The sequence below is a fragment of the Saccopteryx bilineata genome, chromosome 5, assembly GCF_036850765.1.
Source record: "Saccopteryx bilineata isolate mSacBil1 chromosome 5, mSacBil1_pri_phased_curated, whole genome shotgun sequence".
In the NCBI taxonomy this organism is placed as follows: domain Eukaryota; kingdom Metazoa; phylum Chordata; class Mammalia; order Chiroptera; family Emballonuridae; genus Saccopteryx; species Saccopteryx bilineata.
In genome coordinates, this window is record NC_089494.1 from 115,499,161 (window position 1) to 115,787,518 (window position 288,358).

A 288,358-nucleotide genomic window follows, 5' to 3' on the forward strand; every position below is an offset into this window, starting at 1 on the left:
ATGCAAAGGCAGGCACCAGCCCATCCTTATTCCTGTCCTTTCTCTACTTGGCTTATGCTCTCTCCTTGCTGGCTGCTGACATCACACTGATTCCCCTTTCATAACCTGAGTGGCTTGCATTTACATATATATAGCACTTTTGATTCTTACAGCTCCCTTGAGGGGGGTCAATATTAAATGTGATTAGGCTTGCCGAAACCTCTAAATGGAAGTTCCCTTATCTGCAAAAATGGAGATACTAATCCTTGCTCAGAGGGGTGTTAGGAAGTGAACAATTCAATGGTGTATGTAATAGGCATGGCACATGGTGTCTGATCAACAATAACAGTTACTTCTATGGAGCAATCTTACTCTGGGCCAGGACAGCTCTGCAGGCTTTAAGTGTGTGAGCTCCTTTGATCTTCATAACAATCCTTTGAGTTAAATATTATTTCCACTTTATGGATGGAGAAGCAAGCATAGAGAGCTTGAGCAGTGTATTAGTCAGCTAGGGCTGCCATAACAAAGTACCACTGACTGGGTGGCTTAAACAGCACAAATTTATTTTCTCACAGTTCTAGAGGCTGGAAGTCCAAAATCCAAGTGTTGGCAGTTCGTTCTCTTCCAAGGTCTCTCTCCTTAGTTTGCAGAGAACCACTTTCTTATGGTGGGTTCACATGGTTCTCTCTCTGTATGTGTCTGTGTCAAAATTCCTTTTTTTCTTTTCCTTTCTTTGATCTCCTTTCATCCCCTTTCCCTCTGCCCGCATTCCCTCTGGACTCTTTAACCCAGGGGTCCCCAAACTACCGCTGGCGGGCCGCATGCAGCCCCCTGAGGCCATTTATCCGGCCCCTGCTGCACACCCGGAAGGGGATCCTCTTTCATTGGTGGTCAGTGAGAGGAGCTTAGTTCCCATTGAAATACTGGTCAGTTTGTTGATTTAAATTTACTTGTTCTCTATTTTAAATATTGTATTCGTTCCCATTTTGTTTTTTTATTTTAAAATAAGATATGTGTAGTGTGCATAGGGATTTGTTCATAGTTTTTTATAGTCCGGCCCTCCAACGGTCTGAGAGACAGTGAACTGGCCCCCTGTGTAAAAAGTTTGGGGACCCCTGCTTTAACCCCTTCTCTGCCTCTCTTCTGTTCCTCAGTTCACATTGTTCATTAGATTCTTCATATGAGTGAGGTCATATGATATTTGTCTTTTTCTGCCTGTTTATTTTGCTTAGCATAATAGACTCCAGGTCCATCCATGTTGTCGCAAAGGTAAGATTTCCAAGTGAAAGTTTATACACATAACAGAGAGATAGAGGGCAGGATAGTAAATCATGGAGGGAAGGGGGGAAGGCAGTGGGGGAGAGGGCAAAAGGGGTATCAAGGAGAACACGGGAGGACGGAGGGAGATATATTTTGGGAGTACACTTTTAACTATGTAAACACAACAAATTAAAATCAATAATAAAAAAAATTCCTTCTTTAAGGACCCCGGTCATACTTGATTTGGACCCACCCTAATGATCTCATTTCTTTAAAGAGCTCATTTCCAAATAGTCACATTCTGAGGTACTACAGATTAGGACTGAACATGTGCATTTGGGGGGATATAATTCAGCCCATGAAAAGCAGCTTGCCCAATGTCACAGAGCTAGTGAGTGTCAGAGAGGGGACTTAAATCCCAGAAAGGCAATGATTTGTAAGCTCTTTTTATCCACTGAATTGATCTGGTATAATTGGTTTGATGGAATCACTAAAAGAATTCATACAAAAGTTAAATCTAGCATTCTGTAAATAAAGGAGTTTAGAAATGGTTTCAAATACACTTTGACATATTTGCTCCTTTATAAATTGCAATTTCACATTGCTTCCTTTTTCTTTTTTACAGAGACAGAGAGGGACAGACAGACAGGAAGACAGAGAGATGAGAAGCATCAGTTCTTTGTTGCAGCTCCTTAGTTGTTCATTGATTGCATTTTCAGTGCCTTAAACGGGGTGGGGGTGGTGGTGCTAAACAGAGCAAGTGACCCTTTGCTCAAGCCAGTGACCTTAGGCTCAAGCCAGAGACCTTGGGGTCATGCCTATGATCCCACACTCAAGCCAGCGACTCCACGCTTAAGCTGGTGAGCCCATGCTCAAGCTGGATGAGCCTGCGCTCAAGCTGGCAACCTCAGGGTTTAAGAACCTGGGTCCTCCTTGTCCTAGTCCAATGCTCTATCCACTGCGCCACCACCTGGTCAGGCACATTGCTTTCATTTTGTAGGAGCTTTAAAACAGAGGCACTTGGGGCTGCCCATTTGGGCACACTGACTTTCAGCTGGAGCAAAGTGCTCCACACTCAGAGCATTTACCCAGGTTCTCTTGGGGTGGATTTCAGCCATACTCTCAACAATCAGCAGTGCTCCAGGACAACTCTAAAGGTGTATCAGGAACAGATTGTGTGCCTTATGTTAATACAAATAGGTCTCCCAGTATTTGCTCTCCATTCCATGAACACTTGGAAATTTTATCCTTTACAAAGAGAGGGAGATTAGGTATACAGGCTTCAAAGTCCTTTGGGACAGGTGCTGTGTTGTACTCATCTTGCAAACCCAGATTCCTGGCATGGTACCTGCCACAGAGAAGGCACTCCATTAAGGTAGCTGCTCTTTGAACGACAAGATAACCTGGACTTGTTATCTTTGAATATATGTATCCTGATTTATTGATGTCACCCCATTAAAAAAATAAAATAAAATAATAATAATAATAAAAAAAAAGGTAGCTGCTCAATCCTGCTGGTGGGGTTAGAGGTCCTAGTTCAAATACTGCTTCAACCAGCATGCAGAATAAGGGTTGGCTGGCAGAGTACTTAAAGGAATAGCATCTTCCCAGACAGGAAGCTGAGTGGGAGAGATGAAATGAGATGGAGATAGACAGTATTTGAGAAATAGTCAAGTTGTTGGAAAAACATATAGCTTCCCCAAATCACTACGTTGGAGGACTGTACTAATTTAAATGTGCAGATTCTGATATGCTTGTAAAAAGAAAAATGACACCTATAGTTATCACACTCTAATGATACATGTTCCCTCTTCCCTACAAACCAGATAAAGATACAGTTCCAATTCTCTTCTCTTTTGGTTGCTGTTTCTCTTACTCTTTTTCCATTAAGACTAGATCTGTTCATACATGGAAAGATCCTGACATATATGATAATTTCAAATGTTGCAAGTCCAAAATATCTTAATTTACTACCACAATTAAATTGAGAATATCTTAAAGCACTGAATAAAAATAAAGATTAAGGTAAAGACCCAATTGCAGAAGAAAAACTGGTAGTTGAAGGAAGAGCTCCTGGAGGGGAAGGTCCTCCACACCCCAGTCACTTGCAGTCGGTGGGGCCCTAAATAACCTACTTTCCCATCAGACAGGGCTGAATTACTTTTCATCTACCAAAGGGATTATTACTGTTAATTGATAACACTATGGGCCAGGTGCTGGGCTAAGTGCTTACCTCTTTTAATGTTGACTACAACTTTGTATGTATCAATAATCCTTTCAGAGGCTGAGTAATTTGCCTAAGAGCATACAACACATGAGTTTGCTGTGCTCCCAAGCCCAGCTCCCCCCACAGAAGCAGCACTTCCCAGAGCCTGGCAGGATTAGTAAAGCCGTGACTATTAGTGGTACCGTTGAGAAGAGTAGAGAGCTATGCCTGGCTCGTGGCAAGCACCCAAGCACCATTGCTGCTGTGCTGCAGACACTGTCCACACTGAGGACAAACCGGTTTGCCCAGGCAGTGGTGGCAGGGCTTGGCACAAGTTAAGACAGGGCCACAGCTGAAGTGCTATCCTGAAAGTTTGCCCAGTCAAATGCCTGATCCAGGAAGAAATGAAAACCAAGGTATAAACTTGTTTCACCCAGAGCAGCTGAGTCCAGGGCTCTGAGCAGGTGGGGTCATGTGGAGAGTCAATGAAGACCAGGAGGGTTGAAAGGAGAGAGCAAGGAGTAGGTGTGGGGGAATGCTGTTCGACAGTTTAAGTAACTGTCTTTGAATGGCAGGCACAGGTTGGCATGCCTGTTTATAGGGATTGCAGGGACCTTCCTAATAGAAGTCTTTCTAGCTTCCTGATAGGAAGACTTGGCAGAACACACACCAAACTGATGACAGTTGTCAACTCTTGAAAGATGGGGAAGGCCCAAGCTTGGAAGTAGTCATCAATGAAGATATTTGCCTTATATGTCATAGAATATTTTAACAAGGAGCACATATTATTTTAACATTGGTATAATCAAAATGCAACAAATTAAAAATGGTTCATTATGTAAAAATTTTTAGTTATTTATAGCACAGTGCAAATATTATATTTGTGAGAAAGAGCAGCATTATAAGAAGAAGAGAACCTCGTGAGAAGAGGCTCTGAGGCCTGGGTCAAGGGCCATCTGTCATCTGCTGTGCCAAGTGCTGCTTGTCTCCTAGCGTCAAGACCCCCCTCAGGGTTAGAAGGTAAGGAGCCCCCCATTTTAGCTGGGAATAGGGCAGCTGTGGGATAAAGACCCCACTTCATAGACTCTCTTGCATTTTGGTGTGGCCCCCAGAGTAAGCACCAGCCAGTGATGACGTGATGTGTAGCAGCTTCAGAGAACCTTCCTCCAAATTGCAAGCACCTGGTTTTGCTGCGTTTTCTTTGTCCTTTTCTCCAGTGGCTGCCTGAACTGTGGATATGCTGGAGCTCTAGTCACCAATTTAGACCATGAAAATTAGAGGCACACCCTAGGAATGGCAGAACAGGGAGCAGGAAAGAGCCTGGGTCCCTGAGGACCTCACAGAGCAGAGCCTCCATGTCATCTCAGGACTAGCTAGCCTCTTTTCAATCTTTCAGGAGAGGAAAATAAACCCCTTTTGTATAAGCCACTATATTTTGGTTTTTCTGTCAAATTCATCCCTATTATTTTTCCTTTTCAGGTTCAGATTCACCCTACTGAGGACCTACTATGTGCCAGGCATCCTACTAGGTCACATGCCTAGTACTCTTTGCATCAGTAGTTTCAAACATTTTTTGGGAAAGAAAGGAAGGGGGGAGATAGAGAAAGAGAGAGAGAGAGAGAAGAAGAAGAAGAAGAAGAAGAAGAAGAAGAAGAAGAAGAAGAAGAAGAAGAAGAAGAAGAAGAAGGAGAAGAAAGAAGAAGAAGAAGGAGGAAGAGGAGGAGAAGGAGAAGGAGAAGAAGAAAGAAGAAGAAGAAGAAGAAGAAGAAGAAGAAGAAGAAGAAGAAGAAGAAGAAGAAGGAAGAAGAAGAAGAAGAAGAAGAAGAAGAAGAAGAAGAAGAAGAAGAAGAAGAAGAAGAAGAAGAAGGAGAAGAAGAAGAAGGAGGAGGAGGAGGAAGGGAAGAAGGAGGAGGGAGAAGAAGAAGAGGAGGAGGAGAAGAAGAAAGAAGAAGAAGAAGGGAAGGAGGAGGGAGAGGAGGAAGAAGAAGAAGAAGAAGAAGAAGAAGAAGAAGAAGAAGAAGAAGGAGGAGGAGGAGGAGGAGGAGGAGGAGGAAGGGAAGGAGGAGGAGGAGGAGGAGGAGGAGGAGGAGGAGGAGAAGAAGAAGAAGAGAAAAAGAGAAGCTTCAACTTGTTGTTCCATTTAGTTGTGCAGCTATTGCTTCTCATATGTGCCCTGACCGGGACTCCAACTGGTGACCTCAGGGTTCAGCCAGAAACCTTGAGATGGAACCAGCAACCTTGGCTCTCAGGGAGGACCCTCTATCCATTGCAACACTGGCCAAGGGACTAGTTTCAAACATTTTTAAAGCAGCAGCAATCTACTTTTCCCTTCTTGTCCCCCTCCAAACAATAATCATATACATTATCCCAAAATTAAAAAAACCAAAACTTAAAAACCAGCAGATATGGGGTCACCTTTCAAGAACCTACAACTCTGTACTGAGCATGCTCAGCTATCAACATGTGTGTACACTATGTATTGTCCATCAACATGTAGCTGCCCATCTAGGGAATGGGGAGTGACAAGTTGCCTGGCAGTTGCAATATGATGTAACAACTGTGACAAAAGGGAACCATGGGGACTAAAGAGCTCAGAAGGGATCATCTTCATCTCTCTTAGATTCTTTTGTTTATTTTGCTTCTTCCCTGCCTCTTCATTAGATCTTTTGACCTTGAGCTTGAAAGGGGACTGAAGCTGAGCCATAGGTCTGAGCTGTCCCTCTTTGTAAGCCCTTAATGTGTCTTACAAACTTTGTATTCATTAGTGGTCTATTAATGACTGTGATAAGCTATCCAAGCTGAGTTTCTATTAATCTTTGGAGGTTTATAGCTATAGGGAAATAAAAACTTCAGAATAAAATATTAGGTAGTGTGGTCTATGTTGAATTTTCAGGAAGCTAGTTGTCCCGCTTGAGTTGTTCTGAGTGTGTTTTTCTCTGATTTCCCAGCTACTATGCTGAGCACCATATCAGACTCAGCTGCCTATTAACTGGGGCAAGGACTAACACATCAGCCTGACAAGGTATCTTCAGCAAGCCTACAAACATGTATTTTTCTATATATGTACGAAACTTAAACTTGCATATATACCTTTACATAAGTATCAAAATAATATATATTTATTGGAGAAATATTAGTAAATATAGATAAGTAAATTAGAATCACCCCAGAATTCCACCCCTCCAGAGACAATACTATGTTCTAACACTGTTTTAAGCACAGTATGTGTGTTAACTAATTTAATGCTCACAACAAACTTTAGGAGGGAAAAGATGGTTTTGTTTTTGTGTGTTATGTGTGACAGAGACAGTGAGAAAGACAGAGAAAGGGACAGATAGGGACAGACAGACAGAAAGGGAGAGAGATGAGAAACATCAATTTTTTGTTGAGGCACCTTAGTTATTCATTGATTGCTTTCTCATATGTGCCTTGACTGGGGGGGGGGGTGCTACAGCAGAGCAAGTGACCCCTTGCTCAAGCCTTAGACTTCAAGCTAGTAAGCATGGGGTCATGTCTATGATCCCACGCTCAAGCCAGTGACCCTGCGCTCAAGCTGGATGAGCCTGAGCTCAAGCCAGTGACCTCAGGGTTTTGAAACAGTGTCCTCTGTGTCCCAGTCCGACACTCTGTCCACTGCGCCACTGCCTGGTCAGGCAAGAAATGATGTTATAATTCCAATTTTAATGGTTGAGGAAACTGAAAGACAGAAAGCTAAAATAACTTGTATAAGCAATAAGTAAAGAAGACTGATTTTAGGCAATGAGTCTATGACCTGAGTATTTTCTTAATCTCTATTTTATAGGATTATACAGTCTAGCTAACATTTTATTTCCCTTCAGTCTTTTGTGTGTGTGTTTCTAAAGCAGTTTTGGGTTTACAGAAAAATTGAGCAGAAAGTAAAGAGCGTTCCCATAGATGCCCTCTCCCCTCCACCACATCCCCCTCCAGTTTTCCCTATCATTAATATCATTTGGGTATTAAGATTTTTCTGCTAGGATTCTTTTAAATTCCTAGAGTGGGAGTGAGGGATCTTTGACAACTCAACCCAGCCTCTTTAAGTATGCATTTGTCCAAGGACGTGTATCAGCTTCCCCAAGTAGGTACCACTGCTGTGATGTTTAATATCCATAATCTGGCTGTGTTAGAAACTTGGAAACTCTTGATTCTGTAGATTATTTCTAACCTGTGAGTACACTTGTTCTACCCCCTCCCTAGCTGAGTCCTGCCCCTCCCTCCCCCAACGTTGATTTTAGAATAAGTTCTCCTCAGTTCTCAAGAACTGAATTATTATAAATAGAAAATGGCTACAAACTACTTCCCACGTCATATATAGGCTGATCACACTGATGCTGTTCCCAAGGCCCAATAAAGGAAACGGATATTCTCTGAGATTGATTTGTCATACATTCTGGGGTTTCCCCCCCATTTCCAAATTGCTTCACTTAATTCTAAATTTGATTTTAACAGCCTATAAATTCCTATTGGATTAAATGTTTATGGCTTATCAGAACTTTCAGGTTCCTTTAACTGAAAATTCCCTTTACATATGATTTTCTATATACTATAGTATCCTTTCTTGCACACCAGGGGACACTTGAATCTCTATTTAAGGAAGATAAAAAGACCTGTTTGGACTGGTCCTTTAGTCAGACTACCAGTAAAAAGAAGAGATGATACACAAATAAAGGTTAAGCTTCAAGTTTAAGATCTGTCCTGTTTTCTCTTAGAATCACTATTTAAACTGGTTAAATATAAATATGTAACAATCATAACTCACATGTAGACTACTACTACAACAGACTTGAGTTTTCTCACCGTGCTCTCCGGGCATAGAGCAGACTTCCCTCTGCACCAAGGTTCCCCACGGCAGTGATTTTAACCAAGGCTAGGGCCTAACACATCTCAGAAAGAATTGTCCCACTGATTGATTATCACATTGCTACATGGGTGACATATCAGAATTGAGAGGCAGGAAGCAAGGGTGAGAGCCAGGACTAGGACAGCATCTCAGATGATTCTGAGCTTCCAGTCATGAGAAATACTGTCACTGTTTTAATTGGTCATTCAGGTTCAGTCTCTTCCCAAATCTAATCTCTTCATTCTCATCCTCAAGAGCATGAAATTAATTTTCCTAAATCACAAATTTCATCATCATATTCTTCTTCTTATGCACTTTCATCATCTACCAGTTAATGTTTATATACTCACCAGCTTGACTTTCTAGAAACAACCCACCCTCCAACCACCACCAAGCCTTCATAAGATGAGTTAATCATAACTCCTACTGCTCCTTGTAATAAAAAGGAAAATGAAACTACAAAATCAGTTTATTTCACCAAACTATTTTTTTGAGTCTCTAATATATATGGCTTCTGGGAACCCAAGAGTAAATGAAAACTAAGATCATTGTTCTAAGAAGCTTATAAGTCACTGGGAAGAAGAGAAAAACTGGCTCATTGTAGCCTGAGGCACAGAGAGTTAAGCCCTGGGTGAGGTAAAGATCAAGAAAGGCTTCTTGAAGGAGCACCTGAGACTGAAATCCAAAAGATGAGCAGGAGTTTGGCAAAGAAAGGGATGGCAAGGCAATGTAGGCAGAAGGAAAAGACTGCATATAAAAGGTGAGGAAGAGTAATAAGCTTTTGATGGATGAGTCATCTATGTATGAAACCTGTGCTGGGGACAGCTGACAAATATATTGCCAATGAAAATCTATAGATTATTCAAGTCCAATCAAGGTGACTTAGAATATCCAAGGTGATTTGGAAGTGGTTTAAAACCAGAGAAAGTGGTAACTGAATCTGGTATGTTGAATCTGCTTGCTTGGGTGTTAGAGGATACATCCTAGAAGTGTAATACTATCAAAGTATGTCATTGTTTATTAAGCACTGTCATGTGCTTAATGGAGAGAAGCATGCATCCAGTGGGCATGAGAATTGCCATCACTAGAGAGGGGTGCTCTATTGTAGCACAGGAAGAAATCTCCATTCTCTGTTCCCTCAATAATCTTCTTATGCCTGTAGACAGTCATACTGAAATCAGGGTATCCTTAGTGTAAGCATCAATATCTGATCCCTGGTAAGGCGTATTCGCTTTAAAAAGAGAGTGACCTTTGCTTTATAAAGAGTTTCATAAAAATTTTAGCGTTGAACAATGTTAGATGCCTGATAACATGGGTGTGCTGATAAGATCAGTTTGGCTACTGCATGGAGCTCTGCTGTCTGCAGCACTCTGCTGAAAGTGTCAGCCAGTCCCTGCTCGAGGTCACAAGTGTCATTACTGCTGTTTCCTCCTCTGTCTTCTGGCCCCCACCTCAACTACACTATAACCTAAAGCAGTTTAACTGAGAGTGCCTCCCTGAAGATGGTTTGTCATCATTCCTCAAGAATAAGAGCAGAAATTCAGATTAAGCAGTTCACACTTTTTAGAGAAAATTAAGAAGGTAATTAATTTTTGTTTAATCTAAATAAAATGGGCTTGGGTTTTATTATATGTTTGTCTTATTTCATTTTTTAGTAATTTATATTTTCTTTACATTTAACAAAAATGTTGCTGTGTGACTGATGGGTTTCTCACTCCAGGCAGTTTAACAAGCACTGACTAGATAGAGGGCAGGGATACCCAGTTCACACTGATGCTATATTATGTTCGGTGCCTGTCCAAATGGGAGCTGTGGGTTTCATCCCTTTTGCAAGGAAGAATAACCTTGGGAGATGAAAAAATATCTTCATTTATATCCATATTTGTAGAGAGAAGCCTGGGCTCCACCCTGACCAAGTAAGTAGGAAGGGAGGTAGGAGCAGGGTAGGGCAAAGTCCTTCATATTATTAAAAACTCCACCAGGGAGGAGAATCCTTAATGTGGGTGGTATCAATCAATAACCACAGATTGAATGAGTGACTAACACATGTCAATCAGTCAACAGCAGGTGTTATGACACACCTGCAGCACAATTGACAATGCTGTACCAGGTGCTGAGTACCAGGCTACAAAGGCATGAAGACTGATCAAGACATTCTCATCCGATGTTAAAACTCCTATGGACATAAAAAAAAAAAAGCACATAAAAAAAAGCACCTACCAATAAACTCATAGTATTTATCTTCAAATAAAGGAACATTTATACACTATGCTGGCAAGGAGCCCATCTTTTTTTGTTTCGTTTTGTTTTTAAAGCAAACACATATCCAATAATACTCCACCTATGGGAGGAGATTCCTCAGACTGAGCTTGGACAAAGAAGCCATTAGATGTCACTCAAGGGCCCTCAGGCTTCCCTTTCCTAGCTCCGCTCACCCTTCAATTCTGTATGAGATCCTATTCCTCTCCAAACCTTGTCCCTGAGGTCCATGACTTCCAATGAAGCCATGTAAAACCTAAGGCATAAAATGTGCTAGTCATTTGATCTCCTTCTAGAGCTTTCGCTAGCACCCTCCGCCCATCTCATCCATTCACTTATTTGAGAAGAATAACTGAGGACTGATTATATACAAGACATTAGGTTAGTTAGGCTGTGATGAAATAAGGGAGAGTGAAACCACCATGGTTCCTGCCCTCATGGAGTTTACAGTTTAATTGATAAAAGCATTTCTCAGACTAATTTATGTTGTTTATGTACATATTAATTCTCCCTCAGAGAGGAGGCTCTCCAAGACTTTTTTTGGCTATCACACCCAAAGTAAGAGATATTTTACATTGCAACCCACATACAAACATACAACTCAAGTTAAGTTTCCCAGTACCATCTTTATCTTCACTTTGTGTGATGCACTCTGATATTTTCCAGGCTAGTTCATTTCTTTTTCAAAATACTAGTATGATTCACCAAATTGATATCAGAACCCACTAAAAAGTCACAACCTAAGAATGAAAAACACTTACATGGAAGGCAAAGTCCACTTCTTACCTATATTCCTTGTGTCTAGCCAATAAGTGAGTGTACATTTTTTTAAATGAATAAATATTAAAATAATTTTTACTAATATTTAACTTAAGCATTAGATACAGGTTAAGTGGCTTATACAGCTAGTGCTCAACTTACGACCAGGATTGGTTCCGACAGACTGGTCATAACACAATTTGATAGTAAGTTGAGTAGGTTATATGTACAGTACTGTGAAATGATGTTATAAAAATCTTTAAATCATATTTTATAATTTTATTTCATTATTATTATATATCATAATTTTCTTTGTTCATTTTATGCCATTTGTATCATCTCTACACCATTTTGTTTCTTTCTTTTTTTTTTTTTCCGAAGCTGGTAAAGGGGAGAGACAGTCAGTCAGACAGACTCCCGCATGCGCCCGATCGGGATCCACCCGGCACGCCCACCAGGGGGCGACGCTCTGCCCACCAGGGGGCGATGCTCTGCCCCTCTGGGGCGTCGCTCTGTTGCAACCAGAGCCACTCTAGCGCCTGGGGCAGAGGCCAAGGAGCCATCCCCAGTGCCTGGGCCATCTTTGCTCTAATGGAGCCTCGGCTGCGGGAGGGAAAGGGAGAGACAGAGAGGAAGGAGAGGGGGAGGGGTGGAGAAGCAGATGGGCATTTTTCCTGTGTGCCCTGGCCGGGAATCGAACCCGGGACTTCTGCACGCCAGGCCGACGCTCTACCACTGAGCCAACCGGCCAGGGCACCATTTTGTTTCTTATTTTTACATTCGTCAGGTTTAAGTAAAACACTGTATTACCAGTATTTGCAAAACATACAAAATTACAAACTACAGGTGCATACAAAAATACAAAATACAGGTGTAAAAAATACCATAGGAAACATTTTCCCAATTGCAAAACATATCAAAATATTCAATATATAAACTTATATAAAACATTTTACTGGTCGCTGGTGCTTGGCTGTGGATCGTTGATGTCGTCATCTGAGGCAGCAGTTGGGGTTACCGGAGTTGGTTTTTCATAAATATGGTGAGCTTTGTCTGAATTGTATGTTTCCAAGACACAAAACACAAATTGCTGTACCGAAGTCTGGGATAATGGTGCACGCGGAGATGGTAGTGCTGCCGGAAGCTGGTCCGCACTGTTGTATGCACTGCTGGGCAACACTTGCGCTGCCAGATGTGGAGCAGTCCTGGCTAGCGATTGTGGTCGTAAGTTGCATGGGTCGTAAGTCGATCAATACCTGTAATATGAATAATCAGTGTCCTAAGTATGTACTTCTATATATAGATGATAGTCACATATATCTGCTGGTAATAATTTTTTCAGATAATATATCGATCCTACGCAAGGCACACCATAAACACTGTTGGTGTAATTTAACATTTCACCCACAAGCATGGGCTCACATTTTAAGTTCATATAATTAAAAACATGCTCATCTTGAAAAAAGAAGTTATGAGGAGAAATTAACTCTTTAAAGTGGTAAAACTTATTAGACATACTAGTAGCTAAAAAGCTTGCTATTAGAGATTGTGGCACACAGAATAATAGCCTTTAAAAATGTACACAGCCTCGGCCATGGCCGGTTGGCTCAGTGGTAGAGCTTTGGCCTAGTGTGCAGGGGTCCCGGATTCAATTCCTGGCCAGGGCACACAGGAGAAGCGCCCATCTGCTTTTCCACCCCTCCCCCTCTCCTTCCTCTCTGTCTCTCTCTTCCCCTCCCGCAGCCAAGGCTCCATTGGAACAAGGTTGGCCCAGGCACTGGGGATGGCTCTATGGCCTCTGCCTCAGGCGCTAGGATGGCTCTGGTTGCAACAGAGCAATGCCCTGGATGGGAGAAGCATTGCCCCCTGGTGGGCATGCCAGGTGGATCCCGGTTGGGCGCATGCGGGAGTCTGTCTGACTGCCTCCCCATTTCCAACTTCAGAAAAATAAAAAAATAAAAAAAATGTTCACAGCCTCATCCACAGGGTGGTTATATGAACATGTTAGCTTGCCTGGCAAAATAGACGTTGCAGATGTGATTAAATTAAGGATCTTGAAATGGGAAGATTTTTGTGAATTCTGTGGGTGGGTCCAATGTAATCACAGGGGTCTTAGTGAGAGGAAGGCAACAGGGTATGGGAGATGGAGAATGTGATAGAGATATGAACTTGCTAGGCTACTGGGTTTGAAGCTGGAAGTGTGGCTATAAACTGAGTAATGTAGCCTCTAGAAACTAGAAAAGACAAAGAAAGAGATTCTCTTCTGGAAGCAATTTAGCTTGTAGATCCATTTTGTCCAGAATTGCAGTATAATGTTTGTGTTGTTTTAAGCCACTTCAGTATGTTAATTTGTTACAGGAGCAACAGGAAACAAACACAGAGATAGCTCTAGGGAATAAACTAAAAAATTCCTAAATCAAAATTTAGAATTTAATATCTGATAAAATCAATTTAGAAAAAAATTGTGTGTGTGTGTGATGAATTATTCAATAAAGGATACCTGAATAATCATTAACAAAAATAATAAAGCTAGATCCCTATTTCCTTAGACCAGAATTATTTTCAGATGGGTCATAGATTAAGTATCAAAAAGAATACCTTTGTCTGCTCTATGGTGGCGCAGTGGATCAAGCACTGACCTGGAATGCTGAGTTTGCCCAGTCAAGGCACATACAAGAAACAACTACTATGAGTAACTACAATGAGTTGATGCTTCCTGCTCCTCACCTCCTCCCTTCTCTCTCTCTCCTCTCTAAAATAAATAAATAAAATATTAAAAAAAAGAATATCCAATGGTACTAGAACAAATACAAGGTTTTTTTTTTGATTGAGGAAAATACAAAACCCAGAAATAATAAGAAAGAGGTGGATAATAGTAACTCTCATATAATTGGTGGGTGCAACTGGTCATTGATTTGGCAACTTTATTAAAATTAAACATGCCCATACATTTCAACCAAGCAATTGCCTTTCCAGGAATTTATCTTAAAGAAATTCTTAGTTATGTGTATAAAGCTTTATGATGAAAATATTCTTTAAAAATTTTTTTATTTAGAAAATTAAATTTAATAGGGTAACAGAGGCAGGATGAAAATGTTCTTTAGAGTTTTGCATGTAATAGCAAAGAACTAAAAACTGCTTAAACACTTATTATAGATTAAATACATTATGGTACAGCTCATAGAAAGTATGGCATATATCTGTTCTGTAAAGGAGATTTATAAGTGAAATATAGGATATGTAGTATAATGTATGTATGTAGTAAAAAACATACATTTAGTTTACATTGGCAGAAGAAATTCTGGAAGTATATACAAGAACTTGCTAATGGAGCTTTACCTTTGGGGAGTAAGCTGAAAGTAATGCTGGCCTTGTAAAATTAGCTTGGGAGTCTTCCCTCCTTTTAAATATTTTTGGAATAGTTTGAGAAGGATAGGTGTTAGTTCTTCTTTGAATGTTTGGTAAAATTCACCTGTAAAGTCATCTAATCCAGGACTTTTTTTTTTTTAAACTCCTTCAATTTCACTAATTGTAATTTGTCTATTCAAATTCTCTGATTTTTCTTGATTCAGTTTTGGAAGATTGTATGTTTCTAGGAATTTATCCGTTTCATCCATACTGTTGATTTTATGGGCATATATTTGTTGTTAATATTATATATTTTTAGCAAACCCTGTATTTCTTTGGTGTGAGATACAGTACTACTTCTCCTCTTTCAATTCTGATCTTATTTAGTTGGGTTCATCAATCTTGTTTATCTTTTCAACAAACCAGCTCTTGGTTTCACTGATCTTTTGTATTCTTTTAGACTCTATTTCATTTATTTCACTCTAATCCAGCGGTTCTCAACCTGTGGGTCGCGACCCCGGAGGGGGTCGAACGACCAAAACACAGGGGTCGCCTTAAGCCATGGGAAATACATATTTTATTTAAAAATGTATTGTATAATAAATATGTATTTTCCGATGGCTTTAGGCGACCCCTGTGTTTTGGTCGTTCGACCCCCGCCGGGGTCGCGACCCACAGGTTGAGAACCGCTGCTCTAATCTTTATTTTTCTTTTTATTTATTTATTTTTTTCCAGAGACAGAGAGTCAGAGGGATAGACAGGGACAGACAGACAGGAATGGAGACAGATGAGAAGCATCAATCATTAGTTTTTCGTTGCACATTGTGACTTCTTAGTTGTTCATTGATTGCTTTCTCATATGTGCCTTGACTGCGGGCCTTCAGCAGACTGAGTAACCCCTTGCTGGAGCCAGTGACCCTGGGTCCAAGCTGGTGAGCTTTTGCTCAAGCCCGATGAGCCCGCACTCAAGCTGGCAACCTCGGGGTCTCGAACCTGGGTCCTTCCACATCCCAGTCCAATGCTCTATCCACTGCGCCACCGCCTGGTCAGGCGCTGCTTTATTATTTCCTTCCTCCCATTCACTTTGGGAATTGTTTGTTGTTCTTTTTCAAGTTCTTTTACATGCATGGTTAGATTATTTGAGATTTTTGTTTCTTGAGATAGGCCTGTAATGCTATGAATTTTCCTCTTACGACTGCTTTTGCTGCATCCCATGGTTTTTGGGTTGTTGTGTTCTTATTTTTATTGTTTCAAGGCATCTTTTGATTTCTTCTTCAACCTCATTAAGATGTTGTCAATAGTATGGGAGAATGACTCAGGACAGGTATCCTGGAGGCTATATCTTTTGTTCTCTCCTCAGGGGCACAAACCCAAGACTCTTCTCTTGTGCTTCTAGTCAGCTCCCCTCTCCCTCTTCTGGAGCCCAGAGTGAATGGCTGTAAACCAAATTATGTCCATTGGCCCTTTAAGAGGGTGCCTGTATCTTTAGTGGATTCTTGACTTTCCCTGGCAGAAAGAAACCCTGCTACTTTTCACAGCTTGATGTTATGTGGCATTTCTTCTTGACTCTGGTGCTGGTGCTCTGGGTTGGGGAGCCTGGTTTGGATTTTAGACCCTCTGTTTGTCAAGGGAAATCCCCTGCAGCTGAGATATCCCTTTGAAACCTCATCTACTGTCTGAGGGAGCAGGGCAGTCTTTTTTGCATTTCTGCCCTTCCTACCAGTCTCAATGTGGTGTCTTTTGTAAATCTTTGGTTATAAGACTTCTCTTCAGGCCCTGGCTTGTTGACTCAGTGGATAGAGTCTAAACCTGGCATATGGACATCCCAGGTTTGATTCCCAGTCAGGGCACACAAGGGAAGGGAACATCTTCTTTTCTCCCTCTTTCCCTCCCACAGCTAGTGGCTTGATTGGTTCAAGTGTCACCCAGGAGCTGAGGATAGCTTGGTTGGTCTGAGTGCGTCAACCTCAGGTGCTAAAAATAGCTCAGTTGATGCAAGTATCAGCCCCAGACAGAGGCTGATGGGTGGATCCTGGTTGGGATGCATGTGAGAATCTGTCTTACTATCTGCCTTCCTCTTACTTAAAAAAAAAAGAAGGAAAGAAAGAAAGACTAGTCTTCAGCTAGTCTTCAGGATGATTGTTCCATCATTTAGTTGTAATTCCTGTTTGGTCCTGGGAGGAGATGAGTGTAGCTTCTACCTACTCTGCCTCTATCTTGGATTCTCCAAGGTTTAAACTGCTTAAATGTGTTTGTTTTGTTTTGCTTTAAGCTATGCCCGAAGATTCCAGGCCTGTAAAAAGATGAAATTTCCCCTTAATTGTGCAGAGAAGGCAGAGAGACACCTAATTAAGGTCACATGTGAGAGACAAGGTGTTTGAAAGACTGTGTACCTTGTAGATCCCACTTCACCATTCAAGTCACTTTAAGTCATGTGTTTCCTAATGCTAAAATTCATAACATTCTGAGTTGTACCTAGCAAGATGAGTCCAGCTTTCCCTTGGGGGTCTTCTCCCTAGAAATCCCCTTTATCCCAGGGGTTACTCATTTTTCCCAAAGTGTACCCTCAAGTTGCTGAAGGGGTGGAGTCATGGGGGGTTGGGCCTGGTCACTCAGCCATAGTGCCTGGTCAAAGGTTTTTTTCTGTTGCTTTGTGGCTGCCAGAGGTCACTGCCAAGAACCAGACAGTCAGGCAAGCCTAAGCCTACACAGGCTAAAACGAATGTCTTTTTCCTCTTGGCTGAAGCTATCCAACGCTAGAAGAGGTCACAATGTCAACTACACGGTGCAGAAAGATCAGTCCTTCCTGTGGACACTCTCCAACTGTGGACACAACCTTGATCTTATTCTCCAAAAGCACAGTCAAAGGCAGGCTGCAGATGAGGAGGGAAAATCACAATCAATAGCAGTGTTTACCAATATCTAGTAGTGTTTGAGGTCACTTTTAAATTAAAAAAAAATATCTTGCCCTCGAATGCTAAATTAAGTTATTTAAATTATGTTTCTTAGTTAAGTGTAAAAATAAGACTAGTCATAAAGTCCTTTTTTCTCACAGCAATTCTACCTCTATAAAACTAAAACAATATTGCAGATTAAATTACCAAAATTAAAAATTCAATTATAATATTATGTGGTATGGTATTATAATATTATTATGTGATATTATGGTTGATGATGTTGTTTTGCCAAAATTTAATCGTCTTTTGCAATGAGAATATGAAACTTATTGCTACTGTACAGGGTTTTTTTTTTCTGTATTTTTCTGAAGCCGGAAACGGGGAGAGACAGACTCCCGCATGCGCCCGACCGGGATCCACCTGGCACGCCCACCAGGGGGCGACGCTCTGCCCACCAGGGGGCAATGCTCTGCCCCTCTGGGGCGTCGCTCTGTTGCGACCAGAGCCACTCTAGCGCCTGGGGCAGAGGCCGAGGAGCCATCCCCAGCGCCCGGGCCATCTTTGCTCCAATGGAGCCTCGGCTGCAGGAGGGGAAGAGAGAGACAGAGAGGAAGGAGAGGGGGAGGGGTGGAGAAGCAGATGGGTGCTTCTCCTGTGTGCCCTGGCCGGGAATCGAACCTGGGACTTCTGCATGCCAGGCCGACGCTCTACCACTGAGCCAACCGGCCAGGGCTACTGTACAGGTTTTTAAAAGCATGCTTATATCCCACTTAATTATCTCAGTATTCTTCTCTATTAGAATTTCTGTGAAACTTTTGTATAATGTGCCACAAGAATACTTGACCTTCACTTAGAACACTGTCATCTCCACAAGAAGTATTGTATTCTTTTCTCATTAGCCCTCCCAAAATTAAAGTTATAGTTAGTGTTTGTGTTTGATTATAAGGTGGTCATCAAAATGATTCAGAACAGGTATACAGTATATTAATTTTCTAAAAATTTTAATTTAAATAAGAGCAAAATTTATATAACTTGCAATGTATATGATCCCACTTATGTAAAATGTCCAGAGTAGGCAAATCCATAGACAGAAAGTAAATTAGTGGTTGTCAGGGGCCAGGGGGAGAAGGGAATGGAGAGTGACTACTAATTGTTATGAATTTCATTTCCTTGAGTAAAATGTCATCTGGAATTAGCTAGTAGTGATGGCTGCACAACTCTGTAAATATACTATAAAGTATTGAATTGTACACTTAAAATGGGAAAATAATATGTGAATTATAGCTCAAGTTTTAAAAAGTGACTTCACACCTGACTGGTGTTGACACACCAGTGGACAGAGCATCGACCTGGGACCTCAGAGGTTGCCAGCTTGAGCACAGGCTCATCTGGCTTGAGCATGGGGTCACCAGCTTGAGCGTGGGAATCATGATCCCAAGGTTGCTGGCTTGATTCCAAAGAAAGCTGGTTGAAGCCCAAGGTTGCTGGCTTGAGCAAGGGCTCACTGGATTGGCTTGATCTTCCTGGTCAAGGTATGTATGAGAAGCAACTAAACATCTGTCTCCCTTCCTGTCTCTCTCTCTCTCTCTCTCAAAAAAAAGGGCCTTTACTTTTCCTAAAGAGTAGTATATGGATATGAGGCTTACATTTATTTATCTAAAGGGTTGATCCTATAGAGTTTCCCAAAACAAAGGGTGTCTCCCATCAGCCCCTCCAATATTGAGACTACAGTTGTAATTTACATTACAAATCAGATTTGTATTTGTATAAAAGGTCATAGTGGTTTATGGATGGGGGTGAGAGGAATAGGTTGGAGAAGGAAGGTCTGGAGATAGGAAGATTAGTTGGGGGGACTAGCAACAAGGCTCTACAAAGCATCAACAAGAACAAACCTAGAGCAGACCAGTATCACCCAGAGACAGCAACCTACCTGATTGAAGTTCAGGAAGAGCCTGCTCTGTCCCAAGTACTTTCCTGAAATCCCACCAATTAGAGATTTAGGCATTTCATTATTTCCACAAACTTCTTTGACACCAGGCAGTGTCATCAGGCATTAAAGAGGATGCAGAGATAATTAGGATAAGGTCCTTGCCATCAAGTATCTTACAATATAGTAATGGTGATAAGACTCACACAGGGATGAATATCATATCATAAAGTGTACACTGTGATATGAAAAAAAGGGAGATCAAACCTAGAACTATCAATGTGAAAGGAGGAAGAAATTACTTCTTACTTCTGATGGAAGCTCAATGTAATCTGTTGTTGGAGGTAGGTGAAGATGAAGTGAAGAGCACTTTAGTGGAGGGAATAGCATGAACAAACACATAGAAAATGAGCGCTAGAGAGAGAAAAGCATATTTAAGGAAGGATGAATGGACACAGGCTGGAACTAAGTTCTGGGAAGGAAAGTAAGTAGAAGAGCTAAAACAGGAAAAATATGGACTGATAAGTTGTCTTTATAAAATGGAAAAACTGAAGGGAGGTGCGAAGGAGAAGAGGGTCAATAGAAAGTGCTGTCTTTCACAGATTTATATCAATTTGCAAGATTTCACCTTGCAAGAACCACACCTGATTAGTAAATAGGCATTTCGTTAGCTTGGAGGTAAAGTGTTGAAAGACTGCTTGTATGAAGGCTAGCTCTGGTGAGAGGCTGAAGCTAACAGCTAAAAAAGCAAAAGGCGTTCCACGACAGGAAAGTGCACTGACAAAAAAAAAAAAAAAAAAAAAAGGCAAAAGGACAGGAGCTGGTTCCCAAATCCCTCCTCCCATCACTTTAGCTGAGCTCACCAAGCCCGTAGGCATCTATCTGCAACTGTCTTACCACCACCGGTTGTGTCATCAATGAAATACCAGAATGCACCTGGAAAAAACCCTGGCATGATAACATAAAATTCATAAGCGTTATTATAATGAATTCAGTTTTACAAAAGCACACGGTTCCTGGCACACAGAAGACCCCCAAACATATTTTATAAATAAACATTTGCTCTTTGTTTTTGAGGCTATATTTAGGAGAGTAAATTATTCAAACTGAATCCTAAAATTTATATCCTCTATTAGCACTTAAGCTGGAAGGACCTAGGCCAAAGGGTTGGTTTTCTCCTTTAAAACTTAAGTTCCTTGCCCCTCCATCCGTTCCCTTAGGTCAGTAGATCCAGCTAGGGACGGTGTTCTAACAATCAATCGCTGCGGGACCGTGGGGCGGAGCCGCAGCACTCCACCTCCTCCTCCAGCCCTCCCTCTCGGACCCACGCAAGTCGGGCCTCCCTCGCACCTGCGTGTCCTCGGGCGCACTAGCTGGTGCAACCTCTCCGGCACTAGCGGGGAAGGGGTTTGGCCTCACCTCTCGCGAGACTGCCTCCTGCCGCTGCCGCCGTTGCACCGGGTCGCTGACAGACGGTGTCTGCGCAGCCGCCATGTTCGGTTGCTATGCTGTGGCCTGGGAGACGGGGTGTGTTTGAGGGAGGAGGAGGAGGAAAAGGAAGAGAAAAAAGAGGAGGAGGAGGAGGAAAAGGGGGCGGTGACGGGGCACAAACACAAACGCTGCCCGTTTTTCCGCTCCGCGTGAACCCCCACATTGTTTCCGCTAGACTCCTGGGTCCCCAGGGGTTGAATTCCGGGCCTGAGCCGGAGAGGGAGACACTTGGCTTTGGCCGGAAGGTCGGAGACTAGAGGCCAGGCCCCTTCCCGGGGCTCCCTTCCCCCACGACACCCGTGGGGGTGTGGATTAGCTCATCCCCGCAGGGAGGTGGGAGCGCGCCGGCCGCCCGCCTCCCTCGTCTCCCCGCGGCGCGGGCTCGCGGCAGCCTAGCAGAATGAGGCGGTGCCGGCGGCTCCGGGCACTGGTGCGGCTGCTGCGGCGGCGACTGCTGGGCGGGCGCTGAGGGAGCCTCCGGGAGCGGCGCCCGCTTCTCGCCCTCGCCCTGGGCCTCGAGGCTTTTCTCCTCCAGCCGGGGGGACGCGGCTGTGATACGAAGGTAAGAGGCTGCCGGGTGTCCGCTGGCCTCCTGGCCCTGCACGCTGTACGGGAGGCTGTCACCTGGGGCGGGGGAGGAGAGCCAGGTAGGGGAAGCCGGAGGGATGGGGTTGATTTAAAAGGAAGGAGGGGAAATGATGCTCTTCCCCGCCCCATCCCTCTTTCCCAGACCTGTGTTCTCGAAGCTCCCGGGGCTAAGAGTTGGAATCTCTGTTATGGGTGAGCGAAACAAGGGATGGCATTGGTGCGGAGTTGGAATGTTCCCCAGGACCTAAACTCGAAGTCAGGCTAGAATCTTCTGAGTTTTCCATTGCTGATGGGATTTTATTTTTGTTGGCTCATATGAGTGCCGCCTGCATGCTGCATGGGCAGACTGTCCCTACCATTGAAGTTCTAAGCCTCTAATCATTAGAGCCTAATGATTCCATCAATATATACTTGTATTTAAGAATATGTAGTTGGAGCGCAAAATCAAACAGAAAACCAAAAAAAGTTGAGATGTAGCTAAATAGACGTACCCATGCGTTTCCCAAGGTTTCCTTAAAATGGAACAGTTTGCAGTTGCACAGATGTATGTATGTTTACATGTTTCTTAGAAACAGCATGGGAGACTTTCTGGGGCTGCATGAAAGTAGTGACACCACTGGCTACCAGGACGATCTGTAGGATTTTTCAAAGTCTTATTCTAGGAGAACTTTCGTATATATATATAGTTATACCAACTGCTTTTTTGAATCAAGAAATTGGGAGTAATAGCTAGCTTTATATGGCCCAGTTGAAAAAGTTTAAAATATGGTTAAGCCAGTGTACCCGACTTGTAAAAGACGGTTTAAGTAGACAAGAAGACTGCGGAGTAGTAAAACCTAGAGCATTTAATTATCATATTTTTTGATTCTTAAAGTACCTGAGAAAAAGATAATTTTTTCATTTTTTTTTTTAATTGAAGGGGAGACGACATTGAAGTACATGATTACTCAGAGCCCAAATTGTGCTTAGTGGAATAGGGCTAAATAGATCAGTTAAATCTTGAAATTGATGAGTATAAATTTAACTTACAGATTAAAAAAAAAGATGTAAACAAAATTTGTGTATTGTACAGAATATTTTTACTAACTCATAATAAAAGAGTGCAGTCATTTTGTGGACCCCAAAGTTTGGGTCAGAATGAATTTATGCTTCAGTTACCACACAAAAAATGTTTTTATGTCTCTTAATTTATTTATTTTTCATGGCACACATATCTTTGTTAATATTTTGCTCTGAAACATATGCATGGTCTTGTATGATCTTGAGTGGTTTCTAAGAAGAAAAACATGGTTTTTTTCTGTACATGGGAATATTTGTTATTTAGATCATCTATTTTAAACATTTGGCAAGAGATTTTGAAAACACAAAGACCTGTCACAATTCTGTGTTTTTTTTTTTTTTTTTTTTTTTTTTCATTTTTCTGAAGCTGGAAACAGGGAGAGACAGTCAGACAGACTCCCGCATGCGCCCGACTGGGATCCACCCGGCACGCCCACCAGGGGCGACGCTCTGCCCACCAGGGGCGACGCTCTGCCCACCAGGGGGCGATGCTTTGCCCATCCTGGGCGTCGCCATGTTGCGACCAAAGCCACTCTAGCGCTTGGGGCAGAGGCCACAGAGCCATCCCCAGCGCCCGGGCCATCTTTGCTCCAATGGAGCCTTGGCTGCGGGAGGGGACGAGAGAGACAGAGAGGAAAGCGCGGCGGAGGGGTGGAGAAGCAAATGTGCGCTTCTCCTGTGTGCCCTGGCCGGGAATCGAACCCGGGTTCTCCGCGCGCTAGGCCGACGCTCTACTGCTGAGCCAACCGGCCAGGGCTATAGTTTTTAATTAATACTAATTGAGTAGTTTAATATTAATATTAAGTTAGAAAATCACAGGTTCCTCAAAGCAGTAATGGTAGATGATTTGACTTTCTTATTGCCTGTTTTCTAACCTGCTTAGCTGCTTCTGGGTTATTGAGTAGTTTTGGACTGGTGATATTTTTCTTATGTTCTAATTGAAAATCTTTTAAAATGTCCCCACTAACTTTGTTACTTTAAATTTGTGACACCTAATTTCTAATTTAGGCTAGGTTTAAAACCAGCATTGATTGAACACACTTGCTAAAAATACTTTCTGGGTCAGATGTACTCAGAATGCAGCCTCAGGAAAATTTATTTGACTTTATTCTGCTGTGACCAATGTACACTTCATTATTGTCGAAGGTTTTTAAAAAAACTATACTCTCACAGATAAGATTTCGTAAGTTCAGGCATAGAAGTCTAGCTCTTCTTTTAAGTGTGTAAAATATCTTATGTAGTATAATAAAAACCTAAAAAGTTTTTTTAACATATGTGAACTCACATGGATTAAATTTTGTGATTTATATATTGAAAATATTTTAGTTTTGTCTATGGAACATATTTTAGTTGTAAAGGACACTGCAATGTTCAGTGTTATCTATTTAGTGTTTATGATTTATTCTAAATTCTGTAAGGGAGGGAGATCAATGGTCATGTTTTTGAGTAAATTATTTTTAAGGAACAAAATAAGAGACTGCTAAATAATTTCAAGGAGACATTGTTACTGACTTTAATTGAAAAGACTTTTGTTTTTCCCCTCTGAAAGTTAATATGGGCAGTTTTAAAAAATAAGAACACTTTTAAAAAATATGTAGAAATCATATTTGGTGGAAATTTAATGACTAATGTTTAAAAGTTCTGTAATTGTTTATGATGTAGGAATGTAAAATTGGTAACCTCACTAGAAAGGCAAATTTTGTGACTAAATGTGAATTATTGCTGCTAAATAAAATTTAGTGTTGGCAGAAATACACTGGTCACAAACTGAGTTGAATTTTGTTGTTTTTCTGGGTAATATGCATATTATGAAGTTTTTTATATGCTATAGTCTAGATTTGTGAAATTTGTCATTTCATTAGATTAAGCTGTGAAGCCTTAAAGATTGATTGCACATTCTGGAAATCTTTTTTGTTTCCGAGGAAAGTACTGTAGAGGGAAGGTATTGTTTTTTCATTTAATATTTCATTAGTAGTATAGATGGTGAGAAGTAATATAATGTATAAATATTGTGGAATCTTCTTTATTAGTGTAGAAGTACAGTGTTTAGGAACACTGTGATATGTTTTCCTTTGCATAATCGGTCACTATAGTCATATTTGAAAAAGAATGGAAAACCATTCTCTTCTACTTCGTTAGAGGCATTTCCCCTCACATTCATTCTTCATTTTATTATTCATAAGTGGAAGCACTGGGAGAGAGGTGCAAATATTTGAAGAAATTGGCAGGAATAGAATGAAAATTAGGTATTGTGGATTATCTTGAGAGGAGGGAAGGTAGTAATATGAGTGAGTTATTGTGTGTGTGTATTTTAAGTAGGAGGTTATATTGAGGAGTAGGAAGAAAAAAGATCCAGAGGGAATTGTTATTGTCTTTTATGTGCCAGTGAAAGGGGCTTTTCATATTATCTCACATAATCATCAAGTACATTTTGTGAGGTAGGTATTATTAATCGCCTGCTTTATGTCTGACTCTGAAGCTTATTCTTTAGATCATGCTGTCCAGTTAAATTTTCTGCATTGATGGAAATACAGTTAAGTCCTCACTTAAAATTATAGATAGCTTCGCCTGACCTGTGGTGGCGCAGTGGATAAAGCGTCGACCTGGAAATGCTGAGGTCGCCGGTTCGAAACCCTGGGTTTGCCTGGTCAAGGCACATATGGGAGTTGATGCTTCCAGCTCCTCCTCCCTTCTCTCTCTCTCTCTCCCTCTCTCTCTCCTCTCTAAAATGAATGAATAAATAAATAAAAATTAAAATTATAGATAGCTTCTGTGACTAAGGAAAATGACATATAACAAAATTAATTTTACTATAGGTGAACGGACAGAAAAAAGAGTCAAGTTTATAAGGCATCTCACAAACAAACCAACATTGAACCAGATAACTTTTTTTTTTTTTTTCTGCACTGTCAGATATGGTAGCCATTAACCATGTGTGGCATGGAGCATTGGAAAATGTGACTATTGTGCCTGAGAAACTGAATTTAAAATTGTCTTTAATTTTAACCAGTTTAAATTTAAATATGTAACCAGATGTTGCTAGTAGCTACAATATTGGACAGCACAGCTTCAGAGCTAGCTGCATAGAAAATCTGAGTTTTAATATTGTATCTTCTACTAGTTCATATATGACATTAGGCAAGTTATTTAGTTTTTGGGCTAATCCATGTGCTTCAATTTAATTCATTATGAAAATGAAGAGGTGGTTATAAAGATTATCTCTAGCATCCTTTCTTGCTCTAATCTAAATTTCTGTGATACTTATTAAAATGTGCAGTGGCATTTAATACTCAAAGCACTGTACCTGAAAGACCCTCCGCCCCAATATACTCCCCACTTATATAAAGATTTTTGTTGGGTTCGTCAGTTTCTCTTTTTGATCAGAGTATGTATAAAGTACACATAAAGGATAATGGATTATTTTCCCCAAGTTGTTTGGGGAAAGGTTGTATAACCAAAGGCAGTACCTTGGAACAAAGTTTGGATCTTTAAAAACCATATTTCAGCATGCCACCTTCCCATTTAAGAATATGTTACTGTTCCCTGTTGCTGATCAAATTAATTCCAAACTTATCTGCTTGGCCTTGAAGACTTTCTATCAGCTTCATCTCTTCTTGTTTCTCATTCTTGCTTAAAAAGAAAACACCCTTGTTTTTTCCTCTGCCCTTGTTTCCTTAGTTTTAATATTCCTAACTGACTCTAATCCACGTGCCTTCTCTTTAAGTATTCCTTAAATTCACCTTTTTCTGCCTGACCAGGCAGTGGTGCAGTGGCTAGAGCATTGGCCTGGCACACTGAGGACCCAAGTTTGAAACCTGGGGGTCATCGACTTGAGTGCGGATTCGCTGGCTTGACTATAGGATCAGAGACAGGACTCCATGGTCTCTGGCTTGAAGCCCAAGATCACTGACTTGAGCAAGGGGTCACTGGCTTCGCTGGAGGTGATCCCCCCACCCCCATCAAGGCATATAGAAGAAAGCAATAATGAACAACTAAGGTGCTGCAACTGTGAGGTGATGCTTCTCATCTCTCTTCTTTCCTATCTGTCTGTCTGTGTGTGTCTCTCTCTCTTAAAAAAATATTCGCCTTTTTCTGAAAGAATGATGCTTAATTTAGTCATAATGACCAGGTTTTGAATCCCGGTAATAAGTACCCTGGGGTTAATATGTGATTGTTTAGATATAGTCACTTGAGTACCATCCTTCTTAAGTTTTTGTTAACTACTCTGTCTTTAATGAAAATGTAAAAAAATAAATAAGTAAAATGGGGATTGTTTCTTCTGTATTGCCTCATGAGTTTAGATTGTTGCTCATCAATTGTTTTAAAAAGTTGCTATTTTTTATTTTTTATTTTTTTAAAGATTTTATTTATTTTTAGAGAAGAGAGAAAGAGAGAGAGAGAGAGAGAGAGAGAGAGAAGCGGGAGGAGCAGGAAGCATCAACTCCCATATGCACCTTGACCAGGCAAGCTCAGGGTTTCGAACTGGCAACCTCAGTGTTCTAGGTTGACACTTTGTCCACTGCGCCACCACAGGTCAGGCCATATATATGTTTATTAAACATTTGAATGTCTGTTATAGGGCTCAGTGGAATACAGGTAAATAAACTGATTGTTGCCCTTGAGTTTAAATTCTAGGGTATGTCAACAAACAATTATTATTCAGACTGACAAGTGTAGTAAGATCAGGGGGAAATGAGCAGTAGCATTTGAGCCATGTCTTGAAGGATGAGTTGGAATTGATCTGGGTGGAGAGACCTGCATGTACAAAAAGTCAAAAAATGAAAAGATGCATAATGTGTTTGGCGAAAGACAAGTTGTCTTGTATATGTCTGTGTATGGGGTGGCTGTTGGTGTCTGATTTTGTATGTGAATCTGGGTGCCTGTATATGTGTGTTGACTATGTGAGGGTTCTCACTTGGCCTGTGAGGGGGATCATACTAAGACCTTTAGAACAGAGCTTCCCGACTGGTAGGCTATGAGTGGTTTACCACTGTGCTGGAGAGCAAGATACCTGTTAGTCTATGGGACTGGGGCATATTGGAACCCTCAGTATGGTTTCTTTGACCTTGAATAGTGTCCTTGGCTTGTCCCAGTGTGCTAAAATAATTTCTTTGTTTCCAAGTTGGGAAAAGGATTTTGAAAAGCACTGTTTTATTTTTATTATTTTTAAAAAATTGTATTTATTGATTTTAGAGAGAGAAAGAGGGGGTAGAGTGGAAAGCATCAACTCATAGTACTGTAGTTGCTTCTCATATGTGCTTTGACCAGGCAAGCCCAGGGTTTCGAACTGGTGACCTCAGCATTCCAGGTCAGTACTTTACTGCATCACCACAGGTTAGTTAGAAAAGCACTGTTTTAGAGACCCTAAGTATTGGAAAGTTTATGGTACTTGCTTATCGCGGGCATTTCCATAATGTAATAAAAAATAAATCCAATACCAGATCCTAAAATAAGAATAAAGGAAGTGAAGTCAAAGTTCCTCTCTTCTCTCCAGCTCCTTTCAGTAATTACTACTTCATTGTGGTGTGTGTGTGTAATATCTTTTTGGTGCTCCTGCATTGCTAGTGCCCTACACATGTTTAGTCTGCCTCTTGGAAAATCAGTGTTTACATTGGAGAACAATTATAGGTATTTAAATAAAGGGATGACAAGATTATATGTAATCTTTCAAAGGTAAGTCTGGATTTTTTTATTTTTTATTTTTTTTAATTTTTTTATTTTTTTTCATTTTTCTGAAACTGGAAACAGGGAGAGACAGTCAGACAGACTCCCGCATGCGCCCGACCGGGATTCACCCGGCACGCCCACCAGGGGGCGATGCTCTGCCCATCCTGGGCATCGCCATGTTGCGACCAGAGCCACTCTAGCGCCTGGGGCAGAGGCCACAGAGCCATCCCCAGCGCCCGGGCCATCTTTGCTCCAGTGGAGCCTTGGCTGCGGGAGGGGAAGAGAGAGACAGAGAGGAAGGCGCGGCGGAGGGGTGGAGAAGCAAATGTGCGCTTCTCCTGTATGCCCTGGCCGGGAATCGAACCCGGGTCCTCCGCACGCTAGGCCGACGCTCAACCGCTGAGCCAACTGGCCAGGGCCTAAGTCTGGATTTTTAAGATAATGATGCAAGGATATAAAGATGGTGCAAAGATGAAATTAAAATTGGAGCAGAATGACCATTTAGGATGCTCATGCAGTGGTCTGGTGAAAGATGGCAGAAGCTGGAGAAATGTGCAAATAAAGATGAGGATGTGGTACTAAAACTGAAAACTGATTAGGTAGTTTCACTAGAATTGAGAATCCATTTGGATGTAGGGGAAAGAGGAAAAGAGTTGATGATGATGTGAAGATTTTTTTCTTTGGGCAGCTGGTAACAGAAGACCAGATAAGTTTTACTGAGTACCTATAGTAAGCCAGGCATTTTGGTAGGCACCAATGTTGTCATAAGTTCTTACTGGGTTTTAAAAATTATTTATTTTGAAATAATTTTAAACCTACAGAAAAGTTTCAAGAACAACACAAAGAGCACCCAAATTCCCTCCCTTCAACCAATTAATTTATACTTGAACTATTATTGCAACTTGAAAAAATTTTTAATAACTTTACTTTTTTTTTAAAGTACTTTTAGGTTCACAGCAAAATTGAGAAGGTACAGAGATTTCCTGTAAACCCTGTCCCTACACATGAACTTCAACCAAATTTTAACACTGTACTACATAACATATGTAATATGTGTATATACAAGATGAACCTGCAATCTTGTGCTTGGCTTACTGTAGTGGGCTCAGTGAGGCCGTCATTTCCAGATTCCCAACGACAGAATCTTGATGTCATCTTCGACCCTTCCCCTCTTTCTGCTATAGCTCATTAAATTCTCAGATTTCATTGAAACTACCTGATTATCTCATTTTTATCACTGCTTCCTGCCATTTCGGAGGAATGTGCCGTTTCCAATTGTGTTAAACTTTTTTTGAACTTCACTGGACTCATGAGAGTGGGCAAGCACAAGTTGCAGACATGATGTCTATCATGTGCAACTGTTTTGAACTGCTGGTCTGTTGATCGGTTCCAGTCTGCCAGAAATTCCATGCTGGTCTGCAAAAGAGTTAACCACTCTGATGTTGTATGAAGATTATAGACCCGGTGAGTGATCTTACTTGAATTTGCTTATGCTCAGGGTGATTTCTGTGTTAGCAGTCCCTGAAATAGTTCTCCTATTTTCTTTTCTTTTTTTTTTTTTTTCACTTTTCTGAAGCTGGAAACAGGGAGAGACAGTCAGACAAACTCCCGCATGCGCCCGACCGGGATCCACCCGGCACGCCCACCAGGGGCGACGCTCTGCCCACCAGGGGGCGATGCTCTGCCCATCCTGGGTGTCGCCATGTTGCGACCAGAGCCACTCTAGCGCCTGAGGCAGAGGCCACAGAGCCATCCCCAGCGCCCGGGCCATCTTTGCTCCAATGGAGCCTTGGCTGCGGGAGGGGAAGAGAGAGACAGAGAGGAAAGCGCGGCGGAGGGGTGGAGAAGCAAATGTGCGCTTCTCCTGTGTGCCCTGGCCGGGAATCGAACCCGGGTCCTCCGCACGCCAGGCCGACGCTCTACCGCTGAGCCAACCGGCCAGGGCTGTTCTCCTATTTTCACTGGTCCCCAAGTGTAAAAAGGTTGAAAACCACTGATCTAGTATATGTTTACCAAAAGGTGGACAGTCTCTTATCTCTTATGTAACCACCAAATCAGGAAGTCAACATTGATACAACACTATCTTGAGATCCCCAGATGCCATTCAAAATTTTCCAGCTGTCCCAACAGTGTCTCTTTTTTGGTCTAGGATTCAATGCAGGATCACACATTGCATTTAATATTAATACCTCTTTCACCTCCTTCAGTTTGAAATAGTTCCTCGGTATTTCTCTGTATTTTATGACCTTGACTTTTTTTGGTCTGTTAGATCAGTAGTCCCCAACCCCCGGGCCGCGGACCGGTACCGATCTGTGGACCATTTGGTACTGGTCTGCAGAGAAAGAATAAATAACTTATATTATTTCCGTTTTATTTATATTTAAGTCTGAACGATGTTTTATTTTTTAAAAATGACCAGATTCCCTCTGTTACATCCAAGACTCACTCTTGACGCTTGTCTCAGTCACGTGATACATTTATCCGTCCCACCCTAAAGGCCCGTCTGTGAAAATATTTTCTGACATTAAACCGGTCCATGGCCCAAAAACGGTTGGGGACCACTGTGTTAGATGTACCTTCTTTCCATCCAGTGGATAGGAAGTACTGAAGTACTGAAAGCATTGATGGTAAGAATATCATAGAATGATGTGCTATTTTTACAGTATTATTAGAAGATACAGTGTTATTTAACCTTGAACCCTGGTGATATTTAACCTTGAGCACCATGTTAAGTTCATGTCTATTGTAAATTGGTAACTTTTGAGGGATGACCTCCAAGACTGCCAGTGTTCTGTTCCTCATCAAACAAACCTCTCTCCACCAGTCTTTGGATCCACCTATGTCTTTTGCCTGAATCAATCACTACTATGAAGGTTTCCATCTGCATTTATTAGTTGATTTTCTACTGAAAACAGATGTTTCTCTTTCCCCCATGCAGTCATTCATTTATTTACATCAGTATGTACTCATGGATTTCTGTTCTTACTCAGTGGGTTTTATTGTCATATTTTATTTTATTTTATTTTGTTACTCAAACTGTCCTAGATTTGGCTAGTGGGAGCCCTTTTAGATGGCTCCTGTGTCTTTCTAACATTTCCTCATGCTTTGAGTACTGTATTTCCTTACTTCTGGCACAACAAAATATTCCAGATTTATTTTGTACTTTTCCTGTTCCAGCTCTGGAGCCATGCATTTTTTCAAGGAATCTTAATTTCTTTTAGTGGAGGTGTATTTAGAAGTGAAGATTTGGATGCCTAGTTTGCTCATTTCTGCTGGGTGTCATTACTTCTTGGGTGGAGAGAGCTAGGTATATAGGTACACATCTAAACCTCTTCTGATATCTAGGTATATGTATTTTATTTTATTTTATTATTTTTATTTATTTATTTTCCAGAGGCAGAGATAGACAGGGACAGACAGACAGGAACGGAGAGAGATGAGAAGCATCAATTATTAGTTTCTCGTTGCGCGTTGCGACTTCTTAGTTGTTCATTGCTTGCTTTCTCATATGTGCCTTGACTGTGGGCCTTCAGCAGACTGAGTAACCCCTTGCTGGAGCCAGCTTGGACCCCTTGGGTCCAAGCCGGTGAGCTTTTTGCTCAAACCAGATGAGCCCACGCTCAAGCTGGCGACCTTGGGGTCTCGAACCTGGATCCTTCCGCATCCCAGTCTGACGCTCTATCTACTGCACCACCGCCTGGTCAGGCTAGGTATATGTATTTTAAAAGTTTACACTGATATGTCCAATTCCAGTTTAACACTTCAGGGTTCTTTCTAGTCTTACCCTTTCTATATTTATAAATACCTTCTCTCCAGCAGTGAGAAATCGGCTCCTATTATTCTCAGTATATTTACTTATTTGCTCCCACCTTTTGTATGTGTCAGTCTCCCAACCCCAGACTAGTTGTCTCTTGTCTGCCACCTCTGAGGCCTATGACACAGGGTCCTCAGGGATGCTTTCTCAAGTTCATTCTAGGAAGAGAATGGAACTTCTCATTTAATCTTTTTATTTCTCTCATTTAAATAGAATGAAAATTTGTTAAAAACATGTTATCTCCAGTTTTATTTCTTAACTTATTTATTTTTATTTTGATATTATTTTATCTCTAGTTTTAAAGGAGAACAAAGCTGAAATTCAGAAAGGTGTTTGGCCTCGGGCTTATTACCATGTAAATAGTAAAGCAAATATTTTGAATTCAGATATGCATGATGCAGAAGCATCTTCTGTGTTTCGTTTTCCTCTTATAATGTGTAGTCTCTGACTACCTGAAAATAGTTTGGAATTCAAAGTGGCGGGGTTTAGATTTGTATATAGGTGGTAGTTAAAGTAATGGGGGGGGGGACTATTACTGCTCATAAGTCTGTGTCAAGTTAGGAAGAGAGTCACTGATAGAGCCCTCAACCCCTGTTATTTAAAGGTTAGAGATCTCAGAAGTGAAGAAGCCTGTGAAGAAGATAGAATGGTGGTGAGAGAGGAGAGTGTGGTTGTGTGGTAGAAGCTGATGAAGGAAGGATTTACAGGAAGATGTCAAATGCTGCTGAAAGAGATAATGAAAATGCTTTGAATTTGACTATTGGAAAGTTATTGATTATCTAATCTAGTTGGTTTTCAAGAGTGTCCAGGCAAGCTACCTGTATCAGAATTAAATGAAATACTAATTAAAATGATGAATTCCCCAGATTTCATTGCACACTTATAGGGTGGGTGAGGAGTAGGGAGGTGGGTGCACAGGGGATTTGTGTAAATGCTGCTATGGTTACTCTGAAGTATGCTGAAGTTTGAGATTCATTGTCTTAGTAGAAGAGTTACAGTATAGAGGCGTGGTAAGAAACTTAAATTGAGGAAACTAGACATACAATGAATGTAGACCAGGAAACTTAAGAAATTTGGTAATAAGGGAAGAAGGGGAAGGTCTTTGGGTTGTGAAAGAATGGGGGGACAGAATCAAGAAAAAGATCTTTTTTGTTTTAAAGCTATATACACTTTAACATTTTTTGGAATTAAGAAACTATAGTGGTTATAGTGGTTATTTGAAAGATGGGTATGTAAAACTAGGCAGCAATACCTACTGTAAAAGAAATGGCCTGAATGAATAGACTTTGGTGTGTACCTGGGCTAGCTCTCTGACCCATTTTAAATGCCACTTTATGGTGAATCTCTGGAGTAATCCAGGGGTTCATTGTTAATTTTATTTTATTAATAGTTAAATTTATATCTTGCTTTTTTGTTAAACAATTGTTAAGAGCTTTCCTCATTGTTATAAAAATCTGAATTTTTTTTCTTTCATTTTTTTTTTTTTAATAATTTTATTTTTTTAATGGGGTGACATCAATAAATCAGGATACATATATTCAAAGATAACAAGTCCAGGTTATCTTGTCGTTCAATTATGTTGCATACCCACCACCCAAAGTCAGATTGTCCTCTGTCACCTTCTATCTTGTTTTCTTTGTGCCCCTCCCCACCCCCTATCCCTCTCCCATTCCCCCCTCCCCCCGGAACCACCACACTCTTATCAATGTCTCTTAGTTTAACTATTATGTCCCACCTACGTATGGAATAATACAGTTTCTGTTTTTTTCTGATTTACTTATTTCGCTTCGTATCATGTTATCCAGATCCCACCATTTTGCTGTAAATGTTCTGATGTCATCATTTCTTATGGCTGAGTAGTATTCCATAGTGTATATGTGCCACATCTTCTTTATCCAGTCATCTATTGATGGGCTTTTTGGTTGTTTCCATGTCCTGGCCACTGTGAACAATGCTGCAATAAACATGGGGCTGCATGTGTCTTTACGTATCAATGTTTCTGAGTTTTGGGGATATATACCCAGTAGAGGGATTGCTGGGTCATAAGGTAGTTCTATTTTCAGTTTTTTGAGGAACCACCATACTTTCTTCCATAATGGTTGTACTACTTTACATTCCCACCAACAGTGTATGAGGGTTCCTTTTTCTTCACAGCCTCTCCAACATTTGCTATTACCTGACTTGCTAATAACAGCTAATCGAACAGGTGTGAGGTGGTATCTCATTGCCGTTTTGATTTGCATTTCTCTAATAGCTAAAGAAGATGAGCATCTTTTCATATATCTGTTGGCCATTTGTATTTCTTCCTGGGAGAAGTGTCTATTCATATCTTCTTCCCATTTTTTTATTGGATTGTTTGTTTGTTTGTTGTTGAGTTTTATGAGTTCTTTGTATATTTTGGATATTAGGCCCTTATCTGAGCTGTTGTTTGAAAAAATCATTTCCCATTTAGTTGGCTTTCTGTTTATTTTGTTATCAGTTTCTCTTGCTGAGCAAAAACTTCTTAGTCTGATGTAGTCCCATTCATTAATTTTTGCCTTCACTTCTCTTGCCATTGGAGTCAAATTCATAAAATGCTCTTTAAAACCCAGGTCCATGAGTTGAGTACCTATGTCTTCTTCTATGTACTTAATTGTTTCAGGTCTTATGTTTAGATCTTTGATCCATTTTGAGTTAATTTTTGTACAGGGGGAGAGACTGTAGTCCAGTTTCATTCTTTTGCATGTGGCTTTCCAGTTTTCCCAGCACCATTTATTGAAGAGGCTTTCTTTTCTCCATTGTGTGTTGTTGGCCCCTTTATCAAAAATTATTTGACTATATATATGTGGTTTTATTTCTGGACTTTCTATTCTGTTCCATTGGTCTGAGTGTCTATTTTTCTGCCAATACCGTGCTGTTTTGATTGTCGTGGACCTATAATAGAGTTTGAAGTCAGGTATTGTAATGCCCCCAGCTTCATTCTTTTTCTTTAGGATTGCTTTGGCTATTCGGGGTTTTTTATAGTTCCATATAAATCTGATGATTTTTTGCTCTATTTCTTTAAAAAATGTCATTGGAAGTTTGATGGGAATTGCATTAAATTTGTATATTGCTTTGGGTAATATAGCCATCTTGATTATATTTATTCTTCCTAGCCAAGAACAAGATATATTCTTCCATCTCATTATATCTTTTTCGATTTCCCTTAACAATGGTTTATAGTTTTCATTATATAAGTCCTTTACATTCTTTGTTATGTTTATTCCTAAGTATTTTATTTTTTTTGTTGCAATCGTGAAGGGGATTATTTTTTTGAGTTCCTTCTCAGTTGTTTCATTGTTGGCATATAGAAAGGCTATTGACTTCTGTATGTTAATTTTGTATCCTGCGACCTTACTGTATTGGCTTATTGTTTCTAGTAGTCTTTTTGTGGATTCTTTGGGGTTTTCGATGTATAGGATCATATCATATGCAAAACGTGATACCTTTACTTCTTCTTTTCCGATATGGATGCCTTTTATTTCTTTGTCTTGTCTGATTGCTCTGGCTAGAACCTCTAGTACCACATTAAATAAGAGTGGAGAGAGTGGACAACCCTGTCTTGTTCCTGATTTAAGGGGGAAAGCCTTCAGTTTAGTGCCATTTAATATGATGTTAGCTGATGGTTTATCATATATGGCCTTTATCATGTTGAGATATTTTCCTTCTATACCCATTTTGTTGAGAGTCTTAAACATAAAATTGTGTTGTATTTTATCGAAAGCCTTTTCTGCGTCTATTGATAAGATCATGTGGTTTTTGTTCTTTGTTTTGTTGATATGGTGTATTATGTTAACCGTTTTACGTATGTTGAACCATCCTTGAGATTCTGGGATGAATCCCACTTGATCATGATGTATTATTTTTTTAATATGTTGTTGTATTCGATTTGCTAGTATTTTGTTTAGTATTTTAGCATCTGTATTCATTAGAGATATTGGTCTGTAATTTTCTTTTTTTGTGCCATCCTTGCCTGGTTTTGGTATGAGGGTTATGTTGGCCTCATAAAATGTGTTTGGAAGTATTGCTTCTTCTTCAATTTTTTGGAAGACTTTGAGTAGAATAGGAACCAAGTCTTCTTTGAATGTTTGATAAAATTCGCTGGTATAGCCGTCAGGGCCTGGACTTTTATTTTTGGGGAGGTTTTTAATGGTTTTTTCTATTTCTTCTCTACTGATAGGTCTGTTTAGGCTTTCTGCTTCTTCTTGACTCAGTCTAGGAAGCTTGTATTTTTCTAGGAATTTATCCATTTCTTCTAGGTTGTTGAATTTAGTGGCATAAAGTTTTTCATAGTATTCTACAATAATTCTTTGTATATCTACGGTGTCCGTGGTGATTTCTCCTCTTTCATTTTGGATTTTGTTTATATGAGTTCTTTCTCTTTTTTCCTTGGTGAGTCTTGCCAAGGGTTTGTCAATTTTGTTGATCTTTTCAAAAAACCAGCTCCTTGTTCTATTAATTTTTTCTATAGTTTTTCTGTTCTCTAATTCATTTATTTCTGCTCTGATTTTTATTCTCTCCTTTCTTTGGCTGGTTTTGGGTTGTCTTTGTTCTTCTTTTTCTAGTTCCTTAAGGTGGGAAGTTAAGTGGTTCACTTGGGCTCTCTCTTGTTTGTTCATATATGCCTGAAGTGATATGAACTTCCCTCTTATCACTGCTTTTGCTGCATCCCATAGATTCTGATATGTCGTATTGTCATTTTCATTAGTCTGTATATATCTTTTGATCTCTGCACTTATTTCTTCTTTGACCCATTCATTTTTTAGAAGTATGTTGTTTAGTTTCCACATTTTTGTGGGATTTTTTCCCTCTTTTTTGCAGTTGAATTCTAGTTTCAAGGCTTTATGATCAGAAAATATGCTTGGTACAACTTCGATTTTTCTGAATTTGCTGATGTTGTTTTTGTGGCCCAACATATGGTCAATTCTTGAGAATGATCCATGTACACTGGAGAAAAATGTATACTCAGTCACTTTGGGATGAAATGTCCTGTAGATGTCTATCATATCCAGGTGCTCTAGTGTTTTGTTTAAGGCCACTATGTCTTTGTTGATTCTCTGTTTGGATGACCGATCTAGAGCCGTCAGCGGTGTATTGAGGTCTCCAAGTATGATTGTATTTTTGTCAGTTTTTGTTTTAAGATCAATAAGTAGCTGTCTTATATATTTTGGTGATCCTTGGTTTGGTGCATATATATTAAGAATTGTTATGTCTTCTTGATTCAGTGTCCCCTTAGCCATTATGAAATGGCCATTTTTGTCTCTGAGTACTTTTCCTGTCTTGTAGTCAGCATTATCAGCTATGAGTATTGCTACACCTGCTTTTTTTTGGATGTTATTTGTTTGGAGTATTGTTTTCTAGCCTTTCACTTTGAATTTGTTTTTATCCTTGTTACTTAGATGAGTTTCCTGTAGGCAGCATACAGTTGGATTTTCTTTTTTAATCCATTCTGCTACTCTGTGCCTTTTTATTGGTGAGTTTAATCCATTTACATTTAGTGTAATTATTGATACTTGTGAGTTCCCTATTGCCATTTTATATCTTGCTTTCTGTTAGTTTTGTGTCTTGTTTGATCCTTCTCTTTCGTTTTTCTATCATTTGTTTTTATTTGGTTGTATTCCATACATCTTTCCTCTGTTGCTACCTTTTTTAAATCATGTGCTTCTGTGGTGGTTTTTTCAATGGTGGTTACCTTTGAGTAATGAAAAGGGTCCCTACCCTGTTCATTGTAGCGAACTATTTTGGGAGTACTTTTGCACTCCATCGTCCTTTGCTACTGTTAATCTCCATCTTCTCCCCCTCTTTCTTTTTGTTGTTGTCACAGTTTAAATTTGGTTTTATTGTGTTCTTCTTGAAGCTTTTACTTGTGGCTCTGTTTTTTTTTTTTTCTTTGTATCTGATTGGAGAACCCCCTTTAGTAATTCCTGGAGTGGGGGTTTTCTGATGATAAATTCCCTCATCTTTTCTGTATCTGTGAATGTTTTTATTTCTCCTTCGTATTTGAAGGATAGCTTTGATGGGTATAGTATTCGTGGCTGAAAGTTCCTCTCTTTCCGGACTTTAAATATTGGGGTCCACTCTCTTCTAGCTTGTAGAGTTTCTGCTGAGAAATCTGATGATAATCTAATGGGCCTTCCTTTATATGTTGTATTCTTCTTTTCCCTGGCTGCCTTGAGAATTTTTTCTTTGCTGTTGGTTTGTGTCAATTTCATTATGATATGCCTTGGAGTAGGTTTGTTGAGGTTAAGAAAACTTGGAGTTCTGTTTGCTTCTTGAACTTGAGGCTTTAGTTCTTTCCACAGGCTTGGGAAGTTCTCATCTATTATTTGTTTGAGTATGTTCTCCATTCCATTTTCTCTCTCTTCTCCCTCTGATATACCTATTATTCTTATGTTATTCTTTTTGATGGAATCAGATAATTCTTGTAGGGCTATCTCATTTTTTTTAATTTTTGAGTTTCTTCTTCTCTATGTTGTGCCTCAAGTTGCTTGTCTTCTATTTCACTAATCCTCTCTTCTATCTGACCTGTTCTATTAGCTAAGCTTGTTACCTCGTTTTTCAGCTCGTGAATTGAGTTTTTCAGCTCTGTTTGATTTGTTTTTATAGTTTCAATTTCCTTGGACATATATTCTTTGTGTTCATTGAGTTGTTTTTTGAGCTCCCTAAATTGCCTTTCTGTGTTTTCTTGTATATCTCGGAGGATTTTTAGGATTTCTATCTTGAATTCTCTGTCATTTAGCTCCAAGGTTTCCAATATATTAAATTTTTTCTCCATAGATTTTTCCTCATCTAGCTGTGTTACCTTTCTTTTGTATCCATGATATTTGATTTTCTCTTCCTTAATGGCATCTGAGGGTGGTTTTGTTGATAGTATTAATGAGATTTAATAAAGAATAAAAAGTTAAAAAAAATAATAAAAAAAATAAAAAATCGAAGAGTTGTTTTTTTTAAAAAAATTAATAATGAAATAAAGAAAAATAAAATAAAATAAAAATTTTTAAAAAAAGGAAATTTTTCCCCCCTTCCTTTTTTCCTCTCCTCTCCTCTCCCCTCTTTCTTGAGAAAATCTTGTGGTGGACTGTGAATTATAACAAACATTGCCTGTGATGGAGGGCCTGAATTGGGGAAAAGTAATAAAGGGGCAAAAAAAAAAAAAAAAAAAGAAAAAAAAAGAGCGTATGGACCCACAAAAAGCAAATAAGGAAAAAATTTGGGTCAAGAATAAAATGATTTGCTTTTAGGTGTTGGTTGTCTAAGAGTTGTGATGAGAGGAATAAGAGGAAAATGGAAAAATGGGGGGACAAATTAAAAAATTACTATTGTATTTAGTGGAACAAGAACTAGATAATATGGAGAGCCAGGGATGGGAGCACTGCTAGTGAGTTAAAAAGGTGAAGTAAAAACCCCCCAAAATGCCACAAACATAAGTTTGAGTCCCAGATAAGATAATTTGTTTGTTATTGAGGTTTGAATGAGAGGGAGATGTAAAGGAGAAAGGAAGAAACTAATGTAGAGGGAGAAAAGAAAGAGAGAGAGAGAAAAAAAGAGGGAACCACTAAAAGAAGAAAAAAGAAAGGAGAGAGAGAGAGAGAGAGAGTTAAGGGTTTTGGAGTGCAACCCTCATAGAGAGAAAGGAAGAGAAGAGAAAAGATAATGGGAGATGGAACACTTATGGGTAGTTCAAGGAGAAGAGAGAGTAAGACCGGTAGAGAGTTAATCGGCCAAATTGGAGGAGGAAAAAAATGTATCAAGAATGAAGATAAGAGAAACAAACGAACAAATATAATAAAATGGGATAGGTTATAAAGTCTGCAGATTATTCTTGATTTTGAGAGGTTATCTTCTTGCTTTTTCTTTTCTCTCCCTCTTCCTGGTCGGTGACTCTGTACCCCGGGTTCTGCCCCTTTGGCACGCTCAGGTAGAGGTTTGCAGTTGATAAGTCTCTATGGCGATGTCATGTATTGTGCTTTAGTCTCGTTGGCAGTCGAAGCTCATTAGCATTTATAGGCTCCGACAGTGAGAGAGTCCATGTTCCTGGAGCCTTTCTCCTAGTCTTTCCTTCCTCAATTAGTAGCCTGATAATCCAGCTATGGGGTTGCTGCTGCCTCTTCCTGGATAGTAAGAGGCTCAAAGAGCTGGCAACTCCCCACTCTATTTCCACTCAGCACAGGGCTCTGGGTAAGGCTCAGTCAGTCAGAGCTGCTAGCATAATCAGGCGGGCTTTCCGCCCACTCAAAGACCTCTGGCTCTGCCACTCTGTCCGGTAACACAGGCGGGCGCCCACTTCCGGGGCGCTTGGAGGAAACTCTCACTCACTGTCTGCGACCAGGATATCCGGCCAGCAGTCTCACGCTCTGAGCGAAACCCCCAACCACAGGGAAAAGTTGCAGCGTTGGAATTGAGTCTCGCTCTGTCCCCGTGGGGGACTTTTGGAAGGCACTGGGGCGGCCCGAGATTCCGCTTTGGCCCACACAAAGGCCCCTGACTCTGCCCCTCTGTGCGATAACACGGGCGCGCACTGCCGAGGCACTCGGAGGAATCGCTCACTCCTTATCTGCGCGCGCAAACCAGGATATGAGGCCGGCCGCGTTTCCCTCTGAGTGAAACACCCTCCAGCATGGAAAATCTCCACCGTTGGAATTAGTTCTCACTCCCTCCCGTGCGTGGCTTTCCCAGGGCGCTGGGGCTGCCCAGAGACTCTGCCCTCGGCCCACAGAAAGGCCTCTGACCCTGCCTCTCCGTGGGGCAACACGGGCACCCACTCTCGGGGCCTAGGAAGAAATTCTCGCCCACTTACTGCGCACCGACCAGGAGACCGGGTAAAATGGCCTCTCCGCTTGTCTTTCTTTGTTTGGGTTTGGCGCGAGTGTTAGCTTGTATTGCCCGGGTTGCCACAGGATCAGATTTTCCTCGGCTTGGATCTGTGTGCCACAGCCTGGTTCGGCCATTCGTGTCGCAGTCTCGATCTATTCACCCCCTTTGCCCGCCTCAGTTTCTATATTCACAGTTACCAGAGAAAGCCGCCCTGTTTAGGTTAGTGAGGAAGGCGGAGCATTTCTTACTCCCTATTTCCTTCGGGGTTTGGTTATATATTTAGCCAATTTTTCACTCAGTCATACCTTTGGGTGTATTGTGAAGCATCTGGAAGCTCCAAGTATAGGTTTTTCTGTTTCTGGTTGAAGATCTTGTTGAGTTTGGGGGAAGATTTATCGGTATTGCTTCCTACCCTGCCATTACTCTGATGTCATCCAAAATCTGAATTTTTTAATTGAATTTATTGAGGTGACATTGGTTAATAAAATTATATAGGTTTTAGGTGTACAGTACTATAACACATCATCTGTATACAAGTCTCCTTCCTGAATTTTAAGTATTGTCTTGTACATAGGCAAGACACCAGCAATACAATTTAAAAATACATTCAGAAAAAAAAACAAAAAACATTCAGAACTGGAGGTGACTTCAGATGGAAAGCATTTAGGCAATTTAATGTATTATTTGAGCATCAGGTAGGTGCCAGGTACTGTGCTTGGGGTTACAGAATGAGTGGTATATGGTATTTATCCTCAAGGAGATTATACTTCTTTCTTTGGAGAAACTTAAAATCTGTTATGCAGCTAGAAATGTATACAGATAAATCAGTTAACTGTGTGTTGATATATAGCTAAAATATATACAGATAAGTCATACATAATAATTGTAATGGACTGTATTATCAGAACACTCAGGTTTCTCAAGTACTTTTTAAATTATTTACATTTTATTTCCTATTTTAATTGGTAATATGGGATTTAGTTCAGATTTCAAAGTAATATACAAAGGTACATTTTGAGAAGTCTCAATACTACTCTGTCCCTCTCTTCTCTCTATAGGTAACCAATTTTATTTTTTTTTGTATATTTTGCCAGTGTTTATGCAAATAGAAACAAAATACAAGTATAGATTACTGTTTTTCTCCTCTACCTTTTATGTAGACGGTAACATACTAATATTAGTGTAATAACTTTATCATTTAAAATATACCTTGGAGATCTTTTGACTTTGTTATGTAAAGAGCTTTCCCTTTTTTCTCTTTTTAAAAAAATATAGTGACATGTTCTGTTTTGAGGATATAATATTGGGCTAATTCTAATTATTTAAACTTTAACTTTTTTTTTTAAACTTTAACTTTTTTAGGCGCTTTTACTTGTGTGACTCATTTATTTTCCTTTCTTCATGCACTAGTCCTTTCATAAGGTATTTTGCACTAATGACCTGTTTTGGATCACCTAAGGTCCTCTCATGACTAGTCAGATAAGCCTTTCAGACTTTGTGGTCAGGCAAAATACTTCCCTCTTTCATTAGCTTAGATGAAAAATGGAAGAAAAAGAGAAAGAGATGGAACTGATATTTGTTGAACTTACTGGATGTTTTAAAGTATAACATCTCATTAAATTCTTCTAGCAACCCTGTCGAGTACTTAGTGGTATTCCCTTTTTATAGATGAAGAAGTTGAGGCTCAAAAAGCTGAATTGTCCTGACTTTCACAGCTAGAACATTGCAGATTTAGGTTTTGAAAGTAGGTTGATTTGAGTGCAGAATCTGTATCTTTTCTGCTACTGTCCTATTTTCTGTATCCTATTTTTGAACTCCTAAACTCCAGTCTCAGAACTGGAGCTCTCTGCTATCTGCTATAAGCCTTTCATCAGGAACCATAAAATTAGACATGTTCTGCTATTGTGTTTTGCCTGATTGATGGGATACCACCAGCTTGCCCGGATCATTGCCTATTGCCTAGGGTTATCACTGTAAGCTGTGGATCCCACTTTCTGCTTGCTTGTCCAGATTGCCTCCTATCATCACTATTGAGTTTCCCTTTCTCCCCTGATTTTCCTTTTTGTTACCCTTTCACAACTTGAGCTTCAGTTTGGCAATATGAAGCTTGGGCAAAACTTCTGAAATTTCGAGGGATAATTTTAAACATAGCTCATTATGTCTCGTCTGGACTTTTATAATAGTGTCCTAAAGTACATTCTGATCACATTGCACCTCTGCTCAGAATTTTTATTGCTGCTCCATCTACATGTTAAGATAAAGTCAACTCATGCTCGGGCTCTCTCTACCTCTCAAACCTCACTGCCAGTGTTCCCTAGTATACACAGTGCTTTGCACATAATGTGTACTAATTAATATTGACTCTACTTTGAGTGAATAAAATGAATTAATTTTCTAAGAAGATTAAAATTATTTGGGAAATATCAGATTTTAAAGTGATGTTGATGTTCTTGTCTATTTCTTTTTTGGCTATTTCTTATCTCATGGAAGTAAAATATTTTTTTACAGACTTGGCAATGATTCCCATATTGCTTTATTTACACTGAAATTTAAAAATCTCTGTACTTGGTTTATTTTTATTTACAACTTATTGTACCTTTTCCAGCCCAGTACATACTGTTATGAGTTGTAGTGGCTTATTACAGAAGCTACTAGGGAAACAGGGAGTCTTCATTGGGAAGGGTTTTGTGAGTTGGAAAAGTTCACCAGGTAATTCTGATATTGTGACCCATCTTGCATCTGGCTATTTTATGATTTTGACTTGTGTTAGCATAATTGTTTACAAAAGAATTGTATAGGTCAGCAATTCCTTACATGCAATTCAGAGATACCCAAGATCCTGAAAAACAAAAGTTTCTATAATTTGCTAGCCATACTTGACCTAGATCGATGGGAAGATGTTTAGTATTTAACTTATTACACTTACAGTGAACATCCTTAAGGTTCTGTAAGAAATTAAAATTAGCAATGTGGTTAATACAGGGAGTTACCCTATATCCAGCCAAGAATATTACTTCACTTCTCCATAATCCAACTATTCTGAAATTCACAACACTTCCGAAAGTGTTTTGAAACCAGAGGTTTCAGATATGATATTGTTGACATGAACTGATTTTCACTACCACCAGTTTATCTTAGTGTTCCAGGTCAACGCTCTATCCATTGCATCACCACAGGCCAGGCTCTTTGGATTTATTGTGAGAATAAATACTGCTATAGTTATATAGTCATGAGCAGGTGTCAGCAAACTGTGGTCTTCTGGTCAAATCTGAACTGACAGCTGTTTTTGTATGGCCCTTGAACTAAGATTAGTTTTTACATTTTTAATGTTTAAAAAATATTTTATAACAAAATTATAAAAATTATATGTAATTTCAACTTCAGTATCCATAGGTTTTTGGAACACAGCCCTGCTCATTTATTTACATACTGTTTATGGCTGCTTTTGTGCTACAAAGGTAGAATTGAGTAGTTGTGACAGAGATCGTATGACCTGTAACACCTAAATACTTTTTGTGTGGCTCTTTACAGAAACCGTTTGTCAACCTTACTTAAGGATACTGCATTCAACTGTTACCAGGATCATTTTTTTCTGGTATGGTTATGTTATCTCTATTTGATTTATAGTTTATTTGTTTTTTCTGTAACGGGAGAAAGTTTTTTAAATGTTAGAAATGATTGAAATTTAGAAGTAGATGGGAATTTAGAGATCATGGAGTCCTGCACTGCCCAACAGGTCAACCACTAGCCAAATGTGGCCATTTAAATTTAACTTGATCAAAAAAAAAAAAAAAAAATTGGCCCTGGCTGAATAGCTCTGTTGGTTATAGCATCCTCACAATAAGTAAAGATTGTAAGTTTGATCCTGGGTCAGGGCACATACTGGAACAGAGGTGTTTCTCTCTCTCTCTCTCTCTCTCTTCCCTCCCTTCTTCTCTAAAATCAATATATAAAATTTTAAAAATTTGTTAAAAACAGACTCATATATATGGGCAAAAGTATGGTGGTTATCAGGGAGGTAGGGAGTAGGGAGAGGATGAAGAGGGTGTACAGGGGGTAAAGTACATGGTAACAGAAGGAGAATAGTTCTTTGGGTGGTGAGCTCACAATGCAATATACATTTATGAGGTTTTATGATGATGTCTTATAGTATAGAATCATGCATTTGAAATTTATATAGTGTAATTAATCAGTCACTCCAATAAATTTAATTAAAACAGTTTGTTAGGCATGAGTCACATTTAAAGTGTTCAGTTATCATATGTGGCATGGCTACTATATAGGACAATGCAGATTATATGTCACAAAAGGTTTTATTATTTTATGGATTAAGAAGTTGAGGCTCGGAAAGATGAAGTCCTGTCTCAAGGTAAATCAGAACTGCATAATAACAGAATTAGACTGTTAAATTTTATAGTGAATCAATGGCTTACCAGGTTTAGTAATATAACAGAAATTGTTAATAGAAAAGAATGAGACTGTTCCTTCCTAACTTCCATCTGATTGCAGCATAATAACAGAAATATTTGTATTTTAAGAGCTTAATCGTTGACTAAATGAGTGCCCTATTTTTGTTGCTTTCAATATTCATAGCAGTTATTTCCATCCATTCATTTTTGCAGTAGGTTCCATTTAGACATTGACTTAGGAACTTGACTTGAGGAGCCTTCAGGAGATATTAGAAAGAATAGGTTATGCAAAACAGAACAACAAAACTCTGCTATTGATTTTCAGTCCACCTGTAATCCATATTCTATTAGTGTCACTGACCCATATGAGTAAGGAGTTATTCTCTCTGCCCTTACTATAAAACACTCTCATTATATATGGTTATGATTTCCTTTTCAAATTTTCTGATGAGTGTGTTGAGGTGAAAATTGAGGAAAGAATGGAGAGAGTGCAGTGGATCATATTGAAGATTTGTAAAACTCACAAAGATTGATGATTCTTTTTCAGTGATGTCTTTAATTAATTTAGATGCTTCCATAGTTGACTTGGAAAAGAACAATCAATAAGAATAATTTTAGCATAAGAAAGTAGAAATTATTTCATTATATTGTGGTAGAAGTATAGTATTGCCTTTGAGATTAGCCAGATCTGGATTTACTTGCCACTCTCTCACTTTGGCCTGTGTAACCTTGGGCAAACTACCTGCCATATGTAGAAGAAATCAGGCATATTCCATGATGAAGAAAAATGGCCACAATATTTATTATGTTAATTAAATCTAGTGATATAACCAGCAGATTATGAAGCCGAACGTCCGAGTTCTCTATGTATTTTGCCACTTATGTTTTGCCATATGTCTTTTAACAATTTTATTGAGATAAAATGGTAAAATAAACTGTATATATTTAAGTATAGTATTTGATAAGTTTTGACAGTTATGCCTCCATAAAGCTACCTCCACATTCAATGTATTGAACATATTTGTTACTCTCTCAGATTATCTTGTGTCCTAGTGTTATTTCTTCCCACACACCACCACAGTCCTTCTCTTATTCCATTGATCTACTGTTTGTCGCCAAAAATTAGTTTGTATTTTCTAGAATTTTATATAATTAGTATCATATAGTATGTACTGTCCTTTTTGATATAGCTTCTTTCTCTCAGCATAATTATTTTGAAATTTGTCCATGTTGTTGCATATAACTGTAGTTCTACTTCATTAACTACTTGTATTATATTTTATTAACATACATATAATAAACATACATATAATATAATTAACATACATATAATAAACATATTATATTTTATTAACATGTGGTGAATAAATATGTACCACATGTGAATAAATCTATTAGCTATTAATAGATATTTGTTTTGTTCTCAGTTTTTGACTATAATAAATAAAGTTATATAAATATTTACATACAAGTTAGACATATTCATTTGTTACCTAGAAATGAGAGCTTCATTTTTATCTGGTCCTTACAACATTGGTATTGTCACTATTTTTTATTTTAGCTGTTATGATAGGTATGTAATCATACTAAATTATAGTTTTAATTTTCATATACCTTACGTCTAATGATACTGAACTTGCTGAGCTTTTTTATTTTTTTTGGTATGTGTTATCTGCCATTTGTATTATCTTCTTTGGGGAAGAATCTTTAAATCTTTTGCTTGTGTGAATTTTTAAAAAATTGATTAGAGAGAGAGAAACATTGATTTGTTGTTCTTATTTATACAATTCATTGGTTTATTCTTCTGTGTGTTCTGACCAGGGATCAAACCTGCAACTTTGACATATCAGGATGATGGTCTAACCAGCTGAGCTACTTGACCAGAGCTTTTGCCTGTATTTCAATTGGATTTTTTCTGCTTATTATTGAGTTTTGAGAGTTTTTATATTCTGAATACGAGTTCTTTATCACATATATGCTCTCATTATGTGACTAGTGCTTTTTTTTATTTTTTATTTTTCTGAAGTTAGAAGCGGGACACAGACTCCCTCATGCACCCCACCGGGATCCACCTGGCATGCCCACCAGGGGGCGGTGCTCTGCCCATCTGGACCATTGCTCCATTGTGGCTGGAGCCATTCTAGTGCCTGAGGCGGAAGCCACAGTGCTGTCCTCAGTGCCCGGGCCAACTTTGCTCCTATGGAGCCTTGGCTGTGGGAGGGGAAGAGAGAGATAAAGAGGAAGGAGAGGGGGAAGGGTGGAGAAGCAGATGGATGCTTATGTGTGCCCTGACTGGGACTTGAACCCGGGACTTCCACACACCAGGCCAATGCTCTACTGCTGAGCCAGCCGGCCAGGGCCTTTTTTTTTTTCAAGCGAGAGGAGTCAAGATAGACTCTTGCATGCACCCTGACAGGGATCCACCTGGTAGCCCCCACCTAGGGCCAATGTTAGAATCAACTGAAAGCTATCCTCAACACCTGAGGCCTATACTTGGACCAACTGAGCTATCCTTAGTGCCCAGGGCCGACACTCAAACCAATTGTGCCACTGGCTGCAAAGGGAGAAGAGGAGGGGGGGAAAGAGAAACAAATGGTTGCTTCTCAGATGTGCCTTGCCTGGGATTGAACCCAGGATGTCCATATGCCAGGCAGCGCTCCATCCACTGAGCCAACAGGCCAGGGCCAGGCTAGTGCTTTTATTCTTTTAACAGTGTTCTTTTTTTTAAAATTTTTTATTTTTCTAAGGTAAGAAATTGGGAGGCAGAGAGACAGATGCCCACATGCGCCCGACTGGAATCCACCCGGTATACCCACCAGGGGGCAATGCTCTGCCCATCTGGGGCGTTGCTCTGTTGCAACCAGAACCATTCTAGTGCCTGAGGCAGAGGCCACAGAGCCATCCTCAGCGCCTGGGCCAACTTTGCTCCAGTGGAGCCTTGGCTGCAGGAGGGGAAGAGACAGAGAGGAAGGAGAGGGGGAGGGGTGGAGAAGCAGATGGGTGCTTCTCCTGTGTGCCTTGGCTGGGGATCGAGCCCAGGACTTCCACACGGCAGGCCGATGCTCTACCACTGAGCCAACTGGCCAGGGCCATTCTTTTAACAGTGTCTTTTGAAGAGCAGATGTTTTCATTTCAGTGAAGTCCAACATATCAATTTATTATTTTAAGGATAGAGTTCATGGTGATATTTCTATGAAATATTTGCCTAATAAAACATAATTTCCCTTATGTTTTCTTTAAGAGGCTTTATTGTTTTAGGTTTTACATAGATCTGTGGTCCATTTTGAGTTAATTTTTGCATGCAGTGTAAGGTGTGGATCGAAGTTCCCATTTTTTATATATGATTCTGTTGAAATGACTACCCTTCCTGTACTGAATTGCCTTTATATCTCTGTCCATAAGTTTTATAAATTGAATATCATCATTTATGTTCAGCTCTTTTTATTTAACATATTATGTATAACTTTTTTATATCAGTAGATAAGAACGATTTATCATAATTGTAGAACTGTCAGAATATTTAAGCTTTTATTAGTACACTGAATATATTTAAAGGAATGAATATTTTTATAGATCACAATTCATGTTCTTTCATTAAAGGAGATGAGGTCTTTTCCACTGACAACAGTTATATATATATTTTACTGAAACACCTTTCAGATGGAAAAAAATGTGATGGAGATTTTTACTTGATTCCTTTCCCTTTCTGAATCATCATGAAAATTTAATATATTCTCTCACAGCATTACAATTTTCAAGTAGTAAAATTATCTCAAAGCAGAATTATTGCTTTGTGAATTGAAAGTAAATGTGGCAGGAAGGTTGAATATATTTGGTATCTTGCTAATTAATTAAACATGGTTAGTTTGGGGGGAAATCTCAAGAGGTGATTAGACAGTTCAATTATACTTTAGTTTTGCAGTCTTTCAGTGTATGTGCAAATATCAAAAGTACCGTATTTCCCCATGTATAAGATGCTCCCAGGTATAAGACACACCTTTATTTTGGGGCCTCAAATTTGGGGGAAAAATGTATTACATAAAGTTATTGAACTCAATTTTTATTCATCATAAAATTCATACAACTCCTCATTACTGTCAAAACTCACATTCTTTAGCTTGTCCTCATCTGTGTCTGATGATGAATCACTATCTTCATATATTGCCTTGTCCTCAGTTCCATCTATGGCATTTGAAATGCCACACTTCTTACATGACCTGACAGTGATCTCAATCTTGATATTATCGCAGGGTTTTTTTACCCAGGTACAAACTTCTCCTATAGTTGGTTTCTTAACTCTTCCTGCTGGTATCAAATTGGCCCCAGAAGACTTCATCCACATGGTTCCATTTGTCTCTCATGGCAGCTTTGAAGGGTTTGTTAATGCTGACATCAAGCAGTTGGAACTGGGATGTCAAGCCTCCAGGAATGATGGCAAGTTTTATTTTTTGCTCTGTGGCAGTCTTCTTTGTGTTTTTTGTTATATGTGCCCTGAACTGATCAAGCATCAATATGGCAGGTTTGTGTAAGAGCCCACCTGGTCTTCTCCAAACTTTCTCAAACCAGATCTTCATCCCATTCTGACCCATCCAACCCTTGTCATGAACGTGGACAATCACTCCTTGAGGAATGCCTTCTTTTGGCATTGTTTTGCGTTTGAAAATCAGCATAGGAGGCAGATTGGTTCCGTCAACACAACAAGCTAGGACAACTGTATAATGGCTCTTTTCATGTCCTCTTGTCTTCACAGTTACAGTTTTCTCTCCCTTCTTATCAACAGTTCTGTTACTTGGGACATGAAATTGAAGGGGGACTTTGTCCATATTTGCAGTCTGTCCCAGCTCAAACTGACGTGTCTTCCGACATTGAATGACAAAATGATGAAATTCAAGGACCTTTTGCTCATAGCTTTCAGGCATCTCATGCTTAGTCCATTCTGTTTCATGAACCTGAAGCACCAGTTGTGTCCTCCTTTGAAATCAGTAACTTCTTTTTCATCAGCAATTCTTCTTGCGTTATGCTGAACCATCTTTGCGGACACAGGAATTCCAATTGCCCTTTGCTCTTCATCCATATCTTCAATTCCCTCTCTAAATCAGGCCATTTTGCTGACCTGCCTCTCATGGCCTTCTTCTGCCGTGGTGTTTTCTTCTTCCCATAGTCTCAGATTGAATTCTCAGTTTGAGGAGGCCTAAACTTACGTTCAGCAGCATGATTTCCATTCAGTTTTGCAAACTGGATCACTTTTAACTTGAATTCAGCACTGTATGAAAATCTTTTTTGAACCACTTCTGGGCAGAATGTGGCAAAACGTAACCTACTGTAATATGCTGGTAACAGGTGTGAAACAATGAATGCAAAGACAAGTCCGAAAAAGCGGAAATGCTAGTAAAAAAATCAACAATGAGCGCAAAAACAAGCTCAATAAAGTGGGAAATGCAAGTAAAAGAATCCACAAACACTGTATAGGACTCACCCAGTTTTTAAACCCCAAATTTTTTTAGGAACGGATGTGTCTTATACATGGGAAATATAGTAAGTGTGCTAGTACATGGGAAAGACCAGTATGGGAAAAATACATTGATATTTTTTTATCTTGTCTTGACATTGGGATACCTTTGTAACATTGACCCATTTTTCTTTTTCTTTTTTTTTTTTTGTAGCTTCCCCTACTGTTAAGATTACGTTATTGACTCTGCTGTTACTCCTGTATTTCCTTATGTCTTTGGTCACTTTAATTAGACCACTCACCCCCAGTGAAGGGAAGGCAGGGTTGGGAAGAGGGAGAAGTATAGATTCATTGCAAGCAAGAATGTAATTTGCATAGAGATATATCATTGTGTATATTGATTCATTCTTTGTGTATTTTATTTATATCTCTTGTGAATATTTGTAGTTAAGTAGTACCACTGTGGAAGATGTATTAGTTTTCTGTTGTGTAATGAATTACACACATTTATTTTTTCTCTGTATCTGTGGGTCAAGAATATGGGTACAGCTTGGTTTTGGATCTTACAGAGTTACAATCTACATGTTGACTGGAGTGGGAGCTTGGGGGTTCTCATCCAAATTCAATCAACTGTGTGTCGGAGGTCTTTCAGTTCTTTGCTGGCCTACCAAGGGTATCTCTTGTGATTCATTTAACTGATTTGGGACTTGAATCACATTTGCACAATTCCCTTTCAGCTATCACCTTATCAAGAAAGAAAAGCCCATCAAATTCCTAAGCCATTCACACAGTCAACTAGAGAGTATTGTACTGTTATCTGTATGATCAGTTAAGAATAAAAAATAAAAATTTTAAATTTACCTTCGCTTACTTCCTCTTAGATGCTCTTCCTTTCTTTATGTTAATGTGAGTTTTGACCTGTATTATGTTCCTTCTTTCTAAAGAACTTTTAAAATACCTTGCAAGGCAAGTCCACTGGCTACAAATTCTACTTTTTTCTTTTGTCTGAGAAAGATCATTTCTCTTTTGAAAAGTAGTTTTTCAGGTTACAGAATTCTAGGTTGGTAGGTTTTTTCCTCTACATTTTAAGTATTTCACTCTACTCTTGCTCACGTGGTTAAGAAGTCAGATATAATTATATTTGTTTTCTATAGGCAAGGCGCTTTTTATCCTCTGGCTTTTTTTTTAATCTTTGATTTTCTGTATTTTAAAAATAATATGTGTAGGTGTGGGGTCTTTTGTTTTGTATCTTTTCTTGATGTTCTCTGAACTTCCTGGATCAGTGGTTTGATGTCCAGCATTAATTTGAGGAAATTATCCCCCCAAAATTGGGGGTTGTCCCACATTCCTTGGATATTGTTTGGGTTTTTTTCTAGTCTTTGTTCTCGTTGCTTTTCATTTTTTGAGAATTCTATTGATATAGTGTCTAGCTCAGAGATTATTTACTGTGTCTCATGTATTAATAAGCCTATGAAAGTTATTCTTCATATCTGTTGTTTTGACCTGTAACATTTCTTTTTGGTTTATTCTTAGGGTTTCCATCTCTGTGCTTACACTGCCCATGGGTTTTTGCATGCTGTCTACCTTATCCATTAGAACCCTTAGAGTACTATTAGAATATTAATTATAGTTCTTTTAAATTCCTTGTTATTCTGTTAATTCCATTATCCCTCCCAAGTCTGGTTCTGATGCTTGCTCTGTCTTTTCGCAGTAAATTTTCTGCCTTTTGATAATCCTTAGGCAGACATGATAATCCTGCTAAAAGGAACTGCTATAAATAGGGCCTTGTAATGCAGTAGTGAGGTATGGGGTAAGGGAAGCATTCTTTAGTCCTATGATTAGCTCTCAGTGTTTTCATGAACCGATGCCTCTGGACTGTGAACTTCACAAGCGTTTCTCCTCCACCCCCTTAGGTGGGACAGCATGGCTAGAGTGAGCTAGAGTTGGGTATTTTCCTTGCCCCAGGTCAGTTAGGCTCTAGTAACTAGTTTCTTCTGAGGGTGGGCCATGTTAAGAACACAGTGCTCTGATGTAATTTCATAATGGTTTCATACCCAACTTGCAGGAAGCCCAAGTATGTTTTTCTCTTATATTTACTATGTGAATCTGAGCTCCTGTATGTAAATCTCACAGTAATATGGGAGCCCTGTTATAACTGGGTCCCCTTGCAGTTTTTTAAAAAAATTTAATTTATTGTGTTTACATAGATTCAAGTGTCCCACTGAATATATCTCCCCCCACCCTTGTGTTCCCCTCGTCCCCTTGCAGTTTTTAACTCTCAGAATTGTCCACGTTGAGCCTCCAGCAGTTCACCAGTTACAGTTCAGGTTTTCCTACTGCTCGTGCACTGGCTTCTGTGGCAGCTTCTGCTTTTGCACCTCTGCTGTGGTAAGCTGTGACTTATCATTTGTGCCTGTCTCTCCAGTCTTGGAGGCAGTTGTTTGCCCTGTGTCTTCTCTCTCATGTAAATACAAGAAAAGTTGCTGATTATCCATTCTGTTCTGCTTTTTACTTACTGGGATGGAGTGTGGACTTCCAAGCTCTTTATATGTGGAACAAGAAACCACCAATCACCAACTTTTAATTGATGAATCTTACTTGGCTAGTCCTACTCTTTGTCAACATGCTAAAGATGTTTTTCTCTATACAGTTTTTATAGTTATGTAACATTGACTTTTCCTTTTAGCTCTAATCCTTTTGACATGACGAGTCTGTGATGTCGGCTGCAGTTACTGAATACCACTAATTTTAACTGCTGTTTCTTATTACTTTTTTTGTAAACTCATTTAAATGTTTTACTTTACTTATTGCTTATTCATATTTTAAAATTCTGTATACTTTTGTTTTGTTTTTGTTTTTCTTATTTTTATTAAGTGAGAGGTGGGGAGGCAGAAACAGACTCCTGCATGTTCCCCGTCTGGGATCTACCTGGCAAGCCCCCTACCAGGTGATGCTCTGCCCATCTGGGCTGCTGCTCCATTGCTCAGCAGCCAAGCTATTGTAGCTCCTGAGGTGAGACCACAGAGCCATCCTCAGTGCCTGGAGCCAGCTTTGCTCAAACCATTCCAGCTGTGGCCGCAGTAGAGAAATGGGGAGAGGGAGAGGTCCTGTGTGCCCTGATCGGAATGGAACCCGGGACATCCACACACGGGGCTGACATTCTACCACTGAGCCAACCAGCCAGAGCCTTGTGTTTGTTTCATTTTCTAATTCTCTTTAAGACAAGTTTTATGGATTTTAAACTTTGAATCCTTGAATGTTTGAAAATGTCTTTAGCTCTATTCTTTTACATTGTCAGCTTAGTCATTGGCGCCAATTTGGGGTGGTAAAAAAGGAAACTAGTGCAAAATAGGTCAGTTGTGATACAGGCACCCCCTTCTGGCTAGACAGCTCTGCTCCATGCTGGTGTGCTTTGTGCTTTATTGGTTGGCTCTGTTCTGTGCCAGTCGCTCTGGCCAGTACCTGTGCTCTGGCAAGACATTTTCCATGTTTCAGCTCAGCCATGGAAATGCAGTCTTAGGTAGAAAGGGACAGTGTGCTTCCAGAACCAGAGGGGAGCTAGCTTATATAGACAAAAGTCCCTGCCCCTGATTGGTCTGTCCTCATGCAAATGACTTTTGAGTCCTCACAGTTTGATTGGTCCATAAGACATAATCCTGATTGGTCAGTATAGAGCTGCTTTGCTTGATTGGAGCTGTGCAACTTCAGTCAGATGGGGAAAGCCTTAGTTCTGTTAGTTGAAAAATAGGACTTGAGGAACTCCTTTTGTAAGTGTGGCCTCAGATGTCAGTAACACAGTGCAAGCAGGTAGTTCAGCACAAGCTGCTCCCTGAAGTGTAGTTGGTATGAAAGGCCCTTATGTAAAAATGGCTGCTAGGCTCTGTTTTTTTGTATTGTTTTATGTTTTTTACATTTGAGCCCAATTAGCTACCAGGAGCCTTTCTTAGTAGGTGTCTTCTTTCTCAGGGTCCACAACATGAATTCTAATTTGGGGATATATAGTTCTGTGTTTCAAATAATTTTTCTTTTAGACTTTGAAGCTACATCTTTGTTGTCATTTAGCATTAAATGTTGCTGATAGCAATGTAATATATCTGTTCTTCTATAGGCAATATGCTTTTTCCCTCTTAGGTTACAAATTGAGAAGCAAAAATCTAGCTTGTGTTTTTGTTTTTCTTTTCTTAAGACTAATAAGAACAATTCTATTAGAATTAGTTTGAATTTGAGGATAGTTAAATTGAAGGGTATTGTTGTGTTTAAAATGAACGAACTCCCATATTTATCCCAAATCTTAAGCTTAATAAAGGGATAAGCCCTTCAGAGTTAAATAATCTTTCCTCCTGCTGCCACTTTACAGTTTTTTTAATATTTGCATTAACAAGTAATGTTCAACTTCCTGAGGTAGCATATTCTGCTTCCCTTTTTTGGCTACGCCTAAATTTACATATTTTGAATTGGAATATGATTTCCTGAACAATTTGTCTCTTTTCTCAATGGAACAGTTAAAAATAAAGCTCTTCTTCCAGGTGGTTTGTCATTTTAGTTTAGATAACAAATTATATATATCATATCTTTTTTTATACTTGTAATTCTTATCTGACTATTTCAAAATTTGTAACTGCTTGGCTTCAAGCCAGTGACCTTTTGGGCTCAAGCCGGCGACCTTGCGCTCAAGCTGGTGAGCCCTCACTCATGCTGGATGAGCCCATGCTCAATCCGACGACCTTGGAGTTCTCTCACTAAAATAAATTTATAACTGCTTTTTACCTAAGTGCTAGTTGAAAAAAACATAGTAAGTCTGTGTTTTAAACTACTTTGTATCTTGAACTATTCTTTTATTTAGTGATTTTTTTTTCCAGCTTAGACCTTTTGTGGACAGTAATGACCTCACATTTCCGATTGCCTGCTGGCAGAACCTACAATGTACGAGCATCAGAGTTGGCCCGAGACAGACAGCACACAGAGGTGGTTTGTAACATTCTTCTTCTAGACAACACTGTACAAGCTTTCAAAGTTAATGTAAGTATTTTATGTCTCTTTTAAAAATAATCTCCAGTTATAAATCTGAATTTAGGTTACATTTTAAAATTAAAGTTGTTTGAAACCTTATTTGATGAAGAAAAGTCTTTATATTGTGGATTTTTAAATACCAAACACAGTTTGAAATCAAACTAGGTCTTTAAAAATGTTGACAGGCCTTGGCCGGTTTGCTCAGTGGTACAGCGTGGGTGCTCGTCTGCATCTCCACCCCTCCCCCTTCTCACTTCTCTTCCCTCAGACATGGCTCGAAAGGTTTGAGAAAGTTGGCCCTAGGCACTGAGAATAGCTCCATGGTCTCTCCTGAGGCATTAAAATAACTCAGGGGCCGAGCAACAGAGCAGTGCTCCCAGATGGGCAAAGCATCGCTCTGTAGAGGGCTTGCCTGGTGAGGGCACATGTGGGAGTCTTTTTGTCTCCCTGCCTTTCACTTAAAAAAAAAAAAGATTGACAAATACATAGTGCGTTATGATTAATTAGAGGAACAGATCAATAATAGTATGTGAGTAGTTTTTATAAATTTGCTTGAGGGTACTTGAAAGGAATTTGTTCTAAATAATTTATACATTTTCATTTTAATCTGACTTGTACTGTCTGAATAAAACTTTTGTTAAACGAAGATATGTGACAGCCCTGATCTTATCTGAGTCTTGTCTGAAATTTTTCTTCAACAAATATTTGTTCATCTTATTTGTATATAGCTTTATTGCTCCACATTATTTGCAAATTTTACCCATGACGTGTGTTACCAGTAGTTTGGTTCATTTTTATTGCTGTATAGTATTCTGTTATAGGAATTTATTATAATTTACTTATCCATTTATTTTTTACCATTTACTTGTCAAATTTACTGTTGGTGTGTATTTGGATTGTTTCCACTTTGGGTTCTTTTCAATAATGCTGCTGGTGAATATTCTTTTGCATGTCTTGATATATATATATGTATGTATATACACACACACACACACAAGAGTGCATTCTTGATTTTTGTTTAAAATATTTCAGGTCAACAGAAGAGGTGAGAGTAGTATAACAAATACCCATATATAACCTTTACCTAGATTGACCTGTTGTTAACATTTTGTACATTTACTTTCCTTTTCTCTTTGTTTTTTCTGAAATTTCTGAAAGTAGTACATTTAACTTGTAAGTACTTCAGCAGCCTAAGAGTCTTATAAATTACGACAGTCCCATTATCACACCCCAAAATTTAATATTTTGAAAATAATATCTGATATATACTTCATATTAAAACTGAAATTCCTCAATGCCCATTTCTGCACTCCCAGCACAACACCTTCCTGTGGTTCCCGCTCTGTTCTGTAGGTACAGTAGTCTTCCCTTTGAAGTCCCACACTGTGATTTTTTTTTTTCAGAGACAGAGAGAGAGTCAGAGAGAGGGATAGACAGGGACAGACAGACAGGAACGGAGAGATGAAAAGCATCAATCATTAGTTTTTCATTGCACATTGCAACACCTTAGTTGTTCATTGATTGCTTTCTCATAGGTGCCTTGACCGCGAGCCTTCAGCAAGACCGATGAACCCCTTACTCAAGCCAGCGACCTTGGGCTCAAGCTGGTGAGCCCTGCTCAAACCAGATGAGCCTGTGCTCAAGCTGGTGACCTCAGGGTCTCAAACCTGGGTCCTCCACATCCCAGTCTGAGGCTCTATCCATTGCGCCACCACCTGGTCAGGCCCACACTGTGATTTTTAATGGAACAGTGTTTAGTCCACACAAAGAAAAGCAGCTGTAATACTTGAAGGATTAGTAATATTGCTATGACAAACATTTTTCTGAATGTGCATATATTTCCCTTTGATGCTTTCTCTAATTTGTTTATAATAAGCTTTAGAGCTTATAGTTTGCTGTTTCTTTTGCAACTATTTTTCCCACATTAAAGAAATCTCCAGGTAGGTAGGCACTTGATACATTGAATAAGTACTTAAATTTAGCACTAGGTTAATTTACAACTTTGGATTTTATATATATATATATTTTATATTTCTTAACTTTGAATTACTATGAGGTGACTTTTCTTTTTTTTTCTTTTTTTTTCCTTTTTTTTTTGTATTTTTCTGAAGTTGGAAATGGGGAGACAGTCAGACAACTCCCGCATGCGCCTGACTGGGGTCCACCCGGCACACCCATCAGGGGGCGATGCTCTGCCCATCTGGGGCGCCGCTCTGTTGCAACCAGAGCCATTCTAGCACCTGAGGCAGAGGCCATGGAGCCATCTGCAGCGCGCGGGCTAACTTTGTTCCAATGGATCCCCGGCTGTGGGAGGGGAAAAGAGAGCCAGAGAAGAAGGAGAGGGGGAGGGGTAGAGAAGCAGATGGGTGCTTCTCCTGTGTGCCCTGGCCGGGAATCAAACCCGGGACTCCCGCACGCCAGTCCGACACTCTACCACTGAGCCAGCCAGCCAGGGCCTTACTTTTCTTTATCAAGAAAAACTTGAGAACTGTGCTAGTTCTATAAAGAACAGTATAGATCTGGTCCTGGAGTCTAGGTATTAGACTATAGCAGACAGATGTCAAAATTAGACTCCAAGCTTCTATGAATAATTGTTATGGAAGCATTGTGCTATTAGTAAGAAGTGCAAAGACCTTGGAATGTGAAAAGATGGATATGTATCTGGACCTACTAAATACTTGCTCTGTGGTATTCTACTTAATTGGCCTTTAGATATAATTTCCTTATATAAAGTAGAAATAGTATCTATTTATTGGGGTTATCAGGATTAAATAAATGTATATAAAGCACCCAATAGGGATTCTAGTAGATAGTCTAGAGATATAACATCCCTTTTTACCCTTTTTTAAAAATATTTTTTCCTCTCTTTTCTCTTTGAGAACCCCGAGTTAACTAAAGCATAAAGTTTAGATAGTACCCTGTCCATCACACTATCCCCACTTTTTTTTTTTTCTTTTAGCAAGAGAGACAGAGAAAGGGACAAATAGGGACAGACAGGAAGAGAGGGATGAGAAGCATCAGTTCTTCGTTGGGTCACCTTAGTTGTTCATAGATTGCTTTCTCATATGTGCCATGATGAAGGGGGGGAGCTCCAGCTGAGTCAGTGACCCCTTGCTAAGCCATTGACTTTGGGCTTCAAGCCAGTGACCTTTGGGCTCCAGCCAGAGACCATGGGATCATGTCTATGATCCATGTACAAGCCAGTGACCCTGCGCTCAAACTGGTGAGCCCACGCTCAAGCCAGATGAGCCTGTGCTCAAGCTGGTGACCTCGGGGTTTTGAACCTGGGTCCTCTGCTTCTCAGTCTGATGCTCCATCCACTGTGCCACCACCTGGTCAGGCACATTTCAATCTATAATACATTTAGAGTTGATTTTTACATGGGCTGGCAAATTTTATGTAAAAGACTAGATAGTATTATAAGCATGGAGGCCACATATGTTCTCTCACATTTTTTTTTAAGAACCCTTTAAAAAGGTTAAAACCAGTTTTCAGTATATAGGTCCTTTGCATCCTTTCTTAAGTTTATTCTTAGGTATTTTTGTTGTTGTAATTGGAAAAGGAATTGGTTTTTTTTTAGTTCATTTTTTTGAAGTTTCATCTTTGGCATATAGGAAAACAGTGGACTTTTGTATATTGATTTTGTAACCTGTGACTTTAACTGTTTTGGTTTATTGTTTCTAATAGTTTTTTGGTGAAGTCTTTGGAATTTTCTATATACAGGATCATGTCATCTGCAAAAAGTGAAACCTTTACTTCTTTCCCAATATGGATGCCTTTTATTTCCTTTTTTTTTTTTTTTTTTTGTATTTTTCTGAAGTTGGAAATGGGGAGGCAGTCAGACAGACTCCTGCATGTGCCCGACTGGGATCCACCCAGCATGCTCACCAGGGGGTGATGCTCTGTTGCAACCAGAGTCATTCTAGCGCCTGAGGCAGAGGCCACAGAGCCATCCTCAGCGCCCGGGCTAACTTTGCTCCATTGGAGCCTTGACTGCAGGAGGGGAAGAGAGAGACAGAGAGGAAGGAGAGGGGGAGGGGTGGAGAAGCAGATGGGCGCTTCTCCACCCCTCCCCCTGGCCGGGAATTGAACCCGGGACTCCTGCACGCCAGGCCGATGCTCTACCACTGAGCCAACCAGCCAGGGCTAGTACTGAGCTATTTTTAGTGCCTGAAGCTAATGTGCTCCAACAAAGCTATCCTCAGGACCTGGTTTTTTTTTTTTTTTTTGGATTGTTGTAATTATTTTCCACTTTGGTATCTTTTATATACTGAACATGTCATATCTTTGTGGTTTTATTTATTAGTGATGTATTTCTTCAGGTAATTATCTAGTGCCTTTTCAACACAATTTTAGAGCTGTGGGAAATAGGCAAGATAGTTACTCTTACTAAAACAGCAGGGTAATAAAGTCTACCTGGTAGAATTGGTATAAGGTTAAAATAAGATACTTTTCTAAAGTTCTGTGGATACTTTCATACATAAAATATTAATCTTTTATTAGTTTGCTACAGTTTTCACTGTTTTTGTTTCTCTTTTTGTGGCATTATTTATTTTAGACACATACATTTTAAATTGTATTTAGTTAATTATATACTTTTGGGTCAATTTAAATATAAGAAAAAAACAATGAGACAAATGATAGGGATATATATATGAGTTAATGTGGCAACAATATAAAATTACAGAAATACCATATTACCCTGAAAGCAAAAGGCATTTTTAATCAAAGGTTTTCCTTATGTCTTCATATTTATTATGTAGTCTTTGAATCAGCTTGCCTAGAGTCAGACAGTTTTTAAAGTTCTATATAACTTGTGAAGTCTTTATTCTCAACAGTCATTGGATGCAAACAGCTGCCAATTTAATAGAAGAGGAGAAAAATCCAAGAGATTAAAAATCTGAAAGTGTATATAGGCTATCAGTGTTGATTTCTTTATATTTTTCTTCTAGAAACATGATCAGGGGCAAGTTCTCTTGGAAATAGTCTTCAAACATCTTGACTTGACTGAGCGTGACTATTTTGGTTTACAGTTGGCTGATGATTCCACAGATAACCCAGTAAGTTTAAGCTGTTGTCTTTCATTTTCATTTTAGTTTTTCTCTCTCTCAGTAGTATGAAGTTCTTTCAAATTTATAATGTTCACTATTTTAGTGAGTTTTTACAAAATTTAATTTGACTATGGTGATGTAACAGAAGGAGACTTGAGTTTTTGGCTGGTGAACACAGTGCAGTATACAGATTATGTGTTATAGAATTATACACGTGAAACCTATTTAATTTTCTTAACTGCTTTAGCCAGTAGCTCAGTGGATAGAGCATTGGCCCAGTATATGGACGTCCCAGGTTTGAGTCCTCTAGTCAGGGCACACAGGAGAAGTGACCATGTGCTTCTCTCCCTTCCCTCTCCCACTTCTCTCTCTCTTCCCCTCCTGCAGCTAGTGTCTCAATTGGTTTGAGTATGGCTCTTGGTGCACTCCATTGGAGTGCATCAGCCTCAGGCACTAAAAATAGGTTGGTACTCAAGCATTGGCCTCAGATGGGATTGCCAGGTGGATCCTGGTCAGGGCACATATAGAAGTCAGCCTGTCTCCCCTCCTCTCACCTAAAAAGAAAAAAGAGAAATAAATCATATGAAATAGCTCTGTCCATTCTTTGAAGATTCCTTTTAGGTAACTCAAAGTTCTTGACTTATTTCATCAGGTTTTTTTTTTTTTTTGTATTTTTTTTGAAGTTGGAAACGGGGAGGCAGTCAGACAGACTCCCGCATGCGCCCGACCGGGATCCACCCGGCATACCCACCAGGGGGCAATGCTCTGCCCATCTGGGGCGCCGCTCTGTTGCAACCAGAGCCATTCTAGCACCTGAGGCAGAGGCCATAGAGCCATCCTCAGTGCCTGGGCCACCTTTGCTCCAATGGAGTCTTGGCTGTGGGAGGAGAAGAGATAGACAGAGAGGAAGGAGAGGGGGAGGGGTGAAGAAGCAGATGGGCACTTCTGTGTGCCCTGGCCGGGAATTGAACCCGGGACTCCTGCACGCCAGGCTGACACTCTACCACTGAGCCAACTGGCCAGGGCCTATTTCATCAGGTTTTAAGAAATATAGGACAAGTCACATGGAGAATGACTTTTTTAACAAGCCATGTTTTAGTACAACATGATTGCTAAAATTCTTGCTTTTATTCCACATACCAGTGATTTTTTTTTAAGTTTTAAAAATTTATTGGCTCTGGCCAATTCGCTTAGTGGTAGTGTGCCAGCCCAGTATGTGTATGTCCCAGGCTTGATCCCAGTCAGAGCACATAGGAGAAGCACCCATCTGCTTCTTTACCCCTCTCTCTCCCCCTCCTCCTCCCCCTCTTCCTGTGCCCTTCCCCTTCTCTCTCCTTCTCTCCCTCTCTCCTTCCTTCAGCTATGGCTTGATTGGAGCAAGTTTGCCCCAGGCACTAAAGATGGCTCCATGGCCTCCACCTCAGGTGCTAAGAAGAGCTCAGTTGCTGGGCAATGGAGTAATGCCCCAGAATGGCAGAGCATCACGCCCTAGTGGACTTGCTGGGTGGATCCTGGTCAGAGCACATGCGGGAGTCTGTCTGTTTACCTCCCCTCCTCTCACTGAATTTTAAAAAAAGATTATTTTAGAGAGATGTGAAGAGAGAGAGATTTGTTGTTCCACTTATTTATGCATTCTTTGGTTGATTTTTGTATGTACTCTGTCCTGGGGATAGAATCCTCAACCTTGGCATATTGGGAGAATACATTAACTGTGTTATCTGGCCAGGACACCAGTAATTTCTCTCATATTTCTTTCCTTTGTTGCTACTGTAAAACCTTAATTGAAGCTCTTCTTACCTATTTGTATAAATCTCTGGTTACCTGCCAAATGTTACATTTTTACTTTTGGTCTTTCTTAACCTTGTTTTTGGGGGAATTGCACAGAGTCGGGGGTACAGAGAAGTCTTTTCAGAGATTTGGCATCATGTGCAAAATTCCAGAGTGAAGAGTTGAATGTTACATTTAAGGAACTGAAAATAATTTTCATATTGATGGAATGTAGAGCAAGAAGAGATGGGTCACAGATGAGGTTTGAGTAGTACATCAGATCATGACATGCCTTTTAATCTATGATAAGATTATAGTCACCTGAGGATTTATTTACACAGACAATATAAGATTTATATTTTAAACTTCACTCTGCTTACAGTGTGGCCAGTGACAGAGTTGCAAACCAGAGACAGTTGGCAGTAATGAAGTTATTAGTATTACTGAACAAAGGCAATGACTTTATTGCCTGGCACTTACGGAGAAGCCAAAAGTCTGAGGCACCAGGTTTTCACAGAGAAATAAGATTTATTCATCAAGCCAGCTAAACAAGGAGACCAGAGACAAAACTCAAATTAGCCTCTTCCAGCAGAGGCTTGGCGTCAGTTTTCAGAGGTAAGAGTAAGGAGAGGTTGTATATATTTTTCATTTTAATGCAGGAGATGTGAATTAGAGCTAACTGGAACTAAGCCACCCAAGGTTAGGGATGTGGAAGGGACCACAGAGGACAAAAACTGTTCTGAGTTTTTCTGTTCTGTGTATGACCAAATTTAGTCTCTGCAGCAGATCTTCTTTATTGACAGACTCCTCACTTATTAAAGGGCTCCCTGTGGTAAAAGTAGCATCTCTTCTACTTGAGTTACGAATTTTGGTCCTGCTGTGCTCTTGAGGTCAGTTTGGGGTTATTTAGCTTTTAACTGCACCTGCTTAAGCCTTTGGGACTAATCTGATTTGTCTTGGTCTGGTGGTCTCTTACAAGCTGTGAAGAGACCTGTTTATTCTCCTATATACCCTTAAAACTGGTGGGGGACAATTAAGGTCTAGATTCAGTTTTAGGACCAGTTTCACTGGGAAAGATGATGATTGACTGTATGAGATGAAGAAAAGTGAGGAAGTGTGGGAGATATTTAGAAGATAAAAACGTTGGTTTGATTAAGGTAGAATAGGTTCATGAGGGATAGAGAGAAATCAGGGTTAATATCCCAGATTCTGTTTTTGGCATTTAGATAGAAGAACCATGCAAAAAGTATTATTGGAATATGGAAATACTATTTATTGATTTTGTATTAGGCAAACTTTCTAAACTTTTTTTTTTTAAGTATGAGAGAGACAGGCAGGCAGACAGGAAGGGAGAGAGATGAGAAGAATCAACTCCTAGTTGCTGTACTTTAGTTGTTCATTGATTGCTTCTCATGTGTGCCTTGACTAGGGGGCTCAAGCCTAGCCAGTGACCCCTTGCTCAAGCCAGAGACCTTGGGCTCAAATGAGTGACCATGGGATCATGTCGATGATCTCACACTTAAGCCGGCAACCCCACATTTAAGCTGGTGAGCCTCTGCTCAAGCTGGATGAGCCTGTACTCAAGCCGGCCACTTTGGGGTTTTGAACCTGTGACTTCATTGTCCCAGGTTGATTCAGCACTATCCACTGTGTTACCACCATCAGGTATAAACTAACTTATTAATGTTAGTCAGTTTTTGTAAATTTCATAGGATTTGGCCCTGGCTGGTTGGCTTAGCGGTAGAGCGTCGGCCTGGCGTGCGGGAGACCCGGGTTCGATTCCTGGCCAGGGCACATAGGAGAAGCACCCATTTGCTTCTCCACCCCCCCACCCCCTCCTTCCTCTCTATCTCTCTCTTCCCCTCCTGCAGCCAAGGTTCCATTGGAGTAAAGATGGCCCGGGCGCTGGGGATGGCTCCTTGGCCTCTGCCCCAGGCACTAGAGTGGCTCTGGTCATGGCAGAGCGACGCCCCGGAGGGGCAGAGCATCGCCCCCTGGTGGGCAGAGCGTCGCCCCTGGTGGGCGTGCCGGGTGGATCCCGGTCGGGCGCATGCGGGAGTCTGTCTGGTTGTCTCTCCCCGTTTCCAGCTTCAGAAAAATACAAAAAAAAAAAAAAAAAAAAAATTTCATAGGATTTTTCTCTGTATGTTATGTAAATATAAGGTAAATGACATTTATTTTCATTTGTTTTAATTTTTATTTTAAAGATTTTATTGATTTGAGAGAGAGAGAGAGGGAAAAGCAGGAATAAGAGGTGAATCTCGTATGTGCCTTGCCTGGGAAAACCCATGGTTTAGAACCAGAGACCTCAGCGTTCTAGGCTGGCACTATATCCACTGTGCCACCATAGGTCAGGCAATTTTCAAAATTTAAACCAACTTTATATTCCTGAGATAATTCCAGGATAGACATTTATTTATTTATTTATTTATTTATTTATTCTTTCTTTCTTTCTTTCTTTCTTTCTTTCTTTCTTTCTTTTTAAATTATGATTTATTTTATTTTAATTTAATTTTATTTTATTGAGAGGGGGGAGAGAGAGAGAAGGAAGGAAAGAGCAGGAAGCATCAACTCCCATATGAGCCTTGACCAGGCAAGCCCAGGGTTTCAAACCAGTGACCTCAGCATTCCAGATAGGTGCTTTATCCATTGCACCACCACAGGTCAGGCCAATTCTTTCTTTTTTTAAGTGAAAGGAGAGGAGATAGAGAGACAGACTCCTACATGCGCCTCGTCTGGGATCCACCCTGCAACCCCTATCTGGGGCTGATGCTCAAATCTACCCACCTATCCTCAGCACCCCGGGTTGACGCTCGAACTAATAGAGCCACTGGCTGCAGAAGGAGAAGAGGGAGAGAAGGGGTAGAGGGGGAGAGAAGCAAGTGGTTGCTTCTCTTGTGTTCTCTAACTGGAAATGGATCTCAGGACATTCATACAATTGGGCCGATGCTCAATCCACTAAGCTACTGGCCAGGACCGACAATTGATTATTTATTAACCTTGAATCCTAAGACTTTGCTAAATTCACTTATTACTTCTAGTATATTTTTCATTGATTCCTTAGGATTGTCAGTGTAAATCATGTCTCATGAAAATAGGGACAATTTAACATCTTCCTTTGCAGTCTGTATTTTTTTCCCATTATTTTTTCATCCCTATTACATGGCTAAGACAACATGACAATGATGAATAGAATCGATGGGAGCAGACTACCTTGCCTTGTTAGCTGTAGTGTTTTTTAAGGCATAATTTGCATAGAATAAAATTCAAGTCTTATTCATAACAAAAACTCTCAACAAACTTGGAAAAGAAAGGGACATCATCACTCTGATAAAGTATATCTACTCTACACTTCCAGGGAAGTGTAAGTAAAAGCACGATGTGATGTTAGCACAGATCCACTGAAACAGTTAAAATTAGTCGCTTAATAATGGATGTTGGCACAGATTGTTGGTAGGACTTTAAAAGGATACAACTACTTTGGAAAGTGGTTTGGCAGTTTCTTATAAAATTAAATATAGATTTACTATATACCACCCAGCAACCCCCATTTTAGGTATTTGAAATGAAAATATGTTATAAGAAATCTCATCCACAAATGATCCTAGCAGCAATCTTTATAATAGCCCAAACGTGAATTAGCCTCAACACCCATCAATAAGTGTTTGAATGAAAAATAATTGCTATATCTTTCTACAGTGGATTCCTATATTCTTTATTATTCCATTTATATTAAGTTGTAGAACAAACAGAACATATATGTAGTGACTGAGAGGTCGAAAAGCACTTGCAATTGCTGCTTTAGTGTTTTGGATAGAATCATCCAAGGAACTATTTCTTTGATATCTATATTCTTTAATGTTGCAATTTACTAGGAAGTTATATATACACAGTTTTTGGGGCTTTGACTATAATCTATTATTTAAATATTTCTTGCTTTTTTATTTTGACCTAGAATAATATTTATTTTGTTATTTATTCAGAATATCATTAAGTCCTTATTTTTTTCTTTGTATTTCCTTAAGATGAAGTTTTTCCAACAAGTATATTCTATTATTTCAAACATTTTTATTTTTAAATATTTTAACAAGAACAGTATAGAAAATTAAAACAAAAAAAGGCTTGAGAAATAGAATGTTGTGTGTAAGATGGCAAACTTGAAAGGTCCAGGCCCTCATCTCCCACAGAAACATCAGAAAGCAACTACAGACTGATAAAAGTAACTATGTAAGACCTCTGAAAATCAGTCAGACTTTAGAACAATGCTTGGAAAATAGTAAGTTCTCGGTAAATTTTAATTTAACAACAAAGTAAAGAAAATAATTCTGTAATTTACATTAGTATGACTAGAGAGGATATTGCATCCATGCAAAGGGAACATGAAAAGAGATTAAAAGTATAATTGTCAGAATAAAAATGCTCATTGGTTGGGATAAATAAGAGTAGATGCTGTGGGAAGACCGAAAGCTTTCAACATTAATAGATGTAGTAAATAAATAATAAAATCATACAGAATATTTTAATACACAAGTAATGAGTTTAATCAGGCAGTCACACAACCTGCTTTTTTTTTTTCCCCAAATACTACATCTTGGAATATATAAAATAAATTTGCAAATATGAAAACATTTTGCAGAATTAAAAAGAGACTCTGCCAAGGGGAAAGAATGAGCCCTTGGTTTTGAGAAGACTATATATAGAACTCCATGCCTTAAATGAAACTCCATGCCTTAGTTGAAACTCCATCATGAATTGATAGTTGATGATGAAATACCCATTTCTATTAGCTATTTTTTTTAAAAAATTGCTTTGTAATTGACATATAATGCATTAATTTCAGGTGTACAACATGACTTGATATTTGTATATATTGCAAAATGATTACCACAATAAGTCTAGTTAACATCCATCACCACATGGAGTTGCATTTTTTTCTTGTTCTGAGAACTTTAAAGATTTACTCTCTTAGCAACTTTCAAATATACAATACCTTAACTATCATTAATACAAAATATTAACTCTAGTCCTCAAGCTGTGCATTATTCCCAGGACTTATTTAACTGTAAATGTGTATATTTTGACCCCTTTTACCCATTTCACCTATGCTCTCATTTCTGGCAACCACCAGTCTGTTTTCTGTGTCTATGACTTCAGCATTTTGGTGGGTTTTTTGTTGTTGAGGTTTTTTATTTTTAGATTGTAGATATAAGTCAGATCATATGGTTTTTGTCTTTCTGTGTCTGACTTATTTCACTTAGTATAATGCCTTCAAGGTCCATCCAGGTTGTTGCATATGATAAGGTTTCTTTCTTTTTAATGGCTGAATAATATTTTATTTTTAATATATACCAATTTTTTTTAAATCTTTTCATCCATTGATAAGCACTTAGTCTGTTTCCATAGCTTGGTTATTGTAAGTAATGCTTCAGTGAGCATGGGGGTACATATATTTTTTTCAAGTTGGTGTTTTTGTTCCCTTTGGATAAATACGAGGCAATGGAATTACTGGAGCATAAACAGAATTTAAAAATTCTGTTTTTAATTTTTTGAGACATCTCCATTTTGTTTCTTGTAGTGACTACATGAATTTTCCACCAAGAATGTACAAGGGTTCCCTTTTCTCCATATCCTCACTAGTACTTGTTATCTCTTGTTTCAGGCCAATATTTCCTTATTGATTTTCTGTATGGATAGTCTACCCATTGATGAAAGTGCGATATTCAAGTCTACTATTATTGTAATACTGTCTATATCTTTCTTTTAGTCTGTTTATTTTGCTTTATCTATTTAGGTGCATAATTTTTACACATTTATATCCTCTTGTTGGATTGACACCTTTATCATTATATGATGATTTTCTTCATCTCTTATTACAGTCTTTATTTCAAGGTTTCTTTTGTCTAATTTAAGTAGAGCAACCCAACTTTCTTTTGGTTTCTATTTGCAAGGAGTATCTTTTTCCATCCCTACTTTCAGCTTGTATGTGTCATTGTCACATACCTGTAGATAGGTCTTTTTTCTCCATTAAGCTACTCTGTATTTTTTGATTGGAAAGTTGCTAAGTGAACCATACCAGTCAGACAAGGATATATACCATATGATCTCACCAATATGTGAAACCTAATGAACAAAATAGAAACAGAGGCAGAGACACATGGAACAGACTGACAGCTGTCATAGGGGGTGGTGGTGGGATGAAAGAAGGTACATAAAGGAATGATTAGCCAAAAAGCATATTTACATGACATATAGTAACAGACAACAGTGTGGTGATAGCCATAAGGAAAGGGAGTTGGGAGAGGTCACGTGGGCAGGGATGGGGTAAATGGGGATGAAAAGAGACTTTTCTTGGGGCAGGGAGGGGGTGCATGATGCAGTGTGTAGTTTTGTTGAGTACTTAAAACCTGAATTGTTTTGTAAAACAATGGCATCTCAATAAATTCAGTTAATAAAAAAAATATATGGAAAGTTACAACTTGTCTTAAAATTTTTACATAACTAGAGTGTTCAATATGGCTTAATAAAAAAACAAGGAAAAATGAAATAATTATTGATAGGCATGTAATTATTACCATATGTTAATTGTTTTCTTCCATTATAGGTTGATGATTTTCTGTAGTGGTATGCTTAGATTCCTTTTTATTTTTTGGATAACCTCTAGGTTTTTGCTTTGTGGCTACCGTGAAACTTTACATAAAACAATTTATATTTTAACAATCTATTTTAAGTTCATAATACCATGTTCGAACATGTTCTAAACCTCTACATCTTTACTCACCACCTCACATTTTATGTCTTTGATATCACAATTTACATCTTTTCACCTTGTGTATCTATTAACAAATTATGTGGTTATAGTTATTTGTGCTAGTTTTGTCTTCTAACCTTAATATTAGCTTTATAAGCTATTAACCCACCACCTTGACATTAGATTATTCTGAATTTCACTATATAGTCAGTGAGGTTTATACTTTCATATGTTTTTCTGTTACTAATTTCAGTTTCAGTTTTTAAAATTACCTTTAACATTTCTTATAGGCCAGTCTGATGGTGATGAACACCTTGCTTTTGCTTGTCCCGGAAAACTCTCTTAACTTCAGTTCTGAAGGACAACTTTGCTGGGTAGAGTATTCTTGCTTGGCACTTTTTTCTTTTAGCACTTTGAATTTATTGTGCCACTCCCTTTTGAGATGCAATGTTTTGACTGAAAAATTTGCCAATAGGCTTATGGGGTTTTTCTTTTTATACAACCAGTTGTTTTCTTTTTGCTATTTTTAAGATTCTTCCCTTATTTTAACTTTTGACACTTTAATGATAACATGTCTTAGTGGGGGTCTCTTAGAGTTTTTCTGTCTTTGGACCTCTGGGATTCTTGCTGGATGTCTGTTTCCTTCCCCAGGTTAGGGGAGTTTTCAGCTGTTATGTCTTCAAATAAATTTTCTGCCTCTTTCTTTTTTCTATATTGCTGGGACTCCTATGATACGAATTTTGGTCCACTCGATGTCCCATGAGTACTTTAAGCTATTTAACTCTTTTTTCATTCATTTTTATTTTTGCTGTTCTGGATGGCTGAATTCTACAGTCCTGTCTTCAAGTTCATGTTATTTTCTTCTGTTCATTTACTCTGATGTTGAACTCCTCTATTTGAGTTATTGTGTTCTTCAGCTCTATGGCTTCTATTTGGTACTTTTTATTATTTTCTCTTTGTTAAAATTCTTACTATGTTCATCCATTCTTCTTGAGTTAGCGAAGTTATGACATTCTGAACTATTTTGTTTTTTGATAGAGAGAAAAGCATAAGCTCTTTGTTCCACTTAGTTTTGCCATTGATTGCTTCTCATATGTTTCCTGACTGTAGCTATATTCAGCAGTTGAGCCATGACAAGGGCTCAAAACAGTGCCCTCAGGATTGAGCCAGTGACCCTGGAATCAGACCCATACTGTGGCACTCTGGGACAATGTTCTATCCACTGCACCACCAGCCAGGGCACTTATTTTGAACTCTTTATTAGGTAAATCACTCATCTCCATTTTATTAAAGGTTTCTCTGAGGCTTTTTCTTGTCCTTTTGTTTAGAATATTTTTTTTATTTCTTCATTTTCTTGACTTTCTGTGTTAGTTTCTCTGCATTAGGTGAAACTGCCACCTCTCCCAGTCTTGAAGGCAAAGAACCTTATATTTTCAACTTTGCTTGATATCTTGGTTGTTTCTCAAACTTTTGTAATTTTTTAAGTGGCCTCTAGTAGATAACAGGATGCTAAGACCTGCCATTGTCATAAAGGGTCTGAGATCTCAGCACCTAGACTCAGGCTGATGGGAATTCAGACCCTCAGTCAGCAGCTTTTAAAGTCTTTTTTAAATTTTCAGGGGAAAATTAGGAAATAGGCATTTCTGTCTACTTCCTCTATGCAGAACCCTGGGGTGGAAGGCAGTTAAGAACTTTTCTTTGTTTGCTACTGTCTTTTCTTTGTTTGCTACTGTCCTATTTAACCTGCGAACACAAGCCAAGCCTGCTGGTCACCAGAGCCAGGCAATTGAGGGATGTATCCTCTGGGCAACAGACACAAAAGTCAAGACTCCATACCTATATACAAGCTCCTTTCTCAGAGATACCTCCCAGCCCAACATAGTGGCAAACAATTTCAGATCATTTTGTAGCTAATACCAGTTGGTCCCCAGCAGGGCACAGACAGCAGCTGAACTTGGCTAGTATCAGAGCCATTCCCAAGAAGCCCCAGAATCAATACACCCAGTGGCGAGCTTCAGAGCACAGCAGATGCCCACACTCCACTAATGACATACACAAATGATAAACTTTGCAGCCACCAGAGCCCCACTAAAATAAATCCTGCTCTGTGTGTTTAGCCTCCACACTACAGCTTCTCTGTAGCCATGGCCAATCCTCAAAACCAGTCAGCCTGAGGATGAATCCCTCCTGTTGAGGAGCAAAGAGCAATCAAGCCGAACTACAACAAGAGGGCACACACAGCTCACACAGGGACACACCTGGAACACTCAGTTTAGGTAATCAGGGAGACTGCACCACAGGGCCAATAAGACACCTTCTACATAATACTACTCTTCCAAGACCAGAAGGTGTGGTAGCTTTACTTAGTACATGAAATAGGATAGAGGTCGCAAATTTTTATTAAAAGTAGAATTTCATGGTGTGTAGTTAAATTTTGTCTGAATGACATCATAAGGTCAAGCATATTTTTATGAAATAAAGAAATTGGGTTCTTTTGTTTATTTTTAATGAGACAGACAAAGAGAGGGACAGGTAGGGATAGACAGACAGGAAGGGAGAGAGATGAGAAGCATCAACTCATAGTTGCAGCCCCTGAGTTGTTCATTGATTGCTTTCTTATTTGTGCCTTGACTGGGGGGCTGTAGCCAAGCCAGTGATCCCTTGCTCAAGTCAGCAACCTTGGGCTTCAACCCAGCGACCTTTGGGCTCAAACCAGTAACCATGCTCATGCCTGTGATCCCATGCTCAAGCCAGCAACCTCACGCTCAAGTTGGTGATCCCGTGCTCAAGCTGTCGACCTCGGGGTTTCAAACCTGGGTCCTCTGCATCCCAGGTTGACACTCTGTCCACTGCACCACCACTCGATCAGGCTGAAATAAATTTTCAAATGTGCAAGACTACCGTACTTAATATAGTTAAAGGTAAAAAATTCACATTAGATTGCAGTGATTATTAAGCATTTTTACTTTTGAAATAGAGGTTATTACACACTCTATAATTTGATGTGATATTAAAATCAAAATCTTAAAGCTACCACAAATATATTCAGTATTTTCTAACATAATTTTGTTATATCTGATACGAAAATCAGTAAATTAATGATTTTTCCTACCTAGACCTTTTCAAAAATGCAAATTTTCACATTAATCTACAGATGGAATAGCTGTGCATGATCGATATATTAGTTCCTCAAGGAAAAATAAAATCAGCCTTATTTATTTATTTTTCAGAGGTGGCTGGATCCAAACAAACCAATAAGGAAGCAACTAAAGAGTGAGCATATATATTTACTTGATGTTTTGCAAGTATACTTTATAAAGATAAAGAGTTAATATAATCTGATTAAATAGGACTTCTTTTATTAATTCTAGGAGGATCTCCTTACAGTTTGAACTTTAGAGTCAAATTTTTTGTAAGTGACCCCAACAAGTTGCAAGAAGAATACACAAGGTGAGTTTATGGAGCATTTTTTTCTTAAAAGTATTGTTAAAACTGTTATGAAATTTTGAAATTAATTAGGCAAAAATAGATTATCATGCTATAATTCTATATTTATCAGCAGCACACAGAATAGGTTATAGATGTTTAAGGAATACAATTTCTTCCCTCTGGGATGTCTGGGAGGGCCACCCCACGCAGCCACAAGCATCCTCCTGAGCTACATAAATATTAAAATTTTCTAGTGAAAAATGGTTAAACAGCATTGTTGTCACTAATTGAATTAATCAGATGATGCTACAATTTAAGTAGTGCTGTATAGTGAGATTGTGCCTGCTCTTTTTTCCATGTAAAACTGTAATGTGTATCTGGTTATCCCTTGAAAAACGTGGAGGTTCGGGACATCGACAGCCTTTGCAATCAAAATCTGCGTGTAACTTAAGTTGGCCCTCTGCATTAGCCAATTCCCAGTCACAAATTGAAAATATAAGAATGGCCCAGATGAGTATTCTGATAATGTATGAAGGTTAGGTTAATAGTTTAAGGTAGAAATGGTGGGGAATAATCAGTGTGGTAACTGTCATTATTAAAATAACCTGAATGATAACTGTATGTTGCCTGAAAGATGTAATTAGAATTCATTAACAAAATAAGACAACAAATGTTAGCATATTATCCCTTTCATAAAAGTCTCAAATACAAGAATATAGATCAGTGACTATATTCAAAATTATTCTAAAAGATAGGTGCCAAATTAAAAATCTGTACCTAAAGCTTTCTGTAAATAGCCTATGTGGGGAAGCAGCTGTGTTAGGCTTGCTTGCTGGTTTACCGGCTGCAAGCACTTTACCTCATTGGTGTGTGAGCACATGTCAGTGCCATGTGTGTGTGGCCTGTGTAAGGGTGCTTGTGCTCAGGGGGATTGTGGATGACAAATTGCCTACCTGCCACTGTGAGGGGCCATTTTGCTTTGCCTGGGAAGTAGTTTCCCCTGCTGTGTGCTCATCAGCTATTACAAGACTATTGAGTCGTGTATGGCCCGATGCTTTCCAGCTCCACAGATTCTCTACCATCTGCCTGAATTCAGTGAGAACCTGCCTGGCCTCAACCACCAGTGTTATATTTGCCATAGTGGGCAGGATTCGGAGCAGGTTTATATAGAGCCACCGACACCTTTGAAGGGTAGAATAAAGGAGTGGCTATTCCCAGTGGCTCTCCTGTTGGGGACCATGGGCTGGGTGTTTTTACAACCCTGCAAGATGAAACTAAGAATTCTGTGCGTAAGGCTGCATGAGGCCGAAAACTTCTTGGTGAGCTTGAGACTGAGCGGCAGCAATCGCATGAACTGGAATGAGTGCTGGAGAAGGAGGCCGACTGGTTCTGAGAGCTGCAGTGTGACATGCAGGCTGAGCACCAATGATGCCTGGAACCAGAGCCATCTCTGGAGAAGGAATTATGGGTTTGCGAGTTGTAGCTTGCCCTGGAAGCTGAACGTTGGCAGTGACAGCTGTTAGGGAAATACCTGCGAGTACAGGAGCTTGGGTCTCAGTTTTAGGTTTAGAGCCAACAGCCACAAGAGCTAAAGCGGGCATGGAAGATGGAACTGCATTCATGCCAGTGGAGCAGCTCTGAGTCAGCAGGGGCAGGCATTTCCAACTCTTCATCTTCTGAGGGGTAGGCTTGGGCTGCAGCTGCCATCTGCAGACTCAGAGCCCAGCTGGTGGTTACCCAGAGGTAAAAACCCAGCAGCCAAGAGTCCCTCAGGGGCAGGCACAGCCTTCTCCACAGGTAGTGGAGCACTGTATGGTTCAGCCCTACACCCAGGCAGAGCTGATGGAGTTGGGGGTGCAATTACCCAGTGAGCCCTTAGCAGCCTGGTTGATGTAGTTATGGGACATAGGGGTGGATGGCATCATGCTCTCTGGATCAAAAATGAACCATAAGGCTGTGAGTGCTGCTGTCTGTGCCACCCCCTGACTAATAAGAGAAATGGGCCTGTAAAGGCTACCCAAACACAGATGTGGGTAGATTTGATTGTGGCTGGGGCAGATAGGGAAAGGTTAGATGGAAGGTTTATAATAAAGTTTTGTTAGAGCTTTGGTGGCAGCTTAAGCTGCAACAGAAGTTCTAGCCACTGAAAATCAGGGGAAGCAGGCAGCCTCATGAGCTGCTAAGAAAATAGCTGGCATTTGTGTTGCATGATTGCAAGTTTATATGATGGAGACAGCTGAGGGAGAGGAAGATCCCCAAGACCCGTTGTCCCAGTTTGACTAGGGGGAAGGCCAAGTGGCCCGTCCAACAGAGATGAGTGGGGGCTAGATAACACATGTGAAATTGGCAATCCACTGATCCCCTTCTAATGTGCAGCAGGTGTTGGCCTAAGAAGGTAATAGGTGTGCCTGATCAGGTGGTGGCACAGTAGATAGAGCGTTGGTCTGGGACACGGAGTACCCAGATTTGAAACCCCGAGGTTGCCAGCTTGATTGCTGGCTCATCTGGCTTGAGCACGGGCCCACCAGCTTGAGCAAGGGGTCTCTGGCTTGAGCGTGGGATCATAGACATGATCCCATGGTCGCTGGCTTGAGCCCAGAGGTCGCTGGCTTGAAGCCCAAGGTCTCTGGCTTGAGCCCAAAGGTCACTGGCTTGAACAAGGGGTCACTCGCTCTGTTGTAGCCCCCCCCCTCAAGGCACATATGAGAAAGCAATCACTAAACAACTAAGGAGCTATAACGAAGAATTAATGCTCCTCACCTCTCTCCTTTCCTATCTATCTATCCCTAACTGTCCCTCTCTGACTCTCTGTCTCTATCCAAAAAGAAAAGGTAATAGGTGAAATGAATTTTTCATCTTGGGTGATCTGCACAGACAGCTGGGCTTTGTATTGTGGACTGATCATTGAGCAGTATAATGGACTCTTAGACTGCAACCAGACTCAGGCACCACCTCCCTTGCTGGATGGACACATTACTTGTGGACAGTAGACCTTGTAAGGGAGGTCTGTGGCACCTGTGAAGGTCTTCCTGCATCGGGAAGCTGTCCCCATTCAGTTGCAGAGACACACCAGGGGCACTATGCTCTTTCAGTGGAATAGTCCTGGACTGTAAAGGCCCTCTGTGGGGCAACTGTGTTAGGCTTGCTTGCGAGGTTACCAGCTGCAAGCACTTTGCCTGATTAGTACGTGAGTGCGTGGCTGTGCAATGTGTGTATGGCCTATATAAGGCTCTGGGTGCCTGACCTAAAGGGAGATGGGGGATTGCAGATAGCAGATTGCCTAACTGCCACTGTGAGGGGCCATTTTGCTGTTTGTTTGCCTGAGAGTAGGTTTCCCTTGCCTGTATGCTTGTCTGCTGTTTGTGAGACTTTATTAAACGGAATGGCCCAAGCCTTTCCAGCTCCACAGGTTTTCTGCCATCTGCCCAAATCTAATGTGAACCTGCCTGGCCTTCGCCACTGGCATTACATCTGACATAGCAGGACTCAGAGCAGATGGGTATGGAGCCGCAGCCACCCTTGAGAGGTGGGGTAGAGGACTGGTCATTGTTATGGCTCCCATGGCTGTTCTTTTGGGGACCATGGGCTGGCTGCTTTTTACAGCTGTATAAGAGGAAACTGAAGCTCTGTGTGAGAGGTGGCCCAAGGTTGAGAGCCCAGGGTTAGTTTTGAACCCAGCAGCAACAACAGCTAGAACTGGAGCATGTGCTGGAGAAAGAGGCCGAACAGGTTAGTGAGTTGCAGTTTGCCCTGGAGGTTGAACGTTGTTGACAGTGGCAGTTGTTGAAGGAACAACAGCGGGTTTAGCTTCAGGCCGAGAGCTGGTTGCCGCAGGAGCTGAAGATGGAGCTGTGCCAGTGGAATGGCTCTGAATCTGCAAGAGCAGGCGTTTCCAGCTCCTCTTCTGAGGATGAGGAAGCTCAGGCTGAAGCTGCCATCTGCACTCTCAGAGCCCAGCCAGTGGTCGTCCAGAAGGTAAAAACCCAGCAGCAAAGAGTACCTACTGAGCCCCTAGTAGGCTTCTTGTGATTGTGGGGCATAGGGGTGGATGGCACCATGCTCTCTGGAGCAGAGGTAGACAGGTTGGCTCCTGTTGCCACATGCTCCTCCTTAGGCCAGCATCTTCAGAGCTGCTGTGATGGCAAGGATGAGGGGGGAGGCCAGAGACCCCATGTGAACCTAGTTGCCTATAATGTACCTTTACTTTGGTGATTTGCACAGACAGCTGGGCTGTCTATCGTGGACTGCAACCAGAGGGAGGCCACTGGCTCCCCTGTAGGATGGACATGCCACCTTTGGACAGTATGAGATACCCTGCTGGGGGTCAGCCAGCTCCAGGGCACACACTCCTGCACCGGGAAGCTGCTCTTACCTAGTTGCAGAGACGCACCAGGACATTTTTGGTTTTAATGGACATGGCCCTGTACAGTACAGGCTCTGCACATATAATGAATGGGTGGCCTTGTTGGCATCATGGAGTGGAGAGTTGGAGGTGATCCTCCAGTTAATTCCCTGGGGAGAGTGCTCAGGGAGATATTATGAAGGGTACCTTTGTAGTTGTCATTTTTGGAATGTATATAATGTGCCTATTGTGAGGCGAGCATCCCTAAAGGGGTAGAGTGTGGGGCGGCTGGCTGTCTTAGGCTTGCTCATTGGTGTACCAGCTGCAAGCACTTTGCTTGATTATTGTGTGAGCACATGGCAGAGGCACGTGTGCATAGCCTATATAAGGCTATGGGTGCTTTCTACTCAAAAGAGATTAGAGATCGGGGATTGCGGATTGCCTGCCAGCCACTGTGAGGTGCCATTTTGCTGTTTGTTTGCCTGAGAGGCGGTTTCTCCTGCCTGTGTGCCTGTCCCCCGCTGTGAGACTTTATTAAAAGGAATGGCCCAGCCCTTTCAGGCTCCTCAGTTCCTCTAGCGTCTGCTGGAATTTAGTGAGAACCTACCTGGCCTCAACCTATTACAGCCTATTAGATGTTAATATATTGGTTTATCCTTTAGACCAGGGGTCATCAAACTTTTTATAAAAACCGCCCACTTTTGCAGTGCTGGTAGACCTGGTCCCTACCGCCCATTAGTGGGTGTTCCAGCTTTCATGATGGGCCAATCGCAGCGCTGTTTGGTTGCACGGTAGGGACCAGGTTGACAAGCATTGCAAAAGTGGGTGGTTTTTATAAAAAGTTTGACGACCCCTGCTTAGACTACTGTGATGAAGTAGAAAAACAGAATACAATAAAGATATTTCTCTCTATTGGAGACCTGAAGATGGCAGCAGAGTAGGCAGATGCATAGCTCAAACCACCGAACTGGATTACAAATTAATTTATGAATAATCAGCGTGAAAAACCAACTCTGGACTACAAGAACAGATCTCAAAAACCAAGGAGCAAAGAAGAAGCTACAAAAAACCTGGTAGGAAGCGCCTGAATCTCCCCTGCTTACAGGAACAGAGAGGGATGAGGCTGAGAGCCCAGAAGGAAAAGTGCTTACAGCCACTTGCCTGGAAACCAGGGAAGGAGGTGTGTTTTAAAGGGCTGGCTTGTCTTCCAAAAAGAACAGGGAGAGAGCTAGAGAGACAGATGGTGAGGGGAAGAGGAATGCAGGGAACGACCTGAGAAGCTTACTCATCCAGTGCTGGAGGTGGCCATAGCTGAGGGAGGGGCTGATCCTTGCACAAAACAAAAGACTAAAGTGCATCCGGGTCACAGATCTCCAGACATCTCTCCAGCTCCAATCAGTGCAACAAGACAGCTGAAAACAAGAAGTGAGGAGGAGGGGTGGTCACTCAGGTCTCCATGGAGATCTGAGATACACCTTCCCTACTGAAGGTGAGAAAACACCCTGCACCCAGAGAGAGTAACTGGCAGAAGGGGCCTTCAGAGTCTCAGGTTGCACCCACCACATTCCTGGATACAGTTTCAGATAAGCCCCCTGCTGAGATCAGTAAACAAGACTATCATCTGTTAAGAAAACAAACAAATCAGGACTTCAAAGCAGCCCCAATCTGAAAGTGGATTACAAATAATATCTGATGCCAACCCAAGAAGACCTAGAAATAACACAATTGAAAACTGGAGGCAGACAACACCAAGCCTAGACTCAATCAGCTCTACAAACAAAACACCCAAATACACAGCCATAATGAGAAGACAGAGAAGTGAAATCCAAATGAAACCACAAGAGAAACCTCCAGGAAATGAATGAGTGATATGGAAATAACCAAACTTCCGGATGTGGAGTTCAATTAATGATTGTAAGGATGCTTAGAGATCTTAGAACAACAATGGATGGTCATTACAAACACCTAAATAAAGAAATAGCAAATATAAAAAATGATATTGAAATATTAAAAAATCAGTCAGAGGTGACAAATACAATATCAGAAATGAAGACCACAATGGAAGAAATTAGAAACAGGATGGATGGAGCTGAGGATCGAATCAGCGAGTTGAAGGACAAGTTGAATGAAGGCATGAAAGCAGAGAAGAAAAAAATAAAAGAGCCTGACCTGTGATGGCGCAGTGGATAAAGCGTCGACCTGGAAATGCTGAGGTCGCCGGTTCGAAACCCTGGGCTTGCCTGGTCAAGGCACATATTGGAGTTGATGCTTCCAGCTCCTCCCCCCCTTCTCTCTCTCTGTCTCTCCTCTCTCTCTCTCTCCCTCTGTCTCTCCCTCTCCTCTCTAAAATGAATAAATAAATAATTAAAAAAATAAAAAATAAAAGAGACTCAAAAAGTCTGAGAAAACTATTAGCTCTGTGACAACATGAAGAGAAATAACATCCGCATCATAGGGGTTCCTGAAGAAGAAGAGAAAGAACAAGGGATAGAAACTTTATTCCATCATATCATACCTGAAAACTTCCCTAAATTAATGAAGGAGAAACTCTCACAAGTTCAAGAAGCACAGAGAACTCCATTAAAGAGAAACCCAAAGAAACCTACACCAAGACATATCATAATTAAAATACCAAAGCTGTGTGATAAAGAGAAAATATTAAAAGCTGCTAGAGAAAAAAAGACTTATCAACTACAAAGGAGCCCCCATAATGATGACATTGACTTCTGAACAGAAACACTTGAAGCCAGAAGGGAATGGCAAAAAATATTCAAAATAATGAAAACAAGAGCCTATAACCAAGACTACTTTATCCAGCAAGGCTGTCATTTAAAATTGAAGAAAAAAAAAGCTTCCCACACCAAAGAAAACCTCAAGGAATTCATTACAACCAAACCAATGCTGCAGGAAATGTTAAGTGGCCTGTTGTAAACAGATCAAAATGGGAAGAGAATATAGCAAAAGAGCAATACAGCTTGAAAGAATAAAATGGCAATAAACAACTACATATCAATAATAACCTTAAATGTAAATGAATTAAATGATCCAATCAAAAGACATAGGGGAGTCCTGACCTGTGGTGGCGCAGTGGATAAAGCGTCGACCTGGAAATGCTGAGGTCGCCAGTTTGAAACCCTGGGCTTGCCTGGTCAAGGACATATGGGAGTTGATGCTTCCAGCTCCTCCTCACCTTCTCTCTCTCTCCCTCTCTGTCTCTCTCTCTCTCTTTCTCTCTCCTCTCTAAAATGAATAAAAAAAAAAGACATAGGGGAATTGCATGGATAAGTAAACAGGACGCGTACATATGCTGTCTACAAGAGACACACCTTAAAACAAAAAATGCACATAGACTGAAGGTAAAAAGAAGGAAAAAAACATTTCATGCAAATGGAAATTTAAATAAAGCTGGGGTAGCAATACTTATATCAGACAAAATGGACATTAAAACAAAGGATATAGTAAGAGATAAAGATGGCCACTACATAACGATAAAGGGAGCAATCCAACAGGGAAATATAACTATTATAAATATGTATGCACCTAATATAGGAGAACCTAAGTATATAAAGCAGACTTTGATGGATATTAAGGGAGAAATCAATAGCAATACTATAATAGTAGGGGATTTCAATACCCCACTAACATCACTAGATAGATCCTCAAGAAAGAAAAATTAACAAAGAAACAGCAGACTTAAAGGACACACTAGATCAACTCGATTTAATAGACATCTTCAGAACCTTTTACCCTAAAGCAGCAGAATATACATTCTTTTCAAGTGCTCATGGTTCATTCTCTAGGAGAGACCACATATTAGGGCATAAAAGTGGTCTCAATAAATTTAAGAAGATTGAAATCGTATCAAGCACTATCTCTGATCACAGTGCCATGAAACTAGAAATTAACCACAAGAGAAAAGCTCAAAAATTCTTAAACACATGAAAACTAAATAGCAGGTTGTTAAATAATGAGTGGATTAAGAATGAGATCAAAGAAGAAATGAAAAAATTTCTAGAAACAAATGATAATGAGCATACAACTCAAAATTTATGGGACACAGCAAAAGCAGTGCTGAGAGGGAAGTTCATAGCACTACAGGCACATTTTATGAAGCTAGAAAAAGCTCAAATAAACAACGTAACCCTGCATCTAAGAGAACTAGAAAAAGAACAGCAAGTAAAGCCCAAATGTAGTAGAAGAAAGGAAATAACGATCAGAGCAGAAATAAATGACATAGAGGCTAAAGAAACAATAGAGGATCAATGAAACCAGAAGCTGATTCTTTGAAAAGGTAAACTAGATTGATGAACTTGTAAGTAGACTCACCAAGAAGAAAAGAGAGAAGACTCAATAAAATTAGAAATGAGAGTGGAGAAATAACAACTGACACAACAGAAATACAAAATATTGTAAGAAAATACTATGAAGAACTCTATGCCAAAAAACTGGACAACCTAGATGAAATGGACAAATTCTTTGAAACATAAAATCTTTCTAAATTAATCTGGAAGTATCAGAAAACCTAAACAGACCGATTATAACAAATGAGATTGAAACAGTTATCAAAAAATTCCCAACAAAGAAAAGTCCTGGGCCTGATGGCTTCACAAGTGAATTCTACCAGATATGCAAAGAAGAACTAACTTCTATCCTTCTCAAGGTATTTCAAAAAATTCAAGAGGAAGGAAGACTTCCAAGCTGCTTTTATGAGGCGAGCATAATTCCAATTCCAAAACCAGGCAAAGACAACACAAAGAAAGAAAATTATAGTCCAGTATTCCCTATGAATATAAATGCTAAAATCCTCAACAACATATTAGCAAACTGGATCAAACAATATATGGAAAAAATCATACACCATGATCAAGTGGGATTTATTCTTGGTAGGCAAGGCTGGTAGTACAATATTCGCAAATCAATCAATGTGATTGGAGAAAAACCACATGATAATTTCAATACATGCAGAAAAAGCATTTGATAAAATCCAGCACCCGTACATGATTAAAACTCTCAGCAAAATGGGAATACAGGGAACATACCTCAACATGATAAAAGCCATCTATAACAGACCCTCAGCCAACATCATACTCAATGGGCAAAGATTAAAAGCAAACCCCTTAAGATCAGGAACAAGGCAGGGATGCCCCTTTTCACCACTCTTATTCAACATAGTTCTGGAAGTCCTAGCCACAGCATTCAGACAAAGAAGAAATAAAAGGCATTCAAGTTGGAAAAGAAGTAAAACTATCATTATTTGCAGATGATATGATATTGTATATAGAAAACCCTAAAGTCTCAGTCAAAAAATTATTGGACCTGATAAATGAATTCAGCAAGGTAGCAGGATATAAAATTAATACTCAGAAATCGGAGGCATTTTTATACACCAACAATGAATAGCCAGAAAGAGATATTAAGGAAACAATCCCCTTCACTATTACAATCAAAAAAATAAAGTACCTAGGAGTAAATTTAACCAAGGCAACTAAAGACTTGTACTTGGAAAATTATAAAATATTGATAAAAGAAATCAAGGAAGATGCAAACAACCGTATTACAAAGGAAGATGCAAAAAAACATATACCGTGCTCATGGTTAGGAAGAATAAACATCATTAAAATGTCTATATTACCCAAAGCAATTTACAAATTCAATGCAATACCAATTAAAATACCAATGACATACTTTATCGATATAGATCACGTATTCCAGAACTTTATATGGAACTAAAAAAGAACACAAATAGCCTCAGCAATCTTAAAAAAGAAGAATAAAGTGGGAGGTATCACACTTCCTGATATGAAGTTATACTACGAGGTCATTGTACTCAAAACTGCCTGGTACTGGCTTTGGAACAGGCATATAGATCAATGGAGCAGAACAGAGAACCCAGAAATAAACCCACAGCTCTATGGACAACTGATATTTGACCAAGGATGTAAGGGCATACAATGGAGTAAAGACAGCTTCTTTAATAAATGGTATTGGGAAAATTGGACAGCTACCTGCAAAAAAATGAAACTAGACCACCAACTTTCACCATTCAAAAATAAACTCAAAATGGATAAAAGACTTAACTGTAAGCTGTGAAACCATAAGCATCTTAGAAGAAAACATAGGCAGTAAGCTCTCTGACATCTCTCGCAGCAATATACTATTTGCTGATTTATCTCTACGGGCAAGTGAAATAAAAGACAGGATAAACAAATGGGACTATATCAAACTAAAAAGCTTTTGCACAGCTAAAGACAATAACAGAATAAAAAGACAAACTGCACAATGGGAGAACATATTTGACAATACTTCTGATAAGGGATTAATAACCAAAATTTATAAAGAACTTGTATATCGCAACACCAGGGAGACAAACAATGCAATCAAAAAATTTGGCGAAAGAAATGAATAGACACTTATCCAAAGAGGACATACAGATGGCCAATAGGCATATGAAAAAATGCTGAACATCACTAATCATTAGAGAAATGCAAATTAACACCACAATGAGATATCACCTCACACCAGCCAGAATGGCGCTCATCAAAAAAACAACACAGATTAAGTGCTGATGAGGATGTGGAGAAAAGGGTACCCTCCTGCACTGCTGGTGGGAATGCAGACTGGTGCAGCCACTGTTGAAAACAGTATGGAGATTCCTCAAAAAATTAAAAATTGAACTGCCTTTTGACCCAGCTATCCCACTTTTAGGAATATACCCTAAGAACACCATAGAACAGTTCCAAAAGGAGAAATGCACCCCCGTGTTTATGGCAGCATTGTTCACAATAGTGAAGATCTGGAAACAGCCCAAGTGTCCGTCAGTGGACGAGTGGATTAAAAAGCTTTGGTATATATATACTATGGAGTACTACTCAGCCATAAGAAATGATGATATCGGATCATTTACATAACATGGTTGGACCTTGATAACATACAGAGCAAAATTAGTAAATCAGAAAAAACTAAGAACTCTATATCAATACATAGATGGGGCATAAAAATGAGACTCAGAGACAGGGACAAGAATGTCAAGAACGTGATGGTAATGAACGCATGTGGGGGGGGATGTGGAGGAGGCGAGGAAGGAGAGAGAGGGGGTGGGGAGAGGGTAGGGGCACAAAGAAAACCAGATAGAAGGTGACGGAAGACAATTTGAGTTTGGGTGAGGGGTATGCAACATAATCAAATGTCAAAATAATCTGGAGACGTTTTCTCTGAACATATGTATCCTGATTTTTCAATGTTACTGCATTAAAATTAATAAAAGAAAAATATATTTCTATCAACCAATTCTTAGATGTTTGTGAAGTAAGCTTTTCAGTAGACCAAGTGAGAAAAATGAGATTGACATACTTTAGAGTTCTTTTCTGTGTGTTTGTTGGGGTATTGCCTTTTTCTTTAATTTGTTGTGTTTACATAGTTACAATTGTTCTCCCAAATATATCTCTCTCCCTCCCCCCAAGCTCCATGTTCTTTTTATTTTTTTTTTATTTTTTATTTTTTTATTTATTCATTTTTTAGAGAGGAGAGAGACAGAGAGGGAGAGAGAGGAGAGAGAGACAGAGAGAGAGAAGGGGGGAGGAGCTGGAAGCATCAACTCCCATATGTGCCTTGACCAGGCAAGCCCAGGGTTTCGAACCGGCAACCTCAGCATTTCCAGGTCGACGCTTTATCCACTGCGCCACCACAGGTCAGGCCTCCATGTTCTTTTTGATAACCCCTTTCCCCCTCACCCACCACTTTCCCCCCTTCCCTCCATGATTTACTATCTTGCTGTATATCTCTCTTTGTTATGTGTATATATCTACTTTCCCTAATGTCTTTCCTTTCTTTGATCTCGTTCTCTCGTCCCCTTTCACTCTGAATGCTTTCTCTTTGGACTGTTTAACCCCTTCTCTACCTCTCTTCCCTTCCTCAGTTTATTGCCATTTTGTTCTTTAAATCTATAGTCTTCTTTTTTTTTATTTCTTTTTTCCTTTGCTCTTTTTGCAGCAAGCTCCTTAATAGGTATTTCCTGCAGTGCTGGTTTGTTTGTAATGAATTCCTTGAGTTTTTTTGGGGAGGGGGAAGCTTTTTATTTCTTTTTCAAATTTAAAGGATAATCTTGCTGGATAAAGAAGTCTTGGTTGTAGGCTCTTGTTTTGCATTACTTTCAATATTTCTTGCCATTCTTTTCTGGCTTCAAGTGTTTCTGTTTAAAAGGTGGCTGTTGTCCCTATTGGGACTCCTCTATAGGTAATTGACTTCTTTTCTCTTGCTGCTTTTAGTATTTTTTCTTTATCTCTTAACTTTGGTGTTTTAATTATGATGTGTCTTGATGTAGATCTCATTTGGTTTCTCTTTCTTGGGACTCTGAGCTTTTTGAACTTGTGTGATTTACACCTTCATCAATTTAGGAAAGTTTTCAACTGATTTTTTTAAACAGGTTCTCTATCTCTTGTTCTTTTCTTCTCCTTCAGGAACCCCTATGATGTGAATGTTATTTCTCTTCATTTTGTCACAGAATTCTCTTATAGTTTCCTGAGATTTTTTGTGCCTCTTTTGTTTTTGCTGCTCTATTTTTGTGTTTTTATTTATCTTGTCCTCTTAAGTCGCTGATTTGATCCTCTGCTTTATCATGCCTGCTGTTGATTCTTTCTAGTGTAGTCTTTATTTCTGATATTGTAATTGTCATTTCTGATTGATTCTTTTTTATGATTTCAATGTCCTTTTTGATGCTTGCAATTTCTTTTTTTTTTTTTTTACAGAGAGAGTCAGAGAGAAGGATAGATAGGGACAGACAGACAGGAACGGATAGAGATGAGAAGCATCAATCATCAGTTTTTCATTGTGACACCTTAGTTCATTGATTGCTTTCTCATATGTGCCTTGTCCGTGGGCCTTGCTCGAGCCAGCAACCGTGGGTCCAAGCTGGTGAACTTTGCCCAAACCAGATGAGCTCACACTCAAGCTGGCGTCCTCGGGGTCTCAAACCTGGGTCCTTCACATCCCAGTATGATGCTCTATCCACTGTGCCACCGCCTGGTCAGGCTGCAATTTTTTTATTTAGGTGCTTATTAAGTCCATTCATTGTAGCTCTGAAATCCTTAAGCATCCTAACAATCATTATTTTAAACTCTGCTTCCGGTAATTTGGTTACTTCAGTCTCATTCAGTTGTTTTTCTGGTGATTTCTCCTGTTGATTCATGTGGATTACATTTCTCTATCCATTTTTTTCTGTGTGTGGTTTGCAAGCTTGTTGGGGTTGTCGGTCTGAGGTTGGTATATTGAATACAGCTCGTCCAGGTCTTTATCCCTCAGCCTCTGCTGGTTGCTCGGATTTTAGTTCTCATTAACTATGAGAGCCGCTTAAAAGTCTTAATTTGTCTGCTGTTTGTTTGCTGAGAACACAGCAGGGAACTTCTGTGTTTAGGATGGGGTGGTGGGTGTATCTTGCTCTTTGGCCCCAGTTGAAACTGTCCATGAATGCAGTGGTGGTTGCCTATGAGAACCAGAGATGTGGTCGGCCCAGTTACTCTCCAATGACGGGGCGCATTCTCTGTATCAGAAGGGGTGGAGTAGGTCAGGTCTTCCTGGAAACCTCAGTCAGTGAGTGCCCTTCCCCTTTACTTCCTTCTTTCAGAACAGCCTTTTACGCTGACTGGAGCTGGAGAGCTTTTTGGAAGTGGTTTAACTGCCTCCACGCTACGCTTGTGCTGGACGGAGGGAGCGACCCTCCCCCCAGCTATGGCCACCTGGGCACTGGATAGTGACTCAGCTCAGGTATTCTTCCCATCACTGTTTGTGTCCCCACTTCTCACTCTCCCCACTCTCCTCATGGAAGACCAGTCCTCTCAGATCTCTTCTACCCCAGGGCCCTAGGAAAGTGGCTGTGAGCGATATTTTCTACACTAGCCCTTTAAGGCTGCAACTTCTTCACCTGACGTTTCTTGCTGTTCTCTACACTCAATGCTGTCAGGCTGTCTCCTCCAATCTCTCAGTTTCTAGGCTGGGAATCCGGGCCTGGGATGGAGGACCCATGCTCTCAGGGTCTCTCTCCCCACTAGACCCTGAGAAACCCTCTGGAACCTCATCTGCCCCTCGCTCCTGGGAACAGGAGAGCCTACACCATGTCACCACGTTTTCTAGCAGGATCGGTGTGGATTCTTCTGTGCTGGTGGTTTTCAAGTCCTGTTCTTTTAGTCCAGAGTTGGTTTTTCATGATTATTGTTCTTAAATTAATTTGTAATCTTATTTGGTCCTGGGAGGTGGCAGTTTGTATGTCTGCCTACTCCGCTGACATCTTGGAATCTCTCCACCTGCAATGCATTTTAATTGTAATAACTTCTGGGTTTGGAAGAGGTAATGACCATGTGTGGGGAACCAGTGTTGGCCTGGCTCAATCTCCAGAGCTGCCCCCAGCTGTGCCAGGCAGTCCTTTGCCTCCCAGCAGGAGTCCTGGAGGAGTCTGGGTCAGGCAGGGGCTGCCAAGGGGCCTCTGCAGCACTTGCCTCTTTATTTATGATAGGAGAACTCAAGAATATTATCCCTGGATTAGCCAGTCCTAACATTTGAAATTTTAATAGTTGTAATGCCAGTGGTCCAGGCCAGGCAGGTCCACATTGAATTCGGGCAGATGGTAGAAAAACTGCAGAGCTGGAAAGGGTTGGGCCATTCCATTTAACAAAGTCTCACAATGGGTGACAAGCACACAGGCAGGAGAAACCGCCTCTCAGGCAAACAAACAGCATAATGGACCCTCACAGTGGCAGGCACACAATCCACACATCCGCAATCCCCGGTCTCTAATGTCTCTTGAGCACAAGCACCCATAGCCTTATGTAGATTATGCACACGTGCCTCTGCCATGTGTTCATGCACTAATCAAGCAAAGTGCTTGCAGCTGGTACACCATTGAGCAAGCCTAACACAGCTGCCCCACACTGCCCCACAGGAGTCAAGGAATATGTGTCTCACTGATAAAATTAAGTGAAAATATCTTCCTGAAGTAGACGAAAGTAAAATCAAGTTTGATAATAATTGAAGAATTAATTTGTGCTTAGTCCATCAATCTAGAAAATTCTTTATTTTTCACTAGAAACAATGCATCATTTAAAAAATTATAATGGGCCCGGGCCAGTTGGCTGAGTGGTAGAACTTCAGCCCGGTGTGTGGAAATCCCAGTTTGATTCCTGGCCTGGGCACACAGGAGAAGCGACCATCTGCTTCTCCCCCTCCTCCCCCCTCTTTTTTTCTATCTCTCTCTTCCTCTCCTGCAGTCAAGGCTCCCCTGAAGCAAAGTTGGCCCGGGTGCTGAGGATGGCTCCATGGCCTCTGCCTCAGGTGCTAGAATGACTCCAGTTGCAAAGTAGCAATGCCCCAGATGGGCAGAGCATCGCCCCCTGGTGAGCTTGCCAGGTGGATCCCAGTCGGGCACGTACGGGAGTCTGTCTCTCTGCCTCCCTGCTTCTCACTTTGGAAAAATACAATAAATAAGTAAAATAAATAAAATGGATTTATAATCTTGTAGCTGGTGCTATTTGATAAAATGGGGTAAGCGGCTAGTTTTTATTTTAGTACCATAGTGTACATTGTACATCAGTGATTTCTGACCCTGATTACAAATTGGAATTACTGAGGGTGGTTCTTGCCTTAGCTACTCTCCTCGATACTCTGATTTAGTAGGTCTCATGTGGGACCTGTGCAGAGGCAGTACAATCTTCGCAAGTGATTCTGATATGCTACCAGGTTTAAGAAATACTCTTTTAAAACTTTTGTGCTTAGGTAGCCTTATTGTGATGGTCCTGATTAGTAATAAGACACCTTTAGCCACAGTTACTAAATTGTAAGGACTAGAATAAACTCTATAAAACAGGAAACCAATTACACTTCCTTACCTTGATATTCCATTTTAGGTTAGTGGTAAATATGAATGGACTTAACAGAGATCAAATTAAACATCTTTTATTATTGCTGGCATCATTGGAAATGGAATTTTCTCAGGAGTCACGAGAATACAAATGGCATTGCTTTCATGCTGTTTCAGTACTTGTTAGGTGTTTAGTTTATGGTATTAGTGACTGAATTAGAAGGTTTTTTTACAGCTTAAAAAGGTGATATCTAGATTTACCTCAATCATTATTGTAATGCCAGTTCCATACAGGTCTAAACTGAATCATACTCACGGCACCAGATGTTATGCCAGTGGTCAAGGCTAAGCAGGTTCACACTGGATTTGGGCAGACTACAGAAGAACCATGCAGCCAAAAGGCGTTGGGCCATTCCTGTTTATTGGATCTTCTCAAGAGTGGGCAAGTAAACAGGCAGGGGAATGAACACTTATCACAGCTGCCAACAGGCAAACCACCCCTCGTGGTGCTAGGCAAGCAATCTGCACACAGGGAAAGTATCCATAGCTTTATATAGGTCTTAATTGTCTTTAAAAAGTTGGCTTTTGTCTTTCTATTTAGGGGTCCCGGGGGGATACTCATACTAGGCAAGTGATTCTATTTTCTTTTCACAAATACAGAAACTAAGGCTCAGCCAAATTTTAAGTTAATTTGCCGAAGATCACATGCTGGCTGATTTTAGGACTAATCATTTAGGTTTAGCTTATTCTGGTTTCTACTAGTCATTACTTAATGATGAGTATGTGAATTAAATTCAGCAAGCTGTAGGTATTATTTGTGTAACTTTTATATTATGTCGAGGATTTACATGACCTTTCTATCCTAGCTATAAGATTATTTTTCTCTAGAAAACTTTAACTTTTAATTATGAAACTAAGTAGGCTAGAAATATGTTGTCTTAGATTGAGTAAATAATAATATTTGTAATATTATGTATTAATCCTCAGGGACTTTATTAATATATAAAGCCAAGGTATTTGTATCAACATTTTATTTTCAAGTTCTAATAAATATCTGATTCTCTGAAAGCCTTAAATTTTATTCTTTAGTAATTTAAATTATCCTGTAGCTCTTTAATGACTTAAATCAACCAATCAACTAAAAATTTTTAATGATTTTTGACTCTTGGAGTATGTATACTTTTGTAGTGGTATCAAATAAAAATGTTTAAATTCCCTATTTAAACATTTAAAGCCACAAATTTGGCCTTCTGTAACATACAATGCAGGTGGTTTTGCCCCAGTATTGACACATATATAAGAAGATGACTTCATCTACTAGCAGGGACAGGCCAATGCCATCTTGTAAGCAACTCCAGTGTTCTTGATACCGAATACTTATATTTTTGTTGGTTTTAAGGAAAATTGGGTACTTGGCAGTTCTAATAGTAAAGCAATAGTAGAGAAAGGAACTTAATGTGGTGGGTTTTTTTCCTGATCAAAGAGAGCTTTCTTAACTCAAATGAAGATGGAAAGGTGCACTTCTATAGTTAGTAGCTTCTTGCTGCCTAATAAGATAACACATAGGCCTGTCTTTGCAGTTGGCTTTCTGTCTCAGCAGAAAGAGTGACTTTCTTTAGCTGATCTCTAGTGCATTACTACTGCCAACTCTCCTATGTCTGTTTGCCATGCTTCTCAGTCCTGCTTTCTACATACTCCAATCCTTAGAGTAGATCTCTCTTATCTTCTCCCTTGGTCATGTAACTCTTTTAGAACTTTACTAGGAGTTTGGCCCTGGCCGGTTGGCTCAGCTGTAGAGCATCGGCCTGGCGTGCGGGGGACCCGGGTTCGATTTCCGGCCAGGGCATATAGAAGAGGCACCCATTTGCTTCTCCATCCCCACCCCCTCCTTCCTCTCTGTCTCTCTCTTCCCCTCCTGCAGCCAAGGCTCTATTGGAGCAAGGATGGCCTGGGCGCTGGGGATGGCTCCTTGGCCTCTGCCCCAGGCGCTAGAGTGGCTCTGGTCGCAACAGAGCGACGCCCCAGAGGGGCAGAGCATCGCCCCCTGGTGGGCAGAGCGTCGCCCGTGGTGGGCGTGCCGGGTGGATCCCGGTCGGGTGCATGCGGGAGTCTGTCTGACTGTCTCTCCCCGTTTCCAGCTTCAGGGAAAAAAAAAAAAAGAGAACTTTACTAGGAGTTTTATAGTGGATCTAATCGAAACAAGATATTTGCAGTACCTCTCTTGGTTCCTGAGATTAGTATTAGAGGAGAGAGCAGAGAAAGGAGAACAGAGAAAGGTCATATAGAGGAGAAGAGAAGCAGCCAAGATCACAGAGTGCTGAAGGAGAAGCCAATTTGTGCAGAGAGAAGGAGAAGGGGAACAGAGGTGAATGAGACTGGTGAGGTAGAAACCTTTGATTCTAGGAAACTCGGCTAAGTGATTGGCTTTGGGAGCCCTGAATGGAAAAAGAAGTGTTTCCCACTGTGTGTATTTCTTGCCTGCCTGGTGCAAACTAGGATTAAAGCTAATGGCCCACCAGTTCTTGGCTCCATTGTTTCATTACCGTCTGTCCGAATCTAATGTGAACCTGCATGGACCAGGTGGCTGTGATGGTGGCCATGCCCACTGGCTTTACATTTGGCATAGTCTGTGGTAGGATTCAGAATTCAGTATGGAGCCACCACCACCTTTGAGCGGTAGAGTAGAGGACTGGCTGCTGTTATGGTTCCCCCATGGCTGTCCTTTTGGGGGCTGTAGGCTGGCTGACTTTTATAGCCATGTGTGAGGAAACAGAGTTCTGTGGAAGAGGCTGCCCGGGACCTGCAAACCGAGCAGTGGAAGGAGCTGGAGCAAACGTGGGAGAAAGAGATGCCGACCCTGGAGCTGGAGCAAGCACTGGAGAAGGAGGCCGACCAGGTTCATGAAATTTGCCTGGAAATGGAGCAGCTGCTGGAGAAGGAATCACAGGTTCATGAGTTGCAATTTGCCCTGGATATTGTGGAAAGCCAGCAGTGGCGGGAGGCTGGGGCTGAGGCTGGGCCTGGGGCTGCAAGGCCAGCAGCAGGAGCTGATATTTTCAGTTCCTCTTTGGAGGATGAGGAGAATCGGGCTGGAGTTGCAATCTGCAGTCTCCAGAATGTGAGAGCCCAGCAGCAAGGAGTACATGCTGTGCCCCTGGTAGGTCTGCAATTTTGGGACATAGGGATGGATGCCATCATGCTCTCCAGAGCAGAGATGGAAATGCTGACTGCCATTGCCACGTGCTCCTCTTTGGGACAGTGTAATACCTGCCAGGACGGCAGGGATGAGGGAGGTGGCTGAGGCCCCTTGTGCTTGGACTGATTCCTGGACTATGACCAGAGTGGGCACTGGCTTCTTTGTTGGATGGACTTACGGATTTTGGACAATGTGAAATACCCTGATAGGGGTGGAGGGCTGCTTTGCTGGAAGCACACTCCTGCCCCAGGAGGCTTTTCCCATGGCTAGAAAGAAGTCAGAGGACATTTTGTGCTTCTGGCAAAGTGCTCAGAGACTGGTGAATTGTATCTTTGTAATTGTTGAAATTGTATGATTTGTCATGTTGTTGTAATTTGTGTAATGTGCCTAATTTCCTTGTGCAGGAATACCTGTGCTTTAGATTGTGAAGCAAGCAAAAGGGGGTGGACTGTTGGTCAAATAAATTTGTAAATATGATATATAGGTTTGCTCGCTTATAGTTTGCATTGGGTATGGGGACAGGCTGTAAGCAGGCAGGGTTGTTATACCCTAAGGCTTAGTTTTAAGACTAAGCCTTTCCCACCCTAAGTGACTTTGTATCAGAGTCTTTCTTGTTTGTATATTGGATTAAAGGTTTTGATTTCTACACTATGAAATGGGGCAGACTGGGAACTTGCTCTCTCTCGGTACCTGAGATTAGTATTAGAGGAGAGAGCAGAGAAAGGAGAGCAGAGAAAGGCCATGTGGAGGAGAGGAGAAGCAGCCAAGATGGCGGAGTGCTGAAGAAGAAGCCAGTTTGTGCAGAGAGGAGATGGGGAACTGAGGTGAATGAGACTGGTAAGGTTAGAAACCTTTAATTCTAGGAAACTTGAATAAGTCAGTGGCTTTGGGAGCCCTGAATGGAAAGAGAAGTGTTTTCCCACTGTGTGTATTTCTTGCCCGCTGGGTGCAAGCTAAGATTAAAGATAATGGCCCACCAGTTATTGGCTCCATTGTTTAAAAAAAAAAAAAAGATTTGCAGTACAAAATTTCATTTACCGAAGAATTTTAAAACTTTGTGTTGGGAAAACAAGTGTATTAGGCTGGCTTGCTTGCACTTTGATTGATTACTTCGTGAGCACATGGCAGGGCCACATGTGCATAACCTATGTAAGGCTACTTATGGGTGCTTTGACTCGAGGCGGGTTGCAGATTTTCTGCCCACCACTGCTAGGGGCCGTTTTACTGCTTGTTTACCTGCTACCATGAAAAGTGATATTCCCCTTCCTGTTTGCTCATCCGCCGTTGTGAGAATCTATTAAACAGGAATGGCCCAACGCTTTCTGGCTCTACTGTTTCTCTACCATCTGCCTGAATCCAATGGGAACCTGCCTGGCCTTTGCCACCAGCATTACACTTGGGTTCATGAATTTATGAAAGCTTATTTTAAAATATCTTTTTGTGTGTTAATATGTATGTTGTAAAAGCAGATACTTAGATATTCAATTTTATTTGTTAATGTAAGTATACAGATTTAAATCTTTAAATGTTATAATTCCAGTAAATTCTATCTTTTTTTTTTTTCTTTTAAGGTACCAGTATTTTTTGCAAATTAAACAAGACATTCTTACTGGAAGGTGGGCTATTTCAAATTTTTAGTAATGGGGTTTAAAAATACTCTTAATTCTGTATTATTGAAGGAATTCATGATCTTTGCAAACAAATTATCTATTGAAAAAAGTTACATAAAACACGAATTCCTTTATCAAATAAATTTATTATTTAATAATTAAAATATAAGTCACATGAAAATTTTAAGTGTGAAGAGTATAATATAAATATAATGCTTTTGAAATGATTGTGTTTAACTTTGGGTTATATATTTTCTGTTTTGTTTTATTAGACTGCTCTGTCCTTATAATACTGCTGCCCTTTTGGCTTCATTTGCTGTTCAGTGTAAGTATCAGCCCAGTTTTGAGGCAGATGACATATAATTGCATAGTCTGTGTTGATGATACATTGCCTTTAATGTATAATGTTTTTAGACATAAGTTACAAGAAGAAAGTGACTGCAGAGGAAATGTAATGAACATCCAATTAGTTAGCAATTACTTTTATTCAAAAATATTTTTTTGAAGTTGTTTGAGATCTAGAAGAATATTATATGCATTGTTATAACTTGTTTAAATGCTAACAGCAGAAACAAATATTTTACTGGCACAAATATAATGGAATACATGATATTGCTGATTTGACTATAAAAATTAAAAACTGTGTTTATTAAAGTGAACATTTTTCTTCTATTTATTAGCTGAACTTGGAGACTACAGTCAGTCAGAAAACTTGACAGGCTACCTCTCAGATTATTCTTTCATTCCTAATCAACCTCAAGATTTTGAAAAAGAAATTGCAAAATTACATCAGCAACATACGTAAGGATTTATTTACTTTTCTGCTTATTTGGTAAACTTAAAACATTTTTTAAATTTATTGGTTTTTAGAGAGAGGAAGGGGGGGGAGAGAGAGAAACATGAATTTGTTGTTTCACTTATTTATGCATTCATTGTTTGATTCTTGTATGTGTTCTGGCCGGGAATCAAACCCACAACCTTGACAAATGAGTACAATGCTCTAACCAACTGAGGTGCCTGGCCAAAGCTTGGTATACTTCTTAATGGTATCTTTTCTAGAGAAATGTTTTAAATTATTTCTAATTTGATTGTTATGTTTTCTTAATATAGAAGTTACTATTATGTAAAATACGAGGTGGGGCAAAGGTAGGTTTACAGTTGTGAGTATACAAAACAGTTTGTTCTCGAGTTTTATTTATTATTATTACATTATTTTCCATACAAACAACTGTAAAACTATTTTTGCTCCCTCCCTATAATATAATTAGATCTCTGTAAAAGAAAAATCATTGCTTATTTCATATAAGACTTGTTTTTATTTCTGTTACGAACTATAAAACTGTATGTTAACAGAAATTTATTTGCTATTATAAAACGTTGCCAATTTTCATTACATAAAGTCTTTGTTATATATTGTTTTTTATTTTATATATAAAGTTTTATTTGTTATAGAAAGTTACCAGGAATATATACATAAAGTTTTTATTTTCTTAAGTGAGAAGTGGGGAGGCAGAGAGACAGAATCCCACATGGGCCCTGACCGAGATCGCCCAGCAAGCCTCCTATGGGGCGATGCTTTGCCCATCTGGTGCCACTGCTCTATTGCTCAGACAACTGAGCTATATAGCATCTGAGGTGAGGCCATAGAGCCATTTTCAGAGCCTGGGGCCAAATTGCTCCAACCCAGCCATGGTGCTATGGAAGGGGAAGAGAGGGACAGAGATAGAATGGGGAGAGAGGGAAGGGTGGAGAAGCAGATGGTTGCTGCTTCTGTGTTCCCTGACTGGGAATTGAACCATGGACATCCACATGCCAGCCCAGCGCTCTACCACTGAGCCAACCAGTCAAGGCTATAAAGTTTATTCTATAAAAATACCAGGACTTTTAGAATATTAATAGTGTGTTCACAAGCTACTTAGCAATTTTTTCTCAATTTTTAGCTATATGAAAGGAATCATTTTTGTTTAATAGTGAGCCAATAGGAAAAAAGAAACTATGTAATACTAATTTAAAAAATAGTTCTTTAAAGACAGTAGCAATTTTTTACTCATAGCAGTTTTCAATTTTGATATTTTGTGAGTACAATTTTCTGTTACATAAATTTTTTTCATGAAGATAGCTATTTTGAATAGAAGGTAATATTGTTTACTGGGTCAGAGTTCAGTTTTACCTTAACCTGTTATTCCAAATACTCATTTAGAAACTAAGTGTTGCATATTGGCTAAGAGTGTGAACAGGCTTCAGATTGCCTGGATTGAAATTTTAGTAATGTTACTTTTTGTCATTTATCTTTGTCCAGATTGTTCTGTCTGCTTCTCTGTTTCCTTATATTATATGTAAATTTAGAATAATAATAGTTACCTGCCTCTGGAGTTATTACAAGAATTAAGTAAGTTAATATTCAGAATGGTGCCTAGCACATTGTAAGCACTGAAGAAGTATTAGCTCTTATTCTTAAAGAAACTACTTTTATTTGGTAATAGCCCATGTATCTAAAACAGGTTGGCAAACCTTAGCTCACTGCCTATTTTGGATTGGCCCATGAAATAAGAATGGTTTGTACAGCTTAAAAGACTGGAAACATTTTTTTAGAAAAATAACAACTTATGGCACATGAGATTTTGAGAAATTCCAAATGCTGTGTTCATAAGTGAACAGTTAACTAGAACTCAGATTCCCTCAGTCTACATGTTACCTGTGGTTGCTTTCACATTGACAACAAAGTTCAGCTCATTCCAGTAAAAGTTTTGCTGACGCCTGATCTAAAATAAGACTAATGAATGAGAATTTTAAGACTGGCCTAATGTGGCCTGACCAGGCGGTGGCGCAGTGGATAGAGCGTTGGACTGTGATGCGGAGGACCCAGGTTTGAGACCCCGAGGTCTCCAGCTTGAGCGCGGGCTCATCTGATTTGAGCAAAAGCCCACCAGCTTGAACCCAAGGTCGCTGGCTCCAGCAAGGGGTTACTCGGTCTGGTCAAGGCACATATGAGAAAGCAATCAATGAACAACTAAGGTGTTGCAACGCGCAATGAAAAACTAATGAGTGATGCTTCTCATCTCTCTGTTCCTGTCTGTCTGTCCCTGTCTATCCCTCTCTCTGACTCTCTCTCTGTCTCTGTAAAAAATAAATAATTAATAAATAAATAAAATAAATTAAAAAAAAAAAGACTGGCCTAATGTGGTAAAGGGACTATTTTGGTCTAAAAGTAAATGCCATTTATAATAAAAGTTCTATAAATAGCATATCTGAATTAAGGGTTTGAAGATAGCAATTTATAAAAACTTGCCAATAATTAAAAGTCTCTTCTGCAAGGAAAATGGTTACATATTTGACAAGGTATTGATTATATATTTCTGTTTGGTTTAAAGAAATGAGCCCTCTAATCTTTTAAACAATGAAAATAAAATAGAATTATCTACATAATTAACAGGATAAGGTAGGGAGGATAGAATATTTATTTAACTTCGTTGAATTTTATAGAACACTGAAGGAATCCCATTTTTATGATCATACATAGGCAGACGGCTCCTTTTTTTAGAATCATTAGTGAATGAAAGGTTTGTATCTTTGCTTTTGTAATTTGCTGCTTTTGCTCTGCTGTAGTCTGATAATAGATAACTAAGGTTGTTAAAACAGTTTATAATATATAGTAGCAATAAATCAATTTTTTAAAGGCTTTGCATTTGAAACTATAGTTCTAAAAGTTGTGTTCACAAAAAATCACCTGGGTATTTCTTAAATATAAGCAATTTTGACTCCATTCATTCTATATTAGACACTATAGAACAGTACTTCTGAAACTGTTATGAAAGGCCAAATTTTCCCTAATCTGTCATATAACAATACTTCTAAAAAAATAATAAAAACGAATTAATCAAAATGTAAGATGGAAAAATAAAGACATTAAAAAATTACAAGCCAATTTTCTCATTGTTGGATTCAACAGACTTAAAATTACTCTGCCAAAGCTCTATGAAAGACTGACGCTCTCAGTTTCTGTATTTATATGAATCAATACTTGACTGTGCACCATTCTCTGAGAACACTGCTCAGAAGTTTTCTCAGAGTTCACATGTTTCAGAAGCAATCTTTGTGATTTAAATGCAGATATGGTAGATAGACCAAATTTTGAAAAAACACTTGTTATGTCTGAGAATGAGTGACATTCTAACAGCCATAAGAACAGCTTACAGACTTTTAAAACTTGATGCATTGTTATATTTCTAGAAAATAAGAAAATATTTTACAAAGTAATAATTTGTGTTACTGAAAATGTACCTTCCATATAAATTAGATGTTACTGTATATTACTAAGAGTTGTTATACATGGTGTTTTGTAAAAGACTTAATTACGATATTGAAAAATTTCCAGATAAATAGCCTATTTCTAAATTGGCCATATTTGTGATTGATTTAATTTTTAACCTATTGATATCTTTATAGAGGCTTATCTCCTGCAGAGGCAGAATTTAATTACCTGAACACAGCACGCACCTTAGAACTCTATGGAGTTGAATTCCACTATGCAAGGGTAAGTGTTGTTGAGTTAGGCTCAGCAATGCTCTGATAGCATTCAGTAACAAATGTAATAATTAGTGAGTTATGATGACATGGTTGCACTGAAAACTTCTTTGAGTGTAATGTAAGTGTTTTTATAGTCACTTAAGATTTAATACCTGATGAAAAGAACTATTGAAGTAGATTTTGCATGTTTTCTTCAAGGAAGTGGTTTATATTATAAAGATAATTTTTGCAGACCATAGGAGACAGTACCTTTATTTTACAAAATAAAAATTAAGTTACAGGAAAAGTAATTTTTTGTTTATTTAACTTTTTTGATATCATTATCATAAAAGATGCTTTCTGTTAACTAAGACTGTATTATTTTGTTTTCATCATTTAGTGACATAAAAAATTTTATTTATAAAGCACAAAATGAAGCATAAGAATATATTTTGGATGTCCTCCTTCCACCCCTATTCCCGCATCCCTTCATAAAAATAGAGTTTATAATCACTGGCATCTATACAGCACTCTTTTTCTTTTCATTTTGTCAAACTTGGCTGTTTCCAAAAGACTATTATCCTCTTGCCAAAGCAGATTTATGAGCGGATGTTTTTCATTTGTGTGTCTCTACACCTAGATTCCTTCTCTCACTCTATCAAGAGGTTATAATCATTTAGAAGTATCTTGAGTACAGCTGTTCTCCATAACCAGTGAAAAGTGGAATTATAGGTAATCATTGATTAAGTTGGTAATAAGTTTTACATTCTCTTGGGACAAATAGCCAAGCCTAAAAGGGAAAGCAAGCAACTGGAAAGAGAGTTAAGTTTTCTTTAGTTATTTTGAATTTTTTTAAATTTACAGACACATACATACAGACAGACAGGGGTTTAAAAACTCAAAGTTCTTTTGCATGTAGTGGTGTTATTGTTTGGGGCCTTGCCTGGCTCTCTGCTGAGAGGTTTGCCAATCCCTGCATCTGACAAAGCTTATGTTGGTCTGTCCTGTAAAAACAGGATGACTTGCTTTCCTCACATGACTAATTCTGTAATTCTTGTGTTTGTGGACTTAGGGATCTGTTTGATGCCATTTAACATATGGAAGTCTCTCTTGAATTATTTTCTTTAAAATGTGCCCCTTCATCCTTCCTTCCTATTTGGAGACTGTTACCTTTGAACGTGATGCTCTAAAATGAAACATAATGGTCAGTATATCTACAACTAAATTTTTAGGGGTTTTTTTATAATAAAGTTGAAAACCCATGGAAATTTAATACATGAAGTAAACTATGCTTAACAATGAAAAGACTGCTACATTCATTCATTTTAGTCCCTTTTTAGGTTTTTAAAGCTAATTTAGACTGCTATTATCTCTGACTGCTGTCAGTGAAATACAAAGAGTGTTGGACTACTTTCTTACATATTTATTATTATTATTAGCGATTGAGAGAGACAGGAAGGGAGAGGGCCGAGAAGCATCAACTCATAGTTGCAGCACTTTAGTTGTTCATTGATTGCTTCTTATACGTGCCTTGACAGGAGGGAGGCACTCCAGTTGAGCCAGTTTGAGCCAGCAACCATGGGACCACGTCAGTGATCCCATACTCAAGCCAGGGACCCCACATTCAAGCTGGTGAGCCTGCTCTCAAGCCAGATGAGCTCATGCTCAAGCCAGCGACCTCAGGGTTCAAACCTGGGTATCCCAGGTCAACGCTCTATCCACTGCACCACTACCAGCCAGGCTTTTCTTTTCTTAATTAAGTTTATTATGACATTGGTTAATAAGACCATACAAGTTTCAAGTGTACATTTCTATGATGCATGATTTGCATACTGTGCCTACCAAAATCACATCATCTTTTGTTACAATATATCTGACCTCTTTTATCCTTCATTACCCCTTCATCCTCCTTCCCCCTGGTAACCACCATACTGTTTTCTGTGTCTGAGTTTCAGTTTGATATTTCACATACAAGTGAAATCATACAGCTCTTAGATTTTTCTGACATTTCACTTAGCATATTGTCAAGATCCAGTCATGTTGTCTCAAACGACAGTATTTCATCTGTCTTTATGGCTAGACACAAGAATATATCTTAGTGTGTTTGTGTTATTAAACACAAGTTAAGCAGTAGAATTAACCCAACTATTCTAGAAATCTTCTCTATGGTTTTATCACCCAAGTGTGCTTTCCTAGATATTATTGCTTGGTCTTGCTTTTTGTTTGTTTTAACTAGATAACTTGCAATCTATTTTAATCCCTCCTTTCCTCCTGTCCTTATTCTTGTCTATAATTATCTTTTTTTTTTTTTTTTTTTTTTCATTTTTCTGAAGCTGGAAACAGGGAGAGACAGTCAGACAGACTCCCGCATGCACCCGACCGGGATCCACCCGGCACGCCCACCATGGGGCGACGCTCTGCCCACCAGGGGGCGATGCTCTGCCCATCCTGGGCGTCGCCATGTTGCGACCAGAGCCACTCTAGCGCCTGAGGCAGAGGCCACAGAGCCATCCCCAGCGCCCGGGCCATGTTTGCTCCAATGGAGCCTTGGCTGCGGGAGGGGAAGAGAGAGACAGAGAGGAAAGTGCGGCGGAGGGGTGGAGAAGCAAATGGGTGCTTCTCCTGTGTGCCCTGGCCGGGAATCGAACCCGGGTCCTCCGCACGCTAGGCCGACGCTCTACCGCTGAGCCAACCGGCCAGGGCTATAATTATCTTTTTAAAGAACAATTTCACCTGTAGATTTTTACTGTATGGATTTTGCTCTTTACATATTCACGGTGCAGTTCACCTTATTCTGCTGTTTGGTGTGTTTCTTACAAGATCATTGGCAAGCTTAATGTAAAATCACAATCAGATTTTTAAAAAAAATTTATTTATTAAATTTAATGCAGTGACATTGATAAATCAGGGTACATAGGTTGAGAGAAAACATCTCTAGATTATTTTGACATTTGATTATGCTGTATACTCCTCCCCCAAAGTTAAATTTTCTTCTGTCACCTTCTATCTGGTTTTCTTTGTGCCCCTCCCCTCCCCCAACCCCTCACTCCTTCTTCGCCCCATCCCCCCTCCTCTGTTGCCATCACATTCTTGTTCATGTCACTGAGTCTCATTTTTATGTCCCTTCTATGTATGGATTCATATAGTTCTTAGTTTTTTTTCTGATTTACTTATTTCACTCCGTATAATGTTATCAAGGTCCATCCATGTTATTGTAAATGATCTGATGTCATCATTTCTTATGGCTGAGTAGTATTCCATAGTATATATGTACCAAGGCTTTTTAATCCACTCGTCCTCTGATGGACACTTGGGCTGTTTCCAGATCTTCGCTATTGTGAACAATGCTGCCACAAACATGGGGGTGCATTTCTCCTTTTGGAGCCGTTCTATGGTGTCCTTGGGGTATATTCCTAAAAGTGGGATAGCTGGGTCAAAAGGCAGTTCGATTTTCAGTTTTTTGAGGAATCTCCATACTGTTTTCAACAGTGGCTGCACCAGTCTGCATTCCCACCAGCAGTGCAGGAGGGTTCCCTTTTCTCCACATCCTCGCCAGCACTTTTTCTGTGTTGTTTTGTTGATGAGCGCCATTCTGGCTGGTGTGAGGTGATATCTCATTGTGGTTTTAATTTGCATTTCTCTAATAATTAGTGATGTTGAGCATTTTTTCATATGCCTATTGGCCATCTGTATGTCCTGTTTGGAGAAGTGTCTATTCATCTCTTTTGCCCATTTTTTGATTGGATTGTTTGTCTTCCTGGTGTTGAGATTTACAAGTTCTTTATAAATTTTGTTTATTAACACCTTATCAGACGTATTGTCAAATATGTTCTCCCATTGTGTAGTTTGTCTTTTTATTCTGTTCTTGTTGTCTTTAGCTGTGCAAAAGCTTTTTAGTTTGATATAGTCCCATTTGTTTATCCTGTCATTTATTTCACTTCCCCGTGGAGATAAATCAGCAAATATATTGCTGCGAGAGATGTCCTAGAGCTTACTGCCTATGTTTTCTTCTAAGATGCTTATGGTTTCACGGCCTACATTTAAGTCTTTTATCCATTTTGAGTTTATTTTTGTGAGTGGTGTAAGCTGGTGATCTAGTTTTATTTTTTTGCAGGTAGCTGTCCAATTTTCCCAACAACATTTGTTAAAGAGGCTGTCTTTACTCCATTGTATTTCCTTACCTCCTTTGTCAAATATCGGTTGTCCATAGAACTGTGGGTTTATTTCTGGGTTCTCTGTTCTGTTCCAGTGATCTATATGCCTGTTCTTATGCCACACCAGGCTGTTTTGAGTGCAATGGCCTTGTAGTATAACTTGATATCAGGAAGTGTGATACCTCCCACTTTATTCTTTTTTAAGATTGCTGAGGTTATTTGTGTTCTCTTGGTTCCATATAAATTTTTGGAATATGTGGTCTATATCTTTGAAATAAGTCATTGGTATTTTAATTGGTATTGCATTGAATTTATAGATTGCTTTGGGTAATATTGACATTTTAATGATGTTTATTCTTCCTAACCATGAGCACGGTATATGCTTCCACTTGTTTATATCTTCCTTGATTTCTTTTATCAATGCTTTGTAATTTTCCGAGTACAAGTCTTTAGTCTCCTTGGTTAAGTTTACTCCTAGGTACTTTATTTTTTTTGGTTGTAATTGTGAAGGGGATTGTTTCCTTAATTTCTCTTTCTGACTGTTCATTGTTGGTGTATAAAAATGCCTCTGATTTCTGAGTATTGATTTTATATCCTGCCACTTTGCTGAATTCATTTATCAGTTCCAGTAGCTTTTTGACTGAGACTTTAGGGTTTTCTATATACAATATCGTATCATCTGCAAATAATGATAGTTTTACTTCTTCTTTTCCAACTCGAATGCCTTTTATTTCTTCTTCTTGTCTGATAGCTGTGGCTAGGACTTCCAGGACCATGTTAAATAAGAGTGGTGAAAGGGGGCACCCCTGCCTTGTTCCTGATCTTAAGGGGATTGCTTTTCATTTTTGCCCATTGAGTATGATGTTGGCTGTGGGTTTCTCATAGATGGCTTTTATCATGTTGAGGTATGTTCCCTGTATTCCCACTTTGCTGAGAGTTTTGATCATGAATGGGTGCTGAATTTTATCAAATGCTTTTTCTGCATCTATTGAAATTATCATATGGTTTTTCTCCTTTTTTTTGTTTATGTGATGAATCACATTGATTGATTTACGAATTTTGTACCAGCCTTGCCTCCACAGAATAAATCCCACTTGATCATGGTGTATGATATTTTCCATATATTGTTGGATCCGGTTTGCTAATATTTTGTTGAGGATTTTAGCATCTATATTCATCAGAGATATTGGCCTATAATTTTCTTTCTTTGTGTTGTCTTTGCCTGGTTTTGGAATCAGAATTATACTCGCCTCATAAAAGTAGCTTGGAAGTCTTCCTTCCTCTTGAATTTTTGGAAATAGTTTGAGAAGGATAGGAGTTAATTCTTTGAATATTTGGTAGAATTCCGTTGGGCCCTGGACTTTTCTTTGTTGGGAGTTTTTTGATAACTGTTTTGATCTCATTTGTTGTAATCGGTCTGTTTAGGTTTCCTGATTCTTCCAGATTGATTTTTGGAAGATTGTATGTTTCAAGGAATTTGTCCATTTCATCTAGGTTGTGTAGTTTTTTGGCATACACTTCTTCATAGTATTTTCTTACAATATTTTGTATTTCTGTTGTGTCAGTTGATATTTATCCTCTCTCATTTCTAATTTTATTTATTTGAGTCCTCTTTCTCTTTTTCTTGGTTAGTCTAGTTAAAGGTTCATCAATCTTGTTTACCTTTTCAAAGAACCAGCTCCTAGTTTCATTGATCCTCTGTATTGTTTCTTTAGCCTCTATGTCATTTATTTCTGCTCTGATCTTTATTATTTCCTTCCTTCTACTACATTTGGGCTTTACTTGCTGTTCTTTTTCTAATTCTTTTAGATGCAGGGTTAAGTTGTTTATTTGAGCTTTTTCTAGCTTCTGAAGGTGTGCCTGTAGTGCTGTGAACTTCCCTCTCCATACTGCTTTCGCTGTGTCCCATAAATTTTGAGTTGTTGTATGCTCATTGTCATTCGTTTCTAGGGATTTTTTTATTTCTTCTTTGACCTCATTCTTAATCCATTCATTATTTAACAACCTGCTATTTAGTTTCCATGTGTTTGAGAATTTTTGAGCTTTTCTGTTGTGATTCATTTCTAGTTTCATGCCGTTGTGATCGGAGAAAGTGCTTGATATGATTTCAATCTTCTCAAATTTGTTGAGACCACTTTTGTGCCCTAACATGTGCTCTATCCTAGAGAATGTACCATGAGCACTTGAAAAGAATGTATTTTCTGCTGCTTTAGGGTGAAAGGTTCTGAAGATATCTATTAAATCGAATTGATCTAGTGTTTCCAATAAGTCTGCTGTGTCTTTGTTAATTTCCTTTCTTGAGGATCTATCTAGTGATGTTAGTGGGGTATTGAAATCCCCTACTATTATAGGATTGCTGTTGATCTCACCCTTTAAATCCATCAAAGTCTGCTTTATATATTTGGGTGCTCCTATATTAGGTGCATAGATATTTATAATAGTTATATCTTCCTGTTGGATTACTCCCTTTATCATTATGTAGTGGCCTTCTTTATCTCTTACTATATCCTTTGTTTTAAAGTCCAATTTGTCTGATATAAGTATTGCTACCGCAGCTTTTTTTTCATTTTCGTTTCCATGAAATGTTTTTTTCCATCCTTTTACCTTCAATCTATGTGTGTCTTTTGTTCTAAGGTGTGTCTCTTGTAGACAACATATGTATGCGTCCTGTTTTCTTATCCACGCAGCTACCCTATGTCTTTTGATTGGATCATTTAATCCATTTACATTTAAGGTTATTATTGATATGTAGTTGTTTATTGCCATTTTCTTCTTTAAAGGTGTATTCCTTTTTTGCTATATTCTTTTCCCACTTTGATCTGTTTACAACTGGCCCCTTAACATTTCCTGCAGCATTGGTTTGGTTGTAATGAATTTCTTGAGTTGTTTTTTGTCTGGGAAGCTTTTCATTTCTCCTTCGATTTTATTTTATTTTATTTTTTTAAATTTTATTTATTTATTTTTAGAGTGGAGAGAGAGAGAGGGAGAGAGAGAAACAGAGAGAGAGAGAGAAGGGGGGAGGAGCTGGAAGCATCATCTCCGATATGTGCCTTGACCAGGCAAGCCCAGGGTTTCAAACCGGCGACCTCAGCATTTCCAGGTCGACGCTTTATCCACTGCGCCACCACAGGTCAGGCCTCTCCTTCGATTTTAAACGATAGCCTTGCTGGATAAAGTAGTCTTGGTTGTAGGTTCTTGTTCTTCATTACTTTGAATATTTCTTGCCATTCCCTTCTGGCCTCAAGTGTTTCTGTTGAGAAGTCGGATGTCATCCCTATGGAGGCACCTTTGTAGGTGATAACTTTTTTTTCTCTTGCAGCTTTTAATATTTTCTCTTTATTGCTTAGCTTTGGTATTTTAATTATGATGTGTCTTGGTGTAGGTTTCTTTGGGTTTCTCTTTAATGGAGTCCTCTGTACTTCTTGGACTTGTGAGAGTTTCTCTTGCATTAATTTAGGGAAGTTTTCAGCTATGATATGATTGAACAAAATCTCTATCCCTTGTTCTTTTTCTTCTTCAGGAACCCCTATGATGCGGATGTTATTTCTCTTCATGTTGTCACAGAGCTCTCGAAGAGTTTCCTCTCACTTTTTGAGTCCCTTTTCTCTTTTCTTCTCTGCTTTCATGCCTTCATTCCAGTTGTCTTCTAACTCGCTGATTCGATCCTCTGCTCTATCTATCCTGTTTTTAATTCCTTCCATTGTGGTCTTTATTTTTGATATTGTATTTGTCATCCAATTGATTCTTTTCTATACTTGCTATTTATTTAGGTGTTCATAATGACCATCCATTGTTGTTCTAAGATCCCTAAGCATATTTACAATCATTATTTTGAACTCTGCATCTGGAAGTTTGATTATTTCCATATCACTCAGTTCATCTCCTGAAGGTGTCTCTTGTGGTTTCATTTGGATTGCACTTCTTTGTCTACTCATTTTCTGTTTTTGGGTGTTTTATTTGTAGAGTTGGTTGAGTCTAAGCTTGGTGTTGTCTGCCTCCAGTTTTCAGTTGTGTTATTTCTAGGTCTTCTTGGGTTGGTATCAGCTGTTATCTGTAATCCACTTTCGGATTTGGGCAGCTTTGAAGTCTTGATTTGTTTGTTTTCTTAACAGGTGATAGTCTTGTTTGCTGATCTCAGCAGGGGGCTTCCTTGAAACTGTATCCAGGAATGCTATGGGTATAACTTGAGACTCCAAAGGCCTCTTTAGCCAGCTAATCTCACTGGGGGCAGGGTGTTTTCTCAGCTTCAGTAGGGGGATGTGTATCTCAAATCTTCATGGAGACCTGAGTTACTGCCCCTCCTCCCCACTTTTTGTTTTCAGCTGTGTCTTGTTGCGCTGATTGGAGCTGGATAGATGTCTGGAGATCTCCGATCCGGAAGCACTTCAGCTCTGTTTTGTAAAAGGTTCAGTCTTTCCCTCAACTATGGCCACCTCCAGCATGGATGAGTCAGCTTTTTTAGTTCGTTTCCTGTATTCCTTAGCCCCTCACAGTTTGTCCCTCTCCCTGTCCTTTCCACTTGGGAGATAAGCTGGTCTTTTCAACACACGTCGCTCCCTGGTCGCCAGGCAAGTGGCTGTGAGCAGTAGTTTCAGCTCTTTTCCCTTGTGTGAGATCCCCTCTGGGCTCTCAGCCTCACCCCCCCCCTCCGTTCGTGTAAGTAGAGGAGATTCAGGCGCTCTCTACCAGGTTTGTTGTGGCTTCTTCTTTGCTCCTTGGTTTTTGAGAGCTGTTTTTGCAGTTCAGAGTTAGTTTTTCATGCTGATTTTTTCTAAATTGATTTGTATTCCAGTTTGGTGGTGAGGGCGTCTGTGTGTCCACCTACTCCACTGCCATCTTTTTTTCCAATCACAATCAGATTTGATGGATTACTTTTTTGTATTCTTTTGTCAGGAAGAACATAATGTCTAGTTGTTTTTTTTTTAATATTTTTTTTTACAGACACAGATAGGGACAGACAGGCAGGAACAAAGAGAGGTGAGAAGCATCAATCATCAGTTTTTCATTGCGACACCTTAGTTGTTTATTGATTGCTTTCTCATATGTGCCTTGACCGTGGGCTTTCAGTAGACCGAGTAACCCCTTGTTGAAGCCAGCGACCTTGGGTCCAAGCTGGTGAGCTTTGCTCAAACCAGATGAGTCTGCGCTCAAACTGGCGATCTCAGGGTCTTGAACCTGGGTCCTCCGCATCCCAGTTCGACACTCTATCCACTGTGCCACCGCCTGGTCAGGCACTTTATTTTATTTTTTAATGTTAGCAGCCATTGATGTTCAGTGCCTATATCCACTAATTCATTGGAGGCTGCAAAATAGAAATACACTAATTCGTTTTGTTCCTAGTGTTTTGCTAAAATACTTTTATAGGGCATCACTTTCCTTCTTTTACTATTTGCCCAGTAGAACAGTTTATGTGAAAAGGCAGGGAAAGTTGATTGATTCTTTTATTTACCTAGTTTTCTAGGTAATAAGTTGTTTCCCCACTATTTTAAAAAGATATACAAATATATTGTTAAGTAACAGCACTGTGAATTCATGGATTAAACATTTTGTTTGATAGGTTTCAAAATACTGTGATTTTTTTTCTTACTGAAGCTCAAAATTTCTTATCTTGGGCCACTGGAAGTCTTTTAAGTTGGCCCTTAAGTCCTTTTAATATAACTTTTGTAGTGTTTGATAGCTTCCATGTTGTCTAGTATTTAAGACCTTTCAGCTTTATCTAGTCTGTTTTCTGCCACAGACCTGGAATCAGCTATTTCTTCAAGAAGCCCTGGTTACATTTAATGGAAAATGATATTTCAAAATATGACTCTTAAGTGTTAAGAGTGCTCATTCCTACTGGTTTGGTGATTGTTTGTATGTCTTTTAAGTGCATGAAATTGGAATCTATAATAGTTTCTACATATCTGTATTGAGATACATGGAATATTTTGATTTTTATAGGACTCAAGGGATCTAGAATTAGAATATCCCATAATTTTAATTGTTTTTATCTCACATCACACTTAAAATAGTAATTGTAATATTACCACATCAGTTATTAGGAACAAGTTAAAAACTTTTGTAAATATTACCCTTTTTTTTCTGATTTTTTTTTGTGATTCTGAATTGACATTGTCAAATCATATGGCTACTGCACACCACAGTCTCTCCCTTTTAATCATTTAATGTTAGTTTCACAGGTAACTATATATTTAAGCTCACAAGTTTTTGTTTTTGGATAGAGACAGAGAGTCAGAGAGAAGGACAGATAGGGACAGACGGACAGGAAGTGAGAGAGATGAGAAGCATCAGTTCTTCATTGCAGCACCTTAATTGTTCACTGAGTGCTTTCTCATATGTGCCTTGGCTGGGGGGCTACAGCAGAGTGAGTGACTCTTTGCTCAAGCCTGCGTCCTTGGGCTCAAGCCAGTGCCTTTGGGCTCAAGCTAGCAACCATGGGCTCACGTCTGTGATCCCACACTCAAGCCAGCAACCCCTTGCTCAAGCTGGTGAGCTTGTGCTCAAGCCCGATGAACCCATGCTCAATCCAGTGACTTCAGGGTTTCAAACCTGGGTTCTCCACATCCCAGTCCAACACTCTCTATTTTGCTACTGCCTGGCCAGGCTACAAGTCTTTATAATCAAATTGTATGAAACAATCTTTAGTGGTGTGACTGGTTAAGTATAAACATATTACCTTCAGAAATTAAGAAATACTTGAGAACTAGGCTCTGTGAAGGAATAAGAAATATGATGGTTTATTGATTATTAAAGTATGACCACAGACTGGTGCTGATTTATGAGTTGTTTGTTACTGGTCCATGATGAGGTATGTATAGAAATTGAGAGTTAGCATTTAGAAACTTTTGTAGCAATCTGATATCAAGTGTGATTGGTATATTTCTCAAAAGTATTAATACCTGACAGATTGGAAATTTAAACAAAAGAAACGAACATCACTGGTCATTTACCGCAGATAGTTTATCATAGATTGTCACTGTTATACACAATCCCAGCTGTTACATAACTGACAGTACTGTAATTAGGTATTTCAGATGCGTGGTTTAAGAGAGATCAATGTCTGTGAGAGAATCCTGTAGATGTAGACTAATAAAATTTTCAAAGAAGGTGGACTTGATCCAGGCTTGAGTTTCATTTCATTTGTCATACATTAAGAAGGGATGAAAACAGCATTAAAAATAACGTGTAATTAATGGCAGACCAAACACATCATAGAACTAGCTTGACAAGAATAAGAAGGGTTTTACTAGTTAGAAAGGGAGAAGGTTTGGGATGGGATGGCTTCAATGCCAAACTAAACTGTGAAGACATCTTCCTCCAGATGATAGAGATTCATTCACTCAACAAAGAGTAGAAGGCATTTTTCTGTGCCTAAGGATGTAGTAATGGGCAAAACAAAGGCCTTATACTTTGCTACTTAGATTCTAGTGAAGAAGAGAAAAAATGAACATATTAAACAAGTCAGTTTATAACACAGTATTAAATAGAAATAAGTGATAAGAGGCAAAACAGAATAAAATATTTTAAACTAAGGCAAAAAATTTTCTGTACAATGGCATTAATAGATTTGTGGCCATGAAAGACAAAGAGTTGTTTCCTTGTTTTAACTTGTTTTATTTTATCTTGCGTACTTCTGAAAACACCTTGGGAACTGCCACTCAACCAAGACTACTTCATCCGGCAAGGCTACTGTTTAAAATTGAAGGAGAAATAAAAAGATTCCCAATCAACAAAACACAACAACAAGGAATTCACTACAACCAAACCAATGCTGCAAGAAATGCTAAGGGGCCTGTTGTAAACAGATCAAAGGCGGAAAAGATATAGCAAAAGAGGAATACAGCTTTAAAGAATACAATGGCAATAAACAACTACATATCAATAATAACCTTAAATGTAAATAGATTAAATGATCCTATCAAAAGACATAGGGTAGCTGCATGGATAAGAAAACAAGACCCATACATATGCTGTCTACAAGAGACGCACCTTAAAACAAAAGATAGACATAGACTGAAGGTAAAAGGATGGAAAAGAATTATTTTATGCAAATGGAAATGAAGAAATAGCTGGGGTAGCAATACTTATATCAGACAAAATGGACTTTAAAACAAAGATTATAGTAAGAGATAAAGAAGATCACTACATAATGATAAAGGGAGCAATCCAACAGGAAGATATAACCATTATAAGTATCTACGCACGTAATATAGGAGCACCTAATTATATAAAGCAGACTTTGATGGATTTAAAGGGTGAGATCAACAGCAATACTATAATAGTAGGGGATTTCAATACCCCACTCATATCACTAGATAGATCCTCAAGAAAGAAAATTAACAAAGACACAGCAGACTTAAAGGACACAATAGATCAACTCGATTTAATAGATATCTTCAGAACCTTTCACCCTAAAGCAGCAGAATATACATTCTTTTCAAGTGCTCATGGTACATTCTCTAGGAAAGACCACATGTTAGGGCAAATAAGCGGTCTTAACAAATTTAAGAAAATTGAAATCATATCAAGCACTTTCTCTGATGACAATGGCATGAAACTAGAAATCAACCACAACAGAAAAGCTGAAAAATAAACATTTAGAAACTAAATACCATGTTATTAAATAACAAATGGGGCCCTGGCCGGTTGGCTCAGCGGTAGAGCGTTGGCCTGGCGTGCGGGGGACCCGGGTTCGATTCCCGGCCAGGGCACATAGGAGAAGTGCCCTTTTGCTTCTACACCTCCACCCCCCTCCTTCCTCTCTGTCTCTCTCTTCCCCTCCCGCAGCCAAGGCTCCACTGGAGCAAAGATGGCCCGGGCGCTGGGGATGGCTCCTTGGCCTCTGCCCCAGGCGCTAAAGTGGCTCTGGTCACCGCAGAGCGATGTGCCGGAGGGGCAGAGCATCGCCCCCTGGTGGACAGAGCGTCGCCCCTGGTGGGCGTGCCGGGTGGATCCCGGTCGGGCGCATGCGGGAGTCTGTCTGACTGTCTCTCCCCGTTTCCAGCTTCAGAAAAATACAAAAAAAAAAAACAAAAAAAAAAAACCCCAAACAAATGGGTTAACAATGAGATCAAAGATGAAATAAGAATATTCCTAGAAAAGAATGATAATGAGCATACAACAACTCAAAATTTATGGGCCACAGCAAAAGCAGTTCTGGGAGGGAAGTTCATAGCATTACAGGCATACGTTAAGAAACTAGAAAAAGCTCAAATAAACAACTTGACCCTGCATCTAAAAGACCTAGAAAAAGAACAGCAAGTAAACCCCAAATGTAGTAGAAGGAATGAAATAATAAAGATCAGAGCAGAAATAAATGACATAGAGGCTAAAGAAACAATACAGAGGATCAATGAAACCAGGAGCTGGTTCTTTGAAAAGGTAAACAAGATCAATGAACCTTTAGCCAGACTCACCAAGAAAAAAAGAGAGAGGACTCAAATAAATAAAATTAGAATATTGTAAGAAAATACTATGAAGAACTATATGCCAAAAAATTAGACAACCTCGATGAAATGGACAAATTCCTTGAAACATATAATCTTCCAAAAATTAATCTGGAAGAATCAAAAAATCTAAACCGACCAATTACAACAAATGAGATCGAAATAGTTATCAAAATACTCCCAACAAAAAAAAGGCCTGAGCCTGATGGCTTCACAAGTGAATTCCACGAAATATTCAAAGAAGAACTAACTCCTATCCTTCTCAAGCTATTTCAAAAAATTCAAGAGGAGGGAAGACTTCCAAGCTCCTTTTATGAGGCAAGCATAATTCTGATTCCAAAACCAGGCAAAGACAACACAAAGAAAGAAAATTATAGGCCAATATCCCTGATGAATGTAGATGCTAAAATTCTCAACAATATTAATAAACAGCAATACATGAAAAAAATCATATATCATGATCAAGTGGGATTTATTCTTGGAAGGCAAGGCTGGTACAATATTCGCAAATCATTCAGTGTGATTCATCACATAAACAAAAGGAAGGAGAAAAACCACACGATAATTTCAACAGATGCAGAAAAAGCATTTGATAAAATCTAGCACCCATTTATGATCAAAACTCTCAGCAAAGTGGGAATACAGGGAACATACCTCAACATGATAAAAGCCATCTATGATAAATCCACAGCCAGCATCATACTCAATGGGCAAAAATCAAAAGCAATCCCCTTAAGCTCAGGAACAAGGCAGGGGTGCCCCCTTTCACCACTCTTATTTAACATAGTTCTGGAAGTCCTAGCCACAGCAATCAGACAAGAAGAAGAAATAAAAGGCATCCAAATTGGAAAAGAAGAAGTAAAACTATCATTATTTGCAGATGATATGATATTGTATATAGAAACCATATAATAATTACCAAGTATTTTATGTCAGATTTTCGCTAAGTTTGGCAGAATAAATCTTTATAAAACATCTTACTGTATTTAAATCTTCCTTTTTATTTATACTTTGGTTGCTCCTCTACCACCCACCATGAAAGCTGGAAGCCCACTAGTGGGCAGTAGGGACCATGTTGACTACCACTGATTTACAACAATGGATGGACCTTGATAACATTATACTGAGTGAAATAAGTAAATCAGAAAAAAACTAAGAACTATATGATTCCATACATAGGTGGGACATAAAAATGAGACTCAGACATGGACAAGAGGGTGGTGGTTTCGGGGGCAGAGGATGAGGAAGGGTTGGAGGCGAGGGGAACAATGAAAACCAGATTGAAGGTGACATATGACCATTTGACTTTAGGTGATGGGTATGCAACATAATCAGATTTCAAAATAACCTGGAGATGTTTTTCTGAATGTATGTACCCTGATTTATCAAGGTCACCCCATTAAAATTAATAAATAAAAGAAATTAAACTTCCATTACTTAAAGATAAAAATAAATGAGACTCAGAGCCATGGACAAGAGGGTAGTGGGTGTGGAGTGGGGGAGGAGAGGAGGATGAGGGGAGGGACAGAAAGAAAAATCAGATAGAACATGAGTGAAGACAATTTGACTTTGAGGGATGGGTATGTAACATAATCAAATGTCAGAATATTCTGCAGAACTCTAGGTCAAAATCTAATGTGAGTTTTTTTGATTGGAAAAGTCTTGGTTGTATGGATTTACCTTAGCTTTAAGGGAGTCTCGGAAAGCAGACTCTGACTCTACTTTGATGCCGCTCATGAAGGGCAAAGTTCCCAAATACAGAAAGCATGAAAAAGATCTGACACAGGGAAGAGCCAGACAGAGGATTCAGCTTTCTGGTCATTGGAATGCCATGTCCCCCTTTGTAATGAGTTTATGGACCATTACATGTATGAATGTATTCTTCAATGGTTTTGACACAGGAATATCTGACTTCCTTTGGGTGTAGTGGAAAGGCAGTTTCTAGACCTCGCAGGCTGTAAAACAACCTTCAACCACAATAAACTCAACCTAATGCCACCTACAGTGAGGTTCTCTGCTGCCAGCCAGCCTGCCAGCCTTCCCTTGACAACATCATCTTGTTTCAGATTTCAACAAAAACATCTTAAATTGCATATAAGTCAATACCAAGTGTCCTGACATATGAAAAGAGGACAACAGAAATTTCTTTGTCACCGGTGCTTTTTTGGTTAATGTGAATCTCTACTATAAGTTTGCTAAGGTTGGGAATTAGGAATGATGGCAGCTGAACTGACGGTGGGTGAGCAGCCCAGGCTCAGGGCTGTGTGTGTGGGAGTGGGCTGAGTGGTTCTGAGGCTAGCCAAGTTTGCAAAGAATTTCAAAACAATAAAAACAAGTAAAAGCTGGAAAAAAAACAAAAAAGAACCAGAATTGGCCTTGGCTGCTTTTCCCAGTGAATAGAGCATCAGTCTGGCTTGGGAACATCCTAGGTTCGATCCCGTAAAGGCACACACGAGAAGCAACCATCTGCTTCTCTTCCTTTCCCTTAACCCCTTCTCTCTCTTTTCCCTTCTTTTTTTTTTTAAATTAATTTTACTATGGTGACATCAATAAATCAGGTGTTTAAAGAAAATATGTGCAGGTTATCTTGTCAATCAATTATGTTGCATACCCATCACCCAAAGTCAGATTGTCCTCCGTCACCTTCTATCTAGTTTTCTTTGTGCCCCTCCCCCTCCCCCTTTTCCTCCCCCCCTCCATAAACACCACACTCTTATCAGTATCTCTTAGTCTCATTTTTATGTCCCAACTACGTATGGAATAATGCAGTTCTTGGTTTTTTCTGATTGACTTATTTCACTTCGTATAATGTTAACAAGATCCCACCATTTTGTTGTAGATGATCCGATATCATCATTTCTTATGGCTGAGTAGTATTCCATAGTGTATATGTGCCACATCTTCTTTATCCAGTCTTCTATTGAAGGGCTTTTTGGTGGTTTCCATGTCTTGGCCACTGTGAACAATGCTGCAATGAACATGGGGCTGCATGTGTCTTTACGTATCAATGTTTCTGAGTTTTGGGGGTATATACCCAGTAGAGGGATTGCTGGGTCATAAGGTAGTTCTATTTTCAGTTTTTTGAGGAACCACCATACTTTCTTCCATAATGGTTGTACTACTTTACACATTCCCACCAAGAGTGAATGAGGGTTCCTTTTTCTCCACAGCCTCTCCAACATTTGCTCTTCCCTGTCTTGTTAATAATAGCTAATCTAACAGGTGTGAGGTGGTATCTCATTGCAGTTTTGATTTGCATTTCTGTAATAACTAATGAAGATGAGCATCTTTTCATACATTTGTTGGCCATTTGTATTTCTTCCTGAGAGAAGTATCTGTTCATGTCCTCTTCCCATTTTTTTATTGGATTGTTTGTTTGTTGTGAGTTTTATGACTTCTTTGTATATTTTGGATATTAGGCCCCTATCTGAGCTGTTGTTTGAAAATATCATTTCCCATTTAGTTGGCTGTTTATTTTGTTGTCAGTTTCTCTTGCTGAGCAAAAACTTCTTAGTCAGATGTAGTCCCATTCATCTATTTTTGCCTTCACTTCCCTTGCCTTTGGAGTCAAATTCATAAAATGCTCTTTAAACCCAAGGTCATGAGTTTAAAACCTATGTTTTCTTCTATGCATTTTATTGTTTCAGGTCTTATATTTAGGTCTTTGATCCATTTTGAATTACTTTTAGTACAAGGGGACAAACTGTAGTCGAGTTTCATTCTTTTGCATGTGGCTTTCCAGTTTTCCCAGCACCATTTGTTGAAGAGGCTTTCTTTTCTCCATTGTGTGTTGTTGGCCCCTTTATCAAAAATTATTTGACCATATATATGTGGTTTTATTTCTGGACTTTCTATTCTGTTCCATTGGTCTGAGTGTCTATTTTTCTGCCAACACCATGCTGTTTTGATTGTCGTGGCTCTATAATATAGTTTGAAGTCAGGTATTGTAATGCCCCCAGCTTCGTTCTTTTTCTTTAGGATTGCTTTGGCTATTCGGGTGTTTTATAGTTCCATATAAATCTGATGATTTTTTGTTCCATTTCTTTAAAAAATGTCACTGGAATTTTGATGGGAATTGTTTAATTTGTATATTGCTTTGGGTAATATGGCCATCTTGATTATATTTATTCTTCCTATCCAAGAGCAAGGAATATTCTTCCATCTCATTGTATCTTTTTCAATTTCCCTTAACAATGGTTTGTAGTTTTCGTTATATAGGTCCTTTACATCTTTGTTATGTTTATTCCTAGGTATTTTTGTTGTTGTTGTTGCAATCGTGAAGGGGATTATTTTTTTGAGTTCGTTCTCAAATGTTTCATTGTTGGCATATAGAAAGGCTATGGACTTTTGTATGTTAATTTTGTATCCTGCGACCTTACTGTTGTTTCTAGTAGTCTTTTTGTGGATTCTTTGGGGTTTTCGATGTATAGGATCAGATCATGTGCAAAAAGTGATACCTTTACTTCTTCTTTTCTGATATGGATGCCTTTTATTTCTTTGTCTTGTCTGATTGCTCTGGCTAGAACCTCTAGCACCACATTAAGTAAGAGTGGGGAGAGTGGACAATCCTGTCTTGTTCGTGATGTAAGGGGGAAAGCCTTCACTTTTGTGCCATTTAATATGATGCAAGCTGACGGTTTGTCATATATGGCCTTTATCATGTTGAGATATTTTCCTTCTATACCCATTTTGTTGAGAATCTTAAACATAAAACTGTTGTATTTTATCGAATGCCTTTTCTGCATCTATTGATAAGAACATGTGGTTTTTGTTCTTTGTTTTGTTGATATGGTGTATTATGTTAACCGTTTTACGTATGTTGAACCATCCTTGAGATTCTGGGATGAATCCCACTTGATCTTGATGTATTATTTTTTTAATATGTTGTTATATTCGATTTGCTAGTATTTTGTTTAGTATTTTAGCATCTGTATTCATTAGAGATATTGGTCTGTAGTTTTCTTTTTTTGTGCTGTCCTTGCCCGGTTTCGGTATGAGGGTTATGTTGGCCTCATAATATGTGTTTGGAAGTCTTGCTTCTTCAATTTTTTGGAAGACTTTGAATGTTTGATAGAATTTGCTAGTATAACCGTCTGGGCCTGGACTTTTATTTTGGGGGAGGTTTTTAATAGATTTTTCTATTTCTTCCCTACTAATTGGTCTGTTTAGGCTTTCCAGTTCTTCTTGACTCAGTCTAGGAAGGTAGTATTGTTCTAGGATTTTATCCATTTCTTCTAGATTGTTGAATTTAGTGGCAAAAAGTTTTTCATAGTATTCTACAATAATTCTTTGTATATCTATGATGTCCGTGGTGATTTCTCCTCTTTCATTTTGGATTTGTTTATATGAGTTCTTTCTCTTTTTTCCTTGGTAAGTCTTGCCAAGGGTTTGTCAATTTTGTTGATCTTTTCAAAGAACCAGCTTCTTGTTCTGTTAATTTTTTCTATAGTATTTCTGTTCTCTATTTCATTTATTTCTGCTCTGATTTTTGTTATCTCCTTTCTTCAGCTGGTTTTGGGTTGTCTTTGTAATTCTTTTTTCAGTTCCTTAAGGTGTGAAGTTAAGTGGTTCACTTGGGCTCTCTCTTGTTTGTTCATATAGGCCTAAAGTGATAAGAACTTCCCTCTTATCACTGCTTTTGCAGCATCCCATAGATTCTGATATGTCGTATTGTCATTTTCATTTGTCTGTATATACCTTTTGATCTCTGCGCTTATTTCTTCTTTGACCCATTCATTTTTTAAAAGTGGTCTGTTTAGTTTCTACTTTTTTGTAGGGTTTTTTTCCTCTTTTATGCAGTTGAATTCTAGTTTCAAGGCTTTATGATCAGAAAATATGCTTGGTACAACTTCGATTTTTCTGAATTTGCTGATGTTGTTTTTGTGGCCCAACATATGGTCAGTTCTTGAGAATGATCCATGTACACTGGAGAAAAATGTATACTCTGTCACTTTGGGATGAAATGTCCTGTAGATGTCTATCATATCCAGGTGCTCTAGTGTTTTGTTTAAGGCCAGTATATCTTTATTGATTCTCTGTTTGGATGACTGATCTAGAGCCGTCAGCGCTGTATTGAGGTCTCCAAGTATGATTGTATTTTTGTCAGTTTTTGTTTTAAGGTCAATAAGTAGCTGTCTTATATATTTTGGTGCTCCTTGGTTTGGTGCATATATATTAAGAATTGTTATGTCTTCTTGATTCAGCGTCCCCTTAATCATTATGAAGTGATCATTTTTGTCTCTGAGTACTTTTGCTGTCTTGTAGTCAGCATTATCAGCTATGAGTATTGCTACGCCTGCTTTTTTTTGGATGTTATTTGCTTGGAGTATTGTTTTCCAGCCTTTCACTTTGAATTTGTTTTTATCCTTGTTGCTTAGATGAGTTTCTTGTAGGCAGCATACAGTTGGATTTTCTTTTTTAATCCGTTCTGCTACTCTGTGCCTTTTTATTGGTGAGTTTAATCCGTTTACATTTAGTGTAATTATTGACACTTGTGAGTTCCCTATTGCCATTTTATACATTGCTTTCTGTTAGTTTTGTGTCTTGTTTGATTCTTCTCTTTCGTTTTTCTATCTTTTGTTTTTGTTTGGTTGTATTCCACACATCTTTCCTCTGTTGCTATCTTTTATAAATCGTGCTTCTGTGGTGGTTTTTCAATGGTGGTTATCATTAAGTAATGAAAAGGGTTCCTACCCTGTTCATTGTAGTGCACTATCTTGTGAGTACTTCTGCACTCCATCGTCCTCCCCCCCCCCTTTTTTTTGATGTTGTCACAGTTTAAATTTGGTTTTATTGTGTTCTTGATGGAGCTTTTACTTGTGGTTTGGTTTGGTTTTGTTCTTTTTATCTGGTTGGAAAACTACCCCTTAGTATTTCCTGGAGTGGGGGTTTTCTGATGATAAATTCCCTCATCTTTTCTGTATCTGTGAATGTTTTTATTTCTCCTTCATATTTGAAGGATAGCTTTGATGGGTATAGTATTCGTGGCTGAAAGTTCCTCTCTTTCCGGACTTTAAATATTGGGGTCCACTCTCTTCTAGCTTGTAGAGTTTCTGTTGAGAAATCTGATGATAATGTAATGGGCCTTCCTTTATATGTTGTATTCTTCTTTTCCCTGGCTCCCTTGAGAATTTTTTCTTTGTCGTTGGTTTGTGCCAATTTCACTATGATGTCCCTTGGAGTAGGTTTGTTGGGGTTAAAAAAACTCGGAGTTCTGTTTGCTTCTTGAATTTGAGGCTTTAGTTCTCTCCACAGGCTTGGGAAGTTCTCATCTATTATTTGTTTGAATATGTTCTCCATTCCATTTTCTCTCTCCTCTCCCTCTGATATACCTATTATTCTTATGGTATTCTTTTTGATGGAGTCAGACAATTCCTGTAGGGCCTGATATACCTATTATTCTTATGGTATTCTTTTTGATGGAGTCAGACAATTCCTGTAGGGCTTTCTCATTTTTTTAAATTTTTGAGTCTCTTTCTTCTTCTCTCTGTTGTGCCTCAAGTTGCTTGTCTTCTATTTCACTAATCCTACCTTCTATCTGGCCTGTTCTATTAGCTAAGCTTGTTACCTCGTTTTTCAGCTCGTGAATTGAGTTTTTCATCTCTGTTTGATTTGTTTTTATAGTTTCAATTTCCTTGGAAATATATATTCTTTGTGTTCATTGAGTTGTTTTCTGAGCTCCCTAAATTGCCTTTCTGTGTTTTCTTGTATATCTCTGAGTATTTTTAGGATTTCTATTTTAAATTCTCTGTCGTTTAGCTCCAAGGTTTTCAATATATTAAATTTTTTCTCCATAGATTTTTCCTCATCTATCTGTGCTACCTCTCTGTCTTTGTATCCATGATATTCAATTTCCTTTTCCTTAATGGCATCTGAGGGTGGTTTTGTTGATAGTATTAATGAGAATTAATAAAGAATAAAAAGTTAAAAAAAGAAAAAGTAATAATTATTATCCCCTCCCTTTTTTTTCTTCTCCTCTCCTCTCCCCTCCTTCTTGAGAAAAATCTTGTGGTGAACTGTGAATTATACTGTGCTAAATAGAACAAAAACTACCTATAATGGAGGGCCTGAGTTGGGGAGAAGTGATAAAGGGGCAAAAAAGGGGGTAGGGACCCACAAAATGCAAAAAAGAAAAAAATTTGGGTCAAGAATAAAATGATTTGCTTTTAGGTGATGGTTGACTAAGAGATATGATGAGAGGAATAAGAGGGAAACAGGAAAAGGGGGAAAACATTAAAAAATTACTATTGTATTTAGTGGAGCAAGAACTAAATAAAATAGAGAGCCACAGTTGGGAGCACTGCTAGTGAGTTTAAATAGTGAAATAAAAGAACCCCTAAGTGCCACAAAGAAAAATTTACTCCGAGATAAAATAATTTGTTCATGATTGAAGTCTGAATGAGAGGAAAAGTAAAGGAGAAAAGAATAAACTAATATAGAGGGAGAAAAAAAAAGAAAGAGGAAAACACAAAAAGAAGAAAAGAGAATAAAAGGAGAGAGAGAGTTAAGGTTTTTGGAGTGCAACCCTTATAGAGAGAAAGGAAGAAGAAAGAAAAGATAATGGGAGATGTAACACTTATGGATAGTGTAGTTCAAGGAGAGGGGAGAGTAAGACCGGCAGAGAAATAAACCACCAAATTAGAAGTGGAAGAAAATCATCAAGACAAGATAAGAGAAACAAATGAACAAATATAATAAAATGGGATATATTATAAAGTCAGTGGATTATTCTTGATTTTGAGAGGTTATCTTCTTGCTTTTTCTGTACTCTCCCTCTTTTTGGTTGGTGACTCTGTGCCCTGGGTTCTGCCCCTGTGGCATGCTTAAGTAGAGGCTTGCAGTTTATAAGTCTCTATGGCGATGTCATATATTGGGCTTCAATCTTGTTGGCAATCGAGGCTCATTTGCATTTACAAGCTCCGCCAATGAGAGAGTCTGTGTTCCCAGAGCCTCTCTCCTAGTCTTTCCTTCCTGAATTAATAGCCTGATGATCCAGCTATGGGGTTGCTTCTGCCTCTGCCTGGAGAGTAAGAGGCTCAAAGAGCTTGCAAATCCCCACTCTATTCACACTCAGCACAGGGCTCTTGGTAAGGCTCAATTAGTCAGAGCCCCTAGCATTATTAGGCGGGGCTTCAGCCCACACAAAAACCTCTGACTCTGCCCCTCTGTCCGGTAACACAGGCGCCCACTCCCGGGGGAATCTCTCGCCCACTCTCCGCGCTCGCCAACCAGGAAATCAGGCCGGCAGCCTCTTACTCCGAGTGAGGCGCCCTGCCCACACAGAAAAGTTCAAGCGTAGGGAATTTTGCTCCCACTCCTCCCCACATGCTGCTTTTTGGGACGCACGGGTGACCCCGTGATTCCGGTTTTGGCCCACACACAGGCCTCTCACTCTGCCCTTCTGTCCAGTAACACGGGCGCCCACTCCCAGGGCTCTAGTAGGAATCTCTCGCCCACTGTCTGCGCGCTGACCAGGAGATCGTGGCAGATGGCTGTCCCAAGTGCCTTTCTTTGTCTGGATTTGGCGCATTAGCTTGTGTTGACTGGGTTGCCACAAGCATAGTTTTAACTCGGCTTGGATGCCACAGCCTGGTTTGGACATGGTGCCGCAGTCTGGTTCTATTCACACCCTATGCCCGCCTTAGTTCCTATACTCTCTGTTCCTAGTGAAAGCAGCCCTTATTTAGGTTAGTGAGGAAGGCTGAGTGTTTCTTCCTCCTTATTTCTTTCGGGATTGATTATATATTTAGTAAATTTTTCGCTCGATCATACCTTCGCATCTAGTGTGGAACTTATGGAGGCTCCAAGGATAGATTTTTCTGTCTCTGGTTGAAGATCTTGTTTAATTTGGGGGGAGATTTATCGGTATCACTCCTTACAGCGCCATTTCTCTGACATCAGTCTCTTTTCCCTTCTTGCAGCCAGTGGCTCAGTTGGTTCGAGTGTTGGCCCCAGGCACTGAGGATAGCTCTATTGATTCGAACATCAGCCCCAGTCAGAAGTTGACAGGTGGTTCCTGGTTGGGGTGCTTGGGGGAGTCTGTCTCTCTCTCTCCCCTCTTCTCACTGAAAAAAAATGATTTAAGATTCCTATAATAGTATATAGTGGTTTTGGTTATTGCTAAACAAAATGAGCTGCCAGACAAATTAGCATACACTGTTGTATTTGGCCTTGTTATATATTATTCTACCTAACAGGTTAATTTAATAGGTTCTATTTAATTAGAAATTATTGAAGCTACATTTTGAAGGTTTTGTTTTCTTAAGGAGACAGTTAGAAAACCTTGATTATATTTTCCTCAATTCTGTCTTTTTGAGAAATGAATAGTGGAGGGTAAAACATTTTAGTTTACCCATAGAATATTTCAAGTCAGGAAGCAAAACTATTTCAAGGTTGATTAGCATCCGAAAAAAGTATTTTAGTTCTATTTATTTTTCTCAGTGGTGCAGGTTAGCTATTCTAGTTGGGTCAGTTAGCATTAAAACTCTTAGTCAACCCTTAAAATGTGATTCAGATTTTCTTCTCTGAGTCTTCCAAACTCTCCAACAGTTGTTCCTCTCTCTGAACATCCATGATGTTTTTTTTGTATTATACTAGTTATAGTTTTCATTATATTGGAAATAATTGTTTTATTATAGGCTGCCCTTCCCCAAACCCTGGACTTATCCATGCTTCATTCACTTTCTGCCATCCTAGCGTTGTGTTTATGTGGTGACTGGAACATAAAAATGTTAGGTATGGAAGGATGGAGACTAACTCGTTATTGTAGTTTCTTTTCTCAAAGAGTCAGCCCCAATTATAAACTATGAGAAATACTGAGATCATAATGACTTTTGATAATGCAACGTTTAAGTTTGATTTGAAGTATGTAATTTATTTTTGTGAGGTAATAGTTACCATACAGGTTTGTGAATCTGCAGATATGTGCTGCCTTTAAAAATGTCTCATTGTGTAAAAAAAATAAACTAACCCTGTTATTTTCAAAAGCTAAAGCCTAATATTATAGACTTGTCACTTTCTTTTTTTTAAGGATCAAAGTAACAATGAAATTATGATTGGAGTGATGTCAGGAGGAATTCTGATTTATAAGAACAGGGTACGAATGAATACCTTTCCATGGTAAGGACTTACATCAATACTTTTGCTTTCTTTGTTGTTACTAATATAATAATTCATATTAAGGACAGTGGCTGTTGAAGTATATTAATGTTGGCATGCAAATTTATTGCACTTACTGGGAATCCACCAGAAGATACCAAAAAATTTGAGTTTTTTATTTCAAAAATTGCTTTGCCTATAAGAAATATTACTTTATGAATTTTGTTTTAGAGAATCTGTAATTAATTCTGTCACATAATAACTCACATCATGTTTACCCTGTCTTGCATTATGCAAATTCTTTAAATACAGTATTTAAATGCATATAATGAGGTACTGGTTTGTTAATTGAAACACAGTCATTGTTGCTGAAACAAAGACCCACTATTACAGTGGTTTAAATTGGTGCTAAGAAAGTATGGTAGTTCTGTGGGGTATAAAACTCATATATTTGATTTTTAGGGTTTTGGGGGGTAATTTTGTTTTACTGCTCCATTGTCTTGAGCATATTGTCTTTTTCCTCATTGTCTAAAATTACTTACGCAATGTCGCTTCTGTATCCCAGAATGAAGAAAAGGGAAAGGTAGCATCTGTTACTTGCCTTTGGTCAGAATCATAAAACATGAAAATTATAAAAATAACATGAAATAAGTAACTCAAGTTTTAAAAAAATAAAGTTATTTTTTTAGGGTAAGAAACAAATACAAAAGAACTATATTGTATTAATTTGTTTCTCTTCATAGCTCTTGAAATATTTGGTACTGATTTTTCAATATCTGAGTTTTCTTTAATAGGGTTTTATTTTTATTTTAATGGGGTGACATTGATATATCAGAGTACATATGTTCAGAGAAAACATCTCCAGGTATTTTGACATTTGATTATGCTACATTTCCATCACCCAAAGTCCAATTGTCTTCCGTCACCTTCTAACTGGTTTTCTTTGTGCCCCTCCCCTCCCCTCCCCCAAACTCCTCTCTTTTCACCCCAACCCCGTAACCACCACACTCTTGTCCATGTCGCTGAGTCTCATTTTTATGTCCCACCTATATATGGGATCATATAGTTCTTAGTTCTTTCTGATTTACTTATTTTGCTCAGTATAATGTTATCAAGGTCCATCCATGTTGTTGTAAATGATCTGATGTCATCATTTTTTATAGCTGAGTAGTATTCCATAGTATACATGTACCAAAGCTTTTTAATCCACTGGTCCACTGACGGACACTTGGGCTGTTTCCAGATCTTCGGTATTGTGAACAATGCTGCCACAAACATGGGGGTATATTTCTTCTTTTGAAACAGTGCTATGGTTTTCTTGGGGTATATTCCTAAAAGTGGGATAGCTGGGTCAAAAGGCAGTTCAATTTTTAATTTTTTGAAGAATCTCCATACTGTTTTCCACAGTGGCTGCAGCAGTCTGCATTCCCGCCAGCAGTGCAGGAGGGTTCCATTTTCTCCACATCCTCGCCAGCACTTATTCTGTGTTGTTTTTTTGATGAGCGCCTTTCTGACTGGTATGAGGTGATATGGCACTGTGGTTTTAATTTGCATTTTTCTAATGATTAGTGATGTTGAGCATTTTTTCATATGCCTATTAGCCATCTGTATGTCCTCTTTGGGAAAGTGTCTATTTCTTTCGCTCATTTTTTGATTAGATTGTTTGTCTTCCTGGTGTTGAGTTTTATAAGTTCTTTATAAATTCTGGTTATTAAGAATCCCCTTACCAGACATATTGTCTAATACGTTCTCCCATTGTGTAGTTTGTGTTTTTATTCTGTTCTTATTGTCTTTAGCTGTGCAAAAGCTTTTTAGTTTGATATACTCTCATTTGTCTATCCTGTCTTTTATTTCACTTGCCCGTGGAGATAAATCGGCAAATATATTGCTGCGAGAGATGACAGAGAGCTTACTGCCTATGTTTTCTTCTAAGATGCTTATGGTTTCACAGCTTACAGTTAAGTCTTTTATCCATTTTGAGTTTATTTTTGTGGATGGAGTAAGTTGATGGTCTAGTTTCATTTTTTTTGCAGGTAGCTATCCAGTTTTCCCAATACCATTTGTTGAAGAGGCTGTCTTTACTCTATTGTATGCTCTTACCTCCTTTGTCAAATATCAGTTGTCCATAAAGGTGTGGGTTTATTTCTGGGTTCTCTGTTCTGTTCCATTGTTCTATATGCCTGTTCTCATGCCAGTACCAAGCTGTTTTGAGAACAATGGCCTTGTAGTATAACTTGATATCCGGAAGTGTGATACCTCCTACTTTGTTCTTCCTTTTAAAGATTGCTGAGGCTATTTGTGTTCTCTTTTGGTTCCATATAAATTTTTGAAATATGCGTTCTTTATCTTTGAAGTATGTCATTGGTATTTTCATTGGTATTGCATTGGATTTATAAATTGCTTTGAGTAATATAGACATTTTAATAATGTTTATTATTCCTAACTATGAGCACGGTATATGCTTCCACTTCTTCGTATCTTCCTTGATTTCTTTTTCAATGTTTTATAATTTTGCAAGTACAAGTCTTTAATCTCTTTGGTTAAATATACTCCTAGGTACTTTATTTTTTTTGGTTGCAACAGTGAAGGGGATTGTTCCCTTAATTTCTCTTTCTGACAGTTCATTGTTGGTGTATAAAAATTCCTCTGATTTATGAGTATTAATTTTATAACCTACCACCTTGCTGAATTCATTTATCAGTTCCAGTAATTTTTGGACTGAGACTTTAGGGTTTTCTATATACAATATCATATCATCTGCAAGTAATGATCATTTTACTTCTTCTTTTTTAATTTGGATGCCTTTTATTTCTTTTTCTTGTCTGATTGCTGTGGCTAGGACTTCCAGAACTATGTTGCATAAGAGTGGTGAAAGGGGGCACCCCTGCCTTGTTCCTAATCTTAAGGATATTGCTTTTAATTTTTGCCCATTGAGTATGATGTTGGCTCTGGGTTTGTCATAGCTGGCCTTTATCATGTTGAGGTATGTTCCCTGTATTTCCACTTTTCTGAGATTTTTGATCATGAATGGGTGCTAGATTTTATCAAATGCTTTTTCTGCATGTATTGAAATTATCATGTGGTTTTTCTCCTTCCTTTTGTTTATGTGATGAATCACACTGATTGATTTGCAAATATTGTACCAGCCTTGCTTCCCAAAAATAAATCCTACTTGATCATGGTGTATGATTTTTTTCATATATTGCTGGATCTGGTTTGCTAATATTTTGTTGAGAAATTTAGCATCTAAATTCATCAGAGATATTGGCCTGTAATTTTTTTTATTTGTGTTGTCTTTGCCTGGTTTTGGAATCAGAATTATGCTCACCTCATAAAAGTAGCTTGGAAGTCTTCCTTCCTCTTGAATTTTTTGAAATAGCTTGAGAATGATAGGAGTTAGTTCTTCTTTGAATATTTCATAGAATTCACTTGTGAAGCCATCAGGCCCAGGCCTTTTCTTTGTTGGGAGTTTTTTGATAACTGTTTCAATCTCATTTGTTATAATCGGTCTGTTTAGGTTTTCTGATTCTTCCAGATTAATTTTTAGAAGATTATATCTTTCAAGGAATTTGTCCATTTCATCTAGGTTGTCTAGTTTTTTGGCATAGTATTCTCTTACAATATTTTATATTTCTGTTGTGTCAGTTGTTATTTCTCCACTGTCATTTCTAATTTTATTTATTTGAGTCCTTTCTTTTTTTTTCTTGGTGAGTCTGGTTAAAGTTTCATCCATCTTGTTTACCTTTTCAAAGAACCAGCTCCTGGTTTCATTGATCCTCTGGATTGTTTCTTTAGCCTCTATGTCATTTATTTCTGCTCTGATCTTTATTATTTCCTTCCTTCTACTGTATTTGGGGTTTACTTGCTGTTCTTTTTCTAGTTCTTTTAGATGCAGGATCAAGTTGTTTATTTTAGCTTTTTCTAGCTTCTTAAGCTATGCCTTAATGGTATGAACTTCCCTCTCAGGACTGCCTTTGCTGTGGCCCATAAATTTTGAGTTGATGTATGTTCATTATCATTCATTTTTAGGAATTATGTTATTTCTTCTTTGATCTCATTGTTAACCCATTCGTTATTTAATAACATGGTATTTAGTTTCCAAGTGTTTGAGTATTTTTCAGTTTTTTGTTGTGATTGATTTCTAGTTTCATGCTATTTTGATCAGAGAAAGTGCTCGATATTATTTCAATCTTCTTAAATTTGTTGAGACCGCTTAAGTGCCCTAACATGTGGTGTATCCTAGAGAATGTACCATGAGCACTTGAAAAGATTGTATATTCTGATTTTTTAGGGTGAAAGTTTCTGAAGATATCTGTTAAATCGATTTGATCTAGTGTGTTCTTTAAGTCTGCTGTTTCTTTGTTAATTTCCTTTCTTGAGGATCTATCTAGTTATGTTAGTGGGATATGAAATCTCCTACTATGATAGTATTGCTCTTTATCTCGCCCTTTAAATTTATCAAAGTCTGCTTCATATATTTAAGTACTCCTATATTAGGTGCGTTGATACTTATAACAGTTATATCTTCCTGTTGGATTGCTTCCTTTATTATTATGTAGTGAGCTTCTTTATCTCTTATTATAATCTGTTTTAATATCCCTTTTGTCTGATATAAGTATTGCTACCCCAGCTTTTTTTTTCACTTCTATTTGTGTGAAATATTGTTTTCCATCCTTTTATCTTCAGTCTATGTGTATCTTTTGTTTTAAGGTGTGTCTCTTGTGGACAGCATATGTATTGGTCCTATTTTCTTATCCTCGCAGCTGCCCTATGTCTTTTGATTGGCTCATTTAATCCATTTACATTTAACTTTATTATTCATATGTAGTTTATTGCCATTTTATTCTTTAAAACTGTATTGATCTTTTGTTATATTCTTTTCCCCTTTAATCTGTTTACAACAGGCCCCTTAGTATTTCTTGCAGAATTGGTTTGGTGTAGTGAATTCCTTGATGTTTTTATTTTCATTTTTTGTCTGGAAAGCTTTTTATTTCTTTTTCAATTTTAAACGATAGCTTTTCTGGATAAAGTAGTCTTGGTTGTAGGCTCTTGTTCTGCATTACTTGAGTATCCCTTGCCATTCCCTTCTGGCCTCAAGTGTTTCTGTTGAGAAGTCAGAAGTCATCCTTATGGAGGCTCCTTTGTAGGTGATATCCTTTTTTATCTCTAGCAGTTTTTAATATTTTCTCTTTATCTCTTTTCTTTGGTATTTTAATTATGATGTGTCTTGGTGTAGATTTCTTTGATTTTCTCTTTGAGTTCTCTGTACTTCTTGAACTTGTGAGATGTTTTCCTGCCTCAATTTAGGGAAGTTTTTAGCTATGATATGTTTGAATAAAGTCTCTATCCCTTGTTCTTTTTCTTCTCCTTCAGGAACCCCTATAATGCAGGTGTTATTTCTCTTCATGGTGTCACAGAGCTCTCTTAGAGTTTCCTCAGACTTTTTGAATCTCTTTTCTTTTTTCTTCTCTGCTTCCGTGCCTTCATTTATCTTGTCCTCTAACTTGCTGAGTCAATTCTCAGCTTCAACTATTCTTTCTTTTAATTCCTTCCATTGTGTTCATTTCTGATATTGCATTTGTCTTTTCAAACTGATTCTTTTTTATGATTTTAATTATCTTTATTATATTTGCTATCTCTTAGGTGTTTGTAATGACCATCTATTGTTCAAAGATATTTGAGCATCTTAACAATCATTATTTTAAACTCTGCATCTCGTGATTTGGTTATATCTGACTTATTCAGGACCTTTCCTGGGGATTTCTCTTGATTCATTTGTGTTGCATTTCTCTGCCTTCTCATTTTTTCTGTGTAAAAATGTTTTGGCCACTGGGTTCCACTAGGTGTGGCCACTTTTCCCTAGGTGTGGTTTGTCTGCAGGCCCGCCACCCCCGTTGCTGCTTCCTAGGGCATTCTGGTTTGGGTGTTTCCAGTGCCAGCCCCCTGGGATGTTGCTGTGGTTTACGCCTCTCCTTCATGGGATGGGCTGTGATCACATGCTCGGGTGTACAAGCCTCGGTGGCCTTGGCCTTCGCCCTGCTCCCACGTGTTGGGTTATGCGCCTGCGCCCTAGCACCAAGCCTTAGCCCTGAGGGCAGGGGTTGAGCACCTTTGCTCTGCTGCGGGTGTCCACCTGATTCCCGGCTTTCACCCCACCCCTGTAGGAGGAGCCCACTTGCTGGACGGCTGCAAGCCTGGGCTCCACAGACTGGGCGGGGCTGCATGCACTTACTCAGTCGTAGGACCCTGCCTTTTTTTGCTTTCACTCCACCCCTGCATCAGGCCACAAGCCTTGGTTCCGCTGGCTTGGCTAGTCTGTACTCCTGCGCCCTAGGTCAATGGCAGGTCTCTGCCCCTTCTGAGGCTCCTCCCCTTCCCCCGCAGGCTGTTTTGATGGCGGCCCTCAGCTGTGCTTGACCACTGTCACGCATCTTCTTTGCCCCAGTTGGGCAAGACTGAGCTCACACCTGGGCCTCAGTTGCCTTCCGGCTTTCATCCTTGCCAATGGAACCGTGCTTCCACGTCCTGCCCCCGCTCGCCCTCATGAGCCCTCAGCTGTGTGAGTGGGGGCACTGCAGCTCAGACCCTAACGCTCACTACTGTAGTCCGAAAAGCTCCTTCCTTCTAAGCGACTCTGCTCTAAGTACCATGGGAGAGCTTGTTTGGCTGGTGTCCTGGTTCCCTTTGCTGGTATTGCTGTTTCCAGGGGAAATATTCACTTCAGATTTCAAAAGTGATTCAGCCCAGGAGTTAGGATGGCTGTCCCTCAAAGTGTTTCTCCCTGTGCCTCCTAGATTACACTCTCTTTTCTTCCCGCTGCTCCGGTCCTCTCCTCTTTTCCCGTCCTCTGGAGCCCTGGGTGAGTGGTTGTGAGAGAGTTTTTCTGTGCGGTCCCTTTAAGAAGAATCCTGGTTCTGAGAAGTCAGTCTCTTTCTCACAAACAGTATCTTGACTTGTTTCCAGCTAAATACTGCCCATATGCCTCTTCTAGGCTCTGGGGCTGCGGCATGGTGCTTTTTTCCTGGGGCTCAGGACCTTCCCCTCTCTGCTAAACTCACTTCCTGCCACATGAGTCTCTCCGGGCTTTTGTTCACACTGGGTTACTGGGCAGCCCTCTGCTACTCCACTTTTCCTACCAGTCTCAGTGTGGCTCCTTCAGTGTTCCTTGGTTAAAGAGTCCTCTTAGTTTAGTCCATAATTGGTTTTTCCAGATGATGTATCTTAAAGTTAAGTTGTAATCCAATTTGATTTTGGGAGGTGGAAGTTGATACTTCCGCCTACTCCATCGCCATCTTGTCCTCTCTTAATAGGTTTTTGTAATCATTTCAATAACACTGTAATATAAATATGATGACTGACAATAGTAATTATTATCAGAGACATGACCCCCTGGTTGCTGGCTTGAGCCCAAAGGTTGCTGGCTTGAAACCCAAGGTTGCTGGCTTGACAAATGGGTAACTGGGTCACTTGTACCATCAGGCACATGTGAGAAAGAATCAATGAACAACTAAAGTGTTATGACATGTGATGCTTTTCATCTCTCTTCTTTTCTGTCTCTCCCTGTTTGTCTGTCTGTCTCTGTCTCTCTCTCCATATATATATATCCCTTTCTGTCTCTCAAATAAAAAGAATATATAAAGAACCCTTATAGTGCAGTAATAAGACATCCTGATTTTAAAAACAAACATATTATTTAAATAGATACTTCTACCAAAAAAGTTATGCAGATGGCTAATAAGTACATGTAAAGATGCTCATTCATCAGTGAAATACAAATTAAAACCACTTTGAAGTGTTTCTCTACACTCCCTAGACCAGCTCCAGTTAAAGAAAATGACAATGCTAAGTGATGGCAAGGAAGCAGATTGCTTAGAAAGGTCATACATGACTGTTGGGAATGCAAACTAGTCAGTGCACCAACTTTGGAAAAGTTAGCAGTTTCTTTTAAGTGTAAACATAGACTTACTATATAATCCAGCAATTCTATTGCTAGATATTTACCCAAGAGAAATGAAAACATAAGTTTATATAAAGATTTGTACGCTAATTTTTATAACTACATAATGCATAACAGCACAAAACAATTTTAAATGTCCATCAGTTGGTGACATAAAGGAATACTATTCAGCAATAAAAATAAACTATTAGTACACTAAACCATATAGATGATCCTGTCCTCAGAACCTGTTACTGAGAATGATGTCAGAGAAATAGCGCCGTAAAGAGTGATACCAATAAATCTCCCCCAAAATTCAACAAGATCTTCAACCAGAGACAGAAAAATCTACTCTTGGAGCCTCCAGTTCTACACTAAACGTGAAGGCAGAGGCAGCAGCAACCCCATACCTGGATCATCAGGCTACTAATTCAGTAAGGAAAGAGTAGGAGAGAGGCTCCGGGAACACAGACTCTCTCATTGACAGAGCCTGCAAATGCTAATGAGCCTTGACCGCCAACGAGACTGAAGCCCAATATATGACATCGCCATAGAGACTTGTCAACTGCAAACCTCTGCCTAAGCATGTCACAGGGGAAAACCAAGGTACAGAGTCACCAACCAGGAAGAGGAGAGAAAAGAAAAAGCAAGAAGATAACCTCTCAAAATCAAGAATAATCCACTGACTTTATAATATATCCCATTTTATTATATTTGTTCATTTGTTTCTCTTATCTTGTCTTGATGATTTTCTTCCACTTCTAATTTGGTGGTTTATTTCTCTGCCGGTCTTACTCTCCCCTCTCCTTGAACTACACTATCCATAAGTGTTACATCTCCCATTATCTTTTCTTTCTTCTTCCTTTCTCTCTATAAGGGTTGCACTCCAAAAACCTTAACTCTCTCTCTCCTTTTATTCTCTTTTCTTCTTTTTGTGTTTTCCTCTTTCTTTTTTTTTCTCCCTCTATATTAGTTTATTCTTTTCTCCTTTACTTTTCCTCTCATTCAGACTTCAATCATGAACAAATTATTTTATCTCGGAGTAAATTTTTCTTTGTGGCACTTAGGGGTTCTTTTATTTCACTATTTAAACTCACTAGCAGTGCTCCCAACTGTGGCTCTCTATTTTATTTAGTTCTTGCTCCACTAAATACAATAGTAATTTTTTAATGTTTTCCCCCTTTTCCTGTTTCCCTCTTATTCCTCTCATCATATCTCTTAGTCAACCATCACCTAAAAGCAAATCATTTTATTCTTGACCCAAATTTTTTTCTTTTTTGCATTTTGTGGGTCCCTACCCCCTTTTTTGCCCCTTTATCACTTCTCCCCAACTCAGGCCCTCCATTATAGGTAGTTTTTGTTCTATTTAGCACAGTATAATTCACAGTTCACCACAAGATTTTTCTCAAGAAGGAGGGGAGAGGAGAGGAGAAGAAAAAAAAGGGAGGGGATAATAATTATTACTTTTTCTTTTTTTAACTTTTTATTCTTTATTAATTCTCATTAATACTATCAACAAAACCACCCTCAGATGCCATTAAGGAAAAGGAAATTGAATATCATGGATACAAAGACAGAGAGGTAGCACAGATAGATGAGGAAAAATCTATGGAGAAAAAATTTAATATATTGAAAACCTTGGAGCTAAACGACAGAGAATTTAAAATAGAAATCCTAAAAATACTCAGAGATATACAAGAAAACACAGAAAGGCAATTTAGGGAGCTCAGAAAACAACTCAATGAACACAAAGAATATATATTTCCAAGGAAATTGAAACTATAAAAACAAATCAAACAGAGATGAAAAACTCAATTCACGAGCTGAAAAACGAGGTAACAAGCTTAGCTAATAGAACAGGCCAGATAGAAGGTAGGATTAGTGAAATAGAAGACAAGCAACTTGAGGCACAACAGAGAGAAGAAGAAAGAGACTCAAAAATTTAAAAAAATGAGAAAGCCCTACAGGAATTGTCTGACTCCATCAAAAAGAATACCATAAGAATAATAGGTATATCAGGCCCTACAGGAATTGTCTGACTCCATCAAAAAGAATACCATAAGAATAATAGGTATATCAGAGGGAGAGGAGAGAGAAAATGGAATGGAGAACATATTCAAACAAATAATAGATGAGAACTTCCCAAGCCTGTGGAGAGAACTAAAGCCTCAAATTCAAGAAGCAAACAGAACTCCGAGTTTTTTTAACCCCAACAAACCTACTCCAAGGGACATCATAGTGAAATTGGCACAAACCAACGACAAAGAAAAAATTCTCAAGGGAGCCAGGGAAAAGAAGAATACAACATATAAAGGAAGGCCCATTACATTATCATCAGATTTCTCAACAGAAACTCTACAAGCTAGAAGAGAGTGGACCCCAATATTTAAAGTCCGGAAAGAGAGGAACTTTCAGCCACGAATACTATACCCATCAAAGCTATCCTTCAAATATGAAGGAGAAATAAAAACATTCACAGATACAGAAAAGATGAGGGAATTTATCATCAGAAAACCCCCACTCCAGGAAATACTAAGGGGTAGTTTTCCAACCAGATAAAAAGAACAAAACCAAACCAAACCACAAGTAAAAGCTCCATCAAGAACACAGTAAAACCAAATTTAAACTGTGACAACATCAAAAAAAAGGGGGGGGGAGGACGATGGAGTGCAGAAGTACTCACAAGATAGTGCACTACAATGAACAGGGTAGGAACCCTTTTCATTACTTAATGATAACCACCATTGAAAAACCACCACAGAAGCACGATTTATAAAAGATAGCAACAGAGGAAAGATGTGTGGAATACAACCAAACAAAAACAAAAGATAGAAAAACGAAAGAGAAGAATCAAACAAGACACAAAACTAACAGAAAGCAATGTATAAAATGGCAATAGGGAACTCACAAGTGTCAATAATTACACTAAATGTAAACGGATTAAACTCACCAATAAAAAGGCACAGAGTAGCAGAACGAATTAAAAAAGAAAATCCAACTGTATGCTGCCTACAAGAAACTCATCTAAGCAACAAGGATAAAAACAAATTCAAAGTGAAAGGCTGGAAAACAATACTCCAAGCAAATAACATCCAAAAAAAAGCAGGCGTAGCAATACTCATAGCTGATAATGCTGACTACAAGACAGCAAAAGTACTCAGAGACAAAAATGATCACTTCATAATGATTAAGGGGACGCTGAATCAAGAAGACATAACAATTCTTAATATATATGCACCAAACCAAGGAGCACCAAAATATATAAGACAGCTACTTATTGACCTTAAAACAAAAACTGACAAAAATACAATCATACTTGGAGACCTCAATACAGCGCTGACGGCTCTAGATCAGTCATCCAAACAGAGAATCAATAAAGATATACTGGCCTTAAACAAAACACTAGAGCACCTGGATATGATAGACATCTACAGGACATTTCATCCCAAAGTGACAGAGTATACATTTTTCTCCAGTGTACATGGATCATTCTCAAGAACTGACCATATGTTGGGCCACAAAAACAACATCAGCAAATTCAGAAAAATCGAAGTTGTACCAAGCATATTTTCTGATCATAAAGCCTTGAAACTAGAATTCAACTGCATAAAAGAGGAAAAAAACCCTACAAAAAAGTAGAAACTAAACAGACCACTTTTAAAAAATGAATGGGTCAAAGAAGAAATAAGCGCAGAGATCAAAAGGTATATACAGACAAATGAAAATGACAATACGACATATCAGAATCTATGGGATGCTGCAAAAGCAGTGATAAGAGGGAAGTTCTTATCACTTTAGGCCTATATGAACAAACAAGAGAGAGCCCAAGTGAACCACTTAACTTCACACCTTAAGGAACTGGAAAAAGAACAAAGACAACCCAAAACCAGCTGAAGAAAGGAGATAATAAAAATCAGAGCAGAAATAAATGAAATAGAGAACAGAAATACTATAGAAAAAATTAATAGAACAAGGAGCTGGTTCTTTGAAAAGATCAACAAAATTGACAAACCCTTGGCAAGACTTACCAAGGAAAAAAGAGAAAGAACTCATATAAACAAATCCAAAATGAAAGAGGAGAAATCACCACGGACATCATAGATATACAAAGAATTATTGTAGAATACTATGAAAAACTTTTTGCCACTAAATTCAACAATCTAGAAGAAATGGATAAAATCCTAGAACAATACTACCTTCCTAGACTGAGTCAAGAAGAACTGGAAAGCCTAAACAGACCAATTAGTAGGGAAGAAATAGAAAAATCTATTAAAAACCTCCCCCAAAATAAAAGTCCAGGCCCAGACGGTTATACTAGCAAATTCTATCAAACATTCAAAGTCTTCCAAAAAATTGAAGAAGCAAGACTTCCAAACACATATTATGAGGCCAACATAACCCTCATACCGAAACCGGGCAAGGACAGCACAAAAAAAGAAAACTACAGACCAATATCTCTAATGAATACAGATGCTAAAATACTAAACAAAATACTAGCAAATCGAATATAACAACATATTAAAAAAATAATACATCAAGATCAAGTGGGATTCATCCCAGAATCTCAAGGATGGTTCAACATACGTAAAACGGTTAACATAATACACCATATCAACAAAACAAAGAACAAAAACCACATGTTCTTATCAATAGATGCAGAAAAGGCATTCGATAAAATACAACAGTTTTATGTTTAAGATTCTCAACAAAATGGGTATAGAAGGAAAATATCTCAACATGATAAAGGCCATATATGACAAACCGTCAGCTTGCATCATATTAAATGGCACAAAAGTGAAGGCTTTCCCCCTTACATCACGAACAAGACAGGATTGTCCACTCTCCCCACTCTTACTTAATGTGGTGCTAGAGGTTCTAGCCAGAGCAATCAGACAAGACAAAGAAATAAAAGGCATCCATATCAGAAAAGAAGAAGTAAAGGTATCACTTTTTGCACATGATCTGATCCTATACATCGAAAACCCCAAAGAATCTACAAAAAGACTACTAGAAACAACAGTAAGGTCGCAGGATACAAAATTAACATACAAAAGTCCATAGCCTTTCTATATGCCAACAATGAAACATTTGAGAACGAACTCAAAAAAATAATCCCCTTCACGATTGCAACAACAACAACAAAAATACCTAGGAATAAACATAACAAAGATGTAAAGGACCTATATAACGAAAACTACAAACCATTGTTAAGGGAAATTGAAAAAGATACAATGAGATGGAAGAATATTCCTTGCTCTTGGATAGGAAGAATAAATATAATCAAGATGGCCATATTACCCAAAGCAATATACAAATTAAACAATTCCCATCAAAATTCCAGTGACATTTTTTAAAGAAATGGAACAAAAAATCATCAGATTTATATGGAACTATAAAACACCCGAATAGCCAAAGCAATCCTAAAGAAAAAGAACGAAGCTGGGGGCATTACAATACCTGACTTCAAACTATATTATAGAGCCACGACAATCAAAACAGCATGGTGTTGGCAGAAAAATAGACACTCAGACCAATGGAACAGAATAGAAAGTCCAGAAATAAAACCACATATATATGGTCAAATAATTTTTGATAAAGGGGCCAACAACACACAATGGAGAAAAGAAAGCCTCTTCAACAAATGGTGCTGGGAAAACTGGAAAGCCACATGCAAAAGAATGAAACTCGACTACAGTTTGTCCCCTTGTACTAAAAGTAATTCAAAATGGATCAAAGACCTAAATATAAGACCTGAAACAATAAAATGCATAGAAGAAAACATAGGTTTTAAACTCATGACCTTGGGTTTAAAGAGCATTTTATGAATTTGACTCCAAAGGCAAGGGAAGTGAAGGCAAAAATAGATGAATGGGACTACATCTGACTAAGAAGTTTTTGCTCAGCAAGAGAAACTGACAACAAAATAAACAGCCAACTAAATGGGAAATGATATTTTCAAACAACAGCTCAGATAGGGGCCTAATATCCAAAATATACAAAGAAGTCATAAAACTCACAACAAACAAACAATCCAATAAAAAAATGGGAAGAGGACATGAACAGATACTTCTCTCAGGAAGAAATACAAATGGCCAACAAATGTATGAAAAGATGCTCATCTTCATTAGTTATTACAGAAATGCAAATCAAAACTGCAATGAGATACCACCTCACACCTGTTAGATTAGCTATTATTAACAAGACAGGGAAGAGCAAATGTTGGAGAGGCTGTGGAGAAAAAGGAACCCTCATTCACTCTTGGTGGGAATGTGTAAAGTAGTACAACCATTATGGAAGAAAGTATGGTGGTTCCTCAAAAAACTGAAAATAGAACTACCTTATGACCCAGCAATCCCTCTACTGGGTATATACCCCCAAAACTCAGAAACATTGATACGTAAAGACACATGCAGCCCCATGTTCATTGCAGCATTGTTCACAGTGGCCAAGACATGGAAACCACCAAAAAGCCCTTCAATAGAAGACTGGATAAAGAAGATGTGGCACATATACACTATGGAATACTACTCAGCCATAAGAAATGATGATATCGGATCATCTACAACAAAATGGTGGGATCTTGTTAACATTATACGAAGTGAAATAAGTCAATCAGAAAAAACCAAGAACTGCATTATTCCATACGTAGTTGGGACATAAAAATGAGACTAAGAGATACTGATAAGAGTGTGGTGTTTATGGAGGGGGGGAGGAAAAGGGGGAGGGGGAGGGGCACAAAGAAAACTAGATAGAAGGTGACGGAGGACAATCTGACTTTGGGTGATGGGTATGCAACATAATTGATTGACAAGATAACCTGCACATATTTTCTTTAAACACCTGATTTACTGATGTCACCATAGTAAAATTAATTAAAAAATAAAAATATAAAAACCAAGAAAACCCACGATGCTGATTATTTAGAAACCAGACTCAAAAGACTAAACATACTTTTTTTCTATTATATGAAATTTTAGAAAACATAAATTATAGATAAAACAGACCAGGTTTTAGGACTGAAAAGCAGAGGAGGCAATTGACTGCAAAAAGGCCAACAGGGGACAGCATTTTGAGGTTATGGAAATGTTACATGGTGAGTTTATTCAATGGAAATTATATAGCCAAATACATTGTTCAAAATGCATTGAATTTTTTGCATGAAATTGGTGTATTTCATTGTATATGTAAATCATATCTGCATAGCTCATAAAAGAAAACTGAAGATCAATGAGTATTTCATGTCACATCTTCTAAATGTTTCCTCTGTAATTCAAACTGTGGTATGTTCAGAAAAGAAGGTATAACAATTTAATTCATGGTCCCTGCCTTTAAATTGATACCAAAAAATTTATTATAAAACAGAAGAAAATTTATTGATAGGTGTTTAACTTTATGATTTTAGTGAAGACAACTTTTTAAATTCTTTATTTTAGATTTCATATAAATGTCAAAATTAGAAATAATTTTTTTCAGATGATGTGGATTAAAATACCATGATAATCTAAAGTTTTTGTTATTGTCAAAATTCTATGTTGTATACATAGTCCCTTACTATTATTAAATAAAGATTCTAAAAGTTGGCAAATTGCTTTCGAAACACAAAAGATACAGTCTCTACAGAAAATTTTAATGGCTCTATAATATTTGAGATGGTCTTTTAAGGATAAATAAAAATTTCCTCAGTGAAAATGACATATGGAGGAGACACATGTGTAGAGGGTTCAGTTGGGGAATTTAAGATAGAGGTACCAAGTATGTGCAGAGACCTAATAATATGAAAAGACACGGCAAGTCGAGGAAATGTTGAACTATTTTTTTGGTTTTTCCTTTAGTTTTGTTCAGTGAGTATAGAAGCAAGGGAAAAAGAATTTAGGAAGATGATGCTAAGGAGAGAAATTGGATTTAGAATGGGAAGAATCTTAATGTATTCTATATGCTCCGAAATTGGTATATTTTATTGATAAATATGCTTGGAGCTAGTTTAATGTTAAGAAATAGAATTCATTTTTCAAAGTCATCATACAATTTAGGTTAGAAAAAAAAGGGACATGAGCATTTAAGATATTGATTGGAAAACCTTATATTATGTAGTGTTTATTTTAAACTTTGTTTTCAAGAATTAAACTACATAGGTAGGATTTAAAGTTGTTAAAGCTACTAAATTTACATAATCATGGAACTTAATGTCTTTTGATCATAACAACTCATAACAGTACATATTGCAACAAATACATTTATAAATATACCACAAATAGCCGTGATTTTAAGATCCAATATCAAATGACTGCTAAGGGAAATCAGTAGAGCCTATGATAATCATTAAATATATGACTTAGTTTTAGTTCTTAAAATTTGAGTATTTTTACAAAAGCAACATACTTCTCACTAATACTCTGTGTGAACAAGAGATCATATTATTAACCTCATCACCTGTATTAAGTTGGTGTTTGTAGAATTACCATCGCCTTTAAATTGATATTTTAGGAAAGCAGTGTATAAAAAAATCTGACAGTGACCCTGATGAAAACTGATAGTGACCCTGACCTGTGGTAGCACAGTGGACAAAGCGTCAACCTGGAATGCTGAGGTCATTCGTTTGAGACCCCGGGCTTTCCTGGGTCAAGGCACATACGAAAGCAACTACTATGAGTAGGTGCGCTTCGTACCTCTTCCCTCCCCTCCCCTCTCCTCCCCTCCCCTCCCCATCAATAAAATATTTTTTAAAAAGAAAATTGATGACTACAGCTCTAAGTGGTATCATGTACATTTCAGCTACTTTTATTTAATGTTAATATTTTTAATTAAATATTTAAATATCACCAAAAAGTAAATGGTGGAATTACAAAATTTCTACAGAAATTAAGAGTTTAGAGTAAAGCTGGAAGTTTTATAACTGATAGCTTTATAATATAAGATCAAGGCAAGGGGGGAGAATTTCTCATGCATTTTAATGCATTTTATCAATAGTAGAACCCTGTAAATTGGGTGTTATTAGCATTCTTTTCACAGATAAGGAATGAGAAATGCCAGAGAAGTTGACTGATATGAAGTTAAACAGCTGATAAGTGTGAAGCAGAACTTTAAATGTAGGTCTTTCTGATCCTGAAACACAAGCTTCTCACCTCTTCTCTCAAAATTAGTGCGACATGTAGAAAAAGTAGTGTACCACATAGTAAATATGTTCCTCATATCTTTTCATGTTGGTTTCCCTAAATTATCAAGTTCAGGTTTATACTTTAAAAATATTGAGTAGTGAATTGGGGTTACTTGTATTCTGAAATTAGAATACAATTAAAATTCATTAAAATTAATGCTAATCAAAAATATTTAAGAAAATAAAATTGGGAGGGGAGAGTTCTGGTTTCAAGTCTAGCAGGTAAAAAACTTGAAAGTCATCACTCCTGTTCTTATAAGAAAAAAAAACTGAAAATCAACAATTCTTTCTAGATCCCTCAAAGAATTCAGCACACAAGGCAAACTGCAGCTCTGAAAACTGGAGAGACAGATGAATATAAAGAATGACAGTTTACCAGGACTAGAAACCACTGCTGCAGCCAGCACCTGGTAGGAATACTTAAAGGGTATTTGACTAATTGCTGGAGACTGAGCAAAGACTAGCTTGAGAGATGAAAACTCTTGAAGTCTTAGCCTTAAGAAGGCCCCCATGCTTTCATAAGTTTTACTATCAGGTGCCCACCAGGTTCTCAAATTGAAAACTAGAGAGAAACCTACTTATGCTCTGTGTGGTTGAGGGATGGTGATATTGGTGAGCAGGGAAGTAACCATTTCTTTTTTTAATTTATTTATTTTAGAGAGGAAGGGAGAGAGAGAAAGAGAGAGAGAGAGAGAGAGAGAAATGTTGAGGTGTTCCTGCATGTGCCCTGACCAGGGATCGAACTGGCAACTTTTGTGCATTGGGATGATGCTTGAACCAAATGAGCCATCTGGTCAGGACAGAAGTAACTATTTAAAATATGCTCAGAGCTTTCTGTTCTCTTTAGCAAAGGTCTTCCCTCAAGGAAATCTGTTTTACCAATACTTAACCAACATGGGTTTTTATCAATAAGAACCTAATCAAAGTGGGGGAAGTAATATACCCATTTCCAGCCCCCTCTGTATTTGTCTCACCTGAGAAGAGGGTGAGCTGAAAAGCACTAAAGGTCATAGCCAGGGGTCACAGACCACTAAACCACTGAGACCTAATTATAGGACTAAAGAATGATTTCTCCAAACCCACACCTTACTACCATATCAACAGGGCTCCTGTATAACAAGGGATTACAATTTAAATAACCACATGGTTTATACTACATAAGTAGTCTGTAGGGAAATCCAGAAACAACATGGGATACAAAAAAGCAAAGATAGGAGAGAAAATAGCCTCATACACTTACCTAACAAATTGTTGCTTTGAAGAAGAGACAATTTGATTGCTTTTGTTTCTAATTAATTTATGCCCCAGGGCATTATTGAAAACAATAGAGGAGTCTGGGTAATTAGAGGAGTGATACAGCTGGGTGTGCTTATTGAAAGACTGGGGTGATTGGTACCACTGTCATTTTAGGATTACTGTGGGCATTTCCAAAGCGGTGTCTTCCTGAAGAGCAATAGCAGAAGCTTAACACTAGGAGTTGAAGGGTGAGGATAGAGTTCATGAAAATAATCCAGCAAATAACAGAACAAGATGTGGGAAAGGGAAACCATTATCATGATTACTGCTATATAATATGTACAACATTGTTTCCAACAGAATATTCATGCAAAGATAAAAGAAATTGGCTTGTACACCAGAAAAACAAGAAGTAGTTATTAGTATGCTTGTGCTTAATAACAGTTTCCAAATACATGAGACAAAAAATAAAGGAGAAATAGACAATTCTACAAAAGTATGTGGAGATTTGAGCATCCTTCTCTGCTATCAATAAACTAGATAGTAAAATATTAGCTGAAGTACATTTTAGCACTATCAATTATCTTGACTTAATTGATATTTATGCAATACTATACCCAACAACAGCAGAATACATATTTTTTCAAGTGCATGTGATTTATTATGGTCAGAAAATATGCTGACCATTAAACAGCCTAAATAATTTTTGTGTGAGAAAGGAGACAGAGAGATGAGAAACATCACTTGTAATTTCAGCACTGTAGTTGTTCATTGATTGCTTTCTTATAGTGCCTTGACTGGAGGATTCCAGCAGAGCCAGTGACCCCTTGCTCAAGCCAGTAACCATGGTGTTATGTCAGTGATCCCATGCTTAAGCTGGTGACCCCACACTCAAATTAGTGAGCCTGTGCTCAAGCTGGATGAGCCCATGCTCAAGCCAGCAATTTTGGGGTTTTGAACCTGGGACCTCAGTGCCCCAGGCCAGCACTCTCACCTCTGCACCATATATGCAGTGAGCATATAAACCAATTGTGATATATACATAGAATGGAATACTTCTCATCAAGAAAGAGAATTACTGAAAAAAACATAGCAGTAGATATGAATCGCTAAATAAATAATCTGAGTTAAAGAATGATAAGAGTACATACTATATGATTCCATTCATATAAATTCTAGAAAATGCAAAACTAATATATAGTGATGGAATCCTGGTCAGTTGTTACCTTGGCAGGCAGATTACAGTGGCAGAAGTAATCTTTTGGATATGGTGTGGATATAGATAGTCACTCTCTTGATGATAATGATAATTGAACATGTATATCTGTAAAAATGTTACTTATCAAATTGTACACTTCAAATGTGCATAGTTCATTGAGTGTCAAATTATACTTAATAAAGTGGTTTTCAAGAGGGGAAAGAGCCTGACCAGGCGGTGGCGCAGTGGATAGAGCATTGGACTGGGATGTGAAGGACCCAGATTCAAGACCCTGAAGTCGCCAGCTTGAGCACAGGCTCATCTGGTTTGAGCAAAAAGCTCACCAAGGTCACTGGCTCTAGCAAGGGTTTGCTCAGTCTGCCGTAGTCCCACAGTCAAGGCACATATGAGAAAGCAATCAATGAACAACTAAGGTGTCGCAATGAAAAACTAATGATTGATGCTTCTCATTTCTCTCCGTTCCTGTTCCTGTCTGTCTGTCCCTATCTATCCCTCTCTTTGACGTTCTCTCTGTCTCTGTAAAAAAAAAAAAAAAAAAGAGGGGAAAGAAATAAACACAACAATGATAAAGGTAACCACTAAAACAATAAAAAATAATTACATAGTTGCCATTTCAGGAGAAACACATAAAACTTTGGAAAAATAGAAAGCAAAATATGCTATGATAGATATAAATACAAACATATCTGTTATTACTAAAATAATAAATGTATTGAACCCTAAAATTAAAAGGCATAGGTTATGAAATTGCATTTTGTATAGATTTATTGATGTATGTATTGCTTACATATCATATATGTGCTTATCAAAGTATAAAAGAATGATTTTTAGTTTATTTACAGAGTACGACATGGCCATAACCTAATTTTGAAGCATTTTTATTATCCCCAGAAGATACTTTGTAACAATTAGTAGTCATTCCTCATCCCCTTCCCTGCCTCCCACCTACCCCTGGCTCTAGGCAGCCACTAATCTGCTTCCCCAAGATTGGGGATGTTCTGTGCTTTATTTCTTTAAATAAACTGTCAGCCCCATTGTCCCTCTTCTAGAATCTTGGTTATTCTAATATTTATCTTTTTGCTAGAATCATTTAGCTCATGTAGATTTTTATCACCAATTTTAAATCTTTGTTTCTTCTTCTGCTGAAAGCTTCTTGAATATTCAAACTTAGAATTATCTTGAAAATATTTAGAATGATGATTGTGCCAGGATCCCAAACCAAGTTTTGTTAAGTGAGATTGAATCTCTTGGTCTCAAGACTTTTAGGGTTGTTTGTTTATAGATAGTTGAGAGGAAGGGTGATAGTGAGGCAGACTCACACATGTGTCCTGACCGGGATCCACTGGCAACCTCCTCTGGGGCCTATGATCAAATCAACTAAGCTATTTTTAGCACCTGAGGCTGTTGCTCCAAAGGAGCTATCCTCAGCAACTGGGGCCCCTCTAGCCACTGGCTGTGTGAGGGGAAGAGAAAAAGAAAGGGGAGAGGTGGGGAAAACAGATGGTCACTTCTGTGTGCCCTGATGGTATCAAACACAGGACATCCATATGTCAGGCCAATGCTCTATCCACTGAGCCACCAGCCAGGAAAAGACTTTTAGGTTTAAAGGTCTAAAAAGATCTGGGTATTACTATAGGCTTAAAATAGGAGGAAAAACTATTTTGCTGATATTGATTATGCTAATGATGCTTTGAGAACTCTCTTACAGTATTATATGAGAAGAAAGGTAAAAATTTTTTAATCATTTTAATACTAAATTAAGAAATTTTAGGATCATTGCTTAAAACCTTGACATCTTTCATTTTCCTCTAAATGTTACCTTATAGTTTTTATTTATTTAATTTTTAAAGTTTGGTTTTTTTTAGGATAGTTTTAGATTCACAACAAAATTGAGAAGAAGGTACAGAAATTTCCTTATATCCCCTGCCCTCCACACATCCATATACTCTCCATTAACAACATTCACTATAATGGTGCCTTGTTTACCAAGGATGAAACTTACATGGACACATCATAGTTTACATTGAGGTTTACTCTTGGTGTTATGCCTTCGACAAACACATAATGACATGTCCATTATTATCATACAGAGAGGTTTCACTGCCTGAAGAATCTTCTGTGCTCTGCCTAATCATTTCCCTACCTACTCTTGTTACCACTGATCTCTTTCCTCTTCTCCACAGTTTTGCCTTTTCCAGAATGTCATATAGTAGAATCATGCAGTTTGTAGCCTTTGATATTGGCTTAACTTAGTAATATATATCTACTTTATATCCATATCTTTTCATGACTTGATAACATTTCTTTTTAGAGCTGAATAATATTCCATTGTCCAGATGTACCAGAGTTTATTCATTTATTCACCTACTGAAAGACATTTTTTTTTCTTCTAAGTTTTAGCAATTATGAGTAAAACTGCTATTAACATCTATGTGCAGATTTTTGTGGGGATATAAGTTCCCAGTTCCTTTGGTTAAATTCCAAAGAGGGCAATTTCTATATGGTAGTACAAGTATGTTTAGTTTTGTAAGAAACTGCCAAAGGTCTTCTACAGAGAAAGAGGGAGAAAGATCATAGTTGCTTCACTTTAGTTGTTCATTGATTGCTTTTTGTATGTGCCTTGACTGAGCAGACTCAGAGTTTTGAATCGGCAACTTCAGCATTCCAGGTCGACGCTCTACCCATTGCGCCACCACAGGTCAGGCCCAACTATTTATCTTCTTTGGTTAGGTGTCTGTTTAGGACTTTGGCTCACTTTTTATTGGGCTGTTTGTGTTTTTATTGTTGAATTTAAAGAGTTGTCTGTATATTTTGGATAATCTTTTCTCAGATATGTCTTTTACAAATATTTTCTCCTAGTCTGTGGCTTATCTTCTGATTTATTGCCTCTCACAGAGAAGTTTTTAATTTTAATGAAATCCAGCTTATCATTTATTTCTGTCACGAAGAATGTTTTTGGTGTTACGTCTATAAGCCCATTACCATACCCAGGATCATTTAATTTTTCTCCAATGTTATGTTTAGGAGTTTTATAGTTTTGTATGTTATAAGTAGGTCTCTGATCCATTTTGAGTTAAGTTTTGTGAAAGTTTTTTTTTGTTTGTTTTTGTTTTTTGTATTTTTCTGAAGCTGGAAACAGGGAGAGACAGTCAGACAGACTCCCGCATGCGTCCGACCGGGATCCACCCGGCACGCCCACCAGGGGCGATGCTCTGCCCACCAGGGGGCGATGCTCTGCCACTCCGGGGCGTCGCTCTGTTGCGACCAGAGCCACTCTAGCGCCTGGGGCAGAGGCCAAGGAGCCATCCCCAGCGCCCGGGCCATCTTTGCTCCAATGGAGCCTTGGCTGCGGGAGGGGAAGAAAGAGACAGAGAGGAAGGAGGGGGGAGGGTGGAGAAGCAAATGGGCACTTCTCCTATGTGCCCTGGCTGGAAATCGAACCCGGGTACCCCGCACACCAGGCCGACGCTCTACTGCTGAGCCAACTGGCCAGGGCCAGTTTTGTGAAAGTTTTAAATCTGTCTAAATTTTTTTTTTTTGCATGTGGATGTTCAGTTGTTCCAGCACTCTTTGTTGAGGAAACTGTCTTTGCTTCATAGTATTGCCTTTGCTCCTTTCTCAAAGATTATTTGACTATATTCATGGAAATTGGTGTCTGAGCTCTTTCACCATTTTTCTCTGTATATGTTACCTGACCACTAGTCACTTAGTAGCATTCTCAGTTATCAGATCTTAGGGCTTGTGTTCAGATAACCCTTATTTTACTTAATAATAGCTCCAGAGAGCAGAAGTACTTATGCTAGCAATTTGGATATGCCAAAGAGAAGCCGTAAATTCCTTTCTTTAAGTGATAAAGTGAGTATGTATAGGTAAAAATATTGTAGCATAGATACTTTATACTATCTGCAGTTTCAAACATTCACTGGGGTGTTGGCATTTATCCCTTGCAAGGGGACTATTATATAGGTCTATAGATCAAGTATTTCTTTCTGTTTGAGTTTTGGCAGATAGTATCTTTCAAAGAATTGGTTCATTTCATTGAAGTTATCAAATTTGTGGGCATAGACTTTATAATATTCTTTTATAATGCTTTTAATATCAGTGGGATTTAAAGTGATGTCTACTCTTTTATTTCTGATAGTAGTAATTATGCGTTCTCTTTTTCTTAATCTGCCTAGAGGCTTATTAATTTTATTGATCTTTTCAAAGAATTATTTTCTTAATTTGCTATTTATATATCTTTATTCAGTATTTTAAATATTTCATTCTCTTTTTATCCAGGCTGAAGATTGTAAAAATTTCATTTAAGTGCAAACAGTTTTTTATTCAACTTAGAAAAGAATTGGTGAGTATTATATAATAATTATTAATATAAATGAAGTCTTAAGGCATGACAGCTCACTTATGATAAAACTTTTAGTGTGAGTGAAAGTATTATTAATACTTGATAACTGCCTCTTGAGTTAATTAATTCATATTTTATGGCAAAATGTCTTTATTTCCCCAGTGTTTCTATGGTTGTGATTTAAAGTTCTTCTAGTTGTTTGTCCTGCCATCTCATGAATGTAGAAACTGATCTCAATTGTGATGTTCATTATCACTTGCCAGGGCCCTTTCATGAGGACAGTAACTGATCATTCTGTATATCCTTTTTTTTTCCTATTAAATCTGTATCACTTTTGTTTCCATATGTGAACTCATTGCATTTAAGGGAAAATGACTATTTAGTTTTGTTTCTTGTTCATGAACATATATTACCTTTCTCCCTTTTTTGTAGTGGTAATATCCTTTTTATATGTTAATTACAACACACTGAGTTATCATGGAAAGTACAGTGTGGAAAGAATGTCATCTTGCAGTTTTTTCACTTTTATCAAATTAAACTAAACTTATCCTTTGATTTACATTATTTCTTAGAAAAAATTTTTTTTCAGAGACAGTCAGAGAGAGGGATAGATAGGGACAGACAGACGGGAACGGAGAGAGATGAGAAGCATCAATCATTAGTTTTTTGTTGCGGCACCTTAGTTGTTCATTGATTGCTTTCTCATATGTGCCTTAACCCCATGGTGCTACAGCAGACCGAGTAACCCCTTGCTCTAGCCAGCGACCATGGATCCAAGTTGGTGAGCTTTGCTCAAACCAGATGAGCCCGCGCTCAAACTGGCGACCTCGGGGTCTTGAACCTGGGTCCTCCGCATCCCAGTCCAATGCTCTATCCACTGTGCTACTGCCTGGTCAGGCTCTTAGAAATCTTGACAAATTAATGCAGATTTCAAGATGGGCGTGTATATGTTAAAGGTATTCAAAATCTTAAAAATATATTTGAATCAGCTACATTTTCTCAGAAGATACTGACCTACTAAGTTACTGTGGTTCATCATTTATGATCACAAAATATAGAAGTTTTTTCAACAAAGTTTTTATTGAAATAGTAAAGTATATAGATACTAAGTATGGTGCTTAGTAAGTATATGTATATAATCTTAGTATGTAGAACACTACTACCACCCTAGAAAGCTGGTATTATTATTACTAATGGAGCTGATGTCTACTTGCAGTCATTAATCCTCCCAAAAGGTGAACATTATTTTCATTTGTGTCACCATGGATTAGTTTGTTTGTTTTCGAACTTTAAAAAAAATCTTTTACAATGTTCTCTTTTTCTCTTACTTTCTTCCCGTTAATATTGTGTGAATCATCATTTTGTTTCACATAGCAATAGTTTATTCCATTGCTATATTGTTTTCTACTGAATGAATGTACCATAAATTATTTGTTATGTTAGTGAACAATTTTGCCATTTCCAGTATGTAGCTACTGTGATTAATGCTACTTTCAAACATTTTTATGCATATTTCAATGAATGTTCAGAGGAATAAAATATGGTAAATCTTAGCTAGAAATTAGAGAACAAATATTTTACATTAAGTGTTTCTGTAGGTAGAAGACAATAAAGAAGTCAATTTTTCTCATTTGCTTCCCGTTACACTGCTATCATTAGTAATAACAACAGTAATTATAGTAACATTTATTGAGGTGTTACTATGTGCCTGGTAATATACTAATCATTTCCATATCATTTAATCCACATAACCACTGTCTGAAGTAATGCATCATTAGGAATGTGTTTAACATCAGGTAGTATTGGCCTGACCTGTGGTGGCAGAGTATATAAAGTGTCAACCTGGAACACTGAGGTTGCTGGTTTGAAACCCTGGGCTTGCCTGATCAAGACACATACGGGAATTAATACTTTCACTTTCTCCCTCCTTTTTTCTTTCTCTCTCTATTCTTTCTAAAATGAATAAAGTATTTTTAAACAATGCTCTTTCTTAAATCAGTAACAAAAAGTCAACTAACAGCTAATTAAAGACTGAGGCCCTGGCTGGTTGGCTCAGTGGTAGAGCGTCAGCCTGGCATGTTGAAATCCTGGGTTCAATTCCTGGTCAGGGTACACAGGAGAAGCATCCATCTGCTTCGCCATCCTCCCCCTTCTCCTTTCTCTCTGTCTCTTCCCCTCTTGCAGCCAACGTTCCATTGGAGCAAAAGTTGACGGAGGCACAGGAATGGCTCCATGGCCTCTGCCTCAGACTCTAGAGAAGAAGCAACAGCCCAGATGGGCAAAGTATTGCCTCTTAGTGGGCTTGCTGGGTGGATCCCAGTCAGGCACATGCAGGATTCTGTCTCTCCACCTCCCCACTTCTCACTCAGGGAGAAAAAAAAAAACTAAACTAAAGACTGTATACAGGCATACTCTGTAGAATGGTGCCTCGTTCATATTTTCTCCCTGAAATATCTCTGTATTTTTAAATTCTACAACTTTATAAAGTCTATTTGTCTCCTAATACCACATTATATATATCTGTTGTTTACAGTAGTGTAGGAAAATATTGTTACTTTCCAAGTACAATTGATAGAATGTCAGAATTTTATGTGGTTCTCCCTTTTTGAAAGTGAATGTCAAAAGGGAGACCGTAAAAGCATCTTAGATTTTGTTTCCACCGAAAACAATTACTGCAGTCGTACTCAGACATTCTCTGTCATTTTTCATTGTTTGTGATACGTGGTACAACATGTAACTATATTTATTAGTGTATGCAAAGCAACCCTTAAGCATAATTAAGAATTCTCTAGTGATCAAGAAGTGATATTTTAAGCATATTATCTTTTAACATGGTAATTTCATACTTATGCATGGGCATTTTTACTATATTACAGTTAACGGGAAATATCATTGTGACCTTTTGATGGGCAAAGATTTCTTTCACAGGACAAAGAAGGAAAGCTACTTTAAAATAAAAGTTCAATATCTTGCGCTGTGTTAATTCAGAACTGTATTGATCAAAAGATATCAGTAGGAGAGTGAAGTATCATAGAACATGTTTGTGGTACCCCCACACATCCTTGGTTGTACATCCAACCCAGTCCAAAAGTATGCTGGTGGGTTGAACAGACACGCAGAAACAATGGTATCCACATGGCCAGTAAATGAAAAGATGATAGACCTCACTAATCATCAGAGAAGTACAAATTACAACTAAAATGTGATATTTCTACTCATCCACCAGAATAATGTAATGAAAAGATTGATAAATCAGTGGTATGTAGAACACATACTGCTGGTGGGAGCGAGCATTTATAGACCTAACCATTCTGGAAATCTGTGGGGCATTATCTGCTAAAATTGAACACATGCATACCTTATAATCCCGCAGCAGAAATGTATACATATGTGCATCAGACAGCGTGCAAGATTATAATAGCAATATTTATGCATGCTCAAACTGAAAACATCAAATGTCTCTTAACAATAAATGGATAAATAAGCACTGGTGTAGTCATATGAAAGAATACTATGTAGAATGAAAATGAGTGAATTACTGCTTCACAACTATGTGGATGAATACAGAAACATAATATTGAACAAAAGTTAGACTTAAAGACACAGGTGTATGACTTCATATGTGTACAGTTCAAAAACAAGGTAATGTGGTAGAAAAGGGTGACCAAGGATACTTCAGAGGTGCTAGTAATGTTCTATTTCTAGATCTGGTTAGAGGTTAATGGTTGCATTCATGTGTGAAAATCAGAGCTCTGCACTTTTGAATGTGTGCCTCACTATATATCTCTAACTTCAATGAATCTATTTAAATAGTAATTTCTGCCAAAGTTACAGTGATAAATTTTTGAAATGCTTTGTTCTGTTGCTACTTACTTTAAAATTTGATTTTCGTGAAAGAGTTTAGAAGTGCTGAGTATTTTTATTTATTTAACACCTACACAGATTTGTAAGCTTAGAGATATTGTTAAAAGATGTGATAATATATCTTTTTTTAAAAATTGTTTTATTTATGTATGTAGAGAGAGGAACATCCATTTGTGTTTCATCTATTTATGCATTCATTGGCTGATTCTCATATATGTGCCCTGGCTAAGGATCAAACCCGCAACCTTGGTGTATCAGGAAGACACTAAGCAACTGAGCTACTTGTTGCTGAACTAGTTTGTATAATTCCTTTAATTTAGAGGCTGTTAATGGCCACTGCTCAACCCAAATTGGTTGGTCGGTATCCCATGTAAGTTTGATGGGTTCTGGAGTTTTTAATTGAGCAGTGACCTTTAGAACTGGGGAGGCTGGCTGGTAATAGAGACACAGAGTAAAGACAGCATATCTCATCCCCAAAGTGTATGTGGCAATTCAGTCATAAATAAAGGACTGAAAACTCCAGTCACCCCGTCAGGATCTGTCCAATGTAGTGGCCGGATGGCTTGTTGGGCCAGTCATACTCCGCTAACTCCTTGTACTAAAGGTCTGGGCCGTGTGGCCCAGCCTTCCTTTTTATCTTCCTCTCTGATTACAGAAACATCAGCACCAGAATTTATGAGCCCAAGGATGGGATGGTCCTCTACTCGCAGGGTTAGAAAGGCCTTATTCTGGGTTAAGGGTAAGGTCCAATAGACTCCTGTGTGGAGTTGCTCTCTTATGAGCAGGGCTGAGAGCTGCCCCACTTCCTGTTTAAAGGCTCCAGAGCAGGGGTCCCCAAACTACGGCCCGCGGACCACATGCGGCCCCCTGAGGCCATTTATCCAGCCCCCGCCGCACTTCCAGAAGAGGCACCTCTTTCATTGGTGGTCAGTGAGAGGAGCATAGTTCCCGTTGAAATACTGGTCAGATTGTTGATTTAAATTTACTTATTCTTTATTTTCAATATTGTATTTGTTCCCATTTTGTTTTTTTACTTTAAAATAAGATATGTGCGGTGTGCATAGGGATTTGTTCATAGTTTTTTTTATAGTCCGGCCCTCCAACGGTCTGAGGGACAGTGAACTGGCCCCCTGTGTAAAAAGTTTGGGGACCCCTGCTCTAGAGGCTTTCCATCCGTGGTGGTGGTTGAGCGATAATCTCGCCTGCCGGGGGGTGAGGACGGCAGAGACACAAAGACCTGACTCCGGAGACCAGGTTCAGTGACGCAGATCTACTTTATTCAGGAAGTAAACTAGCTTATATACATGGGTTCAGCCAATAGGATGTTATAGTAGGGCAAATGGCCAAAAAAGGTCAGGAGTCTGCCTGGCTGGCGCTGAATCATTTCTATATAGCAGGTGAGCTTCTTTCCTGGGTATGCCCACGAGGGTTCCAGGAGCTGGAGTATTCTCACAGCATTGTGTCAGCCACAGCTACTAGGTAAATGTTCTGCACTCTACCTACAGCTACTGACTGGGGCTGTGAGGATATATCTTAAAGTTTAATTTATGGACCAGCATTATATTTTGAAACATTTACATAGCTAATAAGTTTTGAAAAAAGATAATTTTTAAAAATTTATTTATGGATTTTAGAGAGAGGAAGGGAGAAGAGAGAAAGAGCTAGAAACATTGATCTATTCTTGTATGTGCCCTGATTGAGGATCGAACCCAGAACCTTTGTGCTTCAGGATGACACTCTAACCAACCAAGCTCTCCAGCCAGGGCAAGATACATCAGTTTTTAAACTTATTTCTAACTATGTTCTAAAGTAAAATTACTAAGAGTTGTAATATTACTGAATGAGATCCACATTTTGTAAACTGTTTTGTGTATTTTGCTGCTTTTTTTGTTGGATAACAACAACAAAACCTAGAGTAATTAATGTTTGCAAGGCTAGAATATTCACCTGAAAAAAGTAAATGAAATGGAGCATTAAATGTTAATATTTTTCTGGTATTCTCTGCTTTTTTGTTATTTATTACAGCATGAATCTAGAGAAACCTTATTGGGATTTAATATGGTGAATTACAGAGTGTGCAAAAATTTGTGGAAAGCATGTGTAGAACATCACACGTTCTTCCGTTTGGACAGACCACTTCCACCTCAAAAGAATTTTTTTGCACATTATTTTACATTAGGTTCAAAATTCCGGTACTGGTAAGTATTGCTTATGCATTAATGCAGGAATTTTTCTCTCTTTAAAGATATAGTTTATTGAACCATCAAATTGTTGTTACTCATACATACCTACTGAATCAAAATCTGCATGTCTAATTCAGTCAGAAATTCTGTAGTTATTGTGATTTAACCAGACTTGAGAAACATGTTCCATTGACTTTATTCCAGTTCATTATTTTCTAAAGTAAGTCAATGATATTTAATTATTTATACTCTAGAAATGTTATCATTTCCTCTGAGTTTTTATTAAATATTTTCAAGAAAATGTCCTTTATAAGAGTTTGAAATAGCTGTAATACAAAATCAGATTAAATCATTGAATAATAGCACAGGTTCTTTTTCCTAAAATTGTCGTATGATTTATTTGTGATAGCTCTTTTTTTTTTTCCTGAAGGCAACAATCTTTGGGGATTTCTAACTCTAATCAGAAAGAATAACAGCATAAAGCTTAGTATAGGATATTCTATTAAAAATACGTGCCCTCTCTTCCTCCCCCCAAAAAGTAGCCCCAAAATTTAGTAGCAACACAAGAAGAACTCAGAAATTTTTAACCACAAAGAAGGCACAGCTGATTTTTAAATGGCTTGATGTCATGTTTAACTCCTCTAGTACCTTCCTAAAAGCAATATTGTGAAAAGTAAGATGGTGGTACTTGCAAATTCAAAGGAAAAGAGAGAGAGGGAGAGAGGGTATTAGATCAGTGGTGAAAGTCAAGGAAAATGATTTAAGGCATATCTATTGGTACAACTTCTCAGCAGAGACAAAAGAAATCTGCAATGAGAAAACAGTACAGACCATAACACTACTCCCTTCATAAACTTAATTTCTAGCTAAGTGACCCCACAGTTATTATATAAGGATTACACTTAACCTCTAGCAGAACTCTTTCTTCCTCTGTTTTTGCAAATACTACTTACACATAAATAATACACACACCATTTTACTGAGCAGCAAAAATATTAATAGAATGTAGTAACCCTCCTTCAACTATAGTTCAGGCAGGTCTTAGGTAAAATGAGAAGAAAAAAAAATTGAGTTTACCCAAGCTATACCACAGCAAAAAAAAAAAAAAAAAAAATCTAATTATGATGACTACAAATACAAAAGACAGTTAAAGAATCCATTTTTGGAGAAAATCATTACTGAAACAATGAAATTTCTACCATAGATATTGATAAAAAGACAAACTCAAGAATAATCTAGTTTTAAAAAAGAAAGTATTGATGGAGAGGAGAACAACACCTACCATTCAGCCTGGTATTGCCCTTGAAGGGATGTGGGCCTAGTCCTGGCAGATTTTACATTTTTAAACAGCTTATTAAGGTATAATTGACATACAGTAAGCTACCATATTTTAAGTTTTACAGTTGAGGTTTTCTCCCACCTTTCTTTATCTCCATGCAACTCCTAGTCTTTTTCATTTGTATGTATGTATGTATGTGTGTGTGTAAGCGGTTTGCTTTTCTTAACATTTTATATAAATTTAAGCATGTATATTGCTTTTTTTTTTTTTAAAGGGACAGACAGACACAAAGAGAGAGGAGATGAGAAGCATCAATTCTTTGTTGTGGCACCTTAGTTGTTCATTGATTGCTTTTTCATATATGCCTTGACTGAGGGGCTACAGCCAAGTCAGTGACCCCTTGCTTAAACCAGTGACCTTGGGCTTAAGCCAGCAACCATGAGGTCCTGGCCAGGACCCCATGCGCAAGCCAGCAACCCCATGTTCAAGCTTGTGAGCCTGAGCTCAAACTGGATGAGCCCACGCTTAAGCCAGCAACCTCAGGGTCTTGACCCTGGGTCCTCAGCATCCCAGGTCAACACTCTGTCCACTGTGCTACTGCCTGGTCAGGCAATATCGCATATTCTTTATACTCTGACTTCTTTAAGCATAATTATTCTGAAATTTATCCTTATTGTTGCCTGTATTGATGGTTCATTTCTTTTTATTGTGGAGTAGTATTCCATTTTATAGATATTCTAAAATTTTTTTATCCGTTCAATTGATTATGAATATAAAGTGGGTTGTTTCTAAGTTTGGGCTGTTAAATATAAAGCTGCTGTGAACATTCATGTGGAAATATTTGTATGGATGTTAGCTTTCATTTCCTTTGATTGAATACCTAGGAGTGGAATGGCCAGATCATATGGTGGTTGTATGTTTAACCTTGGAGAAACTGCTGGTCGTTTTTTTTCGGAGGAGTTTGTACCATTGTATATACCCACCAGCAATGAATGAGATACCCATTCAACACATTCTCACCATTACCTGTTGATATCTTGTCATTTTACTAGTGTCTTCTGAAGAGCACAAAATTTTTATGAAATTCAGTTTGCCAATTTGTTCTTTCTTTTGGTTTTGTATCTAAGAAATCTTTGCCTAACCCCAGGTCACAAAAATTTAAGATTTATTCCTGTCTTCTTCTATGAGTTTTGTAGTTGTAGCTCTTAAAATTTAGGCCTGGCCTGACCAGGCAGTGGCGCAGTGGATATAGCGTCGGACTGGGATGCGGAGGACCCAGGTTCGAGACCCCGATGTTGCCAGCTTGAGCGCGGGCTCATCTGGCTAGAGCAGAAAAAGCTCACCAGCTTGGACCCAAGATCGCTGGCTTGAGCAAGGGGTTACTCGGTCTGCTGAAGGCCCACGGTCAAGGCACATATGAGAAAGCAATCAATGAACAACTAAGGTCTCACAAAGAAAAACTGATGATTGATGCTTCTCATCTCCATTCCTGTCTGTCTGTCCCTATCTATCCGTCTCTCTGACTCTCTCTGTCTCTGGAAAAAAAAAAAGAACATAGGTCTGTGATTCATTTAGAAATACTTTTCGTATATGATGTGAAGTATGGATTGATGTTGGATTGAGTTTTGTTTTTGGTGAGGTTTTTTTGGGGGGGGGTGGGGGTTGCATATGTATATCCAGCTGTTCCAGGCAGTTTGTTGAAAAGATTACTCTTTTTTTCCACTGAATTGCCTTTGCACCTTTTTTGGAAATCAATTATTCACATTTGTGTGGACTTGTTTCTGGTCTTATTTATAATATATCTTAATTTCAATAGTACTAGTCCTCTAATTTTGTTCCTTTTTTTTAAATGTCATTTTTTTTTATGTTTTTCTCCTTTTTTGTTTTTCATTTTGTTCTTTTTAAAAGTTGTTTCAACTGTCCTAGGTTCTTTGCATTTCCATGTGAATTTTAGAGTTAGCTGATCAGTTATTATAAAAAAAGACTTCTGGGATTTTAAATTGGGTTTGTACTAAAACTAGATTATTTTCAGGGAATTGATACTTAAAATACTGAGATTTTCAACTCATGAAACATGGTATATCTTTTTATTTAGGTTGTCTCAGTACTCAGCAATGTTTGTAGATTTCAGTGTACAAGTCTTTCATATCTTTGCCAAAATTATCCTTAATTATTTTATATTTTGATGCTATTATAAGTGGTCTTTTTTGATACACATAGGTTATTTTATTTATTTATTTTATTTTATTTTATTTTTTTACAGAAACAGAGTCAGAGAGAGGGATAGATAGGGACAGACAGATAGGAACGGAGAGATGAGAAGCATCAATCATCAGTTTTTCGTTGCAACACCTTAGTTGTTCATTGATTGCTTTCTCATATGTGCCTTGATAGTGTGCCTTCAGCAGACCGAGTAACCCCTTGCTTAAGCCAGTGACCTTGGGTCCAATCTGTTGAGCTATTTTTTGCTCAAACCAGATGAGCTCGCACTCAAGCTGCCGACTTCGGGGTCTCGAACCTGGGTTCTCCGCATCCCAGTTCAACGCTCTATCCACTGTGCCACCGCCTGGTCAGGCTATAAGTGGTCCTTTTTAATTTTAATTTTAGATAGTTCATCATAACTAGATAAATATGAAATTGATTTTTTTAATCGATCTTGTGTCCTGAAACTGCTTATTTCACTTATTCTAGGAGATTTTCTGGAACCTTCAACAGATTTTCTACCTAGAGGGTAAAGACAGTTTTAATTCTTTCTTTCTATTCTGATCCTTTTGTTTCTTTTATTGCCCAAGCTAGACCCTCTAGTAGTGTATTGAATAAACTTGGTGATAGTGGATATCCTTGTCTTATTCCCTTTCTTAGGGGAATGCATTAGTCTCTTACTGTTAAGGATGATGTTAGTTGTAGGCTTTTCATAGATTCCTATAGCATGCATGTTGAGAAGTTTCCACTATTTCTCATATGCTAGAAGTTTTCATTAGAATTCAGTATTGGTTTTTGTAACATGCTTTTTCTGCAACTATTGATCCTATGGGTTTGTTTTTGTTTTGTTTTAGTTTCTTTATATGATGCATGACATTGGTTGAGTTTCCAGTGTTTTAAAGCAGTCGTACATTCCGGAGATAAACCCCACTTCGTCATCATCTGTCACCCTTTTTGTATATTATTTTATTAAATTTGTTAAAATTTTGTTAAGAACTTTTACATTTGTGTTCATGAAGGATATTGCTCTATAGTTTTCTGGTAATGTCACTGTCAGGTTTTGGTGTTAGGGTTTCGGCCTCATTAAATGAATTGGAAATTATTCCCTATTTTCATCTTTCTAGAAGAGTTTCTATAGTACTAGTATCATTTCCTTTTGAAATGTTTTATAGACTTTACCAATTTATCTAGGGCAGAAGTTTATAGAAAACTTTTGAGTACATATTCTAATTATTATCTATAAAGCAGTTCAGGATTTCTTTTTCTTCCTGAGCAAGCTTTGGTAGTTTGCTTTTTAAGGAATTTATCTATTTTATCTAAGTTGTTGAATTTTTTGGCATAAAGCTTATAATATTCTCTTGTTATCTTTTTCATATCTTTAAATATCATTTCTATTATTTTTGATATTGATAACTTGTGTCTTTTCTCCCAAGTCTTGCTAGAGATTTACAAGTTTGGATTAAATATCTTTAAACAATGAATGATGAAACTTTTCTTAAGGCTTATATATAGCATGTGGGCCATGTTTTGTGTACCACTTCTAAAAGGAAAAAAAATGTGACCAAAAAATATTATACTTAGCCAGGTTGCCATTGAAATCTAAAGTCAGTAGTAGACATTAACAAATATACAAAACCACACAGAATATAACATCTTTAAACCCAGCTTGAAAAAATTTTTAATAGGAAAATTGAGCTATTTAAGGAATAAATCAAAGTAAGTCAAGGAGAATCTTGGTAAAGAACTAAGAATGAAGATTAAACCCTTTAAATATAGAACTAGTTTTTGACTGCTGTAGGAATTATGACTATGGAATAAAATTAAAATATAAGGAAATCTTACCCTTTGCAACACCATGGGTGGATCTGGAGATTATTATGTTAAGTGAGATAAGCCAGTCAAAGAAAGACAAATATCATATGATTTCACTCATGTGGAAGTTAATGAGCAAAATAAACAAAATAGGAACAAACTCAGATAGACAGAGATAGAACTAGTGATTGCCAGATGTGGGGGGAAGCTGGGGGCTGAGTAAAAACGTGAAGGGATTAAGAAGTACAAATTAGTAGTCACAAAATAGTACTGGAGATGTAAAGTACAGCATAGGGAATATAGTCAGTGATATTGTAATAACCATGTATGGTGCCAGGTGAGCACTTGAAATATTGGGAGAGGGAAACTATTTTGTAAAGTATATGATTGTCTAAACACTATGCTGTAAACCTGAAACTAATGCTAAGTAATATTGAATGTAAACTTTAACTTAAAAGTAAGTAATAATAATCATCTTGAATCCCTAAGGAATAATATTATGGATAATATCAAATATAAACCTTTAATTGTACCCTCATATTTCATCTTTATGAAATTCAACTTGTTAATCCAGCCTTTTGAGAGAGAATGTTCCATTTGAATCCACTTCACTGGAGAATTAATTTATCAGTCAGGGAAACAGCCTTTTTGGTTTTTCAAATAAAAGCTCTGTAATTGAGGGAATTGATTGCACAGGTGGCAGGCTGGAAAAGCAACAGGGAACTGGATGGTTTTGGAGAAGCAAGTAGGAAGGATGGGTAATGCCTAAGGAGCAGAAGCTTGTGTCATTTTTGGTCAGGGTCCACAAGCCTGGGCCAGCTCCTGCACTGTTAGGGTCATTGTCACAGTTCTGGATCTGCCAGAGGTGCTGATTAGTCAGGGATGATACCAGCTACAAGGTACTGTTTGTCCCTGTGTTCTATCCCCACTGTTAACAGCAACTACCATCCTCTGCCCATCTTCTGTGTTTGACTTGGTCTCCTTTCCAGTCTCTCACCAGAAGAAAAGCAGAACCTATCTGAAAGCCAACTTGCAAGGAACTTAGAAAACAGAATTGACTCTAGCCTCCTACAAAACTAGGCAGAGCACAGGACAGTTAAATTAGTGTATATATTAACCACCTATTTTATAGTTGTAAAAGTGAAGTTTTATGTTTGTAGTTCTGAAAAACTTTAAAAACATTACCAAAACACTTTTTAATTATAAAAATGATTAAATAATCTTTAAATAAGGTAGGAATGGCAGCATGACAGATTTTTATCTGGATGTAGTCCTATTCCTGAAAGGGATGCATGAAGAAAGTGATTTTTTTCCCTCATCGTAAGCAATGGTAGGGAATACTAACTAGAACGATTGTAATATTTCGACTGAAGGATGGAAATCGGATTTATTACTTCTTCCACCAGCCTCTTCATATACAAATCCTTACTATCTCTGTTTCAAAGTACGCAGGGAATTAAAATCATTGTTCTAATGTGAAAATACAAAACAATGGTGAATCTTAATTTGAGACCTCGCTCACAATGCATGTATAGTTTATCCTTCATATAGGAAATCGAGTTTAAGAGACTTTCACTTAAAAATCATAGCAATGCCCTGGCCAGTTGGCTCAGCGGTAGAGCATCGGCCTGGCGTGCGGGGGACCTGGGTTCGATTCCGGCCAGGGCACATAGGAGAAGCGCTCATTTGCTTCTCCACCCCCACCCCTTCCTTCCTCTCTGTCTCTCTCTTCCCCTCCCGCAGCCAAGGCTCCATTGGAGCAACGATGGCCTGGGCACTGGGGATGGCTCCTTGGCCTCTGCCCCAGGTGCTAGAGTGGCTCTGGTCACGGCAGAGCGACACCCCGGAGGGGCAGAGCATCGCCCCCTGGTGGGCAGAGCGTCGCCCCTGGTGGGCGTGCCGGGTGGATCCCGGTCGGGCGCATGCAGGAGTCTGTCTGACTGTCTCTCCCTGTTTCCAGCTTCAGAAAAATACAAAAAAAAAAATCATAGCAACATTTCTGAATTTTCCATTAAAACTTTAACAGACATGTTATTCTATTCACATTTATCTATACTTATCCATCTATTGTTTGCTTAGCTTTAGAAACCTTTACAGCTGCTTTTACATGTATTATATGTATATCCATATAGATAAATGTTTATATTTGATATACTAGACATTTATGTTTATTCAGTTAAATAACATGATGTGTCAAGTAATAAATTCTTTGAGAACCAAGTTTTTATTAACAAATTTGGTTTGAAAAAATTAGTATACCACAAAGAAGGATCAGTTCTCACACATAAAAAGTGTGCTTGCTAGACAAATCAGCTTCAAGATAAATCCCCTATAGTGCCCAACTCCTGACTGTATTTCTTTCCTTTAGTTTTTTCCCATATACAAAAATCAGGAATTGCCTGTGTCTGGACATGGAAGGATTTGAAGATATAAACAATCTTTATGTCAATGACCATTACCAGTAGACAAGGAGGGAAAACCTTACCTAAGACGAAACTGTTCTTCAAGATGTCCATGTTTCAGGCATTTGGTTAGGGAATAGTGGAGACACTAGCTAAACCATAGGCCAATAGGGTAAAAGCAGGGCTTAAGTGAGCTGAGACACAACAACCAGCTCTGAGTTTAGCGAGAGTGCTTTTCTAGGGTATAGCAGAGAAGGAATTTCTCTCGTGCAAAATTATTTCTCTCACATTTACTCTCAAATAAGGAAGATCTGAAAATGAAGTGCCTAGGGAACACATCTTTGTTGATTAATAGAATAACTGTAATTAGGCTTCATCCATTCAAGGAGAACTGGAATGTAGTCCAGTCTTCTTATCCTCTGTTCCCTTTAATCTGCTAGAAATAGCTTGTCTCTTACAAAATTTTAATAAATCATGTTTTATTTTGTTATAATTCTCTTTAATGTTTTATTGTGCATATTTATGTATTTCAGTGGGAGAACTGAAGTCCAGTCAGTTCAATATGGCAAAGAAAAGGCAAATAAAGATAGGGTATTTGCAAGGTAAGCCACTTTTGTTTCGATGTCGTTTTCCTAAAAGAAATGTTAAAATTAATAAAAACTTTTTAAATATGATTACAAAATTATCACATGATCCTTCTTTAATGAAACAACAAATTGTGTTGAGGGAATAATGAAATAGTTTGTCTAGTTTATTCATTCAGTTTTTTTTCTTGAGCTAAATTAACGCTGTGCCAAGCATTGTAGCTCTAAACTAAGCTGAACCAAGTACTATATTATTAATATAACCTTTTGTTGATGGTTCATAACCCTTTTTAAAAACATTCTGAGAAACATTATGACTCATTTTATATATTATCCAACCATTTTCATATATATTGAAATCATATTGTTAAGAAATAAGTTGCTTTATATTTGGATGCATATATATTATATATATTGATTAGCAGCACTTTTTTAGGATCTGTTAATAGCCAATTTACTTTTTAATTTTTTTTATTTTTTATTTTAGAGACAGAGAGAGTGTCAGAGAGAGGGATAGACAGGGACAGAAGACAGGAATGAAGAGAATGAGAAGCATCAATCATTAGTTTTTCATGGTGACACCTTAGTTGTTCATTGATTGCTTTCTCATATGTGCCTTGACCGCAGGCCTTCAGCAGACCGAGTGACCCCTTGCTCGAGCCAGCAACCTTGGGTCCAAGCTGGTGAGCTTTTGCTCAAACCAGATGAACCCACGCTCAAGCTGGCGACCTTGGGGTCTTGAACCTGGGTCCTTCCGCATCCCAGTCCGACGCTCTATCCATTGCGCCACCGCCTGGTCAGGCAATAGTCAATTTACTTTTAACAAGTGAAGTGATGTAATAAATTTTTGTTTTAGGAAATAGTTTTATGAGCAAGGATAAACCAGAGTCCAGGTTTTGTAGTAATCCAAGTGAAAATAATGAAAGCCTGCTCTAAAACGGCAGTGAAATGGAGAATAGCAGCAAATTTGGGGAACATTTTATAAATAGAACTAGCAGTTGTTTGACCAACTGGATAGAGATGTGTTAGTGACAGGAGTACCTGGAAAGACTCAGATTTGAGTGACAATACAACAGGTGAGATAATGATGGGAGAACAAACTTGTAATGAAAAAAGGTGTTAAATTGGCACAAGTCTAGTTCGATATGCCTGAACAACACTCTTAAAAGGATTATCTAATAGATGATTAAATATTCATTGCAGAGCTCTGGAAAAGGGAGAGTTACCAAATCAGTGGCTGCAACTCTGTTGACGACTTACTCTGCTGAGCATTGGTTAGGCCTAGGAATATAGTGAATGACGAAATACATTTACTCCCATGGAATTTAAATTCTGATTGGTGCAACAGATATCTAATATAAGTAAAGGAATGAGCCCCAGTGCAAAGCCATGGAAACTGGAGCTTCCTTATGTTTCAGGAAGAACAAGCCAATAATGGACCAGAGTGAGCAAGGCAGTGACAGATGAGATGTTTGGAGAGAAAGGCAGCAGCCAGAACTGGTATGACCTTGTGCCAGAAATGTAAGGACTTTGGATTTTAAATGGAAGCCAGTGGAGGCTGAGAGCATAGAAGGGACATAAACAGATTTGCATTTTTAAAAATCTGGTAGAGTGCTAAACTGAAGTATTACAAGTAATGTATGATTTCCAGGATTTGCTTTAGAATAATTGAGGTGAGAGGGTTAAGGTAAGTGGTAGAGGTGAAACAAGATTGACCATGATGATAATTGTTCTGCCTAGGTTCTGACTACACAGAGTTTATTAAACTGTTCTCTCTATACTTATGTTTCTGTTTTAAATGTTCTGTAATAAAAATGTCAGGGGTGAGGGAGATCACTGTGGTTGCTGTGATAGAATCAGCTGTACGGGGATGTGATTTAAAAGATGAATCAGTTAATCTAATAATGACTAAAATTTATTTTGTACTTATCTGTGCCAAGGGATTTTTATATTATCATAATTCATAATCCCCATAACTCAATGAGATAAATTCCATTACAGAAGATAAAATTGAGCACAGCAAGTTTTAATAATTGTCCTGAGATTATACAGATAGTAAGGGGGGCAAAAAGATAAAATTCGAACCCAGGCATTTCAGGTTCTCACCCACCCTTTTAAGCTCTACAGAATAGTTTTTGCTGTTCTGCAAGACGTCGGTGAACGTTTGACTCCTTTCCCATCTCAGAGATATGAGAGATGATCTTGTTTGTTGTCTGTCTACCTAGAATGTAAGCTCTAGGAAGGCAGGGTTTTATCTAGTTTATTCGCTTGCAATAGCCACAGCTCTTATAAAAATATGTGGAATATGAAAGAGGAAAAAAAAACTCCTTTTACTTCAGAAATACAAAGCAAGACTGGTCAATGGATAAAGAGTAAGAGCTAAATTAAAGTAAAATTATAAGCAAAATTTGCTAGCTCTCACTTCTTAACACTCTCAAGCCTCCAATGGCAGTAGATGCCAAATACATAAAGTTTTTAAGGACTTACTCTCTCTAAACCATGTTCACTAAAAACACCACTTCATTTAAAGGAAACCTCTTCCATATTCCACATATTAAAAACAATATAATTATGTCAAAGTGATGATTGTAAAACATTAATTGCCTGGTGGTTATGTTCAATCCAAGAGTCGTTGCCCTTTAACTCCAATTTAAAAGCCAATACATGCTATTAACTCTAACAAAAAGAAATTAAAATTGCATAAAAACTAGAGCATGCACCAAAAAATGGATTTCAGATTTGCAATCAGCAATGCAGAAATATATAGAAACAGTTCTAAAACCTCATGCAACAGAAAATGAAAAAAAAAAATTTGTTCCCCAGTGATATTTACCAAAATACTCAAGTGGTTTTAGCCATTATTAAATCAGCTTGTTCTGTTCAAGTATTAGACAATTCTAGAGTTCTTGTTCACTGTATAGAATTTTAGTTGGCAGTAAAAATAGAACAAATTTCTCCTTAAACTTTCATGTAAGGTTGAGTTTTTTGCAACAATAATTTTTCTTATATATAGTTCCTTTGAATTGCTTTCACGCTTTTCAGTTGTCACATACTATCTAAGGAGAAAGCAAAAGATTGTTCCCTTGCAACAGAAAAATAAGGTGTCATGGTCAGAAAATAAATTTACCACATTGCAAACACACTGATGAAGTGTGGTATTTTTTTCTCTGAAATTTCCACACTCAACAGGAAACATAGACAGCAAGCTTGAGGTGGGTGGGTCTTTGAGGTTAAAGCTGTTAATAAAATAAAATACCTGAAATTTAGTTTTAAATTCAAAGCAGTTACAACCATGTTTAGTTTATTAACAACAGTGAAGTGTTCTGATGCTTTGTACTAGGTGAGTATAACTGGATTTTTTCCTTCAAATGACTTTTGTTTCCTCTCTTAGAAAATGAAAGTAGTTGATCTCCTCACTATAGTTAGTGAAATTTCTTACAGCTTACATTTAGTAGTCTAATATATGAGAAAGAATGTTTTATTAGCATTAAGAATTAACATTAATAAAAGTCGTAAATGGTAAGGTTTCTTTAAAATTTTTTTTTACTTTGTTTAAAAAATCTAATGCATGAGATAAGATAATTTATTTTCATTTTATTGTAACTGAAAGGAGTATTTGCACTGCAGTATGAGTGATTTGGACTAGATGGTGTCCTGATTTGTCTTCAAGGTAGAAAATCCTAAAATTTAAACTCATGATAATGGGAAATGTTCATGCTTTAATAACTTTAAATTCACTTATGAAAAATGAAATCTAATAACATCTTTTTTCTTTTATTCGGTAACATTTACATCTAGCAAATGTTAAATGTTCTTAAATTAAGGCAGTGTCATTAAGTAAAACTAAAAAGGCTTTTGCTATAAATTCATGAAATGATAGGCACATGAATGGTTTGGATTCATAAGTAATTTGTTACTCATGGTTTAGTAAAATTAATAGACGAAAACATTGCACTGAAACTGTGTTCTTTAGTGAGTTTATTACCCAAAGATAAAACTATCAGTTTGCAAGATGATTTATTATGTTTTTTGTATATGTAGCTTAATTTATAATATTTGCCTTTATATTAACTCTGTATCTCAAAAAATAAAATTTAAATAGATGTTATATATTTTTTATGAATTTTGGCCACTGTCTGAATTTGCATATAAAAAAGACTTTAGTTGTTAACTTACCTAAAATTCTAAATATGTTTAATCTCTGCAAAGATCAGTGTCTTTTCTGAAAAGATCACTCCGTTCTTATCTTTATCACTATGATAACTGACAACATATAAATAGGTAATAAAACATATTCCCCCACCATGAGACAGAACAGTTAACCTTCCAGGTGTGTTTTAAAAAAAAATAGAAAAATATCCACTAGCCTACTACATAAAAAAGGGAAAAATTACATATAAAATGTAATATACATATTTAGGATTTTTGCCATGTTCTCACTGAGACAGAGAATCAGGGTTTAGATTTAAGGACATTCAGGAGATAATATGCTAGGAATTACTTAATACATCCAGGATAAGGTAGAGTTCCAGAGACTCTGGAATATGAATAGGCAATATCTATAATATTGATAATATTTGAGAAAACTTTTGGTAGACATCTCTTTCTTTCTCCTTTTTTTGTCTCTTTTTCTCCTCTTAACTAATTCTCCTGCTTTTCCTAGCTTATCTTTTCTTCCTTCATATAAAGCAGATTTACTTTCTTAGGAACTTACTCGTTAAATAGCCTCCAAATGCAATAATTTCTTATATGTAAACTCTTTGTGTTTACTCATCTAGAATATGGTATATTAATACAAATTTTAAGTTTTGGTTCATAGTTTGGTGTATAAAATTAAAGTTTTTTACATAGTAAATTATTTCTGCAGATCCCCAAGTAAGCCCTTGGCACGGAAATTAATGGATTGGGAAATAGTAAGCAGAAATTCAGTATCGGATGACAGATTAGAAACACAAAGCCTTCCATCACGCTCTCCACCTGGAACTCCTAATCAGTAAGTATGGACTCAAATCAGATATACATTGTGCTCAGTTCTAAATTATTGGCTATATATGTCCATTACTTGAAGATCAAAATTTGTCAGTCTTTCTTATTTAAATCTTTGGTTAGATATGATTTTTGTTGCTCCCAATTATTTATTTCCTTTTAGCCTTCCTCTGAGCCTACAGTTCATTGCATGAGTGGCATAGAATAGCCTTGACAAATGAGATAGTAGAGCATTCAACAAGGATACTTACTTTCTTACACAGGTGACTTTCAGAGTAAGGGTCCCTACCCAATAAATCAAGATCTGTTACTAGACTTAAAATCTGGGAATATGGCTGTTGTTGACATAATCCTTTTCCACATGGATCTCCGACAGAATTTCTAAAGGAGCATATATTTTCTGAAAATTATGACTGTGATTCACTTACTTAAAGCTCCTACCCCAGCCACAGCTCTGCCATTTACAATGATCTAGAACAGTGGTCCCCAACCTTTTTTGGGCCACAGACTGGTTTAATGTCAGGAAATATTTCCACGGACCGGCTTTTAGGGTGAGACAGATAAATGCACAAAATAAAATTATGCGACTGGCATAAAAACTATGGTATTTTAAAATATAATTGTCGAACTTATGAGACAAGCGTCAAGAGTGAGTCTTAGACAGATGTAACAGAGGGAATCGGGTAATTTTTTAAAAATAAAACATCATTCAGACTTAAAATATAAATAAAACGTAAATAACGTAAGTTACTTATTCTTTCTCTGCGGACCAGTACCAAATGGCCCATGGACTGGTACCGGTCCGCGGCCTGGGGGTTGGGGAACACTGGTCTAGAAAACAGGATTTTCCAGTAGCTTAGCCATAGCTATGTTAAGAAGCAGGATGTTAGCACTTGCTGTGTATGTGTGTCACTCTAGGGTTTCTCACAAAAGCTATAAACTCTGTTATGTGTAGATGACAATAATGTCAACTTATATTACCCAAAGATATTATTTTAATTTTATAATGCTAACAGATGTGTTGTAATATATATATAATTAATATAATAACAAATTAAGTTAGCACATTTACAGACCTGTTTAACTCATAGGTTGATATATAAAATATTTGAATTTTGGTATTGAATACAATATCTGAAGAAATATTTCTTTTAAAATATTTTATACCCATTAATGTGCAATAAGTGTCCTCTAAATTAAAATTGTATCACTGGTGGTTGTCTTCAGCCAACGAATAAACTTCTACCATATTGGAAGTAAAGTATGCATAAAAAGTTTGTTCCACAGAATGATGCCTAATACCCAGATTTCTTTTTTACTACTAGAAAAAATAGACTAAGAAGTTTCTGTCTTGCTAATTGCAGGTTTCTAAATCGTCTTGGTTGAAATAGACTACCTGTAGTCATAAGCTTGTTTGAAGAAAATCCAGAAATTTCATTTTCTGGTTTCTCTTCCAGCCAGCCATTTCTCCTTTTGTTAACAGGAATGAGAAATTTAAATCAGATGATTGGATTAATTAATTAGCACAAGCTCTGATTAATGAAATAGTTTTAGGCATGATGTAAATTAAATTATATCTAAATTTTAAAGAGACAGTACAATGTAGTAGTTAAGAGCATGGGCCCAGGAATCACTATACATCGGAACTTGGAACAAGTTAATTAATCTCTTTGTCCCATTTTGTTGATCTATAATATTATGTTTATAATAATATTGTCTTTCTTATAGTATTGTTAGGGTTAAATGAGGTGATATATGTAAAATGCTTAAAATAATACCTGGCACATAATGTACATACTAAGTGCTCAAAAACTATCATAATAATGGTAATGATGTGCCTGTGGAGGCACAGCACATAAAGCGATGACCTAGAATGCTGAGGTTGCTGGTTTGAAACCCTGAGCTTGCCTGGTCAGGGCACACATAAGAAGCAGTCAATGAACAACTAAAGTGAAGCAACTATGAGTTGATCTTCTCACTACCCCTAACACATAAAATCAGTAGATAAATAATAGTAATGACAATAATTAATGTGACTGTGTCACTTATGAAGATAGAAATATGTCATTGTTTATTCTTCTTTTTTTTCTCTTTAGAGAGGAAGAGAGAGAGAGAGAGAGAGAGAAGGGGGGAGGAGCAGGAAGCATCAACACTCATATGTGCCTTGACCAGGCAAGCCCAGGGTTTCAAACCGGCGACCTCAGAGTTTCCAGGTTGACGCTTTATCCACTGCGCCACCACAGGTCAGGGCAGTGTTTATTCTTAGGAGTTAAAGAAAGTCCCATAGATAAAAACATTTATAAGGATTTAAAAATATTATACTAAGTGAAGTAAGTCAGAAAAAATAACTGTACATTTTCACTCATATGTGGGATATAAAACTGAAACTTGCCTGACCAGGCGGTGGCGCAGTGGATAGTGTGTCGGACTGGGATGCAGAGGACCCAGGTTCGAGACCCTGAGATCGCCAGCTTGAGTGCTGCTCATCTGGTTTGAGTGAAAGCTCACCAGCTTAGACCCAAGGTCACTGGCTCGAGCAAGGGGTTACTTGGTCTGCTGAAGACCCACGGTCAAGGCACATATAAGAAAGCAATCAATGAGCAACTAAGGCAGTGGTAGTCAACCTGGTCCCTACCGCCCACTAGTGGGCGCTCCAGCTTTCATGGTGGGCGGTAGCAGAGCAACGAAATGGGCGCTGCGATTACATTCTAATTGACTAACTGTTGACCTGTCAAGATCAGGACAGCCGTCAGACTCTGTTACAGGGTGTTTGTATTGGGACCACACCCGACCTCTTTCACGACCACCTGGCCTGCATCCGTGAGCAGTCAGGTACCTGGCCCCGGGTTCACACCCGCTGCCCGATCCAGCGAGCAGTTTATGGCAACTATTGTCGCCCAAAAACTAGCAGTTCGTCATTTTATTACCCCATAGACAAAGTACTCCATGGTTCGACTTTTCTATGACAGAAACTGGCGAACAGTGGAGACACCAATTAACTCATATTTTCATCTCAGTTCTTGGATTTTAGGGTAATAAGGTAACATTCTAGGAGCCCTCCCTTGGACTGCCAAAACTAGCCAATGTCTTGCTACTTCACCACAATAGCAAAGAAGTGATGCCATTGGCCAACACTCGCTACATAAAATTTTATAAAATGCACAACCACAGATACTCACTATAAGTTAGTCTCATCTCAACAAACTTTTGCTCAATCACAATACTTGTAATGTTGCGAACACGCAACAGACTTGAAGCGCATAAGTTTTGTTCACATGAAGCTAATCATTACATAATCGAAACTAAAGTCAGTACGTAGTTATATTTCTGAGAGCAAGCACGTGCTTACAGCTTCAAACAAAATATTGTGAAATATCGTGAGCCCATGTCTCAAAAAAAGAAATACACACGCGGCTATTAGCCAGAGTATCTGAAGATGGGTTTCATAAAATCTGTTGCAAATAAACAACATCCAATGTGTTTATTGTGCCATGAAACATTATCCAATGAGGCAATGAAGCCAAGTCGATTGTAAGAACATCTTTCTACAAAGCATCCAAATGACAAGCCCATTGAATATTTTCAAGAAATATATAAAAAATTTCAAAATCATTCAACTATCATTGCATCATTTAAGAAACACACAATGAACAAAGATGGATTAATTGCCACTTATTGCATTTCACAAATAATTGTAAAAGTGGTAAAAGCTATAATATTGGAGAAATTGTAATAATACCCTCTATAAAAGAATTTATCTCAACAGTAATGCATCAGGATATACCTCAAATTTAAAAAACATTGCCCCTAAGTGATAGCATAGTAAAGCAACAAATTGATGAAATGGCAGTTAATATTGAAAACAAACTTATAAGTATTCTTCAAAACTTCATTTTCCATGCAATTGGATGAATCTACCATTGCCGATAATGATGCTTTATTGATGGCATATGTACTCTATTTTGATAAAAACAATATAGCACTAGAAGAAATGCTATTTGCAATAAATCTCATCACAGATACAAAAGGATTATCTATCCAGTGTGTCCATAAAGTCATGGTGCACTTTTGACCGGTCACAGGAAAGCAACAAAAGACGATAGAAATGTGAAATCTGCACCAAATAAAAGGAAAACTCTCCCAGTTTCATACCTATTTAGTGCAGTTCAATGTGGGCTCACGCACAGATTTTTTAGGGCTATACCGTAGAGCCTCTACAGACTCGTCACTGACTGATGGCCTACCAGAACGGGGTTTCTCCACCAAACTGCCAGTTTCCTTCAACTGCTTATCCCACCGAGTAATGTTATTCCTATGTGGTGGCGCTTTGTTATAAACACGCCGATATTCACGTTGCACTTTGGTCACGGATTTGAATTTAGCAAGCCACAGAACACACTGAACTTTCCTCTGTACTGTCCACATCTCGACTGGCATGGCCATGGGCTGCTCCGCTGTATACACGGTGTTACGTCATCATCTGCGCATGCGCACATGCTGCCATATCATCCTACAGAAACTGGGAGGGTTTTCCTTTTATTTGTTGCAGATTTCACATTTCTATCGTCTTTTGTTGCTTTCCTGTGACCAGTCAAAAGTGCACCATGACTTTATGGACATACTGTATTTAATACTGTGAGAACATACTTTACAAAAAATAATATTCCTTTGAATAATATTTGTTGCATGCGCTACTGATGGAGCACCATCAATGGTAGGTCTCTATCGTGGATTTGTTGCTTATTTGAAGCAGGAAGTGCCAAATGTTTTATGTATTCATTGTGTGGTGCACAGACAACATCTTATAGGAAAACATCTAAGTATAAGTCTCCATTCATCATTAACTATAATAATTCCAGCTGTAAACAAGATCAAATCCAATGCAAAGAATGATAGAATGTTTCAGCAGCTTTGCCAGGGTAATAATGAAGATTTTATTAAGTTACTTTTGCACGCAGAAGTTTCATGGCTGTCAAAGGGTACATCTTTGGCTAGATTTGTAGCATTATATGATAGTGTCATACAATTTTTTGAAAGTAATAATGAGACCAATCTGTGTCAACAGTTAAAAACAGTAAAGAATGATGCCTTTTACTTGGCAGATATTTTCAAGAGATTTAACAATGTCAATATGCAGCTTCAAGGAGCTAATAAAACTCTTATAGGTTGTCAAAGTATTGTGCTATTGTTTATTCACAAACTTGAACTACTTCATCATAAGCTATTGAAGAGAGAATTTCATCAGTTTCCTCAATTATTATGTATAAAAGAAGATGTAACTCCAGAGGATATTGACAGATTAAGTAGCCACCTCAACAAACTTAAATTGGACATGGCAAAACATTTTGAAGATATATTGAAATTGAAGGTTATATGACTGGATGAAAAATCCTTTTACTGTAAATATTGAAGAGGCTGATACAGCTTACCAAGAAGAACTGTTAGAAATTAGATCTGGCCCTGGCCGGTTGGCTCAGCGGTAGAGCGTCGGCCTAGCGTGCGGAGGACCCGGGTTCGATTCCCGGCCAGGGCACACGGGAGAAGCGCCCATTTGCTTCTCCACCCCTCCGCCGTGCTTTCCTCTCTGTCTCTCTCTTCCCCTCCCGCAGCCAAGGCTCCATTGGAGCAAAGATGGCCCGGGCGCTGGGGATGGCTCTGTGGCCTCTGCCTCAGGCGCTGGAGTGGCTCTGGTCGCGACATGGCGACGCCCAGGATGGGCAGAGCACCGCCCCCTGGTGGGCAGAGCGTCGCCCCTGGTGGGCGTGCCGGGTGGATCCCGGTCGGGCGCATGCGGGAGTCTGTCTGACTGTCTCTCCCCGTTTCCAGCTTCAGAAAAATGAAAAAAAAAAAAAAAAAAAAAAAAAAAAAAAAAGAAATTAGATCTGATGAAGAAAGTAAACATAAATTTGACAGTGATGGATATGAAAACCTATGGCAAAATAAAAAAATTCCAGTCTTATATCCAAATATGTGGAAAATGGTATTCAGTTTATTGATACCTTTCCCTAACTCATATCTTGTGGAATCAGGATTTAGTGCTGTTCATCATATTATGACAAAAGAAAGAAACTGCCTGAATATTGCCAAAAAGGGAGACCTTCGTTTGTTCCTCACAAAAATTAAACCGAATATTCAATATTTAGTTTCCCAGCATCAGCCTCAGGGATCCCACTAATAATTCAATTAACTAATGTAATTTCTATGTATGCAAAGTATTCAATATAAATGAAAAAATAGATTTAACTATAGTAAGTTGTTTTATAAAGATTTATTCTGCCAAACTTAGCAAAAATCTGACATAAAGTACTTGGTGAGTAACTATTATTATATGCTTTAACTTGCTGTAACTCTGCTTTATAAATTTTATAAAGTAAAGTTACTTTCCTACTTTATAAATCACCATTACTGTGGAACTGGTGAGCAGTTAGAAAATTTTACTACTAACAGATACAAAAGTGGGCGGTAGGTATAAAAACATTGACTATCCCTGAACTAAGGGGTCACAATGAAAAACTATGATTGATGCTTCTCATCTCTCTCCGTTCCTGTCTGGCTGTCCCTATCTATCCCTCTCTCTGACTCTCTCTTTGTCTCTGTAAAAAACAAACAAACAAAACACTGAAACTCAGACACAGACAATAGTGTGGTAGTTACTAGAAGGAAGGGGGTGGGCAGCTAGTAAAGTAAAAGGGGACCAGGTATATGGTGACAGAAGACAGTTTGGCGGTGGGTGGTGGGCACTCAGTGAAATATACAGGAAATGTATCATAGAAATGTACACTTGAAACCTATATAATCCTATGAACCAATGTCATCCCAATAAATTTAATTTTAAAAATCAGACCAGAAGGTATTTCTGAATCATTTATTCTATACATTTATTTTTAAAATGCTGATTAAGACACAAAGTTGTATAGATACGCACAACAGGGTAGCAATTCCCAGAGGGAAAGGGGTGGTGGAAATAGGGGAAGGATTCAAAGGGGTGAAATGAGAGTGAAAAGAGACTTTGTATGGGGGGGCACGATGTGGGGGGTAGAGGGTATTATATTGAGTGGGACACTTGAAATCATGTCAACACAATAAATTGAAAAAAAAAAAGGATACAAAGTTGTAGTGACTAAAACCTAGAAACATTAAAGTTGATAGCGATAATAGATGACTGCATAGGTGAAATCCTTGTGGCAGTGGTTAACTATAGCTCAGATACTGACTTCCCATTTTGTGTTCTTTATGTTCACATCACACTGTTTTTGTCAGAGATTCCGAGTAGTCGACATCATTAGTCTTAAAAACACACACCCACTTTTTTTTTTTTAATTTAGACAATTAATTTTAACAAGGTGACATTGATCAATTAGAGTACATAGATTCAGAGAAAACATCTCCCGGTCACTTTGACATTTGATTATGTTTTATACCCATCACCCAAAGTCAAATTGTCCTCCATCACCTTTTATTTGGTTTTCTTTAGGTCTTCCCCTCCCCCACCTCCTCCCTACCTCCCCTTCCCCTCCCCCTTCTGCTTCCCCTTACCCTTCTGCTTCCCCTTCCCCTTCTGCTTACCCTTACCTTTACCCTTCCACTTCCCCTTCCCCTTCCCCATGCCCTTCCCCTTCTGCTTACCCTTACCCTTCCGCTGATTACCACTGCATTCTTGTCCATGTCCATGAGTCTCAGTTTTAACACCCACTTTTTGATGTAATTATATAAGTAAGAAAATTTTAGGATGATGTCAGAGTAATGGCGCGGTAGGAAGCGATACCGATAAATCTCCCCCAAAACTAAACAAGATCTTCAACCAGAAGCAGAAAAACCTATCCTTGGAGCCTCCAGATTTTTTGCAATACACCCGAAGGTATGGTCGAGCGAAAAATTGGCTAAATATATAATCAAACCCCGAAGGAAATAGGAAGTAAGAAATGCTCTGCCTTCCTCACTAACCTAAACAGGGCTGCTTTCACTGGGAACTGAGAATATAGAAACTAAGGCGGGCAAAGGGGGTGAATAGATCCAGGCCGCAGCACAAACGGCCGAACCAGGCTGTGGCACGGAGATCCAAGCCGAGGAAAAACTGTGCCTGTGGCAACCCAGTCAATAAAAGCTAACACTCGCGCCAAACCCAGACAAAGAAAGACACGTGGGGCAGCCATTTTCCCCGGTCGGCGCGCGCAAATAGTGGGTGAGAGATTCCTCCGAGTGCCTCAGCAGTGGGTGCTCATGTTACCCCACAGAGAGGCAGAGTCAGGGGCCTTTGTGTGCGGAATCTCTGGGCTGCCCCAGCGCCCTGAAAAAGCCTCGCACAGGGAGGGAGCGAGAGCCAATTCCAACGCTGGAACTTTTCCGTGCGGGCGGGGGTTTCACTCAGAGGATGAGGCGGCCGGCCTAATATCCTAGTTGGCCTGAACGGAGAGTGGGCAAGAGACTCCTCCAAGCACCTCAGGAATGGGCGCCTGTGTTACCCTACAGAGGGGCAGAGTCAGAGGACTTTGTGTGGGCCAAAAGCGGAATCTCATGCCACCCCAGCGCCCTGAAAAAGCCGTGCACGGGGAGGGAGCGAGAGCCAATTCCAATGCTGGAACTTTTCCATGCGGGCAGGGGTTTCATTCAGAGTGTGAGACTTCCGGCCTGATATCCTGGTCTGCGCGCGCAGATAGGGAGCGAGAGTTTCCTCCAAGCACCATGGGAGTGGGCGCCCGCCCGTGTTACTGGACAGAGTGGCAGAGCCAGAAGTCTTTGATTGGGCGGAAGCCCCGCCTGATTATGCTAGCAGCTCTGACTGACTGAGCCTTACCCAGAGCCCTGTGCTGAGTGGGAATAGAGTGGGGAGTGGCCAGCTCTTTGAGCCTCTTACTATCCAGGCAGAGGCAGCAGCAACCCCATAGCTGGATTATCAGGCTACTAATTGAGGAAGGGAAGACTAGGAGAGAGGCTCCAGGAACACGGACTCTCTCACTGTCGGAGCCTATAAATGCTAATGAGCCACGACTGCCAACGAGACTGAAGCACAATACATGACATCGCCATAGAGACTTATCAACTGCAAACCTCTACCTGAGCGTGCCAAAGGGACAGAACCCGGGGTACAGAGTCACCGACCAGGAAGAGTGAGAGAAAAGAAAAAGCAAGAAGATAACCTCTTCAAATCAAGAATAATCCGCAGACTTTATAACCTATCCCATTTTATTATATTTGTTCGTTTGTTTCTCTTATCTTCATTCTTGATTTTTTTTTCCCTCCTCCAATTAGGTTGTTTAACTCTCTGCCGGTCTTACTCTCTCCTCTCCTTGAACTACACTACCCATAAGTGTTACATCTCCCATTATCTTTTCCTTCCTCTTCCTTTCTCTCTATAAGGGTTGCACTCCAAAACCCTTAACTCTTTCTCTCTCCTCTTTTTTCTTTTTTCTTCTTTTAATGGTTCCCTCTTTTTATCTCTCTCTTTCTTTTCTCCCTCTATATTAGTTTCTTCCTTTCTCCTTTATGTCTCCTCTCATTCAAACCTCAATAACAAACAAATTATCTTATCTGGTACTCAAACTTATGTTTGTGGCATTTGGGGGGGGTTTTACTTCACCTTTTTAACTCACTAGCAGTGCTCCCATTCCTGGCTCTCCATTTTATCTAGTTCTTGTTCCACTAAATACAATAGTAACTTTTTCATTTGTCCCCCTATTTTCCTGTTTCCCTCTTATTCCTCTCATCATAACTCTTAGTCACCCAACACCTAAAAGCAAATCATTTTATTCTTGACCCAAATTTTTTCCTTATTTTCTTTTTGTGGGTTCATACCCCCTTTTTTTGTTTTTTTGGGGTTTTTTTGTTTGTTTGTTTTTGTTTTTTGCCCATTTATCACTTCTCCCCAATTCAGGCTGTCCATTACAGGCATTGTTTGTTCTATTTAATACAATATAATTCACAGTTCACCGCAAGATTTTCTCAAGAAAGAGGGGAGAGAAGAGGAGAGAAAAAAAGGAGGGGGGGAATAATTTCCTTTTTTTAAATTTTATTTTATTTTTCCTTTTTTAATTTTTTTAAAAAACAATGTTTTTGATTTTTGTTTTTTTAAACTTTTTATTCTTTATTAAATCTCATTAATACTATCAACAAAACCAACCTCAGATGCCATTAAGGAAGAGAAAATCGAATATCATGGATACAAAAGAAAGAGAGGTAACACAGATAGATGAGGAAAAATCTATGGAGAAAAAATTTAATACATTGGAAACCTTGGAGTTAAATGACAGAGAATTTAAAATAGAAATTCTAAAAATACTCAGAGATATACAAGAAAACACAGAAAGGCAATTTAGGGAGCTCAGAAAACAACTCAATGAACACAAAGAATATATTTCCAAGGAAATTGAAACTATAAAAACAAATCAAACAGAGATGAAAAACCCAATTCACGAGCTGAAAAGCGAGGTAACAAGCTTAGCTAATAGAACAGGCCAGATAGAAGACAGGATTAGTGAAATAGAAGACAAGCAACTTGAGGCACAACAGAGAGAAGAAGAAAGAGACTCAAAAATTAAAAAAAATGAGATAGCCCTACAGGAATTATCTGACTCCATCAAAAAGAATAACATAAGAATAATAGGTATATAAGAGGGAGAAGAGAGAGAAAATGGAATGGAGAACATACTCGAACAAATAATAGATGAGAACTTCCCAAGCCTGTGGAGAGAACTAAAGCCTTAAATTCAAGAAGCAAACAGAACTCCGAGTTTTTTTAACCCCAACAAACCTACTCCAAGGCACATCATAGTGAAATTGGCACAAACCAATGACAAAAAAAAAAATTCTCAAGGCAGCCAGGGAAAAGAAGAATAGAAGAATACAACATATAAAGGAAGGCCCATTAGGTTATCATCAGATTTCTCAACAGAAACTCTACAAGCTAGAAGAGAGTGGACCCCAATATTTAATGTTCGGAAAGAGAGGAACTTTCAGCCACGAATACTATACCCATCAAAGCTATCGTTCAAATATGAAGGAGAAATAAAAACATTCACAGATACATACAGAAAAGATGAGGGAATTTATCATCAGAAAACCCCCACTCCAGGAATTACTAAAGGGGGTTCTCCAATCAGATACAAAGAACAAAAGAAACAAAGCCACAAGTAAAAGCTCCAAGAAGAACACAATAAAACCAAATTTAAACTGTGACAACAACAAAAAGAAAGGGGAGGGAGAGGATGGAGATTAACAGTAGCAAAGGACGATGAAGTGCAAAAGTACTCACAAAATAGTGCACTACAATTTACAAGGTAGGAACGCTTTTCATTACTAAAAGGTAACCACCATTGAAAAAACCACCACAGAAGCACATGATTTAAAAAAGGTAGCAACAGAGGAAAGATGTATGGAATACAACCAAATAAAAACAAAAGATTGAAAAATGAAAGAGAAGGATCAAACAAGACACAAAACTAACAGAAAGCTATGTATAAAATGGCAATAGGGATCTCACAAGTGTCAATAATTATACTAAATGTAAATGGATTAAACTCACCAATAAAAAGGCACAGAGTAGCAGAATGGATTAAAAAAGAAAATCCAACTGTATGCTGCCTACAAGAAACTCATCTAAGTAACAAGGATAAAAACAAATTAAAAGTGAAAGGCTGGAAAACAATACTCCAAGCAAATAACATCCAAAAAAAAGCAGGCGTAGCAATACTCATAGCTGATAATGCTGACTACAAGACAGCAAAAGTACTCAGAGACAAAAATGGCCATTTCATAATGGCTAAAGGGACACTGAATCAAGAAGACATAACAATTCTTAATATATATGCACCAAACCAAGGAGCACCAAAATATATAAGACAGCTACTGACTGACCTTAAAACAAAAACTAACAAAAATACAATCATACTTGGAGACCTCAATACAGCGCTGACGGCTCTAGATCGGTCATCCAAACAGAGAAGCAACAAAGATATAGTGGCCTTAAACAAAACACTAGAGCACCTGGATATGATAGACATCTACAGGACATTTCATCCCTAAGTGACTGAGTATACATTTTTCTCCAGTGTACATGGATCATTCTGAAGAATTGACCATATGTTGGGCCACAAAAACAAAATCAGCAAATTCAGAAAAATCGAAGTTGTACCAAGTATATTTTCTGATCATAAAGCCTTGAAACTAGAATTCAACTTCAGAAAAGAGGAAAAAAATTCCACAAAAATGTGGAAACTAAACAACATACTTTTAAAAAATGAATGGGTCAAAGAAGAAATAAGTGCAGAGATCAAAAGATATATACAGACAAATGAAAATGACAATACGACATATTAGAATCTATGGGATGCAGCAAAAGCAGTGATAAGAGGGAAGTTCATATCACTTCAGGCATATATGAACAAACAAGAGAGAGCCCGAGTGAACCACTTAACTTCACACCTTAAGGAACTAGAAAAAGAAGATGAAGGACAACCCAAAACCAGCCAAAGAAAGGAGATAATAAAAATCAGAGCAGAAATAAATGAAATAGAGAACAGAAAAACTATAGAAAAAATTAATAGAACAAAGAGCTGGTTCTTTGAAAAGATCAACAAAATTGACAAACCCTTGGCAAGACTTACCAAGGAAAAAAGAGAAAGAACTCATATAAACAAAATCCAAAATGAAAGAGGAGAAATCACCACGGACACCGTAGATATTGTAGAATACTATGAAAAACTTTATGCCACTAAATTCAACAACCTAGAAGAAATGGATAAATTCCTAGAAAAATACAACCTTCCTAGACTGAGTCAAGAAGCAGAGAGCCTAAACAGATCTATTAGTAGAGAAGAAATAGAAAAAAACCATTAAAAACTTCCCCAAAAATCAAAGTCCAGGCCCAGACGGCTATACCAGCGAATTTTATCAAACATTCAAAGAAGACTTGGTTCCTATTCTACTGAAAGTCTTCCAAAAAATTGAAGAAGAAGCAATACTTCCAAACACATTTTATGAGGCCAACATAACCCTCATACCAAAACCAGGCAAGGATGGCACAAAAAAAGAAAACTACAGACCAATATCTCTAATGAATACAGATGCTAAAATACTAATTAATATACTAGCAAATCGAATACAACAACATATTAAAAAAATAATACATCAAGATCAAGTGGGATTCATCCCAGAATCTCAAGGATGGTTCAACATACGTAAAACGGTTAACGTAATACACCATATCAACAAAACAAAGAACAAAAACCACAGGATCTTATCAATAGATGCAGAAAAGGCATTCGATAAAATACAACAATTTTATGTTTAAGACTCTCAACAAGATGGGTATAGAAGGAAAATATCTCAACATGATAAAGGCCATATATGACAAACCGTCAGCTTGCATCATATTAAATGGCACAAAAGTGAAGGCTTTCCCCCTTACATCACGAACAAGACAGGATTGTCCACTCTCCCCACTCTTACTTAATGTGGTGCTAGAGGTTCTAGCCAGAGCAATCAGATAAGACAAAGAAATAAAAGGCATCCATATCAGAAAAGAAGAAGTAAAGGTATCACTCTTTGCTCATGATCTGATCCTATACATCGAAAACCCCAAAGAATCTACGAAAAGACTACTAGAAACAATAAGCCAATACAGTAAGGTTGCAGGATACAAAATTAACATACAAAAGTCCATAACCTTTCTATATGCCAACAATGAAACATTTGAGAACGAACTCAAAAAAATAATCCCCTTCACGATTGCAACAAAAAAAATAAAATACCTAGGAATAAACATAACAAAGAATGTAAAGGACTCATATAATGAAAACTATAAACCATTGTTAAGGGAAATCGAAAAAGATATAATGAGATGAAAGAATATTCCTTGTTCTTGGTTAGGAAGAATAAATATAATCAAGATGGCCATATTACCCAAAGCAATATACAAATTTAATGCAATTCCCATAAAAATTCCAATGACATTTTTTAAAGAAATGGAGCAAAAAATCATCAGATTTATATGGAAGTATAAAAACCCCCGAATAGCCAAGGCAATCCTAAAGAAAAAGAATGAAGCTGGGGGCATTACAATACTTGACTTCAAACTCTATTATAGAGCCACGACAATCAAAACAGCATGGTATTTGCAGAAAAATAGACACTCAGACCAATGGAACAGAATAAAAAACCCAGAAATTAAACCACATATATATAGTCAAATAATTTTTTTAATTGTATTTATTTTCTCTGTTTGACTTAAACAGGACAATTTTTAAAAACATGGGGAGAAAATTTTTTGAGGTGCTTCAAATAAGTTTGGTACCTGAAGACTTAACTTATATTGATGTAGATAAATACCATGTATAAGAACTGAAAGCATCACTGTAGTTTTTATACTTTTGTGTGTGTGTGTGTGTGTGTGTGTGTGTGTATTTTTCTGAAGTTGGAAACGGGGAGGCAGTCAGACAGATTCCCACATGCACCCAATCGGGATCCACATGCGCCCGACCTGGATCCACCCAGCATGCCCACCAGGGGGTGATGCTCTGCCCATCTGGGATGTTGCTCTGTTGCAACCAGGGCCATTCCATCGCCTGAGGTAGAAGTCATAGAGCCATCCTCAGCGTCCGGGCCAACTTTGCTCCAATGGAGCTTTGGCTGCCACAGAGGAAGAGAGAGACAGAGAGGAAGGAGAAAGGGAGGGGTGGAGAAGCAGATGGGCACTTCTCCTGTGTGCCCTGGCCGGGAATCGAACCTATAGTCAAATAATTTTTGATAAAGGGGCCAACAACACACAATGGAGAAAAGAAAGCCTCTTCAATAAATGGTGCTGGGAAAACTGGAAAGCCACATGCAAAAGAATGAAACTGGACTACAGTTTGTCCCCCTGTACTAAAATTAACTCAAAATGTATCAAAGATCTAAACATAAGACCTGAAACAATAAAGTACATAGAAGAAGACATAGGTACTAAACTCATGGACCTGGGTTTTAAAGAGCATTTTATGAATTTGACTCCAAAGGCAAGAGAAGTGAAGGCAAAAATTAATGAATGGAACTACATCAGACTAAGAAGTTTTTGCTCAGCAAGAGAAACTGAAAACAAAATAAACAGCCAGCCAACTAAATGGGAAATGATTTTTTCAAACAACAGCTCAGATAAGGGCCTAATATCCAAAATATACAAGGAACTCATAAAACTCAACAACAAACAAAGAAACAATCCAGTAAAAAAATGGGAAGAGGATATGAACAGACACTTCTCCCAGGAAGAAATACAAATGGCCAACAGATATATAAAAAGATGCTCATCTTCTTTAGTTATTACAGAAATGCAAATCAAAACTGGAATGAGATACCACCTCACACCTGTTAGATTAGCTGTTATCAACAAGACAGGGAAGAGCAAATGTTGGAGAGGCTGTGGAGAAAAAGGAACCCTCATCCACTGTTGGTGGGAATGTAAAGTAGTACAACCATTATGGAAGAAAGTATGGTGGTTCCTCAAAAAACTGAAAATAGAACTACCTTATGACCCAGCAATCCCTGTACTGGGTATATACCCCCAAAACTCAGAAACATTGATACGTAAAGACACATGCAGCCCCATGTTTATTGCAGCATTGTTCACAGTGGCCAGGACATGGAAACAACCAAATAGCCCGTCAATAGATGAGTGGATAAAGAAGATGTGGCACATATACACTATGGAATACTACTCAGCCATAAGATATGATGACATCGGATCATTTACAGCAAAATAATGGGATCTTGTTAACATTATACGAAGTGAAATAAGGAAATCAGAAAAAAACAGGAACTGCATTATTTCATACATAGGTGGGACATAAAAGTGAGACTAAGAGACATTGATAAGAGTGTGGTGGTTACGGGGGAGAGGGGAGAGGGAGAGGGGGAGGGGCGAAAAGAAAACTAGATAGAAGGTAACAGAGGACAATCTGACTTTGGGTGATGGGTATGCAACATAATTGAACAACAAGATAACCTGGATATGTTATCTTTGAATATATGTATGCTGATTTATTGATGTCGCCCCATTAAAAAAAATAAAATTATTAAAAAAAAAAGAAAATTTTAAAGATTGAGTTAAAGCACATATTTACTCAGTTTTCTTCTTTATGTAGTCGAAATTCTGCATTCACGCAAGAGGGAACCCGGGTACGCCCATCTTCGATTGGTCATTTGGTAGACCATGTGGTTCATACTTCCCCTAGTGAAGTATTTGTGAATCACAGATCTCCATCTTCAACGCAAGCTAACAGCATCATTCTGGAATCATCACCGTAAGACATTTTTTCATTTGAATTTCTTCTTATAAATTATAATGCCCCAAATTGTTTCATTTAAAGTACTGTGGGAAATTAGGATATTTGATACAAGGTTTTATTTTTGCAGTGTTTTAAAATTTTCTGTTTATGTGCTTATTTGTCCCTGAGAGTTCTTGGTGCTCCACCCACCCACCCACCCCCCAAAAATAAATTTGTATTTTATTGACTCAATATGTTCTTGAACTTTTAGTGCATGCACTTAAATGTTTCTGCAGATAATGTAGCCCTGTGGTCAGACAGAATGTTAGTGAAAGATAGAGTTTTTAAAAATATTTTTCAGGAAACGATCTATGACATGACTAGACAGTGTTGGAAATATTAAGTAGCAAAGGTGAAGTAAGTAAGATGAACATAAATTATAAAAAGAATGCAGACATTATTTCTAAAATGTATTGTCTTATATACTGAGATACAACTTCAACTTCATAATGCAGTAATTATCTCATCAGTTTGTGTACACTTTTATATATACTTTTTTTTTTTGTATTTTTCTGAAGTTGGAAATGGGTAGGCAGTCAGACAGACTCCTGCATGTGCTGACCAAGATCCACCTGGCATGCCCACCAGGGGGCGATGATCTGCCCATCTGGGACATTGCTCTGTTGCAACCAGAGCCATTCTAGTGCCTGAGGCAGTGGCCATAGAGCCATCCTGAGCACCCAGGCCAGCTTTGCTCCAGTGGAGCCTTGGCTGCGGGAGAGGAAGAGAGAGACAGAGAGGAAGGAGAGGGGGAGGGATAGAGAAGCAGATGAGCGCTTCTCCTGTGTGCCCTGGCCGGGAATTGAACCCAGGACTCCTGCAAACCAGGCCGACGCTCTACCACTGAGCCAACCCCACTTTATATATACTTTTTAATGTACAAAGTGCTTTGCACATTAGCCTCATATTAATATGCAATATCTTGACTTATTGGTTTATATAATACAGTTCATATGCTGGTTAAAATACAGTGTGAGAATTAGAAAAATATAAAATGCTTTGTAAGATACAATGATAGCCTGACCAGGCAGTGGCACCGTGGATAGAGTGTCGAACTGGGATGCGGAGGACCCAGGTTTGAGACCTGAGGTCGCCAGCTTTGAGCATGGGCTCATCTGGTTCAAGCAAAGCTCACCTGCTTGGACCCAAGGTCGCTGGCTTGAGCAGGGGTTACTCGGTCTGCTGAAGGCTCACGTTTAAGGCACATATGAGAAAGCAATCAATGAACAACTAAGGTGTCGCAATGAAAAACTGATGATTGATGCTTCTCATCTCTCTTTGTTCTTGTCTGTCTGTCCCTATTTATCCCTCTCTCTGTCTCTGTAAAAAAATAAATAAATAAAAGATACAATGATAGGCTCGGGCTTGAGTCCAAGGTCGCTGGCTTGAGCAAGTGGTCACTCGCTCTGCTATAGCCCCCCAGTCAAGGCACATATGAGAAAGCAATCAATGAACTACAAAGATGCTGCAACGAAGAATTGATGCATCTCATCTGTCTCCCTTCCTGTCTGTCTTTCCCTACCTGTCTGTCTGTCTGACTCTCTCTGTCTATGTCAAAAAATAAAAAAAGATACATTGATAGGTAAGAAGATTTGTTAATTGCTGAGAAAGAGAAAGGGGTGTAAGATAATTCTGAATGTGATCAGGGTTAAAGAAAGGATGAATGGAAGAATAGATGGAGTGATCAGCAAAGCATTTATTATAGGTGCTACAGAAAAATGTCACTGGATCTCTAAGACCCATACTGAAAACTGTGTTTTTTGATCTATGGTGGGGAATCCACAGATGTGTAGAACCAACTACATTACTCTAACACCATTTTATAAAAGGACTTGAGCATCTGTGGGTTTTAGTATCTGCAGGAGTCTTAGAACCAGTACCCCATTGATGGACTGCCGAAGTTTTGGAGGAGTCAAAAATTTTACGTGGGCTTGACCAGGCAGTGGCACAGTGGATAGAGCAGGCATGGCCAACATACAGCCTGCCGGCCGGATCCACCCCACATAATGAGTTTATACAGCCCATGATTAAATTTTTAATATTCTCCGCTACTTTAAAATCTCAGCTACTCAGAAGCGGAAGCACCTTTGATTATTGGAAATCGAGATGTTTAAGAAGATAATGATATGTGGAAAAGAATTCCACGTGTGACTAATCTAGGGTTAACTTCCAGTAATTGATCAAATGGATTTGCGATACTTCTTTATTTTTAAAAAAAATTTCATTTTAAAGATTTACAACTTTTGTACTCATCTGTACTCGATATGAACTGTTTGACATTTAGCAGTGATGTGAAACCCACATTCTCTTAGGTGGAGTTTGCCAGTGCACACCCAAGGTCAAACAATTCGTTATTTTTGTGGTCAAGTGTGCTTAATCAAGTGGCATTGTAGCATAGACAATAGCTGCAGTTGAAAACTGAAAATGTGTCCAGGCTATTTGTAAAACGAAATAATTGTTTTATTTGCGATATAACCCCTTCAAGCTCATTCTATTAATTAAATATTGTTTTGATTGATTGCAATACAGTTTGGATATTTATACGGTAATTATATTTTTATTAAAATAATGTATATTAATTTTTTCACTCATTTACATTTATTTATAAACAAATTACATAATAAAATTTTGTTTACTTAAACGAATCATTTTTGTATTTAACATTTTTTAATTTTAACATTTTGTCTGGCCCATGAAAAAAGTTTTCTTTCTTTCTAATCTGGCCTGGGAGCAAAAACTTGGCCACGCCTGAGATAGAGTGTTGGAGTTGGACACGGAGGACCCAGTTTTGAAACCCCGAGGTCACCAGCTTGAGCACGGGTTCACCAGCTTGAACAAGGGGTCACTGGCTTAAGCGTGGGATAATAGACATGACCCCATGGTCACTGGCTTGAGCCCAAAGGTCACTGGCTTGAAGCGCAAGGTTTCTGGCTTGAGCAAGGGATCACTTGTTCTGCTGGAGACACATATGAGAAAGTAATCACTGAGCAACTAAAAAGACTGAGGAACCACACCAAGAATTGATGCTTTTCATTTCTTTCCCTTCCTGTCTCTCTGTCCCTCTCTCTGACTCTCTCTCTGTCAAAAGAAATAAAAATTATACGTGAATTTTTGACTGTGCAGGGATCAGTGCCCTAAGGCCCTCCCCACACACACAGATTGTTTAAGGGTCATACGTTTCCATTTTTCCTTTTTTCTAAACATTTAAAGGTTAACACAGGTAGTAATTTGTCCACAGAAGTTTTATGTGGGTAAATTGTGAACAGTATTTCTTTTGTGCCCTGGTTCCCACCCCCTCTTTGGATTGTTTTAGGCAAATTACTGGTTTTGAATATATTAAAATCATTGAGTTAGAAATATATTATAAATTAAAGTAAATATGGATGCTATTAGAGCTTTGCTCTCCACTGATTCCATTCACTTAAATATTAAATATTAGTAGTGTCTATTAGAATTTAAAAACCAAAATACAATGTGTCCGTAAAGTCATGGTGCACTTTTGACTGGTCACAGGAAAGCAACAAAAGATGATAGAAATGTGAAATCTGCACCAAATAAAAGGAAAACTCTCCCAGTTTCATACCTACTCACTGCAGTTTGATGTGGACTCACGCACAGATTTTTTAGGGCTCCTTAGGTAGCTGTCCCGTAGAGCCTCTACAGACTCGTCACTGACAGATGGCCTACCAGAACGGGGTTTCTCCACCAAACTGCCGGTTTCCTTCAACTGCTTATCCCACCGAGTAATGTTATTCCTATGTGGTGGCGCTTTGTTATAAACACGCCGATATTCACGTTGCACTTTGGTCACGGATTTGAATTTAGCGAGCCACGGAACACACTGAACTTTCCTCTGTACCATCCACATCTCGACTGGCATGGTCGTGGGCTGCTCCGCTGTATACACAGTGTTACGTCATCATCTGCACATGCTGCCACATCATCCTACAGAAACTGGGAGGGTTTTCTTTTATTTGTTGCAGATTTCACATTTCTATCGTCTTTTGTTGCTTTCCTGCGACCGGTCTAAAGTGCACCATGACTTTACAGACACACTGTAGAATAGTAGAATATAAGTCTGTTGAGGTCTCAGATACTGGTAGTAAGAGGGTTGCTTAACTTTTATCTGTTGTATAAATTGGTTTTTCATTTGATACATTTTATTTGAAGAAAAGAGTTCACTGCTATAAAAAGTTTGGAAACCCCTGATTTAAAATAACTTTGCTTATAAAACTGAAACTCATAGACACAGACAATAGTATGGAGCTTACTAAAGGGAAGTGATAGGTAGTAAAGGGGCTAAATGTTTTGTGATGGAGGATGATTTGACTTTGGATGGTGGGCACACCAATATGTGCACTTGAAACCTATAGATTTTATTAACTAATGTCACCCCAATAAATTTAATAAATTAAATAACTAAAAATAAAATGTCCTGCTTTTTACATTGTTTTCTTTGAGGTACAATTAAACATAGTGTTAAGAACACGGGCTCTGGGCACTGGCTGGTTGGCCCAGTGCTAGAGCATCAGCCTGGTGTATGGACATCCTGGGTTTGATTCCCAGTCAGGGCACACAAGGAAATGACCATCTGCTTTTCGACCCCTTACTTTCCCACTTCTCTCCCTCTTCCCTTCCAGCAGGCAGGGGCTTAACTGGTTTGAGCATTGGCCCCAGGTGCTAAGGATGGCTGGATTGATTTGAGCATCAGTCCCAGATGGTGGTAGCTGGATAGATCCCAGTTGGGGCGCATGCGGGAGTCTGTCTCACTGTTTCCCCTCCTCTCACTTTAAGAGAAAAAACAAAAAGCTCTGGCTGGTTTGCTCAGTGGGGTATGAGTGTCTTGGGTTCAGTTTCCAGTCAGGGAACACAGGAGAAGCACCTATCTGCTTCTCCACACCTCCCCCTCTTGTTTGTCTCCCTCCCTCTCTGCTTCCCTCCCTCTCTTCCTCTCCTCCTTCTCTCCCTCCTGCAGCCATGACTCCATTGGAGCAAGTTGGCCCCAGGCACTGATGATGGCTGGCTCCATGGCCTCTGCCTCAGGCACTAAAAAGAACTCGGTTGCTGAGCAAAAAAGCAATGCCCCACATGGGCAGAGCATCACCCCCTAGTGGGGTTGCTGGGTGGGTCTTGGTTGGGGTGCATGCCTCCTCTCCTCTCACTGAATTAAACAAACAGAAAAGGAAAACAGGCTCTGAATTCATAATGAATTTAAAACTTGTTTTTACCACTTATAATTATGCAACCTTGGGTAAATTATATTTTATCTTTGAGAGCCTCAAATTTCCTGACTGGTAAAAAGAGGATGATAATACCTACCTCATAGAATTGCTGTAAATATTTAATGAGATGCCAGTGGTAGAGCATCGGCCTGGCATGCGGGGGACCCAGGTTCGATTCCCGGCCAGGGCACATAGGAGAAGCGCCCATTTGCTTCTCCACCCTCCCCTCCTTCCTCTCTGTCTCTCTCTTCCCCTCCTGCAGCCAAGGCTCCATTGGAGCAAAGATGGCCCGGGCGCTGGGGATGGCTCCTTGGCCTCTGCCCCAGGAGCTGGAGTGGCTCTGGTCGCGGCAGAGCATCGCCCCCTGGTGGGCAGAGCGTCGCCCTTGGTGGGCGTGCCGGGTGGATCCCGGTCAGGCGCATGCGGGAATCTGTCTGTCTCTCCCTGTTTCCAGCTTCAGAAAAATACAAAAAAAAAAAAAAAAAAAAACAGTTTTAGCAAAATGTTCCATAATGTTGGTACTGACCCTCTCCAGTAGCTGAGCACTGCCATTGTTATGCCCATAACCACCAGTTGGCTTATATAGATATTGCACTACAGATCTGGCACCAGTTTGTCCCTGTTGCATATTTTGATGCCATATTTAGGCTGTTAGCTGGACCAAAAATAAAGAAAATTGCTCTGATTCTATTCCCTTATACTTTTCTGATCTCAGCCCTTATACTCTTCTCTATAGACCTTTAGTTTTGAAGCTAAATGCTTCCTGGGCATGACAACTGTATGCAAAACTAGAAAAAAAAGGTTCTATTTACCTTGCCTAAGTAAGGAATAAGACCTATTGATTGAAACATTTGCAGTCCAGGGACTCTGGTTTTTGTAAACTCTTGGAGGCATTTAATCAAGTGCTTTTTAGAAGTGTCACATCTGTGAGGCTCTGTCAAGGGAGGTCTATCATTTTTTCTTTTTTTTTTTATGAAAGGAGGGGAGAAATTGAGACAGACTCCCACATGTGCCTTGACCAGGATCCACCAGGCAACCCCAGTCTGGGGCTGATGCTCACAACCAACTGGGCTATCCTCAGTGCCTGGGGCCATGCTTGAACCAATCAAGCCACTGGCTGCAAGAGGGAAGGGGGAGTAAAGGGGGAGGGGAGAAGCAGATAGTCACTTTTTGTGTGTGCCCTGACCGAGAATCGAGCCCAAGCTGTCCATACAACAGGCTGACACTATCCACTGAGCCAACCAGCCAGGGACAGGAGGTCTATCTTCATCTCTCTTAATCCCTTGTAGCAGGGCATGGTTATGTTCCATGTCTGTATTCTAATCTGTGGGAACATTTTCCTGGACCTGCAGCATTCGATTATATTGAATCTTAGAGGCATGCATTTGTGGCAGTTGAAATTAATAGAATAAAAACCCGTATGTTTGATACCTAGAAACCCTGGCCATCAAGGTAGCCCTCAGAGAAGCTTTTGCTAAAAGGGAAAGGCATGTTCTCTAATACAGTCTTATAGGCTTACCAGAATTTAGAATATTTTGTGATCTACACACTTCTATGTAGAAAACAAGGCTGAGTAGACATTCTTGTTGACCTACTTATTTAATGATTTTCTTTTAGACTAGCTTATAAAATTTCAGAAGTACTGTGTTCTCATTACGAGAAACCTCCCTGAAGGACCATAGAGTTACAGTATTCATTATTAATCTTGGCTGACTTCCATAACACTAATCAGAATTTTAGCTCACTACCACTGTCTACTAGGTATCTAGCAGCGAGCCTCTAAAGTTCACAGCTTCTCCACCAAGGGAGAACATGTGTATCTAAGAACACTGTGGCGGTTATCTCAGTATTAGTTTTATTGAGCAAGATTATGCTGTGGTGCAGCTAATTACCCTAATATACAGTGACTTACAACAAAGGTTGTGTCTTACATTATATCTACATCATAGATCGATTGTCTTAACTCCATGTCATATTCATTCCAGGACCCAGATTGACAGCAGCTCCTGTTTGGGACATGGCTGATCATGGCTGAGAAAAAAGAGAAGCATAATGAATCCAGAGCTATTTCTTAAAACTTCCTTTCTAAAATAAAAGCATACCACTTCTACTTATATTTTATTGGCCAGAGCAAGTCACATGGCCGAGCCCAATATCAAATGGGAAGGGGTGGAGGATGATTTTTGGACAGTAATATAATCTAATACAGTTCCACTTCCTCAAGACCTTACATTATATTTGAGACATCTGTTGTCAGAACCAAAATAACCAGAAATGGAGTAAACTCTGTGCCTGAGTACCATAACAGTTATCAGTTTTTTATTTGTCTTTAAGCAGTGGACAGTAATTACTATATTTCATTTCCCTCAAAGGACCTCCTGCTATCTCAGAGATAAATAATAACTCAGTGATTGGCTGTGCTCTTATCAGAACCATTTTTCCTTTGCCTATTTTCCTCAACTGTATAACTTCATGGATGCCTGCCTTCTAGCATATAAATTGAACCACTCGTTCCCCCTTCTGGTCTTTGTGAAAAACTCATAAGTAATGTTAACATACTCTGCTTGTTCTTTCATTATTTTTTAATTTCATTTTTTAATTACAGTTTACATTAAGTATTTTTTTATTAGTTTCAGATATACAGCATAGTAGACAAATGTGTAACTTTAAAAGTGTGTCCCCTGATATTTTCAGTGCTCAGCTGGCACCATACATAGTTATTACACCATTATTGATTATATTTTCTTCGTTGTACTTTACATCTCCTTGGACTGTGTTGTAACTACCAATCTGTACTTCTCAATCCCTTTACCTTTTTCACCCAGACCCACAACCTCTCTCCCCTAAAAACTACGATTTTTACATTGAAATTTCCCTTACTGTGCCTAGCTCTTTTTATCAATACTTGCTGTCAGACTGAGGCTTGTGTTCTCTAGAAGTTAATTGGATTTTCGTTTCTTTACCTTATGTTACATATTCTGATAGTGTCACGTTCAGTTTTGTCTTTTCTGTGATCTCAGCATTCTTACTTAGATTCTAAGCCTTGTTGCAGCATTGAGTTAATTACTTTCATGAATTTTGTGTTTTATTCCTAAATAAATTGGGCCAGCCACTGAAGTTTGCTAGACTACCAGTTGTTTTATCTATGAAATGACTCAACTCTCAGTTCTGATTTGTCTTTGCCTGCCTTGTTCCCTGGCTACCCATATAATTGCACTGAAAACTTTTACAAAAAACGGTTTTGAAAAGGAGTGTACACTGACATAGTAGATTAATAAATATCTTCATAAAGATACCCTTAAGGGCCTGACCTGTGGTGGCACAGTGGATAAAGCGTCGACCTGGAAATGCTGAGGTTGCCGGTTCGAAACCCTGGGCTTTCCTGGTCAAGGCACATATGGGAGTTGATGCTTCCGGCTCCTCCCCCCTTCTCTCTCTCTGTCTCTCCTCTCTCTCTCCTCTCTAGAAATGAATAAATAAAATAAAATTAAAAAAAAAAAAAGAAAGTCAGCTTTAAAAAAAAAAAAAAAGATACCCTTAAGTATCTTATTATATGTAGAATTGTTTATAGATTTGATAAAGTAAGGAAATTAGATTTGCTACAAACTTCAAACTTAAAAAAGATTTCATTGCCTGACCAGGCGGTGGCACAGTGGCTAGAGCGCTGGACTGGGGCTCAGATGACCCAGGTTTGAAACCCCGAGGTCACTGGCTTTCGCACGGGCTCATCTGGTTTGAGCAAGGGGTCACTCAGTCTGCTGTAGCCCCCCTCATCAAGGCACGTATGAGAAAGCAATCAGTGAACAACCAAGGTGCCACAACGAAGAATTGATGCTTCTCATCTCTCCCTTCCTGTCTGTCTGTCCCTGTCTGACCCTCTCTCTGTCTCTGTCTCAGTCACACAAAAAATAAAAAATAAAAAAGATTTCATTAAACAGTGACATTGGCAAGTCAATGTGACATTTAAAGCTTGTCTCCTACTAGACATTGTAATTATATGAATTGCTTGACTCTCACTTTTAAAATAATAATTCTGTAAGACAACCTCCAAAATATTTATTTTTTTTCCTTTTTTTCTTATCTAGATCACAAGAGAGCCCTGGAGATGGGCAGCCTCCAGCTTTACCACCCAAACAATCAAAGAAAAACAGTTGGAACCAAATTCATTATTCACATTCTCAACAAGATCTGGAAAATCATATTAACGAAGCATTTGATGTTCCATCTTCTCCTGAAAAATCTACTGTATGTAGCTTCAAATATTCTCACATTTCTTTGAAATTTTTAAATCATAAATGAAATTTTTTTAGTCCAGTGGCATGTTTTACCTGTCAGTTATATTATAGTATTTTTCCTTTTTCATGTTTTCTCATGAATTGTTCCACAGTATAACACAATGGAATTGCCTTTTATCATTGCTTATAAAATGCTCATTGCTTAGAAGTTAATTCTTAACAAATTTATCTTGTTTTTAGTCTTGTAAAACACATTTATAGGCCAAATACTAGTAATCAATTAAATACCATTAACTTGATTATAATTCACTGAGTGCAGAGACTACTACACCATTTTCATCAACTTTTTGAAATTGTGTACAGGTCTCTCTGTTCTACAGACTATTTATGAATTATATTGGTACTTTTTGCCTAATGAACATGCTTTTGCCACAAATGATAAATTGTTAGAATCCCCTGATTTACAAATTTTTATTGCTTCTTCAGGGTGGTGTAAATAAACCAAAAGTGAGATTGTCAGTAAATTTTAAGGATACACTGTATTCATGAAGAAGGATAAAGACAGACAAAATATGGATGTGTTTGAGGAAACTTACGGAACATCAGGGAATAAAATAAGATGTAGAGAGAGGAGAGTCTACAGCAGGTGTTGACAAGGACAGAAGGTTCTGGTGGCCATTGAACACATAGTTCTCTTATTTTTTTACTTGTGGCCCTCCCACGTTACCTAAAGTTGAAAGGCAAGAGACAGCCACTCTGTTCTCTCACACTTGGTGCTTTACTGTCATCGATACATCAAAAAGAGAGCATAATCCTTACCAAAATGGCAACTTTAGCATTATTTCTGTGGTAATTCTTTTATATCATCCATTCATTTATTGGTTCATAGTTATTGAGGTCTTTCCTGTGCTAAGGTTCTTTAGTGGATAGTGGGAATACAGGGTAAAACATGGTTCCTGCTATTAAATAATCTACAGTGTAATTTTTTTTTTTATTCATGCAAAAATTATTTATTGAGTACCTGCTATAAGCCATGCATTGTTGTGTAAGCTCTGGGGATTTGACTGAATAAAATAGGAAGGAAAAAAAAACCTCTGTCTTTAAGAACTTGGATTTTGGGGATAAGGGCAATACAAACAGTAAACAAGGTAAATAATTTATGTAGCGTATTAGATAGTATAAATGCTAGGGAGAGATATAAAGCTGAAGGACCTAGAGAATTTCAAGAGAAGATTGTTACAATTTTAGATAGTATTGCCAGGGATGAACATAGTGATAAGCCATGTAGATAAGCAGAGGGAATAGTGGGTGCAAAGACAATGAGTATGACTGACACAATCAGGGAACACCAAGGGAGTTGATATGGCTAGAGGAAAAATAAGCAAATGAAGAGGAGACAAGTGCAGGAGAGCATCAGATCCTGAAAGCATTGTCTTATAAAGACTGTGTTCTCTAACCCTGAGTAAGATAGGAAGCAAATATATGTACAATCCTGAGAGAGTATTGCAATATCCCAACTTTTAACAATATCCCTCTGGCTGTTCTATTAAAAGTAGGCTGAGAGCAGGGTTGTAGAGATAGTTGTTATGACATATTGAAGTATTCCAAGCAAGCTGTAGTGGTGATTTGGATGAGTGTGGTTGCCACGGAAGAAAAAAGACATGACTGTATTCTGGGTATATTTTTAGAATACAGCTAACATAATATGCTGATGGATTAGATGCGGAGTATGTGAGAAAGAGACAAATCAAGAATAACAGCAGGGTTTTTGTCCTGAACAACTAGAAGGGTGAAGTTGCCCTTTACTGAGATGTGAAAGGCTACAGGTAGATCAGGTGTGGGTGGAATATCAGGAGCTCAGTTTGGGACACATTAGGTTTGAGATGTCTATCAGAAGTCCATTTGGAAATAGGATTCTGGAGTTGAAGAGGGAGGGCCAAGCTAGAGTTATGATGGTGAGGGCTGATGGCACGTAGACAGTATGTTAAACCATGAGGTAGTAAAGAATCACCAAGGAAGTGTGTTGTGTGTAGATTTCTTAAGGAAGAGATTCTAGATATTGAGCTTTTGGTCCTCAATTGTAAACATGAGAGAGATGACAGAACTGGCATCTGAGACTGAGGAAATGCAAAGGTGGTCAGCTGGCTCATGGGAAGAAAGTCACAGAGAGAATAACCAACTTTGTTAAATGCTGCTGGTAAATCAAGTAAGGTGAGGACTGAGAATTAAACACAGGAGCAATGTCAAAACCTTTGGTGACCTTAATGAGAACAGTTTTGATGGAGTGCTGGGGATGAAATTAGAAGGATGGGACAAGAGGGACAGCAAATGTTAACAGCTCTTTCAAGAAGTTTAGCAGAAAGGCCCTGGCCGGTTTGCTCGGTGGATAAAGCAACCTGTCGGCACACTAAGGTCGTGGGTTCAATCCCTGGTCATGGTATGTATGAGAAGCAACCAATGAACTTTTAGCAACAACTAAATGGAACGACTAAGTGCAACAATGAGTTGATGCTTCTCTCCCTCTCAAATCAGTGGGGAAAATTTTTTTAAATAAAAATGAAGTTTAGCAGCAAGAGGAAGGAGAGAAATGGGTGGGAAGTGGAGTCCAGAGAAGTGGATTTGTTTGTCTGTGAAATAATATTTCCCAGAGGGTGAGGGAAATGGATAATGCAAAAGAGAAGAGAATTGCTATAGCAATATTTTGAGTATAGAAGAGGAAATGGGGTCTAGAGCAAACAAGTAGGAAGACAATTTGAAGGCAATATAAGTTCTATAATTAGAAGTGACTATAGGGAATTCACAAGTATATAAAAATAACTAATGCAGCTGTGGGTTAAGGAAAGACTTCCCAGAAGTGATCAACTCTGAGCTGTTTTGAATGATAAGATTTACCCAGATACTTACCCTCAGAAAGCAGGCATAAAACATGGTAAGTGAAAGACTTAAGTAACAAATGTATATATAATTTTATATGTGTGAAATGTCCAGAATAATCAAATCTGTAGAGACCGAATATAGATTTATGGTTGAATAGGACTAGGTAGTAGGATGAGAAGTTGGGGAATGACTGCTAATGGGTAAAGGATTTCTTTAGGGGGCTATGAAAATGTTCTAAAATTAAATGGTAGTGATGTTCGTACAACTCTGTGACTACAGTAAAATTTTTTGAATTATGCATCATGACTAGATAAAGTACATAGGATGTGTATTATATCTCAGTAAAGTTGTTTTTAAAAGGCAGAAGGAGTGGCCCTGGCCAGTTGGCTCAGCGGTGGAGCGTTGGCCTGGCATGCCGGGGACCCGGGTTCGGTTCCCGGCCAGGGCACATAGGAGAGGCGCCCATTTGCTTCTCCACCGCCCCCCTCCTTCCTGTCTCTCTCTCTTCCCCTCCCGCAGCCGAGGCTCCAGTGGAGCGAGGATGGCCCGGGCGCTGGGGATGGCTCCTTGGCCTCTGCCCCAGGCGCTGGAGTGGCTCTGGTAGCTGGAGTGGCTCTGGTCGCGGCAGAGCAACGCTCCGGAGGGGCAGAGCGTCGCCCCCTGGTGGGCGGAGCTTCGCCCCTAGTGGGCGTGCCGGGTAGATCCCGGTAGGGCGGATGCGGGAGTCTGACTGTCTCTCCCCGTTTCCACCTTTTAATAAACTAAACTAAATAAAAATAAAAAATAAAAAAAAAGGCAGAAGGAGTAATGCGAGGTCATGTAACACTATGAACACTTACTACATGCAAAGTTTTAAGCCAGTTTATAAAAATATTGCGATGAATGGATTAAAATTAATTGGTAAAGCTCCTCTTCCTCTTAGCACTCACAACCTAGCATGCAGTGGTATAGAGGCATAAGATGTGTCTGGTTGGGATGACACACCATTTCCTAAGTCTGATTATTCACAAATCACTTTTCTGATTTAACATTTTCATTTAAATTATGATTCTTTATATACTGTAGATAATATCAGCAAACAAAAAAGCATACTTCATTTATATAGTGAAGGACAAATTATAAAAGAAGAAAATAACAAGGTATTTATTTTTGTCTTTTTAAGCCTAATGGTGGTATTCCACATGATAATCTTGTTCTAATTAGAATGAAACCTGATGAAAATGGAAGATTTGGATTCAATGTAAAGGTAATCTAGAATGTATATTTTACTCAGTTTTTAAGTTAGGATGTTTCTCCTGCTAATATTTGACTTGCTCTATTTTCAAGGGAGGATATGATCAGAAGATGCCTGTGATCGTGTCCCGGGTAGCACCAGGAACACCTGTGAGTTATCTAAATCTTGCAAGTAAACCCTATTTTCAAGAATATGTACTTATTTTTATTAGTTTATGTAAAGGAAGTAACTTAATCATTTGTTTTATTTGTCAAGTATCTAATGTTGTTGGCCAAAAATCTTAAATTACTGGGAAGATAGTTTTTATTTATTCCCTATCTATAAAGAGTTTTTTAAAATCCTTATTTTTACAAAGAAGCTGTTTATGACTTTCAGTGCTTGTAAAGTGTTAATAGATTCTATCAGAATAATTCCTTTAAATAGCAAAATGTAGACAGGTATATTTTTTGTTTTGCTATTTTGATTGCATGTTTTTTCATTTATAATTGTTTCCTTACATTCTGTTTGCCACCTTATATTTAAAAAGTTTACTTTAAATAGAAATAGTACCAGTGATTACCATATTTTTTGCTCCATAAGACACACCTGACCATAAGACACACCTAGGATTTTAAGGAGGAAAATAAGAAAAAAAAATATTATGAACCAAATGGTGTGTTAAAATATTTAATAAAATACTGTATTTTTCGCTCCATAATATGCACAGGCATTTTCCCCTCCACTTTTGGGGGGGGTGCGTCTTTTGGAGCGAAAAATACATTATTTTTCCCTGTACAGACAAACTTTATATAACTTTTTACTATGAACATTTTAAATAGCAACAGAGAAAACATTTTAGGTCCCTGTTGTGATGAATTCCCCTGTACTCATCATGCAGTTTCAGCACTCATGAACTTTATGCTCATCATAAGGATAATTCTTAGTTAATTATGGGTGTATTATTTTTATTTCTCTTATATAAAACAAATATTGCTTTCAGATTTACATTTATGCTGTTGCCTACTTTTCCTCTGTGGTCTTCGGTCAGCACCCTTTATTATTTAACTGTCTCCCTGCCCCTAGGAAAGGTATATCAACCAGCAGCCTGAGAGAAGGAGGCCTGCTGTCTTTTATGGTGCTTTGCAGCAACCTCAAAGTTGTTTGACTATCGTCAAAATTAATTAAGGATATCATAATGTATGGTTTTGGGTTTTCAGTTTGTAGTGAAAGTATTTTATGCGTAGTTTTTATTTCATCATATATTAAAAGGTGCATATTCAAAGATTGAGATTAATAAAGTTAATAGTTTTTTCTGTGTCATCAAAAACAAAAAAATTATAGACCTATATATATAGGTATCTCACAAAACCCAAAGACAGGAATACAGTCAGACCTCTAGAAAGATCTCATCAGTCACTGTCTATTTTTTATTTCTCTTTTATGTGAATGTTACATTCTTCTCTCCCAGTGCAAGCCATTTTGTGTCCTGAACCAGCCTCATCTCGCAAGCCACTTCAAATATATTAGTCTGAATAAAAACAGTGTATTTAATGGCAGCTGCCGGTCAGGTCCTGTAACATCACCACCACCAGATACATTCAACCTTGAAATACAATTATGACTCCTAAATCTGTGCTAAGATTGTATAGCTACTACTATATTGATCCTCAGTCCACATGCCAAGATAATGACTGCTAGTAACTTCAGATTTACATATTACCAGCTCAGCAGCCCAGAGTGATTAAACCTGTACAAATTACCAACTCCTGGGGAGTAAACCAATCATAGATCCAGTTTGGATCAGATGTCCTCTTTTATTTATTTTTTATTTATTTATTTATTTATTTATTTTTGTATTTTTCTGAAGTTGGAAACGGGGAGGCAGTCAGACAGACTCCTGCATGCACCCGACCGGGATCCACCCGGCATGCCCACCAGGGGGCGATGCTCTGCCCATCTAGGGCATTGCTCTGTTGCAACCAGAGCCATTCTAGCGCCTGAGGCAGAGGCCATAGAGCCATCCTCAGCACCAGGGCCACCTTTGCTCCAATGGAGTCTTGGCTGCGGGAGGGGAAGAGAGACAGAGAGGAAGGAGAGGGGGAGGGGTAGAGAAGCAGATGGGCGCTTCTCCTGTGTGCCCTGGCTGGGAATCGAACCCGGGACTCCTGCACGCCAGGCCGATGCTCTACCACTGAGCCAACCGGCCAGGGCCTCAGATGTCCTCTTTTAAACAAATCTCTTGGTCAAAGGAGATGGGACAGGGATTTGAGGTATAAAATGACTCTTATGTCTGCTGTATATGTGAAAGATGGGACAAAGATGGGGGAACTAGTCCAGAATTATTTACTTTGTACATATTTAATGGAAAATGTGTATGGGTTTGGGACTTCAGATGAAAAGATGAAAGATTGCTAAATTCTCAAGTAGAAAGTTAAATAATGTCTAAAATAGAAAACTAAATAAAAAATAGGGGTGTTATGTAGAGATAGGTAAACACAAAAGATATAGCTAAAATATTGGAAGAAGTTGACTGTTGAGAGGGAGAATGGTATAGAAGAACATAAGAAATGGTTTCTGGTCTTAATCTTACAGACCTAGTGAACTCTTTAAACTGTGTGATAGTCTGACCTGTGTGGCGCAGTGGATAAAGCGTTGACCTGGAAATGCTGAGGTCGCCGGTTCGAGACCCTGGGCTTGCCTGGTCAAGGCACATATGGGAGTTGATGCTTCCAGCTCCTCCCCCCTGTCTCTCTCTCTCTGTCTCTCTGTCCTTCTCTCTCTCCTCTCTAAAATGAATAAATAAAATAAAAATTAAAAAAAAAATTAAACTATGTGATATATAACTTTACAAAAAAAACCCCAAAAAAACATTTTTCTTCTTTTTCCAAGTGAGAGGAGGGGAGATTGAGAGACAGACATCACATGTGCCCTGATGGGGATCTACCTGGCAACCCCTCTCTGGGGCCAGTGCTTGCCCATCTGGGGTCATGCTCACAACTGAGCTATTTTTAGCATCTGAGGCAGAGACTCCATTGAGCTATCCTCAGCGCCCAGAGCTGAGGCGCTTGAACCCATTGACCCATGGCTGTGGGAGGAGAAGAGAGCGAGAAAGGAGAGTGTGAGGGGTAGAAAAGCAGATGGTCGTTTTTCCTGTGTGCGCTGACTGGGAATTGAACCTGGGACATCCACGCGCCAGGCTGACACTGTACCCCTGAGCCAAACAGCCAGGGCCAGTGAATGAATGGGTAGATGCTTTTCTATATGTAGTTTTAGTTCTCCTGCTATAGAGCCTATAAAAATAAATTTTTGTGCTTTATGTTTAGAAAGGCATGTGCAAACTGAAACTTTATTTGCATTACATTACAGGCTGACCTCTGTGTCCCTCGATTGAATGAAGGTGACCAAGTTGTACTGATTAATGGTCGGGACATTGCAGAACATACCCATGATCAGGTTGTCCTGTTTATTAAAGCTAGCTGTGAGAGACATTCTGGGGAACTTGTACTTCTAGTTCGACCTAATGGTAAGTACTCTGTGTAGCACTGGATATTATGTAGTGATTTCATAATTATCACTATTTAGTATAGGACATAGCACCCAGAGTAGGCATTTTAAAACATATAAGTCATGTCATGTCAGTTTCCTGCTCAAAGCACAGTGGCTTCCATTAACACTTGGAGTAAAATCTAAATTCTTAGCCCCTTGCCCTACCACTCAGTCTTGCTCACTCTATTCTTTGCTGGCTTTCTTTTGCCGTTCCTTCTGCCTAAAAACACTCCGCTTTACTGTGTTTTTGTACAACTTATACCTTCACTTCTTTCAGGTTTCTGCTCAAATGTCATCCTCAGAAAGTTCTCTCCTGACTACCATAACTAAAATGGCCTCCTACCCCCTCCATTTTCTCTAATAGTAGTAGTAGATAATAAATAATTAAATGAATGAGTAAATTTTTAACTCTTGCTTCACTTTCAGAAAACTCTGTAACAAGCTGTAGTTAAAGCATTTGTTTTTTTTAAATATCCTGTCTGTGTTTTCAGTAGAGAATGCCTAGTAACCTAATCTTGTCATTGCCACCTCTGGACAGCTAACGTGCTAATACACAGTCAGAGACCCTGACTGGGAGGAACCCTGACGCCGAAAGCTCTAGCTCTCTGCTCCTCTGTCACAGTCTTGAGCATCCTGCTGGTGTGGGCACTCCGTGGCTCCTCAGCAATTCATTCCCCCTATGGATAGCCGAAATTATTAATTGAATTAAAACTCCACCCTCCTTCAATCTTTTTTTTTTTTGTATTTTTCTGAAGCTGGAAACAGGAAGAGACAGTCAGACTCCTGCATGCACCCGACCGGGATCCACCGGCATGCCCACCACGGGGCGACACTCTGCCCACCAGGGGGCAACGCTCTGCCAACCAGGGGCAACGCTCTGCCCCTCCAGGGCATCACTCTGTTGCGACCAGAGCCACTCTAGTGCCTGGGGCAGAGGCCAAGGAGCCATCCCCAGCGCCCGGGCCATCTTTGCTCCAATGGAGCCTCGGTTGCGGGAGGGGAAGAGAGAGACAGAGAGAAAGGAGAGGGGGAGGGGTGGAGAAGCAGATGGGCGCTTCTCCTGTGTGCCCTGGCCAGGAATTGAACCCAGGACTTCCGCACGCCAGGCCGACGCTCTACCACTGAGCCAACCGGCCAGGGCCTCCTTCAATCTTTATTGTTCCTAATTCTATCTCTGTGTTATGCAGAGTAAGTTTAATCCCTCTTCCTTCAGCTTTTTGACAATAGTTGATTTTACCAGAAACCCTCCCCCTTTTCTTCAGTTCAGTGATCCCAGGTGCTTCAGCCAGTGTTCATGTGACTTTGTTTCAAGTTCCCTCCACACTTTTGTCAGTATCCTCTGAGGAAATACTCTTTTTTTCTTTTTATTGATTTTATTGGGGTGACCCTGGTTAGCAAAAGTACTCAGGTTTCAGGTGCACAATTCCACAACACATCTTCTGTATACTATATTGTGTGTCACTACCCCAAGTTAAGATGGTCCATCACCATCTATCTCTTACCCTTCTCCACCTCTTCCCACCCCCACCACCTCCTGACAATCTCCACACTGTTGTTCATGTTCATGAATTTAGAGAAAAATTTCTTATATGCCTATATCCCAGCATTAGACAAATCCTTCTAGTTTTATCCTGAATAGTTTACTTAATCATAGTTTTAGCCACAAGAGTAATTACTGATTATTGCTATATTACCAGTTGTTGAATATACACCTTAGGATATAGTAATTAAAACTCTCTCTATTTCCACACTGCACCAAACCCTGTAAAATTTGCAAGAAGAAAACAGCAAAACTCATTTTGCCTGTTGGGTACATATAGGCATGTTGATTTTATCTTCTCTACTTTGTGCTTTTCTGCTTTCGTGATCTGGAATTTGCTTTCTAGGAAAATTCAAAGGACTTCAACAGAGCATTCTGTTTTCCCTTTTTAAGAAACTCATTCATTTAAATCTGCTTTTTATGTGATTCATTACTAGGCATTTTCTGTTACATAAAGCAACTTAAATTTTATACTAAGAAAATATTCTCTCTGTTTTGTTTTCTGTTGATAACAGATACTGAAGAACAATAATAATAATAGTTTTTAAATGCTTTCCACATGCCTGGACTCTTTACATTCTCATTTAATCTTTATTGCCATACGGCAAAGTAGATGACATCCCATTTTATAGTTGAAGACATTTTGGCACCTAGGCATTTTGTGATCTGCTTATGGATTCATGACTAGTACAGACCCAGAGTGTGAGCAAAAGTCTATATAATGGAAGAGTCTTAGCCCTTTCGCAAGTTCAAATCACCTCATTTATACTTTAGGAGAGGAATCCAGCTAGGTCTTAACTTCTTGACAAAAGATCTTTCTAATATTATTTTATTGTCAAAATTTGGACAGGGCCTGACCTGTGGTGGCACAGTGGATAAAGCGTTGACCTGGAATTCTGAGGTCACCGGTTTGAAACCCTGCGCTTGCCTCGTCAAAGCACATATGGGAGTTGATGCTTCCTGTCCCCCTCTTCTTTCTCTTTCTTCTCTTTCTTCTCTCTCTTCTCTCTCTCTAAAAATGAATAAATAAAATCTTTTAAAAAAAATTCAAAAAATATGAATAGGACCTATATTCACTTTCAGTGTGAGTCTTTCATGTCCATTTTTACTAAAATAACATGCAGCAGGTCCTCAAATAATGTTTTTATTCAGCATCACTTTGATATAACGAGAACAAAGATGATTCCCGGCTGGGGTCACTGACTATGTGGAGTTTTCTTATTCTTCCCGTGTGCTGTGTGGGTTTTCTCTGGAGACTCCAGGTTTCTCCCAGTCCCAAAGAGGCGCATGTGAGGTGAATTGACGTATCTCCACTATTCCAGTCTGAGTGTGAATTGTGTGAGTGTGAGCATGCCCTGCAATGGAAGGGTGTCCTGTTGAGGGTGTTTTCCTGTCTTCCGCACTGAGCTGCCAGAAGTTCTGGCCAGCCGCGACCCTGACTAGAATAAGCAAGTTGGAAGATAATTATCTTACTTGTTCTTACTAGTTTTTATTAAATGTGTGTATAGCTCACATTTATTCCAGTGTTTACTATTAGAAGTGTCTTGGGTCTTTATTTGGAAGTTTGATGATGTTTCTGTGATCAAAAATATACTTTAGGAACTTAACTCTTGTTTTTATCAATTAGACTATAGTAAAATTGGTTTTGTTTTATGTCATTTTGTTAAAATTGCAGTTTCCAAGAACCTGCCAATGACATTGAGGGCCTACTGTACAGTGTGTCCGTAAAGTCATGGTGCACTTTTGTCTGGTCACAGGAAAGCAACAAAAGACAATAGAAATGTGAAATCTGCACCAAATAAAAGGAAAACTCTCCCAGTTTCATACCTATTCAGTGCAGTTCGATGTGGGCTCACGCACAGATTTTTTAGGGCTCCTTAGGTAGCTATCCCATATAGCTTCTACAGACTCATCACTGACTGATGGCCTACCAGAACGGGGTTTCTCCACCAAACTGCCAGTTTTCTTCAACTGCTTATCCAACCGAGTAATGTTATTCCTATGTGGTGGCGCTTTGTTATAAACACGCCGATATTCACATTGCACTTTGGTCACGGATTTGAATTTAGCGAGCCACAGAACACACTGAACTTTCCTCTATACAGCCACATCTCAACTGGCATGGCCGTGGGCTGCTCCGCTGTATACACGGTGTTACGTCATCATCTGCGCATGCGCACATGCTGCCACATCATCCTACAGAAACTGGGAGGGCTTTCCTTTTATTTGTTGCAGATTTCACATTTCTATCGTCTTTTGTTGCTTTCCTGTGACCGGTCAAAAGTGCACCATGACTTTACAGACACACTATATAATCAATTTAAAATTATGTCTACTGCCCTGGCCGGTTGGCTCAGCGGTAGAGCGTCGGCCTGGCGTGCGGGGGACCCGGGTTCGATTCCCGGCCAGGGCACATAGGAGAAGCACCCATTTGCTTCTCCACCCTCCCCCCCTCCTTCTTCTCTGTCTCTCTCTTCATCTCCCGCAGCCAAGGCTCCATTGGAGCAAAGATGGCCCGGGCGCTGGGGATGGCTCCTTGGCCTCTGCCCCAGGCGCTAGAGTGGCTCTGGTCGCGCCAGAGCGACGCCCCGGAGGGGCAGAGCATCGCCCCCTGGTGGGCAGAGCGTCGCCCCTGGTGGGCGTGCTGGGTGGATCCCGGTCGGGCGCATGTGGGAGTCTGTCTGACTCTCTCCCTGTTTCCAGCTTCAGAAAAAAAAAAAAATTATGTTTACCAAAAATATCAGAAAAACAAAGAGCTTGTTTTTTCTGGTCTTTTCTTTTCCCCTTTAAATCTTACTTCTTAGATAAACTGCATTAATATGTTTTTGTCTTTTTGTTCTTTTCAGAAATTTATACTTCCCAAAAGTACATACATATCTGAGCAGAAACCGAACCTCTTAGGCAAGGGCATAAGAAACTCCTAGCTTGATTTCATCCTGCAGGGGTCCCCAAACTTTTTACACAGGGGGCCAGTTCACTGTCCCTCAGACCATTGGAGGGCTCCCACATACAGTGCTCCTCTCACTGACCACCAATGAGAGAATTGCCCCTCTGGAAGTGCGGTGGGAGCTGGATAAATGGCCTTAGGGGGCCAAATTGCGGCCAGCGGGCCGTAGTTTAGGGACGCCTGCGGGAGGGCTGTATCCTGTCTCTTTTTCAACTCTGCCCTTCACCACCACCACCACCACCACGGGGGGAAGGACTTTGTAAGAGCAAGGGGGCATGCCCGACTATCAGCTGTGACCCCCCCCCCTCTCTACCTAGCCACTTTCTTAAACCCTCAGTTCTCTGTCCAAATAGCTGTGAGCCCACTCCTGGGCCTCTGTGGCCATTTTTCCCAAGTTCATTCTCCCAAGGTTGCTCACGTGATGTGAGGGGGCAGGGGCGGCTAACATGCAGACATCTGCAGAGGTATGTAGAACAAACTTATGTATGGACTGGTACGTTAATGGGCAATGGGCAAGTTTGTATTCTCACGCGTTAAATAGTAGAGCTGAGGGTAAGAAATGAAGTAGAGTGGGCTACACACCTGGGTCTGGGGTCTGACTCAGACCATGACCATGAGTTCTCACCTAGATTCTTGTTTCAGATGTAGACTCCCAGGTTGTTTTAGAGATATGTCAAGGAAAGAGGATAAAACATACTTTGTTTAGCACCTTGTTTATTTCATTTGTGATCATTTATGTCTAGACGTAGTACGTAGGCCTCTATTTGTTTTCTTGCCCTGGGTCCCACAACATAGGGTAGGTCTGTGCAGAGCTTTTCGGCAGCTCCTCTTTTTCTTAATGTCTCTTCAAGTTACAGACTTTTTAGCACTATGGCCAAGAACCCTTCTTTTCCCAAAAGGTATACCAGATTTCTTCAACTCTAGTCACTCTTCATCTCTTCTCTGTGACATCAGACTCAGACCTGATGAATTATAAGTAAATAAATAATTTTTCCTGGCACATATTAAAGACTAAATTTGGTAAATCCCTTTCACCAATTCAGTTTTCCATGTGATTTTTTTGTGGTTGGATGTATGTATTTATTTATTTATTTGTTTTGTCTTAGCTGTCTATGATGTGGTGGAAGAAAAGCTAGACAATGAGCCAGACTTCCAGTACATTCCTGAGAAAACACCATTAGCCAGTGTCCATCAGGATGACCATTCCCTGCGGGAGTCCATGATCCAGCTAGCTGAGGGGCTTATCACAGGGACAGTCTTGACACAATTTGATGTAAGTAATATTGTACTCTTTCTTAACTGCCTCATCTGTCAGTTATAACTTACAAACTGACTTATTAGTATTCTGAGAAATATTTGAGATAAGACTTCTAAAACACAAAGTTTTTAAAATTGCTCCCAAAATACTGGCTATAGTTACATAAATATATGCCTATTTAAAAGAAGAATAAGGAGAATTTTATACATACATCATCAAACTAAGGTTTTTTTCTGTAATTAAATAGCTGTTTTCATAAAAGTGGGCAGATGAAGATAGGTGATTATAAACTTACAAATTCTGAGTTAAAGGAAAATATTGTCATATTTAAACCTTCTCTAATTTTTGACAGTGTAGTTAGCCATCATTACTTCTTGTTCTGAAGTATATAATTTTTTTTTTTTAAGTTCTGGGTTCATTCTACAACTGAAAGCTAATTGTTTTCTACAGATTTTCAATAAAAAACTTCAGGTATTTTTTTGCTATAAGCAAAACTGTTCACTTCTTCTGCCAGTCTCCACAATATGAGATATAATTGTTAGAACTTGTATTGAATTGAGCTTTGCAAATCTGGTTTAATATCCTGTCAAACTAAGGAACATTGTTATGTAGATGAAGTTCTCTAAGGAAAGAAACCTGATTCATAACATAGAAACTCTTGATGTCTTGCTGGACTCATCTTTTTTTTTTATTTTTAAAGCAACTATATCGGAAAAAACCTGGAATGACAATGTCTTGTGCCAAATTACCTCAGAACATTTCCAAAAATAGATACAGAGATATTTCGCCTTGTAAGTATCTATGATCTCTGTACGTTAAATTTTGTCTTTCTAACATAACTCTACTAAGCATTCTTTCTTTGAAATTTTTTCAGATGATGCTACACGGGTAGTTTTAAAGGGTAATGAAGACTATATCAATGCAAATTATATAAATGTAAGTCTGTTTTTATTGTGTTTTTGTCATTGATATAAGAGGGACCACTATAAAATGAGACTTAATTCTCTTTATATAAAACCTAACCTTGAGAGAATATTGAGACTTTTAGATATTGAAAATATACAATAAGTGTTAAAAAACAGTTTGGTACTGTCAATATATACATAGAACAGTGGAAGAGAATAGTCTAGTCCAGAAATAGGCTGAAATAAAGACTAGTATTTTGTTTATGGTTGGAGATAGCCTTTTAAATCATTGAAGATAAAACATTATCTAGTGAATGAGTTACATCTGTCTAGAACAGGGGTCAGGAAACTTTTTGGCTGAGAGAGCCATGAACACCACATACTATTTTAAAATGTAATTCCATGAGAGCCATACAATGACCCGTGTACATTATGCATTATCCAATAAAAATTTGGTGTTGTCCCGGAGGACAGCTGTGATTGGCTCCAGCCACCTGCAACCATGAACATGAGCGGTAGGAAATAAATGGATTGTAATACATGAGAATATCTTATATTTTTAACGTTATTATTTTTTTTATTAAAGATTTGTCTGCAAGCCAGATGCAGCCATCAAAAGAGCCACATCTGGCTTGCGAGCTATAGGTTCCCCACCTCTGGTCTAGAATATATCATTTTAAGCCCCCCCCCCCTTGTGGAACAAAAATAAAAATAGATTATTACTTTTTCCTTTTTATTATAAGAAATTTCAAACATACAAAAGTAAAGGAAAAAGTAAAATGAACCTATTTATACACATGACTCAAATTCAGCAATTCAACTCATGATCAAGTTTGCACCCATACCCCTACCATGCCCCCACACAACCAAATTGTTTTGAAACAAATCCATACATCATATCATTTATCTGTAAACACTCTTCCTTACACACTCTTGAGGCCAACATACATTTTAGATATATTAAATTATAAATGTAAGAAGTGGAATCAGGAAATACTTGGAGGAGGTATGTGAGAATTGTCTAAAATATCAGAAAGGGAAGGGTTTTCTAAGCTTATATACATGCCTAACTATACAGAAATGATTGATGAATTTGGCAGTGTAAATTTTTTTTTTTTTTTTGTATTTTTCTGAAGTCAGAAGCGGAGGCAGTCAGACAGACTCCCACATGCGCCTGACCGTGATCCACCCGGCATGCCCACCAGGGGGCGGTGCTCTGCCCATCTGGGGCGTCACTCCATTGCGGTCAGAGCCATTCTAGCACCTGAGGTGGAGGACATGAAGCCATCCTCAGCACCTAGGCCAACTTTGCTCCAGTGGAGCCTTGGCTGCAGGAGGGGGAGAGAGAAAGAGAGAGAGAGAGAGAGAGAGAGAGAGAGAAAGGAGAGGGGTAAGGATGGAGAAGCAGATGGGCGCTTCTCCTGTGTGCCCTGACCGGGGATTGAACCTGGGACTTCCACACACACTGGGCCGACGCTCTACTGCTGAGCCAACTGGCCAGGGCCATAATTAATTTGGGGGATTCTTAAAAAGTACCATATTTTTTGCTCCATAAGACACACTTTTTTTCCCCCAAAAGTGGAGGGGGAAATGCCCGTGCGTCTTATGGAGCGAAAAATAATTTTATTCAATATTTTAACACACCATTTGGTTCAGAATATTTTTTTCTTATTTTCCTCCTTAAAACCCTGTCTTATGGTCAGGTTCATCTTTTTTTTGTTTTTTTTTTTTCTCTACAGGGACAGAGAGAGTGAGTCAGAGAGAGGGATAGATAGGGACAGACAGATAGGAACGGAGAGAGATGAGAAGCATCAGTTATCAGTTTTTTATTGTGACACCTTAGTTGTTCATTGATTGCTTTCTCATATGTGCCCTCGGGGTCTCGAACCTGGGTCCTCGGCATACCAGTCCAACGCTCTATCCACTGCGCCACCACCTGGTCAGGCGGTCAGGTGCATCTTATGAAGGGAAAAGTACAGTACTTAAGTCAGATGGCAAACTGCATTTTCCAAATACTGTAAAATATATTTCTTCAATATATAGTGTTATATGTAAGAAGTGAATAAAAAAAATACACTGCAATGAAAATTATGCAAAGACAGTTTATAAGAAAGGTTTTGCAATTGATATATTTTAAAATGTTGTGGCATTTTTCAATTTCTACAAAAGTAGAATAGTATGAAGATCCCCCCACCATAAACCTATTAGCCAGCTTCAAGAGCTATCAACAAAATACCAATCTTGTTCCATTCTAAACAGTACCCATCTAGATTATTTTTTAAAGCCCACATATATCACTTTTTATAAATATAGTCAATTCTTGTTATTTTTGATAGTCTATAAAGTCTTCATTAACCCTGAATTAGCAAATACTAAACCCTTGCTCTAAGGGGAAATACAGGATTAGGTTCCTCTGATCCTCTAGTTGCAAAATTTTTATCAGCTGATCAATATATAACCTTGTTTCTATTTAAAGGTACCTTATAGACTACACATTGTTGATTCATTTAGCATTGAGCTCATAGCTAACAGCACTATAACACATGTTAGACAAGCTTTCTTATCTTGGAAACGTGTTTTCTCCATAAGGCATATCAAGACCTCCATACACTTAGAGCACTGGACAGCACTTTAGCACTGTCCTTGTAGGCCATTGAAACAGTGAAATCTCTAACAACAAGCACAAAAACTTAAAAGCATGGCACTAAATAGACTATAAAAAGTACACTTGTTTACAGTATAAGCAGAAAAAGAAGGCAGAACAGCAGCATCTTACTCAACATTAGCTAGAAGCCAAATTTTTTACCTCTTTGGACATGTCTGTAAATAACCATGAAAGCTCTGCAAGTACTTTTGGGATTACAAATAAACTTTTTTGTTTTTAGCGAGAAATAGGAACAATGAGACAGAGAGGGACAGATAGGGACAGACTTGAAGGGAGAAAGGTAAGAAGCATCGTTTTTTTGTTGCATCACCGTAGTTGTTCATTGATTGCTTTCTCATATGTGCCTTGACTTGGGAGCTCCAGCTGAGCCAGTGACCCCTTGCTCAAGCCAGCGACCCTAAGCTCAAGCCAGCAACCTTGGGCTTCAAGCCAGCAGCTGTTGGGCTTAAGCCAACAACCATGAAGTCATGTCTATGATCCTACAGTAAAGCCAGCGACCCCACACGCAGGCTGGTAAGCCCACACTCAACCCAGATGAACCAGTGCTCAAATCAGCAACCTTGGGGTTTCAAACCTGGGTCCTCTGCATCCCAGGCCCGTGCTCTGTCCACTATGCCACCGCCTGATCAGGCAGATTACATAAATTTTAGCACATAGGTAAACTGCAAATACAAAATCTGTAAATAATGATGATTTTAGTATGTATCTCCAAGAATCTTTTTTTATTTTTGTTTTTTTTTTTAGCAAGACCACGACATCATTATAACACTTAGAACAATCACAGTAGCAGTGTAATAAATATAATAAACTCAAATTCACAAAAAGAAAAGTGCAAATTAAAACTTCAAGGAATTTCCATTTTTTACTTATTTGATTGAATATCAGAAAGTTTGATAATACCATATATATGTCTGTATCCTTTATCTGAAACTTTGAGATTGAATGTACTTTTTAATTTAGAAATTTTTTTAAATTTTTTGAAGGTTATTAAGTGCACATACCATGTATTTAGTGCATATATTACAGCAAACTATGGATATTTCCACTAACAGTCTTAGATGAGTTCAACTCCAATATTGCTATCAAATGAGTCCAGGTTAGGTCAGGTATACCAAAATAAAAAGACAAATGTATACTTCAGAGCATTGGGAGTTTCAGAATTATGGATCAGGAATTATGGATATATTAAGGACATTATCAGGAATCAAGCATTTCTCATACATTCTTGATAAAAGTATAAATAGGTACAACCTCTTTGCAGAGCAGTGTGGCTTTATCTGACAACATTCTAAATGTTCATACACTTTTGATCCAGCATTTTCATTTCTACCTATTGCTCATACTAATAGGTTTCTTAATGTGTACAAAAATGTTAGGTTTACGAAAATATTCAGTGCAGCTTTCTTTATGGTAGTATATAGATTAGCAGCAAGTTAAATGTCTGTTAAATGAAGTATGGTATGTTTATACAATAGAGCCAGTAAAAATGAAATTTTACTTACTAATCTGACATGATCTCAAAGATAAAGTGAGGAAAAAGGAAACAATATGCCAAACAACATTATATGCTTATGTTTTACAGGAAAAAAGAAAAATAGTTTTGCTTGTTCATTTGTATGTTGTGTATAGAGTATCTCTGAAAGGATATATTAGCAACTAGAGAAGAGGATTTTTCTCCTGGACAGAAACTGGAGGCTGCAATGGAAGGGAGACTTCCAACTGCCATGTGTATATGTCACCTTTCCTTTTTTAAAATTTAATCTCAAGCCCTGGCCAGATTGCTCAGTTGGCTGAAGGATCATTCTCTCTTTTTTTTTTTTTTTTAAGATTTTATTTATTCATTTGTAGAGAGAAGGGCGAGAAAGAGAGGGAGAAGTGGGGAGGAGCAGGAAGCATCAACTCCCATATGTGCCTTGACCGGGCAAACCCAGGGTTTCAAATCACTGACCTCAGCGTTCCAGTTCGATGCTTTATCCACTGTGCCACCACAGGTCAGACCCCTGAAGCATCATTCTAATAAGTAAAGGTTGCTGGTTCAATCCCTGGTTAGGGCACATACGGAAACAGATCGATGTTTCTGTCTGTCTGTCTGTCTCTCTCTCTCTCTCTCTCTCCCTTCCTCTCCCTCTGAAATCAATAAATTTAAAAAAAATTTTTAATTTGATCTCTAAATATAGTAGGATGTTGACTTATCTTACCCAAGTCCGATCTTACCTCTTTCTGAAAATAATACAGAGTTTAAAATATTTTCCTAGTATCTTTTTATGTTATGCATATTATGTAAAATCTAAACTAAAATGGCAGAATTTTTGCTCCTCACACATTTTACTAATAAGTGTCTCTGCCTCTGAAACTGGGTTCTCTGTAAAACTGTTCTTAAAATCCTAACAGTTCTTTGGAAAATACTTGCATTTCTGTTTGTACTAATTGGAAGATAAATATGTATAACTATTGGTGATTGCCAAGAAATTTCTCCTACAGATGAAATTAGAAATCATTGATAAAGATGTATTGTACTGCCTTTGCAGTTTGAGATTAGTTTTATTGTTATTTTGTGGTTGATATTCATATGCTTGATTGTAGTAAAAAGTACTAATATAAAAAGATTTTATTTTTGTGTCTTTTTAGATGGAAATTCCTTCTTCTAGCATTATAAATCAGTACATTGCTTGTCAAGGGCCATTACCACACACTTGTACAGATTTTTGGCAGATGACTTGGGAACAAGGCTCCTCCATGGTTGTAATGTTGACCACACAAGTTGAACGTGGCAGGGTAAGTCATACTTAAATCTTACACATTGCCTGGACCTTCTTCAAATTACATTGTGTGTACTACCATCAAATATTTACATTAAGTTCGTCTTTTTTTGTAAACTTTAAATCCCTAGAAGACAGAAAGTAGATTAGTGCTTGTCCAAGTCTGAAGTGGGGGGAGGGAAATGGGCTAGAGGATGGAATGCTGTGATTACTAATGGGTACGGGATTTCTTTTTGGTAGTGGTGGAAACATTCTAAAAGCAATTGTGGTGATGTGTGCACAGCTCTGCAAATATAATAAAAACAGTTGAACTGTGTAGTTGTTAATGTTCGTCTTATTTTTCAATTACAGTTGATATATAATATATTAATTTCAGGTGTACAGCCCAGTGATTAGACATATAACTTACAAAGTGACCAACCCAATAAATCTAGTACCCATCTGACACCATACATAGTTATTACAGTATTATTGACTATATTCCCTAGGCTGTACTCGACATCCTCATGACTGTTTTTTAACAACCAATTTGTACTTCTCAATCCCTTCACTTTTCTCAATTATTTCCCCAACAACCCCCTCCCATCTGGCAATGGTCAAAATGCTCTCTGTACTTACATGTCTGTTTCTGTTCTTATTGTTTGTTTATTTTGGTTTTTAGAGTCTTCTTATAAGTGAAATCATCTGGCATTTGTCTTTCTCTGATTTATTTTACTCAGCACAGCACCCTCTAAGTTCGTCGATGTTGTTGTAGATGGCCAAGTTTCATTCTTTTTTTATGGCTGAGTGATATCCCATTGTATGTATGCACCACTTCAATTCTTTATCCAGTCATCTACTGATGGACAACTAGGTTGCTTCCATATCTTGGCTGTTGTACATTATGCTGCAGTGAACATGGATATGTATGTCTTTTCAATTTAGTGGTTTGGGTTTCTTCAGATATTTAGAAGTAGAATTGCTGGGTCTTTCCTTGTCTCTTATAATAGCCATCATTTAAAAAATACATTTTGTCTGGTATAAATACTGCTATCCCCAGCTTTCCTTTACATTTTTTTTCTTTGTTTTTTCATTTCCATTTTCAGGAAATGTCTTTTTCCATCCTTTTACTTTCAGTCTGTGTGTGTGTGTGTCTTTCTGTCTGAAGTGAATCTCTAATAGACAACATATGTAAGGGTCTTGTTTTGTTACCCTGTTAGCCACCTATTATTTTATTGAAGCGTTTAAACAATTTACATTTAAAATAATTGTTGACATTTAAATGTATTTATTGCCATTTATTATATTTTTTATCTTTTTCTTATTCTAAAGAAGTCTTTCTAACATTTCTTTTATACTGGTTTGGTGGTGATGAACTCCTTCAGCTTTTTCTTGTCTGGGAAACTCTTTTATCTGTTCTTTGATAAAGATGATTAATCTTGTAGGTTCTTGCTTTTCATCAGTTTGAATATTTTTTTTTTTTTAATTTTATTTATTCATTTTAGAGAGGAGAGAGAGAGACAGAGAGGGAGAGAGACAGAGAGAGAAGGTGGGGAGGAGCTGGAAGCATCAACTCCCATATGTGCCTTGGCCAGGCAAGCCCAGGGTTTTGAACCGGCAACCTCAGCATTTCCAGGTCGATGCTTTATCCACTGCGCCACCACAGGTCAGGCCTTGCCAATTCCTACTGGCTCACAAAGTTTCTCTGGAGAAATCAGCTGACAGTCTTATGGGATCTCCCTTGTAGGTAACTGCTTTTAATATTCTCTCTTTGTCTTTAACCTTTGGCATTTTAATTATGATGTGTCGTGGTGTGAACCCCTTTAGGTTTATCTTGTTTGTAACTCTTTCCACTTCCTGGAATTATATGTCTACTTTCTCCACCAGATTAGGGAAGTTTTCTGTCATTTTTTCAAATAGGTTTTCAAGTTCTTGGGCTCTCTCTTCTTTTTTCTGCAACCCCATGATGTGAATGTTGGTATATCTGAAGTTGTCCTAGAGGCTTTTTATCTTTTTTTGGATTTTTTTCATTTTGCTGTTCTGATTGGAGGTTTTCTGCTATCTTACCTGCCAAAACACTGATTTGATCCTCTGCTTCTTCTAGACTCTCCTGTTGATTCCCTGTGATGTATTATTCATTTTAGTTATTATATTTTTCATTTCTGACTGGTTCCTTTTTATGTTTTCTATCTCCATTTTTATGTTTCTTATCTTTTTGTTGAAGTTCTCACTGAGATCATTGAGGATCCTTATAACCAGTGCTCAAACTCTGCTTCCATTATGTTATGCATCTTCGTTTTGTCTAGTTCTTTTTCTGGAGTTTAGTTCTATTCTTTAGGATATGTTTCTTTGTTTCCTCATTTTGGCTGCCTCCCTGTGTTTGTTTCTATGTGTTAGTTAGGTAGAACTGCTATGTATCCCTGTCTTTGTAGAGTGATCTAATATAGTAGGTGTCCCACAGGGCCCAGTGGCACAACTTCCCCGTTCACCTGAACTGAGCACTCCGGGTATACCCCCATGTTGGTTGTGTGTACCCTTCTGTTGTTGTTGAGCCTTGATTGCTTATGGTACCTCAGTGGGAGGAATTTACCCCTGGGCCAGTCAGCTGCAAGAACTGCTTATACCACCATGGAGGGGCTGCTGTTCAGGGGCCCATTCCCGGAGCGGAACTGGCTTCAGCATGACTCTGGTGCCTTCTAAGTTTACCCCTTGAGTGTATCATTTGTGGAAGTGGTTGGGTGGTGCTTTGCCATATTCTGAAGCTGTTCACTAGGTACACTGGCTCTGGGGCCTCTTGGAAGGTTCAGGCCAAGCTCAGCACCACCTGTGCCTTGCCTGGAGTCCTGAACCTGAACACAAGGTGATTTACAGTTGGCTGATACTTGTCCTGGAGGTGCCCAGGAGAGGCCAAACTGCTAACCAAGACCAGCTGCAGTGAGTGCTGGGCCTGGGGCCACTTAGCAAGAGGTACGGGGTCCACCAAACCAGATGCTGCTTGTTTGAGAGATGTTAGGAAAATCCACAGCATGAACCAAGGCAGGCCATTTGTATGGAAAAGCCACTGGAAAAAGATTGGATGGGCCCACAAATTGGATGAGGCAGGGTCTCAGGTAGTCACCAGGGCAGAGAAAACAGTGTTAGCCAGGTTGATGGAGACTTGGGTAAGGAGCCCACCTCCTAGGGAAGGGCTCAACAAAGGAAGAATGCCCTCTGCCAGCACTTCTGGGAGAAAGCTGCCCTTCCAACCCTCACTGGCCAATTCAGTTTTTCCCTATACGTCCCTGTCATCTTTTGAGCTGCTGTGAATCCAAATGTTATATTGGAACAGTGAGAAACACGTTTGCTACACAATTAAGTAGTCAAATTAGGAGTCTTTATTGCAACAAAACCAGCAACCGCCCTGGCTGGTTGGCTCAGTGGTAGAGCGTCAGCCTGGCGTGCAGGAGTCTCGGGTTCGATTCCCGGCCAGGGCACATAGGAGAAGCGCCTATCTGCTTCTCCACCCCTCCCCCTCTCCTTCCTCTCTCTTTCTTCCCCTCCCGCAGCCAAGGCTCCATTGGAGCAAAAGATGGCCCAGGCACTGGGGATGGCTCCTTGGCCTCTGCCCCAGGCACTAGAGTGGCTCTGGTCGCGACAGAGCGATGCCCCGATGGGCAGAGCATCGCCCCCTGGTGGGCGTGCCAGGTGGATCCCTGTCGGGCGCATGTGGGAGTCTGCCTGACTGCCTCCCCGTTTCCAGCTTCAGAAAAATACAAAAAAAAAAACAAAAAAAACAAAAAAAAACCCAGCAACCAACAAGGAACTAGCGTTCCAAAAACTCATGGCCTAAATACATTCAGGAGCTAGCTTTTAAAGACAAAATTACATTCTAGCCAGGGTATGGGGAGGAGGGGGAGCCTAGCATTAAAACAAAGCAGTGAAACAAACTCATTTACAATGTTTATAGGATTGATTCAGGGAGAAACATTCAGGGCACATCTGCAACCCTGCAAAACCAGCCCAAGGCTACAACCTTGCAAAACTAGCCCAAGACTAAGGGTAGAGAATCTTTTTAGACAAAGTAAATTCTGAGTTACTTATTCTAAGAGCCTTTCTTTTCTATATATCATTCCCTACTGGTTTTAATGTACATAGAGTCAAATAATTGATTCTTCTAGGTTTGGGTTTAGGTCCTAAGTAGCTAGTGGGTTTTACTGTCTTCTGAGAATCATAACTTTTTATAATACTGGAGTCTCATCTCATTTTTGTTTAACTCCTAGAGGATTTTCTGATAGTGTAAAACTATTTTTCCTAAAGTTTTCAACCTACTAAAAGCTGAAAACTATTCCCCTAAAAGGCTATTGGGGTCCTGTCCATGCTAAACTTGCATGGGCACATGTGCTAGTCTTGTCATCTTTTTACTACACTTGATCTTAGCCAAAAGGCCAAGAAGCGATGTCTTGTCATCTTTTTGACACGGTCCTTAATGCCTGGCCTTGGTCATCTATTTGCAGACATTAATTGGTGAGATTGAATTTCTTTCATACTCCTCCTTCTGCTGTTAATAGATAGTCTAGTGCCAACCTGTTTTGGTAGATGGCATTTCTCATCTGAGTCTGTTGATGTGCAAGGAGAGGGTTAGGGCTCTTCTACTCTTATTGGTAATGATTTCTAAGATTGCCTGCAGTCGCATAATCCAGTTTAACATGTAAATGGTGGTACGGTAGCCCAAGAGCTATCCTCTGCCCAGGTGGCAGGTCTATAGTATCAGATTATCCTTTCTGAGGGCTACTTATTGTCTTTCTAGTCTCCTATTTGGAGTTTTCCTTTTACCTAATTTTTTTTCCCTGTGTACAAACCTCCTACAACCTGCACAAACCTTCTGCAACTTATACAAATCTTGAACTTTCATGAACTTTCTTATCTATTCAGAAATAACCCACTTTTAGAACAACTTTTTCCTTTTAACAGTACCTCTATGCTTTATATTATTAAAAGTATACAATTCTTTTCTAATTAGTCAGAATTCTTAATTTCTAAAAACCTTAACCTTCAGTGACAACTAAGTTAGTAACAGATAATCCTCTTTTAAAATATACTTCTTGTTGGAGGTATCATTTTTCCAAGTAGCCTATTGGACACATGACCAATATTCACAGGTTATTTTACAGGGGTAGCTATGAGCACATACATACTTTCATTTACCTTGTAGCTTCATTCCCAGTTAAGGGATCTACACCCCCTTTCTGTATGGCTCAGTGGCACATGCATCAAACCTTAAGATGACTTGTTCTGGCTTTTCTTTGACCCTAGTTTCCCTCCCTTCCTAAAGTTCAATTATAAGGAGCCCCATGGCGAGGTTTCTCAGGATTCGGTAGTACGTGGACCAGCCAGCTTCTGGTTTGTGGCTGGAGTAGAGCATATCGTCAAAGTGTTGTGTATTTTGGCAAGAGACTCATCATGGAGCATGGGAAGAAGAGGTGTTTCCCTGCCAAATACAATTTTATATGGGGTAAATCCTGCCTGGTAGGGAGTGCACCTAGCTTTCAGCAGAGCCAGGAAGAATAGGTTGCCCAGTTTTTACCAGTTTCTATCAATAGAATGAATTTAGTTAAAATTTCTTTTAAAGTCCAGTTCATTCTTTCTACCTGTCCTGAGCTTTGAGGCCTATATGCACAATGTAATTTCCAGTTGATATTTAAAATTTTTTCTATTAATTGTGAAATCTTAGAAATGAAAAGTCCATTATCAGAACCTATGGTTAAAGGCAACCCAAACCAGGATATAATTTCATGTAAGAGCTTCTTAACAACTGTGACGGAAGTCTCTTTTCTAGCAAGAAAGGCTTCTACCCAACCAGAAAAGTGTCTACAAAAACTAAGAGATAATAGTGCTCTGCTGCTGGGGGTTTAACCTCAGTGAAATCTACTTCTCAGTGCTCTCCTGGTATTGCTCCTCTGGCCCTTATACCTATAAGAGGTCTTTCTCCTTGCTGAACACTTACCTGAGCACAAGTTACAAATTTAGATACTATACTGTCTATTATAGAGTCTAATTTGGGTAAACAGTAATTTTTCCTTAATAGTTCAGCTAACATAGTATACTCAAGGTGCGTGGCCTGGTGGAGTTGATTCCCTGTTATTCTTCCAAGGGCCTCAGGTAGGAATGGGCTCCCGTCTGGGAGGATTATCCACCCTTCAGAGTTTAAATGTGCTCCCTTTTCTGCTGCAAGGGCTCAGTCCTCCTCAGTGTATTCTGGTAGAGTAGGAAGCTAGGGATCTAGAACAGTCAGTAGAATGTCAAGAGACCCTACTGGTTTTTGGCATCAGCATCAGCTGCTCGGTTTCCTTGGGCTCCTAGGGAGTTTCCCCATTGGTGCCCTGGACAGTGAATGAGGGCCATTATTTCAGGTGAGCAGGCCCCTGCATTGTTGGGGTAAGGGTTTAAGCCTCACCTCTCTTGGTTCTTAAGTTTTCTTCTGATGGCCCCTTTTTGACTGTGACTGTCTTAGGTTCCTGCCTTTAGGAATCTTACCCGTCTTTGGCTAACCAGCCATCTTAGGGGCCAAACAGGGTAATGTGAGTGAGGAAGGGGCAATGTCCCCTCTAAGGCATTTAGGTTTATCTTCTTAGCAACCAATGCTTTTGTGGCTTTCTACCTTTTTAAAGGCATATTATGGGGAAGACTTCTAATTTTTGTCATCTCTCTAAGTAGGCTGTGGGTGACTCCTTTGGTCCCCATATCATCTCTGAGACCTTAGATAAATTTATTGGCTTACTTGCTTCCTCTCTTATGCCTGCTAGCCAAAAACGGTGAAAAGTGTCCAAGGCTTTTCCTCCAGTCGTATTTGAATCCTATCGGGGTCCAGTGGAAGGAAAAACGTTTTCCTCTAACCAGCCCCCTCGGGTTCCAACTACGGCTTTTCTTGCCTCAGCCCTAATTCTTTCTCTCTTTTTTTCTGAGGCGAACAAGGTTATTAGGAGTGGCTGATAATCATCCTAAGAGGGATGAAGAATATGGAAAACAGACTTTAGAAGCCCAATAAGGGCTTGCAGCTTCTCAGAAAATGGGGGGGGTTGAGGTTTTTAACCATAAAAATCACTTGTAGAAAAGGGGACATAAACTAGAAATGACTGCTCCCTTTCACAGCCCTCTCCCAGAGGGGCCTCTCTGAGAGGCAGAACGAGGACAGGAGGGGCTGGTGCTGCCTCTGAGTCTTCCCTCCAAGTTTGACTGTGAGTGTGAGGAGGGGAGAAAGGGAGCTCAGGAGGTGCTGACGGGGCCAGAGCCGGAAGGGGATATGGGGGTGGCAATTCAGAATTTTCAGAGGTTGCCTGCTACACAGGTGGCTGCTTTGAGATGCCTCTGGCAGCCCAGGCTAACAAAACCTTTTGACCCAAGCACATAGCACAACCTTTTAGCCAAGATGGTGGGTTTTCTATTAAAGCTCTCCATTGGTCAATGTAAAGAAATTGGTCGGGATGCCAGGATCTCCAGTTCCAGTTACAATATTCTAGACAGCTTGTACCTTCCCTAGGTGTAGAGATTCCTAACTGGGCAAGTCTACTCGAAAAATTGGCCACTTTAATTCACAGTGAGTTTTCAATGTACCGTTAGACAATTTTGCACTATAATCATCAGAAAATACCAACTTAAAATTCTTAAGCGTACACTGAAGGAGTATCTATGGAGTGCTAGACCCTCTACCCGCTGTAAAACAGAAAGTCACAATAGCCATGGACAGCAGAAGTGAGATCAAAATCATGGCGACGTCCAGTGATCAGTGAAGAAGAAGTCCCTTGCTGGACTCTGTCCTATATGGGAAACAGAGTAAGGACAAACAAAGGTTGGAAGGGACCACACAGATACCCTGGCTGTGTCACTCATGGGAACTTTAGGTGCCTCTTAGCATTGGCAGGTTGGTATAAAACTCCGACTTGGATTAGGCTATGCCTAATACTGCCCTAAGCTGTATGAGGTCACCGTGGAACTGCAGGCTAGTGCCCGCTAGGACTCTGTAGCATACGCTTTGGAGCCACAATCTGGAAACTCAGGCGCATGCACCTGAGATCCTCATGCACACACCATTCATTCAGGGGTGTTCAGTGTAGAAGTAGAATAATAAAGCAAAAGCGAAGAACAAGATCTCAGCAGGAGCAAAGTTAGAGAGGGACCCTTGAAAATAAAGGTCCTCTATCCAGTGAAGAATGCAGAAGGGAGATCCCAAAGAGGGACCAAACCAGGAGATGTCCTCTAGGATAGTTTGTAAAAATAAATGAAAGTGACAAAACAAGCAGAGGGTAAACATATGGGAGAGTGAATCCAAAGATGTCCCAGGAAGCCCGAGGTGGGACTTAACTCAGTCCCTGCAAATGTCTTCCCAAGAGCACACAAACGCCTTGCTAATAACTTAGCCCTGAGGAGCCTATTAGGCGGGTCTGATTACGTGTGATCCTCAGCCACAATAGTTTCAAATTGACTAGTCACAAATAAATTGCTCTGATCACCTCTGGAGGGTCTCTCAATGACTCCAAATGGGTGGATGGCCATGCCGATTGTCCCCGGCTGACTGTCAGCTAGACAGAAGAGACCACCAGGGCTCTGGAATGTCTCAGGTTGGTGCCTCCCCTGCTGGGTTTCCATTCCCAGCAGTCAGGCCAAGGAGACTGGCTGCCCGTGTGGCAGAACCAAATGTGTCTGGATGACACAATCTCGCTGGGGCTTCCAGATGTTATGTTGAATAGCAATAAGCGTTTGCCACACAATAAGTAGCAAATTAAGGAGTCTTTATTGCAGAAAAGCTGGCAACCAACGAGGGAACTGGCGTTCCAAAAACTTGCGGCCCTAAACACATTCAGGAGCTAGCTTTTAAAGGCAAAATTACATTCTGGCCAGGGAATGGGGAGGAGGGGGAGCCTAGCAGTAAAACAAAGCAGTGAAACAAACTCATTTACAATGTTTACCTATAGGATTGATTCAGGGAGAAACATTCAGGGCACATCTGCAACCCTGCAAAACCAGCCCAAGGCCTAAACTAGCCAAGGCTAGGGGTAGAGAATCTTTTTAGAGAAAGTAAATTCTGGGTAAAGTTACTTATGCTAAGAGCCTTTCTTTTCTACATTTCACAAGTCCCTATGTGGGCCCTTTCAGAGAAATATCTGGGACTCCAGCAGCCCTTCCTTCCAACTCAGCCACAATCCCTGCTGGTTTTCACAGGTAGAAGTTATGGGGACTTCTCTTCCTGGTACTAAAAACATTGGTTTGGGGGCCTAGTGTGGATCTAGTTACCCCTTACTCCTCAGTGGGCTCTTCCATGACTCAGATAGCCCTCTTGATTTTTAACCATTACACATGGGCATGGGACAAAGCCTTCTTTGTCTCTGTCCCTCTTACCAGTCTGGACACGGCTTCTCCTGTGTATCCTTAGTTATAGGGCTTTTGTTCAGCTAGATTTCAGGCAGTTCTGAATGATGGCTGTTCTGTAGTTTGGTTGTGAGAGCAGGTGAGCACAGCATTTATCTATACCACCATCTTGATTAGAAGCTGAATTGTGTACTTTAAATGGGCATATTATATGGTTTGTGAATTATATGTCAGTAAAGCTGTATTTTTTGCCTGACCAGGCGGGGTGCAGTGAATAGAGCATCGGACTGGGATGCAGAGGACCCAGGTTTGAAACCCCTAGGTTGCCGGCTTGAGCACAGGCTCAACTGGCTTGAGAGCAGGCTCATCAGCTTGAGCGCAGTGTCACTGGCTTGAGTGTGGGATCATAGACATGACCCCATGGTCACTGGCTTGGGTCCAAAGGTCACTGGCTTGAAGCCCAAGGTTGCTGGCTTGAGTAAGGGGTCACTCACTCTGCTATAGCCCCCCCATCAAGACATATATGAGAAAACAATCAAGGAACAACTAAGGTGCCACAATGAAGAATCAATGCTTCTCTCTCCCTTCCTGCCTATCTGTCCTTCTCTCTCTTTCTCTCTCAGTCATCAAAAAAATAATAAAAAATAAAGCTGTACGTCTTAAAATTCTAATTGTGAAAATAAATGGATTGCATTTGTCATTTTCATTGAAAATTCTTTCTCATTGTTAAATCTAAAAATATTAAAATTAGTGCATCATTTTGCTATCCTCATAGTAGTAATAGATTCAGGCACAAACTTATCACAAATGGTAAAACAGTGGGTGAAAGCTAGGGTATTTGCAGTTTCAAATCAAACAGATTATTACAAAAGAGAAAACAGTGACAAAGAAGACTTGTTAATAGCTGAAAGCCTGACCTGTGGTGGTACAGTGCATAAAGTGCTTACCCTGGAATGCTGGGGATGCTGGTTCTAAGCCCTGGGCTTGCCCGGTCGAGGCACATATGAGAGTCGATGCTTCCTGCTCCTTTCCCCCTCCTCTCTCTCTCTGTCTCCCTCTCTCTTCTCTCTCTTAAAAAAAAATAGTTGACAAATCTAGATGAAGTATATATGCGAGTTTATTAAATATTTTTTGTAACCTTTCTGTAAGTTTGATAGTTACATTAAATATTTTAATTTTTAATATACATATATGTATATTTTATATCTATTGGTAATAGGTGAAGTGTCACCAGTATTGGCCAGAACCCACAGGAAGTTCATCCTATGGATGCTACCAAGTCACCTGCCACTCAGAAGAAGGAAACACTGCATATATCTTCAGGAAAATGACACTATTTAATCAAGAGGTAAGAAGGCGAGATATTTATCCATCCATTCATTAAAACTGTTATGTTCAAGGTGAAGGCTTTGAAAGCCAAAATGTTTTTAGTCTGAATCCTGGTTACTAGAAAGTATTAAGTTACTGAATGATTTGCTTCATTGGGATGCTTTGGAATCTTATGAACTGTACATATTTCCTTTCTATAATAAATGTATTTCCAATTTCTATAAAAAAGAGTGGTCAGTGAAGAAGAATCTAGTGAATACTTATTACTCTTAAAACTATGCCTACTCATAAAAATTATACCAGGCATGATTTTGGTTATAAAGATTTTTTTTCTTTAAATTGTGTCAATAAAGTATTTGAGTATAGCTCTGGCCAGTTGGCTGAGTCGGTTGGAACACTGTCATGAAACGCCAAGGTTGTGGGTTTGATCCCCAGTTAGGGCACATATGGGAAGCAACCAGAGGATGCCCAACTAAGTGGAACACTCCTCTCTGGCTGGATAGATAGCTCAGTTGGTTAGACTGTTCTCCCGATATTCAAAAGTTGCTGGTATAATCCCCGGTCAAGGCACATGCAGGAACAGATTGATATCTCTCTTTCTCTCTCTCCCTTCCTCTATCCCTTCCTCTCTCTAAAACCAATAATAAATTTTAAAAAAATAAGTGTGCTGGCTTGGTGGATAGAGCGTCGAGCCCAGTGAATGGACATCTTGGGTTCAATTACCAGTCAGGGAACACAAGAGAAATGACCATCTGCTTCTCTTCCCTTCCCTCTTTTCTTTCTTTCCCTCTTTTCCTCTCACAACCAGTGGCTTGCTTGTTTTGAGCGTCAGCTTCAGGTGCTTAAAATAGCTCAGTTGATTCAAGCATCAGCCCTAGATGGAGGTTGCCACGTGGATCCTGGTTGGGGTGCATGTGGGAGTCTGTCTGTCCCCTTTTCTCACTTAAAAAAATAAAGTAAAAAAAATAAAAAATAAAAAATAAATAATAAAGTAAAAGAAGTGGAGCTTCTCTGTCTGACCTGTTGTGGCGCAGTGGATAAAGTGTCATCCTGGCACACTGGGGTTGCTGGTTCGAAACCCTGGGCTTGCCTGGTCAAAGCACATATGGGAGTTGATGCTTCCTCTTCCTCCCCTGCTTCTCTCTCTCTCTATTCCCCCCCCCAGTGAATAAATAAAAATCTTAAAAAGAAAGTGAAGCACCTCTCCTTCTCTTTCTGTCTCTTGTTTCTCCCTCTCTCTAAAATCAATCATTAAATAATAAAAAATAATTTAAGTATTTGAGTACATCTGTGGAAATGGAAAGAATAGTTAATTGTAAGTTGTTAAATAGTCCACTGTTTTAAGAGTAGAGGAGAGAAATTTTACAGTCTCCTTAGTATTAAGAGGGAAAGATTATACGCAGAACCTTACCACAGCAGATAGACTATAGTTTTCTAATTGCTAGGTGGTCTCACTGCCACCTGAATCACTCTTCTTGGCTTCCAAATCCAGACCCTGAGATGGAAACTGAATAATAAATGAAGGGTGACCCCCTTGAAAGATGTATGTGGAGGGCAACATTCAGTTAGCCATGTCAGTCTGCTAGAGGCCGTCCACCTCGCTCTTACAGCCTGCACCTAGACAGCTCTTCCCACCACCTTCAGTTTTGAAGGGGCTGTGTGAAGAAAAGCATCTGCTAGAGAAGAGCACACAACACAAACTGTGAAGACCCAGGCCTGTCCTGGCAATGTTCAATCCTTTGGAAATGAGAGCGCCATTTCTCTCCTAGACCCCCAACCCCTGAGTATGATTAATGGGGCCCAACAAGATAGAGCCTTCCTGGCCAAAGGGAAGGAGCTAGAAGTTGTGCTGATTTATATTAAAGGAATTCGGTACTGAATAAAGCTAAAGTTATAAGAAATTAAATAGTTTCAAAATCTTTTGAGCTAGAGATTCTATCAGAATGAATTTATAGCTCATATAAATAGAGCTATAAAAACATAACAAGGCAAGCCAATAAGATATTTTTTCATTTCTCAACGATATGGTTGAGAGGTTTATCTATGGTTATATATAGTAATATTTATGTCATCTTCAGCATATTCCTTTTATTGTGTCCACAGCAGTTTTATATACTATAGTGGCTTTTCTTTGCAAAGCCTGAAAATACCTCAGAACCTTAGTACACTAAGACACAAATTAGTTTCTAAGTGTGACCCAGATATAATTGGGAAAATGAATTTGCTATTGTATAAATACATACATACTTGGATGGAGAAACAAACATTATCCTAAAATTAATTAAAATAATGGTTTTACATTACCCATTTTTGTAGGTTATTGGTCCCATTAAATTCTTGTGTTATTACTAATCAAAGGTAGTCTCTAACAGATATCTTCAATTCATTTTATAGAGTTACAGGATTCTGAAAAATTAATTATAAGATAATCCTGAGGTATCTTTGGAATAAATCTTTTATTGGTTGTTTTATTAATTACCTTTTATATTCATGGCATTTTCTGGAAATTCCCTTTTATGTAAATGACAGTGACCAGATTTCATGGTGTTGAATGACTAGCTACCAATTATTGAGCATAAAATTTCAAACAGCTACTTGGGAGATTTGCAGGTTCTCTCATAGAATCCTTTCAACGTAAGACTATCCCTTTGTAGCCCTGGCCATTTGGCTCAGTGGTAGAGCATCCCAGTATGTGGATGTCCAGGTTCAATTCCTGGTCAGGGCACACAGGAGAAGAAACCATCTACTTCTGCAACTCTACCCCTCTTGTTTCTTTCTCTCTCTCTCTCTCTCTCTCTCTCTCTCTCTCTCTCTCTTTTCCCCTCCTGCAGCCATGGCTCGATTGGAGCGAGTTGGCCGTAGGTGCTGAGGATGGCTTCTGTGGCCTCCCCTCATATGCTAACAATAGCTTGGTTGCTGAGCTATGGAGCAACAACCCAGGTGGGCAAAGCTTCGCCCTGTAGGGGGCTTGCCGGGTGGGTCCCATTTGGGGCACATGCAGGAGTCTGTCTCTGTCTCCCCTCCTCTCACTGAATTTAGAGAAAAAAAAAAAGACTATCCCTTTGTTTCATTTTCAACTGAAGGAAGTGAAGCTCTGAAATATTAAATGCCTACTGATGAAGTTGAGACATATACATCCAAAATCCTTTTCTCTGTGCTACCAACTCCTGCCTCCAAAAAAGAATTAAGCTCTGATATGACTTTGTGTTTTTATGATCTTCAATTTTTAATCTACATTTATTTTGAGATTTTATTCTTCTGACTTGTTTTTTAGGATTAACCCAATTTTATTTAAAAAAAATTTTTTTTACTTTACCATATTTGTTCACCCAACAGTTCCTTAGTTTTCTTTAAACATTTTTCTAGAATTTAACTTGTTTTACCTGTTTACTTGATTATCATCTTAAAACATACTTTAAAAATATAGAAATTGAGTTAGAAGAAAAGGAGTAAGCTAGGTACCTAATACTTTAATGGATACAACTGTTTCTATAAACTGGTTTCTATTTTGTTGAAATTCTGGATTTTCTTATATACATTACTTTGTGTATAAAGTCTATACATTATTTGGGGGTGGGGAGGTAATAAGAGTAGTTTCTTTTGGTTTTCTTCTAAAATTAAGATAACATGAATATTTATTTATATGTTAACAATAATTCCTAAATCAAGGTGCATAATTTTTCATTTATATTTAGAAAAATGAGAGTCGTCAACTCACTCAGATACAGTACACAGCCTGGCCTGACCATGGTGTCCCTGATGACTCAAGTGACTTTCTAGACTTTGTCTGTCACATACGAAGTAAAAGGGCCAGTAAGGAAGAGCCTGTTGTTGTTCATTGCAGGTATTTTTATTTTCTGTCTTTTATGATTGAGTAGCTGACCTTTTTTAGAACATAATATGTATTTTATTTTGTCCTTAAGTTGTTTTCACTGTAATTAGAATTCAGAACTGTGCTCTGAAGGTATAAAGCAAAGGGTTTATTCCAATGTAATTGGCAGAAAATTTATCATAAAAGGAAAAATAATATTTTATTGCACTGATTGATGAACTCTAGTAAAGTTGGCACTAGGTTGCAACCTAAGGTTTAGATTTTCCCCTCCCTGCAAGGCATTCCTTCCTGGCCTGTGGCTCCTCTCTTAGAACAGCCCTACCCATCACAGGATAAGCCACTTTCAGGAGTTCCCAGTGTGTGTTGGTAAGCTACTTTCCCTTCCTTTCAGACTCATACCCTCTTCTGCCCTTAAAGGGCCAAGTACAGTGGCTCCAGAGTTCAGTGACCCCAACCAAGAAGAGACTAGGCAACAAATTATACTTCTCACGAAAATTAGGGGATATTTTATTGCTTCATATTCATTTTGAAATATCTTCTAATTTTTGTGAGCAGTATATTTTCTCCCTATCCTGGCCACATTTTATTTAAAAGAGGATGTATTGAAGTATCTCTTTATCTTTAAATTTTCCAAGCACTTTTTAAGAGCAGACTTTCAAATCCTCAAAAACAGATTATAGACCAAGTATTTGAAAGGCAAACAAGAAAGAAGGGTGAACACATTTGACCATTTCATATCCTAAGTGCCCTATAGCTATGTTCACAGAGAGTACTTTAAAAGTTGTTCTTGATTATCTGAATGGTCAAGTTTAATCAAAATTAAATTTAGCTTACCTGACCAGGCAGTGGTGCAGAGGATAGAGCATCAGACTAGGACTTGGAGGACCCAGGTTCGAAACCCCAATATTGCTGGCTTGAGCGTGGGCTCATCCTGCTTAAGTATGGACTCACCAACCTGAGTGTAGGTTCGCTGGTTTGAGCATGGGATCATAGACATGACCCCATGGTCGCTGGCTTGAGCCCAAAAAGGTGCTGGTTTGAAGCCCAAAGTCACTGGCTTGAGCAAGGGGTCACTTGCTCTGCTGTAGCACACCCCCCACACCCCCATCAAAGCACATATGAGAAGCAATCAATGAACAACTAAGGAGCTGCAACGGAAAATTGATGTGTCTCATCTCTCTCCCTTCCTGTCTGTCCCTATCTGTCTCTGTCTCTGTCTCTCACAAAATAAATAAATAAATAGATAGATAAATAAATAAATAAATAGATAAATTTGGCTTTTAAAACTTTTAAGTGTATAAAATGCTATTTTTTGTGTATTTGGTAATGATAAATTACTATAATTCTATTTATTTTGTTTTAATTTTTCATGGATTTGAGAGAGAAATATGGGGAGAGAGAAAGAAACATCAACTTATTTTACTACTTAGTTGTTCCATTTAGTTCTGTACTCATGGATTGCTTCTCGTACCTTCCTTGATTGGGGGTCAAACCCGCTACTTCTGGCATAGCGGATTGATGCTTCATCCATTGAGCCACCTGACCAGGGCCTATTATTTTTCATTTTAAAGTGTGGTTGCTCAAATAAACTTTTATACCTTGTTTATAGTTTAAAAACTGAAATGAAACTCTTTTAAAATAGTATTTTTTACTACTAACAAATGGGGGAAGGGTGTGGATACACCAACCATTTTAGTCTGTATTAAATAAAATTTTTATCAATTTTCTAAATATTTTCTAGTTGGCCTGCTACTTAATTAAAACCAACTTGTTCTTCTATTGTATTATGTTTCAATACTTTAATTTCTGGCTCAACATCTATAGATATTTAATGGAATAGTATTAGTAAGACCCATATTTGTCTTCTTTAGTGCTGGGATTGGAAGAACTGGGGTTCTAATTACTATGGAAACAGCCATGTGTCTCATTGAATGCAATCAACCAGTGTATCCACTAGACATTGTAAGAACAATGAGAGATCAACGAGCCATGATGATCCAAACACCTGTAAGTACTATATTTCTTTTATATATGTGTATTCTTAATATGATGGTTTTGTTATCAATCTATATTTCAAACCATATTTATGACTTTTTAATACCCTGTCAGGAGCTAATAACCCCTCACACAGGGGTTTGTCAAATACTCCCTGTGAGCCAAATCTGGCCTTATACTTGTTTTTGTAAATAAAGTTTTATTGGAATACAACCATGCTCATTTGTCTACATATTATTTATGGCTGCTTTCACACTAGATAGCAGAGTTGAGAAGTTGTAACAGATACCATATGGTCTAAAAAAAATCTAAAATATTTACTCTCTGGCTTTTTACAGAAAATGTTTGTCAACATCACGCTAGCATGTTAATTAGTGAGTGCTTAGCAGAAGAACTTGTATTTTAGTTAAGTAGGATGCTGAGAATGATAGCTCCCTGACTTGGAGGTCTTGATTGACCTGCTTTCAGTGAAACAACTGTTGTGACATGCCTTTTTTTTATATATAAGAACTGAAATTGCAACAACAACGCAAATCATAGAAATTAAGCTACTAACTTACTCTATTCTACACTGACTCTGAATAATGTTCCGAGATCACAAGAGGAATCCTGGAATTTTAGAGTTAATGTTAAGATAACTTGTTATGCCTGACCTGTGGTGGCGCAGTGGATAAAGCATTGACCTGGAACACTGAGGTTGCCTGGTCAAGGCAAATATGGGAGTTGATGCTTCCTGCCTCTCTCCCCCCCTTCTCTCTCTCTCTCTCTCTCTCTCTCTCTCTCTCTCTCTCTCTCTCTCTCCTCTAAAATGAATAAAGTCTTTAAAAAAAAAACTTTAAAAAAAGATAACTTGCTATAATTAGCCACTGTGAAATATTAGCATTGTTGGTGGCATTAAGGTTTTGAAGTGAAGTGATCTACTGGTCTTGTAAGTGCATGTCTTTTTTTTATTTTAAATTATAGAAAATTTCAAACATACAGAAAAGTAACCAGTATAATAAAATCTATGTTGAGTACTCAGACCTCAGACCCAACATTTGCCATAGGGTTTAATCTACCCTGCCACCTACTTTTTCCATATTTGAAACATATCCTAGATCTCATATTTTATCTGTAAACATTTCAGTGTGTATCTCCAAAAGATAAGGAGTGTTTTTTCCTTCTAAACAAAACCACAATACTGTTATCACATCTAAGTATAATTAACAAATAATTCCTTAATATTATCAAATAACCAGTAATCAGATTTCAGTTGTCTCATAGAATGCATTTAATGTTTTTTTGAATTTAATATTTTTTAAATTTTAGAACAATTTTGTTGAAATGTAATTTACATACCATAAAATTTACCTTTTTAATGTGAACTGTTCAGCAGTTTTTAGTATATCACAGAACTTTACAACCATTATTATTATCTAATTTTAGAAGGTTTTCATCACCCCAAAGCAAACATCATACCTGTTTTCTCTTATACTTTCCCCAGTCTCCCCTGACTCGGCCCTAGGCAGCCAGTTATCTACTCTGTCTTTATAGGTTTACCTAGTCTCGGTTTTTCATATGAATGAAACCACACAATTTGATCTTTTGTAATTGGCTTCTTTTAATTAGCATGATAACTAAAGGTTTATTCATTCTGTGGCCTTTGTCAATACTTTATTACTTTTTTTGGCTGAATAATATTCCATGTATGTATATAGCACATTTTATCGATTCATCATCTGTTAATAGATATTTGGATTGTTCCCATTTTTTGGCTATTGTGAATAATGGTGATATAAACATTGGTGTATATGTTTTGATGTCAACATGTGTTTATTTCTCTTGGGTATATACCCATAAGTGGAATTGTTAGGTCATAGGCTAATTCTGTTTAAATTTTTGAGGAACTGCCAGACTTTTTCCAAAGCAGCTACATCATTTTACAATTCCGCTGATGGTATATGAGGGTTCCATTCTCGCCACATACTATCAATGCTTGTTATTATCTGTATTTTTTTATTTTAGCCATTTTACTGAATATAAAGTGGTTTTAATTTCTCTGATAACTAATGATATCATTTATCTATTTATGTGCTTATTTGCCATTCAGGTATCTTCTTTAGAGAACTATCTGTTAAAATTTGTTGCACTTTTTTCAACTTGTGTTTGGCGTTTTTGGGTTGTGTTTGTTTTAGTTTTTTTGTCATTTTCTTGAGTTGTAAGAGTTCTTTTTATTTTCTGAATACAAGTGTCTTACCAGATGTGTGGTGTGCAAATGTTTTTCCATGTTGTTTTTCACTTTCTTGATTATGTCATTTGAAGCACAAAGGTTTTTAATTTTGATAAATATCTGTTTATATTTTTAAATCACATGTTTTTGATGTCATATCTAAGAAATCATTGCCTGATGAGGGTCACAAAGACTTATTCCTCTATTTTCTTTCAAGGTCTTATAGCTTAGTTCTGCCAAATAGTTGTCTGATCCTTTTTGAGTTAATTTTATATTTGGTTTCAAATAGGGTTCTAGTTTTATTCTTTTGTATGTGCATATCCAGTGGGCCCAGCCCTGTTTGTTGAAAACTTTAATCTTTTCCCATTAGTTGTCTATGGGTCCCTTGTCAGAAATCAGTTGACCACAAATGTGAGGGTTCATTTCTATACTTTTTCATCTCTGTTCCATTGATCTAGATGTGTATTCTCATGCTAGTACCACAGTCTTGATTACTGTATCTTTGTAAAAAAACAGAAGTTAGAATATGAATATCCCTATTTATTTATTTATTTTATTGTTCAGTACTGTTCTGGCCTTTCAGGGTTTCTTGGATTTGCATGTGTATTTTAGAATTAGTTTATCTTTTCTGCCAAAAAATAGCAAGATAGAGATTACATTAAATCTTAGTTTATTTTGCAGAGTGTTGCCATCCTAATTTTCCATCTTCCAAATCATGAACACAAACTGTCTTTTCATTTATAAATGTCTTTTTAAATTTTTTTAATAATATTTTGTAGTTTTCAGTGTGTAAATCTTGCATTTCCTTTGTTAAATATTTTCTTACACATTTTAATCTCTGGTGCTATGTTTAATCTCTGGTGCTATGGAAAGTGGAATTGTTTTCTTATTTTATTTTAGGACTATTTATTGCTTGGGTATAGAAATAAAATTGATTTTGTGTATTTATTATGTATTTTGTGACCTTGCTGACATTTCTTACTTAGCTCTTACAGTTTTCTATGTGTGAAAGTGGATTCCTTAGGATTTTTTATGTAGAAGATAAAGATCTTCATCTGCAAGTGAAGATCACTTCTTTTTTTCCAATTAAGGTGCCTTTCATTTTTTTCTTTTTTCTTCTTTCTTTCATTTCTTGTTTCTTTTTATCCAAGTGTCCTGGTTAAAAACTTCAGTATAATAATGTTAAATAAAGTGGTGAAACTGGATATTCTTGTCTTGTTTCTGACCTTAGAAGAACAGCTTTCAGTTTTTCATCCTATTAGCCATGGGATTTTCATAGATCCTCTTTATCAAGTTAAGAAAGTTTCCTCTGTTATAGTCTGCTGTGTGTTTTCATCATGAATAGGTGTTCGGTTTTGTCAAATGCTTTTTCTGTATCTGTTGAGATGATCATGTAGTTTTTGTCTTTTCTATTAATGTAGTATATATTACATTGATTGATTTTTGGATATTAAACTAAACTTGTATTTTTGGGATAGATGGTGTATAATTTTTTTTTTTTTTTTTTTTTGAGAGAGAGGCAGACAGGAAGGGAGAGAGAGTGAGAAGCATCAATTCCTAGTTGTGGCATCTTAGTTGTTCATTGATTGCATCTCCTGTATGCCTTGAGGGACTCCAGCTGAACCAGCGACCTTTGGGCTTAAGCTGGTGAGCCTGTGCTCAAGCCAGATGAGCCCACACTCAAGCCAACAACCTCAAGATTTTGAACCTGGGTTTCAGCGTCCCGGGTCGACACTCTATCCACTGCTCTACCACCAGTCAGGCAGGTGTATAATTCTTTTAATATGTTGCTTCATTTGATTTATTAGTGTTTTTTGGAGGTTTTTGCATCTACATCCACATATAATGGATTTTTTTGTGTGTGTGTGACAGAAAGAGAAAGAGATAGAGAGAGGGACAGATAAGGATAGACAGACAGGAAGGGAAAGAGATGAGAAGCATCTTTGTTGCAGCTCCCTAGTCTCTTTATCTCTTTAGTTTTTCATTGATTGCTTTCTCATATGTGCCTTGACCCAGGGGGGCTACAGCAGAGCGAGTGACCCCTTGCTCAAGACACTGACCTTGTGCTCAAGCCAGCGACCTTGGGCTTTAAGCCAGTGACCTTTGGCCTCAAGCCAGCAACCATGGGGTCATGTCTGTGATCCCACGCTCAAGCCAAGGATCTGCGCTTAAGCTGGTGAGCCCGTGCTCAGGCTGGATGAGCCTGCACTCAAGCCGGCAACCTCGGGGTTTCGAACCTGAGTCAGGCTGGATTTATTATTTTTAATTATGGAAAAATACACAACATAAAACTTACCATCTTAACAATTTTTTTAAGTCTGTGACCCAATATTGTTAAGTATATATATATACACTTTTAGGTAACACTAGAACATTTTCATTGTACAAAACTAAGACTCTACCGGCCAGGCGTCCCCAAACTACGGCCCCGCGGGCCACATGCAGCCCCCTGAGGTCATTTATCCAGCCCCCGCCGCACTTCCGGAAGGGGCACCTCTTTCATTGGTGGTCAGTGAGAGGAGAACTGTATGTGGTGGCCCTCCAATGGTCTGAGGGACAGTGAACTGGCCCTCTGTGTAAAAAGTTTGGGGACCCCTGCTCTACCCCTTAAACAGCTCTCCATTTCCCAGTCCTCCCAGCCCCCAGCAACCACCATTCTACTTTCTGGGTTTTTTTGAATTTGACTACACTAGATCCCTCATATAAGTGGAATCATTTCGGTTTTGACTTTTTGTACTTGGCTTATTTCACTTAGCATAGTGTCCTCTAGGTTCATCCATGTTTTAGCATGTGTCAGAATTTCCTTTCTTTTAAGGCTTACCAGCTTAAGTGGGTTCTCTAGCTTGACTGTGGGACCATCGACATGATTCCCTGGTGGCTGGCGTGAGCCCAAGGTCACACAAGGGGTTATGGCTCTGCTGAAGTCCCCCCGCTTCCCATCAAGGCACTTATGAGCAGCAATGAACAACTAAAGTGTCACAGTGAAAAATTGATGCTTCTCATCTCTCTCCCTTCCTGTCTCTCTAAAATAATAATAATAATTCTACTGTAAATAGCCTCACTTATGAATATGTTTTTAATTTAATTATCTAGTTTATCTTTGGATAGACTCCTAAAAGTGAGGTTGCTAGTTTAATAGATAAATTAATATAGTATTGTTAGATGCTGCCAAATTGCCATCCATAAGGATTTGGCGATGCTAGGGATATTAGCAATACGTAAGTGAGCTTTGCCAACAAAATATGTTATCTGACTTTTTATTTTTTGTTAGTCTGTTCATGAAGAGTGGTATCTCTGTGCAGTTTTACTTTGCATTTCTTATAAGCAAGCCAAGTGAGTTGTCATTTTTTCGTTTTGTATACCTGATCAATTCTATTTTTTCTATTTTATTTTTCAGAGTCAATACAGATTTGTGTGTGAAGCTATTTTGAAAGTATATGAAGAAGGATTTGTTAAACCCTTAACAACATCATCAAATAAATGAGAAAGCAGAACTTCTGGTATATGTGTTGGAAAACTGCTTTCCATTATATTCACTGGGCCATTATCCTGCTTGCAGGAAATGGCATCTGAACAAAAAAGTGAAGAACTAACAAAAACTGAAAACTTCAGCACTGTTGCACTTTATGTTTAAAAAAAAGTCACTGTCTCAAAATCTACAGTTCATGTGTTTGAAGACTATTTCATGCTTTGCTCTGAACAAATAGTGAATAACTGAGTATATTCAGGGTAATTTATGAAATTTTGTGGTGGTGCCATGCAGTCCTCTTCTGGCAGAATTGCCACAAACAAGGCTCAGAATTCTTCTCAACTTTGTTACACCTGTATTTTGAAAGCAAAAAGAAGTAGACATCAGGAGTCAGCTCTGGTGTCTTCATTGGTTCATGACCTTACTGTACTGGTTACCAGATTTCATTTTCCAAGTTTAGCAATATCATTTTCAATATTAGCCGACACACTGCCTATGGATGCAGCACATCTCCCCCCAAGGCCCTCTGTAGAGAACTGCTGTGCTAAAGAAGAGAGGTTGAATTGCTTTCCCAGGAAATGCTGCACATTGTCCATTTACCAGCATCTTATAGAAAATATAAATAGGAATCTACAGATTTTCTTGAATTTAATAATGTAACTTACATTTACCATAAGGTTGGCTTATTCCAAATCGTGTGATTTCACATACTTGAGGTAAAGGAATGCATGCATTGTGTCTTAACCCCTTAAGTGCCTTGAGACATCTGTGTATGTCTAATGAAAAGGCACTCTTGCAGCCCCACTAGGAGGTATGGTTGTATATTGTACATTTACATTTTTATGCATTTTGTTTGAATCATTTCACATTTGGAAATAACTTCTTGTAGTGAGAGTTATGCAGTCAAAGAAGGTTAAGGAAATTTTGTTTCTTACTCAATTTCTATATTTTGCCAGAGGAAGCAAAAGTACATAATTTGTGTTCTACTAAATGAGCGCTTTGCCGCTGTGGAATTGTTTAAATCTGCACATTTCTTTCCTGAGGATTGAGGGTGACAGGTTAGCAGCTCAAGGTAAAAGATGCTTTATTCTTCAAATTTAATATTTATTTTATCCGTAACTTTAAAAATGGCATCTAACATGTGCATTGAACATATTGATGCTCTAAGCAAAAGTTAGAATAATTAATTGTGACTAATTTCCATCACTGACTGAATTATTAATCTTCAGCATTCATTTTGGTTCATACCAAGTTTTGTTCACATTGGTTTATTGGTTGGGATACTTCAAACAAGAAATGAAACACGATTGACTTGTTTCTAAATGTAATTCCCCAGTAACTAGAATGAGGGTGTCCTTGTCATTTTTGTGTGCAATTAGAGTGCTCCTGTTTGTATGTACTTATTGAGTTATAAGCATGTTAATTCATGGAGAGTTTCCATTGTCCTGCCTGATGGAGGGCCTGGTTTTCTTTAAGTAGTGTATATTTTCCTCTTCAGATTTTTAAAAATTTTTAAGTCTACAGAGAGATAGAACTTTTGAATTTGTCCCGTTTTAATATAAGTAGAAATTTGCTCACCTATTGAAATGTTATATTACACAATTATTTTATATGGATTATGATTGAAATAGAGACTTTTACTATTGATTTCTGAATATTTCAGAATAGTAATGATAAAATTTAGAGTTAAATGCTAGGTGTTTTGGAATACCATTTAGTATGAGGGGCAAATGTTCATTTTAAAATCTTCAGTATAATCTAAATGAGATTTCAAATTTTCAAAATCCATAATAATAAAGTTTAGGTAGTTAAGTTCTAAACATTAATAGCCAAGATACCAAATAAATTATTGTATTAAAATATTTTGTGGGTTTTTTTTTTAAAGAGAAAAGCAAACATAACCTTTATGTCAAAGAGAAACTCTCTGATCTATTTCTGATTTTCATAGTCCAAACAGTGTGAGTAAATAACTATAGTTTTATTTGAACATTCCATTCTCTACCAACAGGTTAAGATAACTGAGGCTGCTATGTGACATAATGATAAGTTGAAAAAGGAGAAAGTGAAGTCATGTAGGGGTCTGACATAATTCTGTTTTGGCAGTTTTTCCATAAATTAAACAGAAAATCTGTCTGTTCTGTGTGGATAGAATATGACAACTGTAGATTTTTTAAAAAAACAAAATTATATAGATATAAACAGATAAATGGCATGATTGGCATGTTCTTCAATTTAGGGCTTTGTTTACACTTCTGAGATTAACTAATAATTCTTGGCTATGAGTCCTGCCTTTGTTAATTATTAATGCCAGTCTTTAAATGACAATATACTAGATGTTTAGGATTGTATTTAAATTTCTCATATATCAATTTTGCAGCTGGGAGGCATTCTGTCAGTATTTTTATGTACAAAAAGATCCTTTTTTAAAGGCATATTTATTGGTATCTTAATTTTAAAATAAATTATCCTTCACAACTTCTAATAAATATGTTAATTATGCCTCCCTGTTCATACCATAGATAAGATTTTATTCATTACACCTAAGAATTTTTTAAACTGTTTATCAATCTGTATAGGGTTCTAGGAATCATTTTAGCTTTGTTATGTACACCAAGTAGTTCTAGATTGTTTTCAAATCAATGTAATATTGATTGATAAAAACGCCAAATTTATTGCATCTAAACTACTCTTCCCCTCCTCTAGCCACCCTTACTGACCCCCGCTCCCCAGCAAAATCAGTGCTGACTGTTATTCTCACAAGTAGAAATAGATATTGGTAAAGCAGGGGGCTTTTGTAAATGCTAAGAAATGTTTGTGAAAACCTTCCCTCCCTGGTTTTTGATGGTTTATTTCAAATGTTTGATTGAGCTTCTGATTTGTGTCAGCACCGTGTACATAGGATGAGAAATATTTTGGAATAGATTTTACATTTCCAAGAAGAATTGGTAGTATTTGTTAAATCAGTGCATTCATTCAAAATAGAGGCAGAGTAACAGCATAAGAAATAATTTCCTTTGTTTGGCCTGCTAGCACAAGTAGAAGATGGGGAAAGTGTTGATCGTTTTGATAAAATGTAGATAAAGTTTATATATAAAAACTGGATTCCAATGTATAATATAAAGGTATGTTAAGCAATTAAGACAGTCGCTTAAAGGTTTCAAGTACTAATATCACACATAGAGACACTTCTTGTGTTTCACAGAAGCTAATGCTAACAAAGGAAAAGAATTATTTTATCTATAAAGTTGTTTTCATTTATTGGCAGGTACAATCAAGTATAAACAGGTATTTGAGCAAAAGTCTCCTGTACTTGAGAGCTAAAAGGAACTTGAAAGATTTTTATCTAATTTCATTTTCTACTATTTTAGACAACATTTGTGATTAACATAAATTCTCATGAATTTTAATCTATTTCAATCCAAGTTTTATACTCAGGCAGTGATTTCACTTAATAACTCTGGTGACCTTAGAACATGTCACTTAATTTAGAAAATAAGTAGATTTCTTACATGACCCTAATTAGAACCCTGACTCAGTTTGCTAGCCATGCTTCCTTGACAGATCATAAACTTTTGTAAGGTATTTAAGCTGACATATGCAGTGTGAAAACATTCTAAAATGCAAATTAGAAGACTGATTTTTAAAAGCACTTAAAACATAAAAAACTAATAGTTAGAATATATGTCCACTGTAATCAAATTATTTATGTTCGTAATGTGAACAAGTAATAGAATTAAAGCATTACTTGTTTTATAATCTCATCAGGAAGGGAGAAGGAAACACGAATTTTTGACAATGTTCTATTTAATATCTGTGTTTTGAATACTTAAAATATTCTGATGATAAGGTTGCCAAAGTAGGTTTGAATTCATTAAAATTATTTATACCACAATGATGTGGGATATGTTTACATTTCTTTTATTTTGTTATAATTATTTTGTAGTTCAGGTGAATTTGCATTTAAGTCACATAGAGTAAATACATTATGGTAAATATTTGTTGGAATAAACATTTAATGCATGACAAAACCAAGAGAACCGATGCCACAGCTTGCTTGTATGTAAGCCGCCACATCCACAAGTGACTGTGTCAGCATTGCTCATTTCCTACATCTGCTTCAGCTCTCCAGCCACAAAAGCATTTTTCTTTTTTTAATTTTTTTTTTCTTCCGAGACAGAGAGAGAGTCAGAGAGAGGGACAGACAGACAAGAACGAAGAGAGATGAGAAGCATCAATCATCAGTTTTTCGTAGCGAGACCTTAGTTGTTCATTGATTGCTTTCTCATATGTGCCTTGACAGCGGGCCTTAAGCAGAACGAGTAACCCCTTGCTCGAGCCAGCGACCTTGGGTCCAAGCTGGTGAGCTTTGCTCAAACCAGATGAGCCGCACTCAAGCTGGCAACCTCGGGGTCTGGAACCTGGGTCCTCCACATCCCAGTTCAACGCTTTATCCACTGCGCCACCGCCTGGTCAGGCTAAAAGCATTTTTGCTTTATTTCCTCCAAGTAAAAACAGCTGTTATTGAAACCCAGTGGGTTAATTATATCAACTATCAGAATTACCATTCTGTTGGCAAAGATTTATTGGTGCTTCAGTGTGATCACAACACAAGTTGTAACAGCTGTTTTGTAAAATTCTTTGAGAATTATGTAGAGACTAACACATTTACATAATAAAACATTTTAGGTCTAACAGCAAATAAATTTCAGCAATTTTATAAAGAGCTTATGAAATTAATCTCTAAATTGTATTTTTGGGTTTCAACTTGCTTTACAATGTCTGCAGCTATTATCAACACAAGTTTTTATTGTATACAGATTTTATTCTTAGTGGCAATTATAAAAAGCCTTTTAATGTTAACAAAAAAAACTATTTCAGTCAGAAATTAGACATTTTACTTTCATAATCTTGGTGAAGTTGTCATGGGTAGACACCAAATTGTTATTTCTGTTTCCTGTTTGCTGCTATTTATTTGTATGTTTTTCTATGGCAGTTTACTGTTAATTTCTAAAGGTTTATATTTATTGTTTTTATGTTAGTAATACAAGCTAAATGAGCAGCCAGAGTATTATCTACTCGGGTGCATTTCATCAATATTGACTAGATGTGGTTCACTGCATAAATAAGTAAACCATTTTTTTTAATTTACAAAATGAAAAGTATTAGCAATATTGCAAGTTAAAGACTACAATTTTAGAAGGCAGTCCTAATGTTTAACTTCCTGAAACCTTTTAAAATTTTAAACGCAAGAATTAAAATGTTTTAAAGCCTTGTTGTACTCATAAAAATTTCAGTTAAACACTGTCAAATTTCTTATTGTGGTATAAATGTTATAGAAAATATTTTTCTATGGGAAAAGATTGAAACTGTTGACTTCTTTAAGGAAAAATGATTTTTGTATTCTTTCATGCTGTAAAGAAAAATGAATGTATCACTTGACCAGGCGGTGGCGCAGTGGATAGAACATCGGACTCGGATGAGGAGGACCCAGGTTCGAGACCCCGAGGTCGCCAGCTTGAGTGTGGGCTCATCTGGTTTGAGCAAAGCTCACCAGCTTGGACCCAAGGTCGCTGGCTCGAGCAAGGGGTTACTCGTTCTGCTTAAGGCCCGCTGTCAAGGCACATATGAGAAAGCAATCAATGAACAACTAAGGTCTCGCTACGAAAAACTGATGATTGATGCTTCTCATCTCTCTTCGTTCTTGTCTGTCTGTCCCTCTCTCTGACTCTCTCTCTCCCTGTTTAAAAAAAAAAATGTATCTTTCAAATATTACTAGAATTATGACTTGGTTATAAGGATACTGTTTTTAAAAAGCCAGTAAGGGATTGAAAAGGAAAGGAAGACTGTATTCCATTTCATTATAAATAAGAGCAGTTGCTATTGCAGCATATTTCAAATATAATCCACCTTCATTTTGCTTTGTTTTAGCTCTAGCATAAGAAATTCCAAGAAAATTTGTGCAAACTGTTTTTAGATATAACATAACTGAATTCTAGACTTCTCTAGAGTGTGGAAGCCTCTTTTGTGTGAGGGTGAACATTGTGCTGAATGTGTTGACCATGAAAGAAAGTTCTCAGGCTCTGTCACTCTTGCAGCCACAAGAGAGGACACCGTTGTGAGAATGTAACTCTGAAAACCAGAAAATCATTCCTAAGGTTTACCACAGTAAATATGTGCAGAGGCCCCTGACAAGTAGTTTTGCCTTTTCTCAGTATCTTCGATAAGCTCACCTCTGACTTGTAGCAGTAGTGTCTTATATGCTTAAGAGTTTAAGTCAAACTGAACAAAAAAAAAACCAAAAAACTAAACTAAAAAAACCATACATTTTAAACTAACATCTTTAGATATGATTAATTTACTTAATGTCTTTAAAAGGTAGCATTTATTATTTATTACTTGTTAAAATTGACTTGGTGGGGCTTTCATTACTTTTGACACCTGCTTCCATTACTCCGACTTGTAAAAAATCATTAATCTTCCTTTACAGTTAGAATCTTTGTGAGGTAAGTACCCTGAACAACTATAAGGTGGTATCTTCCTTCATTAACTGTTAACAGTTATTAAAAGATTAGTATCAAGCCCCCTTTATCCTAGTAGCTTCCAAAATTTAGCAAGTATTATTTATGATAACTTTAACTACAATGCCATGTTGCTGAATGAAATTATCACCATGGAGCCATCAAGGGGGTTTGTCCCTGCTTACAATCTTATACCCAAGTTGGTACTGATTTTTGGTTTCCCCAAATCCACTGTAGTTACAATTGAGCCCATTTTACCTTTTATTTAAAAGAAGCTTTTTAGTTTTTTACTTTTGAATTATAGTGTTCCAGTAATTTGCCTTTCTAGGCAAGAAAATTTCAACCCAGTTCTGGGATTTTCTTGCTCCTGTCTTTTCCCACCCTTCCATGAGTTGACAAGATTATTCATCTTTTCTTGTATTCTGTAAGGTAGGTCAAATTTCAGTGCTGAAATTGCTTCCTTCAATTTCAAATACACGTAGCACTTTATTTCATGCTTACTACTGACTTAATTTATACATTTAAAAATATTCTAGGAGTCTTGTAAATATGGGGGAAATTTAATGGACCAGTGTGTAGAGCTCGATTGGACCCAAATTTAAATGCTTTACATTTGATATTAAAAGGTAACTTCTGTAATTTTAGCTTTGTCACTTTTCTGTAATTTATTTAGTACAATAAAGGCTACTCGGTTGACTGTATTGCTGAACTCAGTTCTCTCAGCTAGCTTTAAGTTTGGTTTACTGTAATCATTTCTGCTTTGCAATTTGTATGTTACATAAATACTTGGAAAGCCATTGGTTTAGCTTTGTGTTGTACCTAGGGGCTAAGTCAGTATTGCACCACAAGTTAAGTTGAAGGGGGCAAAGTTCTGACACTACAGATACACGTAAAGGATTTAAGAGACTAAGAGCAGTTTACATTAAGCTGTTTTCATTTTCTATCATTAGAATATATGTGCTCACAAAAATTGAAACTGTCCAACTTAGTGTTCCTACAGCATTAGGACATCGCATTTACAATCCATATTGAAATCGCTTCAAATAAGAAAAGTCAGTCTTTATTTTCTACAGTGTAGGCTTAATTTTAGGACAAATAGTTTACTCATCAGTGATATTTTTAAGCAGTAGTTTTAAAAATTTTTTCTATGTAGAGGGTGTTTTAATTTGGGATTTTTTCCTTACAGGTGCTATATGTAAATATGAAGGGCAAAAAGTCACTTAGTTAAAAGTCTAGTTTATTTCCTCATTAACATATAGTTTTATATTTCTGCCATTTCATGTTTCATTGTACTGAATGAGTAAGTAGCAAATGGAATTAGCCCCCTAATTTTTTAAACTAACCGTCTCCCATTTTACAAAAATATCTCTTTCAATAGGATTTGTTCCCTAATTAAGAGGCAAGAAGCTTAGTGTTTATTTAAAATGTGCAAGCTTGAATTTGGTCAACACTGGATAATTTGAAACCATCACTATGTATTTGTCGCTGCAACTTGTGTGTGCTTGAAAGGCCTTGTATATTTATTTGTCTTAATATCAGTGAAAAAGTATAATTCCTGCCATTAATTCATGTAAAAATATCTATTAACAATAACAAACAGGTAAAAATGCGGATTTATATTAAAGCTGTTTAGTCCTAAGAGTGATTTATGTTATGTAAAATGCTATGACATGTATCTTATTGACCATCTAATTTTATAGAGAAATAGTTGTTCAGATACAAACGTGAAAAACTTGAGCTGTGACTTTTAATTGTTCAGTTGCTAAATAAAGATGTGCTTTAGTAATTTAAAGTTATAGGAGTTTTAAAGATTATTTTATGGGCATTTCTTTGTTGTTGGGCTTTTCTAACAATGGTTATACATGCTGTATTCATTAATGGGTGATCAGGGACTAGGGGAATGCTAAGTGTGACACATTTCTAGAATTATTGGCTCACATAGTGTCTTTATTGGGGGAAGGGCAGAGGGTAAGTGAGGAACTAAAAAAATTTTTGAAGAATGATGTCTGATCTTCTCATAGCATCAACCCCTCTCTTGATATTCTTAATGTGAGACCTTGTCAATCAAAATAAAGGAGCTTTCTATTACGGACGTCACCTTTATATCTTCCTCAAGTGCAATTAGGTATGCTGTTTTTCATCTGAAAGAATAATTTCTTAGAGAAAATAGTCAATATTTAAATACTTTTACAAGCAAAAATAAAGATTTAAGATTATTGAATGCCTTCTTATGTACAAGATTATAAAAATATAAACAATATAAGGGAGAACCAAAAGGAGTTCTGAAAGCCTCTTCCATATTCTCCAACTAAGGATAGTACCCCCTCAAATCAGTGGGAACCTCTGTTAAATTCCTTGTATTTTCTTCTGGGGGGGAAATTTGTGCGTGCAGATACATTTTGTTAATGTCAGAGAGACTGTACAATCTGTTCTGCAGCTGGCTTTCTCATCTTGGACATAGTTCCATGTCACCATGTTGAGGTCTACCTCATTGTCTTCATCACTGCCTTGTACTCCATTATATAGATGTACCAAAATTTAATGTCCTAATGGACACTTAGCTTTTTTCTAGTTTATACTATATAAACAATGCTGCAGTGAGCATTTTTAAGCAAATATTTTCATTAATCATTGCAGGTATAGGTGAATTTCTAGCAGTGGGATTGCTAAATTATAAGGCACCAACATTTAAAAATATTAATATTGTCTAATTCTTAAAGAGGATTATACCAGTGTATGCTTCCAATTAAAGCATATGAAAATGTTTCTTTATTAGAACCATCAAACTTAATTTTTTTGCTTGTCTTAAAAATATTTTATTTTGATGTATTTTTTCTGTAAGGTTAAGTAGGATTTATCTTTATTGATCCCTTGTGTTCCTTGTTTTTTAAATTTCATATTGCTTTTCTTGTTTTTATATGAAGTCGTTTAATGTATTAATTCATTATGAGATGTTGGAAATTAAAGAAGCTGGTCACTTGACAGTCATGTGTTGCAAAACCTGTTTCCTAAGTGATGTTATCTTTGACTTTTTTTAGGGCTGGTGTGGTGTGATCACATTTTTATTGCTTTTATAAGCAAATGTATCAATCTTCTTAAAGAATTCTGAGTTTGGGATATACCTGCAAAAGCTTTGTCTAATTCCTATTAATATTGCATCTGTGACTGAAGCTTTCTTAACCACCATCAAAAACACCTGCTCTGAACCCTGACCTTATTTCTACCTGTGTCCTCCCCTTGCCACTATTGACTGCTCTCCATTACATGAGAGTTCTTCTAGTTTGAACAGTTAAGCTGTCAGATTACTAAAATCAGTTGTTTATTTGCTAACCTGTATGTGCAAACATGTTTACCTATATCATTTAATTAATTATGAATTATATAAGCCAATGAAATGTGAGTGTGAAAAGAAAGGGTAGGGTGCTTGCAAAAGCCTTAGAAAGGTGTCATTAAAACTTTATTATTTTCTTTAAAAATTTATAAAAAATAGTATGAGCAAGACAATTATGAGAGACTAACAGAAAAAAATATAGATCATATACTTGAGAGACTAAGAGACAAAAAAAATGCTCCTGGGGTCTGTTTTTCAACAAAGAGTAAAGGATTATAATAGGGCTCAAACCCAAAGTTAGAAAACCTTGGCCTTACATAAAAAGAATCAGAAATGGCCATGGCCAGATGGCTCAGTAGCATCATCGCGAAGCACAGAGGTTGCCAGTTCAATCCTGGTCAGGGCACATACAGGAAAATAAACATTAAAAAAAACCCACTCCTGGCCGGTTGGCTCAGCGGTAGAGCATCGGCCTGGCATGTGGGGGACCCGGGTTCAATTCCCGGCCAGGGCACATAGGAGAGGCGCCCATTTGCTTCTCCACCTCCCCCCTCCTTCCTCACTGTCTCTTTTCCTCCCGCAGCCAAGGCTCCATTGGAGCAAAGATGGCCCGGGCGCTGGGGATGGCTCCTTGGCCTCTGCCCCAGGCGCTAGAGTGGCTCTGGTCACGGCAGAGCATCGCCCCTGGTGGGCATGCCGGGTGGATCCCGGTCGGGCACATGCGGGAGTCTGACTGTCTCTCCCCGTTTCCAGCTTCAGAAAAATACAAAAAAAAACAAAAAACAAAAAAAACTGCACTAAATAAAAGAATCACAAATGAATATGCATGTATATATCTTAAGCTTAATACATGTATTTTTTATTTCTCCTTTAAATGTTCTTTTTTTATTTAACCAACCAAGCATCACTTCTGATCCCATCAGATATGTAGGTTTCTACAATAATTTATGTAATAATTCCTCTGTTAAATACTTAAGTTTTTAAATTTGTTTATTAAAAACAATGATACAGTTAATAAATTAAGCATAGTGGCAGGATCAGTTACATGTTTTGTTTTGAGAGAGATAAGCATCAACTTGTAGTTGCATCACTTTCATTGTTCATTGATTGCTTCTCAGACTTGCCTTTATGGGGGAGTGGGCTCCTGCTGAGCCAGTCACCCCTAGTTCAAACCAGTGACTTTGGTCTCAAGCCATCTACCATGGGATCCTGTCTGTGACCCACACTCAAGGCCAGGGACCTTGTGCTCAAGTCCAATGAGCTTGTGCTCAAGCAGGCAACCTCAGGGTTTTGAACCTGGGTCCTCAGTGTCTCAGGTTGATGCTCTATCCACTGTGCCCCACCAGTCAGGCAATCGATTACGTTTCTAAACACCAATAATGAACTATCAGAAAGGGAAATTAAGAAAACAATCCCATTTATAATTGTATCAAAATCAAATAAATTACCTACTAAAAAATATAACCAAGGATGTAAAAGACCTCTACTCGGAAAATTGAAAGACACTGAAGAAAGAAATTGAAGAAGATACAAATAAATAAAAGTATATATAAAAGAAGTATATACAGTGTCCAAATTACCTAAAGCAATCTATATTTCAATGCAATTCCTATCAAAATTCCAATGACATTTCACAACACTAAAGCAAATAATCCAAGAATTTATATGGAACAACCAAAGACCCCAAATAGCCACATAAATCTTGAGAAAGAAGAACAAAGTTTGAGGAATCATGCTACCTGATATCAAACTACACTACAAGGCCATAATAATCAAAATAGCATATCATCAGCATTGGTGGCATAGCTGCCTTCCAAAACAGCACAGTACTGGCATAAAAACAGACATCTAAGTTAATGGAACAGAATAGAGTCCAGAAATAAACCTACATTTATACGGTCAGTTAATATTTGACAAAAGGAGGCAAGAACATATAATGAGTTTAAAGACAGTCTATTCAATAAATAGTGTTGGAAAAATTGGACAAATACATAAAAAATTAGAACACCTTACACCATACAAGAATAAATTCAAAATGGATTACAGTCATCCCTTGCCATATTGTAGTTCACTTTTCATGGTCTCACTGTATCGCGGATTTTTAAATTTTATGTATCTAATTTTGTATCAGATTTTTTGCTATATAGCGGGATTTTGTTGTATAGGTATTTTTTATATTTTTAAATTATTTTTGTAGTAAAATAGCATTTTCTAGCCTAAAAAACTGAAAACAATATAAAAAATATAAAGCCTTAAAATATATATAAATAATAAAGTAAATATAAGGTTACTAACTTTGCAGATTTTCAGCTATCGGGGGCGAGGGGTTCTGGAAACTAACCCCCGCAATAGATGAGGGACCACTGTAAAGACTTAAATGTAAGACTAAAAACTGCCTGACAAGGTGGTGGGACAGCAGATAAGTCGGACTGGGGCGTGGAGGACCCAGGTTCGAATCCCTGAGGTTGCCAACTTGAGCGTGTGCTCAACAGCTTGACCATGGGGTCGCTACCTTGAGCATGGGATCATAGATATGACCCTATGGTCGCTGGCTTGAGCCCAAGGTCTCTGGCTTGAGTAAAGGATCACTCTTTACTATAGCTCCCCGGTCAAGGCACATATGCCACAATGAAGAATTGATGCTCCTCATCTCACTCCCTGCCTGTCTGTCTCTATCTATTTCTTTCTCTGTCTCTCTTTGTCTCTGTCATAAAAACAAACAAAAAAAGACTCAAAACCATAAAACTCCTAGAAGAAGACATAGGAAGTAAAATTGCTGACATTTCTCTTAGTAATATTTTTTCTGATATAGCTCCTTGGGCAAGGGAAACAAAAGAAAAAATAAAGAAATGGTACTGGTAAAATTGGAAAGCCACATGCAAAAAATGACACTTGATAATACCTTGTCCCTATGCACAACAATTAATTCAAAATGGATCAAAGACCTACATACAGTGGTGCCTTGAGATACAAGTTTAATTCATTCTGTAACCAAGCTCGTAAGTCAGTCAACTCGCATATCAAACAAATTTCTCCCATTTAAAATAACTGAAATAGATTTAATCTGTTCCAGCCCTGTGAAACATTCCCAAACCATCCTAAATTATGAAAAAAGACATGTTTTTAATTAAGAAACACATATATACTTTACCAATGCATAACAAAATATATGAAATAGAAGAAAAAAGTGTTATTCTTACCTTGGAGACAGATGAGTGCAGCTAACGGAGGTGAATGGCGGAGGAGGAGGGAGGGAGAAAGGGATGCAGGCATTGTAGACATGTAAACTAAAACGGCACTTTCTTAACTGAATGTAAACTAAAACTGCATTTTCTTTAATCAAAACTAAAACTGCACTTTTTTACTTAAAATGAAACCACAAAAACTTAATTGTAAAAAATGCCCTTTCTTAACTTTAAATTTAACCTAAGCTTAACATTACGTATTTTTCATTTAATCATCACCTGTTTTTGCCTTTTTGGCTGCACTTTCAGCAGTTTCACTTGTAGGACTTTTGAATAAAACTCTATCCAAAGAGGTTTGCTTTTGCCTGCCTTTTAAAATATAACGGAAATGTGACAAGTGTCATTAAAAAGTGCTGAAGCACGAACAGTTGAAACTTTTTCTGGGTGTTTCTTTTCAATGAAACTTGAAAGTTTCTCCCACATTGCCAGCATGTCTTTAATTTCACTTACAGAAATCACTTCCTCCGACTCTACCCCCTCCTCACTACTAATTTCTTGCAGAAGCTCCATATGTTGCATCATCTGTAGCTCCTTCATCTCCTCAGTTGAGAGTTCCTCCTCATGTTCCTCAATGAGCTCGTTTACGTCACCCTCATCTACCTCCAGACCCATTGACTTTCTGAGGGATACAATCGCCTTCAACACTTCTACCTTGGTCTCAGTCTCTGGTTCGAATCCTTCGAAGTCCCTGTCTGCAACAATATCAGGCCATAACTTTTTCCAAGCCGAGTTCAAGCTTCTTCTTGTAATCTCTTGCCACGCCAAGTCAATAATGTGTAAACATATCACGATGTTATAGTGATCTTTTCAAATCTCTCGAAAGGTTAGAATTGTATATTCTCAGTCACCTCAAAGCAGCGGCAAAACAAGTGCTTTGTGTAAAGCTTTTAAAAGTTGGAAATTACTGGCCTAGCGTGCGGAGGACCCGGGTTCGATTCCTGGCCAAGGCACATAGGAGAAGCGCCCATTTGCTTCTCCACCCCTCCACCGCGCTTTCTTTCCTCTCTGTCTCTCTCTTCCCCTCCCGCAGCCAAGGCTCCATTGGAGCAAAGATGGCCCGGGCGCTGGGGATGGCTCTGTGGCCTCTGCCTCAGGCACTAGAGTGGCTCTGGTCACAATATGGCGACGCCCAGGATGGGCAGAGCATCGCCCCCTGGTGGGCAGAGCACCGCCCCTGGTGGACGTGCCGGGTGGATCCCGGTCGGGCGCATGCGGGAGTCTGTCTGACTGTCTCTCCCTGTTTCCAGCTTCAGAAAAAAATGAAAAAAAAAAAAAAGTTGGAAATTACCTGCTGATCCATAGGTTGCAAGATTGAAGTCGTGTTGGGTGGGAGGTAGAGGACTTTCATGAATTTGAACTTATCGAAAATGTTATCATCAAGACCAGGTGGGTGGGCTGGAGCATTATCAAGGATTAGTAATGCTTTCATTGGGACTTTATTTTCTTGAAGATATTTCTTCACTGAAGGACCAAAGACGAGATTTACCCATTCAATAAAAAACTGCCACATAACCCATGCTCTAGCATTGGCATACCCATAACCTGCAGTTTTTCTTTAGGAATCTTGTGAGTCTTTAAGGTTCAAGGATTTTTGGAATGATACACTAGCAATGGCTTTACTTTACAGTCAGCGCTAGCATTTGCAGACAATGCAGGGGTCAGATGGTCCTTCATGGGTTTATGGCCTGGCAGCTTCTTCTCCTCTGTGGTGATGAAAGTCCTCCAGGGCATTTTTTTCCAAAACAATCCTGTTTCGTCACAGTTGAACACTTGTTGGGGGATGTAGCCTTTCTTTGTGATAAGCACAGCAAAACGTGTGATGTACTCCTCAGCTGCCTTAACATCAGCACTCACAGCTTCACCATGCCTCACCACTGAGTGGATGCCAGATCTCTTTTTGAAATATTCAAACCAGCCATAACTTGCCTTAAATGTATCTTCTGCTGCCTCTTTTGAGGTTGATGGTTCTTTCTTCTTCAAGTTGCCATAAATAATACGTGTCTTTTCACATATTACAGTCTCTATCACTGTATCTCCTGCCAGCTCTTTCTCTTTCACCCACACCAGCAGAAGCTTCTCCATTTCTCCATGGATATCTGTCCTTAACTGGGACAGAATTGTAGTTCCTTTTGCTGGATTTGTGCTTTTGATGGCATTCTTTTGTTTTAAGGATGGTACAAATTGTAGATGTATTGCGGTCGTACAGCCTTGCCAGTTCAATCGCTCGTACACCATGCTCATGTTTTTCTATTATTTCTTGCTTTACTTCTATCAACATCATCCTCTTCTTCTTCTCACCACTGTCCTTTACACTCACTTTCTTTGGCCCCATGCTAGCACACAAGAAAAATGTTAGTAAAAAATGCAAAAATGATGCAAGAATGAGTACAGCACATGAGATTCGACTTGATTCTGCGGGTAACATGTGAAAAAGAACGAGATGCTGGTGTTGTGCTGCCAATACTGAACCCAGTGCGCCAATGCGCCAACTAGTGGCAGCTTCGCAAATCATGACTCGTATATTGGAATTTTGCTCGGATCTCAAACAAAAATACAGACCAAGTCGCAGTTCGTATCTTAAAAATTTGTATGTTGGTCTGCTCGTATCTCAAGGTACCAGTGTATAAGATCTGAAACAATAAATTACATAGAAGATAACATAGGTACTAAACTTTTGAACCTTGGCCATAGAGAGCATTTTATAAATTTGACTCCAAAGAAAGGCAAAGGAAGTAAAGGCAAAAATAAATGAATGGAACAATATTAAACTAAAAAGCTCTGCACAGCAAAAGAAATCAACAACAAAACAAAAAAGCGGCCAACCAAGTAGGAAATGGTATTCACAAACAACAGCTCTGATAAGGGATTTATATCCAAAATATATAAAGAATTCACAAAACTTAGCAACAAACAATCCAATTTAAAAATGGGGAAAGAACCTAAACAGACTTCTCATGAAGACATACAAATGGCCAACAGATACATGAAAAGATGCTCATCTTTGCTAGCTATTTGAGAAATGCAAATCAAAACTACAGTGAGATACAGCCTCACACCTGTTAGATTGACTTATCAACAAGACAGGTAATAACAAGCGTTAAAGAGGCTGTGGAAAAAGAGGAACACTCATTCATTGCTGGTGGGAACGTAAACTAGTACAGCCACTATGGAAGAAGTAATGGTAGTTCCTCAAAAAATTAAGAATAGAACTACCATATGACCCAGCAATCCCTCTACTGGGTATCTACAAAAGACTCAAGAACATTTGTACCCAAAGACATGTACACCCCCATGTTCACCACAGCATTATTCAGTGGCCAAGACATGGAAACAACCAAAGTGTCCCTTGATAGAGGACTGGATTAAAAAAATGTGGTACATATATACAGTGGAATACTACTCAGCCATATGAAATGATGACATATTACCATATATGACAACACGGATGGACCTTGAGAATATTATGCTAAGTGAAATAAGTAAATCAGAAAAGGCTAAGAACTATATAATTTTCACATGGATGTGGGATATAAAACATACTCATGGACATGGACAAAAGCGAAGGCGTTATCAGAGGGAAGGGAGTGGGAGGAAGACAGTAAAGAGGACCAAATATTTTGTGATGGAAAATTATTTGATTTTGGGTGATGGGCACACAGTGCAATGAACAGTTCAAATGCTATAGAAATGTTTACCTGAAACCTATGTGTTCTTGTGGACCAATGTCATCCCACTAAGTTTTTTTAAAAAGTAGAAAAAAAAAGTCCAGAAGGGAGGGTATTGGCTGACAGCAGGGTGCATGGGAAAATATCAGGCCATTTTAATAGACAACCCAAATGTTACCTTACAAACCCGGCCACCCTACTCCCAGACTCAGAGGGAAACTCAGGCCTCCCACATGATTGCTTAGAAGTCATTGACAGCCCTGGCCGGATGACTCGGTTGGAGCATCATCCCAAAGCAGAGAGGTTGCTGGTTCGATCCCTGGTCAGGGCACATACAAGAACAGAGCTATGTTCCTGTCTCTTTCTTTCCCCCTTCCTCTCCCTTTAAAGATAATAAATAAATAAATAAAATTTTAAAAGTCATTGACAAAAGTATATTCCAGCAGACCAGATCTATTGAACCAGCTGCTGACAGACCCTGACTGGGAATTATATACAGATTGGAGCAGTATTATGGAGAATGGTCAGCGATGAGCAGGTACACAGTAGTGACCATGGACAAAGTACTAGAAGCTCAGGCCCTTGTAGTATTCTCAGCACAAAGGGCTGAACAGATAGCCCTCACCAGAGCCTTAGGATTGTCCCAGGGAAAGATTGTTAACATCCATCCTGACTCAAAACGTGTCTTTCTGGTTTATGTCCGTGGGCAGTATGGAAAGAGAGTAGGCTCTTAACCTCAAGGAAGAAGTATATCAAGCATACAAAAGAGACTTTTTTAAGAGGTGGTTTTTTAAAAACTTTGTTTCATTTTTAGAGAGGAAAGAGAGAGAGGCAGGGGAGAGAGAGAGAGAGAAGGGGGAGGAGCGGGAAGCATCAACTCCCATAGGTGCCTTGATCAGGCAAGCCCAGGGTTTCGAACCGGCGACCTCAGCGTTCCAGGTTGACACTTTTTATCCCGTTGTGCCACCACAGGTCAGGCCCAAATGATATTTTTAAATTGCTAAAGTCAGTGAATTTACTGAACCATATTGCCATAATGCACTGCCCAGGACACCAGAAGGACGGTTCCCAAACAAGCCAGGAAAACCAAACTGCAGATAAAGCAGCAAGACAAGCCACCCAATGGCTGCCACTTCTTGGAGCTTTAATTCTCCACCTAGACTTGTCAAAATTTAAACCTTACACAGATCAAAATGAGAAATTGCCCTGTGAATGGGGATTCTCTAACACTGACCTTAATTCTATATGGAAGATCAACACTCATGGTATGGTCTTACTCCTTGAAGCTCTAAAGCTCTACTATGTATCATCCTCAAATACCTACACGAAGGGACCCAAAATGGAAGGAATGCTTTAATTGACCTCATTAGACCACATTCGAAGGGCCTCATTTACAAAGGACCATTCAGAAGATTATCTAAACCTGTCAGATATGTGCCAGGCACAATCCTAAGGCAGAACATGCCCCAATAGAAAAAGAAGTACAATATAAATGGATATGCCCATTTCAGGACTGACAAATTGTTTTTACACTGATGCCTAAAACCAAAGAGATTTGAATTTTTAGTACTTTTTGTAGACACTTTTTCTGGATGTATGGAGGCATATCCCACTAGAATTGAGAAGGCAAATTAAGATAGCAAAACTTCTATTCAAGAAATAATTCCTGTTTGGACTTTCTTACAATAGTCAAAGCAACGGCAGACTGTCATTCACTCCAGAAACCCCCCAGAAGACAGGACAGGCCCTGCAGGTTCAATGGAAACCACAAGCATCATGGAGAGCCCAATCTATAGAGAAGACGGAAAAAATGAACCACATAATAAGACTACTGGGGCCTGACTAGGTGTGGCACAGTGGATAGAGCATGGGACTCGGATGCAGAGGACCCAGGTCCAAAACCCCAAGGTCACCGGCCTTGAGCAAGGGCTCATCCAGCTTGAGTGTGGGGTCACTGGCTTGAGCATGGGGTCATGGATATGTCCCCATGGTCGCTAGCTTGAGCCCAAAGGTCACTGGCTTGAACCTGGGGTCACTCACTCTGCTGTATGCCCCCTGTCAAGGCACATATGAGAAAGCAATCAATGAACTAAGGTGCTGCAATGAAGAATTGATGCTTCTCATCTTTCTCCTTTCCTGTTTGTTCCTATCTGTTCCTCTCTCTGTCTCTGTCACACACACAAAAAAGACTGTTGGGGTACAAAGTTGTGCCTTTTTGGGAAATACTCTGTAACCCCGTTTTGCAAGGAAGTTGAGAAGGCAGACAGTTTAATTCTCTGAATCTTGTTCTGAGGCGCTACAGGAGAGTAAATCTTCAACGTTCTATATAAGGGTAGAAGCTCCTAAATCTAAAACCTTTAAATTGGTTGCTAGGGCCTGCCCAAAGAGGTGAGGACTATCTTGGAACCCCTGGGACAGGACCGTCCAAGTGAGCTGCTGGGATAGGTGCATGTCAGGATCAGGATCAGTCCAAGCAAAGGCAAAGAATTAGGGTGTAAGGGAATAGTAAAGAAAACACCTTTTAGGTCTAGTACCATAAAGTGGGAAGTTCCAGCTGGAATTAGGGAGAGGATAGTATATGGTTTGGGAGCAACTGGGTGTAAGGGTTGTACTGCCTAATCGATGAGATGAAAGTCCTGGACCAGATGATAGGACCCGTCAGGTTTCTTTACAGGGAGGCTTGGGGTATTGAAAGGGAAATTAGTGAGGTGGAGGGGTCCATTACAGAGCAGGCAAATGATAATGGGTTTAAGCCCTCATTATCCAGGGGTGGGGATGGGATGCTGTTTCTGGGATGGGAACTGATTGGGGTCCTTAACCCTAATCTGAACTGGGGCATGGTGACGGGCTTTTGAAGGGGTTTCGAGGTCCCACACTGAAGGGGTGGCGAGGGAGCTGGAAAAAGGTAGGGAAGGTTCAGGTAAGTGACTCCCAGCTGTTTGTAAGAGGAGTAGGAGGTTAGCTGATCCTGAAGGGTCTGGCATGTCTCCAGGGGTAGTATGGAAAGTAAGGGTAGCATGGAGCTTAGACAGGAAGTCTCATCCTAGGAGCAGTGTGGGACATGAGGGCAAAGTTTAAAAAGCATGGGTAAAGGTCTGGGCCCCTAAAGAGCAGGACAGAGTAGCAGTAGAATGGGGCTGGGAGACCTGGCCATCAATTCCCACAACCGAGATACTTAAGTCCCTTGAGGGACCTCTATATTCAGGCAAAGTAGAGTGGGTTGCCCCTGTGTCAGTGAGGAAAGAAATGTGCCTACCTGCTACCGTCAAGGTTACTTGAGGCTCAGAAGATGTGATGACCATTGGGGCGTCCTTCCTCAGCCACCTTCAGTTTTTAGCAGCCAGGCCTGTCAGCTTCAGAAAGGAGGGGCCAGCCAGCCTAGGAAGGGATGGAGTCTTACCTAGAGAGGTCTGATCACAGTCTAACTTCCAATGGGGCCCACTGCCAAGGGGGCAAGGCTTTGGGGGCTGGCCTGGACTAGGGCCCTTGCTGGCCCAGTGACCTTCTTGCCATACTTGAAACTAGCACCTGGTGGGGTGTTAATAGGATGATTTTTGCTTTTCAGATTGCCCGTAGTGCTCCGTGATTTAGTCTGCAGGGCCTTGATGGTAATAGCAAGCATCTAATATTCAACTACCTTCTGTTTCTTTGCCTCCTCGTCTCGGTTGTTAAAGACCTTAAAGGGCAGTTTTAAGAGATGCTGTTGAGGGGTTTGACGGCCATCCTCTAACTTCTGTAGTTTGTGCTGGATGTTGGGCATAGACTGGGAAATGAAATTCATGTGAAGGACTAGTTCTTCTGAGCTAGAGGAGTCTAGGGTGGTATGTCCCTGAAGGGCCTCCCTGAGGCATGAGAGAAAGAGTGGGATTTTCAGTGGGTTGCTGGGTGCTCTTTTAACCTCTCATAATTTACCGCTTTATGGGCTGCCTTCTTAAGGCCCTTTTTGAGGCAGAGGATCATGTGATCCCAGTTTTGGCTACCTGCCCCCTCTGCTTGGTAGTCCCAAGAGATTGGGGTTGGGGACAGCCTCATCGCCTACTGGTTGATTGGGGGCTTGTTGGTGAACAGAGTTAGCATGGGCCCAGACACGGATCCAAATACGTTCCTTTTCCTTGGGTGTTAAAAGTTGTGGAGAGGATTACATGGAGATCATGCCAAGTAAATTCATAGGACTTGGTGAGATACTCAAATGCCTTTCTATAGTTGATAAGGTCTGTAGAAAAGGAACTGTGTGGGAGACAGGCTGTAAGCTGACAAAGTCCTTACAGTCTAGGGCTTAGCCTAAGACTAAGCTCTTCCCCACACCCTCTTAAGACTAAGTTCTTCCCCACACCCTTGGCTCTTGCTTGGTGGAGGGTGGTGCACTCTTAAGAGGATTCTTGTTTATATCTTTGTATCAGAAACATCCTTGTGGCCCTGGCCGGTTGACTCAGTGGTAGAGCGTCGGCCTGGCGTGCAGAAGTCCCGGGTTCGATTCCCGGCCAGGGCATACAGGAGAAGCGCCCATCTGCTTCTCCACCCCTCCCCCTCTCCTTCCTCTCTGTCTCTCTCTTCCCCTCCCGCAGCGAGGCTCCATTGGAGCAAAGATGGCCCGGGCGCTGGGAATGGCTCCTTGGCCTCTGCCCCAGGTGCTAGAGTGGCTCTGGTCGCAGCAGAGCGACCCCCCGGAGGGGCAGAGCATCGCCCCCTGGTGGGCAGAGCGTCGCCCCCTGGTGGGTGTGCCGGGTGGATCCCGGTCGGGCGCATGCGGGAGTCTGTCTGACTGTCTCTCCCCGTTTCCAGCTTCAGAAAAATACAAAAAAAAAAAAAAAGAAAGAAAGAAACATCCTTGTTTTACAAATGCCTTTTGTTCTCTGCATTATATAATAAAGCTGGCTGGGGTTTTCTCCCCCATTCTTGTATGCCATCCGCCTACAGGAGACCTCCCAATCCCATCCTTTTTCTCTCTGTGTTTGTTTCCTAATCTCGCACTGTTCCCACTTGAGACCTGCACAATTATGAGTAAACTGGTTCGCAGCAAGTGGCGCCCATTGTGGGTCTTGAGTATGGGGGAAAAAAAGCAGAGTCAGGTGACAAGACATCCCGTGGGTTTGCGCACATGAGTAAGTAAAAGTTTTCGGGGAAAAGCAGTTGGGAGTAATAAACTTTGGGACAGTTAGGGTCAAAAGAAAAGGACCTTTTTGTAAAAATGCTTATGAAGCTAGAATGCTTTTTGTGGTATGTTCAAGATGCATGTCCCTAGTTCCCGGAGGAGAGAATGGTTAGTTCTGCTACATGGGAGCAAGTAGGTAAAGTCCTGAAAAGGTGGTGGTGCGAGGCGACTATGACAGGAGGAATGAAAGTGGTGGTCTCTCTGGCAGATGGTGCCATACTCTGCGGCTGGGGGGCCAGGGAACATGGGGCAGTGTGGCTGCTCCTGGTTCTCTCCTGCTGCTTGGTCTGCTGCTCAGCTAAAATTGAGGTAGGGGAGTAGTCTCGGCATAGTCCACCTGAACTACCAGTTATAGCAGCTATGGAATTTGAAAATGGTTAGAAGACTCAGGTGCTATTAAAGTTACAGCTTACCCTGTTATTGTCTGATTTTCTTTAATGTTTTAGCTATAATTCTCTGAACTATCATTTTGTTTTTTTCATATTCTTTACCTTGAAATTAGGAGGGGACCCCTGGACAATCTGACTACAAAATTTCCCAAGCAGCTGCCAAGAGTGTATTTACTGCCCTGTTGGCTCAGCAGTAGAGCGTCGGCCTGGCGTGCGGGGGACCTGGGTTCGATTCCCGGCCAGGGCACATAGGAGAAGCGCCCATTTGCTTCTCCACCCCACCCCCCTCCTTCCTCTCTGTCTCTCTCTTCCCCTCCCGCAGCCAAGGCTCCATTGGAGCAAAGATGGCCCGGGCGCTGGGGATGGCTCCTTGGCCTCTGCCCCAGGCGCTAGAGTGGCTCTGGTTGTGGCAGAATGACGCCCCGGAGGGGCAGAGCATCGCCCCCTGGTGGGCAGAGCGTCGCCCCTGGTGGGCGTGCTGGGTGGATCCCGGTCAGGCACATGCGGGAGTCTGTCTGACTGTCTCTCCCCGTTTCCAGCTTCAGAAAAAATACAAAAAAAAAAAAAAGTGTATTTACTTGGGGAGGTTCTGCTACCCTGTTTTCCCCAAATAAGACAGTGTCCTATATTAATTTTGCTGCTAAAGACATGCTAGGTCTTATTTTCAGGGGAGGCCTTATATTTCTAAGCTTGAAAAAAATTGCACTAGGTCTTATTTTCGGGGGATGACTTATTTTTGGGGAAATAGGGTAGTTCCATCCTCCAGTGCCCCTGTCAGAAAATGCCCTAAGATTGAGCAAGCATCTTTATGGTCTGATTGCTCACTGGAATCCCAGGTTTCTTTCTGATTTGTCTGATTTCAGTTTCTGTTTAGTTTTTGTCTGATCTTGTCCAAAATGTGACTCTTTTAAGACCTGAATTAAGTTCTTGCATGCAAAAATTAGAAATGCTGGCTGTAATATTGAACTAAATAAAATAGTTTCATTTCTGCATTGTTGCTTTAAAATGGAAACATTTAAGGAGTGCTCATTTAAATTTAAATAGAATGTAATTTTGGATCCTAAATACTTGCTAATTTAGTTGGTGGTTTGTGAGGTGTGCTCTGTGTTCTTTGTCTTCGGAGTTGGGGGCCAAGTAGCAACTTCGATATTAAAATTAATCAGATCTATGTGTCATGCTCATGTTTCTCTACTGTAAATTGTCTTGTTTATGTGTAAAAGTATACTCAGTTCTGTGAAACAAAGGAATTGAGCAAAATTAGGCAGGGCCCTGAAAGCCATTTCAGGAATTTCTCTCACAGCTGCTTCAGGCAGTTGAAAGAATGGTGGATAGAGAAGCAGAAACAATTTTAGTAAAACAGCTAGCATATGAGAGTGCTAATTCTGCTTGTCAGGCTGCACTCTGGCCTCACCACAAGAAGGGAGATACAGAGAATTACATCAGAATATGCGCTAATATTGGGCCTTTACACATGCAAGGTCTGGCTATTGCCACGGTGCTTCAGGGGAGGCTTCCAGGACAATACTTTGATAAACAGTAGAACAAATGAAGGAAGAGAAGGCAGGAAAGTACTTCTGCCAGTGGATCTTGTTTCCAATGCGGAGGTTCAGGGCATTTTGCTAGAAATTGCCCTACTCTCTCCAGAAATCAGTCTCAACCTCCCCCTGAGGTGCAGCCAGCTCCTAGAGCTCCTGACCTCTGCCCACACTGCAGGAAAGGAAACATTGGGTGAATAAATGTAAATCTAAGTATACTGCTGAAGGGCAGGTGATTCAGGGAAACTGACAGTGGGGCCCTCCCCAGTGTGTTAAACAGTAGGGACAATGTCAGTGTTTTCTCAGCAAACTCTGATTCCAGCAGGCCAAACATCGTCCATTTATCCCAAGCAACAGCAGGCAGCACAGGACTGGACTTCAGTCCCCCCCCCCCAATTCATATTAACTCTAGAGATGGGACCTCAAGCTGTATCCACAGGAATTTTTGGACTGCTTCCCAGTAACACAGTAGGACTCTTATTAGGCAAAAGTGGTTTAACTATGGGAGAATTTCTTGTTTTCTGTGGAGTAATAGATCCTGATTATACAGGGGAAATTAAGGTCATGGCTCATACTCCAAGGAATGTAGTTACTATCTCCCCTGACATGAAGATTGCTCAATTAATCCTTTTACCTCTTTCAAGACAAGGCCACACCCTGTAAAAAGGGCCCCAAGGAGATTGGGGTTTTGACTCCTCCAATGTTGTCTATTGGATTCAAAAGATAGATCATGAATACCCTGAAATGGAGCTAACAAGGGCATAAGTCCAGAGGACTCTTAGATACAGGAGCTGATGTATCTGTTATTGCTGAGCAACATTGGCCCTCTTCCTGGTCCACTTATGAAGCAGTCACTGAGCTGCGAGGCATAGGACAAAGTATATCCTCCCAACAAGGCTCTAGTTTTTTACAATGGGAAGATAAGGAAGGATGTACTGGACCTTTTCAGAGACATCAATTGGCTTAGATCAGTGGTCGGTAAACCATGGCTCATGAGCCACATGCGGCTTTTTGGCCCCTTGAGTGTGGCTCTTCCACAAAATACCACATGCGGGCACGCAGGTACATGCAGGGGTATCGGTTGGTTGGGCAACAGGAGACGGGGTGCAGGCAGGCCACAGGATATGCAGTGTGGGGGAGGTGTGCAATTCATGCACGAGTTGAGTGAGCCAGTCAGTCAGCAGTCTCATGTGCAGTGGTTAGCGCTAGTCGTGTCCACAAATCACGTGTGGGTGACAAAAGTACCTACTCAAAGCATAAATTTACCTGTATTTTTCCAACAGCTGCAAATCCTACAGGTATTTTTGTCATCAATTTAAGAATTGTAGTTATTTTGTGTTGGGGCTTTATTATTATAAAATGAAACATTTTTTAGGTGCCCTGTCTGACATGGCTACAAAGAAGAAGCAGAGAAAAATGGAAGACGAAAACCATAAACCTAAAGTTGAATGGAACGAGACTTTTGCGTTTATTCAAAACTTAAATGGCCTGATCGGGCAGTGGCACAGTGGATAGAGTGTCAGACTGGGATGTGGAAGACCCAGGTTCGAGACCCCGAGGTCACCAGCTTGAGCGAGGGGTTACTCGGTCTGCTGAAGGCCCGCAGTCAAGGCACGTATGAGAAGGCAATCAATGAACAACTAAGGTGTCACAACACGCAATGAAAAACTAATGATTGATGCTTCTCATCTTTCTGTTCCTGTCTGTCTGTCCCTGTCTATCCCTCTCTCTGACTCTCTCTCTCTCTCTCTGTCTCTGTAAAATAAAATAAAATAAAATAAATTTAAAAAAAAAGAAAAAGAAAAAAAAAACTTAAATGGCCTTCCAATCTGTCTTATTTGTCAGGAAAAATTGGCGCATAACAAGAAATCAAATTTGGAGAGACACTTTACTAAACATCTTGTCCATGATGCAAGGAAGAAAGCAGTTGAGGAACTTCAGAAGAGTCAAGAAAAATCAAGTTCTGTATTTAATTACTGAATGCAATTTTCCAACAATGTTAATATTGCAAGTTTTGTGGTTAGTCAAGAGATTGCTAAGAGAGGAAAACCATATACAGACGATGTCGGTCAAATAAGTTTGTAAATATGATATATATGTTTGCTCACTTATAGTTTGCATTGGGTGTGGGAGACAGGCTGTAAGCCGGCAAAGTCATTATAGCCTAAGGCTTAGTTTTAAGACTAAGCTTTTCCCACCATTTTAATACTAAGATCTTTTCAACACTAAGCTTTTCCCCACATCCCTGATTGTGGCATGATGTGGGGTGGTGCATTCTTATGAGGAATCTCATTTATGCCTCAGATAAGTGACTTTGTATCAGAGACTTCCTTATTTGTATATTGGCTTAAAGGTTTTGATTTCTACACTATAAAATGGGGCAGACAGGAGGCTCTCTCTTTCGGTTCCTGAAATAAGCATTGCAGAGGAGAAGCAGTCAAGATGGTGGAGTGCTGAAGGAGAAGCCAGTTTGTTCGGAGAGAAGGCGATGGGGAACAGAGGTGAATAAGGCTGGTGAGGTAGAAACCTTTGATTCTAGGAATACTCGGATAAGTCGGTGGCTTCGGGAGCCCTAAATGGAAAGAAAAGTATTTTCTCACTGTGTGTATTTCTTGCCCGCCGGTGCGAGCTAGGATTAAAGGTAATGGCTCACAGTTCTTGGCTTCGTTGTTTCATTACCGTCTGTCCGAATCAAATGCGAACCTACACGGGCCAGGTGGCTGTGATGGTGGCCACAGCTACTGGCTTTACAGATGGCGAATACATAAAAAGTTGTTTTATAAATGCATCTGAAGAGCTATTTCGAGATTTTAAGAACAAAGCAGATATCCTTAAAAAAAATTAAAGAGTTACCATTGTCTGCTAAAACAGTGAAAGATAGAACAGTCAAAATGTCTTCGAATATAACCAACCAGCAAGTCGAAGATCTTAAATTGGTTTCAGCTTTATCAATAGCAGTTGATGAGTCTTGTGACATACATGATACAGCGCAAGTTTTACTGTTTGTATGATTTATTTCATCTACAGGTCCTAAGGAAGAAATTTTAGGATTATTGCCACTCCAAGGTCAAACACGTCAAACACATGGAGAGTATATAGCAAATGCTGTAATTGAGTACATAGAAAAACATATTCCACTGGATAAAATTGTCTCAATTTCAACAGACGGGGTGAAAAGTATGAAACGGATTTGTTGCTATTTTGAAAGAAAAAATTAATCGCGAGATACTTACCATTGCATCATTCATTGAGAAGCACTTTGTGCACAGACATTTCCAGAAGAAATTTGTAAAGTTATGGAATTGGTGATTAAGATTATCAACTCCATTCTAGCTAAAGCTCTTAATCATTGCCAGTTTAAAGAATTTTTAGTTGAAATGGAGAGTGAATACGCAGGTCTTCTGCTGCATAACAAGGTAGGTTGGTTATCAAGAGGAAACGTTTTGAAACATTTTGCTTCCTTATTAACAGAAATTACAGCATTTATTCTTGAGAAGAGTGTTCACTATCCAGAACTAACGAACGATCAGTGGACCCAGAAATTTTAGTTCATGGTAGACCTTGCGTCTCATCTAAGTCAGCTTAATCGTAAACTACAGGGGAAAGGAAAGTTTTTTTGATGTTAGAAGAAGTTATTTCATTCGAAAACAAATTATCTCTTTTTGCTCAAGATTTTGAAAGAGAAACTTTGATTCACTTTCCAAGCCTGTAGAAACATCTCCAAGAAAATAATTCTGATATTGACATTTGCTATTTCAAAACCACACTTTTAAATGCGAGGAAAGCTTTTCTCAACAGGTTTCAGGAATTCAGAAACAGCAAAGCGACATTAGCCTTTGTTAAAAAACCTCTTAATGCTACTGTAACAGAATTAAATTTTTCTCCCTTTAATATTGACATTGGCAACTTTGAAATGCAATTACTGGATTTAAAAAAACAAAGAATTGTGGAGCTTGAAATTTGAACATCTTTGTGCTGATATAGAAATATTGAAGGAAAACAAATGTGAACTTAGTTCACAGCACAAGTGGTCTGCTTTGAAAGACCTGGAGAAGGAAGATATGTTGATTTTTAACACCTGGAATAGTATTCCTGACTCATATAATCAGCTGAAAAAACTAGCGTTTGCTGTTCTTTCCTTATTCGGGTCTACATATTCATGCAAACAATCATTTTCAAGCATGAATCATTATCAAGAGTAAATTAAGAAGTTGTCTTGTTGATGAGAACCTGGAATTGTGCCTAAAATTAAAAACAACAATATACAAACCTGACTTACCCAAACTTTCCAAGGAGATACAAGGCCATTTGTTCACTTTGGTGTTTGTCAGTCATTGTCATGATTTAATTTTATGGATACCTTACAATTTAATTTTGTCAATAAATAATATCATTATTAAGTATGATATCAAGTTTTATTCAATGTACCTATAGTTTAACTAAGACTTAAAACTTTAAAGTTTATTAAGTTAATTTTAGGGAGCATTGTGGAGTGAAAGAAGATGTAGTGTCGAGGACAGAGAGAGGCATGTTGAGATGGTGTGGACGTACAGAGAGGATGAACGAAAGGAGATAGACAAAACACGTACACAAGACAAGTGTGGATGGGAGAGTTGGAAGGGGTCGACCTCAGCGAAAGTACCTCAATCAGATTGAGGACGTTTTTAGCAAAGGCCAGTTTAGGAGTACCCTAATTAAGTTAATTATAATGTACCTACCTATTAGTTTAAGTTTAAAAAATTTGGCTCTCAAAAGAAATTTCAATCGTTGTACTGTTTGCCGACCACTGGCTTAGACGTTACTTAAAATTAACTATAGGGGAACTGAAACCACTTTTTGTTTTTTTTCTTTTTTTTTTTTTTCTTCTTTTTTTTTTATTTATTTTGTTTTGAAACCACTTTTTGACATTCTTAGAGGTTCCCCTGAACCAATTTCCCTTGGCAGCTTACAGCTGCAGGGCAGCAAGATTTACAGCTTATAGAACAGGCTTTACAGCAGGCACAAGTAAAATGCATAAATCCTAAAGAACCAATTGCTTTACTAATTTGTCCCTCGAGCTACACTCTAACGCAGTGTTTCCCAACCTTTTTTGTGCCATGCCCCACCTTAACCTTTCTAAAATTTTTATGTCCCCCCCATGTAACATACATAATTTTTTAACATTAAAAATTGATTTGTTCACTTAATAAACATGAATGATAGGTTCTAGGAAGAAATCACTATGAAATTGTTAACAAAACACAGTAAGTAAAATTTCAAAACATATAATGAAAAACAGAAATTTAAATTCCAAATAATTTTAATACAGATTTTTCTATATTAATTTATTATTTTAATTTAGTGTGATCCTTGTGCTTGATGCTTGCTGCACAGAGATTTTATATTAGGTTCCAATTTGGTTAGCTTTAGTCTCAAGTCTCCACGTTGTGTTATATCCAGCCGATTTCTTTTTTTTACCAGTAAATTATTTACAGCACTAAATCCACATTCAGCTAAAAATGAAGATGGAAACGGTAGCAATAGTTTTCTTGCACATTTGGTTGAATTTGGGTATTTGATTTCTGTTTCCTCACAAAGCCATGCCATCGCTCCTTTGATATTAAATAAAGCTTTAACTGACTCATCATTTTGCAATTCTGCGAGTTCTTCTTGATATTGCATATTTGATATATCAGACAAATCCACTAACATTGGCTGCATCATCCATGTTGGGAAATCAATTTGTTTTAAATCAGAAAATCTTTCTTTTAAATCAGCTGATAGAATATTCAAATGATTGACAATAACAAGTAAAGCGGTATCAGTTACTTCACATTTTTGGAGCCAATGAAACTGTTTCAAGTTTTTGTTGTTAATATGTTTCTGACATAACTCAATATTGGTAATGAAACCAAATATCTTTGCTTTTGCATCGACAAGAGTTTTATTTGTTCCTTGAAGTTGCTTATTTAATATATTTAGTTTTTCAAAGATATTGGCTAAATAACTCACAAATGCTTTACCATCTATTGTTAACAGATACTTCATTTCAGGTTTGTCGCTTAAAAAATCACTAAGAGTATCAAACAGTTCCATAAATCTTTTCAAACAGTTTCCTTTAGATAGCCATCTGACTTCAGTATGAAGTAAAAGTCTCACATGGTCTTCATTTTGTTCTTCACAAAATAGCTTGAAAAGACGCTCACATTTGGCACTAGCTTTAATAGCATCAACACACTTTATTACTGTATGTAATACTTCATTCAGAACAGGCGAGATGTTTTTAGCTACCAAGTTTTCCCTATGAATAACACAATACACAAGAATCATTTCTGGATTCGCATCTTTCATCAATTTTAAGCAGCCATTTTTCTTGCCCATTATATTGCACCATCTGCAGCACAAGATGTTATATTTTTCATTGGTATATCATTGACACCTAAGTAGTTTTTTAGCTTATTATATATATCTTTGGAGGTAGTGGTGCTTTCTAATCTTTTACAGAACAACATTTCTTCAGCAAAATGTCCTTTATCAATATATCTTACGTAAGTTATCAATACTGCCTCACTGTCTCTCAAAGTTGATTCATCCATTTGCAAGGAGAATTTTGTTTTCAGCTTTTCAATAAGTTGTTTTTCAATATCCTCACTCATTTCGTCTATTCTTCTGCTAACAGAATTGTTACTGAGTGGCATAGCTTTTACATCTTTGTCATCTTTTTCAAGAACCGTTTTAAGAAATGCTGATATTGAAGGTTTTATTAAATTCTCTCCTATAGTGTGATTTTCTCCAGTTTTAGCGATGAATAAAGAAATTTGATAAGTAGCCTCAAGAACACGATTATTAGTTGAAGTATGAGCAGTAAATAGAAACTTTAATGTTGTTCTTTTTTCAAAATTTTTCTTTAAAGTTTTAAAGTAACTCAAATCTGAATTAATATGAGCACTATGTTTCGCCTTCAAATGCACCTCAAGACGACCTCGTTTCATTGATTCGTTGGTCAAGCATTGCTGGCATAAAAGACAAAAAGGAATCCGCTCATCGTGAACAGCGGGTATGAACCCAAATTTTAAATATTCCTCTGAATATTGACGAGTTTTTTCCTTGCTTGCACCACTCATTTTACTATGGGCTATAATAAAAATAAGATCAATTAAAAACTAATATTAAAATATGTGTTAAAATATATTCAATGTGACATAGAGTAAATGTATACTAAAAATTCATATTTATTTAAATGTATATAACACATTTACTACACTACCACTGCAAATCAAAAGGTATCTATATTTTTTCCACTTGACAAAATTTTCTGGAAAGTTATGCTTCTAAAATTAAAATTGTCATGCATGCACTATTATAGCCCCAATAATATTTATAAAATATTATTGCTTTCTAGCCCCGATGCAAGAAGTACTTAATAAAGAGTTTAATATTGATAAAAATAAAATCAAATACTTACTAATTATATCTATACAATATATATATGTATATTTATTAAATCAATGAGCTTTTACAACAGTTTTGACTGACACTTATTTCAAATTAACACCAACTGAATGATGTGAAACACTACAGAAGTTGCAATGGGCCAATTAGGTGAGAATAACTGTGTTGTTTAGCGAGTTTCTATTTTTATTTTTTTTTAATAATTTTATTTTTTTAATGGGGTGACATCAATAAATCAGGATACATATATTCAAAGATAACAAGTCCAGGTTATCTTGTTGTTCAATTATGTTGCATACCCATCACCCAAAGTCAGATTGTCCTCTGTCACCTTCTATCTTGTTTTCTTTGTGCCCCTCCCCCTCCCCCTTTCCCTCTCCCATTCCCCCCTCCCCCCGGAACCACCACACTCTTATCAATGTCTCTTAGTTTCACTTTTATGTCCCACCTACGTATGAAATAATGCAGTTCCTGGATTTTTCTGATTTACTTATTTCGCTTCGTATCATGTTATCAAGATCCCACCATTTTGCTGTAAATGATCCGATGTCATCATTTCTTATGGCTCAGTAGTATTCCATAGTGTATATGTGCCACATCTTCTTTATCCAGTCATCTATTGACGGGCTTTTTGGTTGTTTCCATGTCCTGGCCACTGTGAACAATGCTGCAATAAACATGGGGCTGCATGTGTATTTACATATCAATGTTTCTGAGTTTTGGGGGTATATACCCAGTAGAGGGATTGCTGGGTCATAAGGTAGTTCTATTTTCAGTTTTTTGAGGAACCACCATACTTTCTTCCATAATGGTTGTACTACTTTACATTCCCACCAACAGTGTATGAGGGTTCCTTTTTCTCCACAGCCTCTCCAACATTTGCTATTACCTGTCTTGCTAATAATAGCTCATCGAACAGGTGTGTGGTGGTATCTCATTGCAGTTTTGATTTGCATTTCTCTAATAGCTAAAGAAGATGAGCATCTTTTCATATATCTGTTGACAGAAGTCAATAGCCTTTCTATATGCCAACAATGAAACAATTGAGAATGAACTCAAAAGAATAATCCCCTTCACGATTGCAACAAAAAAAATAAAATACTTAGGAATAAACATAACAAAGAATGTAAAGGACTTATATAATGAAAACTATAAACCATTGTTAAGGGAAATCGAAAAAGATACAATGAGATGGAAGAATATACCTTGTTCTTGGCTAGGAAGAATAAATATAATCAAGATGGCTATATTACCCAAAGCAATATACAAATTTAATGCAATTCCCATCAAACTTCCAATGACATTTTTTAAAGAAATAGAGCAAAAAATCATCAGATTTATATGGAACTATAAAAAACCCCGAATAGCCAAAGCAATCCTAAAGAAAAAGAATGAAGCTGGGGGCATTACAATACCTGACTTCAAACTCTATTATAGGGCCATGACAATCAAAACAGCATGGTATTTGCAGAAAAATAGACACTCAGACCAATGGAACAGAATAGAAAGTCCAGAAATAAAACCACATATATATAGTCAAATAATTTTTGATAAAGGGGCCAACAACACACAATGGAGAAAAGAAAGCCTCTTCAATATATGGTGCTGGGGAAACTGGAAAGCCACATGCAAAAGAATGAAACTGGACTACAGTTTGTCCCCCTGTACAAAAATTAACTCAAAATGGATCAATCAAAGATCTAAACATAAGACCTGAAACAATTAAGTACATAGAAGAAGACATAGGTACTCAACTCATGGACCTGGGTTTTAAAGAGCATTTTATGAATTTGACTCCAATGGCAAGAGAAGTGAAGGCAAAAATTAATGAATGGGACTACATCAGACTAAGAAGTTTTTGCTCAGCAAGAGAAACTGATAACAAAATAAACAGAAAGCCAACTAAATGGGAAATGATATTTTCAAACAACAGCTCAGATAAGGGCCTAATATCCAAAATATACAAAGAACTCATAAAACTCAACAACAAACAAACAAGCAATCCAATAAAAAAATGGGAAGAGGACATGAACAGACACTTCTCCCAGGAAGAGATACAAATGGCCAACAGATAGCGAGTTTTTAAAACGTCCGGGGTTCCCCGCGGCAGACGGCACGCTCCGTGGTGAACCCAGGACGAAGTTTACTTGACGATGCCAATCACCCAGTTGATATTTTGGTCTCGTCAAACGAAATTATACTTAACAATTATTTACCGCAATTATTTAAGAATTGCATTTTTTGTTAAATTTGGCACCGATATCTAGCATTGCATTTAAATGGCCCGGGGCAAAAGAGTTAAAGTCGTGTGGAGTCCATTTTCAAATTGCCCCCCTTAACTATCGAATTGCCCCCCTGTGGGGAGTGGGCCCCACGTTGGGAAACACTGCTCTAACGGGACTATTATGGCAAGTCTCAGGTCCTAGTGCATGGATTCATTTAGCTACTACTCCTAAGAAAATCTTGTCTCCATATTTTGATCTTGTTACGTTGTTGATTATCAAGGGACATAGATGACTTTTATAGCTTATAGGTTTTAAACCTCAACTCATTACACTGGGGAACAATTTTTTTTTTTTCATTTTCTGTTGCATGAGGTTTTAGAACTGTTTCTATATATTTCTGCATTGCTGATTGCAAATCTGAAATCCATTTTTTGGTGCATGCTCTAGTTTTTATGCAATTTTAATTTATTTTTGTTACAGTTAATGGCATGCATTGGTTTTTAAATTGGAGTTAAAGGGCAACAACTCTTGGATTGAATTTAACCACAAGGCAATTAATGTTTTACAAACATCACTTTTACATAATTGTAGTTGTTTTAAAATGTAAAAAACTATCTGATAAAAACACCCTCTTATTTTGTTTTAAGATTGAATCATGGCTTCTTCGAGTAGGTGTAAATGTAAGAATAGTCCTGACACCTTCTGTTATATATGTGGCTGTTACACACTTCAACATTAAAGGTGCAATATTTCATCATTTGTGACACGTGCATATATTGCCTATTTTCAAGTTCCCCTTGGCGATCAAGACAAGAATTGGGCTCCTCATATAGTGTCATAATTGTGAGGAAATGCTTAGTGAATGGACAAAAGGAAAATGCAAGTGAATGCCTTTTGTATTCCCATGGTTTGGCGTGAACCTAAGGACCACAACAGTGACTGTTATTTCTGTCTGATCCATACAAAGGGCATTGGCAAGAAAAAACAGCATATGGTTGCTTATCCTAATATTCCTTCAGCAATACGACCTATCCCACACTCTGAGACACTCCTGGTTCCAGTTTTCAGTGGATTTATTTCTTCTAAGGACAGAGAAAGTGAACATGGTGATCAAGTGTATTTTGATAAGATGCATGAGGAAATGGTTGTAGAATCTGAAGGGTCTTCTTCTGATGCCAAGCAGTCATTAACCCCTCAGCAATTTAGCCAACTCAAATTGAATGACTTAGTAAGAATGACATAAAAATTGTCCTTGACTTTCTGAAGTATGAGGAGCATAACTGGATCATTTGTGTGGATCTTAAAATGGTAAATTTCCTGCTAGGACAACAGAGAGGTTTCACAAAGTATCCTTGCTTTCCGTGTTTGTGGAACAGCCGAGCTCGGGAGAAACACTGGACACAGAGGAGTGGCCAAAACATGAAGCTCTGGAAGTAGGGATACAAGATATTGTGAATGAACCTGTAGTTAATCGAGACAAGATCATTTTCCCCCCACTTCACATCAAACTTGGCTTAATGAAGCAGTTTGTTCAGGCTTTGAGTAAAGAAAGACTGCTTTCAACATATTATTTCTGCTTTTCCTGCCTTGTCTTTCAAGAAGATAAAAGCAGGTGTATTCGATGGACCTCAAATTCAAACCCTCATACGTGACAAAGAATTTGCCAGGAAGATGAATAAGGAGGAGAAAGCAGCATGGCAGTCTTTTGTGGCAGTTACAAAGAACTTCCTTGGCAACAAAAAAGCAGAAAACTATGAACTTCTGGTTCAAAGGATGCTGTTGGCTTTCTGCGACATTGGATGTAATAAAAGCGTTAAGATTCACTTCCTGAAGAGTCATCTTGATAAGTTTCCTGAAAATCTTGGAGCTGTTAGTGATGAGCAGACTACTGCTGGAGCATCAAACGAGATTGTCCTCAACAAGTACACAAACACATGAGCTACAAACGCAAATTTTTGCCTGACTAGAATTGAAATAAGTTTTGCATAAATTTTATGGTTAAAATAAGTGTTTTAATATGTTCTATTTTGAAAGTATAGACAAATTCTGATGCAATCATATCTTTTAATGTATTCATGTATTTACTGCATAATATAAATTAGTTTATTTTCAAAAAGATGATGCCCAAGAAGACATTCTACATCATTTTTTTAAATTTTATTTATTTATTTATTTTTTTTACAGAGACAGAGAGTGAGTCAGAGAGAGGGATAGACAGGGACAGACAGACAGGAATGGAGAGAGATGAGAAGCATCCATCATTAGTTTTTCATTGCACGTTGCAACACCTTAGTTGTTCATTGATTGCTTTCTCATACGTGCCTTGACTGTGGGCCTTCAGAAGACCGAGTAACTCCTTGCTGGAGCCAGCGACCTTGGGTTCAAGCTGGTGGGCTTTTGTTCAAACCAGATGAGCCTGCGCTCAAGCTGGCGACCTCGGGGTCTCGAACCTGGGTCCTCTGCATCCCAGTCTGACGCTCTGTCCACTGCGCCACCACCTAGTCAGGCCTATGCCATTATGTTAAACTCAATGTTGTAAATTTTGCAATAAGATGAAAACCTAAAATCTTGAATTGCAAAAAAACTGTAGCTTACAGAGAAAAACTAATGTCAGATTGAGATCAGCACACTCGAACTAGGTAAGAACAAGTGTTTTTGTGGATGCAACAAAAATTTTGTTCCCCAGTGTTATTGTTCCTTTTTCAAAAGACCAATAGTGGATCTGGGAAACTTCCATGAAATGGCAAATTGCTCTTGCAGATATTACAGATCAAATTGATTCTCATTATCCAGCTGATAAAAAAATAGTTCAATTTTCATTAGTTACAACATTTGTTTTTCCTAAAACAATTGTTAATGAGCCCATTTCTGAAGCATCTACACTACAGTCTTTATTGATGGGTCCAGCTCAGAAATAGCAGGGTTAGTAATTAAGGGACAAGTTTATACTGAAACAGTTGCCTTAAAGTCAGCTCAAAGGTAGAATTACATGCCATTATCATGGCTTTTCAGCATTTGCCACATTCCTCCTTTAATCTGTATACAGACAGCAAATATTTACTTATGGTTGTTTGCACTATAGAGACTGCTGTCTTAGGGACAACTACTGATGAATAACTATTTCAACAATTTCTCCTTCTTCAAAAACTTGTATGTCAACATAGAGCTCCATGTTTTGTAGGACATATTTGAGCTTACTCCATGCTCCCTGGAGCTTTAGCACAAGGGAATGCCCTTGCTGATCAAGCCATCCAAAAGATTATTGGAGCAACCATGGTGGATCAAGCAGTTCAGTCTCATACTATTTATCATCAAAATGCTGCAGGCCTGTGTAAACAGTTTCAGCTCTCTCAGGAGGCAGCACGACAGACTGTTAAATCCTACTCAGAGTGTCCTATGCTACAGTCTGTCCCCTTGTTTGGAGTTAATCCTCGAGGACTCCTCCCAGGACAACTTTGGCAAACGGATGTCACTCGTATAACCTCATTTGGCAAACAGTCCTTTGTCCACGTTACAGTGGATACTTATTCTGGATTTATGGTATCCTCTGCCAGAAGTGGAGAGGCTTCTAAGCATTTCAAAGCTCGCTGTGTGCATTTTCTATTTTAGGACTTCCTAAGATGATTAAAACTGACAGTGTTTCTGCATATATAGGAAAAACATTTACTACTTTTTTTTTTTTCAGTCAGAGAGAAGGATAGACAGGGACAGACAGACAGGAACAGAGAAATGAGAAGCATCAATCAGTTTTTGTTATGCATTGCAACACTTTAGTTGTTCATTGATTGCCTTCTCATATGTGCCTTGACTGTGGGCCTTCAGCAGACCGAGTAACCCCTTGCTTGAGCCAGCGACCTTGGGTCCAAGCTGGTGAGCTTTTTGCTCAAGCCAGATGAGCCCGCACTCAAGCTGGCAACTTCAGGGTCTCGAACCTGGGTCCTCGGCATCCCAGTCCGATGCTCTATCCACTGCGCAACTGCCTGGTCAGGCACATTTACTACTTTTTGTCAGACTTTTTGAATCACCCTGAGGACAGGTATTCCTTACAATCCTCAGGGCCAAGGCATTGTAGAGCGTGCCCATCAAATGCTTAAAGGTCAATTAGGAAAAAAATTTAAAAGGGGCAGTTATATCCTCGAACTCCTGGAAATCTTCTTTTTCATGCTCTTTTTATTTAAAAAAAATTTTTTTTGAATACTGATGTACAGGACCATTCAGCAGCCAAGAGACTGGAATCCAACAAGGAAAGCCTTCCCCGAAGTGCAATGGAAAGACCTGCTCACAGGAATGAAGCAAGGGCCAGACCCTGTTCTCTTGTGGGGCTGAGGACATGTGTGTCCGTTTCCTAGGTCTGCGGAGGCTCCTCAGTGGGGTCCTGGACATTTAGTGAGATACCATGAATCAGGAGGAGAGACTCACCCCATAAGAGCAATTGTATAAGGCCTATTTTACTTGTATTTTTTTTAAGTAGCCAAATTAAGGAGTCTTTATTTTTATTTATTTATTTTTCAGAAGTGAGAAGCAGGGAGGCAGACAGACAGACTCCCGCATGCACCTGACCAGGATCCACCTGGCATGCCCACTAGGGGGTGATGCTCTGCCCACCTGTGGGGTTACTCCTTTGTGACCAGAGCCATTCTAGTGCCTGAGGCGGAGGCCATGGAACCTTGGCTGCGGGAGGGGAAGAGAGACATCAAGAGAAAAAACAGGGGGAAGGGTGGAGAAGCAGATGGGCACTTCTCCTGTGTGCCCTGACCAGGAATCTAACCCAGGACTTCCACACACCAGGCTGATGCTTTACCACTGAACCAACAAGCCAGAGCCAGAGGCTTATTTTACTCTTAATTTTTTTAAACATTTATTCCTTAGGTATTACTACAGCCAAGAGGCCTTTTATACCAACTGAACAATGGCCTAGCCTTTCATGTTGTACTGGAATATATTAGCCGGCCCTGAGTGGCAGAATTCAATCAAATTACTAACTTGGAGGTGAGGGCATGTTCCAATTTTGTCATCAGCAGGTCCTTTTTGAATACCAGTGAGGAACAGAAACCATGAAGCCTCGTCATAACAGCATCAGCCCCTAGAAAGCAACCTGGTTCCAGAGATCAAGAAGCCATTGATGTTAAGCTTGAGGAAAAACTTAATTTACTGGAAGCAGTGGTCATAGGACTTGGAAATCAGCTACAGAGTGTGAATGACAGTAGCTCCAGTGCCATGAGGACTTTGCCTAGATATGTGTGACTCCTGCTCTTTATAACAGTTCTCAATGGGACTAGAATAAGGTTAAATTGCATCTGCAAGAAGTATGAAACAATAATAATGTCAGCATGGACTTGGTGAAATTACATCAACATATTCAGGACATTCAGAACAGCAAAGACTCTATTATAGATCCTGCTGTATTGGCTAAGAATTTGCTTGATGATCTGAAAGTCTTTAATCCCATCAATGTATTAAGACACTCGTTTTGGTATCTGTTAGCATTAGCTATATTAATGTTGTGTTTATTATGTATTTTTCCAGTCTGCTTCTGAATTGGAATCCGGAAAATCGGAAGAGTACAAATCTCAGCACCCGAGCTAAAATTAAAAAATTAAAAGGGGCCCTGGGCAGTTTGGCTCAGTGGTAGAGCGTCGGCCTGGCGTGCAGGAGTCCTGGGTTCGATTCTCGGCCAGGGCACACAGGAGAAGCACCCATCTGCTTCTCCACCCCTCACCCTCTCCTTCCTCTCTGTCTCTCTCTTCCCCTCCCGCAGCCAAGGCTCCATTGGAGCAAAAGTTTGCCCGGGCACTGAGGATGGCTCTGTGGCCTCTGCCTCAGGCGCTGGAATGGCTCTGATTGCAATAGAGCAACGCCCTAGATGGGCAGAGCATCGCCCCCTGGTGGGCGTGCCTGATGGATCCCGGTTGGGCACATGCGGGAGTCTGTCTGACTGCCTCCCTGTTTCCGACTTCAGAAAAATACCAAAAATAAATAAATAAATAAAAATAAAATTAAAAAAAAAATTAAAAGGGGGAACTGTGGGAAACAGGCTATAAGCTGACAAAATCCTTACAGTCTAGGACTTAGCCTAAGACTAAGCTCTTCCCCACACCCTTGGCTGTTGCATGGTGGGGGGTAGTACACTCTTAAGAGGATTCCCATTTATACCTTTGTATCAGAAACATCCTTGTTTTACAAATGGCTTTTGCTCTCTGCACTATATAATAAAGCTGGCCGGGGTTTTTCCCCCTGTTCCTGTATGCCATCAGCCTATGGGAGGCCTCCTGATCCCATCCTTTTTCTCTCTGTGTTTATTTCCTAATCTCGTACCATTCCCATTCGAGACCTGCACAATTACAAGTTATGCTGGTTCGCAGCAGAAGTGAGATGTTTAGATATTTGTGATAGGTTGGTTAAGGAAAAAGGGGGGTGGAATTGGACAATGCTCTCAACCCCAGCTGCCTCCCATAGTGGGCACTGTAAGATGGGGGCTGAGGTAGGGGAAAGAGCAGTGTCAAAGATTATCCCAGAGTGGGTGTGCACTCGTGAAGAAAAGGTTGGCAGCTGAAGGAAAATCTGGGTGGAGGTGTGGGAGAGTAGTGACATGGAATAGGGAGGGGGCTCTGGTTGCAAAGGGGATGTGTCTTGGGAATCAGGAGACTGAGGAGCACAGGGAGGAAGGATAACAAGAAGGGTCCTCCAGAGCAGGGAGATCCTTCAGTTCTAAGTGGAGAAGAAATATTTGAGAGGGAGAGCAAGAATCACACATAGAGAGTGGGTTGTGACCTGAATGCAAAAAGGCCTGGACATAGGGAATCTTGGACCACTTCTGGTTTCACGAGCAGAAGATAAGGTCAGTCAGAATGTTAAAATCAAAAGTGCCGTTTTAAGGCCACTTGGACAAATTGTCCAGTTCATTCTGAGGCCAAGCAGTGTTGCAGTAGAAAATAAGGTGTTTTGGCCTGAGATCCTCCCAGGGTTTGGAGGTTTTTTAAGAGACAGCCTAGAGGCATTGTCTTGGGGATGTCTGACTCAGAGTTCCCCATGTGTGGTGGGTGAGTGTAAAGCCAGAAGCCACGGCCACTATCACAGCCGCCTGGCCTATGCAGGTTCGCACTGGATTTGGACAGTCAGTAAATAAACAACGGAGCCAAAAACTGATGGGCCATCATCTTTATTCCTACCTTGCACCCGGAAGGCAAGTAAAAAACACACACTGGGCTCCAAAACCCACTCACATTCAGTGCTCACAAAGCTACTGTCTTATCTGAGTTTCCTAGAATCAAAGGTTTCTAGCTCACCAGATTTATTCACCTCTGTTCCCCATCTCCTTCCTTTCTCCTTGCACAAACTCTGCACAAACTGGCTTCTCCCTCAGCACTCCACCATCTTGGCTACTTCTCCTAGCCTCCTCCACATGGCCTTTCTCTGCTCTGCTCTCTAATGCTAATTTCAGGAACTGAGAGAGCAAGCTCCCGTTCTGCCCCCATTTCATAGTGTAGAAATCAAAACCTTTAATCCAATATACAAAATAGGGAAGTTTCTAATACAAAGTCACTTATCTGGGGCATGATGGGATTGTACCACCCCACATCAAAAAGGGTGGGAAAGGCTTAGTCCTAAAACCAAGCCCCAGGCTACAAGGATCCTGCCTGCCCACAGCCCACAGAGACACACATTACTATCACCTGGGCGACGGGCCTCCACGTGGGCAGCGCCATCTTTAACAAAGTGAGCATAATATATTTTATCTGCCCAACACCTCATAAGAGTGCACCACCCTACATCATGCAATCAGTCAAGGGTGTGGGGAAAAGCTTAGTGTTGAGAAGATCTTAGTATTAAAATGGTGGGAAAGGCTTGATTGGAGACAAGATGGCGCTGGAGTAGGCAGACGTACCAACATCTACCTCCCAGAACCAAAGTGGATTACAAACTAATTTTATGAACTATCATCTGGAAACACCAACTTTGGACTAAACTAAGAGGACTCTTCAACCAAGGAACACTGAAGAAGCCACACAGAGACTGGTAGGAAAAGCGGAAACGGGGAAATGCAGAGAGGGCTGCCCAGCTCCCCGGAGCAAACGGCAGCAGGGAGAGACTCGCGTGGCGGGAAGTGAGTTTAGCAGAGGGGGAAGGGTCCTGAGCCCCAGGAACAAAGCCCCAGCCTGCAGCCCCAGAGCCCAGAAGAGGCATAAGGACAGTATTTAGCTGGAAACAAATCAGGATACTGTTTTTGAGAAAGAGTCTGATTTCTCAGACCCAGGATCCTTCTTAAAGGGACGGCGCAGAACATTTCTCTCATAACCACCCACCCGGGGCTCCTGGGGACGGGGGGGGGGGAGGAGAGGAGAGGGCCAGAGTAAAAAGAAGACAGTGTAATCTAGGAGGCACAGGGAGAAGCATTTTGGGAGATAGCCACCCTAACCCCTGGGACGAGTCACCCCCCAAAGCTGAAGTGAATATTTCCCCTGGAAACAGCAATACCAGCAAAGGGAAGCAGGAGAGCAGCCAAACAAGCTCCCCCGCAGCATTCAGAGCAGAGTCACATAGAAGGAGGGAGCTTTTGGGTCTACGGTAGTGAGTCTTAGGGTCCGAGTTGCAACACCCCCACCCACGCGGCTGAGGGCGCGCCGGAGGGCGGGCGGCAGCGGGAGACAAAAGTGCGGTTCTGCTGGCAGGGGCGGAAGCCAGCTGGCCACCACTCGGCTCAGGTGTGAGCTCAATCTTGCCCGGCTGGGGAGAAGGGGGTGTGCAAAAGCGGTCAAGCTCAGCTGTCGGCAGCCTGTAATCCAGCCTGCGGGGGGGGGGGGGGGAAGGGCGGGAACCCTGGAAAGGGTGGAGACCAGCCCCTGAGCAAGGGCAGAGGAACACAGCCCTGCCCCTCCCGTACAACCCAGGCTTGCGGTCTGACTTGGTAGCTGGCTCCTCCTGTGGGGGTGGAGCCAAAAGCCCAGTAGAGGTGAAGTTCCGCTACTGAGCTGAGCTTGGGAATGCAGTCCTGCCCGGCGGTAGAGCCAAGGCTAGCAGCTGTTCCTCGAGTGGGCACCGACTGCAAGGGCAGGGCAAAAGCCCAGAAACAGGTGGAGACCCGCAGCTGAGCAAAGGTGCTCGCCAGTGCCCTCAGGACCGAGCATAACGTCACACACGGGGGCGGGGCAAAGGCCAAGGCCACCAACGCTTGTGCATCCGAGCACGTGATCACAGCCACTCCCGTGAAGAGAAAATGCGGAGGCAGAGAAATACAACACAAATAAACCAAGAGAAATCCCCAGAAAAGGACCTAAGTGAATCAGATATAACCAAATTACCAGATGCAGAGTTTAAAATAACGATTGTTAGGATGCTCAAAGATATCAGAACAACCATAGATGGCCATTATGAAAACCTAAATAAAGAGATAACAAATATAAAAAAGGACATTGAAATAATAAAAAAGAATCAGTCAGAAATGACAAATACAATATCTGAAATAAAGAATACAATGGAAGGAATTAAAAGCAGGATAGATGAAGCAGAGAATCGAATCAGTGAGTTAGAGGACACCATAAATAAAGGCACAGAAGCAGAGCAGAAAAAAGAAAAGAGACTCAAAAAGTCTGAGGAAACTCTAAGAGAGTTCTGTGACAACATGAAGAGAAATAACATCCGCATCATAGGGTTTCCTGAAGAAGAAGAGAAAGAACAAGGGATAGAGACTTTGTTCAAACATATCATAGCTGAAAACTTCCCCCAATTAAGGCAGGAAAACATTTCACATGTTCAGGAAGCACAGAGAACTCCATTAAGGAGAAACCCAAAGAAACCAACACCAAGACATATCATAATTAAAATATCAAAGTTAAATGATAAAGAGAAAATATTAAAAGCTGCTAAAGAATAAAAGACTATCACCTACAAAGGAGCCCCCATAAGGATGACTTCTGACTTCTCAACAGAAACACTTGAGGCCAGAAGGGAATGGCAAGAAATATTAAAAGTAATGCAGAACAAGAACCTACAACCAAGACTACTTTATCCAGCAAGGCTATCATTTAAAATTGAAGGAGAAATAAAAAGCTTTACAGACAAAAAAAAACTCAAGGAATTCACTGCAACCAAACCAAGGCTGCAAGAAATGCTAAGGGACCTGTTGTAAACAGATCAAAGGAAAAAAAGAATATAGCAAAACAGGAATACAGTTTCAAAGAAAAAAAATGGCAATAAACAATTACATATCAGTAATAACCTTAAATGTTAATGGATTAAATGATCTGATCATGAGACATAGGGTAGCTGCATGGATAAGAAAATAAGACCCATACATATGCTGTCTACAAGAGACACACCTTAAATCAAAAGTTGAACACAGACTTAAGATGGAAAAAAATATTTTACGCAAATGGAAATGAAAAAAAAGCTGGGGTAGCAATACTTATATCAGACAAAATGGACTTTAAAACAAAGACCATAGTTAGAGATAAAGAAGGTCACTACATAATGATAAAGGGAGCAATCCAAAAGGAAGATATAACCATTATAAATATCTATGCACCTAGCCTTGGCCGGTTGGCTCAGTGGTAGAGCGTCGGCCTGGCGTGCAGAAGTCCCGGGTTGGATTCCCGGCCAGGGCACACAGGAGAAGCGCCCATCTGCTTCTCCACCCCTCCCCCTCTCCTTCCTCTCTATCTCTCTTTTCCCCTCCCGCAGCTGAGGCTCCACTGGAGCAAAGATGGCCCGGGCGCTGGGGATGGCTCCTTGGCCTCTGCCCCAGGCGCTAGAGTGGCTCTGGTCAGAACGAGCAATGCCCCGGAGGGGCAGAGCATCGCCCCCTGGTGGGCAGAGCATCGCCCCTGGTGGGCGTGCCGGGTGGATCCCAGTCGGGCGCATGCGGGAGTCTGTCTGACTGTCTCTCCCCGTTTCAGGCTTCAGAAAAATACAGAAAAAAAAAATATCTACACACCTAATATAGGAGCACCTAAATATATAAAGCAGATTTTGATGGACTTAAAGGGCGAGATCAACAGCAATACTATAATAGTAGGGGATTTCAATACCCCATTAACATCATTAGATAGATCCTCAAGAAACAAAATCAACAAAGGAACAGCGGACTTAAAGGACATATTAGATCAACTTGATTTAATAAATATCTTCAGAAACTTTCACCCTAAAACAGCAGAATATACATTCTTTTCAAGCGCTCATGGTACATTCTCTAGAATAGACCACATATTAGGGCACAAAAGCGGTCTCCACAAATTTAAGAAGATTGAAATCATATCGAGCACTTTCTCTGATCACAATGGCATTAAACTAGAAATCAACCACAATAGAAAAGTTGAAAAACTTTCAAACACTTGGAAACTAAATAGCATGTTATTAAATAATGAATGGGTTAACATTGAGATCAAAGAAGAAATTTAAAAATTCCTAGAAACAAACGATAATGAGCATACATCAACTCAAAATTTATGGGACACAGCAAAAGCAGTCCTGAGAGGGAAGTTTATAGCATTACAGGCATACCTCAAGAAGCTAGAAAAAGCTCAAATAAACAACTTAACCCTGCATCTAAAAGAACTAGAAAAAGAACAGCAAGTAAAGCCCAGAGCTAGTAGAAGGAAGGAAATAATAAAGATAAGAGCAGAAATAAATGACACAGAGGCTAAAGAAACAATACAGAGGATCAATGAAACCAGGAGCTGGTTCTTTGAAAAGGTAAACAAGATCAATGAACCTTTAACGAGACTCACCAAGAAAAAAAGAGAGAGGACTCAAATAAATAAAATTAGAAACGAGAGTGGAGAAATAACATCTGACACAACAGAAATACAAAATATTGTAAGAAAATACTATGAAGAACTGTACGCCAAAAGACTAGACAACCTAGATGAAATGGACAAATTCCTTGAATCATATAATCTTCCAAAAATCAATCTGGAAGAATCAGAAAACCTAAACAGACCAATTACAACAAATGAGATTCAAACAGCTATCAAAAAACTCCCAAAAAAGAAAAGTCCTGGGTCTGGTGGCTTCACAAGTGAATTCTACCAAATATTCAAAGAAGAATTAACTCCTATCCTTCTCAAGCTATTTCAAAAAATTCAAGAGGAAGGAAGACTTCCAAACTCCTTTTTTTGAGGTGAGCATAATCCTGATTCCAAAACCAGACAAAGACAACACAAAAAAAGAAAATTATAGGCCAATATCCCTGATGAGCTTAGATGCAAAAATCCTCAACAAAATATTAGCAAACCGGATCCAGCAATATATGAAAAAAATCATACACCATGATCAAGTGGGATTTATTCTTGGGAGGCAAGGCTGGTACAATATTCGCAAATCAATCAATGTGATTCATCACATAATCAAAAGAAAGGAGAAAAACCACATGATAATTTCAATAGATGCAGAAAAAGCATTTGATAAAGTCCAGCACCCATTCATGATCAAAACTCTCAGCAAAGTGGGAACATACCTCAACATGATAAAGGCCATCTATGACAAACCCACAGCCAACATCATACTCAATGGGCAAAAATTAAAAGCAATACCCTTAAGATCAGGAACAAGGCAGGGGTGCCCCCTTTCACCACTCTTATTCAACATAGTTCTGGAAGTCCTAGCCACAGCAATCAGACAAGAAAAAGAAATAAAAGGCATCCAAATTGGAAAAGAAGAAGTAAAACTATCATTATTTGCAGATGATATGATATTGTATATAGAAAACCCTAAAGTCTCAGTCAAAAAACTACTAGACCTGATAAATAAATTCTGCAAGGTGGCAGGATATAAAATCAATACTCAGAAATCAGAGGCATTTTTATACACTAATAATGAACTGTCAGAAAGAGAAATCAAGGAATCAATCCCCTTTACCATTGCAACCAAAAAAATAAAGTACCTAGGAATAAATCTAACCAAGGAGATTAAAGACTTGTACTCGGAAAATTATAAAACATTGATAAAAGAAATCAGGGAAAATACGAATAAGTGGAGGTATATACCATGCTCATGGTTAGGAAGAATAAACATCATTAAAATGTCTATATTACCCAAAGCAATTTATAAATTCAATGCAATACTGATTAAAATACCGATGACTTCAAAGATTTAGAACACATACTCCAAAAATTTATATGGAACCAAAAGAAAACACGAATAGCCTCAGCAATCTTGAAAAGGAAGAATTAAGCAGGAGGTATCACACTTCTGGATATCAAGTTATATTATAAGGTCATTGTACTCAAAACACCATGGTACTGGCATAAGAACAGGCACATAGATCAATGGAACAGAACAGAGAACCCAGAAATAAACCCACAGCTCTATGGACAACTGATATTTGACAGAGGAGGTAAGAAAATACAATGGAGTAAAGACAGCCTCTTCAACAAATGATGTTGGGAAAATTGGACAGCTACCTGCAAAAAAATGAAACTAGACCACCAACTTACACCACTCACAAAAATAAACTCAAAATGGATAAAAGACTTAAATCTAAGCTGTGAAACCATAAGCATCTTAGAAGAAAACATTAGGCAGTAAGCTCTCTGACATCTGTCACAGCAATATATTTGCTGATTTGTCACCACAGGCAAGTGAAATAAAAGACAGGATAAACAAATGGGACTTTATCAAACTAAAAAGCTTTTGCACAGCTAAAGACAATAAGAACAGAATAAAAAGACAAACTACACAATGGGAGAATATATTTGACATTGCGTCTGATAAGGGGTTAATAACCAAAATTTATAAAGAATTTGTAAAACTTAATACCAGGAAGACAAACAATCCAATCCAAAAATGGGCAAAAGAAATGAATAGACACTTCTCAAAAGAGGACGCACAGATGGCCAATAGGCATATGAAAAAATGTTCAACATCACTAATGATTAGAGAAATGCAAATTAAAACCACAATGAGATATCACCTCACACCAGCCAGAATGGCGCTCATCAATAAAACAACACAGAATAAGTGCTGGCGAGGATGTGGAGAAAAGGGAACCCTCCTGCACTGCTGGTGGGAATGCAGACTGGTGCAGCCTCTGTGGAAAACACTATGGAGATTCCTCAAGAAATTAAAAATCGAACTGCCTTTTGACCTAGCTATACCACTGTTAGGAATATACCCCAAGAACACCATAGCACTGTTCGAAAAGAAGAAAAGCACCCCCATGTTTATGGCAGCATTGTTCACAATAGCAAAGATCTGGAAACAGCCCAAGTGTCCATCAGAGGACGAGTGGATTAAAAAGCTTTGGTATATATATACTATGGAATACTACTCAGTCATAAGAAATGATGACATAGGATCTTTTACAACAACATGGACGGGCCTTGATAACATTATACTGAGCAAAAGAAGTAAATCAGAAAAAACTAAGAACTATATGATTCCATACATAGGTGGGACATAAAGATGAGACTCAGAGACATGGACAACAGTGTTGGGGGTACAAGGTGGGGGGAGGAGGAGAGGGAGGGAGTTGGGGGAGGGGAGGGCACAAAGATCATGGCTTTTCAGCATTTGCCATATTCCCCCTTTAATCTATAGACAGACAGTAAATATTTACTTATGGTGTTTCCACTATAAAGACTGCTGTCTTAGGGACAAATGCTGATGAACTATTTCAGCAGTTCCTCCTTCTTCAAAGACTTATATGTCAACATAGAGCTCCATGTTTCATAGGACATACTCAAGCTCACTCCATGCTCCCTGGAGCTTTAACACAAGCGAATGCCCTTTTTTTATTTTCTTTTTTCCTTTTTTTATTTTTATTTTTTGGTTTTTCTTTTGTTGTTGTTATTATATTTTTTCTTTTATTTATTTATTTTTTGTATTTTTCTGAGGATGGAAATGGGGAGGCAGTCAGGCAGACTCCCACATGCGCCTGACCGGGATCCACCTGGCATGCCTACCGGGGGGGATGCTATGCCCATCTGGGGTGTAGCTCTGTTACAACCAGAACCATCCTAGCAACTGGGGCAGAGGCCATGGGGCCATCCTTAGTGCCCGGGGTGGCTTTGCTCTGGTGAAGCCTTGGCTGCGGGAGGGGAGGTGAGAGATGGAGAGGAGGGAGGGGAGGGAGAGGGGAAGGGGTGGTGAGGTAGATGGGCGCTTCTCCTGTGTGCTCTGGCCAGGAATCAAACCTGGGAATCCTGCACACCAGGCCAATGCCTCTTACGGGTCTACCATATCATGCTTTTTACTTAAAAAAAAAAAATTTACATTGCTTTTGAAGGCTGATGAACAGGAGACACCAAATCTTTTTCGCCTGCAAACTACTACCTTCTTTATTAGATCCAGCTAATAACACTGTTTTGTCTTTTTCAAAATAGCTCCAGATATATGGAAAAGATTTATATAGGCGGATGGGGACCCTCAAACCCCTCAGTGAGATCTTCTGAGTATGGCTTTTAAGATACCTAGAGGCAGAAAAAGCCCGATAGAGATCAGGGGAACTACCAGCTTTTAGGATACACCCTTAAAGGCTCCAACGCCCCAAAGGGGGCTCATAGGATGCCATCTGGGTCCTGCTTCAATAGTGGAAAGGAAGGTCATTGAGCTAAAGCCTGCCAGGCTTACATACCTCTGCTGTGAGGAAACAAAGACACTGGAAGGTAGGCTTCCCCCTCGCTCCTCTAAGGGAGGGTTCAGTCTCTTCCAGCCCTGCTCCAGCCACCTATGACCTAACCTTGCCCAGAAAGCTGGGGTTTGCCACTGAAGGCTGAAGGTGCACAGGGCCGTCGGCCCCATCTACGACACTGTGGACGAGCTTAGGGTATTTCTTCCAAGAAGCAGGTAAACTGATCTCATTTGCACAAGGGCCACTTAACTATGTCTTTCCTGAATAGTCAGGTTTTTTATTCTTCCCTCAAAGATCTCTGTGTGGATGTTGATAGTCCTATTTTCTGCTGCTTTGCTTAGTATATAGTGTTTCCTTTATCCCTCCTACCTCAATGCCCCACTCATATTTCAGGCTGGGACCTACTCCTAATGTAGAGCTCTCCTTCCCCCTTTTGCCAACTTGTATTATGAATTTACCTTTGCCACCCAGCTTAGTGTATCCCAAGGTTCTCTTTACCATGCTACAGTCACAGAGCTCCAGGGAAAAGCAACCTGGTCTCATCTCTCCAGGCAGAGGAGAACAGAAGCTCCATATCCACACATGCTGCAAATGGCTTTTCCAGTCTACCTGAATCATTACCAGCTAGAAGCAGCTGTCATTGGGACTTGGACATGAGCTGCAAAGTATAGAATGGTGACAACAATTCCAGCGCCATGCAGACTTTTCCTGTGGGGACTTTTCCTGGACTCTTGCTCCCTGTGACAGCTGCTAACAGACTGAACTGTGGTTGGGGTGCATTTCTCAGGGATTTGGCATGGTGATGGGGCCAACTTGGACTTTGTGAACATGTTAAGGACACTACTCTTTTATGGATTCTTGCTGTATTGGCCAAGAGTTTGCTTAAAGGCTTTTAATCACTGTAAAAAAAAAATAGAAGACTGGATAAAGAAGATGGGGCACATATTCACCATGGTATACTATTCAGCTAGAAGAAATGACATTGGATCACTTACAGCAGAATGGCGGAATCTTGATAACATTATGTGGAGTGAAATAAGTGAATCAGAAAAAAACAAGAACTGCAGGATTTCATACATTGGTGGGACATAAAAGCGAGACTAAGAGACATGGACAGGAGTGTGGTGGTTACGGGGGTGGGGGGAGGGAGGCAGGGAGAGGGGGAAGGGGAGGGGGAGGGGTACAAAAAAAACTGAATAGAGGGTGACAGAGGACGATCTCTCTTTTGGTGATGGGTATGCAGCAGAACTGAATGACAAGATAACCTGGAAATGTTTTCTTTGAATATATGTACCCTGATTTATTGATGTCACCCCATTAAAATAAAAATTTATTTATTAAAAAAAAAAGCTAAGCCTTAGGCTATAATGACCCTGCCTACTTACAGCCTGCCCCCCACACCCAATGCAAACTATAAGTAAGCAAACATATACATCATATTTGCAAACTTATTTGACCCATACTTGGACTGATAATACCTTTGCCCACATTTCCCAGACAGTGGCTTCCTCGGCAAACAATCTGCTGTTTGGTGTGCCAATTGAAGCCTCATTCAGGATCCGATCATGGGGACCCTTGAGTCTCTCTAGTTTCTGGTTTCACTACAATTCCTCCTGCACTGGTAGGCATATCCGTCCCTGAATATTGATTACTTGTCTACACAATAGGTCTAATTTTTGAAGCCCATCTGTAACACTGCTTCTTGAAATATGAAGTGGCCCACCAGTTTACCTTGCTCAGCAGTGCCATCCTCTGGACACTGTGTGTGCCACCTTCTGAAGACAGCAGTCCTCCCTCACATAAAAGCTTCCGTCCATTCTTGAAACCCCTCTTCCTTTAATAGATAGCAAGAATCTCAGGACTGGGGATAGATAAGACTATGTCCCTTGATAAGAGGAAGAAACTATGAAAGTTGAGGCCTCCATCCATCTACCCTTGTAAGATTGCAAGGGTCCAAAGTTTTGAAGGGGGTATTGTTACTGAGGTCAGTAAGGGAGTTCCAGGGAGTCTTCCACATTGGCCAGAATGGTGCAGGGGGAGATTCTGACACTGAGCATCCCAAAAGCTAGTAAGGTAATTGTATAGAGAAAAAACCTTCCTTCTTTATTCCTCTAAGAACTGTGTGGTTTTGAACAGGAGGGCAAGATGGCCTTTGATATGGGAGTTCACCATTGTCCCAGGCACTTGAATAAACTTCTTTCCTTTTGCACCAGCACTTGTCTCATGAGTTTGGCTTTGGTTGCATCAGGCACTGTTTGGTTACAAGACTCACTTCTTTGGTTACAATTCTTTCTACCAATACCCCCTTCTTACTGCTAATAGAACTTGGATTTATTTAAGAAGTTTATGAAACCTGACCAGGTAGTGGTGCAGTGGATAGAGCATCAGACTGGGATGCAGAGGACCCAGGTTCAAGCCCCGAGGTTGCTGGCTTGGGTGCGGGTTCACCAGCTTGAGCATGGGGTCGCTGGCTTGAGCATGGGATCCTAGACATGACTCCATGGTCACTGGCTTGAGCCCAAAGGATGCTGGCTTGAAGCCCAAGGTTTCTCTTGAGCAAGGGGTCACTTGCTCTGCTGGAACCCCCCAGTCAAGGCACATATGAGAAAGTAATCAATGAACAATTAAGGTACCACAATGAAGAATTGATGCTTCTCATCTCTCTCCCTTTCTCTCTGTCTGTCCCTATCTGTCTCTCTCTCTCTCTCTGTCTTTATCTTGCTTAAAAAAAAAAAAATAACATGGAGAGGTCTTGCTCTCAGAAGAGCCGGCCCTTCTCAGAGTTCCATAAGTGATTTATGATTGGTTTAAACCAATGATGGTATTTTCTTTCCCAGTGGCTAATAACTAGTCTTAGTACGGGCAGGTAATCTAGTTCTAACCAGTGAAATGGGTTGGTGGGACTTCCTTCCCTGAACTGAAAGACAAGGCTTCAGGAAGACAAGGTCTTTTTCCCTTTCTCTTTCATTTTTATTTATTTATTTATTTTTATTTTATTTTTTACAGAGACAGAGAGAGATAGTCAGAGTGGGGGATAGACAGGGATAGACAGACAGGAACGGAGAGATGAGAAGCATCAATCATTAGTTTTTTGTTGCGCATTGCGACACCTTAGTTGTTCATTGATTGCTTTCTCATATGTGCCTTGACCGTGGGTCTTCAGCAGACGGAATAACCCCTTGCTCGAGCCAGTGACCTTGGGCCCAAGCTGGCGAGCTTTTTGCTCAAGCCAGATGAGCCCATGCTCAAACTGGCAACCTCGGGGTCTCGAACCTGGGTCTTCCGCATCCCAGTCTGACGCTCTATCCACTGTGCCACCGCCTGGTCAGGTCCCTTTCATTTTTAAAACTCAGGAGAGCTGGAGATACTGCAGCCCTCCTGTGGCCAGTAGGCTAGAAGCAGAAAAACCAGACTCAATGTGCCAAAGATGGCAGAACAGAGAAAGGAAAAGAGTTTAGGATCCTCACAGTGTTGCTGAGGATCTGAACCCATACCAGGCTGCCACCTACCTCTAGGTCAGTGGTCTTCAACCTCTACTCCATGGACCAATGCTAATCCACCAGAAATTTTGTGCTGGTCCATGAAAGAGTTCACCACCCTGATGTTGTTTGAAGATTATGGAGTCTATAACCATTGGTTCTACAATCTTCATACAACATCAGGATGGTGAACTCTTCCGTGGACATGCATAAAATTTCTGACAAACTGGCAGTTGAAAACCACTGCTCTAGGTTGCTTATGTGAGAAAAATAAACTTATTTGGTTAAGTTCTGCATTTTTACTTAATTCACCAGAGATCTAGGAGAGAGACTTCTCTGTTTCTGGTTGGAGTCAATTAGCAGGCTAATTTGCCACAAAACAGGGATGTTGCAGAGATTATTTATGTCTGGCAGAGAGGATTTGGGGAAGTGATAAATTATTATTAGGAATAAGCTTACTTATTGATTAGATTAAGACAACTTCCTATAACTTGGATCCTTAGGTTTCATTTTTATTCTCCCCAATGTCTTCATTTTTCCTTCATCCTATAGCCATCTTTCTCAATCTATATATTTCTCTCACCTCATCCACAGTCTTCCTCAACCTTACCCTTCACAGGAGGTAGGAAATAGGTTTGAGTAGAAGAAGACATTTTCTCCAAACTGATGGGCTATGTAACAGTTGAGGACAATGAGGTAGGTTTATAAGAATTGACAAAAAATGCTGCCATTTTTGATTAATCAACAGATAAATTACAATACAGCTTTCAAATGTGTAAACACTGTGCAACACTTGGAGGGAGAGGACCTTGCTAGACTTGAGTGATAGACCTTGATAGACCATTTTCCAAACGGGGGTAATCAGAATTATGAGGACATGAAGGTTTTCCAAGGGGTACATGGTTTTTTGTGTTTTTTTTAAAATACAGATGTATTTTTTAAAAACTTTTCATCATGAAAAAAATTAAAACCCATACATAAAATATAATAGTTTAATGTGCCTATCTACCCTGCCTCAATCTGTGGCTCTTTCTTGTTTTATTTGTATGTCCACTATTTCCCTTCTTTCCAAATCATCATCATCATTGCTTTTTTTTTATTGAGATAAAGATGCAAAAATGACCCCAAACAATTCCTCCCATCCCTGTACCTCTGCGCTATTCTTTTCACGAGAGGTGATAAAATGATCTACAATTAGATAGTAGTGATGGTTGCACAACTTTGTGAATATACTAAAAGCCATTGAAGTGTATACTTTAAATGGGTGGATTTTTGTATCAATGTGACATATCTTAGTAAAGCTATTTTTGAAAAGTATAGAGAAAGAAAAATTCTCTAATATTATTCAAAGGAAAAAAAAGACGTGGGATCTTGTTTCCATCTCTCTTGAGACAGGTTTAGCCTTCTGACTTGCCTTGACCAAACACAGGTAACAGAAGTGACACTGTGTGACTTCTGGGCTTTTTTTTTTTTTTTTTTTGTGGGAGAGACAGGGAGAGTCAGAGAGAGGGACAGATAGGGACAGACAGACAGGAAGGGAGAGAGATGAGAAACATCAATTCTTCATTGCAGTTCCTTAGTTGTTCATTGATTGATTTCTCATATGTGCCTTGATGAGTGGGGCTACAGCAAACCAAGTGACTCCTTGCTCGAGCCAGCGACCTTGGGCTCAAGCTGGTGAGCCTTGCTCAAATCAGATGAGCCCGCGCTCATGCTGGCGACCTCGGGGTCTTGAACCTGGGTCCTCCACATCCCAGTCTGAAGCTCTATCCACTGCGCCACCGCCTGGTCAGGCTGGGCATTTTTTTCAATAGGCCTTGGAGCTTCAGTTTTCACTCTTCCATAAGCGTGAGCTACCCTGCTACCCTGCTAGAGAGAGGAACCAGGCAGAACTCAGCTGTTGGTTTCAACCAGCTGAGATACTACACAGAGGAATGTAGACATTTGGGCAACTTCAGTTCCTATTGAGCTGCCCTAGCGAGCACTATGTGGAGCAGAGACCAG

The 288,358-nt window shown here is 39.0% G+C and overlaps 1 protein-coding gene across 8 annotated transcripts; it reads left to right on the top strand.

Moving 5' to 3' along the window:
* Positions 1 to 21,406: 21,406 nt before the first annotated feature.
* Positions 21,407 to 236,784, top strand: PTPN4 (protein tyrosine phosphatase non-receptor type 4). Of its 8 annotated transcripts, XM_066233164.1 has the most exons (29): positions 21,407 to 21,546; positions 44,476 to 44,539; positions 55,662 to 55,821; positions 60,765 to 60,872; positions 69,669 to 69,752; positions 72,609 to 72,651; positions 72,729 to 72,828; positions 93,762 to 93,806; positions 94,073 to 94,125; positions 94,481 to 94,601; positions 98,247 to 98,334; positions 122,936 to 123,024; positions 146,830 to 146,893; positions 152,783 to 152,955; positions 161,169 to 161,237; positions 166,087 to 166,212; positions 182,315 to 182,473; positions 191,805 to 191,964; positions 195,994 to 196,077; positions 196,158 to 196,214; positions 199,411 to 199,567; positions 205,184 to 205,350; positions 206,036 to 206,126; positions 206,210 to 206,271; positions 211,534 to 211,680; positions 222,205 to 222,333; positions 226,010 to 226,158; positions 228,018 to 228,153; positions 233,748 to 236,784. In XM_066233164.1, the coding sequence occupies exons 3-29, from the start codon at positions 55,684 to 55,686 to the stop codon at positions 233,832 to 233,834; spliced, it is 2,886 nt and encodes a 961-aa protein (XP_066089261.1). In that variant the 5' UTR covers positions 21,407 to 21,546; positions 44,476 to 44,539; positions 55,662 to 55,683; the 3' UTR covers positions 233,835 to 236,784. The 8 variants fall into 8 exon arrangements, 7 of the variants coding, with proteins under 7 accessions (XP_066089261.1, XP_066089260.1, XP_066089262.1 ...); XM_066233163.1 differs by lacking the exon at positions 44,476 to 44,539 and having other exon boundaries at positions 21,413 to 21,546; XM_066233165.1 differs by lacking the exon at positions 44,476 to 44,539 and having other exon boundaries at positions 21,413 to 21,546; positions 72,750 to 72,828.
* The last annotated feature ends 51,574 nt before the right edge of the window (positions 236,785 to 288,358 follow it).

Bases quoted from the DNA above. Each gene is read 5' to 3' on its own strand.
- PTPN4 (XM_066233164.1), top strand. From the start codon at position 55,684: ATGACCTCACATTTCCGATTGCCTGCTGGCAGAACCTACAATGTACGA. The intron at 55,822-60,764 runs GTAAGTATTTTA...TTTTTCTTCTAG, and splicing joins TACAAGCTTTCAAAGTTAAT to AAACATGATCAGGGGCAAGT. The intron at 94,602-98,246 runs GTAAGGATTTAT...ATATCTTTATAG, and splicing joins AAATTACATCAGCAACATAC to AGGCTTATCTCCTGCAGAGG.